This window comes from Amia ocellicauda, chromosome 20 (genome assembly GCF_036373705.1).
Source record: "Amia ocellicauda isolate fAmiCal2 chromosome 20, fAmiCal2.hap1, whole genome shotgun sequence".
In the NCBI taxonomy this organism is placed as follows: Eukaryota; Metazoa; Chordata; class Actinopteri; order Amiiformes; family Amiidae; genus Amia; species Amia ocellicauda.
In genome coordinates this window covers 13,140,271-13,414,553 of record NC_089869.1, presented here as the reverse complement: position 1 = coordinate 13,414,553, position 274,283 = coordinate 13,140,271, and the positions used below count along the sequence as shown (strand labels likewise).

Genomic DNA, 274,283 nt, shown 5'->3' with positions numbered 1-274,283 from the left:
ATCCTGGTGTGTTACTGATATTAAGACCCCGATTAAAGATACCAGATTAAGGTGTTTACGTTACTTTTTACAAAGCCGGATATTAACCTTAGTCGGGGTATCGGAGTTTTAGCGTATGTACATCCACCCACTGTAATATGCTCCTCAAGAAATAAAAAGTATTCACTGATTTCTGTTCAAATTATTAAAATAAGCTAATATTATCAGTTAGATACCTGGATAATGCCTGCCTCTCTGAAAGGCTTCTGTCAGAGAGCTCTGCTTCACTCTGTCGCCACCTGGTATCGATGTTTTATGTGAGGATCGATTCTCAAAAATGAAACGTCAGGATCGGAAGTATGGATACTTTGGATCGATCCGCCCATCCCTACTTTGGACGTCGGCTGCGTTCACTCAAACATACTTCGCCGAGTCTGTGCAGATTCTGCGCCAATTACTTTTGTCAGTTTCAAGTTATTTCAGAGGAAATTGTGCATTCTTCGTTTTTTGTGGAGGGGTACCAACACGTCTGTAGCAAAAAAACAGCAAAGAGTTTTTCTCTAATACTACAACAGCAAGAGGTAATAAAGGAAGAAGTGAAACAGATAAAGGGCAAAAATGGAAGTATCAACAAACAAGATGTGTCAAATATTCTAAATGAGAGTATTTCAGAGGTTTTTACAAAAGAAAAAAAATTGATAGCATGTCATAGGTTAACAATCAGTCCAGTGAAATCCTAACAGAGATCAGGATAAATGAGGAGGAGGTACTAAAGGGACTAGCAGAATTAAAAACAAACAAATCACCCGAGCCAGATGGGATCTTTCCAACAGTACTTAAAGAAATGAGGGAAATTATTTATAGGCCGCTAACTAAAATATTCCAAATGACACTTAGAACAGGGGATGTGCCCACTGACTGGAAGACAGCAAATGTCATACCAATCCACAAGAAAGGGGACAAAACTGAAATTACAGACCAATCAGTCTCACCTGCATCACTTGTAAAATGTTGGAAAAAATTATTTGAAAGAAAATAGAGGAGCATCTTAATGAAAACCATATTCTTGGAGATAGTCAACATGGGTTTAGACGAGGCAGATCATGTCTTACTAATTTATTAGAATTTTTTGAACATGCAACTGCAGCTGTAGATCATGTGAAAGCAGATGATATGATATCCTTAGATTTTCAAAAAGCTTTTGATAAGGTCCCACACCAAAGACTGATCCTCAAATTGGAAGCTGTAGGCATTCAGGGCAATGTAAGTAGAGGGATTATGAACTGGTTGATGTCTATGAAACAGAGGATGTCAATTAGAGGAGTTGCTTCTAACTGGAGTGAGGTTGTTAGTGGAGTTCCACAGGGATCAGTATTAGGGCCTGTGCTTTTTCTAATCTATATTAATGATCTGGACTCTGGGATAGTTATTTGCAGATGATACTAAAATAGGTGGCTCAGTAGATACAATCTCGGCAGCACAGGCTATTCAGAGGGACTTAGATAATATTCAGTTGTGGGCCGACAGCTGGCAGATGAAATTCAATGTGGACAAGTGCAAGGTATTACATGCAGGTAACAAAAATGTCCACTATAATTACACTATGGGAAGAATAGAACTAGATGAAGTATCGCATGAGAAAGACCTAGGAGTCTATGTGGACTCCTCACTTTCTCCATCCAAACAATGTGGAGAAGCAATAAAAAAGGCAAACACAATGCTAGGGTATATTGTCAAAAGTGTAGAATTGAGAACAAGGGCAGTGATGTTCAGACTGTACAATGCACTAGTTAGAGCTCATCTGGATACTGTGTGCAGTTCTGGGCTCCACACTTCAAGAAAGATATCGCTGCTCTAGAGGCAGTTCAGAGGAGAGCAACCAGACTTATTCCAAGTCTGAAGGGAATGTCCTACTGAGAGACTGAGGAACTGAACCTTTTCACCCTGGAACAGGGGAGACCATGTGGGGACTTGATTCAAGTCTTCAAAATCATGAAAGGCATTGACCACATCAAACCAGAGAAGCTTTTCCAGATCAGCAGGGACACACGCACCCAGGGACACAAATGGAAATTGGGCTTCAGGGCATTCAAGACGGAAAACAGGAGACACTTCACAATCTGGAAGAAACTACCCAGCAATGTGGTTGAAGCTAAAATTTGGGAACATTTAAAAATAGGCTGGATAGGATCACTCAGTTATTAATGCACACCAAACGAGCACGATGGGTCGAATGGCCTCCGCTCATATGTAAACTTTCATATGTTCTTAATATATAATTTTGTATAAATACATGCATTTATTAAATGTACTTGTGAATATTTTATGGAGGTCATTATTATTTCTTAAAATATATATTCTGGGGAAGGAATTAACCAGACCACCTAATAATGTGTGTATATTTTATCGATTGTATAGCCTAATTGACATATATAATGCTGATGCATTATATAAGTATTATTTGTAATGGATGGATATAGCCTATGGGTTTATTTTCATATTACGATGCATTACAGTATTAGTACAGTGCTGTGAAAAAGTATTCGCCCCTTCCTGATTTCCTCCATTTTTGCATATTTGTCACACTGAATGGTTTCAGATATTAATACAAAATGTAATATAAGACTAAGAGAGTCCAAGTAAAAACAAAATTTAGTTTTTATGTTAATTTGATTTGTTTAAGGAAAAAAGTTATCCAACACCAACTGGCCCTGTGTGAAAAAAGAAACTGCCCCCTGAATTTAATCAACTCATTAACCAAATTTAAATGATCATTGGATTCAGTTAGAGCAGACACACCCAGGCTTGATTACTGCCCGCCCTTTTGAATCTAAACATGACTTCTATAGGACCTTACCATCAATGTGAAGTCAGCTACAAGGTCTCAACAAGCAGCACACTATGCTGTGATAAATATAAATTCCTGAAGAGATGAGAAAAAGTTATTAGTTATTGAGATATATCAGTCTGGAAAGGATTACAAAGCCATTTCCAAAGCTCTGGTAATAAATACAAAAATAAAACTGCCAGATTGTCTATATGTGCAGCAAGCACTATACTTGTTATCACTGGTTGTTGAGTGCTGGTCTTGGGATTTGTTAGGCTTTGTATAGGTGGATACGAAATGCACACATTTTGAAACCCAGCTTGCACTGACACACAACATAATAAAACACACACACACACACAAAATTGAACACGGGGGGACAAATATATCTGAATGTCTCTCATAATAATATGACCTTCAATTAAATATGTTGCATTAGAACCTGATCTTTGTGCTGGTTGGTTTTCAAGTCCTCGGTGGAAGTAAAGTTGGTTTTATTTCAGACATTCAACAGGCATTCCCCAACAGCCATTTAAAGCCATACAAATAAATTACTAATTCAGTGAATGTAACAGAAACATCAAACTAGATATGATTTATTCTAATGACTGACATACTTTTACAACCTTTGTTTTGAATTAAAAATCTACATTTATTTAATAGAAATACATGAAGTCAATAATATTGCATTTCAGGCTGTAAAAATCAATAACTAATTAATGGGTTGTCACAAAAAAAATACTTTATTGTACATAATTACATAGGTAATTCAGCATCATGTCATCTCACCTCACAGAGAATTACTAATACTATATATACACCGATCAGCCATAACATTATGACCCCCCGCCTAATATTGTGTAGGTCCCCTTTTTGCCGCCAAAACAGCCCTGACTCCACTAGACCTCTGAAGGCACCAAGACGTAAGCAGCAGATCCTTTAAGTCCTGTAAGTTGCGAGGTGGGGCCTCCATGGATCGGACTTGTTTGTCCAGCACATTCCACAGATGCTCGATTGGATTGAGATCTGGGGAATTTGGAGGCCAAGTCAACACCTTGAACTCGTGATTCATCAGACCAGGCCACCTTCTTCCATTGCTCCGTGGTCCAGTTCTGATGCTCACGTGCCCATTGTAGGCGCTTTTGGCAGTGGACAGGGGTCAGCATGGCCACCCTGACTGGTCTGCGGCAACGCAGCCCCAAACGCAACAAACTGCGATGCACTGTGTGTTCTGACAGCTTTCTATCACAACCAACATTCACTTTTTCAGCAATTTGAGCTACAGTAGCTCATCTGATGGATCGGACCACACGGGCCAGCCTTCGCTCCCCACATGCATCAATGAGCCTTGGCCGCCCTGTTGCCGGTTCACTGCTTTTCCTTCCTTGGACCACTTTTGATAGGTACTGACCACTGCAGACCGGGAACACCCCACAAGAGCTGCAGTTTTGGAGATGCTCTGACCCAGTCGTCTAGCCATCACAATTTGTCCCTTGTCAAAGTCGCTCAGATCCTTACGCTTGCCCATTGTTCCTGCTTCTAACACATCGACTTTGAGGACAAATTGTTCTCTTGCTGCCTAATATTTCCCACCAACTGACAGGTGCCATGATAACGAGATTATCAGTGTTATTCACCTGTCAATGGTCATAATGTTATGGCTGATCAGTATAAATATATATATATATATATATATATATATATATATATATATATATATATATATACACTCACCTAAAGGATTATTAGGAACACCTGTTCAATTTCTCATTAATGCAATTATCTAACCAACCAATCACATGGCAGTTGCTTCAATGCATTTAGGGGTGTGGTCCTGGTCAAGACAATCTCCTGAACTCCAAACTGAATGTCTGAATGGGAAAGAAAAGTGATTTAAGCAATTTTGAGCGTGGCATGGTTGTTGGTGCCAGACGGGCCGGTCTGAATATTTCACAATCTGCTCAGTTACTGGGATTTTCACGCACAACCATTTCTAGGGTTTACAAAGAATGGTGTGAAAAGGGAAAAACATCCAGTATGCGGAAGTCCTGTGGGCGAAAATGCCTTGTTGATGCTAGAGGTCAGAGGAGAATGGGCCGACTGATTCAAGCTGATAGAAGAGCAACTTTGACTGAAATAACCACTCGTTACAACCGAGGAATGCAGCAAAGCATTTGTGAAGCCACAACACGTACAACCTTGAGGCGGATGGGCTACAACAGCAGAAGAGCCCACCGGGTACCACTCATCTCCACTACAAATAGGAAAAAGAGGCTACAATTTGCACAAGCTCACCAAAATTGGACAGTTGAAGACTGGAAAAATGTTGCCTGGTCTGATGAGTCTCGATTTCTGTTGAGACATTCAGATGGTAGAGTCAGAATTTGGCGTAAACAGAATGAGAACATGGATCCATCATGCCTTGTTACCACTGTGCAGGCTGGTGGTGGTGGTGTAATGGTGTGGGGGATGTTTTCTTGGCACACTTTAGGCCCCTTAGTGCCAATTGGGCATCGTTTAAATGCCACGGCCTACATGAGCATTGTTTCTGACCATGTCCATCCCTTTATGACCACCATGTACCCATCCTCTGATGGCTACTTCCAGCAGGATAATGCACCATGTCACAAAGGTCGAATCATTTCAAATTGGTTTCTTGAACATGACAATGAGTTCACTGTACTAAACTGGCCCCCACAGTCACCAGATCTCAACCCAATAGAGCATCTTTGGGATGTGGTGGAACGGGAGCTTCGTGCCCTGGATGTGCATCCCACAAATCTCCATCAACTGCAAGATGCTATCCTATCAATATGGGCCAACATTTCTAAAGAATGCTTTCAGCACCTTGTTGAATCAATGCCACGTAGAATTAAGGCAGTTCTGAAGGCGAAAGGGGGTCAAACACAGTATTAGTATGGTGTTCCTAATAATCCTTTAGGTGAGTGTATATATTGCTTTCAAAGAAATGTGTTTTGTTTTGAATAACAAAATAAGAAGAAGAAGAAGAAGAAGAAGAAGAAGAAGAAGAAGAAGAAGAAGAAGAAGAAGAAGATAAACAAAATAACTAAAAGGTTGCATACTTCATTTTCAAAACCTCTTTAAATAAAATAGATTTTGGCATTGCATTTACTATTACAATTTATTTTACATAACTTCTGCCTGGGTCATTTAATACAAATGAGAGCTTTGAACCACCTTATGTGAACCATACAGTAGATGGATAGAGGACACTAATCTTTACATGGGAGACTGACAATTAGCCTTTTTTCCAAACATGAGTACAATTTCTTAACGTTTCTTAAATCCTTAAATGGAAGCCTATCAACAAACACAGGTGTGCATTACTAACTCACTGACATGTAAAGCTTAAAGTAGTCAATATTTATGCTTGAGAATGAGAAATATTTGAGTTGTTTGTTTAACAGATTTTCAATTGACCTTCAACCTGGAACACCCTGTCACTTTATACATTTCACAGTATATAAACCACTGTTTCTAGAATGAATATTACCAACTCCTACCCATTCTCAAAAAGGGAAGCTGAGGACTGCAAGACAAAATGGTGAGTGAACTCTTAGTGTCTTTCTGTAAATAGATTTTTCAACTTCTTATTGTCTAAAAAAACCTGTTACTATCTATCTATTACTATTAATAATAATACATCAGGTGATTAATTTAGATTCATACATCCATAGATTAATCAATAGATACATTTAGATGTCTGTTCATCATGAAAAGTGACTGAAGACTAACATGATGCTCCTTTGCAGAATAAAATCCTTTACATCACCTTTGGAATGTTTGCCTATGCTGCAGTATGTAATACCCAATGCCAATTCACACCATTGACATTTGATGACATAAATCATCCCCCAAAAGGTATGTATCAGTAGTTTTGTATAAAGAATGTTTAAACTATTGCATGTTCAATTGTGAATTCAGAATTGTTCATACTGAATTCCCATTAAGAGGAAAATGCAGTGTGTTGGAGGAGGGGGGAAAAAGCAACCCCACCCCCCCCTCCACATTGTTTTTCTGCTCTGATCCTCTGGATCCATTGTGAAAGAGGCACTTTCATGTCAATTCAGCATTGTTAAGAGTGTACTTCTATAATAATATTATGAATATTGCTTTTTCCCCAGGTTGTCTGGACAACAAAGGAACCCTTCATGCATTTGGGACAGTCTGGAAAACTGAAGACTGCTTTCAATGTACTTGCACTGATTTTGGTGCTGACTGCTGCAGTATGTAGGTAGTCAGGAATCATTTTTATGTTCATTACAAAATCCTTTTTTCCCCATCAACACAGTTGTAGGCAGATTCTTAGTAATCAATCAATCTTTAAATTTTCATGCAAAGTACAATATGAAAGTTTGATCAATTCAGCTTACAGTACATCAGTTATAGTGGTTATGGTGCATCATTTGAAAGTGCTTGATGTTTTAATTTGAATTTCAAGAGGAACTTACATATGTTACACAAAAAGATTGCAGTCAATTCAAGACAATTATTTATTTTCATATCCTGTTTATTCTGCATTACTTTGCATATCGAGGCTGAGTGTCTTGCTATTCAAACTTGAATTTCAAAGCCTTTGAATCTATTTCAAACTTAGCTCCATATTTTCTGAAACTAATTATAAAAGTTAGGTATGGCAAAAAGTATTGAAAGACAAGTGGATAACAATTTAAATTGGAACAGAAAGTAAATATCTACTAAGGAACTTTATGTTTCTATTTTTATTTCAATAAACTTTGCAGAATCAGTCTGTATTTGAATGGTTACTTAACATTGGTAATAAAACATCTACACTCAAATAGGTTATGGAACTAGAAGAAAGAAACATGAGGAAAGAGCAATTTATTTGCTCTATGCATTTTAAGACTGCTTTGCTGTAGCCCCTTCCAGAACATATGTCACATGATGTCTTCTCTGTCTCTCAGGTTTCCACCATTGCCTAATCTTCCAGACAGCTGTCTTCAGCTAGTTGACCAGAAGACTTGTACTGGTAAAACTGTGCAGAAGGATGACTATTCCAAGAAATGCCTTGGGAAATCTTAATGACGATGCTCAATTCTGAGGGATTGTTGTTTGGAGATAGAGCAAACTTACTTCAGAACAAAAACATAAGTTCAGCTCTTTTCCAACATTCTCTTCATGTAGAAGTGTCAGTTGTCCACAAAATAAATGTATATGCAAAGCTTCCTGGCGTCTGTGTCTCAGTATAAAACATGTATGAGATATCAGAGCTACAGTATATAAAGATTACAAAGTACTGTTTAGAATTACTTTCCACAACCTTTTTTGGTTCAAAGGATCTTACTACTTTTTTATTTATTTTAAACAGCAATTTAGGGCATCTGGACTGTGAGCAAATTTGTAAAATTACCTTTTCCATCTTGTACATTCAACTCATTTTATCATGAGATCCGTGAAGAGCAGGAACTTGTTCTTATTTGCATATATCACGTGATGCAAAAAAAAAAAAAAAAAACTGTGTATATATATATATATATATATATATATCTGCATATATTTACATTTTTCATCAACTGAGAAATCACCAGAGACATCACAATGGTATGTATAAAACCTGAATGGAGCACTTCTGAATAAGAGAAATTTCAAATGCATTAAAAATTAAGATTATGACTAAGATATGTTTGACCTAATTTCCTCTAGATTCCAGAAAGTCAAATACTGCAATGGTTTAAGGATATATTTGAAGTGTGTCTGGCTGGTGTTATTTTAACCTGCAAAGCATTCTGCTTCTGTCCAGACTCTTCCTCTATGTACAGTTTGAAGATGTAGTTTGAGCTGGTCTCACTGGTTTAATTTAGAATTCAACTCAGCCATCCCACAACCTGCTTTGAATGATGCTAAGGATAAGCTACCTTGTTTCTCAATGGGCTTCTCTATATTTAATTATTACACTTTCAGTGTTACAATACAATAGACCAAAAAATATTCAATGCACTTCAGCATAACTATCCCTGACATTAAATCAACATTCATTTTATGACCTTTCAAAACAGTATTATATGCTTTCTGATTAATTCTTTCCTCAGTTATTTTTACCTTTGACATGACAAAAAAGATTAAGTTATTCTCCATACCTCTAGTTAGTAAATCATGTCAGTTTTGTTTTTCTTTTTTCAGAAACACTTTCTGTATATCACTCTTGGGCTTTTTAGCTTTGTGGCCATGATCAGATCAGATTGCTATATAGAGATGCCCAAGTTTGGTAAGTATTCCATTCAGGAAACTAAATTGCTTACAAAAAGTTTCAGTTTTCTCCATGTTACAAAAATCAACAACTAAATTACTATTTTAAAGTAAATTTTACAGATTTTTTTAAACTGTATTGCGCAAGTTAAAGGATATAAGCTTCACTCCATTCCTAACATTACTATGGGTTACAAATCCTACAAAAGGACACTGTAGATTGCAGTAAACATTCCCACTGGGATTAGTACTGTAATATTTACAGCTCAAACACTAGAGCCATAAATCATGATATCTGACAATACTACAGTGCACAGGTAACATTTTGTGGAAAAGGGAAGTGAAGTTCTATTGAAGTCAACATCCTTGATCATTTTTTCAACTCAAGATTAGTTTGTTCAGTAGAAATAAGAAAAGTTTACTTAGGATTGTTGATGTGCACACCTTAAAGCAGAAGTATTTGTATTGCAAAATAAATATTTGTATAAAGACATATTTTATGACAAGCATTAATGGTGTGCTACATGTTTTTTTTTTAATGGAAGGAGTACATCACCAATACATGTTTAATTATAGATGCCTGTTTGAAAAAATAATAATAATTATTATTATTTACCAGGAAACACACTACCAAAAACAGACACCAATAATTCTTAGGTTTTGTATTACCTTAGAAGGCTTGAATGATATTTGATATGTAAAAAAAAAAACTTTCAGTTTTTTTCCACCAGTTAACTTTAATTAAAGTATTAACAAGTGCAGTAACCATTAAGTAAGGTATATGCCTTTCATATTTTGTATTTATTTTAGGCTGCAGTGGAATGGATGGTGATTTTCATGAATTCAATTCAAATTGGCAGATGCAAAATTGCTATAAATGTAGTTGTGATAAGGCTGGCATTTCCTGCTGCAACATGTAAGTATATACAAGCCTTTCAGTGCACAGCCATGCTCATTCACTCATTAACCAGTAAGTGTTTTGTGTTTCTTTTCATATCACCAGTCTAAAGTCTTACTTTTATTTTTAATACTTGTTAATAAAACTTGTATTTCACATTATTCAGTGAAAGGACTACTTCATAGTGTGGTCCACAGAATTATTGATCACTCACTCAAAATCACGCAAGAACCCCTCAGTACAAGCAGCATAGCGAAAGTGTCAAAAGGACTTGACTCTGTTCTAATCTATAGTCATTACATGAGGTTTCTGTCTCTTCCAGGATCCCAACTGCTATTGATATTCCATCCCACTGCAAGATGGATGTGAACAAAAAGGAATGCACTTGGAAGATTGTCCTGAAGAACGACCCTTCAAAGGAGTGTCATCATTGCCTGAATTGTTAATTATTATTAATTGATACTAATGAATGGCTCTCATACTGTGATCACTTTGTTAGTGTGATCACTTGTGTAGCTGAACTGTAGAAATTATATAAGATTCACCTTCCAGTGGGTTACCAACCTTTTTGTTCTGTCCTCTTCCAGATCTTTTCTTGGCTTAGTATATGATTCTTTCTACTGTTTTACTAACTCTAACCATCTTCTGTCATAAAGGACTGTACTAAATATTAAACAAAATTATTAAATGTAAGAATACTGGTAATGTTTCCTAATATCTATAGCTACATAAATTATATAATAATAAAAATAAAAGTGAATGGTTTACTATTTCTGTGTAGTTATCATGTGAAGTTCTTGGTAATGGTCCAGAACACAAAGACTGGGCTAGGGACTGTTTTTTTCATGTGACACAATAAAGGCATGCATTTTTTAAGTTTACTTATTTTCTATTTATATGTGTCCATAAAAATAGACATGCAAAAATTCATGCAAATTCCTCTTATAATCTTAAAAGCATGGATATGGTTACTTGTACTACAACAATACATGACCAGTATAGTAATTTAAGATCTTGTCCATAAGGGATAAGAAAGTGCATTACTGTTAAGGTGGTGATTGCAGGATATGCACTATGGCATCACTATTGTTTCTAATGTATTTAAATTAAAAATAATGTGTGGATTTAAAACTGCACCTATCCTGGCATCACATCATAGAATATCCCTTCTCAGAGACTCCCAAATCAGTGCCATCAGCTCAAAGTTAAAACAAAAAACAAAAGTAATTTTCAAGTATGGAGCTCTGTGTTGGGAAATTATACACACTTCTGAACATAATTTTATGCAATCCCACACTTTAGACTTGTGCTTTATCACGTTTGAGGTACAGAAAGTCATGATTACTTTTTCTGCATGAAAATTGATTTGGCACTATTGCCAAACTGGCACCAATACGATACAATACAAAAGCAAAGTTCAAGTAAAAAAAAATAATTCATAAAGCCTTTATTTAATGACTAATGTTTACTTTTAGGAACTGCCCTAGAAGTGCGGATTTGTTCTCATAAATATATACCTTATCTGAAATTGCACAGTATTCCAAAAAGTATAAATTCATCACCTGCCTGACTTTCTCTGCCGCAAGCATCCACTCAGAAGCATAGTGCACAAGATGGTAAGACTTACCATTCGTCCTGTGTTCTTGGTAATTAACATTCTGTGATTTAAGGCACAATTAAATACAATTTCATATTATTTGCATGCTTAATTAATCTAATTGTTTATAATGCTTAAATGTATATCATAATATAATGCTATTGTATTGATTATCTAAACTAGAAGGCACACAATGGCATTCTAGTACATGCAATAGATTACAACAACAAACAGTATTTGCTTTCAGCTTTCAAACCATTCCTTACAGGTACAGAGACAATCTTTGGGTCAGTTGTGCTTCAACTCTTTCCTGTGATTTATGTCTGTTCAGAATGTAGTCTAGAAGTCTATTCTAGTGTAGATTTGATGACTTGTCCCTTATTTGCTTCGTAACAAACCTCTTCACAATAGTTTTGATATAATACTTTCAGTCATTTTCCCTTTGCTCAAGACCATTATCTAGTGAATTGTATTCTCTGTATTCTTCTTGACCATAGCTTTAGATGTCAAGTCTTTATGGTTGTGTTTATTTTTTAAATGTATTTTCTACACTTTTGTGTTTTCTTTCTGAAGCCAGGGGTATGAAGGGGAATAATTGTTTGCAGTTGGGTTTATTTTTAAAGTCCATATTTGTAAATATTATATCAGTGCACACAGACCCTTTCAACTTTCATGATATCCTTTATGCTAAGTCAAAGCAGAGTGAATAATTCTATTAGACAAATACACAAAAGTGAAATATGATAATGTGGGATTAGAACAAGTTATCCAGGTAGTTCATTCAACACACTTTAAAACCTTTAAGCTCTGATGACATGGCATTGCAAAGCCAAACAACAAGGCAGTATGTGTGGAATATCGGTTTACTTTTTCACAAAGCCACAGAGATATCATTTGACCTTGTTCTGTCTATTTTATTAAAGGTTTAACGCACCTTTATTGATTTATTCTTGGGCAATGGAAAGAAAATATATATTGTTTTTGATTATGATTGGTACAGAAATATTAATTGCTGATGTTGAATAAAGCCTTTATATTTAATGTGTTGCTGTATTTATTTTTTGGGAAAATAATATTTAAATACTTTGTTGTTTTTGTTGACAGAGTTCCCTGCTTGGTGTTACCCTTGGTCTCTTGGCTTTGATTGCTCTATGCAGTGCTCAGTGCACCTTTCAGCAACTGGTACTAGAAAATATAAATGACCCACTGAAGGGTAAGTTAACCATTTTCAGCAAGGGTCTCAAACTCTGGTCTTCAATGACCACAAGGTTCTCTCATTTTCCAGAACTCTTAATTACCAAATGTAAGTAATTAGTAACTGGACCAACTTAAGACTTCCCCGTATTTATGATATCAGCAAAATTTGATAAAATAATAATTGTCTGTTCAATGGAAATCCAAAAACTGAGTATGAGTATGAATAGTTACTGTGTTGCATCATCATCATAAATGGCAGATCTTGAGTGAATCTAACTTACAAGCTTAGATTTAATACATATAAATTACATAAATAATACATATCCATGATGACATATCCATGATAATGCTTGTGTTTCTAGGTTGTCAAGATACGGATGGTGTTATGCATACGTTTGGATCTCGTTGGATGAAGGACTGTTATGAGTGTGAATGCATCACTCAAGGCATCAGTTGCTGCAACAAGTAAGATGCTTAAATGTGTTGGATGTGAAATATTGATGATGCTGATGATGAATATTATGATCTTACTCTTAATAACAGAGAACCTAGTACATATATACATTATGTTCAGAAAACCATAAAGGGCTGATTGCCCTTTTAACTGATGGGTAGAATGAGCTGCTTCTTTTCAAATCATGCTTTTTCCCTGCCTGTTATTTCCAGGATTGAAACTGCAGTAGAAGTCCCTCTAGACTGTGAGATCATTGTAAACAAAAAGGACTGTAGTGCCAAAGCTGTCCTGAAGAAAGACCCAACAAAGGATTGCGCACAAGCCTAAAGACAACTGAAAAAAGATGATCAGAATCAGACATCTATTTATTTACTCTGTGCTTTTATGCAAGTTGGCCTGCCAAAAGACTACACCATTCACCCCAGTTTGTTCTCTGTCTAAGTTGTTCAACTGATTAATTAAATAAAGTTGAAAGCAGATTCCCTACTTCAGCAGTAGACACCTGTAGAAGCTCAATCTCGTGTCAATGCAATTATTATTTAATTAATCTTCACCAGTGGGATCATTCAGAAATAATGAATTAAGTTGAAGAAGTTGTACCAAAGTCATGCAACAACATAAAAGTGAAGTTAGAGGTATTCCTTCTCATACACCTACCCTGCCGTGCATCTCAACCTGGGATATGAGGTCCTCTGGAGGGCTTCAAAGACATTACAGGGCCTCTCCCTACAAAATCGTATACAAATTGTGTAAATGTTCTAAATTGAACTGTGACTGCAGTGAAAACAGTCCTGCTGTGGTAAGACTATTTTTGCTCTCTAATAACAAAGATCTGTGTATTAATTTTTTAACGTACCTGTTGTACATGCTAACTAAGAGCTGGTCAGATTCAATAGATTAAAACTATGGCAATAGAATCAGAATGTTCTGTCCTGCACAATCTTGACTATTTAATGAATATCTGAATTGGACAACACAGTGACTATACACATATATTGCTGCTCAGTTCTTGTCTACATCTTTCATCAATTGCATGTTTACTGTAATAAGAAAATGATCCATAAAGAATACACAAACTAGTCAAACCCCTATGGTTCCTATTGAAAGCCTAAAAATGTGTGTGAAACTTGTCAAACATGGTCCACTCTCATTATAGTTTTTTTTTCAAAAGAATTTAGAAGCATATCCATGGTCACAAATAGTGTGAGCTAAAAGCACTGTGGTTATTGGGATCATAAGATGAGACCTGAAATAACCTGGAACTCCCAAACAGAGATAGTGGTGCATGTAAACACAAAAGTGATTAGATATCTCTAATAAATCACAGTACAGTGTTGTGAATATGAGTTGTTCAGGATCTTTCAAATATTGGCTTGATGTAATTTTGTTTGTTTGTTTTACAACCCCAATTCCGAAAAAGTTAGGACAGTATGGAAAATGCTAATAAAAACAAAGAGGATTGATTTGTAAATGTACTTTGACTGGTATTTAAACAAAAAACATATAAAGACAAGGTATTTGATGTTTTACCTAATCAACTGCATAGTTTTTGGAAGGTAAACATTTATTTTGAAATTGATGCATGCAACACGTTCCAAAAAAGTTGGGACAGGGGCAATTTAGGACTAATAGCGATGTGACAAGTTGAAATAAGAAGGTGATGTGAAACAGGTGAGGCAATCGTGTAATCATAGTCTATAAGGAGCCTCCAAAAAAGTCCTAGTCCTTCAAGAGCAAGGATGGGTCGAGGCTCGCCAATCTGCCAACAGATGCGTCAGCGAATAATCCAATACTTTGAGAACAACATTCCCCAAAGACAAATTGGTAGGATTGTGGGCATTTCACCTTCTACAGTGCACAATATAATTAAAAGATTCAAGGAATCCGGTCAAATCTCAGTGCATAAAGGGCAAGGCCGAAAACCACTTCTGAATGCGCGTGATCTCCGATCCCTCAGACGTCACTGTCTTAAAAACCGTCATGAGTCTGTAATGAATATCCTGACATGGGCTCGGGAATACTTTGGTAAACATTTGTCGGTCAACACCATTTGCCGCTGCATCCACAGATGCAAGTTAAGGCTTTACTATGCAAAGCAGAAGCCATACATCAACACTGTCCAGAAGCACCACCGACTTCTCTGGGCTCGGTCTAATCTGAGATGGACAGTAGCACAGTGGAATCGTGTTTTGTGGTCCGACAAGTCAACATTTCAAATAGTTTTTGGACAAAACAGCCATCATATTCTCTGGGCCAAAGAGGAAAAGGACCATCCAAGCTGTTATCAGCATCAGGTCCAAAAGCCAGCATCTGTCATGGTATGGGGGTGTGTCAGTGCCCATGGCATGGGTAACTTGCACATCTGAAATGAGTGTATATTTTCAAAAATAAATTAAATTCACAAAGTAAAACATCAAATAATGTGTTAATAAGTTAATCATGAGTTTTCAATATAGTACAGGGTGAATTTAATTTTCAAATGACTTTTTTTTGTGTGTTTTTTTGCAGTTTTCATACTGTCCAAACTTTAACGGAATTGGGGTTGTATTATTAAAAGGGTGTGTAGAAACTGTTCAGGGACTGATTAGCATAATGAAAAAAGTACAGATCTTCACATGGAACAACACCTTCAGCAACACAGAGAAAAACTTATTTTTTCTGTCATGACTATTTTATATCTGTAACTTTGAAAAGTCAAATTAAAGCCCCAAGCTTAACATCTAAACCTCATCTCAGCTGCCCATCACTATGCCCTCCCTTTCCCTGCCTTCCACACACCACAGGATTTTTCCATTCCAGCTGTCATACTCTGTATATATGCCTTTATCTCCTGCCCATATTTCCTGCCATATCCAATTAATATCAATTAGTTTGTATTTCTTGTTTGAAAATGGATAGGAACTTGGCAATTTTGGCAGCCTGAGGAGAGATGTTATTTAATAGCTCAAACAAACTAAAACTCCACAGAAAAAAAATGTATATCTCCATAAAAGGCATTTCAGCAAAATAATTGTTATTCAAATATCATTTGTATCTAAATGATAATCTCCAACAATGGTCCTGAAGAGCCTATGGTTAGGTCAGCTTAGTATCTTCCATTTTTAAAGAATCAGAGACACTAGATTCAGATCAATTAGGCAGGCGTTTAAGCAAATTCAGTCATGTACAGATTATCGGCAACAAACACATTCACTTTCAGTCCTCAAAGACCAGTTCGCCTTATGACATCTTCTTAATTGATTTCTGTGTTCCCAATCTATTGATAATGGTGATTTAGAGAACTATAAGAGTAACTGTGTTTGAGTTCTCCTGGTCCAGTGCCTAAGACCACAATCAATCATTGTGTGGTAATGGTGCAGTCTGTTGTGTTCCCACTAGAAGGCAGCGAAGCCTTAGTGATAATACAGTGGCATTCTGCTTCCTAAAATACTTCACTCTCCAGGATCGCTTCGTCACTCAGAACCCACAGAAGCAGACTGGCTGTATTATCAGCAGTGTACATGGAACAGGACTGCCTCAGATCCAGCTGGGTCCAAAAACCTCATGAATTTGTGGAGATTTTATCTTGGAATCCAGGTAAATTTTATTTCTTTGTAAGTTCAGGTACAAAAGTGTGCACTGACAAACTACATTAATCTGTTGTGTTTTATGTTGTGTCTCTCTGTCAGACTAGTGTTCTCTTATTATTACTTATTATAGATGATCTGTACCTACTGGGAATATTGCTGGGTCTGGGACTCGGGAGGGATATATTAAAACAAACAGAAATCAAGAAGAAAATCAGCTCATACTATAGTTTTAAAAACACAAATCTGAATACAAATTTAGATTTTTTTAATAAGGTATTTGTTAATATATTAAAATTAAACATATAGTATATTTATCAAACAAAAAATGAGTAAAATTCTGAAATAAATGCATAAGGTTTTTATGTGTAGGAGTGTATATATTTGCAAGTATTATTATTTTTTAAGTAGTATTATACTTATCTTGATGGGTTCAGGATTGCAGAAAATAAGTCTTGAGCTTTGTTATTTTAGTTTTGCCTTTTTAAGGGCTATCACAAAGCTAACAGTTCAGCATTGCTGCAATCTCTTGCACTTATCTCTCTCTGTGAATGGAGGCAGAGTTAAATGCTGTGCATCTTTTCTGTGCAGAAAAACAAGTTGAAAAATACAAACATCTTTCAGGTGTCAAATTTGCACTTCCATTCCCTTTGTTTCAAAAAGGAGGCATGCGGTGATCCCAGCCTATTTGGCACATGCTTATGGACAAATTGCTCCTGTAACCACTGAGACAGAATTAAATTTGGATTTTGAACAATCACATGTGTGTTTTCTAGTCAAACTAGATAATATGTTGGACAAAAAGAAAAGGCTGTTGTTGGCAAACTAATCTGGAGACCTTGCCTCTTCCTGCTCCCTTTTTAAACTCCTCCACTTAAGATACATGTGTCTGCTAGGCTGACTTTGCCTAGTAGGATGATGATGCATAGATTACAGAAATTGGCATTACTTAAACTAATGGAATTGTGTTGCTGAAATAAACCTGGTGTCTGGAGACCAGGAGATGAGAATCCCAATGTAAAACCATGTCCATTTGATAAAATGGACGTGGAAAAAGGACCTTTACAGATCTGTTAAGAGAACAGATATTTAAGGTCATGGTCATGAAATAAATAATATTAACAGCATGAATGTATTATTAATATTAACAGACAGGTGTAATATTTAATTCATATCGCTTTACATAAATTGAGTGATACAGTTACTTGTACCAGAAAAAACTGCAAACAACTTCTTATCTTGTCTGTTGTGATTGTTTTTAATAATTTGCACAGGTATCCTCACACAGGTGAAATGTTTTGCTTCTTTCTGGTCAGTGCTATCCTGAGTTCACGTATGGATATTATTGTATACAAATTATGTTTTAAAAAAACTCTTACAGTGTTGCAGAACACTCACTAGTGTGGACAATAAACACAACACGTCAACTGTGCTGTTCTTATTCGTGATATTATGTCCAACATATTTAGGATTTTTTTGTATTAGTTTAAATAATGTATCACTGTTCATATATCAACTGGGAAATTAATATAGAAATCCAATGAGACATTGTTTCCTTTATGATTTGACAACCCGCAATAAACTATGAACACTATATTGTATATTGGAAATATATATCATATCAAGGATTGCATCTGAGCAGGAATACACAATAACATGATTGTTGAATGGAGAGGTGTGCAATGGTAACAGGAATCTTTGAAAGACTGGTATATATTATACATTCTTATGTATAATTATATTCTATAGATTCTAGTCTAGAATATTCTATTATTTTCTAAATGGCATATTTGGCTTTTGAGACAAAAAAAGTATAAAAATATCCAATAAAAAAAGAAAGAAAAAAGAAAACCAGTACAGACCGCAAGTTTCACAAATGGCATTCTACCGAAGCATGTGTAATTGTTATCAAATTGCTTTATAACTAGAATACAGTCTCCTATGTGGAATGCAGCGGCAGCTCACCAGCAGATATGGTGCAGAAGAACTGAGAATTTATTATTAGATTTATTATTATTACTGTTAATAGTTACCTAGGAAAATAGCTGTCCAAGGAGCAGCAACAGACAGCAAGCACAAAAACAGAACACCCTGTGACTTACATTAAATATGTATTTATTTGAGTATCCTTTTATATACGTTTATTATATCTACAGATGGAAAACAAAATTGGTTTGCTAATCATCAAAAGAGACTAATTGTTTTTCATAGCTGGAGAAATAGATACATGTGGGAATTGGTTTAATTTATGGTTTATCTAAATTGTGTGCTGCAGCCAGCTGTAGCCAGGGCTGTATGACGCATTGGTTTCTTCAGTGACTGATGTATTCATAAATATTAATCCTTCAATCAAAAATTGTCTTCTAGTTCTTCTGTTTTGGTTTTATTTTTTATTGTGTTCTTACTGACTACTGTTTCTCCCTTAAGCCTTTTGTTCCCTTTTAAGAAAAGTACCAGTGTTTTGTTCATTGTATTGAATAAATGCTCTGGGCTTGGTTTCAAAGTCTCTTTGTTTTCAGTCTCCAATATACAACCTTTTAAAAATGAGACACTTTGCAAACTGAATCGTTACTTAAGCATTATTCAGCTGTTTTTGATATATCTCAGCTTCACATTATAGACCTGTATATGTTTGTTATGCTGCTTAGAATGTAATTGTTTCATGTAAATTCATAACTCTGACAAATGAAGTGGAGGGCCTATTATGAGAATTTATTATGTTTGTATTAAATTAAACAGATGTGAAAATTAAAATAGTGTCAAGCAAATGCATACAATTCAGAGCCTCTATATTCCAGATGAGATACTATTTTCTTGAAGGTCAAATGAAAAGTATTTCTATAAAAAAAAAAAAAAGATTTTATAACAACATAACATTTCTTTGTTAATGTTTAAGTTTATCATATAGTCATTATTGCATCAATATTCCCGTTCAGTCTGACATCCAGACAGGTGTCCTCGCACAGGTGCAATACTTCTTGGTCAGGATCATCTTCTAATAATAAAATGTGGTCCTGAGTGATGTTCACATTGATTTATGGACTACAGCTCTTAGGAGGAGTTTTACAAAGCTGTTTCACACAGGACACTCAGTAGTGTGGAAGACCTGCTATTTCTTTGTGAATATTAAAGTTTAAATGCCAGGTTATTCCAAATACTGTCATCAGGACATGCACTGTCCTTCTCAGTAACAGAGGTGTCAAATTTTAGTCCTGGGGGGCTGCTGTTTTTTGTCCCAATAGGGGATCCCAATTACTTAATTAATGCCATTATTTACTCAGGTAGGCTTAACTAGAACTTTCCTATGTTAATGTTATAGCTGATACCTTACAATTGTTTGATGACTCAAAACACTGAACCCATGGAGCCAAGAGCTGGACTGGAATGAAACCCAGCAGACACTGAGCCCTCCAGGACTAGTCTGACACCCCTGCCTTAGAATGTCCATTCTGTCAGTTATCAATCACATGTCCTGACCTTGGTATTGCTCCATTACTATTACTCCCACTTACAGAATAACCATACATTAGTTCTTCAGTTCTCCAGCTCCTAGCTACTTCACACCATCCACTTGTTTAATATGTTTTAGCAGTTGATCAGGCTCTGAAAATACATCCTTCTTATTTTCCTCTCGATAGTTTTAAAGTACATAAAGTATATCTTTTAATTTGTATATTTTTTGGTTGATAATCATAATAATCTTGCTATCATGCTAAAATACTTCATCATAAAGTCATAAAGGGACTATAGTCTTTTAAAAAAAATGAAAACCTTACTAGATTAAATTGTTATACTAGGATTAATTAAAGATGGCGATTATAGGGACAATTCAGTTCTCCTGTTCCTCTGTCTTTGGCTGTAGTTGGAGAAGTGTCTCTGTAGAAGGATCCCTCAGTCTGTTGCCCATTGTGATGGAGTGAACTAATCTTTTGGGAACTATCTTCTTGGTCCTCCATTGTTCCTGTTTGATAACATCTGACCCTGGGTTCACAACAACCATATTTTTTTGTTCCCTCTGTAATGGTGTCATTCTGTATTTGCAGCTAAAACAGTTTAGAATACGAAGAAAATCTGAGAGAAATTCTCAATACATTGATCTATAAAACTGAATCAAGCTCCCTTTTAAGGTAAATGACCTTCGCTCTCTATTATTTCCTACTGTATTCACTTGTATTCAAATAGTTATGAATAATAATGTCTACAGCAGGGATTGTATGGGAAAAAGATTGTGCTTTGGTTTGTCCTTGACTGACTTTGATGCAGTATTGGAGAGTTCATCATTGCCTCGGTTCCACTGGCATCAGTGTCCATGCTGTTCCAGAGCTTTTTGTAAAACCTGGTCATTGTTGGAAGTCCATCCCCTGTTGTCGGAGGAGGCAGAGCGATTGTGGGACAGTGTTGTGTTTCTTTATAAAAACAAAGAAGGATATAACAACACTACGAGCAATAGAGCCTGATGTGGAAAGAACTTTTGTGGCTATTTTATTCTTTCTGCTTTACATGATTGGAGGCGTAATAAAGGCACGTTTCTGAAATACCTTCCAGTTGTATCGGCTGCTACCGTTTCGATTATTGTGCTTTTTTTTTTTTTTGTCTTGTCACGGCACTACACCAGAGTCCTGTTAAATCCATGTTTGGCAAGTTTTTAATACACTCTGATATTAACTGTATGCAGTAATTGTTTGTGTGTGTGGACTTCATGCAGCTAATAAAACTAATTTATTCTTGATCCCACACGGCAATTCATAATGTAGCTGATGTGTATCTATTGTGTTTTAAAGTCAAACAAAGTATTCCCTTAGTGGGCGTGATGTATGCTTATGGCCACTCATGCCATCTACATATCAACTTTTGATATGCTGTTAACATCACAAATTACTGAAATGTGGAATAATGCAGCAGTATGAATAAAATTGCTAGCACTGAATGGCAGGCTTAAATCAATACAGCTAGATAAGAAATATATTTTGTTACTGGAAGTGTGCGTGTGGGGGGTGTCTTTTGAAAAGGGACAAAACTGCAAATTCATACAATTATGAATACATACATGCATAAATAATTCATTTTGGGAATTGAACTCACGCTGTGCATATCTGTTTTTAATGGCTAATATTCCACTACTTTACCACTCCCAGAACCTCAACAAAACAGACAGACAAAAATCAACAACAACAGATGTTGAACTATTAGAACTATTCCGTATTTTACAATGACATTTATGATAGAGATTTAAAAGACAGTTGTCCCATTCCCCCATGTTTTTGGCTGTCCTCTTAACCTTAAACATTGCTGACATTCCAGTCTCCATTTCTAGGGACCTCTTTCAAGAGCGTTTTGACATTGATCATCCTTAGCATATGAAAGTAATTAAACTGCTGTTTCAATAAAATTCTCCTAAAACTCTGTGGATGTATATGTGCTTTAAAACAAATCAAGTGAAGCAATTTTGAATATTAATGGTGGTCTTATTTGGAAGTCAGAAATCACAACATTTGTGTTAAGCAATGAAAATTTGGAATTGAAGAAGCAGCAACTTTGTGTACAGTCATCCATATTACAAGATGAAACCTCTCTAGTCAACGCAGGAGACCGATCACACACTTTCCTGCTTTCTTTTAATTATTTATTGTGCCACTTGCAAGACGTAAACACTGAGAGAATGAAGAATCATTTGATAATTTGTATTTCTCTAGTCTTCAACTGAAGCATTGTAGTAAGCCTACCATGAGAGGAGTGTCCTACCAATATCTTCCTTGACTGACTCACCCCCCAGTCACACAGTACATTAGATACCTGAAAATGTTAATCCTTACATTTTACTACATCCCCCACACCTATTGTCAAAAATTATGTCAACTGGCACCACAGCTCTCAGATTACAATATTTCACAGTAACCTCAAATGTGAACGGTTTTGTACTCAGGGATACATAATTATTTTAAAGCCAGATGTTTGAGGTATGTAAACAGGCATGAAAACTCATCCTTCAGAATTTGAAATATTTCTCTATTTTTAACTGCATTTTTCTCCCATCAGTACCTGAGTGGAAATATATACCCTTTTATGACTCAATTTTGTATTTTAAAATGTTAATGGGATTATGGCAACGATATATATCATTTATGATTTCTCTTCTCTCCTACAGGTGCCTCCCTTCATTTGGTCTTCAGTGTTCCTTTCCTACATTGACCTTTGAAATGAGCAAGCAGTTCTGTGTCTTCTGATACATTCCTGATGGGTGCCACAAACAGGACCAGATTTCTTAGCCTGGATGAGACATCCTTTATTTTCTCCAGAAATAAGTCTCTCTCTTTTAACAGTACGATCAATGGTTTTCCTCCATTTGTAGACAATTGTAAGACCTCCCCAGGCATCACTGTCTTCCTGGTGGCCTCCTATTGCAGTGTCATGATTGTGGGGCTTGTGGGCAATGTGGGTTTGATATGCGTAATAGCCAGGCAGAAAGAAAAGGCCAATGTCACCAGTATACTCATTGCCAACCTGTCATTCTCAGACATCATGGTATGTGCGTTCTGTTTACCCTTCACGTTGGTCTACACCATCATGGACTACTGGATTTTTGGGGAGGTTCTCTGTAAGATGATGCCATTTGTGCAGTGCATGTCGGTGACTGTCTCCATCCTTTCCCTGGTCCTAATTGCCTTGGAGAGACACCAGCTCATTATTAACCCTGCAGGATGGAAACCCTCAGTGCCTCAGGCATACCTGGCTGTAGTCATCATATGGATGCTGGCTTGTTTTATTTCGTTGCCGTTCTTGGCCTTCCACATTCTGACAGAAGAGCCCTACAGTGATCTTTCCTTCTTCATGGCCTCCTTGGCAGACAAGGCCATCTGCACAGAGAACTGGCCTTCCCACCAGCACAAGCTCATCTACACCACGTGGTTGCTGATCTTCCAGTACTGCATCCCTTTGATCTTTGTCCTGGTGTGCTACATAAGGATCTACGCCCGCCTGTGTAAGCGCAAGGACATGCTGGACAGGACCTGCGAGGACAACCAGAGAATGACTCACAGCAGGAGAATAAACGTCATGCTGATATCTCTGGTTTCTGCCTTTGCCATCTGTTGGTTGCCCCTCAACACCTTCAACACCGTGGCCGACTGGAACTCTGAGGCTGTCGAACACTGCCACCACAACCTCATCTTCTCCCTCTGTCACTTGGTTGCCATGTCCTCTACTTGTGTGAACCCCATCATCTATGGCTTCCTGAACAACAATTTCAAGAAGGAGGTGAAATCGGTGGTGCTTCATTGCAAGTGCGGCCCTCTTGAGGATGACTATGAGCACTTTCCCCTGTCCACCATGAACACGGAGGTCTCCAAGACTTCACTTCGCCTGAGCTGTAGGAATAACTCTGTGTAGGACAATAGATTACCTTTTGAAGGACTCGGCTGGAACCTCTGGTAATACAAAAAAGTGTTGAAAAGTTTCACATTCGATTGCAGTGTGGTAAGTGTTGTTTCGAGGGTGATAAATAAATGGACTGCATTACTTTACACAGAAATGCACTTTAAGGCCACTATTCTCAAACATGCACATTTGTTGGAGAACTGGTACTGTACTTAAATGTGGGTTATTTTCCATTTTCCAGGGTTTTTTCCATTTGTTTTAAATGCAGTATCAAATGTATTCTATGTTTACAAACAACCCCCATGGAAATCATACTTCACCTGAATAGATTCAAAATGTGCATATGATATTCCGAATTTCAATTTCTCTACGGTAAATGGTGTTACATTTTAGTTTTTTTTTTCTCCTGAAAAGAGCATTCTTCAAACCCCAGAAGAACATGCTGAACAGTATCAAGGGATTCAGTAAGGAAAGATGTATAAACTGAAAGTAACTGTATAACGAAGAAGTCAAATTCTAAAATACATGGATTTGACATGCATGGCATTGTCAGGATACCTTAATCGATATTTTCTGTTAACAAGGATGGTTATAACTCTGCTTCCTTTAAAGAAACAAACAGAAAAGTGTAACACAAAGAGCATTATCAAGCAGGATGTCAGTTGGAGAAGCTCAATTATATCATAATAACAAATACATAAGTCTAAAAGTTTTATGGAAATCGGAAGAGCAGCAAAATAAAATGACCACAAAATTAAAAAAAAAGAAAGAAAGTGGGGAACTTGAATCAGGGTGTACTGGTATTTAAAATTAAACAACTGAGATATCTGTTCCAATGTATTATCCAAGTAGAACATCTACTGAAAATAGAAGAATTGTGGTTTGAAGGCCCACAAATATCTGTCTGCTCCAGAATCTTAAATAAAATAATGAATTACTAAACAATTCTCCTCAAATGGCCTTTAAATATGTTTGAGAACAGTGCTTTAAATGACTGGAAGGTTGGGAATCTGTTGTGAAATGTTAATATCTCAATCCTTGTTACCTTACAGAGGTATTCCTACATAAGGTTGAACTAAAGCAGATGAAGGAAGAAACTAGATACATTATTAATAAATGTATACCTATGACATCAATGATAGTGTCATACTGAATGTACTGTTACATTAGCAAAATGAAGACAATTAATATTGCTTGGGAAACAATACCTTTAATTTGTGATTTAGATTCCACTTGAGAAACTGATAACTGATGAAAATGGTCTTTCTGCATCTCTAATAACAGAAAGTTTCGATAGTAAGACAAGTTAATTTCAATTCTTGCATTTACTAGCATAGTACTTTATTTAAATGTAGTACTACATTTCCTTTTCTTAACCAGCGGTAGGATGATAATAGATTGTAATGACTTCCCTTCATACTGTCTGACACAGAACATTTCATAGAGGGTATTACTAATAATACCGTAGCCAGGTCATTTTCTTCCTTTCATATACGTAGTCATTTCAGTAAACACACCCCTTCGACGGACTGTGCTTCTCAGAATGTGGAGAGCCAGAAATGAAAGGACATAAAACCCCATAGATAAACCTACTCCATTCAATCCATGAAATAATACCAAACTAGACAAAAAGCCACTAATACTCAGTGCTGGTTGCCATGGGCTCAAATTGATTTTAAATTCGGACTTTGATATGTAATATGTGTCAGCAATATCAGAAGTAAAGACTGCAGACTACTACCAAGTAAGCCAATACGGATTATGAAGTGTGTGTATATATGTGTATATATGTATATTCAGATAAAGTTTCATAACATACACATAAATCATAAAATTTTAAAATGTTTTGAAAAGCTATGAATGTTTTTATTTTTGAATATATGTGATTTGATGCACATAGACTTGAAAGCATGATTTATCAAGGAAGACAACCATTTTTCTTTTTTTCATGAATATCCTGCTGCAATAGACATGGTCTTTATTTCTTTTGTGATGCTGCTATTTTAACTGATGAAATTATTTTATAAATGTTTTGCCTGATGAAGTGTTTTAAAATTAAATTTGGTACCAATTCTCAGTATATAAAATAACTTTGCCATGGGTTTGCCTAGAGTAATGCTGTGGACAGAAGCTTCGATAACACCTAGTCTTTCCAATTTGAAATTTTCAAATTCATATGTATATCATTGGATCCTAAGAAATGTGGATATATCATATTTATTAAATATTTTCTCTTATATTTTTACTTAAATTTGAACACCTTCCCTGTTAAATATCTAAAATAATGAAGACTGTATATTTCCTAAGGGAAAACTCCACATGGTGAGAATACTTTTCAACAAGTATTTAGGCTAATTTCTTAAACCATGTTATGTCTCAAAGATATGAGGTTGTTATACTTTAGTCTCAACCATGTAAATCTGTTTGTAAATATATTTTTGTGTTCAGCTGAGGAGAGTAATGAAAGGTATGCATGAAATACAAAATGTGGACTAGATCTTTCAAGACCCACAAATCAAATCACAATTTTCAAGGATTCTTCTATAAAAAGAACCTAATCAAACAAATTGTCCACCTCTTGTTTATTAAATCAAGTCTCTTGTACATGTTTCTCAAGATTTAAATATATCTGATCTGATGGATTTTATTGAAAAGTACCATTGCTGTGCCATTCAATTTATCCAAGTATTTATTTGTAAAATACATCACAAATACATGTATAGTTATTTGCTTATTCATCCTCTTGTGCACCTCAAACATATAGTTGTATTTTCTACAGAACCCCAATTTCTCCTAATAAAATCATATGAAAATTGTGATGGGCATTTATTTTTCCTTCAGGTTTTCTTGTGTTAATTATTATTAAAGTGACCAAGGTTTTAGATACAATGTGATTGATAATCAGACTGCTGCAATTAATTTGGAGGTTTGTTTCCCACCACCCCCCATGGTTTAAAGCACTACTGACAATAACTTTGTGATCAGATTTTTGTACTTTGTATACTGCAGCATTATTTTTGTATTACATTTGTACTTTACAGTGTGCTATCAGTTCACATTACTCTTATGATATGTAGCTATTAGTAGCATAATTGTGTGCAATTTACAGAGATGTAAACTGTATTCATGTTAACTAGAATCATGCAGCTAAGTAAAGTAAAGCCTTAAACACATCACTTCTGTCTTCACTATCCATGGGGAAAATTACTTTCAGAAGGTGTGGGTGATATCTCATAACTTAAGTTCAAGTTCTCGAGTTGTCTTTGTCAAAAATACTGAGATACGTATTTCAAACAGGAAAATTATTACATAATTATGTCACTAGGGGATGCTTTCACAAGTTATCGAAGGCGGGATTGGAAAATCAAAACAGTTTTGTACCATTTTTATGAATATGAGTTAAAAAGTTCAAATGTATTTTTTTTTATTGATATTGAAATGCCAGCTCTAGGGTAGGTCTCTAGACTTTCCATCTCCAAGGTTTAATTTGCATGTAATTTCTGAATGTTTTATCTTTCCATTTATGATGACTTGACAGCTGTTATCTATCGGTCCAGAGGTCCACCTGGCACCTGGCAGAAGTCACAATTATGGCTTCGTCATGAAAGTAATGCATAAACATTTTAATTGAAACACAGTTGCTATGAGAGATGTGTGCATAATATGAATAATAATATATGATTAGAATGGTTTCCTGTTAGGCCTCATGTTTCTCATCAAAACTAATCTTTTCCCCCCCTCATATACTTGATATATACAAAATAGATTTTTCACAATAATTAAGTGTTACTGAATTTAGGTCTTGCTGCAGGTGAACCTGCACCTGTAAAACATTAGCTGTAATTTCTGGAAAATCTGTTTGTTGCATATGCAGTTAGATTGCACCAATTCCATGTTAATGGCAAGAAAATGAAGCACGAGCTGCACAGAGACAAACAGAAGTTCTCGGATTATAGCTGTTGTAAAAAGGTCACACCCCTTCTAAGGAGTTTCGCCTTCTATCCACACCTAGTTGCACTCCCATAACAGCCCTGCTGGGGTCACTCCCACCATGCCTTCCTCCCTAGATAGATTACAGTAGGTATGGCTCATTGGATCTAGAGTTGCAAGACTTCTGCTGTTGTTTCTTGGACATTTCTGCTGGTGTTTGAGGGGAACCCACCCTGCCCACTGAAAACCATTTTCTTTCCTGATGAAGGGGTTCTTTCTGGCCACCTGACAGAATCTACCATTTCCTTTCTATGTTTACTGTTCGTGCAGAGACATTATCACAATATGGTTCCACTAATTCTAGGTAGGAATCTGAATCACTAACTTTACTTTTGGTTTTCGATTCATTTAAGCACATCTGAATAAAAACAAATATTGTAATACAGATATGTACGAAAGCAGAAAAAAAAAAAACGTACGTAATGACTACATATAGATGCACACACATAAAACGGATTAGTGATTTTCTTGTAACATAACAAAAACTCTATAATGTCCGATATAATAAAACAGATGATAATTGTAATTTTTGTCAACCCAAATATGACAAATTAATCAAAGTGTTAAGTACTGTTAATGGTTGTTACCTGTTCAGTTAATTTCACTGGCCTTATTTGGTCTCAGTTTCACACAGTATCACTAAGGAATGCACTCTGTATAAACTGCCTGTCGTTTGAGTTCAGTTCTATTTACTTACAGCCCTCAGGGAATCTTCTTAAATACTTTCTCTGATATGGTAACAACTTCAACAGAAATGATGAATTGGGATTTAATTTTAGAAATAGCATATTTTTTAAATATATAGTTTGGGCAGGACTTCATCCTGCCAAGTCTAAACAATCGTGCGTTTATAGCATTTGAAAGGTGCAATCAACTGCGCAATTAATCAAACTCCCTTTCCCATTTGTTGCATAGGTTTGCTAAAAGAGACAAGTGGACATAAGCAAGTGAAAGACAGAAGATCACAGGAGACAAAAATTATTTCATTTTTAACTGTTATGAACATGGCCTTAAAATTGAGGGAATCATTCTGTTTAGCCATTGACTGGGAGACCTGGAATATAGGCTTTACTTTTTCATTGTACATCTCACTGTTGCCCTTGTAAATATGATGCAGTATCCTCTTCCTGCCCTTCATAATAACCTTGATCCTTGACTGTGTCTAAATACAAAACTCTCAGAGCTGAAGGGAATTGGAAGATGTCAAGGGCTATGACTCAGAGACACTTGCGGAATTTCCTGTGACTGTCTACCACTCAGACACCAACAGCAGTTTTATCAAATAACATTAGATCTTGGCAACTGATAACCTCTTTCTGGGAACTAACATGGAAGCAGGTATCAAAAGAAGAATGAAATTTAAAAACAGCACAATTAGTTTTAGTTACATATTTCAGGGATATTACATTGTTTAAAGTCAAGTTAAATAATAATAAAACTAAAAACATCTAAAATTAAAACTCACTTACAACCCAACAATGAAATAATGTAATCCTTTATTCAGTTGCATTATTTTGATAATTATAAGAACACTTATACATGCACTTTTAACACCAAGTATTTAATTTTTGTCTTTCCTCTACTTAAGTATGTTTTGTTTCCTTGCTCAGCGTACATTTTGCAGGATTCCTGGTTAACCATCTCACAATTTTACTAGCATCTTAGTCTGACTGACTGTTTTGGTGATAAAATTAGTTTTTCATTATTGCAGTATTTCCCTCAACAGCTGATGTGGACAACAAAACAACACACCCTGTGTTGATGATTTTGGAAAACATTCATTATTAATTTGTACTAGTATACTGCCGTTATAGAATCAACAGATAATTAAAGTGAAACAGTTCATTGTTAAACATCAGAAAAATATATTGGTCAAAATTAAAATTAATGTGTACATCATGTTGCCCTTTGAATTAATGTGTAAATGAGAAAGTAAATATCTAAGAGCCTTATTTAAATATGTTAAATTAACCATTTGTTAAACTCTTGCCTTTTCATGGAGGTAAAGGTAAGTCACTAAGATGGGTGTAGTAAGCACTTAATAGAACACTGAATGAAGATACTAGAGTCTGATGTCCACCCGCATATCTGGATGGCCAACCCTAATTTTCCTCCAGAGCAGATGGATTAGGGACTTTGTGGGTTTTCAGTCTTTTGTTTAAGAGCAAAGCCAATACCCAGAAATGTATTTTATTTTTCATAATTTCTCAAATTTCTCTACAGGGTCTGGTGTTCCCTGAGGGGGCAGATTAAACTCTGTGACCCATGTGATTATGCCTGTGACCTCAGTAGATTAATTTTCATAAGGAGACTCTTACATGTACCACTTGCTTGCCAAACTGTCTGGGAAACATCTCTCCCAATTAAGGCCTAGAAACTAAATTCATGCTCTTCAATTTGAACTGCATTGGATCTTGGGAACATGTCACCTTTGACACTTCATGCACTATAATATTTCCACCTGTAGCTAGGTGATGCATTTTAAAATATATTTTGAGCGCAGCGGGGAAAGTCAGTGGAGACTTCACTTTGATCTGCACATGCACTATTTATAGAAACAGAATAACTGACCAAAAATAAAAAGTATTATTCTGTGAATTTAGCCTTTCATCTCCTGGACAAAATACCCACTTGGCCTTTCAATACATTTCCATTGTCAAATTGTCAAGTCAAATGAAATAATTAGCTTACCATGGCACAATGGAAGACACTCAAAATAAATCCCAAGGTCATTTTACAGCACAGGCTAAATTAATCCATCCATATTTAATTAATATGTTGCGTTGTGTCTACCCTTTTCAGGCTGTGCAGACTGACCGATTACTTTCACTTAAAAAAAAAAAAAAGCAACATTTTCAATTGCAGTACTATGGATGGAAAAGGTCATGTATTTTTCTTTCTTTGAGATAGAGAGATATTCCTTAGTCAAAGGCAGTTTTGACACCAGCAGGAGTTTGACTTGCAGGAATGTAGAACATGCTGCTTTGAAGATTAGGCCTGTTGTCTGCTACAGGCAGTTGAAATCTGGTAATGACTTGTCAAAGGACTGTTGTAATGTTTTACATGATACTGGATCTTAAACTGAGATTTATAAACATTGTTTTGTTTAATCCATGTCCCATTTCTCTTCTCAACGGAGTTCTGTTCCCATTTAGCCCCTTAAGCAAGAGTGGGTGTTAAAAACAAGCTGTTTGAAGAAGCTGACGTGGGCAGATGATGTGTCTTGTAAGTTGAACATAGCTGGACTTGCAGGCTACTGTTTACCTGTGGGGAATTAACAAAACATTCCTGATTTTAAAAACAGGAGAAACTCTTAACCCTCCATCATATTAATTTGAATGAAAAAGCGGTTTCTTATTTAGTTTTTCTTTTTTGCTATGTTTCATCGTTTTGTATACTAAAAAAAACATTCAAGGCCTTTGTGAATCTTTGGTGTTCAATCTTTATTGTGATTGGCTGACTTATGAACAATAATTTTACATTCAGCATAAATCAGCATTAGTTTATTTGTCATTGGAATGCATAGCTCTGCTCTGTGAACATTTCAGTTTTTGTTTTGCTTGACAATTGTCCTAAACTACAACTGACAAATCCATTACCAACAGTGTATGTTGGCAGCAATATGTATGAAGGAGCCATGTGTTTTTCCAAATGTTTCCTACACAGCCTTTGACAATAATAATATTTGTATATTCTTTTTAAGGAAAAGTAAACTGTGATCTGTGAATCCTTGTTGTTGAACTCCTCTCTCTCTCTTCTTCATGAACAGTTAAGATAGATGTTTTCACTCCTAATCAAAACATCAGGCATATATTTGGTATAATAATATAGGCTAATACATGCAGTTAAAATGGAAATAAATTCTGAGTAGTTAAGGTGATTAAATCACCTATGTTTATTTAAGAATTTTATTACAATGTGAACAGAGAAGCTGGAACTTGTGCACAGAAATGCTTCACAGATTCAAAACACGCTGCACACCTCTGGGATGGACACTGTGACCATGTTTACAAAATAAAATAAAGCAGTTTTTCACTCACTGATATTTTAATAACCAGAAATAATCAGGACCTGCCCCTGAAACTAATTATTTTCCATTTCAGAGCCTGTTTTCCTCAACAGAAAGCTCCAGAAATTGCTTCTCTGGAAAGCAATTAAAAAATCAAGTTTGCCAACAATGCCCCTGGAGGCTTCGTATACAAAACTTAAGCAGAGTTTATTAAATTTAAGAATTATGTGGTTGACTTCACAATAAAATATCAGCTTCATACTCCCTGTTTGGCAGCAGGACATAGTACAGGTAAAACAATAGAAACCTCCATATGCTTACTGACATTAAAATGCAGGAGAATAATCATTCTTATTTTTCCCCCTTTATGCTCCTTCAATCATGGAGTGATAGATTTCCAAAACAGGAAAGGAACATTTCAAAAATAAATTCACAGGAGATTTGGCACTAAAGTAAAATAAATCTGTTGTTGTCTGGCAAGGTTCTTCCTTATTTGTTTTAATCTTTGTTGAGTACTAGCAAGTTAAGTTTAATAAATATAACTTGTGGGAGCACTTTAACCAGGGATTCTGAGCCACAAGAACACAGTTTTTTGTTTCCGTTCCCAATAGCCAGAGAAAAAAACAACCCTAACAGCAGACAGATGGTTCAATGTAAAGGACAGTGCTATCAATAAAATATTGGTAAAAGTGTTCATTTCCACGTATCTGCTCCTGTTTCATTGAAAAATTAAAAATTGATTAGCGCGTTTACAAAAAAACAAATCAACCATCACTGTTGGTTGCATCTGACAACATAAGGAACGTAAAAAGTGCATGCCCCAGACCACGAAATGTACGAAACTGCCTACTGAAATTAGTTCTGGCACAGGCAGAGGTGCACCTGGGCCACAGTGGAAACACCCTGGACTTGAATGGCCATGCTGAGGTGCACCTAAATGTAGCCAATGGAAATGGGGCATTACTAACATGTCTGATGTGTGTCTTCAGCAGATAAAACTGCTGTCCAGAAGCACCATGTAAAAATGAACTTGCATTTCTATCACTTATTTACACACATTTTTAGATTGTATTAAGAACGAGTCATGATTAAACAAACTAAGCACTAGTCTATACCTATGTCTTGGAAATATCATTAGCACTAGTGACCTTGATTTAATAAGCTGACATTAGATGACATGACATTCACAGAAAAATATATACATTTCATGCTTGAGGATATGGGTCATTAACAAAATAAATCCAGTTTGAGGATCCAGAAAGTGAGCATAATACAAAACATAATAGTGTTCAATTTATAGATTACCTTTAGAGTGCTAAAAGTAGTTTTCATTGAATTACTTTCAATATTTTCAAATAAAGTAAGCCTGAATAAAGTACCCGTGAATATCTGTGACAGAGTTAATCATGTTCAGCTTTCTGGTGCCATGGCACCTGGGGCTCTAAGAGATCCCTGGAAAATCCCATCACAATCTAGTCAATAAATGACAGGTACAATACCTTAAAATGTCTTTATGTAAAAAAAATAAAAAAATTAAGAGAAATTGAGTTTCTGTGCCTTTTCATTACACATATGCTTAAGCACAAAATGCCAATCACACTATATCCCCCCCTTTTGCTGTTTTGTTGACTCAAGAGCTCCTGACAGCACACTTTCTCACTGGCATGGCAACCGAGCCCTGGGTGTAGACAGCAGGATGAGGAGAAAATTTACTCGCTGGCAATGACATGACTTTCTCTTCTCATTCTGTTCTATTGCTGTACAGTTTAGTCACACAAAGCAAACAGACAGATCTTCAAAAAAGAGCAAAGAACATTACAGATTTTCAAAGCCTTTAGCTTCTAGAAAAAGGCAAACTTCTAGGCATGGATTTAAAAGGAGAGATACAAAAAATGATTTCTCTCTGGGAAAGAAGTATTTCAATAAATAGTATGTGTTGTTATTGTCCTGAAGGGGGTAATTCTAATTCAGACTCTGTATATTAGTTACAATCATGGAATACTATGCCAAATTAATACAAAAAGAAATACTGTCAGTGGAAAATATATGAATGAAAAAAATGTACTATACTCTTAGTCTAATTTTACATAATTAAAATAGGTTTTTATGCTCCAACAAAATTGAGTTGACCAAATCATTAGCCTACTCTGGAATAAAGTGAATTAGGGAGGAAGTCAGTGCATTTAATGTTTCAATTATGAAGCAAATACAAAATAACCATTGCCTTCTTTTAAACATGACAAAATCATACATTAATAATTATAGGAGCACCTTCCGGGTCAACATTAAACAATCTTTATTTTGCTTGGAATTATTAACATTATTAACAATTACTTTTCTAAATATACTCCAATGCAATCCTTAATAAATCTATGCAAACAAGATCTCAGCACCTTTAAAATGTTTTCTTTCCTTAAACAAACAGAGGACCTACATACAGTAGCAGAAAGGGAGGTTTATTTATAGACGAGTAATACCATCAGTAAATATTGAACTACTAAAAAGACACACACTGTGGTTGCTTAGTAACATATAAAGGAAATAATGACATGCTTTATCTTTAATTAGAGTTTCACCTAGAAATAAATAACAACACAAGTGACAAAGATACATTTAATGTATATGTATATTGCAGTGAAGACAAAACATAAAATAAATAAATACAGATGTTGACCGATTGTTCATTATACAATAATTAAGCTTTAAGTAATTTTTAACATTTAAACTTTAAATGTAGACAATTCATTTACATATTTTAAATCATCAGAACTTCAGCTTGAGACTCTGAAAACCAGGAAGATGAAGGGGACATGATGACATGCTTTTGTTTCGGATAAAAAAAGATTGAAAATACATTAAGCTGTGTAAGTTCACATACATTCTTACGAATTGTATTTCTATGAATATCAATTACATTATTATAGCTATAAAGCAATATACTTATGACCAGGGTCTCAAAAGCTTTTAAATATATTTATTTCACAAACATATTATTTTAAACTTAATTAAAACAAATACATAATTTAAATATGTAAATGTTGTTAATATTATTATTACTCAATTTCTTACCAGACACCCTTATCCAGGGTGACTTACAATTATTACAAGATATCACCTTCTTTTTACATTTACCCATTTATACAGCTCGACATTTACTGGAGCAATCTGGGTAAAGTACCTTGCTAAAGTAAATGTTGCACCAGATTAACTAATACTTGGAACAGGATTAATAAACCGGAGGAATTCATCAGAATATTATTAGCAGTTTTAAGTATATATTAACATTACATTTGTTTTTACTCAGGTCAGAATAAACAAGAAGAAAAAACAAACCAAAGCAGAGTTTGTATCCTTCCCAAAGATGGTAGAAACTCTTGTATCTGCAAAAAATCAATCATCCAACTGCTTAGGCCTGCAGCAGGTCTAATTGAGAAAACCTGTTTAGGGATAAGTAGGGGAACAGATGCCTTTTACCAGAAATTATAATAAGATATATATGAAACACAACTTTAGTTGACATCTGTATACACTGCGGTCCAAGTTGCAATGCACACTGGTAACATCTCTTCTAAATAAAGAATGATTCTCAGATCAGATGTGGAGGTATTTTTAAAATACATTTGCTTTAAGTAAAATAGTGTTTGAACACATTCTTTTCAGTCTTTATGTAATCTGGTCAGCAAATGTCACGGTTTTAATTAGCCTGTAGATAAACAGGATTTGGAAGATGACTGATGTCAAAATTCAGCCTTCAGGGACTACCGGATTTTAATTTGAGCTTTCAGAATCCAGTTGAAGAAATTCTTAATTGGTCACGGTTGTCCATTTTCTAAGATGCCTACAGTATAACACTTCCAGGCCTTCAAAGGTTCAGGCTTTTTCATATCCAGATCAATCTCCATTACCCTTTGTTTTTTAACCATTTATAAATTAAGCTGTATTTCCCTGAGCTGCAAGTGCCTGATGTATATATACAGCTCTGGAAAAAATTAAGAGACCACTGCAAAATTATCAGTTTCTCTGGTTTTACTATTTATATGTTTTTGGGTAAAATTAACATTTTTGTTTTATTCTATAAACTACTGACAACATTTCTCCCAAATTCCAAATAAAAATATGAATGGAACGGAATGGCTGCCATACATGTAGAGATGCTGATTTAAGAAAACATTGAAGTGGTCTCTTAATTTTTTCCAGAGCTGTAAATTGTGGTTTATGGCTATCTATCAATATAAACTGCTTACCAAGTTTACCATATACAATCTTGTAGGTCAGCAGCAACATGCCAGACTATAAGACTCCTCTGCTAAGTACAGTGGTACATTGTATGTCTAAGGAATGAGAGAATATTGTATCAAGGTCAGACAATAATAAAAGCAGGCTCTTTTCAGACAGCATCACACAGGGACTGACATCTGGAACTGAGGCATCCTGAGCTGTCAGAGCTCAAAAGCATGACACATGAGTCAGGCTTTGTACGTTATGTCAAACTAAAATGAATCAATAAAATATTTAGGGCCCAGTGCAGAAAGTAGATTTCAACATCGACACAAAAGTAAGTAATTGAATGCAAAGAACACCTCTGAGCCAGACGTGCCCCAGATGAGGTGCCAAACCCACGGAGCCAAAATACTGGTGAACACTATCACAGGCCAAGAAGAGAAGCAACGCAGGTACACAGCTCCACTGTACCCAGCACATATTTAACACAGACAAATGCATAATTTGGGAGATAAAGTGAGGGACATTGTAGTGAGGCTGGGGATTTTGAACGCCTCATCCTATAAAAGTCTCTGCTTGGACTGCAGATTTTGCCCTGCAGTACAGATTGCCTGATTCAAGCCAGCCAGTGTGCTCGAGACTGAATGCAGAGCACATTACATTATTCCCGAAACAGTAAGATAACATTCAACCGAATGCCTCTGAGCTTTGAAAAAAACCTTACCAAACACACGTGGGAATACCTTGATCCAAGTTAATATTGAGCCATTAGCAATAATGGTAATATCTTGAAAGAGTGACTTACTTGATTATCAGGAAATCTGAACCAGGCAATAATCCAGAAAACTGTTCATTCTATGTCAAATTACACTAAAGCAGCTCAACAGTCATCTTCCATTGGGAAACTCTCCCAAGAAGATAAAAGGCAAACTGTACTGTGGTATGGAATATGATTACATTACATATATAGTACTGTGCAAAAGATTTAGGCAGGTGTGAAAAAATGCTGTAAAGTAAGGATGCTTTCAAAAATAGACATGTTAATAGATTATATTTATCAATTAACTAAATGCAAAGTGAGTGAACAGAAGAGAAATCTACATCAAATCCATATTTGGTGTGACCACCCTTTGCCTTCAAAACAGCATCAATTCTTCTAGGTACACTTGCACACAGGTTTTGAAGTAACTCGGCAGGTAGGTTGGTCCAAACATCTTGGAGAACTAACCACAGTTCTTCTGTAGGTTTAGGCAGCCTCAGTTGCTTCTCTCTCTTCATGTAATCCCAGACAGACTCAATGATGTTGAGATTAGGGCTCTGTGAGGGCCATACCATCACTTCCAGGACTCCTTGTTCTTCCTTGTGTTGAAGATCGTTCTTAATGACTTTTGCTGTATGTTTGGGGTCGTTGTCATGCTGCAGAATAAATTTGGGGTCAATCAGATGCCTCCCTGATGGTATTGCATGATGGGTAAGTATCTGCCTGTACTTCTCAGTATTGAGGAGACCATTCATTCTGACAAAACCCCCAACTCCATTTGCAGAAATGCAGCCCCAAACTTGCAAGGAACCTCCACCATGCTTCACTGTTGCCTGCAGACACTCATTTGTGTACCGCTCTCCAGCCCTTTGCCCAACAAACTGCCTTCTGCTACAGCCAAATATTTCACATTTTGACTCATCAGTCCAGAGCACCTGCTGCCATTTTACTGCACTCCAGTTCCTGTTGTATTCATGCATAGTTGAGTCGCTTGGCCTTGTTGCCATGTCTGAGGTATGGCTTTTAGGCCACAAGTCTTCCATGAAGGCCACTTCTGACCAGACTTCTCCGGACAGTAGATGGGTGTACCAGGGTCCCACTGTCTTCTGACAATTCTGAGCTGATGGCACTAATGGACATCATCCAATTGTGAAGGGACCACTGCGTCTACGGTCCTCAACGTTGCCCGTTTCTTTGTGCTTCTTCAAAAGAGCTTGGACAGCACATCTGGAAACCCCTGTCTGCCTTAAATTTCTGCCTGGGAGAGACCTTGCTGATGCAGTATAACTACCCTGTCTTGTTGCTGTGCTCTTGCCATGGTGTATGACTTTTGACAGTAAACTGTCTTCAGCAACCTCACCTTGTTAGCTGAGTTTGGCTGCTCCTCACCCAGTATTATTCCTCCTACACAGCTGTTTCTGTTTCAGGAAATTATTGTGTCTCAACCTACATATTGAATTGATGATCATTAGCACCTGTTTGGTATAATTGTTTAATCATACACCTGACTATATGCCTACAAAGTCCCTGACTTTGTGCAAGTGTACCTAGAAGAATTGATGCGGTTTTCAAGGCAAAGGGTGGTCATACCAAATATGGATTTAATGTAGATTTTTCTTCTGTTCACTAACTTTGTATTTAGTTAATTGATAAATATAATCTATTAACATGTCTATTTTTGAAAGCATTCTTACTTTACAGCATTTTTTCACACCTGCCTAAAACTTTTGCACAGTACTGTATAAATATCAAAACAGAAACAAAACCTAAGCATCAGAACAAAGTTTAGCAATGGTACTGTAAATATTGCTTCAGTAAGGTTAAGAGAGATTTCATCTTTACACAGGCATCCTCAACTATAAGGTCATGAAACATTGTGGAGAGTTAGAGCGTTAGCCTTTAGTCAATATTGATGAAACTGTATGACTTTGACTTCAACTTTGATTGAAATCTGCTGCTTTGTTCCAGGAGGGAATTGTCAAAGATAATAATTGTTTTTCAGTCTAAGCCTGTCAAGGACAGAGACAGTGCAATACTTTTCTTGCCTAATAGTTATGTCTGAGGGGCCAATGCTAGAAAAACTCGACGCCATGTGGACAAGACTTTGGTAAATTGCATCCATCATTAAAAGTCAATAGCCAAGAATGTAATAACATATTTTGCCAGCTGTTATATGTAAGAGAATGGTATCATCGCTTTGTCAAGATATAATATAATATGTAACAAAAGCAACGTTATGAGCTTGCTTTGAGCTGGCCAAAACAGTACCATTTCATGGGAACAAGAAGCTATGACATTACAAACATTTGATAGGATAGGACCTAGGGTAACACTTTACAATAAGCCTCCCAGATACAGATTATTTACATAGTAGGTACATCTGTAGTTACTCATAAGAACAAATTATGCATTACTACATGTACTTAATGTGTAAAAAATGATTAACAGTATATGTAAGTACACAGTTGTAACTACATTTGTAAATACATTTTTTCATAAATGCACCTGTGACTTATGAAACTGGTCCCAACTTTCTAGCCTGTAGATCTCCGCCCATTGGGGCATCTGATAAGAATGCCCACTGGGAGGCTAACTTTGGAGCCATGGCCCACTGAGCGGAGATCTAAAGGCAGATCCAGAAAATGCTGGAGGGATTAAGCCTATATCTCCTGGCTGGAAATACCGGGGAATCCCCCAGGAGTTTGAATCTGTACCCCAGGAAAGGGAGGTTTGGTCCTCCCTGCTTAGTTTGCTGCTGCCACAACCCTCACCAGGATAAGTGGGATTGAAAATGGGTGGATTGACACTGCCATTTGTTTACATTGTCCACTCATTTTCAAAACATATTTAGCTTTTTAAATTGGAAAATTGGGACCAGTTTTATATGTAATCGTGTTCATTTAACAAAGAAATATAGTTACAATTATGTACTTACATACACTCACCTAAAGGATTATTAGGAACACCATACTAATACTGTGTTTGACCCCCTTTCACCTTCAGAACTGCCTTAATTCTACGTGGCATTGATTCAACAAGGTGCTGAAAGCATTCTTTAGAAATGTTGGCCCATATTGATAGGATAGCATCTTGCAGTTGATGGAGATTTGTGGGATGCACATCCAGGGCACGAAGCTCCCGTTCCACCACATCCCAAAGATGCTCTATTGGGTTGAGATCTGGTGACTGTGGGGGCCAGTTTAGTACAGTGAACTCATTGTCATGTTCAAGAAACCAATTTGAAATGATTCGACCTTTGTGACATGGAGCATTATCCTGCTGGAAGTAGCCATCAGAGGATGGGTACATGGTGGTCATAAAGGGATGGACATGGTCAGAAACAATGCTCAGGTAGGCCGTGGCATTTAAACGATGCCCAATTGGCACTGAGGGGCCTAAAGTGTGCCAAGAAAACATCCCCCACACCATTACACCACCACCACCAGCCTGCACAGTGGTAACAAGGCATGATGGATCCATGTTCTCATTCTGTTTACGCCAAATTCTGACTCTACCATCTGAATGTCTCAACAGAAATCGAGACTCATCAGACCAGGCAACATTTTTCCAGTCTTCAACTGTCCAATTTTGATGAGCTTGTGCAAATTGTAGCCTCTTTTTCCTATTTGTAGTGGAGATGAGTGGTACCCGGTGGGGTCTTCTGCTGTTGTAGCCCATCCGCCTAAAGGTTGTACGTGTTGTGGCTTCACAAATGCTTTGCTGCATACCTCGGTTGTAACGAGTGGTTATTTCAGTCAAAGTTGCTCTTCTATCAGCTTGAATCAGTCGGCCCATTCTCCTCTGACCTCTAGCATCAACAAGGCATTTTCGCCCACAGGACTGCCGCATACTGGATGTTTTTCCCTTTTCACACCATTCTTTGTAAACCCTAGAAATGGTTGTGCGTGAAAATCCCAGTAACTGAGCAGATTGTGAAATACTCAGACCGGCCCGTCTGGCACCAACAACCATGCCACGCTCAAAATTGCTTAAATCACCTTTCTTTCCCATTCAGACATTCAGTTTGGAGTTCAGGAGATTGTCTTGACCAGGACCACACCCCTAAATGCATTGAAGCAACTGCCATGTGATTGGTTGGTTAGATAATTGCATTAATGAGAAATTGAACAGGTGTTCCTAATAATCCTTTAGGTGAGTGTATACCATTAATTAATTTTATACATTAAGTACAATATAATAATGCATAATTACACTGTACTTATGAGTAACTACAATGTAAATACAATGTAACTGGGAGACTTAAAGTGTTACCAACGTATTTCTCATTCATAATTATTCTAAATAATGCTATTTTAAAACAGCATTGGTGATTCAACTCACTGGAAACTGATTAACTTAACCAAAAATGAAAATTAAGCTTGATGGACAAAGGTAGAAAAATATCATACATGTCTGCACTATTATTCCCATTTATAATTTCATGTTTGACAAACTGAATTAGTACCAGCTGCCCACTTTTCAAAATCTCAATGACTTGAAAATCACTTTCGATTTTGACTCAAAGATAATTCAAACAGCTTGCAAGGGCAGTGCATGCACACTAATTAGTGACATCTGGTATGAAATGGCTTTGTATCCCTTCCTTTGCTCGCCCTAAAAAGACAGAGAGCTGAATTAAATATAACCTGATAAATCATTTTGGTGAGTATGGTATTTGCTCAAATCACAATACATAATAAAGAAATGTACAGTGGGGGGAAAAAAGTATTTGATCCCCTGCTGATTTTGTAAGTTTGCCCACTGACAAAGAAATGATCAGTCTATAATTTTAATAGTAGGTGTATTTTAACAGTGAGAGACAGAATAACAACAACAAAATCCAGAAAAATGCATTTCAAAAAAGTCATAAATTGATTTGTATGTTAATTGAGTGAAATAAGTATTTGACCCCTTCGACTTAGTACTTGGTGGCAAAATCCTTGTTGGCAATCACAGAGGTCAGACGTTTCTTGTAGTTGGCCACCAGGTTTGCACACATCTCAGGAGGGATTTTGTCCCACTCCTCATTGCAGATCCTCTCCAAGTCATTAAGGTTTCGAGGCTGACGTTTGGCAACTCGAACCTTCAGCTCCCTCCACAGATTTTCTATGGGATTAAGGTCTGGAGACTGGCTAGGCCACTCTAGGACCTTAATGTGCTTCTTCTTGAGCCACTCCTTTGTTGCCTTGGCTGTGTGTTTTGGGTCATTGTCATGCTGGAATACCCATCCACGACCCATTTTCAATGCCCTGGCTGAGGGAAGGAGGTTCTCACCCAAGATTTGACGGTACATGGCCCCGTCCATTGTCCCTTTGATGCGGTGCAGTTGTCCTGTCCCCTTAGCAGAAAAACACCCCCAAAGCATAATGTTTCCACCTCCATGTCTGACGGTGGGGATGGTGTTCTTGGGGTCATAGGCAGCATTCCTCCTCCTCCAAACACGGCGAGTTAAGGAGCTCAATTTTGGTCTCATCTGAACACAACACTTTCACCCAGTTCTCCTCTGAATCATTCAGATGTTCATTGGCAAACTTCGGACGGGCCTGTACATGTGCTTTCTTGAACAGGGGGACCTTGCGGGCGCTGCAGGATTTCAGTCCTTCACGGCGTAGTGTGTTACCAATTGTTTTCTTGGTGACTATGGTCCCAGCTGCCTTGAGATCATTAACAAGATCCTCCCGTGTAGTCCTGGGCTGATTCCTCACCGTTCTCATGATCATTGAAACTCCACGAGGTGAGATCTTGCTTGGAGCCCCAGACCGAGGGAGACTGACAGTTATTTTGTGTTTCTTCCATTTGCGAATAATCGCACCAACTGTTGTCACCTTCTCACCAAGCTGCTTGGCGATGGTCTTGTAGCCTATTCCAGCCTTGTGTAGGTCTACAATCTTATCCCTGACATCCTTGGACAGCTCTTTGGTCTTGGCCATGGTGGAGAGTTTGGAATCTGATTGATTGATTGCTTCTGTGGACAGGTGTCTTTTATACAGGTAACGAGCTGAGATTAGGAGCACTCCCTTTAAGAGAGTGCTCCTAATCTCAGCTCGTTACCTGTATAAAAGACACCTGGGAGCCAGAAATCTTGCTGACTGATAGGGGATCAAATACTTATTTCCCTCATTAACATGCAAATCAATTTATAACTTTTTTGAAATGCGTTTTTCTGGATTTTTTTGCCATTATTCTGTCTCTCACTGTTAAAATACACCTACCATTAAAATTATAGACTGATCATTTCTTTGTCAGTGGGCAAACTTACAAAATCAGCAGGGGATCAAATACTTTTTTCCCTCACTGTATGTGTTAAACACCTTCTCTTATTGTTTTCTTATTTCCACTGACTGGAAACATTACTTTTAAATATCCAATCAGTGCAAGTTATAATTACTCTAAACTTCACTTTACTGTATTTAAATGGCTCAGCACAATGAAAAGGAAAGATCCTTGAAGTTCAACTTCTTACATTTGCTTACAGTGAAACTAAGTTTGAAGCAAGATAAATACGGTGTGACCCACATCTTGAAACTACTGTACAGCAATCAACTTATTTATAATTAAAAGTATTTCCTAACAGCATTTGTAATTTATTCTTGTCCAATATAAGGACGTTTGTTTTTCCAGTCTTTGACGTCTTTGTCTTGTCAGAAATGTATGATCCTAATTCTGCAACTGACAGCAAGGAAGCAGACAGACTATAACAGTACAATTCACTCACTCTTTATTGGTGCTTCCAAGATAATTGAAAGAAGTCATTGATTTTTGTATGCATTTATTTCAACAAGAACACTTAAAATATCAGAGTGCTAGGTCAGTTTTCAATTTTATTTTATTTTTCTCAACCATACAAATGTCTGGTCAGAGATGCTACATAGTATTTCAATCGATGGACTTGAATTAGACAGTGTGTCCTAATGAACACAATATAGAGACAGCAAAGGTGATGATCACTCATCTTCACTGAAATACCTGTATTTGAAGCATTTGCATAAATATGGGGCTGTATGCCGGTGGAATGAATATGCATATAGAGTGCTTGAATTGAATTGTACTGTGTAAAGTTCACATAGACACAAGATGCTTTGTTTCTTTTTGCATGAGTCCTTAGAAATATATTACCACTTAAGAGGGCACAATTTGTCTTGGATACAAAGTAACAAGTGGATTGTTACTGACCTTTTATCTCCCTTCACCATTGCAACCCTTCATTTATGAAAGAATATGAATTGTTTTCTTTAGGCAGAGCAATTAAGCAGAATCATTTTCAGAGATAATTTAGCTGAACTTACCTGACTGGATAAAGCCATAAACAAAGTTACTATGCTAATTAGAAATCTGACTTGTTCACTGTACAAAAGTAATACAAAAATAAGTTTAGATGCCATGACAATGCACAGTATTATAAAGAAACAAATACCATAAGAGTTCTTTACTTAAACATAATAATAATAATAATAATAATAATAATAATAAAATAATAATAATAATAATAATAATAATAATAACAGTTCAGCAGCTAATATTATTATTACCTACAGATACTGTAAACGTTTTTACTTACTATTACTTAATATTCGGATTAGGTTAAATCACTAAATCAACATTGACAAATATATATAACTGACAAAATTCCTATGAAATAGCATTAAAAAAATCTACACTCTAATCTGAAAACACCGAGTTCATTTATATCTTTGGAGCCTTGGATATCCAGGCTTTTTAAATGGCTCACTCACTAGATTTACTAATTTGTACTACTTTGTTAGACAAACAGACAAATAAAAAGTTGAATGAATCTGTTTGAAGGCTTTGCTTATGTTAAAAACACTCTAATGAATATTGTTGTTGGTACTCTTAGATGAAAGGGCTATGTAATCAGCAAAAAGTATTAATTTTAATATGCTTTTATAGATTGAAAGGCCTTATAACATTTTAATTGCCAAATTGTTACGGAAATCAGTTTCCATGTCAGATTCAGAAAACATAAATGCAAATAACATTATAGATTAAACTAATACATCTATGCCCACCCAGTTAGAATCATAAAAACCTCTTCACAAACAGAAACAAGCATATAGAAGTAATAATTCTCACTTTTGTTCCCAAAATGAAATCCAAATACTGTAAGAAGTATTAATTTTGTTTAGTGAAATATTAATAGGTTTCCTGAAGAGCATCACTTGCCAAAATTAAAGTGGAACTATTTTTGCAATACCCAAGGACACTAGACATGTGAAACACATGGAAACATAATTCTGTTTTTAAATTAGGAATCGCAGAAATAAATGAACCTAAGTGGTACAGCAAAAGCATATATCCCATCATTATAACACAATACATTGACATATTGTCTGGTTCTGTCTCCTATTACATTGTTGCTTATATTTACTGTGCAATTAGTTCAGTAATCAAGCACACAGGGAGATTTAACTTTAATTCATCAATGCATTTTAATAGTGCCGTTGCACGTTTTATGATCCCTGGTAAAAATGAAGAGTTCAGCCCACACACCAACACAGTAAAAAAAAAATGCTGTGCAACTCACCTTTTAAGAAATCTTGCAGAACTATACTATTAAACTAAAGTACATTGATAATAAACCAATCTTCATTGTTTGCCCAGAAACTAACTGACTGAAAAAATAATATGAAAACATTAAGTAAATTAAAAGAACATTTTTATTATTTTTAATACGAATCAAAAACACACTCATCCATGGGTTGTATAGATTTATATATAATGGTTACTTCATAAATTAATGTTTGTATTTCTGTACTTTTTAATGCAGGAACAAATCTTGCTCAACCGCCTCTTTATTATGAATACATGTCTAGGATAAGTATTCTCATTTTATCAGATTGCTTTGTTAAATACCTCCGTTTCCTGTTTTATACCATTTCCGAGCTATTTATTTTAACCCCATAAGAGATACTCCCATGCATGTTCATGTTTTAAGCGCCTTAGGTGAAATTTCAGCGTGGTTGGGGCTATAATGATGTTGTTAGCCTACACCAACAGTACAAGCAGTATTACATAAATAGCATAATCCTCAATTTTGAAAATGGAAAGCTTTATTTAACCTGTTCCACATGGAGGTTTATTATGAAAACGCACCGCTCTTATCATAAAGACTTTGGGGTCTTCTCTGTCTATGCATTGCTTCTTATTCATCACATGCTTATATATCCCATGTGCTCCAACTTTATTAGGTTGAAAACTTCATATGTGCTGCATTAGTCTAACTTCTCCCTTAAGACTATTTTGTTCTGACTGCTAGCCCAATTATGTGCTATGCTTTGTGAGGTCTGTTCTAGATCAAATTAACAAAGAATCTTAAGACACAGTCATATGTTTTTAAGATGTCACTATTGTTAAAAATAGTGCTTTGCATATTTATGTTGGCAGAGGGAATCCTAATGTAGTTCTTAGAACAGATTTGTCACAGTAAATGAACCTGTATAATTAGGAAAGATTCATCCAGAAGTAAAGGAAAGCTAAATGTGTTTAAGCGATATTTCATAAACATTTTTATTTACTTAATTGGTTTCGTTCCTGCAGACATTTACATTAATTAGTCCTTTCTTCTACAAAATCCAGTAAACTGTGCAAGAAATCCATATGATAGGCAACTCTGATCAGTGCATTGCTCATGTTTTACACTGGCATTCCCTCCTGAAAAAGTTGAGGGCATTTTTACTCTCACACCTACAGTAAGCAAAGCTGTTGGGGCTCGCAGTAATGGAGTTTTAGTTTACTTAAGCACATTTACAGTATGGATTAATTTTATCTACATTATACATTATGTCAGGAATCAGTTAATTAAATTAACAGAGATACTCAGAGTCACCATCTATTTTTGACTTATTATTACCAAGTGACTCACTTTGTAATAATGTGTAATTACTACATAAAGTGTGCAGTGAGTTTGAAAAATGCACATCTTATTTAACTGTAAATCATTTAAATTATGATTTGTTTTAAGGCTCACACAGACCACTGGCCAGTTTATTGTTCCAAATGTTCTTTACTTGTGCCATATGTTTCTCATAAAGTGTCAATAACATTATTATTTTTTGTTTCATGCACATCTTATCAGTGCTGCTTTATATAAATCATTTAAGGATTAAATCCATCCATTATGGTTAAAATTACGACTAATGTCACGGTGCTTTAAACGGATTGAAAATGTCTGCCTAGCAGCATAGCCTCTCGGCAGCACCTACAGTATAAATCACACAGCGACTTTTTCACCTTAGTCGCCAAAAGACGTCATGTTGTTAGGTTATAAATAAATCTTTCTATTGGATTGTATTGACTGTTTCTGCCTGTTATGAAAAAGGGGAACTTGGCCACAGATCCACATATTTTCAGGGACGGAAGTGCCAAATTCTTCCACTTGCAGTCACTTCAGCGTAATGAGATTGTGATTGAAGCCTGGATGTTTCATAGTCAACTGGACCGGCCTGAAATGGTATTGACATTCAGGGAACTTGATGGTCACAATAAACACCGAAACACAAGAGTCTCATGCCAGTTAAGTATGGTTCAGTTAGAGAATAGAGAATCTTAGCCGTTTATTAACAGGTCCTTTATTTAATTTTTAATTAATGCTTTATTTTATTAGGCAGTCACCTCTGATAAAAGAGACCTGGACTTTCAGAATTCAAAAGGTTTTTAGCATGTAGATTACTGGCAATCTACATGGAAATAGGTGTGGGGAAAGGTACAAAATTAAATTCCAGTGAGTTATGCATAAGATTTATTTGGGATATGTATTATATTAGGAATATTATGAGTATGTAGTGCATGCAAATAAAATCTGTCTCCACTATGATTTGCATGCAGTTCAGGGGCAAAGTGTCAAGAAATGGAACAAGTTTCCAAACTTGTCATTTTTCCATTTCCTGGACTAATTGAAGTTATAATAAAGTGGCTCATGGATCCCGGCTCCCTTGTATGGTATGACATTTTGATTCAGTAGAAACTGATGGCTGGTAAGCCATCCTTGACAGCACTGTCTATCTAGGGTTCGGAGAGAAGTCTTTATAATGAACAAGGAGGAACTTGAGGATGTGAAGTTTATGTGAAGAGGAGTCCAAGCCAATTTGATAAGATAACAATAACACTCTTATCATGGACTTCAACTTTGTTCTGGAAAGATTTATATGTTGGGAAATGATGGTTAAAGCTGAGCTGAGTACATCTTATCTGCCAATATTAGTAGGAACGAAAGCTGGACTGACTCATATGCTTGAAGTAAAAAATAAACAACATTACAGATTTGGGAAAATGACAGTTGACTCCAACAATATTAAACAAAAACAAAATAACTAAGGGCTAAGAGTTTAGTCAAACTGATCAAGAGTATAAGAATTAATAAAAAACTTTTCAGGCATAATGTGCACTATGATGTAAAAACTCTAGATGTTATATTTCTTATATGCTGCAACATTAAATCTGTAACATAACAAGATTAATGTTTCTACATAATACAATAATTGACTTATTATACATGCAAATAATATATCTGTACAAGAACTATACCTTATGGAAGAACTGTGTAAAAGAGCTGAATTAGCCTCTTCATTAATAAATACAGTAATCAAACTTGTTAATTGTTAACTTGCAATGTTTTTTCATGTATATATATATATATATATATATATATATATATATATATACACACACATACACACACACACAGTACTGTGCAAAAGTTGAAAAAATGCTGTAAAGTAAGAATGCTTTCAAAAATAGACATGTTAATAGATTATATTTATCAATTAACGAAATACAAAGTTTTGAACAGAAGAAAAATCTACATCAAACCCATATTTGGTGCGACTACCCTTTGCCTTGAAAACAGCATCAATTCTTCTAGGTACATTTGCACAAAGTCAGGGACTTTGTAGGCATATAGTGAGGTGTATGATTAAACAATTATACCAAACAGGTGCTAATGATCATCAATTCAATATGTAGGTTGAAACACAATCATTAACTGAAACAGAAACAGCTGTGTAGGAGGAATAAAACTGGGTGAGGAATAGCCAAACTCAGCTAAAAAGGTGAGGTTGCTGAAGGCAATTTACTCTCAAAAATGTCATACACCATGGCAAGACTGAGCACAGCAACAAGACACAAAGCAGTTATACTGCATCAGCAAGGTCTCTCTCAGGCAGACATTTCAAGACAGACAGGGGTTTCCAGATGTGCTGTCCAAGCTCTTTTGAAGAAGCACAAAGAAACAGGCAAGGTTGAGGACCACAGACGCAGTGGTCGGCCAAGGAAACTTATTGCAGCAGATGAAAGGCGCATCATGCTTGCTTCCCTTTGCAATCGGAGGATGTCCAGCAGTGCCATCAGCTCAGAATTGTCAGAAAACAGTGGGACCCTGGTACACCTATCAACTGTTCAGAGAAGTCTGGTCAGAAGTGGCCTTCATGGAAGACTTGTGGCCTAAAAGCCATACCTCTGACGTGGCAACAAGGCCAAGTGACTCAACTATGTACGAAAACACAGGAACTGGGGTGCAGAAAAATGGCAGCAGGTGCTCTGGACTGATGAGTCAATATGTGAAATATTTGGCTATACCAGATGGCAGTTTGTTGGGCAAAGGGCTGGAGAGCGGTACACGAATGAGTGTCTGCAGGCAACAGTGAAGCATGGTGGAGGTTCCTTGCAAGTTTGGGGCTGCATTTCTGCAAATGGAGTTGGGGGTTTTGTCAGAATGAATGGTCTCCTCAATACTGAGAAGTACAGGCAGATACTTACCCATCATGCAATACCATCAGGGAGGCATCTGACTGACCCCAAATTTATTCTGCAGCATGACAACGACCCCAAACATACAGCGACAATCATTAAGAACGATCTTCAGCATAAGGAAGAACAAGAAGTCCTGGAAGTGATGGTATGGCCACCACAGAGCCTTGATCTCAACATCATTGAGTCTGTCTGGGATTACATGAAGAGAGAGAAGCAACTGAGGCTGCCTAAATCCATAGAAGAACTGTGGTTAGTTCTCCAAGATGTTTGGGCCAACCTACCTGTTGAGTATATATATATATACACACACACACACACACACACACACACACACCGATCAGCCATAACATTATGACCACTGACAGGTGAAGTGAATAACACTGATAATCTCGTTATCATGGCACCTGTCAGTGGGTGGGATATATTAGGCAGCAAGTGAACGTTTTCGTCCTCAAAGTTGATGTGGTAGAAGCAGGAAAAATGGGCAAGCATAAGGATCTGAGCGACTCTGACAAGGGCCAAACTGTGATGGTTAGACGACAGGATCAGAGCATCTCCAAAACTGCAGCTCTTGTGGGGTGTTCCTGGTCTGCAGTGGTCAGTACCTATCAAAAGTGGTCCAAGGAAGGAAAAGCGGTGAACCGGCGACAGGGTCATGGGTGGCCAAGACTCATTGATGCACGTGGTGAGCGAAGGCTGGCCCGTGTGGTCAGATCCAACAGACGAGCTACTGTAGCTCAAATCTGATAGAAAGGTGTCAGAACACACAGTGCATCGCAGTTTGTTGCGTATGGGGCTCCGTAGCCGCAGACCAGTAAGGGTGGCCACGCTGACCCCTGTCCACTGCTGAAAGCGCCTACAATGGGCATGTGAGCATCAGAACTGGACCACGGAGCAATGGAAGAAGGTGGCCTGGTCTGATGAATCACTTTTTCTTTTACATCACGTGGATGGCCGTGTGCGTGTGTGTGTGCATCACTTACCTGGAGAACACATGGCATCACTATGCACTATGGGAAGCAGGCAAGCCAGCAGAGGCAGTGTGATGCTTTGGGCAATGTTCCGCTGGGAAACCTTGGGTCCTGCCATTTATGTGGATGTTACTTTGACACGTACCACCTACCTAAGCATTGTTGCAGACCATGTACAACGTTTCATGGACACGGTATTCCCCGATGGCATTGGCCTCTTTCAGCAGGATAATGCGCCCTGCCACAAAGCAAAAATGGTTCAGGAATGGTTTGAGGAACACAACAACGAGTTCAAGGTGTTGACTTTGGCCTCCAAATTCCCCAGATCTCAATCCAATCAACCATCTGTGGGATGTGCTGGACAAACAAGTCCGATCCATGGAGGCCCCACCTCGCAACTTACAGGACTTAAAGGATCTGCCGCTAACGTCTTGGTGCCAGATACCACAGCACACCTTCAGAGGTCTAGTGGAGTCCATGCCACAACGGGTCAGGGCTGTTTTGGCAGCAAAAGGGGGACCTACACAATATTAGGCAGGTGGTCATAATGTTATGGTTGATCGGTGTATATATATGGATAGAGTCTATCATGCTGTTTATAACCCCCCCACTCCAGATATCCATATGCATACCATACCATACAATCATGAACCAAAAACAGATTAATCTGGAATCAGTTTCTTCTTCAGCGTTATTTCTATTGTGCCTTTAATGCAATGCATTCGTGAAAATCTGCTGCAAGACTTCTGCTAACAGTACTGGCTGACTCAACACTGAGAGTGTCTAACACCTACATCCTTTCGCAGTTTTGGCTGTAACCCTGTGGCAGTTTGCTTTATAAACTACTGGGATTACAGCTGTCAAAATGCTAACTCTTCGCTGTTGTCAAAGACAAGCAAAGGTCTTAGGGAAAAAGTGATCCTCCCGGTGGATTGAACAGAATGTTTGTCACTTCAGTGGAAGATTATCTCTGCAGATAATTGCCTAGTCTAGCTCTAATATGTGGCTTACATCTTCTCTGCTGTTAACTGCTTGAATGCTTACTGGGTTAATTGTTTTTTTACGATTACTATTACTTGGACAGAATCCAGAATAACTATATGAAACAAAAATAAAAAAATCCACTGTGCTGGCAATTGGTTACAGTCATTAATATTCACAATACATAAAATTAAGACTATTGCACTACAAGAATGCTGGGTGTGGAGTATGACATGCATGTCACATGAATGTTAAAAAGCTGTATGAATATTCCTGCTTTATTTCAGTTTATTTTTATGCATTAATAAAAAAATGGGAATAGTCTATTGTTTTCAGTATTCAATCCTGTCACTTTGAAATCACCATTTATAAATCATCTTGGCTTACAAACCTACTAGCATGGGAAATGGGAATACAACAAACACACACACAGAGTTCTCTCTTGCCATGTGAAATGAAGCCCATCCATGTCTACTCCTCCTCAAATGAGCATGTGCCAGCTAGAGAAAGACTCGCTGGTGTTTTGCTTTGACAAAGGGATCAAGTCCTTTGCACACTGCAGGGACACACATGCGCTTCCCTCCAGCACTACTCCGGAGGGTGTCAAGTCTAGGTTGTAATCTTGGGACTTCTAGTCGTGGCCCTCTCACCCACATTTTCAAGAGTCTTGCTGCTCTGTATAGATCAGAGTTCCGCAATTTATTTTTTCCATGGGCCTGAATCTGGCAGTCCGGGGGTGGGTGGGGGAGGGGGGATTTGTTGGTGATATTGGCTTAACTGCAGTCTGCGGAGGCTGACAAGGTGCACACGGTCAGGACCAATAAGGCACTTTGGCTAAAAACAGGGCACCATCCCTGCATAGATATGTACTTGTGAACATGCAGAAATCATTGTATCGAAAGCCACATTTTTCATTTAGAGATATCTCTAAATGCATTTCAAGATATCTTCAAATATTTAGAGATTTCTCTAAATCATTTCAAGATATCTTAAAATGATTTAGAGAGATCTTCAAACCACTTAGAGATATATAAATAAGGTGCTTTTTAAAAGATCTCTAAATGATTTGCAGATATCTCTAAATGATTTGAAGATATCTCTAAAATGATTTAGAGATCTGCAAATCATTTTGAGATATCTTCAAATGACTTCCTGTTCATTTAGAGATATCTGCAAATCATTTCAAGATATCTTCAAATGACTTGAATGACTTGTATTTTGGTTGAGATTATCACTTCCCGTTTCCTCATTCAGTTACATAGAAATGAATGAAGAAGTTAACAGGAAGTAATGATCTTGGGCTACATACAGGAAGTGATTTGAAGATATTGTGAAATGATTTAGAGCTCTCTCTAAATGAACAGGAAGTAATTTGCAGATCTCTAAATGATTTGTAGATATCTCTAAATGATTTAAAGATCTCTAAATCATTTAAAGATATCTGCAAATCATTTAGAGATATCTAAATGTACTTTTAAATTAGATATCTTTAAATGATTTTCAGATCTCTGATTGATTTTCAGATATCTTTAAATGATTTAGAGATATCTTGAAATATTTGAAGATATCTTGAAATATCTGAAGATATCTTGAAATGAATTAGAGATCTCTAAATGATAATTTGGCTTGTCATATCTTTGAAGCTGCAGATGCCAAGAGCTGTATTTTTAGTTTGGTAACTGCAACCAAAAGTCCGTTATTTTGCTGTACTTGAGCGCCTGTTCCACAGACATGTCATTCTGAAATGATCTACTCGATCTGTCACTACATTGCACATTTGTACGTGACAGTGCCTGACAACTATTTTTTTTGTTTCGTTTTTGCAGTGCATTATTGGAATTACAAATAGATATAAATATAAATAAATAATATAAATGAGAATTAAAATCTTTTGGTGCTTTTTCCCCTCAAGAAACTTTATTAAAATTTTTGAATAAGCATCACAGGCACAGCAGACACCTCTCGCGGGCACAAAAATAGCCCCATGCCAGATTAGATGGTACAAATTAAGCCACATGACATCACTCATTACTCACTTATTCAACCTTGATCCGAGTTGTCAACAGCACTGTGCTTAGCAGTGAGGTCATTTAAATTACACCCTTTTGCAAAAGCTATGTACCAAAACCTTAAAATTAAAATACTCTTTATGAGTGGAATATATTTGTAGAAAGAAAATAAATCAGGCCTATAGATATACTGGTATTTTTAAAATGTAATTGAAGCTGAAACTTCATTCTGCCATACAAAAGCCTCACTTACACATCATATTCTCTTGAAGTGAGTTTATGACTGAGATAAGAAAAGCTGAACTACTCTAATTACTTATTTTTTTGTGTGGCTTATCTCTAAAGAGCTGCAGCAATATATCTTTTCCATATGAGTACAAGACAGCCTTAGCAACCACCATTGACAATAAAGCTACTCTGCTCTGTAAGATTAATTCAGAAACTTCAATGTGACATCACTACTTGTTTCTTCTGGTTAGGTTTCAAGTTACATTTTGCATTCAAAAAGAGCTTGATGTATCTATGAATCAGATATAAAACTATTACATTTGGGACCACAGGCTTATTTTTTTCAATTACATGGTTCTCTGGAGATGTATAATTAATTCACACAATTTGTGATGTGACTGTAAGGGCAACTTTAATTTGGGATCCAGTTCCACCTATTTAGTTCTATACATTGCATAAATGTATATTTCTCCTAAGTGACTTCCTCAGATTTTAATTAAATACGTGATATGTATTTTTCCATGCCTAATAGTATATATAAAAAAGAGAAACATGCAAATATTTTGGCAAAAACCTGATGGGGTGGGGTTCATTGTACATTACGTATTTATTTTAACTAAAAATATTTTCCTCCATTTTATACAAGACTCAACTCTGCTTCCATAATTGTACCCTTGAAAAACAACAACCATATGCATTTAATGAACCCACATATATTAAATAACTTTCTTTTCCCTGGTAGCATCAGCAATGTTTAATACCAAATAGCATTCTTCTTACACATGAATCTTTATTGTATGCCAACCACATCTTCTACAGCCTTTCAAGCAAGAATAAAAGATAAACAAATCAAGGAGACATGCCAAATGGTATGTTTTTCCTGCCTAAAGCTATGACTTTACACTGTACCTAAAAACACATTTTGCTCTTACCGCTGATATTGTACATTTTTAACATTTCCAAATTGCACAATGCCTCTCCGTGAAAATAGAGAAAGAGAATTATATAAAACACAACAACAGTGAGAGTGCTGCATCTCCCATCTATATTGCGGTCATTGGGTTCTCTCTTATTTTCACTAGTGAGAAAACCTCTTCTTATATGGCTTGTTTTTTAAATTGTGTTAACTGTACTGTGCGGACGCATAAGCAGGGTAACTGCAGATTCCAACTCCTTACACCTCAATTAGAAAAGTCTAATTACTGAACTTCACTGTCTGCTACAATCTGCACCCCAGCCAAGAAGAGATGAATGTGAATGCCACCCTCCATGTGTTGTGGACTGAAAGATCATCTAAAGCACATGTGCAGAAAAGCAGAAACAATATGAAAAAAACAAGCAAAGTGCACTGATTTGCATAAATAACTTTTACATTTCAAAGTTCCCAGCTTGGATTGTTTTATTTCTCTTTTTCAGTCTTAATGAGCTGCTTACATGTAGCTCATTAAACAGTATAAAAGGGAGATCAAAGGCAGATTCACAATGTATGGATTTTCCTTTAATATCATATTTAGCTTGATGCTTCTCATCAGGAAGTTTCAAGAGTAAAGAAGATCAATACATCCACATAAGTATATTGAAGATTTAACAATGTTTTTTTTTTTTTTTTTTTTCTCAAATTGTTTGTCGCATGACTGAGATTTAGTTTCAACACTGCCTTGACTTTATTACTGTAACTGTTAGGCATAAAAAAAATAATTTGGGGCAGAAAAATTAAAACAAATGAGAAAGATTATGATTTTTTTTTTTTAAAGGATTAAGAATTCAAATGTTTCACAAGAATATCACATCATTAATACAATTATTGACTACCACCATCGGTCAAAAGACATAGCCAACCGTCAAGCTGTGGGGAGGAAAAGCGAAAGAAAGCATTCAAGTCTATATCAGATCACCTACTGGTCTCCTTCTATCTAACATAACAGGTAATTAACTACTGTAATTTTTCACTATTCAAGCCACGATGTCACAAAGTCTAGGAAGTAATATTATGTATGGTGTTATTTTGAGTGGTCAATGTCAATTCCACTTTCCTGAGATCAATACTGAATTGTTTTCAGGCCTTTTAAGGTGTAGTTCTAGGGAGCAGTTCAGCTGTATGTAACACATGAACACACAAATGTAATTGAATTTCAATATCCAGAGAGCTTAAGAGGTGTGCCGAGATATGAAAGAGAAAAGGGAAAAACATAACAAGATGCCGTTTAGTTTCATGAATGTTTTTATCAAATGGGTAATAGCCTAAAACCTGCAGAATGATCTAGGTTTAGGTCTTCAAGAAAGTAGAGAGAACACCATGTTGTGAAAGTAAAAAAAATAAAAAATAAAAAACGACATCAAGAGTTATTTTGTAATGTCAGCTGTATTCAGAGGAAAAGAGATATTTCAAGCATTCATTTTCAATCAGGATAAGAGAAAAAATATATATATCAACAGCTGGTCTTTCACCTACCTACAATAGATGACTACAGAAATTAGACATTCACCATTAATTACAAATAATTAGGTTACTCAAATACCACCGGCACCAAATGTGAAATCAGTTTGCTTCCTTGAGTCTGGCCCAAATCATTACTTCCTCAAAGCATTCAATAGGACAGTCATTCAGTTTTACATCATAACTTGTAATACAGCTTTCTTTTTTGGAACACTGTTTAAAAATACAAATTTGCAGTGGGTTACGACAATAGCTGTCAATTGAAGTACACTTTAAGGTTTGAAAGGTTTCTGGACTTACCAAAAAATCCTGTCTAACACGTTGACTGAGTCTCGAAATAATGGCATGTGATTGTTTAATAAAGTTAAAACATAAGGCGAGTGTTTAGCTTAGCAAAACAAATTTGTCAAATTTTGTATTATAAAGTATATTGTGTTCAAGGTCTTACTAGAAAATATAAACCTACAATTTGTAGAGCCATCAAATGACTAACAGTGTTTCAGTATTGTAAGGACTAGGGTCCTTCCTATTCCTATTAACTCCTATTTATGGAAAGGACAGGTGCCAGGATCCCACTGCTCCTCAACCTGTCGTTGTTCAAAGAAACAGTCTGTTACATTGATAACATTTCAGAGCGGCGATCATGCTGAAATGTCTGGAAACAGTAACGCTGTCTTTTCTCTTCAAATATGTCAGCTGTTTTATGGATACTTCACACATTATTTTCAGTAGCATCTCCAGAAATTCAGACAACACCCTACAACTTAATACCCTTTATGGTTTGTGGACGGGTCTTAGTGCTGATTTTCAGATATTGTTTGGCTCAGAGCTGCTTGTATGGCAGCCTGCCCATCAGGTAGACAGACCTCCCTGTTAGATGCTAGTCAAGGGGAAGCTGCCAGGGCAGTGATGAGGAGGGAAGCAGAAGAATACAAAGAAGGAAATGCTACCAAATGAAAGGTTTTCCACTCCTCTCCAAATGAGTCATCAGAAATGTCATGAGAGTCTTTTCTCCAAACTTAATTGGATTAAAGAATATAAATACAATATATACAAGCAAGTTCTTATTCATTTTTTTGTTGTATGTTCCTCTCGTCTTCTGTTGCCAATTTTCCTTGCTTATTAACTAATCTTGCAGAAAACCTTCTGAAAATCTTCTTAAATGTCAGTCTGGCAAAGCCCAATCCATACAACAATTTATCTTGACTTTAGGAACTTTATACCATTCATAGCATTCATATGGTCACAGAAAATGAAATATTTATCCACAACTTCCCTTATTTAAACAAATCAGCCATTACATTATGACCACTGCCAGGTGAAGTGAATAACACTGATAATCTCGTTATCATGGCACCTGTCAGTGGGTGGGATACATTAGGCAGCAAGTGAACATTTTCGTCCTCAAAGTTGATGTGGTAGAAGCAGGAAAAATGGGCAAGCGTAAGGATCTGAGTGACTCTGACAAGGGCCAAACTGTGATGGTTAGACGACAGGGTCAGAGCATCTCCAAAACTGCAGCTCTTGTGGGGTGTTCCCAGTCTGCAGTGGTCAGTACCTATCAAAAGTGGTCCAAGGAAGGAAAAGCAGTGAACCGGCGACAGGGTCATGGGCGGCCAAGGCTCACTGATGCACGTGGGGAGCGAAGGCTGGCCTGTGTGGTCCGATCCAACAGACGAGTTACTGTAGCTCAAATTGCTGAAAAAGTGAATGCTGGTTCTGATAGAAAGGTGTCAGAACACACAGTGCATCGCAGTTTGTTGCGTATGGGGCTGCGTAGCCGCAGACCAGTCAGGGTGCCCATGCTGACCCCTGTCCACTGCCGAAAGCGCCTACAATGGGCACGTGAGCATCAGAAATGGACCACAGAGCAATGGAGGAAGGTGGCCTGTTTTGATGAATCACGAGTTCAAGGTGTTGACTTGGCCTCCAAATCCCCCTGATCTCAATCCAATCGAGCATCTGTGGGATGTGCTGGACAAACAAGTCCGATCTATGCCCCACCTCGCAACTTACAGGACTTAAAGGATCTGCTACTAACGTCTTGGTACCAGATACCACAGCACACCTTCAGAGGTCTAATGGAGTCCATGCCTCGATGGGTCAGGGTTGTTTTGGCGGCAAAAGGGGGACCTACACAATATTAGGCAGGTGGCCATAATGTTATGGCTGATCGGTGTGTGTGTATATATATATATAAATTGTTAAAGACAAAATCATAAAAAAATATATCAAAGTAAAACTTCACCATGCATAATACAACAAAGAAAGGAAGAAGCCAGTGAGCTAGAAATACTGTATTTTCTGGTGAAAGCATTCTCAAATCTCCATAAATAACAGGCTCTTCTCCACATGGATCAATCATTTTCTACTTTCTGTACTTTCGTTCTAACCTCTGTGCTGAAGGTACATTTAGTCAGTTCCCTTCAGGATTTTGTCAGCCTTAATCAAATCTCCCTGAAATATTTTGTTTTTGTTGCAGGCTATACACATATTGTATTCATTTAACCTCTCTGTATATGACATCTTGCAGACCAGGGAATAACCCTCTTCTGAATATTTAAGCAGTAATGCCATTTTTATAACCAGATCAAATACAGTATTCTAAAGGGAATACACCCACACTGAATATTTTGCTACATATCAAAGTGTTAATGTAGGCATTAACTTCTCCAGTACAATATTAACCAATAGTATTGTGGGTAATGGTCAATGTTTGACTGCACTAAACATTTTCATGCATAAATAAATCTATCAATCAAAATCCCACAAAAACTTGTGTTATATGGAGGCTGATAAATAGATTAAGCTACATATGCTACTCTTCCATCACAGCCTAAGGGTTTACCTCACACAGAGCTTCACAAAGACAGATGAGTTTTGCATAAGATCAAGAGGTTTGTAAAGGTCTGAATATTGTATTATGCAATCTTGTCAGCTTCATGACAGATATACAAAAATAGATCCCATTGTGAATGCATGGACTGGAGTCTCTTAAAGTTGACAGTATAGCATCAACATGACTCACAATTTTACTGTTGATGGGATCAGCAAAACGGCCACTCGTGAAATGGTGATTAAATCACATTTAAACTGTTTAAGTTATAAGTTAGTGGGAAGTTATAACTTATATTTTGAAATTCATCGGCAAAATAACCAGATCAGTTTCCATAGTTGATCAATGAAGTCACAAAAACAAGCTTAGGTTATTATGAAACATCCTCTAATAAAAACAATACTTATTATAATAATTCATACATTGGGCACTGAAATACAATTATGCCAATTAACTGTAATTCCAAATGACTCAGAAGTAACTTCCCTTCATATGTCAGGCTTCAGATCTGTTGATAAATAACTACATGTATTTTATTGCAAGCAAATTCCTCTGAAGAGTGATTCATCCAGTATTCATTTCACATGACTTGAGCTGTCAATAACCTTATGAGTGAAGCAGTCACTCACTCTCAATTAAAGGAGAAATCAGTGCAGAAAAGAGAATTCAAGTCCTGCCTGGCATTACAAAAGCAGTTTTCTTTGTTGATGACCGCTCAAGATGTATATACTCTCATATAGTGCATTTAAAATGCTTCGGTAAATCTAGTCATTTTTAATGTTTACTCCCAATATAAAATATCTTCCAATTGCCTTTAATGCCCTCTTTAAGAAGTGGAATATTTTGTAAAAGCTTAAGCCATTCCACATGACATTTGTACATGCCTTCGGGGCCAGCTTTTGCACTTAAGGATGATTTTAATGTGAGGCATAGACATGCTTTACTGTTGCTCATATTGCAAGGATAGAAGCCTCTTCATTTCAGAACTAATCAAAATTGATATTTTTAAGAATCTTTTCTACATAGAGGATTCCAGTCTTGTAATGGTTATCAGCTTACTCAAACTGCTTTTAGGTATATTCCATCATCATGGAGTTATTAGTATTCCAACAATACACAGGCTCTGCAGGATTTTGACACTTGGTTTCTTCAGATATTGTCTCCCACTATATTCAGGATGCGAGCTTAATTTGTTCATTCTCAGACATTTCAAAAAGAGTGGCTTCAAACAGGGCTGGAAGTGGGCCTTTTTTGTTCTTCTATGAAATAGAAAATAAGAGCTAGATATTGTACACACCAAAGCTGTCCATTAGACAGAAGATGACCGCTCTCACTCTTGGGACTTTGAGTTCTTGCTATATGCAAGCACTTAAATTTGTTGACTTAATGGATTAGAACTATTTAAAACAACTTAAGTTAGAACTCTCTCTCTAATGCCACTTATAGTGGGTGGGTCAAAACTTTGACCCACCCACAAACTGCACATTGTAAAGTGGTACCCTGTCCAAATAGTATAAAGTGGCTTCCAACAAGAGATGAAACCCCTAATGTTTAATTTGTGTAAAATACAGACATGTTTATAATAAATATAAAGTAAATTAGGATAATTAAAGTTGCTAAAAACAAAGATACTCACTGATGGAACTGATATTTGTATGCTTAACCTTATTGTTGGTGATGACAGACAGAGAAGCTAAATCTCCAGCCAGCTCTAGATATTCACTGGCAACAATTGGCTGTGCAATTGATGATCTTTTGCACGAATTTACAAATTTTGAAACAATGAAACATCTTTGAGCATATACAGCTTTATTTAATATTTTTTCAAAAGGGATAATCTTTTTAATTAAACATATTAATTACTAAATTGCCTCACTTTGCGTTAAAAATAAGTATTTTGTTACCAGATTAGATTACTGTCACCGCCAGAGGTTATGCTGAGCACTTGTATTAGTATATATCTCCACCTAGAGTCCATTCAGTGTAAATTATTTTCTAAATTTTCTTCTTGGCCTGCTTGGTTTGAGTTCATTATGTGCTGTAATTATTTATAAGCCCCCAATTCCACATCTCTCCAGACATGTGACCTAATTGACAATGGTGATCCGGGATGGGGGATGGGAGGATACAAAGTGTTTAACGGAATTACATGTAGGTCTTTGCTGGGTCATATTTTGATGAGTTCAATAAGTTTCTACCATTGGTGTAGGTTGGGGACTATAAGCACCCATTTACTCCAGATCCAGGGCAGATTGTCACTAAGCGACTGGTTGTAGCACATAGTAGTAAATAACTTGTGGGAGCATGAGGTTTAAGCTTACATGACACTAACTAATTTTAAGAATCAAAAGCAGACATAAATCACATCTCCACTGCATGCAGGAATTTGTTGTTCATGTCATTTACCTCCGATATAGTATAGCAACAGCCGTCCGTCCGTCCGTCCGTCCGTCCGTCTGTCTCTCTCTCTGTCTCTCTCTCTCTCTCTCTCTCTCTCTCTCTCTCTCTCTCTCTCTCTCTCTCTCTCCAAATTAATGTCCTGCAAACTCAGGGTAAATTCAAGCAAAAACTCACCTGATTTTCAGTGGGGAAAACTCAAGGTCAAGATCAAGCCTCATCGATAAAACTGATCTGTGTAAATACAAAAAGAAAAAAGGTAATAAAAAAAAAAGCTACTGGCTAAGGATCTCCAAAGCAATATATGCCATAGATGCATACATACAGTAGTAAAATGAGTATTTAAAATAAAGAAGCCAGAAGTTTTTTCAAGTTGACAGTTAATTTTCATGCTCTCTCTCTGGGGTGGGGGTTTTGGGGGATAGCAAATATGTAAGTGGTGTAGCTTAAACTACAGATATGCATCTGAGAAATACAAACCCAAAGGAATGGAGGCAAAGACCATTCTGATTGAAATTTACAGATGAAGCTTATAAAACTATAGCCAGCAAGCAAGAACAGTTAGTCACTTGTACTCTTTTGTAATCTCGAGACATTTTACAAGACTAAATGCAAGCCTGCAATTGCTTTCTTTCTTTCTGTTTGTCTAGGACATATGTAGCATTTGTGTTTGCCTTGTCAACACTTACATGTAGATCTTGTGTAAAGTAACAATAGCAAAGCAGTTTTAGCTACCGTTGAAGCACATGTATAGATGCATTAATATGGTCATTCAAGCAGGGGGCTGTTTATTAAAGCTTTAATGTAGCATAAGAGTAATTGACAGTATGACAGGAGTATTTGTTTAGTCATACTGAAGCCAAACATTTTTGCCAAGGTTTCTACAAGGCGGATTAGGCAATGTACACAATAGAAGGAGTCATCTTTGTGAAGACGGTTACTGCTAATGCATTTCTCTCCTGTCATTGTTCTTTTCTTTTTTGTATCATTCTGCTTCTGTTCAGATTTTCTAAAAATATGCTTATTCTGAAATGATCCACAAATTAACAACAGGATGAACCACTATTAACTAAAAAGTGTTACCATAGAGGAATTTGATCCTAATAATGTGAAATTATAACAATTGTATGTGATGTTAAAAGTATTAGGTAATTAACATAAGAAACATCATCTAGCAGGTCTTAAGGTCAGGATGGAGGAGTGAAATTGAAAGCCAAAGAAAGTTCCTTTGTTTAATGTACACAACACAAATTGAACAAAAAGCCAATTCATGTGTAGATAAATACAGATTAACAGTGCGTATGGAGCAAGTGGGAAAATAAATAAAAGTGCAGGTGATTCATTTAATTGTATTGACACAGGTTAATTAGAGTATGCTTAAAATAAGGTAAAGGACTCCCACTAAGTCCCTACGAAAGCCATGCAAAAAAAAGTCAGTTAACAGCCATTCAACTTTGTGTTTTGTTTTTTACCATGAAATCTGCACCCCCTAGGGTGGCAATAAAGCTGCATTCCTGTTACCATAGAGATAATTGAAACTGGGGGAGCAACTTGCTGGCAATGCACGACCCTGCCATCTCAGAGACATCAGGACCTGCTACTGTGGTGCGGTAAGGGCGCTGGGTTTGTAACGTGTAGGTTTGGAAAAATAATGCAAATATAGGTATGCGCTTTAAGTAGGTAGTAGGGGATGAAAACTTTACGACACGTGTTTCAGTGTACTGAGCTGAATGAAATAAAAGTGTATATATATTTTTTTTTTCAGATAAAACAAAAAACAAATGCGAAAGGGGCAAAGGAATTTGCAATCAGTAGAGTGCACACAGTGATTGTATTACTGCTGCTACTTTTAAATTATCACCAGAAAATCGAGATTCAGTGGAACAGCAGAGAAATCAGTGTTTGCAACTTAGCGGCAGTCTTTTACACACACTGCAACACGAACTGCAATTAAGAAACAAACGAAGTGCGTCCAACTACATAGAAACACACACACATATATCAAACTTTATCGGTAAAAACTGATATATAAACAAAAAAATTATAATATATACACACACACAACAGAGATCTGTGAGGAGCAAATAATGGGACGGGTCATTTACAATATCTGTACATTTTAATTACTTACACATGAAGTCCTGTGCAGTTAATGCAACCTCTATGGGTTCAAGTGACTCGATCTCACGTACGGTGTGCTATCACACAAAACACTCACTCATCTCCGTCGTTTTCTCTCTCGCTTTATTACAGACAATCCAATCAATGGGCTGGCGCTGTTGTAGAAATCAAAATTATGCTCGCTTTCTTAATTACACAATCACTAGTATGCAGTAACTTGAAGCCTTTGGAACAAATAAACGCGTGTTGGTTTCAGGTTTGCAAACTTCTGGCCTTCAAGAATGGAAACAGAACAATGGAGTTCAGGTAAGGATGCTTTATATTGTCAGTGAGTGAGTTGTGTATTTATGTATTTTAACCTGCATTACAGAATATTATCTGAAAGTTTGATGTTGATTTTTCAAGTGTGTAAAAGTCTTTATGCCTCAATGTTAAAATATAGAATATTTGATAATTATACAATTTGGGTTATACCTATATACACCGATCAGCCATAACATGATGACCACTGACAGGTGAAGTGAATAACACTGATAATCTCGTTATCATGGCACCTGTCAGTGGGTGGGATATATTAGGCAGCAAGTGAACATTTTGTCGATGTGTTAGAAGCAGGAAAAATGGGCAAGTGTAAGGATCTGAGCGACTTTGACAAGGGCCAAATTGTGATGACTAGACGACAGGATCAGAGCATCTCCAAAACTGCAGCTCTTGTGGGGTGTTCCTGGTCTGCAGTGGTCAGTACCTATCAAAAGTGATCCAAAGAAGGAAAAGCGGTGAACTGGCGACGTGGGGAGCGAAGGCTGGCCCGTGTGGTCCGATCCAACAGACGAGCTACTGTATCTCAAATCTGATAGAAAGGTGTCAGAACACACAGCGCATCGCAGTTTGTTGCGTATGGGGCTGTGTAGCCGCAGACCAGTCAGGGTGCCCATGCTGACCCCTGTCCACTGCCGAAAGCGCCTACAATGGACACATGAGCATCAGAACTGGACCACGGAGCAATGGAGGAAGGTGGCCTGGTCTGATGAATCACGGGTTCAAGGTGTTGACTTGGCCTCCAAATTCCCCAGATCCCCAGATGTAGGCTACAATGTGTGCTTTTTTCCCACCTCCAGATCCCATTCAAGGACTTGGGGAGCAGCAAACACAGGCTCATTCTGCATTAGAGGTAACTGGACATTATTTAATGCAATAGACTTGAAAGGGTCACAGGTGGATGCAAGTTACCACTAATATGATCATATGCTGATATTAGTATATTGTCACAGATGTTTTATTATCTCTACCCTGCAGGAACTACAGCTGCAGATTGAGGCTTTTGATTCATTGAAAAGGAAAGCTCTACAGAGTATCCCAACAGTAAGCTTGATACTGCATTTTTACTGATGCTTCACTATGTTTGACACGTTTAGATTTTAATTATTTTGGCCTTTGTAATCTTGCTTATTACAATATTTGGTGATCAATCATTCTGGTGTATTTATGGGGAACCAAACCTTACAAAAGTCAGTTATTGTATTATGTAATTACTTTCATTTTAATTACATTACACATAAGAAATGTGAGGCAAATGGCAGTGCATCTAACTTGATTCTTGGGAAAATCCTTAACAGACGGTCCTCAGAAGCTTATATGAGGCACAGTTTAGTTTGGGTCCGTTTTCAGATTTGGATCTGTTGTTGTTAAGCTCAGTAGCGCAGCTTCCTATAGTAAACTGTCTATGTGTATTTGTTACAGAGATTTAGTGAGGATACAGGGCTGTGAATGTTGGGGCTAATTCCTGTTTTTCCATTCCACTTCCAATTGTAATTGCTTTTTCAATCCAATTTCAATTCCAGTCTAGCCTATTTATGAAAAAGGGAATTGGAATTGAAAAAGTGGAATGGACCCCAATGCTGATATATAGCAGTTTTAAGATGTTTGACCGTGAGGATCAATTTCTTTTTCAGAATTACAAACTCCTTCAGTCAACAGTCTGCAATTCAAACACATATGTAGCCACTACATCAGAGACAATTAGACTATCCCAGTGTCTCAACAACCTTCTTAGCCAGTTGAACCAAAATCTGAGTGAGACAAATCACTTTAAGTCTTCTCTGCAGGCTTATGGGAAGCTTGGCAGTGGTGCCATTCACACCTGGCAAAAAAACAGAGCCAGCAGCTTACTGAGAATGAATTTGATGGAGTCCCCTAATATTCCAACATTAGTATCCTCAGAGTTGACTTCCACTCTAAAATCAGAGTATCCCACTCCACCCCCAAACTGTAGAATAGAAGGCCTTGCTGAGCAAAAAGACTGCACTGATGAATTGTGGAAGATGTTGGACAGCATCAGTGAAGCAGGAAATAGACTCAGAGATGAACTGGAAAGGTCCCACCAGAGAGAAGTACATCTTACTTGTAAATTGAATGAAGTGTGGAAACAAGCCCAGGCCCAAACTCCTGTCGAGACTGAAAGTCAAGCTGCTGAAACAAGTGGTTTTCTTCCAAAGATGGTAGTTAGGAAAAACAAGTGCAAAATGGAAGATGGAGAATTGAGGAGGATCTTGGAACTCGAAGCTCAAGTTGACCGCCTCCAGAATGCCACGCTGTCACTTGAGGAGGCTAATCTAAAACTCCACAAAACATATGAGCTACAGGAAAAACCAGAAATACATATGCAGACTCACGCCACAACCCAAGCTGTCTTTTGGGCTTCACCACGACAAAATGACCATCTAAACTTCAAACAAGACAATGGAAATGAGCAGGAGTACTTTAATCCCAGGATGCTACAAAGCAAAGAAGAAACCATGTCTGAAATTGGCAATTTTCTGGAAAATGAAAACAAAGTTCTTAGAAATATACTAAAGGACAAAGAGAAGCTGATCAGCCACATAGAAAGGAGCACGTTAGAAAAGACTCTGTCTGAGGACAAGCTGCACAGGGATGCAATAAAGATCTTTGAGAAACGACTACAGATGAAGGATGTGGAGATCCAACAGAACCTGCAGTTATTAACAGAGAAAGAGCAAGAGCTTGATGAAGTAAGAAGCCAGACTGAAATGAAGGACACAGAAATTAGGTCACTGGAAAAAATGCTAAAGCAAGAGAAAAAACAAAACCAGGAGACTATTGCAAACTTGGAAAAAGCTTGCAACTCTCTTAAGTATTCACTTTTAAAAGCCAAAATTGACCAGGAAACAGTTGTCAAGAAGCTAAAACACCTCCTTGAAAAATATGCTATGGTCAAAAAGCATGCCAGATCAGCTAATGCACAGTCACTTCAGAACATTGCTGAGAAGGAGCACATTATGAAACTTCTGGATGCTGCTAAACAAGAAAAGGAGAAAGTGTGCACAGAGCAGGGCCTTTTGAAGGAAGAGAAGGAGTCGGCCCTTATTGCCTTGACAGATGTGAAACAAGAGATGAGTCGCATGAAACAGGACTGTTACAGGAATCTAGAGGACAAGGAGAGATTACAGAAGGTGGTTTCCAGAATGAAAGATGAAAACATAACGCTGCAGAAGGAGCTTCAAGATGCTCAACAGGAAATTCAGAGAGTAATGGATTTAATGTCCATTCAGAAGGTGGAGAAGGAATCCTACATGAAAGAACTGGAAGAATCCAAGAAAACCATTGAGAAATTGCAAATTAAAATGGATGAATATATATCAGAGAAAGAATGTACAAGTCTTCAAATGTTAGCAATGAAGAGAGATGCAGATATTATCCAAAACAAACTACAACAAGAAATACAGCAACTTCAACAAGAGAAGAATGCTACTGAACAAGCAGCTAAAGATTTGAGGAGGGAGTCTGAAGCATTGACCAAATTGGTAGCAGACCTGAAAGAGGATAAGTGTATGCTCAGAAGAGAACTTGATGAAGTGGGGCAGGAGAAGGCTAGTTTAGAAGCTAAAAGCCAGAATCTTCACCAGGTAGGAGATAAATTGAAAGATGTGTTCTCTGTGCTGCAGAAGGAGCGTAATGCTCTACTGGCTGAACTTTGTGACTTACGGAAAGATTACCTAAACCTGAGTGACCGTATTACAGAGAGAATGAATGAGATATGTCAAGAAGATAGCCACATGAGTATTCAGGAGCTGAAATTAAGTGGTGAGGACCTCATCAAGCAGAGAAATACTCAACAAAGAGAAGAAAGTGAGGAAGGTGGGTGTGAGAAACAAGTTGGCTGCTATACAGGTTAGAATGTAAACATAAATTTGCAATCCACTTATATGTTTAAATGGTAATTTAATATTTCTGTGGAGAATTATATATTTATGTTGAAGAAAAACAAATATTAGATGGTCTCACATAATATACAAAAGAAAAGTTTTTGTTTCCATAAGGAAATACTTTCATAACCAAACATGTTTCACCTGACTTCCTACTAGGCAACTGGGACAACATTATGCATTTTCTTAGTGTACACAGCATTAAACCTTGCAGGTAAAAATCTGCAGCACCTTTATTGATCCCCTCTCGCTCCAGTTATAAATCAGATAAAGAAGCGACTTGAAGAGGAGAAGAAAACAGTCAGTCGGGTGACCGTTTCAGGACCCATCAGCAGCTATGGGGCTTGTGAACAGAAGGAAGTGCTCAGACGGTCTACACAATTTCATGACACCAGCTCACGGGGGCCTCTCAGTTATGGCACTGAAAACGGGTAAGATATGCTTTCTAATTACGTACATAAAATGTATAGATTTATATTTCAAGAGAGACGTAATCAGTAACAGTTTTCATTCAAATAAAATGCAACTCTGCTGATCAACTTTAACCACCCAGCAAGACATCAGTGTTTGCAATTAAAATGTATTTTCCAGATTAGTAATGTCAACATGTTTTTTTATTTCTCCTTGTGCAGTTCAAATGTCTCCTTCTCCAGAATATGAAGCACCACTAACAGAGCTCAACCCAGCAATTATTGGGGATGTTTTGAAGCCTGAACCACACCAGAGGCACAGGACCTCAGGCAGCACTACAGTTAAGGGAGAGAAGGAAGCCATCACTGATGAAAGTGAAATCATATTCAGAACTTAGCTAACAGTACTTTAACCATCACTGATCAACAGATTGTTTATGCCACTTAAAACACTTTTCTGATTGATAGCAGTTCAATAATTACATTCAGCTGGTTGCTAATGTAGTATGCTCCTGAAGTTCATCTCCGTAAGGGAGTCTTGTTTATCCAGCTTTTAGTTCGATTGGTCATAAAACAATCAAATATCTACTGTGTAAGTACTATTTTTCTAATAATTAAGTCATACTATAAGAGCATTCATCTTTCATATGTAAACTTGGTACACATTTATATTTTTGCTGTTATGAAGTGTCAGTTATTTTAGTTTAATACCATCATTAAGTAATCACTGAATTGTTGCTGAATTGTTTTGAATTATTGTTCTAATACAAATGGTATTAGTTTATTTGCTGAATTGTTCTGTGCCTTCATACAAAAATTGATTCATAGCTGTAATTCACAGGAAGTGTTTTTAACAGAAATATCATACTGTTGCACCATTCTGTGCATCTTAAGTTTGTTTTACATCTGAAAAACAGAACATGGACATCTCACTTTTTACACTTCATGCAAGAAGAGTTTGCAATGCGTTTACAGACCTGCCAACATTGGATTTTTTTTTTTTTTTTTTGAGTAGCACATCAGCAGCATAAGCTAAAGACACTTAAAATTGTTGCATGTGTATGCGCAACATTCCTCAACCTGTCCACCAGAAAACAATACAGTATACATATATTTCAACAACTCCTTTATTACTTTGTAGTACCTGTAGTCCTGGTATCGGGATAGTGCTCCCTGATAGGCTCAATATAAAGTAAATTATTAATAAATAAAACCAGCCTCTGTAGCTACCGAGCTACCTGAAAACAAGTATATGTAGTTCATTGTTGTTTACTTTAGCTCTCAATACAAAACGACAGGATTTAATCAAGAGATAAAGTGAACAGCAGCACATTCAATGAATAATGCCTAAAATAATAGTGCACTTTTTGTTCTAGCTAACCTTGCTATGCCATGCATGGGCGCAAGAAGGCTTCTTATGGATTGCTGTAACTGTGCCTACGACGCTCTTCACATACCGGTATACATACACATGAGATATTCTTGATCCTCATTGACCCCCCCTTCCTATTTTTATAATTGCCAAATGTACTGCAAGTGATTAAGTGCTTCATAATGTAAAAAGATTGAGATATTTTATTTCACTTGTAGCAAATATATATATGCAGACAAGACCGTTAATGCTCGACTTGCATCCCAGCCCCGCAGCTCTGCGCTGGCACAGCCCGAGACTGACGTCAGAGCTGTGCAGCGCATATAATTAAATACATAATTATTAAATAATTAAATTGTTAATAATGGCAAGTGTGCATAACTTTTTTTGCGCATTTTAGTGTTACAATGCGTACCAGCGTACTTTGTCAAAATGCCTACATGCTACTCAAAATGTGTACAGGTTGGCAGGTCTGAGAACATTTCAAGCAAGCATTGTTTATCCAGTCATTAAGGTATTGATCAAATGACCATCAGATAATGGCTTTACATAGCCAATTGAGCTGCTGATTCTATTTGTTGCATTTCAAAGTCTTTCAAATAAGTTAACAAATCGCATGAAAACCTCATCCTGATCCGATCTTGCAAGTTCTTGACTGAATTATCACAGCATGCAGATTCATTATAACGGTAATAAGTAAAATAAACCTCCAAAATCCTCTTTCGAATCAATTGTTGACAGATTTAAATACAAAAAGAATTATTGTAACAAAACACATTTATTTTTATTCCACAAAGATTATCCTCAGTTATGAGTAACAGGGTTCATCTCTCTCATTCCAAAATGAATACATTTTCATAGCTTGTCGTGTCGAAGTGTGCTGAATACAGCAAATTAAATCAAACCACCTGACAATGCTTGTGATCATGGTCACCATGGGCTATGAAAATCCAAATCTAAAACTATTTCAATTTGTAAAACTAAATACCAGCATATCTGCAGTTTTCAGTGCAAGCTGCTGATTATCAATATATCTTTTGTGTCGTCTGGACTTATAAATGTACAACTGGAGGACATACAGTATCATCAGAACCATCTGACCGTCTGATTTCTTGGGGACTTTCCTTCTCTTTAAGTAACAAACCAACAAAAAAAGTATTAAAAGACAAAAGGTGCAGTGAACATGTATATGTACAACTTAGTTTTACAGAGCCTGCCTAAATTACAAGGCAAACATCAATTTTAACCTCAAAATGATTTAGATCAGATTACAACTGTTCTCAATGAAACACTGAAGAAAAAAACAAAACTAAAATTTTTAATAAAATAAAAAGACTACTGCAATGCAGCTGGTAAAATTGTACTAACTTAAGAATCATTAACCTATATCAGAGGTTTTATAAATCCTACTTGAGTACATATTCCTTTTAATGTCGTGTACTTTCAGATTAATCTTTAATGAGCTGAGTGCTAATGGATATATTAAATTGTATAGTAGCTCAATGTGCAGGAGTTAAAAACCTTGTAAGTCTAGGCAAATTAAATCCGTGTCCTTTTCCAAGAGTTTCCCAAACTCCCTGCTGGTGCATCTTTGGAGATTTACATACTTGCCAGGTGAAAGCCATACCAACTCTCAGATTTTGGTGGCTTCTCTGAGGGATCTATGATTCTTGCAAATAAGAAATAGAAAAACTGATTCCTTGTTAATTTTCAGGAGTCTTTTCTGAAAACGACTGCAATTTTCTCCAAAGACATCTGTCCAGCCAGGCAGATTGTTTAGATCGTCCATCTTATCACGTCAGGCGAATTTCAGCAGAATCTTGTTCATCATTTTCAATCACTTTGAAAACTCCTTCTTCTTCCTGCTTCATATTGCTTTTCATCAGGGCTTTGGAGGGAAAAAAAAAAAAAAAAAAGATTGTCAAGGATTCAAATTTTTCAGGCAAACACTAAAATTGCAATTTATCCAAGCAAAGGGACAACTGTAGCCTAAAGTATAGTAAAGTATATAGTAACTTGAAATAGTTATTCACTCATTTGTGTTTCTGCGGTAAGTGTCCCATTCAGAAAAACAAATGTTCCGAGTTTTCATGAAAACTTAATATCATACAAACAGTGACTGAAAAGTGAGTTTAACAAAATAATTATAAATACTTTCGGACTAAAACTATTTTATAAACAATACAAATTAAATGGTTTGCTCTCACTCTTTCAATCCTCAGAAAGCACAGTTTCAAATAAAACATTCACCATTCAACTTACCTAGCAGGTCACTGCGATCCAACAGGGCTTTCAAGTCTCTGTCACTGATGACTTTTCGACCAGTGCCTTTTACTTCTCTGAGAAGGTGAAAGAAATTTGAATTATGACAAGCCAATAAGACACTGCACTAAAACAAGTTTCCTTCTCAGACATTGTTATTGGAAATGCATCATTCAATATGACTGATCATACTCAAATGTAAGTTAAAAAAATTATCATAGCGAATTGCAGCAATGCTAAGACCACAACCGTATCTGGCATCCTAACTGACTGTGTAACATTTAGCAGACACTATTTCACAATAGGATTTGTATATATAAAAGGAGATTAGTTTGCTTCTTTTTAATGGGAATGTCAAGATCACATTAATCTCACTGAAATGTATGCAGTAATGAGCCAATTAAATGTTTTGTTTCCACAACGGAACAGGAAAATCATACAAATTTACAAAATGACATGCATCAAACATCGGATAATACCTCTCAAAATCTCTGGATTTTAGCAGATCCATAAGCTCTTGTGGATCCAGGCAGCTTTTAGATTGGTTTAGTCCTGCCTTCCCTCCTTTGAATTTATCTGTGGGAGGGGTTGGGGATAGGATAATTATTTAATAACTTAATACTTCCTGCCTTTGAAAGCGGACCATGAAGAACACCAAGCTGAAGAATCCACCCCTTTTCACCAAGAACAAAGCCGTGACAGACACTTGCATTGCAAAAGGTTATTTATTTTACTGTTGACCAAACCCAGATGAGTCTTTGGTTCACACTCTATTCAGCAATGCCCAGAGTATGGAAGGATGGATATACTGGGTTGATGTCCAAAATGTCCTCTGAATACAATACAATAATAATAATAATAATACTAATAATAATAAAATACAGATTTCACTAGTGTTATACCTACATAACAGAAGGATTTTCCTCATCATTTCATAATCTGAATATTAAATTGACATAATTTATCACAAATTGTTGTCGTTTATTAAAAAGGAAAAACTATTATACTCCAACATCTATTTGTTTGTTCAATTAAAATGTTCACAGTTTAATTTCACACAAACATAAACAGAATGGCTACTTACTTTTATGGATGACCATCTTCTCCAGTTTCCTCTTGGCAGAAGCTCTCTCTACGATCTTCTGGTCAATCGTGTTGGCAGTAACTAAACGATACACAACTACTGGCTTGGTCTGTCCAATACGATGACATCTGTCCTGGGCCTGGAGGTCAGCCTGAGGATTCTGGGATACAATAAAAGTTTTCACATTTTGAGTGAAACCATTTACACTAGAAACATGGTAACCTGTTTAACCTGTAAATTAACCTAAAGTGTTGGAAATAATGTACATTCAACAATTTCAAGACAGAATTTTACTTGACATAAATATTCAATTAATGCATTCTCATTTAAGCACAGGCACGAATGTCACACTGATGTAAACAATCTCTCTACAACTAAGAAAACAGGAAGTAAAATGCAGCAAGCTTTATTTTGTGCCCTGTTTGATAAAACACATATCTTCCATTTCACTGAGTGGACATATACTTGTATGTATTTATATATCACTATCCATACTGTTGAATCGTTACAACACTAGAAGTTAGACTACAGATTTAAAAAGTTAAACAAAATGACAATCTGAGGGAGCGTTAGTGAATCCTTACCCAGTCACTGTCAAAGATGATGACTGTGTCAGCAGAGGTCAGGTTAATTCCCAGCCCCCCCGCACGAGTGCTCAGCAGGAAGAGGAAGACCTCGGGGTTAGAGATGAATTTGTTCATCTGTACAGAAAATGAACAAGACAAATTAGTAATTGAAAAATCCCCCAATTATTTCAGCTGCACAAAATCCAAAGGCCACCCTATTTTCATGTGGAAGTCTCCAATGAAATCCCCAGGTAAAATTCCTCTGCCAAGTGCCATTCCAGAATCAAACCTTCACAGACAGACTGGGGTCTTTTCTCTGCACATTATGAAGAAACTACATTTTTCATCTGAAAGATGTAGCCAATATCACAGTGATTTTTTTTTCTGCTTACACAACAATGAAAAAAATGACTTACATTGTCTTCTCGCTCTGTGTAGGACATTGATCCATCCAGGCGGCTGTATTTGTAATCTCTTAGGTAACAGTAGTCCATAATGATATCCAAAATGGAGGTCATCTGACTAAAAATCAGCACCTGTAAAGTAGCATAACATTCAATACAAAATCCTATTATCTAATATAGTAGACTCATCAATTGCAGACTATAATATGGCTAACTTTCAAGAAGATCTTAATAAATCAAACCTATAACCCGAACTACTTTTTATTGTCAGGTTGGAATCCTATAAAACAATTACACAAACTAAAATTTGTGGTAATGGTTTCTAGTTTAGAGCACATCACATTTAGAAAATATTCCCAATGGCTTTTCATTTGTAAAGCTAAGGAATGTAAATTAACATTCAATATGAAGTTTACCTTGTGGCCTCTTTTCTTCAGTTCTGGGAGCATTCGATCCAATACTAAAAATTTCCCAGATGATTCTACCAGCTGTTCATCAATCTAGACCAAAACAAACAAAAACCTTGAGAATACATTATTCACATTGAACAGTCCAAGACTAACATAAAGCCTGTAATTTGGAGAAACAATACCAAGTCTGAGATGATTTCACAGTCTTGTACCTTAAAGCCCTGAGTGACAGGGTCCAGGGGATACTCTATTAGGTACGGGTGGTTACAGCATCTCCTCAAGATCATCAGGGCACTATTCATCTGCACATGGATCTCAACATCCGCTGGCATTTGCACATCGCTCACTGGTCTGTGGAAAAGGCAGAAAGGAATCTCAGACATTTTGTACATTTGTGGTTGATCAGTGCTGTTCTGACCACAGCTGCGGTGGGGTTGGAAAAGACAGAATTCTAACGGGAGGAAATGTTGTTGGTCACAGTAAGACTTACATTAATCATTTATAGCACAGGATTTGCCCCCTAAAATGTGTTGATTACTGGTAGAAATGTTATGTAACATAAGAGATGGAAAGATACTTATTCACTTACATCTGCAGTTGCTCAGCCTCCTCTTTCTTCAGTTGTTGGGCAAGTTTCTCCAGATCATCAGAGCGGTCAACCAACTCGCTGTAGTTCACTGCACGCCTGCTCCTGCGCTTTGGCCTGCCAGAGGGTGTCAGCTGTACTGGAGCAGTGTTGACCTGTCAGGACAGAGCCAAACCCTTTTACCACCTAAAACTAATTCAAGGAAGTAATTTGTCATTCTTCTAATGGAAACTTATTCTTTAATAGTGTGTTAGGAGCATAAAATCAGCTGTAAAATACTAGATTTTTTTAATCTACTTTTACTTTTTACTTTTAAATTACCATTCATCTAAAATTTTAACCTGATACATTGTATATAAAGGACATAAGTTATATCAGAAATATTATGTTCATGTTTCAAAATAAAATATTAGGTCCTAGTTGTAATTCAGATACCCTACCCCAATGCTGTATTAAGAAATACATATCAAAACACACCGAGGCAAAATACATTTTTATGCAATTAAGCTTAACATCCTGCTTTGAGAAGCAATCCATTTAGATCAATGGGTTACTAAATATGTAATAAGTACATTTTCTCCTGCTCTCGTTACAGGTTATCCAACATCTTTGGCCTGACTGCCTTCAGCTTCTGACTAGGGTATCGATACCTGCTAGCACCATGCCCTAAATCACATCCAGTGGAAAAGGGTCTTTAAATCTTATGCGAATTAGAATAACAAAGTTATTGAAGTCAATCTCTGTTACAGAATGTGTAGAAGAGCGTATACTCGTACCTCTTTTTGCCCCAGCACCTGCCGTATGGTTTTGTTGACGATGGCAGTGTATAAAAACTCTTGTTTGGAGGTGAGAGGAGCATAGACAATGACCTCTCGCTTCGGAGGGACTTCTAGAGTGACATCAGTCTTTAACCGCCTGAGCAAAAATGGTGTGAGGATCTGAAACCCAACAAGAAAGGCCATGAAATACACCCGATTTATTTTTACACTTTTCCTAAACTGAGATGAAACCAATTGTAAAATAGCAATAAAAACAAAATGCAGAAATCCAAATTTTAGTCGCTGAGATATAACAATTCTGATGAATACCTGATGAAGCATGTGCAATATATTCTGCTCCCGTTCTTTATGTACAATGTTTTCTGCATCAGAACTAATGCTGCTTAAATCAAACCAGGACTCAAAGCTGCAAAACAACAACAACAAAAAAAGTACTTCAGTGGACATGCATGCTTACTGTGCCATGGATATAAGAGGAGAAACGTGTACAGCAGTATATTTGCACTGCAAAAGAAAAGGTTCAAACAGGAGGCCATTCAACACAGAAGAACTTTCAACATCTATGTCACATGGAGAACATTTGGGAATTCTACCTACCTAATACAAAAACTGGAGTTAAATAAGGAAAATGGACTCTCACCTTTTCAGGTCGTCAAAGACATCAGGCAGCAGGAAGTTGAGCAGAGACCAGAGCTCGGACAGGTTGTTCTGAAGTGGGGTCCCTGTGAGGAGCAGCTTATTCTCAGAGTGGAAGAGCTTCAGCTCCTGAACCAGGCGGCACTTCATGTTCTTGATCCTGTGCCCTTCATCAACTATCAGATACTTCCAGTGGCAATTCTAGAAACAGAAGTTATAAAGGTTTGTTTTACAGGCCCAGGCAAGCTCAGTACCCCAGCAGCCTCAGATATTGGTCTCGGAGATTTAGTTAAAATTTAGATTATACACTTCCCACTCCAGGTATAAACCGTGTTTCCCCCGTCTTAGTGTGGTGGGTGAAGTTGAAGGACCTGGCCTATGAGCACCTACTCCCAAGAACCCCACCCCACATGAGTTTCACATTTTGACCTTTGACAAGGTTAAAGCTAAGGGAGTGACTGAGGGGATGGCATTTTCACAGTACCTGCAGGAATTTTCGGTCTCTCATAGCAATGTCAAAGGATGTGATGACAACAGGGTGCATCTGAATTGAACCATGGCGCTTGCGAATCTTCTTGACAAGTTCATGCCTTTCTTTCTGGGGTCCGTGATATAGCAATACACTGATCTGGAATACAGGAACAATCCACAGCTTTATCACTGCAGTCACTCTGGAGCATTGAGATCATACAGAAAAGTCTGAAACACATGCATCAAGTGAATTATGTAATATCAACAAAATAAAACAAAGCACTCTACCTTGGGGGGGAAAAAAAATGCATTTTGCTCATGATAATCTGAAGCATAAACTTTAGTCAAATTTATTGAACTTGGCTACTTATACAACTGTGTTAGTAAACAATGAGAATATATAGTGTTAATTTAAGTTAATTGAAAAGAAAGCATGTGGAATAAACCTGTTAGGTGATGGAAATTGCAACATCTGGGATAATGGAGTCTACAAAAAGGAATATCTGATTTAACCACAAATTAGTTTAAAATTGTCCTTTGAGTCTATAGGGAATTCTACTTACTTCAGGTGTGAAGCGCTTGAACTCGGCGACCCAGTTGGGTAGTGTGGACAGGGGCCCCACCACCAGGTAAGGTCCGGGGACCCCTCTCTCCACCATCATGGAGATGGTTGCTATGCACTGGATTGTCTTCCCCAGGCCCATCTCATCAGCCAGGATGCCATTAATCCCATTTTCCCACAGCATCTGTGGATACACCAAATACATTTTAAACTTTCAATTATTCTAGGGCAGACAATGTCCCTGTTGTTTAAATGGATAACACCAATGAAGGGGAAAAAAATAAAGAAAATGGTAAATCCCCATTTATTTATATATTTTAAGAGACATCACCACAGAGAGCATCCACTAAGAAAAGCGAATACCTCAATTAAAAGAAAAATATATTCTATTAAGATTGTCATACTTGAACAGGGGAATCACAGGCTTTTATTCAGTCCATTCTGACCTAGCAATCTAGTAATTCAGTTGTCAATTGCATAACAAATTAACACATTTGAATACATTTTGAGCTGGTTTCACAGACCAAGATCATCACTAGTCCTGAACTAACTACCCAATGTTACTTCAGGTAGGATAACCCAAGACTAGTGCTAATCAGGGGGGTCCTGTGAAACCCACTATTCATGTTCCACCCAAAAATCCTTATTGAGACACCTAAGCAAATAAAAGCTTGTGCAAAGGGAGACACTTAAAATAATGCCGAGATAACAGTGAACACAGGACTCACGCTAAGCCACTCCATGCCCTCCACTTGGTACCACCTCATGATGCCCCCAGTGAAGTACTTGGGCTGCTGGTAGGGCACCGGTTTCCCGTTGACCGTTCTCAATGGATCAAACATGTGCTGCACATTCTCCCTCTCCGTCTGCGAGAGGCGGCTCTTAATGTCCGAGTTCGAATCACTCATCTTCTCTATGTCTTCTGCCTCCCACTTCTTGGATGGAGACATCGGTTCGTCCTGTAAACATGCAACGTTACAATCCATAGATAAGATTTATTTATTTTATTATTAAAGTGACCATCTACAGATAATCACTGGTTTGTTTTCTTGAGGAATATAATCAGTTTTTAAACCAGACCACTTTTCAGTGAAGTGGACAATATACTGGACTACATAACTGTAGAACTAGCAGGTATGAGTTTGACTGTTTTAGTAACTTCATTCTGTGCTATGTTTGTTATGGGTGGTTTTAGCTTGAAGATAATTAACTCTGTATGCCGATATCAGGGAGAATTAAAATATGTGCTTCAAAGCTTTTGATTTGTGATTTATGAGAGTTTCAGACCTGTTACATTTAGGAACACATCTGTGATTAAGCTCCAAATTACTCAAAAAGAAAGCTGGAAAACCATGGTCTTACCAAGAAATTGTTGTTTTACTTTCCATGACTAAAAAGTTACATTTTAACACAACCTCTACAAGAATTATGATCAAAATCACTAAATAAGTCCTTATAAATTTAAGACATGATGCAGATAGTTACCTTCACCTCAACTTTAGGTCTTTTCGCCTTTGACAAAATATCCTGAAGGAGGGAAAAAAAATAAAGGAAAAGTTTAAAACTGAATAAAAAATAATAAATAAATCCTAAAGCACTACTATGAATTCTAAGGATTACAATTTCAATTACCTCTTTCGACATGATGTCCGCAATTTTATATTCTTCCTCTCTTCCCCGTTTCCTTCGTTCAACTAAAGGAGACATCCAGTAATTCAAGATCTGAATCATTCAGGTTTCTGAACATTATATTGATTTATAATCTCAAGATTAAACTACTCAAATTGTGAAATTTTCAAAAACAGTATTCCTACTTAAAACAATACGGTTTAAGGGTCACAGAACTGAGTCTGGCAGTGAAAATAAACATTAAAGGAAATAAACCGCTGCAAGCCCATGTACAAAAAAACAAGTATTTACAAGATAAATAAAAAAAAGAAAATCCATACCTGTCTCAGATGCAGTTTTGTTTTCACTTCCCTGCAGAACACAAATAATAGGCTTTAGTGTAAAACATTTCAATATAGTATATTATTGCTCATTGCTATGTATATATTTCGGCAATCACCATCATGGCAAGGCTAAAAACATTATGCAAGGGGTTTAAGATTAGCTGAAGATGTTATGTATAATTCTGACATAAGGCACTTCTGTAATACAAACTATCCTATCCACCCAAAACAGAGCTCTCACCTTTTCTTTGGACAAAAGAGCTGCCCTCTTCTTTTCCAGCTTCTCTTTTCTCTTTTTTTCCTGGGGTGTACAAAGAACCAGAATGAATTCCAACACATCAAAGCCTTTCCCAAGAAACATGCATACTTTCACAATTAATACTAAAGGTGTAAAAACTGTGGTTGTATTTCATTGCAGCCAGGTGACATGAGTCCATCAGTGCAGCATTCCACTCCTCTAGCTCATGATTCTCAGGAATCTTTCAGGTTCTCTTTACCAGACCTCAGAGGGTACAATTTACAAGCTGGTGAAATGAGAGTTCACTGCTCACCAGCAAAACCCTAAGGCTATGGATTTCTTTGTATTTAAGAGGTAGAAACAAAGTCACACAAACGTATTGATATTACATTTGTTCAAAACAACAAGTTTTTGAAGGAGGAATGAATCACAAGAGGAGCAAAAGTCAAACATTGATATCTGAAAAGCAAGAGGCATGAGAATCTCACACCATTTTGTATTAGATCGATATCAAGATTTATTCTGCAGGTGTGCACTGACCTCTAGCTGCTGCTGCTCCATCTTTGTGAGCAGGAACTTGGAGTAGACATTGCTCTTCTCCAGCAGGTGCTGCAGTCTCTTGTAGCGCATCTCATTGGACTCCCGCTCCCAGGACGCACGTGCCTGTCAAAAAGATACATATTTATTTTAAACAGATAGTCTGAGTACAGCAGACCGAACACCTGCTGTTTTACATCAATATTTAGACAGAAGGATGAAGAAAAAAATAAGCTGAGTTTTATTTTATTTTTTTGGTGATAGTAAAACAAAATAGATTACCATGGACATGAGTTTAAAAATGATTTAAGAAAATGAATACATTAGTATAAATCCATTGTCTATATCTATATGCATAATCCAACGCTTTCTTTAAAACCGATCAGCAGTCACTATACTTTGCCTTTTACACAAAGCACAAAACAGAGGCCTGTTAATAACCTGCAATAAATCTCCATGGGTAAGTGCCAAATCTTGAAGAAACATCCCAGACAAAAAAAGGCTGTTCAGTGCAGTAATGGCCTGCAGATTCCTGTTCATCAGACACCATGAATGATTGTATACGACTAGGCATGCCGAGGTCTGTCTGCAGCACATTCCACATCCAGACCTACAGCTGTGTCGTCAGTTCTTCAGGGACTTTCTGACACTGTGCCAAATGCTGCCTGAATTCAAGTAAGATCTGAGGCTAAAGAGTTCAATTGTATTCTACATTATACACCACACTAAAGGTATTAAGATCATTATCAGCCTATTCAACTTCTCACTGCTTACTTACCAGCTATCAAATGCACAACAATGAAAGCACAATACCTTATCAGGCTAACCATGATCTAACAAATAAGCAAATAAAATCCAAAAGGTAAATGCTAGGTATGTATGCCAGTATGACAAAACCTCAAAGTCTTCAGCTGATCTGGCAATATCAGCCTTTACACCACCAGGCACACAAACAGAAAAGAGTGCTTTCAATTGCGTGGAGGTGGAAAATAATAATGATCGCAAATGCAGATGTCAAGATGTGGAGAAGAAACAATACCTTTTCCAACATCTCTTTCTCCTCCTTCTCCCCTTCTGCCATCAGCTTTTTCTCCTCATCCAGCATTTCCTGTGTAATGATGCTTTCTGCTCCCAAAGCACCTGCCATATTCTCGGTGGGGCTTTCTGTAAAACAAGGCACACAACATGTCAACAGGCGTCAGGTTTAAGCTGAAGGTGATTTTCACGCCCTCTCTATCTTTATTTGTTCCACCCCATGGGAAGAGCAGCGAAGGCGCCTCGGTGGGCCGGCCCTGTCCTCACCTCTGCCCGGGCCAGCCTGCTCCACAGCGGTGCCCTGGGGCTCTTCTGGCTCGTTGGGTTTGGGGCATTGAGGAGAATCGCTCCTCATGGCGTCCTCGGTGCTGAGCAGACAGACAGACAGACAGACAGATCAGTCCACCATCTACAGTTAGTTTCTTTCATTCAGGAGGCAGTGTTGCAAAGATGCTGTTGCATTTCGGATGGGTTTACTGGGTTTAAGTGACAACATTAAGGTCTGGACCTTATTTGACAATAGACCACGCATGTTCATTCACATGCATTTTGTACAATGAGGTATTTTAAACAAAGTCACACGTATTTCTTTCCCTTTCTCACAACTGTCATGTGAGTTGGGCTGCAGAGAAAACTCCCTTCACCACAAAGACCATACAGTTAACCCCCGCATTTCCTTTTCACTGAAAAAATACATCCGTAGGATGATCCAACGAAGCATAGTCATGTAGCTTTTAACTCATTCAAAAAGTAAACGTAACGGAATTTACAAACGGTGTAAAACATTGCGGATTGACTATTGCAGTACATTATAGTTACATAACCTCATGTAACGTAGTTGCAAGAGAAATTAAAAACCACCATACCTGCTCATATTGGTAACTTTTTCACAGATGCTGCAACAGTATTTCTGATTCAAACGCAAAACGAAATCTGGTCCTGCGTGTAAAACCCTGACTAATTGGAGAAAATTAATGCACAACTAAACGTTGTCTAGGGTTTTTAAACAGCTCAAAGTTGGCGTCTTCAAATTGTACAGTTTCTTTATTTTTCTCTCCACGTATTTAAAATATAAAAAGCAAAACAGCCATTAACACAACTGCGCGCACAGCTTCCGACACGCTGCCTATGTTCAGAGAGGAGGTTCTCGCCAGCAGCTTTCGCGCCACTGCGGCTCGTCCCATTACAAGTCATAGGGGTGTTTGATCTGCAATGCCCAGAAATATCAATACTAAGCCATCCTTATTTGAAAGAGAAAATTTGGCATTTTATTTTTACGTGAATTTTTATGAACTGTTACATCTTAGTTGTGAATTGATAAATCGTTTTTAGAGTATTAAAGCAAGAGAGAAATCCGATCCCCCCTCCCCAGTGATGCTTAAAAAAGCCGACTTATTAATATTTCCCGCGAAGACAAAGTTCGTGAAATTAAATCACTGGCAGACAACGAGGAGGAGTCTCATGTTGCAAAGGATTGAAAACTATAAATCAGCCAGCAAGAGAATTGTCTGGGAAAGCTTGACACATAATAGTCAAAAAGCTAAAATCACGCATTGCTTTACTGTGTAGCTAAGGATTATTTTAATTAAATTAATAATGTATGCTAATTCTGATCTCGAGTTTACACATATTTATACATATAATCTGCGATATGCTACTTAAACCACATATAATTAATTATATGCTCTTAAATTCATCACCAATTTGAGCTATGCCAATATGTCAAGTGCATTATTAACTATCAGATTGCCATATGAATGCACAATATACATTGTATATACAATGTGCTTTTCATCGCATGGTTAATTTATTACATGTGATGCCCGGCCTTTTTCTGCTGCTCTAATCTTATATAACAGTTTGCCCTTTGGACGAGGGTCCGCTCTACACAATCGCATTGTTGTTAACAATGTTATCTCTCCTGTGCAGTAAAGGGTACATTTGCACATGTGCAGGAAAATAGCGTGGCGGAAGTGCGCTGGAGGACTGGCAATAAGACACACGGTTAATTCCGAAATTTTGGCAGTTAATCTTTTTAATGTCATCATACATGTGCAAATGTGTTTTTATCCATATCCCTTTCAGTTGTAAAGCATTACAAGTTTCATAGATTCCTTATATATAAAAACGCACAATTGAGAGAAAATAATTGATATCAGAGAAAATCACCCCAAACTTAAAAAGATTGTTCTTTAAGTAGATCTATTTATTTATCTAAAAATGTATAAATAAATTGATTAATACAAAAATGAAAAAGGGGTGATGGGGAAAACGCATAATACCACATTTATTCACCAGGGGGCAGATAGCGTCTGTCCCAGGACAACTGCAGTAATAAAGTGCTACCACCAGTTGAGTAAGAAAGGAAAAAAAAAAAAAAAAAAAAAAAGTTCTGGTGCTGAAAACAAACGTAAAGACCAATTTTTGTTTTATGTATTTCTTTAACGAGTTTATAAGTTTCAGTACATTTCTTCCAAGACAGTATGATAGTATCTTACCCTAGTAGTATTGTTTGTCAACAGAACAAGTAAGGAAGGAGAAGTGTTCCTAGTGTTTATCCACATTGATCTTCTCAGCCCACCTTCATGCTGTAGACCACAGGAATGCATCATCATCTGACATCACATAAAGTAAACACAACTGAGTTTCTAAACTATTTACAAATATCAGCATACACGTTTACATAGCAAATCTACATTTCCTGATATATTCCAAGTAAAAGCATGTGTGTGAATGAAGCCCTATACACCGATGGATTCATTTTCATTGAAGTGGGCAGTTCCTACTTGGCCAAATATCTGTTTTGAGTTGTTTTTTTGGCCATGTCCACTAAGGAGACTTTCCAAGTATCAGACTTCCCTGCATCCTGTACAGAACACAGTGTACTCTCACCCACAGAAAACCTTTTTTTCTGTCACTGGGGAGCTGATCTTGTCCCAGTAAGTTGAAGACTATTCATTTCTACTTTTACTAGGGTATCCCCAATTTATCCACACTTAAATGCTCCCCACATCAACTTAAAAAGATGAAGAAATGGTTGCACACAATAAAACATCCAGGTCAAACTTTCTTTAACCTTCTTCTACCTGTATGTCTGTTATTGGTATATGTCCCTATGATTTGTTTAAATTGCTATTTTAAAATTAAGTACCAGGTTTAATTATTTCCCTGTTCTTTCTTGCATTATGTGTTTGCTCCAGAGAAATAGAATTATTAATTATTTAGGGCAGATTTGGATGGGGATATCTGAAGACTTTCTACACAACATCTGACTCCTCAAGATTACCAACTGTGATTCTCCACTCCAGAACCCTTTTCATCAACAGAATATGCAAAGCACACTGCACAACATGTGTGTATTTCATGTGGTTATTTCCCCCCCATATTTGTAAACTGTTCTCCTTTTGCATTGGATACAGCTTTCCCTTTATTTGATTTTTAATCATATAGCTTATCGTGCTTTACATCTGATAGCAGGTGTCCAGTTCTTCAAATGCATAACAGTAACAATTCTCTGGTACCAGGATATACTCTGGAGATGCAGTATCTCTTCGAAAGAAAATACATTTTTCTTGACTACCAAAGATGGTTATACATACTTGTTTTAGCACAATTGTGATCTAAATGTATATTTTTGGAAAAATGGCACAATGGAATCATTCTTTTTGTAAATCACAAACTGTCTGAGTCAGTGTCATAACCCTGCCATATTCACATAACTTGAGATAACATTTTGCTGGAAGTATTACTGTATGTATCCATTACCAACCCTTCAGCTCACAAAGAGATGATTCATAACTTTACGACTGTTTCATTTTTCCAAAAGCATCAATTCTTTTTACTTTTTCATTAATACCGGCTTGAGTTTTGCAACTAATCATAAAAAAACATTAGACATGTTATGTCTCACTACCAATTAGCATAGTTATTACAGATTAACCATATGTTATTTTTCAATTAAATGTAATCTTAATGGTGAACTGAATTGCCCCTTTCCTAATTGTGCTATACTTTTCACTCCCTGGTTATTGCGCTGGCAGACCATATAGATTTGTTCACTCCTGGACCACCAAAGTACAATTTTCACAAACACTGAAGGAAAAGCTATTCAAAATCTCAACTGTTACATTAATTTCTCACATACAATTAAAAAAATACACCTGCTAAATACAACTGGTTTTCACTTACATTAATACAGATAAATGCACATTTGGTAATATTCAACCTTTGCATTTTCAAAAAGTTTTTGTTTTTGGTGGAGTAACAATGGTGTGCGAGTGACATACACTGAACTCACGGATCAATAGGAAATATTCACTGCACAGTTTTAACGTCCACACAAGAGATAGGGTTGACTTTGCACTGAATGCCACATGACAGCCTCCATAGTTGTTATTTCAGGAGGACTAGCTGAAACAATAAAACCCAACCTGAGCTCCTCCATAAATTCTTAACCCCTGATAACATCAGATCGATTTACAGAAAACTTTTGGAAAGACACAGGGTTCTGTTGCCTTGTGTACCTTATCTAATCCTCAGTCAAGTGTCTTGCTTGTGTCACATTTCATATTGTCCATTACTGTGGCCTAACTGCACTCACCATTTGTCAATTTAGCACTAAATTTAGTTACTGCTGCAGTAGCTCAGTGTAGTGTGCTATTGATCTAGTGGAAATCTAATCTACAGGTCATGCCTATAACTATAAGCAAGTAAAGCAGAGGTGATTCTATAAATTGTCCTTGCATTTAAAAGATAAAGTTAATTTCATATAAGTGCTGTAGCCTCAAGGCAACTCCTAATGTTTAAATACATTTATAATTGTGTCTAAATGTATACATTTATTTTGTATTTTGTGGATTTCAGTCAATCTAAATTTTACTAAACTTTTTACTTGTTGAACAACAGATTAAGGCATAAAGCATTTGTATAGAACACAAAGTTAAGTATTTTTCAAATTGTTTAGAAAACAATAAGTTACCTAAGTAATTCCTTTGAACAAATCATAAGGTGAAACTAAGTAACATTAAATCTGAAATGTAGAAAAGGAGTAATTATATTTTTAGATGAGCAATCATTTCCAAATGCTAATCGGGAATGGTTCCATGGGGTGTTGCATCAGCTGTTGCTCTTATAGCTTACATATGTGGGTGTTTTTGTTCTTTTCATTTTATTATGTTTGTTTTTGCAGGCTGAAGTAATTACGATATTATATGTTGTGTAAGCTCTGGTAAGGATGAGTATAGCTGGAAACAACCTCAAGAACAAAACAGTGAACTATTTTAATGAAAGTGTTTATCAGACACCGCTTGCAGCTACTGTACTGGTATTGCACAACAGAAGAGGTCTGGTTCTCAATATAGGTAAATGTGGTCGGGTGTAAGAAAACAAAAACAAGCAGACGTTTGGAAATTCCTTGGATTTATGTGGCCACATATATTTCAAACATCTTATCCCAGGGCTATTTGGAATAAATTATCAAATGTTACAAATGCACAGGAATCCCAAATCAGCTGTATTTTTGTAGTGAGTGTTATATGAAAACTTTCATGGAATGTATTGTGTTCTAAAAAGAAATATTTACGCCGGACACTGAAGACTTCACGTGACATTACCATTGTGAAAGGTCCTTGGACTTTAACAGAGTCCGTTTTCTTTTTAAAAACCTTTGCAAAGGTTTGAAGAAGTTCAGTTGGGAGGTATGCACTGAAGGCAAGTATAATGAACTTGTGCACTGTTCAGGAGTCGATATCCTTGCCTTCCTCTTCCCATCTCTTAAGTGTTATTGTCTTTATTTGATTTCATTTTAAAATGGCATGATCCAGATTGTGGTGGAACCCTTTAGGCCTATCAAATAGAGAAAACAAATTAACTAAAGCCAACTGACCTATTCAATTCCTCTCCTCTTTGGCATTGCAGTAGGCTTCTGTGACTATAGATTTTAAGGTTTGTTATAACTATAGATGGTGTATGTGCTGATAAATTATTGTACCGCGCTAGTGCAGATTATTGCACACATTCTTTGCGTGCATGTAGGAGTATGCAATTTGCCATGTGAGAAGGCATTTTTACATTTAGCTTGTGTTGATTTGCGAGTCAGTCCTTGCTGGTCAAACATTGAAACCAGAGGAACAGGAAAAGGCTTCAGGAGAGTACCAGACTGTCAGTACGTGAGGTTAAAAGATGGATCAACTGCTAATAAATGTGTATTATGAGACAGTGATTGTTACTGCTGGATAGGCAGCACTATGGACCATTCTCTTCTCAGACTAATTAGCTGCCCTAGATTGATGGGGTGGGAGATTGCAATGGTATACAGTTGTGTTTGCTGCAATCACCTGACAGTTCCTTATGTCTTTGGAGAATGCCTTAATAGACAGGACTCCTCTTCTCATGTTTTGACTAGCTGTTTATTTGACAAATGCACATGCTGGGGCCGTGGTGGTGTGATTAGCATACCTGCTGTGTATGTGTCCCAGTGTTTCCCTGTCCAGTCAAAAAACAGACTACATAAAATGACTGTAACCTCATGCACCCTCACAGACTCTTTAGTAACCACAATCCCTTGCTGCAAACCCCTTAAACACGTGGTCAACTATTTGTAGATTAAATTTAACCATGTTAAAATAATAAGACATCTCCCTCTCAGAATCAAATCAGAGATGGTTGATAAGATGTCTGTTAGATTCAAATTTTAAAACGGATGTCTTGTTTATTCAAAAACGTAACTACCAACCCATACTGCTTTCTGAAATACAGTTAACGTGCAACAGTTTCAGCTTCCTAAGACCTAACTTGTAATAACCAGGGATAATCAGCATGATTACGGCTTGACTTACATAAATACATAAATATGTTTTATTTCATTACTGTGAATGATCTTCAGCTACCCTGATAACTTATGTTTGAAAAACAAAATTAGTTCTTTACTGACGCCTGCCCCAAAGTGGCGGCAACAAACAAATACCACTAAGTAGGTTATTCTTAGGTTAGCCGTCATCGTGTTTCTTTAATGCTGTGCCAGTAATTGTTTCTGTATGCTCCAAAGGAAATTGAACTGATGTGATTCCAAGATATAGACCTGGATGTTGTTGTTTGTTTGGTCAAAAAAAGGCAAACGAAAAAACAACACAACATGTCGTGTAACAGAAAATCTCAGATGTTTCATGAGGGCAAAGTAGGTGACATAACAGATCACGTGCAGTGCAGGTTGTGGCTGCTTGTTTGGTGCAGGGAAATGCAGGTTGCTAGTGTTCAAAACTACCACTAAATCATGGTAACTCACTACAGTAATGTAAGACAAACAACAAAAAAAGGTTTCTAGAGTAGCATAACTAACATTCAGAAGTTATTTTCATCATTGTCCTTAATTGGGGTGAAACAAATAAATATCTGAAAAGTATTCCTTAAATAATATGAGAATACTCATGTTATCCAAGATCATGTTTTAAATAATTTAGCCAGAAGGTCAGGTCCTTAACATATTATTTTTCTGCCACATCAGCTAGGCTCAGTGATGTAATGGTTGTCATAAAACTGACACAAAAAAAATGAAATCTTTGGAATGCGTTACCTCCAGCACTCGCCAATTATTAACCTTATACTTAGAAAAACAACTTGTGAATTAATTGCAAAAGAATCAGTTTGTCAGTATTCCCCATTGTGTATTGCTCATACATATTCCTCACATTCGTAACTGAAACCAATGCCACACAAGTAGGATTTCGTGTTTCATATTAAAAACTATTTTTTTATTACTGTTATAATACAAATCATACAACAATTCCTTTACATCAAAGACCAGTTAAGTTATAATTATTTAATGGATTAATTAAATTGAATATGATTAATGAAGACAAGTAAAAGGAGTTGGACTCCATATTCATAACAGTGAGGAGGGGTCAATATTACACTGCTCAGAAACATTTAAGTTAAAACCAGATAAATGAATTGCATGTACTCAGTCATGTGGTATTTGAATGTCCCATGGTGTCATTCCCCATGTGAATTGTCTTCTAATTTACAATATAAATTGGTATATACACTCACCTAAAGGATTATTAGGAACACCATACTAATACTGTGTTTGACCCCCTTTCACCTTCAGAACTGCCTTAATTCTACGTGGCATTGATTCAACAAGGTGCTGAAAGCATTCTTTAGAAATGTTGGCCCATATTGATAGGATAGCATCTTGCAGTTGATGGAGATTTGTGGGATGCACATCCAGGGCACGAAGCTCCCGTTCCACCACATCCCAAAGATGCTCTATTGGGTTGAGATCTGGTGACTGTGGGGGCCAGTTTAGTACAGTGAACTCATTGTCATGTTCAAGAAACCAAGTTGAAATGATTCGACCTTTGTGACATGGTGCATTATCCTGCTGGAAGTAGCCATCAGAGGATGGGTACATGGTGGTCATAAAGGGATGGACATGGTCAGAAACAATGCTTAGGCACTAAGGGGCCTAAAGTGTGCCAAGAAAACATCCCCCACACCATTACACCACCACCACCAGCCTGCACAGTGGTAACAAGGCATGATGGATCCATGTTCTCATTCTGTTTACGCCAAATTCTGACTCTACCATCTGAATGTCTCAACAGAAATCGAGACTCATCAGACCAGGCAACATTTTTCCAGTCTTCAACTGTCCAATTTTGGTGAGCTTGTGTAAATTGTAGCCTCTTTTTCCTATTTGTAGTGGAGATGAGTGGTACCCGGTGGGGTCTTCTGCTGTTGTAGCCCATCCGCCTCAAGGTTGTACGTGTTGTGGCTTCACAAATGCTTTGCTGCATACCTCGGTTGTAATGAGTGGTTATTTCAGTCAAAGTTGCTCTTCTGTCAGCTTGAATCAGTCGGCCCATTCTCCTCTGACCTCTAGCATCAACAAGACATTTTCGCCCACAGGACTGCCGCATACTGGATGTTTTTCCCTCTTCACACCATTCTTTGTAAACCCTAGAAATGGTTGTGCGTGAAAATCCCAGTAACTGAGCAGATTGTGAAATACTCAGACCGGCCCGTCTGGCACCAACAACCATGCCACACTCAAAATTGCTTAAATCACCTTTCTTTCCCATTCAGACATTCAGTTTGGAGTTCAGGAGATTGTCTTGACCAGGACCACACCCCTAAATGCATTGAAGCAACTGCCATGTGATTGGTTGGTTAGATAATTGCATTAATGAGAAATTGAACAGGTGTTCCTAATAATCCTTTAGGTGAGTGTACACTGACCTGCACTGCTTGCGCTACAAAACATCAGGTTAAAAAAAAAAAAAAAAAAAAACCTGTTTCATTATAAAAACTGTACTTTAAAACAGTTTATCATAATTTTAGTTACAGATCACAGCTCAAACCCTTAAAATGATTCTTTAGTCTTAAATCTTAAATCAAGGATGAAAAAAAAATTCAAGCGCAAATGATAGATTTGATGAGTCTTCAATGATGGCTGCTTTTCAAATCCAAGACTAACGAAATGTCTTTTGAAACATCCTATTCAAAATTTCCATGTAAACAAAATTTATGCCAACAATTCTTTACCATGCATAGATAATATTCCAACCAGATTCCCCGATTCCATACACAGCTTTTATTTAATTTGGCTTTAATTGCTGTATGCACACCTCCACTCCCTGAAAAGGTCAAGAATCTGTGATAGGATTTTTTGTAAACCCAAAGCAGGGATCAATATCCATCTGTTCTCTGACTATAGGGTGTCAGTGCAATAACAAGAAAAACAATTTGGACACAATAATATTCCTCCCTAGCCTGTGGGGATTTTACACATTTAAGTGAAAAAAAAGATACTTTATTAGTACTTGGTACTTCTACCACAAACAGCCTGTGGCATCTTAACCTGATTAGCCATGGAATCCACAGGATTTTGAACGGTTGCCTCAATTAGATGTTTCCACACTATGTAGGGGGGAGAGGGGGAGGTTACATGACATAAACTAAGTAGTATTTCTGAAGTGTGATTAAACCTGAAGCTGTAAAAATGCCTTTGTTTGTTTGTCATTGTTTGAGGACATGTGTAGTTTATAACGACTGATTTTTTCAATTGTTTTATTTGCTTTGATACAGTTATCTTTAATGGTGTGTTATTCATTTCTATTGGATACATAAGGACAAATTAGTATGATTCGTTTTGGGGGAAAGCGAAAAATTGCATATTGTTTGATTCCACTAAGTACAATTTATTGGAAAAGGAATACATTCTACATGATTGTTTTACAGAAGCGAATGGCCAAACACACAGTGGATGGTTGCAAAAGCAATGCTTCTGTATCATTCCATGTTAATGTAACCATTAAGATCTCAGTTCCATTTCATCAGCCCCCAGAGAACAAGCACGATTTAGTATCTCTGTAGAACAACAATCATTTTAAATGGTTACATAACATTCAGAAGAAAATTAAAACCATGGGATGCATTTGTTTTGCCAAAAACCCACCATGATTAATCTCAGTGTTCAGAAAAAGTTCCACATGTTTGCGCCAATATGTGTGTGGGTTATTCTGTTTCATTCCTCTTCGACTGTCCCCACCTGTCCATTTTCCAGGCACACACTGGAGACACAGAGGATGCAGCTGTCCACACAATGGCCGGAAAACATGACAAGAAGGCATGAACCATCTTCAGAGAGAGGGAGGGAGATCCTGACTGGTTTAACAGTACAAAAAGTTCAAGGCATTCAAAATGGAAAACAGGAGACACTTCTTCACACAGAGAGTCGTCACAATCTGGAACAGACTACCCAGCGATGTGGTTGAAGCTGAAAATTTGTGAACATTTAAAATCAGACTGGATAGTATCCTTGGATCCCTCAGTTATTAATAGACTTCAAATGAGCACGATGGGTCAAATGGCCTCCTTTCTTTTGTAAACTTTCTTATGTTTCTTAAAAAGATCATCACATTTCCTGACTAACATTGTGATCAGGGTCTCTTGAAATTAACACATTTATGTTGATATTAGTTGACAAAAATATGTCTGTTTAGACATTATTATGAAAGATCAATTAAAAAATTTAATTGAGAAAAAGGTGAATTTAACTGAAAGAAAAAATCAAATTGAAATTTTAACTAATATCAAAAGTTGTACTTCTTATACATATACAAATATAAAGCAATTACTGTTTTATTGCTTATGAATTTAGTGTTTATTTAATATAGTGAACACGTTTAACAAAATCAAATACATGTACAAAAAAAGTATTATGTCATACAAAATAAATGTATAGCACATACACAAATTGCTCACTAAATGTGTCTTTTACAAATGCAGTCACTGTGAAAAAATAAAAAAGTAATGGGAGAGGTTACACTCTGACACCCTGAACAGATTCTTCCACTACTGCATTGCTGCCTTTCCTCAGACACATTTCTCACTCTTTGTAGTATTGCTGGTGATGCGATTCATATTAAAAGGCTAAAAGCATTCTTAACACTGGGAGGGTCTTGCTGCTGGGGAGGCCGATCCCTAGGGAGAGCTGCAACACATCAAGCCTGCAAACAGTCCCTCCCTCGCCCTCTCCCATCAGTCACCTTGGCTCAGTGGAAGGCGAGAGAGGAATTCCACTGGGCTGCTCCCTTCATAAGTCACTGCTGGCAGCCTGCCCTATACAACAGCCTGTGAAAGCGTGGAGCCCTTGCTACAGAGTACTCACTCTCCTCTGGCAGCAGAGTAGGAGGACACAGAATGAGGGAGGCAAGCTGAACAGCTGTGATTGGAGCAAAGGAAACAACACAGAAACAGCACCCTGTGGAACCTGCACTGAGAGAGGCTGTGAGGGAACAATATTGCAGGATTTGTGCCATGCCAATTTGAGTATTTCTCTGAAGAGGAAAAGAAAATGAAGAACGCCATCCATTTAGATGCTAGGATGTCACACTGCTGCTAAGGGGCAGTTCATTCCCTGACACCAATTCCAGCAAGTGCCGAGGCTCAGGTCTCAAGCAGTACATCCATGAGCCAGAGAAGCCGGAGAGCCAGCATGGTGTTCAGCTGGCACAAGCCCTTCACCATCCTCACGCCGTGGAGGAGAGGTACACCACAAATTACTGTTTATGCTTTCAGGACTTCAGACAAAAATACGATTTTAGCCTTACAGCAGCAGCTGCCAGCTGTCTTTACTAGCTGTTCCTATCAGAGTGCGCATTGGGGTTTGTTGGTTGTTGTTTTTTTGCAGGCAAGGCTAGACATCTCAAGCAGGGTGTAATTGTGTCTTTGAAGAGCAGGGTGCTGGGAAAATTATTAGGTATGAGATGCATTTATAGATCAGACTTGCTTTCATTTAGGTTTCGGATTTGGGCTGTTTTGGGGGGGGAATGGTGGGGGAGTGCAGTGTTGATGCTTTCCTGTAATTTCCTGTAGTGGCTAAAGATTGTTTTCTGCAATCAAAACAGTTAAAAAAAAAAAAAAAAAAAACAGACCAGAAAGACATTGGGCTTCACAGCTTGCTTTGAGTTTGGAATGGTATCTTTCACACACCTCTCAGTCCTTTCTTTAATCTGTTGGCACTTGATTGAATTAAATAAATATATTTGTTATTGTCTATGAATAGTAAAATAACTTTTAAAGTGCATGGCAAGCAAAGGAAAATAGTTTAGTATAGCACTAAACAGTATATAGTATAGCAATATCTGAAAGTGAATACACAAAAAGCAGGATTTAAAATAATTTGTTATATATAAGTATATCTACATGGGAGTTTAATAGATAATATATTTACTGGAGTTTTAGTAAAATATTATTTATGGGACCATTTAGGACCATACAAAATTTCCTTACTCTGTTTTTCAGAGTACAGTGAATTATCACAAGTCTAAGACATGAGTCACCCTGCCAAGGATTGAGTCACCAGATGAACCCCCTTCTAATGGCAGTGTAATGCCATGCTACCAGTTATCACTGAGGACTATTTTGTGACCATCAGAAAATGAGAGAATGCACAATGGCTAGGTATAGTATTTGCAAAAGTATAGTGTACTCTATTGTTTTAATGAAATGCAGTAACCTGTATGATTGAGTAGTGAGTGTGTTTCTGTCATTGGTATTGAGTTACCATTACAGTATAAAAGCAGTGTCTATTGCAACTTTTCAGTGTCTACTCTCTGGTCTGCCATGTTGGGATGGCAAATAGGGCTCGCCAGCTGGTTTAAGACAGACAGCTCCACCCTGGTTTTGCTGTTGCATTGTTGCATGTCTTTTGTTTATGGGCTAATTGCTGTCCACAAATCATATTTATTGGTTAAGTGTTTTGGCTCTTTAAGGACCAATACTTATGTGTAGTCTACTTACACATAATACTTACTTGCTGTCTGCATGCCATCTGCTGTGTTTCAGGGGAATCTGTAAGTGTTTCTGTGATGGCTTAACTGCTCAAAATGACAGATCCAGCCTGGATATAATCGTAACCTTTGTGCTCTCCTTCTTCTAGAAAAAGCATTATCTCTCCGAGGTCGTGTCCCTCTAACTATATCATCTCTGGTTAAATCTTGCTTGAAGGACCACCACGCTGGGACCTGTATGATACCAAACCTATGGAAAATATGTTCGAAATGGCATAGCCAGTGTTTTCTTAGGATTACTTCAGAGCTTGTAAAGAAATCACACACCACACTTCATAGCCACTATGCTGTGTATCCTCACAAAGTATAAGGTGTGACATACAGCATTCAGCCATAATCACACTTCCACTTTTCATTTTCAATATTTGATTTCTCTGACTCATAAGTCAAAAATCTCATTCTGTTCAAAGGCTACATATGATTCTCTACACATGACTGTAATAATTACATTTTGGACTCAATCACAACATTAATATGTAGGCTTTGTTAATACTAATGAGCCTGTTTGAAATGTTACATTTGACTTTTTAAAGAAATATGCTTTTTATGTTTAAAAGCACAATGGTTTTAGGTCAGAAGTCACCTAAGCTGTCTGTGCACTGTAGAAAATCTTTACCCCCCCCCTTCAAAAATTCCTATCTATGTTTCCTTAAACTGCCTGACCTTGTACATTTCCCAATTGACTGATATTATCCAGAAACTCAAGATTTAGCCTTGTCTTCTATGGGGCAACCATGAAAAGGCAAGTTGGCCATGGGCATGTATACGCTTTTTAAGTTACTGATAAAATAAATTATGCTAGTATGTTCAACGGGCTATTTAGTATTTCAAAACTGCCGCGTCTGATATTTATGCTTAAGTAAATAGACAGAAATGCTTCTGCTGGAGGTTTCTCTAAGAGAAGTCCATGGAATAAATAGGCCCTCCTAGAAATGCAATGAGCTGTAATGTGAAATGTATGAAAATGAACTGAGTGACTCTAAAAGGTGACCAGAGGGGGTTAACTGTCATGAGAAGTCAAATCTGCAAAGTGCAACACCAAATGCCGTGCTTGTGATCGAACTGATGTATACCAATCTATCAGTCTTGCAGTGAGTAAGCAAAGGCGCCACCTTGACATTTCAATAACACCACCACCAAAAAAAAACTTTAACTCTTCCTCCAATTACCTACCAATTACTTATGATTTATACAGAAAGCTTTTGGAAGCAGTGTCGAGCTGTCTGCGGACGCTGGGTTGAAAGAGTCTGAACTAAGTTATGGCTCCTGCACATTCCTCAGTTATCCTGTGGCGTCAGATAGTGGAAGAGTGGCGTTTGTGGGGAATGATAAAGAGCTGCAGGGTATCTCGCAGCCATGTCACATGGATGGAAAAGAATCCACAGTTAAGTTATGCCGAATCAAAGTCAAATCATAATATGTTTTGGCATTCATCTTCTTCAGTGTTATGGGGGAGGTAGTGAATGAGGTACAGGCCTGAAGGTATTTCTCACCTCTTCAGTGGGAACATCTGCTTTTTGCCATATCTTTTGGCAGTAGGACAGGCAGACTGCAGACTCATCTAGGTAATTGAGATCACCTCCTCATTTAATTGTCTCCTGTGCACATGTCCAAATACATATACACATATATTATACATACATATGAAGTGGAAAAAAACATCTTGGGAAGGCCTTCATCCAGCAGTGAATCAATAAAGGCTGATGGCAGTGATGAGTATATAAGACATATATACGTGCCATTAAAGATATCGTTTTTCTATGAGTTGAAATTGAAATCATGTGGTCTGGTTTTAGAATCATGTCAGCTTCAAACCAATGTAGCCGCTGTGGACACAAATGAGATTTCCAATATAGATTCTGAATTATAAATAAGTCACATTTTAGAGAATACTTGTATTGTTTAGCTGAATATATTTTGTCATTTACTTCAAAGCATGTGCTTTGCAGAGATTTAAGAAGAACAAGAATGCACTTTGGGTATAAAAATAACATTAGATTAATGTTTGAAAATATGTTTTCCTGCTGTTTCCATAAATTATAGGTTGTAGCTGTGCAGGAGGGATGGTAAAATACAATGTATTGCATGTCACTACTAGTGCAACACTTTTTTTTTTTGTATTTAAAATGTAGCAATATACAGAAGAACTTATATAACAGCATAATCAAATCTTCTCAATGAAGGATGCTCAGCTTCATGGTCTGTTTGGCCACCCAAAGTGTTGAGGGAGATGGCTTTCTGGCACATTCTCCAGTCATAAAAAGACCCAGTAGACCTATGTATATTTATGTCTTCTCCACCTGTGCTACAGACAGACTCCAATTCAATTAACATTTTTGCTTCAGGGGAATAAAACGTACATCTTTTGGCATAGCGTTCATGCTTCTCTGTCTGAAATTACAATTATATATGCAGATAAAAATAAAATAAATGCTTATTGAGATCTCACTTATGGTGCTTTATTTCCAGTCAATGGAACTAGTGAGAGATTGTATTTCTCTGTGAAGATCAAAACACTTTGAACCAGGTGTTCCTGTAGGTATGGGATAACCAAGATGGACAGACATAAATTGAATGGAGATGCTAGAAGTATAATTTAATTAGGATCCTTTTCTACTTTCTCTGAATCATGGGGTAATGATAGGTGGCCATTCCTGTTTTCAGTGATGCTGTAGGAATGGCGATGGTGTACAGGCTTCATAAAACATAAAACATTTTAAGATTATATCACTATATTGAGGTTTAAAGATAAAGCCATGACTCATGTGAGCAGGTTCAGAGATGGCTTCCCTGAGGTACTCTGAGGGTTGCGTCAGGCCTTTATTTTGGCTACACTGTTATACTCTATAATAAATGCCTCACACTGTTTAATTAAAAAACAACAACATACAATTATCTGGAATCCTAAAACGTGTCCAGGCTGGTTTTAAACTATGAACAAACTTCATAAACCTTCAATCTTACTATCACTGCTGTTGTTGTGTTTCATGAGTAAGTGTGCAGCCCAACTAACTGCAAATAGCAAAAGAGTACAAGATTAGTACATTGCACAGCCTGAAACTGAGTTATCAAAGAAACATATAACATCTTATTTTTTGGTAGAGAGAGGGGGAAGTTACAGAAGGCATAGTCAAAGACATGTTGTTTTTCATTAAGATAATTTAATGCCCTTAAGTGAAGACTAATGCTGGTGAAGAATGAAAAGAGAAAGAAACTGTAGCCACCAACAGCAGTTAATGGATACTGGTGAAAATGTAAATGTTTTCATGGTTTCATTATCATATATGTCTTTGTATTTTCATTACAGTACAAATATTGGTTAAATGTATCAGTTGGACCTGTGATAACTTAGAGAGAGACCAAAGGAAAAGCAAGTCTAAACATGTTCTATACGCTGTCGCTACAAAAAAAAAACACAAGTTTGAAAAACAACCCATACACTGTTCATACAACAGCAGTGAATTCAGCGGTCTGGTACTCAAGGGGTTACTGAATGAGTTATGCAAAGAATGCTGTTTTTGGGGAGTTAAAGTTACATATTCTGAGATTACTGTTGGACAATTTGGTCTTGAAATGTAGGCTAGAAACCCTTTTCATTAGTAAAAGAGAGAGCATTCCTAGCAGTTCAGTATCCTGCTGCATTTTGACCTAGTTTTACTTTTTATTTTCTTTCACACACCTGTAATGTGTTCAAACTCTTGTCTCCAGACTTTTCTAACATCGCTGCCTAGCATTAGGGTTCAAACAAGAATGGTGCGGTTTCCATTTAATCTCTGGGATCCTTCTACACTGGTGGGCGTCTGCAGGAGAATGAACAGCCATAGCAGAAAGCGAAAGAATAACACACTTAAGACACACTTACTATTAGACAATTAGCTTAGATAGACTAGAGCTGAACAAATACAACTATCACTTGAATTGTGAAATAAAATGAAGATATAAATCAATCATGCAATCAATCACAATCAGTGAAAACGAGTACACAGTAAATTCAGTTTCAATTAAATCTTATGTGACTTGTTTTAAACATGCAAACATAAAAATCCAACAATACTTTTCTGTACTTTCATGTACATTCAACGTGCAAATGTAAAATAATGCATAACATTTTAAGCGCTTTACTATTAATTCATGTACATTCAATATACTCACTTGTTACTGTAAAAACATCATCATGTTTATTCTCTTCAAAACAATCAAGCTCCTATAACCTTAGCCTAGTATAAGGTCTTTCAGTTATGGAATCTCCCTCAGCTATACTTTGCATCTATCTGCTGGTCTCTGCAAAAGTATTAAGGAATTATACATTATAATAATTGAATACGAATACAAAAACATTGCAAAACATTTTACAAAAAATAAATATTTATTTAAAAAAAAAAGTTCCACGCTTCAAGGACTTCCGCGCATTGAAGCATTACTGAAACTGTCACTCGTTCTGTCCCCTCAACAATCCAAAATAAAAATTATAAATACTTTGTACTGGACATTATTTTGTTTTGCTGGTGTTAAACGAAGAGCTCATTTTAGAAACTTTTTGTTGGCTTGTTTTTTTGTGCCTTGTGCCAGTGCTGAATGACACTCCTCCCCTGTGAAGGTATCGGTGTCTCGTTCTCTCTTTGTTGCAGTTGTTCTACCGGCATGTTTATTGCTGTGCGAGTCTGAAAAGGCTTATTCTGTCAATTTATCTTTCTAGTACTTTTGTTATAATTAATAAAATCAAAGAAGGTGGCATGTACGCATCATTTTAAATTTATTTTTTATTAAAAAACTATTTAGGATGTAGACAATGTTAAATGAAAGAGATGTATTATACAAATTAGAAAATGTGGGAGGAAAACCCTTCATTTCATAACTAGAAATTCATATTATTTACTTTTATGTAACAAAGTTAGACAATTGAATTTGCAAAGTTCAAGTGACTGAGTTTGTAACAGTTCACTCTAGACAAAGGTCAGATTAATCAGACAGCAAATGTTGCCTGTAGCATGTCTAGTTACTTGTTTAATATTACTGAATGTCAGACCCCCCTAAGACCAATACACTGCATGCGATTCAGAATCGTGAGAAAATGGTCCTCAGTCAGCACATTTGTGATACATTGTATGTTGGCCACTGACTTATTTTCCTGACTGCCTGAAAACACTGAGAATGATGAAAGGGTGCTAATCAAGTCAGAATACAGCGGCAACAACAGTAATATTCTAGTTGTTTCCTGCATGTCAAGAAAACAGGAAATGTGTTTCCTGGCATCCAGTAGGCTTATACTGTGAGAAATGCATTTCAAGTAGGACTGATCTCAGTCAAACCTTTCTTTCTTTCCACATGTGGTAAAAAAAAAAAAAAAAATATATATATATATTTATATTTCATTTCAGTGTTTTGTGGCAGTGGGAGTAAGAGACACAAATTCATTACTTTAAAGCTGGAAATCCCTGACAACAACCTTGAATTATCATTAACACAGTCATATAACGAAAAAGTTTCTGTATGTGTTACAATTTATAGACCATCTAATTAATGTTCCATCTGACCATAATACTCACTTCATATACTGTAATAATAATGAATGTATTTTCACCAATCAACTCTTGGTGTAGCATCATTTCACAGTGATATCTAAATTGAAACTGAAAAAGAATGTGTGAAACCATTTATAAATGTTTAAATTCCTGTCACCTTTTTTTAACATAGAAGGCAGTAAAGTTGCCAATCCAGCTGCATTTGGTCATTGTTTAGTTTATATGTAAAATGGCCAGATGGAGATAATTTTGTGCAGGCTAATGCTATTTGCTAAAATAACCAGGAGAGCTATTTAATGGATACTGTGTGCCAGACTAGGAGATCCAACTTTCCAGTTATTTTGAATGGCATGCTTAATCCGGAACATATTGTAGACAGAAAATTGAAAACAGGGAATTAGAATTTTCTTATATAAACACTTTTTACATTTAAATATTTAAATAGGGGAGAAAGGACACCATGAGATTGCTACTGTATTTAAATTGTCAGTCCTTTAGTAATTTGCATAATCACAAAATACTAAATTGCCTAAAGTCACCTTAAATGAGATTTTGGTCATACTGATCCCTATCTTTATACAAGTATTTCATGCTGGCTGTATGATCCATAGTGTTCCTACTGCCATGTGGGATTCTTGGCTGAAACCTTCAGAAATTCTTAATCTTAGCAAAGACTGTACAGAATGTTTTGCCTTTTCCTTTCCATAGATCATCTTTTTTGGCAAAAGGTGGAATCTTCAAATCATTATTAACTTTGTGAGAAAGACTGATTGTTGTGCCTGATTGTTTACTAGTTTTTCTATCGAAAGCTAATCTCATTCAAACTCATACACAAGGGAATGTAGGGGAAAAGAGAAACGTAAGCTTTAAAGCACATTTTTATCCAAGAGACCACTTCCAACACTCAGCAGATTTGACCTGGTTTTGATCTTGAACCCCCCGCATTTGCAAAGCTTACAACTCATACCAAAGAAAATGAATGTAAATAAAGAACTTAAATAAGTATGTATTTTCTTAATTAATCACACAAGAAAAAACATGGAGAGAAAAATGTTTGTTGTGTCTAGGCAACTTCTCCAAGGGTTTATCATTTAACATACTATTTCTATCAAACCTATAAACAGTACTAATTCCAGTAGATACCTTTTGTTGTTGTTTTGTTTTAGTTTTTTTGGAGCTGGTTACCACAGCTCAAAAACAAAGTCAGACTTTTTGGTTTAAGGAACATGTGTAATAGGTCTTTAAACCAATGCAAACACTGTCATCATCCCAGATAAAACTTCGACTAGCACCAAGTTTGGATCACATTACTGCCTTTTAATTTCTGGGGAGTATTCTTAAACACTCTGCCGATATTTCTCCAAAGCATTTTCTAAACGCAGACCAATGAGGATATGGTTGAATATTAATCTGCAGTAAGACAAGCCACTGCCAATGTAAAGCAATGCTATGGATTTAAAATAATAAGGAACCACTATGATTGACACTCAAAGTATCATATTCCTCGTAACGGGAAAGAGGAGATGTTTCATACGAACGCTCCCCATACTGATATTAAACCAGGACTAGGATCAAAGCGGCACTGTTGGTTTTTGGGTTAGTATAGTCCTGGGTTATTTTCACCATCTGGTTTTGAAGAAGGCTTGATTGTACAATGCTTGTCTTCATATTTCAACACATTTCTAAAATGGGGGGAAAAAATCCTTTTAGATTTCTGCTTCAGACTTCAAGATTTCTGACTACTTGTATGTGCCCTCTGTGGTGAAAAAACTGATAAGAAATTGTTTGACAGAGACTAAGAAGACAAATATTATTCCTACGCTTGCTCCAGAGAGCATTTCTCAAATACTTCAGAGGTTATCTCGAGCTTCTCCCACCTTGTTTCACAAAAAAATTAAAAAGTAATTACAGTTTTATAAAGATGTGTCACCCATATCTGTAAGTACTAGAAGATGCTTTTCAAAATACTGCTAAAAACATTATGCAACATGATGTTTCATGAATGAAAGTTAATTTTGTTTAACCCAAATAAATTACTTCTCAACAACTTCCCTGCTGATTAAACATATCTGCTGTTATTAATGTAATGGAATGATTACACCTCTGCTACTTCTGACCCCCCTAATAAGAACTGGACATTAACAACAACATGGGCAACAATTGCTATCAATCTTTTTTAGTCATCTCGGTGCTGCTAGGCTGAATGAAGCTGGAAGTAGTTTTTGGTAAAAGATAAACCATTGTTATGTTTTTGTTCCCATAGGAAAGGCGGAAACGGCAGTGGAGAGTGAAGTGGTGTTGACCAAGATGAAGATCTTCAACAACTTCCAGGGAAAGTTTGTGAATGTTGAAAATGCCTCCCCCAGAAACTCTGTCTCAGAGCAGGACATCCAGGAGCCAGCCAAACCTTTTGTCAGCAATGAAGCCCCATCGACGCCAGAGCAAGCCCATCCCAACCTGGACTACCTGTCTCAGCTTTCTGACCTCACAGTGCAGGACCCCGACCTGCCCAGACTATTCAAGTTTGAATCGGAGGACTCTGGCGTAGAGCTGCCTAGTGGAGCAAATTCCCCCTCCACCCCAACAGGGTCCGAACAGAGCTTTGTGGTGCACAGCCGAGGGTCATCTTGTGACTCGTCTTGTGGGGTCCTGAACATGGCAGCTCAAGATCATCTTCTCTCGCTCAGCCAGTGCCCAGAGACAGAAGAGACGGACACCAGTACCCAGCAGACACCAGAGGAGCAGGTCTCAGCCGAAAACAAAGACGAGCTGAGCTCTGAAAGTGCCACACCGGACTTTAGCCAGTCTCAAGAAGAAGAGGACTCAGAGATTGAGCAGTCAGGAAACCTAGAAAAGGTCTCTGAGGAAGGTGAAGTGAATTCTACACTGGAAGTTACTGCTGAGGTTCCCATCCAAGATACCAGGCCAAGGAGCAGCAGCTTCACGGAGGCCTATGATGACATGACGGAAGTGGAGATTCAGGAGCAGCCGCTGCAGAAATATAACACGAGCGACAGTCTGGATGAATACATGGATGAATGCTGCAGGTTAAGTGAGGTGAGAGAATTTATCAATTACTTTTCCTTTTTTATGTCCACCATATTGGAGTAGGCAATTATAAAAATGTACAGATAAGTATTTACCATTCATCCACAGCATTGCCACACTCAGGAATAGTTTGAAACTGTTACATTGATTTCTGAACTTGGAGTGGTCTAAATTTTTTCCAGAGCAGTATGTGTGTGTATATATATACACCGATCAGCCATAACATTATGACCACTGACAGGTGAAGTGAATAACACTGATAATCTCGTTATCATAGCACCTGTCAGTGGGTGGGATATATTAGGTAGCAAGTGAACATTTTGTCCTCAAAGTTGATGCATTAGAAGCAGGAAAAATGGGCAAGTATAAGGATCTGAACGACTTTGACAATGGCCAAATTGTGATGACTAGACGACAGGATCAGAGCATCTCCAAAACTGCAGCTCTTGTGGGGTGTTCCTGGTCTGCAGTGGTCAGTACCTATCAAAAGTGGTCCAAGGAAGGAAAAGCGGTGAACTGGCGACGTGGGGAGCGAAGGCTGGCCCGTGTGGTCCGATCCAACAGACGAGCTACTGTAGCTCAAATCTGATAGAAAGGTGTCAGAACACACAGTGCATCGCAGTTTGTTGCGTATGGGGCTGCGTAGCTGCAGACCAGTCAGGGTGCCCATGCTGACCCCTGTCCACTGCTGAAAGCACCTACAATGGGCACATGAGCATCAGAACTGGACCACGGAGCAATGGAGGAAGGTGGCCTGGTCTGATGAATCACGAGTTCATGGTATTGACTTGGCCTCCAAATTCCCCAGATCTCAATCCAATCGAGCATCTGTGGAATGTGCTGGACAAACAAGTCCAATCCATTGAGGCCCCACCTCGCAACTTACAGGACTTAAAGGATCTGCTGCTAACATCTTGGTGCCAGATACCACAGCACACCTTCAGAGGTCTAGTGGAGTCCATGCCTTGACGGTTCAGGGCTGTTTTGGTGGCCAATGGGGGACCTACACAATATTAGGCAGGTGGTCATAATGTTATGGCTGCTCGGTGTGTATATATATAACTCACAAGGACATGCATACGCAAGGCTTTTCTTCTATCTAATGGCTTATATCATGTTGAGAGTAGTACCCATTGCTTTGCTAATACAGCTCTTAAGAAACCGTAATCAAAGCGGGCTGTTTAGATTTCCTTCAAACACTCAGAGATTGTAGAAACCCCCATTTGGGTGGCAGATACTATATTTATATTCTCTGTCATTATCGTCAATTACCACCCGAGCCAAACCCTTTCAAATGGGTTAATGGGAGAACCTCAGAGAGCGGTTGGAGATAATTACAGAAACTGTGTAAATCTGTGATGAACAATGGAAGTTAAGCAGTGAGTTTGGTCTTTCCTAACTCGTAACAAACTGACATCACTGTATTTTGGAAATCACTCTGGTTGCTTGACAGGGAAGCAATTGTTTGCTCTCAGGAAGACACCAATGATATGTTTTCATGCTGTATGAATGCTAAGAGTGTTTGAACAGCAAACCTGTACACAACTTATTTTATTCAATTTTACCACAGTTATTGTTATTACTAATATATACTGGCTTTAAATTCCTGCTGATCTGATAACTTTAAGAGTATGTTTTCTCATGTGGATTAGATTTCACAACAATTCAGTACAGAAACAATATATTCTTAACTTGTAAAGTGCACAGAGGAAGCAAATCAATCTGCTGCAAATTCTTGTCCTTTGTTAAAGATTATGTTGTCACACAAATAAATATGAATGTGAAATTGAACGGTTACCATAGAGCCTGACAGAAGAATAGAAACTCTGCATTTGGTGTACAGTTACTATTAGCTGCATCACGTGCAACAACAGACTCAGACTGCTCTGTTCTCTCAGGGCAGGATCTCCAAAATAATCCAGGAGGGTGTTGCCTCTATTCCATATTGTCCTCTTTGAGAAACAGACATTTGCAATAGGTTGAGTTTGTGACCAATTACGATGGGCGTTTCCTTTGACTGGGGGGAAGTTGCCAACCAGCCTGTCGTCTGTGAGAAACAAAATGGGGACAAACAGCTATTGCAAACCATTTAAAGATGGGTTTACATGTCACCCCTGCATGTTAGAGATGCTACAGTGACTCAATTGAAGACCTCAAGATCAGTGCAGCCTTCCAGGATGATCCTTCCTCGACATGACCACTTTAAGTGTTTTTGTCAAATGTAGTGATGACAAGTGTTTTGGGAAACGCCCATGACTTTGAAGGTGGTGCCGTGTCTTCCCAGTGAAGAGAACAGAGCTCTTCTGCTGTGCGATACAAGCACTCCACTTCCACCATCCCCTCTGATCTCTTCATTTTGAAGGGACACAAAGAGGCAGGTTTGCATAAGTCACAGACATATGTTATTAAGCAGATACTCTTATTTTGTCATGGTTTATACTTAATTATAATACACTATACTCAGCTTCATAATGGGCTTAAAGGTTATGTCTGTACTCTAGTGACAATATTTTCCTTTTTTATGTGCCCTGTTAAGTACATAACAAATTATATCTCAAGAAATAATCACCGGGTTCTCATTTAATTGGGGAAGCTTGTCTTTGAATTCTATATAATGAGAGAGAGAGAGGTTTTCTGGGTATTCCTTCACTTATAAACAAACAATCACGCTTTTAACAGCAGGTGAATAATCCATGGAACGTTATACCCATTAAAAACACTGGAAATCATAGTTTTTTTGTATTTATAGAGTAGTGGAGTTAAGTGTAAAAAAACCCAAAGAAAACACCACCACCAAAAACATAACCATACATTTAACACAAACTGTTTGCTGTTCGCCAAAAACAATTCAGAAGGCAAGACCGTGAGGTTTCTTCTCAGCTGGATGCTTGTCTAGCAGCACCTGTTCATCTGTACGGAGTGATTGTGCAGATGCCATCAGCGATTGTGCTCAGAGCTGAGCGCCTCGCAGCGGCCTTTCACTTCACCATTGCCCTGCCAGTCGGAGAGGGCTGACTACCTGGCTTCATCAACCAGGTGTAAAATTGCTTGAATTACTCACATATTTACTCAGATAAAGGCCCTTTGATAGCTTCGGTGTATGCGGCTGAAAACCGGCATCATCTCAGGGCCTCCCTGTGCTCGGTGCAGCTGCATTAGCACGCAGTGCTGACAACAGGCCAGGCGGTAAATTCAAGCTTTATCATCACTTGTCACTGAAGCTAATAAGGTAATTCGTAACGAAACAAAATGGAGCTCTGTAGTCCAAGACAGGGATATTCGTATGGGAGTTTTTGAAATATGGCTGGTTCAAAGGCTTTTCCTGATCTGATAATTATCCATGTTATGAAACAACTTGGAGTGACACACAGATGCAGTCTTGTTTCAATACAGAAAAGCTTTCCTTCCATCCGAGCTGGCTACGCTTGTGCCAAACACACTCTGATTCCAGAAAAAGGACAGGAAAGAAAGGTACTCTTGAAACTGAGGGACAGGTATTTTTTTATATAGGTTATATAGTTATAAGCTAGCCACCAAGTACAGTATAGTTCTAGAACTGTTCTTGAATTTCAATTAGATTCTTATAAATTGTTAAATGGTGTAGCTGTTCTAGAGAAACACAGATGTCAATGAATGCATTGCTACTATGTGGAAATATTTTCTATACATTCTGCTGCACTTGGCTCTGTGCTCTTGGACTACTCTACATAAAATTATTTTACCTCCAGCACATTACTGGGTTAAACTTTTGAGCACCACACTGACAATGACTACAGAGCAGTGCTGGAACACCTTTCGAAATCACCGTGCCTGTCCAACATCTGGCTCTTGATTCCTATGGAATATTGTCATGTGTAGAAACCTCTTGGGAACAGGCTGTGGAAATATCTAGTACAAATACCTGAGAACTTTAGTTTTTGCTAATATTTTCTGCCCTTGAAGGTGGATATATGTATTGATACACAAGCCCAAAAACAGAATTACTGATACAAAAATATACAATCAAATTATAGCGTAAGTTATAAACACCAGACCTGCTAAAGTAAGGGAGAAGACAGCAATGAGAAGATTCAACCATACTGCAGGATCTTTAAAGACTCTTCAGTGATTCACTTCACAAAATAACCTCTCCGCCCCAATCAGTCAGATATATGAGCTGAAGTTTCCTCAGTATTATGTCCAGCCTCACACACAGCAGGAATGGACATTTTGTTTTTATCTGAATTACTTACTTGACAAACCCTTGGTTTTCCAAATGGTATTCCAGATCTCTCCCCCTCATACTATGTCTGCCATATGTTTCCAAGCGTGTTAGCCTTTGATCACAAAATTAAAAAAATAAATAGATACATATGAGAAGTAATTTAATATGTATTATTATTTGAAGCCCTATGTTCCTAAACTAGTTACCAACTGTCTTCGAAGACTGCAGGGCATCCAGGTTCTCACCCCACCTGTGCTGTTACTTGTTAAATCACATTTTCCTCTCTTATAATTTCCTTTAGTTGTCATTTCCTTTGATTCATTGGTGAATTAGAGAAGCTTAGAACACCTGCAGGATTTTGGGAACAGTAGAAGAGGCATTAGACCATTGTTATTGGGAACCTGAAGGAATGTCTTTGTGAGGGGTTTTGAAATTTAAACAGGGCTCTGCTAAATTCCAGTCACGTTTCATATGAGACGGGTAGGAAGTGTAGAAGAAGGGAAGGGTGTTTCTAAACCCCTTCCCTTCATACAGATTCCTGGACGATGCACACAGCGCTTCTGATAAGATCTGTCTGCTCTCGCGTCATATCCAGGAAAACGCTTTTTGCAGTTTATTATGTGGGCCATTCTCACGCATTGCTTCTGTGTGCTTCTCCCCTCAGGAATTCAATCTGAATCTAAATAAACTTCCCTTCAATTCTTGATGCTACATGTCTGCTGTTTTGCAATTTCAATAATGAATGAAGTCAACTGCCTATTTCAGATTTATGAATGGTTTCCAAGAGAAGAGAGTCAAATACAGCTGCCAAATATATATATTTATAATGTCATTTTATAATTTGATCAATTTGGCTCTCTACAACAATACAGCTTTCCATGTAAATCGATAATAGAGAAATAATGTATATTTATATCACATTATTGTACATTTACATTACATACATTATATATACAGTAGGTACATTTTATTATAGTTTTTTTGTGGAATTGAACCAAAATCATTGTAAATTTATCTGTAAAATGTAGAATTTGTGGCATCTATAGTTTGCATTCCAGGGTGAATTCCAAGTCTTGATCTCACCAGGACGTGCATGAAATCTACATGAGGGAGTGATCGGGGGAGTTGGTTTCACTATGTGTCCCTCTTCTTATTCTGAGAAGTATTAGCTGGCCCATTTGCCAAAATAAATTTAAAACAAACCAAAAATAAATTTATGCATGAACCATTACTCAGGATTGTTCACCTGAGAGACATATCCCTACAATTCCCATTCAATGAGAAGTAAACACATACAGGACGTTTTCTGAAAACAGAAAAAAAAAAGTGTGAGAAAAAATCTTATAACTGTAAACATCTTGACTATACAAGAAAATGCTTTGCTTGTGTAAGCTAAAATGGCTTTGCTTTATGATTAAAAAGGAAATTCTTAATATCATACAACATTATCTTTAGACATTCCTCCATGGTTACACCCCCATTGTTCTGGGTTCATTTCCACGAGCAGTATTCCCCTAGACTGAACTGACAAAGTCATACAGAAGCCAAGGTACAGAAAGGTTCTGGGAAAACCATCCTGAGATCACTTCCTGCTTTTGTTAGGAATGGTTCGGAATGCGATGATTGTGTAAATATTTGCTTGAAATGTCCCCTTTATTTCTGAAATAACAACATCTGCATGTTCAAAATCTGTACTGACACACACAAAAAAAGTAAACTAATAAATAAATAAATAAAACAAAAGTTATAGTTATGGCAGGGTAAGCATTGCAGCCAAGTCATAATACAAATATATGTATTGGGTCACTTTTTTGTTGTTTGCTATTTAAAAAAAAATGTATGTGTTCAAATGGTTTCATGCCTTTATATCCTTTGTTACAAGGTCTCCAGCTCCAATAATTGTTTTACGGAGCAGGTGAGGCTGAGGTGACAATGTAGAGTGACAGGCTATAATAGCTGGCCTTAATCTCTGTTCTGAAGGGGGAGGAAGGGCATAATTGCTGATAACAGTTCTGGACTACAGTGAAACACCAGGTTAGGTTTTAGTTCCAGTGCATTGCTGTTATGTAAATACAACACAATTCCTACCTTAAATGTGGGGTGGTGTTTGCAATTTTCCATGTAAATACACTGCTGCAGCTTTGGAAGCTCTTCCCGGGGAAAGTCCTGGCCCACAGATGCAACAGTATGAAAACAGGGCAGTTCAGCATGATACACATAGTTCTATGGAATGAGACAAAAATGTGTTCAGCTTTGCTAGGATACAATAGGAAAAGTGACATGTTTTTTCTACAGATATACACCGATCAGCCATAACATTATGACCACCTGCCTAATATTGTGTAGGTCCCCCTTTAGCCGCCAAAACAGCCCCTTTAAGTCCTGTAAGTTGCGAGGTGGGGCCTTCATGGATTGGACTTGTTTGTCCAGCACATTCCACAGATGCTTGATTGGATTGAGATCTGGGGAATCTGGAGTCCAAGTCAACACCCTGAACTCATGATTCATCAGACCAGGCCACCTTCTTCTATTGCTCCATGGTCCAGTTCTGATGCTCACCTGCCCATTGTAGGCACTTTCGGCAGTGGACAGGGGTCAGCATGGGCACCCTGACTGGTCTGCGGCTACGCAGCCCCATACGCAACAAACTGCGATGCACTGTGTGTTCTGACACCTTTCTATCAGAACCAGCATTAACTTTTTCAGCAATTTGAGCTACAGTAGCTCGTCTGTTGGATCGGACCACACGGGCCAGCCTTCGCTCCCCACGTGCATCAATGAGCCTTGGCTGCCCATGACCCTGTCGCTGGTTCACCGCTTTTCGTTCCTTGGACCACTTTTGAAAGGTACTGACCACTGCAGACCGGGAACACCCCACAAGAGCTGCAGTTTTGGAGATGCTCTGACCCAGTCGTCTAGCCATCACAATTTGGCCCTTGTCAAAGTCGCTCGGATCCTTACGCTTGCCCATTTTTCCTGCTTCTGACACATCAACTTTGAGGACAAAATGTTCACTTGCTGCCTAATATATCCCACCCACTGACAGGTGCCATGATAAGGAAATTATCAGTGTTATTCACTTCACCTGTCAGTGGTCATAATGTTATGGCTGATCAGTGTAGGTTGCAGGTGGTCAACTCTGGTACCTATTCTTGTCTGCCAACAGCAACCAACAAACCAAACTAAATTCCTAAGAAATATGCAAATGCTTCCTTACGGAAAAAATGCTGCAACACTTTTCAGAAATGATTTTAGACAGTCGTACAAAAAACCTGCTCCTACTTCCACTGCCCTTTGTAAACTTAAACCAGTGCACTCAAGAAACCTTTCATTAGTTGCCAAGCAGAATGTTTGATGTAGCGACTGAAACCTGTTGAATTTCTTGCTCAACACTATCAATTTAAAATTTCACCCAAGGGATGTTTCAAGCCTCAGGACTGTCCTTCTTTGACAAATGTGTCGGCCGTGGAGTGTTTGCTTTAATTTAGAATGGAATAGAAACAACAACAGATTAAGTCTATTTGAATCAGATAAGGTAACCCTAAACAAAATAACTTAAAGGAGTAGGAACAGACATAGATATTGGATAGCCATTTTCAGTGCTTTTAATAATGAAATAAATAATCTGTTATCAAATGCCTCAACTAGTTGCAACAAATGAGATGTAGAAAACAGCAGCACAGAGGGACTTCACATTATTTATTTACTTTTGCATTACACATTTTATAGGTGAATGGGCATTTTTTCTGTTGAAAAGCAATGTTTTAAATTTCTTGTTGCCATAAAAAAACACATTAAAACAATTACTGGTGGCAATATGGTACCTTAACACCTGCAGTTTCTAACAACATATTAATGCTGATGTTGCTTTACTGTGAGAAAAACAAACGTATTAAAAGTGAAATGCATTTGTGAGTATAACAATCACTGCTCCATTAGACTGGAACAGAATGGCATATTTTTTGTTTTGATCATTTTCTGATTGCCTTTCATGTTATGGTTTCCATGCCCAGAAGCTATTCTCAGGTGAGAGGAGGCTCCCGAATGTCTATGCTAGGCTGTTCTGTAACTTTCCTGACAGTCTTTTTGTTTTAATTTTTCTTTCTTCAGGTGAACCAGGGAAAGGTGAATGCTCTAGGCTCAGGACTGGGATACCTGGAACACATCTGCCAGCTCATCGAAAAGATCGGACAACTCCAGGAGCACAACCTCAAGCTCCAAAAGCAAATATGTGGCCTGCAGAAGGAATCCCGAATAAAGCAAACAAAGGAGGTGAGAAAACAGAACATCCTGCTCGCCTCTGCACAGTAATTAACAAAAGCTGTTAAGCAATTACTCACAAACATTTCCCTTAAAATATTGTTACACATTCTTTTAAAAAAGCACAATATTATACATTTTCTTTCCAACTGGGTCATTCATGTATTTTCCCAGGTTTTCCTTGGTTTAGAGGTTTAGAGGCACTACTACTATATGTGTTTAAATCTTTCCACGAGTCTATTTGATACAACTGCATTATTATATTGCCCCTACCTTGACCTAACTATCCCAGCTTAAATTACTGCAATTTTTACATGACTGTGTTAAGCCATACTATACCATAAATTGGCAAACCAAATCAAAACCTACAATTATAAATCAGGGATTAGCTTAGTGGAAAATAAAGAACACGAAAGAAACAAAATGAAAAAAGTGAATAATATAAAATATTATAAAAAATATATAATAAGTGAAAGTACAGTCCGTCCTTTAAGGTTTATTTCTTCTTAGGTTACTAAAGGCAGAACTGATCTAATCAACAACCCTGCATTTGAACATCCCATTCTGTAATGGACCATTATGATTATTTACTCTCCACAGTAAGCCCCTTGAGACATAATATATTTTTCCGATTGGGTCCTGGGAGACAGTAGCTCGTATACAGAACAATTACATTTATACATTTAGTATACACATTAACTCTTTGGAAAAAAAAGTGTGTAAGAGGGACTTTTTAAATACATTAATGATCTGAAGTGACTGTTTTAGTCCCATCCTATCACGCTATTGATACAGACCCCACTTGCAACGCACTAAAATGTTAGCTAAAGGTTGCAATATATCAGCGCAGGGGGTTAAGGATCTAATTATGAACTTCAAAAAGATGCATTTAAATAGCATCTACTTTTACACATTGTTTGCTCTTTGCAAAAGTGTTTTATGTTTCATGTTGTTCCTTTACAATAGGTCACCTATTAAAAAGGAACCCTGGGTTTGCTCCGTTTCTATTCAAAACAGGAAGAATTACTCAGTTTTGAATGTTATCTGGCAAACACTTGAACAACAGAAAACCAAGTTTGTTATTCATTGCTTTCCTAAGATATTGCAGCTCTTCCTGATACGTTTGTGCCCTCTAAATTACTTCAGAATTTCACAAGAACTAAAATATATTACTGTGAAAACCTATTTGCCTTGTGCATTCTCAGAGTAGCATAGGCCTGCAAATTCTGTGCCTCTCCAGATCTCCACTCTGAGAGTTTTTGAGGGATCATCCACAAAGATGTCTCTGTGTCCTTCAAAGCTAATTATAATTTTATAATACTTTAAACAGATGTTTTAATTAAAGAAAGCTAACACATAATAATTAGTGAGAATACTGCTTCAATAAAAGTATTTTTCTTGTTTTGTTATACTCAGTTTTATGTGTTCAGTTGTATGTTGCCATGTTCTCCAGGCAAGCTCTAACTTTCCCTGCCCATGACATCTCTCACATTCAGATAAGATACTACGGCCCAGCCAATACCAAATCTTTCTTAGTTGCAATGTCTGCCATGTATAATTGCACCTTGATTACCAAATGCAAGGGGGCTGTCAGCCCTGGGAGTTTTCATAACTGTCACTGTGATCAAGAGAATATGATAGTTCAACTCGAGGACAGGAAAAGCCTTCCAGTTTTAGCCGCTGCTTAGCACAGCGGGGATATCGCTTCAAAGAAGGAGAGGGGAAACAACCCAAAGTGAACTTTTAAAACCTGAATATACAGACGTGCATCAGCTTATAGACCACCAAAATAACAATAATTTCATCTTCTACATATTCATAGTTTCTATGTTTTTGATACTAAACAAAGACCAGTAAATCCCTTCAACACTTTGTTTTCATATCTTTTACGCATGTGCAAGCCTTACAGACAAGGCATATGGGAATGAATAGACAGTTAAGAGTCCTCTTCTTCCGGCAAAGCCCTTAATTTACTATCTCCACCTCCCTGAAGGTGTGGAATGAGAAACAGATGGTGTTCAGAGCTTGGTCACCCCGATCAAAACGCAACTCCAAGACATCCAGGATGCTTCTGAACAGACTAATTATCCATCTGTCTTATCTGGCTTTGTTGTAAGCAGCGTGGGATGTCAGTGGTAGTGTTCAGCTGGGGAAGTTGGGCGGAGTGTTTTTTGTTAAAATTCCATAATTTACACTTACATTCATCTGGGAGACATCTTGCCTTAAATATTGTTCTGTGAACCACAGAGCTGCAATGTTGTGTCATTTGGAAACAGTGCAAAGATAATAATAATAAACAACTTACTTTTGCACCTGCAAGTAAATAGCCAGCATACGGCTACACTAATGAAGTTCACAGGTAACAACAAATACCACCAACTAGATTACCCTAAACAGTAATTACATCCTGTCACAATAACTGCACTCTACTCCTTTACATCTTTAACGACCACTTATACAGATTTTTCTCCCTTTTTAAAAACAGAAACTACAGTATGCTGAGAAACTACAGGATTAGCCTATTTTTCTATAGTTGATTCTTGGCCAAGCATGACACTCTCACACAACTCCCCAAATGTCCTCTCCCGACCTGTGCTCAAATAGAGGGTCTTAATGAGGGGATGCAAAGAAGAAAGCCCACTACAGCTGACATTCTTGGATCCTCCTCTGCCTCCTGGGAGTTTTGTCCATGTGACATAACACTCTTACCAGTTCTGAAGTGATCTTCAGTTCAGATTGTAGCTCTGTCATGGGTCACAAGACAATGTGACCCCTGTGTGCTCTAAACACACACAGCTGAAGTACCACAAGAGAGGCAAGACCACACTGCTAGAAAACCTGTAATCATGCCAAAAACCTGTGTTTTGGTTTTGGTATTTGGTATTAATTTATTTTTTACTCTTTCAAACATTGTGCCAACATATAAACAGTATGTGTCCTGGAAAAGCTAACCATAAAGTGTACATACTGTCTTAGCATAGCTAAGTTACTGCCTGGGATTACATTTCTCCAATACCATACTGATCCAAAATTGTCAAACTACAACATTTGCAAGGTTATAATTGCTCCAGCGGTTTCACAATTAGACAAATGAACACTATGCACAAGATGTGGTGGACAAATATGCTGGTTCCCATTTTGACAGATCCCTGCCACTCAAACCAAAGTTATAAAGGAGGATGCCACTTTTAAATATTTCTGTATTCTTTTTTAATACCCATTAGAGGTTTCACGTGTTGTCATCTCTGTTATCTAAAGATTCACCTGTGCTGAACTGGGGAGTTTATGAGCCTGTGTTCACACTATCACCTCTCCTCAAACAGGACTGTTTCCTGCAGCACTGTTCCTGTGGAGCAGCCAGCTTGGCGTTTCAGGAGCTGAAAAGACACTCCAGGAGTGAGTTCCACAACCTGACTGCCTCCAATGGCACACTGTCAGACCTGTCAACCATTCCTGAAATAGCAAGGCGCCCCGACAGGCTGGGAAGGAAAGGTTTGTAAACAAGATTATTCTTTTGTTTTGACAAATTACTGGTTATTATTAGAAATGAGGAGCCTGACTACATTTTTTGTACACTAACACTAAAAACATACTGCCTTTATGTTATAATCCTGGGTGATTTTCTAGACTCACATAATAATTTTTCTACATACATACTCCCTATATGAGCACTTAGTCTGCATGTGATTATCCCAACCAACTGCTCTTCGACAATTATAAGAAAGTGTGCTGTCAGAGCTATGGTGATTAGCATCAGGGATAAAGCTGACTGCTTAAAAATATACAGTGTAGGGGAGACAAAGTAGATCAAATCTCTGCTCAATTTAGTAATTCCATTTTGCCATATGTAAGGTATAGTTGCAAGAAGTGATTAATTGGTTTAAATATCTAAGGCTGCACATAAGTGTGATCAGTTTATAAACTTGTCTCTATTCAGGTCTTAAGATGTCCATTGTAAAATATCTTTCTGGCGAAAGGAGGCTTTTTCAAATAAGTTTTCAAATAAGGTCAGATTCCCTTTGGAGGTACAGATGATTCAAATTCCAGTCCTGTGGGATATTTTTCTTTAATAAAGTGGGGTGCCTTTCTTTACAATTGGCAGGAAATCAGAACTGGAGCAATCTGCCTCATGCAAAGATAACACCACATTGGGTTGTGCAGGGGGAAGAGGGTTGTCTCGGTGGACCCATGATTCATATCGACACGTGTCCTGTACTGTCAAACTTTCCGGCTATAAAAATACTCTTTCCAACATCTGCTTTTCACTCAGGAGACAAACTTTTCTGGAAAGATCTTATCATTACTGTTACAGGGGTGGAGGGTCATGGAGAAGCAGGAAGCCATCCCCTGGTGCCTCTCCTGAGGAAAGGCCTGAACCGCAGAAGCTACACAGAGGGTGAGGGGAGGTATCTTTGCGACAGCATGGAGGGTCTAGCCGCACCATTCAGACGGGTAAGTATTAGACGCCCCGCCCCCCCACCACACAGACACACCCATCCACAGAGCTCAGAAGACTGAGCTAACATTGGGCAAAGGAACGGATGACAAGGCTGAAACAACAGAGCAGAATATATTGAGTGTCTATTTATACTAGACCCTGGCCCTTGAAAACAATTCCACCACAGTGGTTAAATCACAGGTGACACAAATGACTCACTCTCTCCAATGGCGATAGAAGCTGCTGAAGTAATACCAGCTGTGTTTGATTGGATTTTTCCTTTTGAAACAAAGAGAAATAAAAAATAATTTTCTTCTCCCTCTTCAAAAAACTGTTCTGTTCTCCTCTCTAGAATGAAAATCACCCCTGGGGGAGAGTAAAGGAACTGGTAAAGAAGACCAGGCTGAGAAATCAGAGCAGACTGGGGTTATCATCCAGTGCACTGAAGAGATCGTGCCCCCAGCTGTACAGGTAGCTCTCCTCACTGCCCTTCTTTCTCCTAATGAGACTGTTGGCTTATATGCAGTATAAACCAATGCTAAAGAGTGGTGGGGATTCAAAGCATTGTGTACATATTAGAAGACTAATAACAGACTCAGGTATGGCTGATTCAGTGAGAGTTCCTTGTTGTTCAGCCAAGTTAGCAGTTGGGTACCATTTGAACAGGCATTCCAGGACTATAAACCACCATGCTTGTCTAAGTATCTGCAAAAAACTTTAATATTGTAATTAATCTTGAAATGTCACAGGGATTGCGACCCCAACACATACAATTATTATGAAAGAAGTGCATGCATTCAGGATTTGATTTAAAAACTATGTAAAGCCTGGTTCTGAAGCAAATGCATATTCTCATAAAAACAAAACAAAAAAAAACCCATAACTGACACTGTTAAAACACATGCAACTCTTTTGTAGGGATAGCTGGTGACTGGCACAGTAAGGTTAAACAGTTAATGCAACTTGACCAAACTTGGACAAACATGGTTCAGATCAAATGCTCCATAATTAAACTATTCCCTGTCCACAGGATGAATAAAAGCTCAATTGAAGCTTGTCAAATAATTTGCAAAAAAATCTGTAAATTGAACACTGAGAGTAATACAATTCAACACCACAAAAACAGTACAAGCAGAGTTTGTCAGAAAGGCTAGGCAAAAACCTGGATTTCATTTTGATTCTCCATTGTTTTAGGGTTTCAAATCCACAGAATTGTGTGGGAGTTGAGGTGAGGGAAAGTACAGTTTACTTATTCTCCATGCAGTCCTTTCTGGATATGTGGGGTATTTAATCTTAATAGTTAGTTTTGCTGAAACACAATACTAAATAGTGAGGGGAGGTAACATTGGGTTTAAAGTATTCTACCACGGGATTGAACGTTTTTGTTGCCATAAACAAATCAGCCAACTCATTACTGGATGCCAAATGTATTAAGAAAAACCATTAGTGTATGTACACAGCACAAAGTTTCAAGGACCAGAGTTTTTCTCATTTGACTAAAGATTATATTGTTTCATGTCTGTGACTCTGTATTTCTGTCCTCACAGGCCAGACCTGGGCTCATCTGAACCACCAAGAAGAGACAGAAACTCCATGATTGCACTGGGCCACAACACAAAGTATGACTACCTCTGGCCCCACTAGTGTCTTACAGGTAATTGTTTTTTAAAACATCTCCATCTGCATCTCATTGTCAAGAAAACAGCAGGAGCAGGTTTGAAAAGATCAGAAGTTTAAAAAATAACTGACTATTTAATTGAATGTGCCATTCAAGGGGAAAAAATGTAAACCTGACTATGTGCTACATACACTGCAAATTAGACTTTTCTTTACATGTCTAGAGAAGTAATATGTCTGGAGATGTTTTCAATATACAACATCATCACCATCCTTGAATAATCGTATGGTCTAACTTCCTTCATAGACACCAGAGAGATGGCTCAGAAAGCAGAAAAGACTATTCAGTCTGAGATGGAGATGTAGAGGAAGCTAAAAGGAAGAGAAGAAGGAAAAGAGAAGATGACAAGAAAAGAAGGATAAAATTAAAATAAGTTCAATGCAAAGACAAGAATTATAAGGCACCATGCTCAAATAGAGTTGAGAATGGGTTGATTGGGTGCGCTGCATGCGTATTTGTGGATGTTTTTCTTTTCCTTGGGTTTGGAGTGTCCGATATACAGGTAAACAGACTTTTGAATTTCTTTCAGATACATTATCTGCTACATATTCCATGTATGTGTATATATATATATATATATATATATATATATACACATACACATATCATCACTATCACTATTAACATGTGTCGATGAAGGCCTCCCCAAGATGTTTCCACCATTATGATGATATTAAATATACATACATACATATCTTAAGGCAATGCATTTATTTTGCTTTTTATATTTCAATAACCCATGTAACACCGTTTTCAGCTACATTTTCAGTGTTTAACTGTAATCTACAACCTCTCCTTATTATTTGAAACACAGCTTTCTTCACTTGTTTCATATACTTTTACTTTGATATCCTACTTTCTAATGAGAGAGTGTTTTCCACCACTTTATTAGACATTCATTCCCCTGAAACTAGGCCTACTGTGTGGTTTAGTTTACTTTGTTTAAAGTTTCAGCTTTCATCTTCAAAACACCTTGTAGCTGTTGATCAGTTGACAAGTGAGGGTCTGTCCCCTTCTTAAAGACATGTAGTATGCATCTATATTAATATTGTCCTTAAAAAAATCTAACTCCAATGACACGTTGCTGTGATTATAGATGTAAAGTTCACTAACTCAAAGACTGTTAGCAAAACAAAGAACAAAAATCTTACTCGCCTGCAAAACTTTTTATTCATATCCGACAGGGCAATAAAACAATGCTGGCTGCTGTTAAAGAGAAAAAAAAAAAACACATAAAATTAGCCACAGCAGTAGGTAAGTCAACTAAATCAGCATATGTTTTGAACAAGACTGAAACTAGCAGAAACCTGAAGCCCTTTTAATTGGAAAATTGGGAGTGGAGACCAGACTCTGACCAGCATTTGAAAGCCACAAATCATTCTGGGAGATAGCCCTGGACACCATCAGTAATGTCTTACACCTTGGCGAGTGCTAGCTGTGCACTTATTATTGTTCTGAAAAGACTCTCTCTTACATTCTTGCACTGCATGATGAGTCCTTGTGAGTGTGGTAAGGGTGAGATGGCAATACAATTATATACTCACAGGCCCAAATACTAGTACTAATCAATGTCTGTGAAACCAGCCATAAACATTTACCAAAAAGACCAGCTTTAAAGAAAAGAACACATACCTGCTCTAGGCTCCGTGAAAACTACTGGAGCACTCTGGATGCTGTTAACCCATCATAATGTAGGATCTTGCTTTAACATCTGTGCAAAATAAAATAAAAATGCTTAATGAAAATTGACTTATTATTTGGGATCTACTAATATGTGTCAGTTTTAATTCTAGTATAACTATGGGACCGTAAAGTTCTGTTTTGCCTCTAACATATTGATAACATATGTTTATCTTAACATATTACTCTTCTAAAAATATTTTCACTTGGGTATTTTTATCGAACAGCTGGGACTTTGTGAAAGTTTATTTTATAGACAGTATCTCCAACAAAACCTTGTTTATTAGCACTACCAGGGATGTTATGGAAGAATGAGTTTTTTATGTACTGACCACATTGTTTTTTTTATTAATGTACATTTAATATAATACATTGTATATTTTAACATAAATATTACAAATGGATTTCTATTTATAGTTTCCTATGAACTGTACTTTATATTGCTCATTTATATGAAAAACAATAAAGTAAAAAGTGATATTTTTCAATTGCTTGCTGAATTATTTCTTCATGTCTTTATGTTTTCGCTGCTGATCTGGTGAATTTGCGTACTCGTAAAGCAGGGTGGAGCACATTACATATCTGGAGTGTTAAGTGGTTTAAATCTCCCCTCCCCATGAAAGTCAGGGTACATATGCTATCCCTTGCACCTTCACTAACAAAAGCTTTACTGTTGTTACAGAAGGCCTGGGGTTCACTCCTCTGTAAATTGTTTATTTGTATACCTCCAATCTGTCACTATCAAGTGTTCAAAAATAAAAATGTAGAAATATTACCAAAGCCATGTGAGTGCTAGCTGAGCACTTTACACTATTGTAACTGTGGTTCATAGTTCAATGAACGTGTTCCTTTATACCACATTTATGTCTCCATCCCTACTCTTCAAGTGATTTCAACATGTAACAGACATAAACATAACTTCACCTCATCTACCAATAACAAACTTTCCCAATGTATTCCTCCCAATTCTTCAGATCTTAATCCAACTGGATTTTATAGTTTTTTAGTTTAGTTTTGTTTCTTTTTCAATGTTTAAATGTAAATGTTTCATTATTTTGATCCCGTTTGCAGAAGATTATCCTGGTTGAATAGCACTGGAGATTTAAGTGTCTTAACAAAAGCTAAACAAATCCATTCCCATTTTAGAGATGGTAGGACTTTTTATGCTCCGAGTTTGCTTCTCCTCCTCACTTCCTTTTTACTGTCAAGTGTCTACTGTGATCCCGGGGTCATGATGACCCCATTCTCCGACTCGCAGGCGCTGAGATGAAAAAGGCACACGTCCATTTAAAATGGTCCCACAGCGCCACCTGGCCTTCAGTAACCAGTACTATACCCTTTCTAAAGGTGCATTTAAAAACTAGTTTGAAAAGGTAAATGAAGCACGTTTCCAATTCAAATATTATTTTCAACTCTCTGTGGATCAGAATGCTTACCATATAATGCTAATAGCCGAAGTCAATTGAGTTATACTTTGAAGGTGTGCAAAGATATAGCTTACTCGTAGCAGAAGTTAAATACTACGGTTAAAGCATTAACTGGACGTCTACAGTAACTTACAGGGCGGCTTCCCGGTCCAGCGGCGCTTGAGTGAAGGCCCGGATGCTGTTGGCTCACCAGGTAGGACAAAGCGCAGAGGATGCTGCGACTCCAGACGAGCACGACACATTTTCATTGAAATTGTTCCTTTTAACATGTTGAATAGCTTACGAAATGTGGTAAGAATCTGTGCTACGTTAGACCACTGTAAAGAAAATGCGTTAGAACTGAACTGAATTATAATAGCCTCATTTAGTAGGCTATATTGTTTTTAATGTGGCAGTTCAAATAACGGGCCACACTATGTCCAGCGGATCTGGTGTTAAGTGTTGCGCATGTGTAAACAGTGGATTTCACTTCCTCCTTTGTTAAAAAATCACAGCGGCTGATATTTGGTAATTAATTAAAATAATGGTTGAGAATTGGAGGTACACGGTGCTGCACAGTTTCAATACAGTACAAAATAATAGAATTACTCCTCGCAAAAATAATAATATGATGATTATTATTTCATATAACCAACCATAGAGGAATTGCGTGTTTAGTAAGCCGTGTCCCCAACGCCTGTTTCTGGGCCTTTTATATTTCTCAAATGGACAGCTTTCACACTTCAACCGCTGTTCCGTTTCTCAATATTTCAAGTGAAAACATTGGAAAATATAAATTGCACACCACATACTGAAGTTTCTTTTAAAAAAAATAATAATATTGTATTTTATTGTAAAAAAAAAAAAAAAAAAAAAAACGAAATTTCAGAACATTTATTTGAATGATTTAAATAGGCTTATACACATGTGTGTTACGATATGACTCTGTTACCGTTAACAATAAGTACATTACCGAATACATAAGAATATGTTATCTTGACGCGCTGGTACTGTTGGGTGGGGGGTCGTTTCCTTACTGCAAAAGAAACCAGTCCTTCCAGAGCCACATTCACGTTTTTCAAGCGAACCGAACTCGGTTCTTTCCGCTCTGGCTGTGGTCTCGGTTCGGCTGCTTTGCCAGTCATATGTGGCCAGTGTTGTCCAAGCGGACCGAGCTGTACTGAGTGAAAACTGAGTAGTGTGAACGAGCACTTCCTCTGGACACCGCAGCAGATTTCAGAAAGAAATCGCAGAAACAACCTGTTTTTTTGTTTTTAACATAATAAATATTGATCTAGTCAAAAGAAAATAATTGACTTCAATCATCTTCAGTCGACAATGAATCTGGTTATGGTTGCCATATTTTGTACAAAATTAACTTTAATAATTGCTCTGAGATATAATAAAAATGCTTCTCAGATCGCAGGAATGCTTTTTTCAGTCGTTTAATAAAAAATAAAAACAATCTGGGGGGCATGCCCCGAGACCGCCCTAGGATTACACTCCCTTCAGCGCACATTATTTACCCAACTTGCATTTTCAGCTTTTTTGGTCATCTCTCACTGTCATCCCTGGTTCCTGCCCCTCTGCCTGGGGCAGATGAAACTCTGGGTGAGGCGGCTCAACAGCTTCGCCACTGCAGCGCTCCAGGCTGGTGTGCAGGGGTACACCTGCCCTGTCATGGCGAATGTGGAGTTCGAGGTCCAGCTGACCCACAGCTGTACAAGGTCAGTCATCCCACAGGTTTGAACAGCTCTTGAAATCGACAGCAGCCTGTCAGTCATTATTAAAGACTACATATTCAACAGGGTGTGATTTCTGATTGCAGTCAGGGTCACAGGGCTGGCTAGTCATTCAGTAGGCTGAAGAGACTATTTTAATGCGGAGCCTAGTGAAGGTATACACCGCAACTGAAGAAGAATCAGTCTGTCTGGATTTTCTGGTGTCTTTCATTTGCTGGTGGCCTTTTCCCTTTTTTGCTGTCAATGGCAGGGCTGTGGTCCGAGTTCATGATTACAGGAAAAGCACTGATCTGAAAAATGCAGTTGGAGTAAAGGACTGCTAACGTAGAAGACTGCTAACCCAGAAAAGTCCCCTAATCTCTTTAAAATGAAGACCAGTGGGGTCAATGTGTTTGACTCCCCATCTCTGTCTCTCCTGCAGCTGCGGAGCTCCAGGGGTCAGCCGAGAGGCCTTCAACAACCTGTCTGTGGACCTGCTGCCTTGGCATTCCATGCCAGGCAAGGATGCCCCTCCTCCGGTGTATATTCTTCAAGCTCGGGGGGGGCTCCCCAGCTAGAGTGCAGTCAGCTTCACCCCCCCTCCATGCAGGTGCTGCCTGGAGAGACTGGCTCACTCCCCGAGAAGGACATAATCAGCGAGTAGGCGCTCACCTGCCCCACGGCGCACCTCTCCTCGCTATACTTCCCCACAGCGTACTCCACCACGCCAGTCTCCCCCTATATTAAAGGTAAATGTGCTTTATTTTAAGAACACTAAAATTATATATTTTTTCAAATCCAAGCAAGACGCTTACTTTTCTTTTTTTTTTTTTTTTTACACAGTATGCGGTGAAGAGCATTTGTTCAGTACAAAGAAATAGCACCGCTTCGCCAGTATATTCAGTATTTAATAAAACAATGCCTCATCTCACTGGGCTAATCTGCCATGGCACAGATCCTACAGTGTTGAAGTAGGTCTTACATCCTTCACAAACTGCAAATGCTGCACACTTACAATTTCTCCCCGACTTCATTAACAAAATCATCATCTTCCGATTTATTTTTAACTGTAAATCCATAGTTCTGTTACAGAATTGTGTTTTTGTGCAAAATGGGATCCTTGTCTTTTCTTCTTGAGAAAGCACACAAGCGTCAGTTACCAGACGTGCTGTGTCCCAGCCTTTTTTAAAGATGTACCTTATGCAGCTTTCAACCTGTATGTATTTATTGTAAAATGTCCTTTTTGAATGATATATCTCAAAACCCACAAACCACATGACATCAGAATTATTCAAAAATATCCACCTACTCTAATCCACTTTGTGTACTTTATTTTCAATGGGTAATTTTTTTAATTTTTTTTTTTTTTACTTTTTAATGTTCATGACTATTTTGTGCTGTTTATCAACATGACACGTCAACAATTGTCCATCATATCTGACCAGAAGTATTTGCCAGGATAGCAGGCCACTCTCACACAGCAGTTTGGCACTCTACCTAGGTACGTCCTGCTCACCTCCTCTGCCACTGCAAGAGTAAATGCACAGCAGTTGATTAATCCTGTCAGTTTGGGCTGATTGACCTGCTGATACAGCAGCACGCATGCTAACCTCCCACACATACAGTTATCCTGCAGCGTGCGGCCCAGTGATTGTGTACACCATTGGGGTATTTGTGGTTAGAAATGGAATAGGATATCTAACTTCCAGACACCAGATCCTTTAATCCAGGTACCTGAATGATGGGAATCTGAATGCCAGGCTCAGTACAGGGTGGGAACTAAGGCCTGGCCTCTGCTAGCTGTAAACAGCTGAAAACAGTGAAGAGTTCAGATCAAATGCACAGCCCAAATAAAGGGCCCAGAGAGTCACTGAGATCTGCACTGCAATGAAAACTGGAAGCCCTGCTCTCTGACAGCGCTGACTGTCTCTTTGCCCACCCCCACAGGGCGGTCGAGGGGCTAAGTGACGCCGCTGCAGGTGGGCACTGCATGGACCACAGGCTTGAAACACAGCATGAGGGGGAGCAACATACAGTCCCCCTCATTAAACCAGCAAATACCACTGGTGCCCCTTTTCCACTGGCACATGTGACACGATCAGACCCTGAACCAAGCCAGATCCTAGCCCAGCTGGCCTGGTGTGAGTTGGGTGCGTTTCAACTGCACAACTCGAGCCAAGGTCAATAACGTTGAAAAACAGCTGTATTGCCACATTCTGTTATTAAAAAAAAAAAAAATAGTTAGGGGACGTTGCAATTAATAGACCTTAACTTACAGACGAAGAAGGGCTATCGCTCAAAATGACCTGTTTAATCCTATGATTTTTTTTTACCAGTATATGAATAGCAGTAGTAGTTTAAGTATTGGAAAGGTATTTTATTAATGTTAAGTATTTGTAATGTATTTAAACGTGGTAATAGGGTAGATTGATGCTACATGATGACGAGTTCAGTAATTCCACACGGTGCCAGCCTGGCTCTGGGTTGGGTCAGATACGCCAGTGGAAAAGGGGTACTTGTGAGGCCGGTCAAGCCTCAGGGTGAATTGTTGTAGTCCAAGCAGTTTCGTTCATTTAACAATCATGTGTTCAATGATCTTTCAATGATGACAGTAGGCTGACAAGATTTCTTTGCAGACGAATGAAAACTAAGCCATTAGTGGTCTTTTTGTCTGGATTGTGACCAGTCTGTAGATCTCAGTGAGAATCTATAGGCAGTCCGAGATCGCAGAGGTCAATGGAAAAAGGAAATGAAAAGTTTATAGAATGAGCAATGACTCTTTCTGCTGTGGTTTGACCACTCAGAGTCAGCCCCTGTGGAGACCCAGAAGCCAGAGCATCCCCAGGGTGAGACAGGCAGGGTAGCAGCAGGTGAGCAGAGAAAGAGCAAGAGAGAGTGAGAGAAAGAGACACCTGAGAGAGAGGCTCCCAGACAGGACACTAGTAGAGAGAGATGTGGTTTGGGGTCTAAGAGAGAAGACAGGTTTATGGAGCATTTGGAAGAATCCCAGTTTGTGGAGATGAGGTGCTCACCGAGAGAAGGGGATCAGGGTGCATGGGAAGCTGGGTTAAAATGCAGCCCCCCCACCCTGCAACCCTCACACTCAACCAGCCCTGAATAACAGAATAACACACACTCCTCAATAATGTGTCTCTCAATGGGAGGCTCTTGTGTACAAACCAGAGAGTAACTTAAACAGAAGTGAAGGACGTAGACCAAGGAAATTCCTGAACAGCGGATGTTACTTGCACAGGCCTGTCAGTGATGTTTCTACAGGAGCACAGGGTGAATCTTGTGTTCAGGAATCTGACCCCTGTGACTAGGGGGACGAGCGGATTCCTCACTGCTCTGTGTAAGAGCTCTGTGCTACAGTCAGAAGCCTGATCTCGTCTCTTTTCCCCTCACAGGGCATTATGTCAGCCATGTTTATAATGCAGCAGATCACAGCTGCCTGCTCTTTAATGACCAGCAGGTGACGGAGAAAACGTCCCTGCCTCCACAGAGACGCAGCCACCTAAAGAGCCGTGTGGATCTGTTTGTGTGCCCTTGTTCATATGAATCCAGTTCGAAGACTAGTGGGAGAGACTCATCAGTTACTAGGGGGTTACATTTTTTTAATCGAAATCAAAGATCGATTGAAACGAGCGTTAAATTTCGACCATCGAATTAAAAGACGGGATCGCCATTTCTTTATTTACTTGGCTTACTATTCAAATATGAGCAAAACAACAGCAGACTCCTTAACACTAGTACCGCCATAGCCGCTTTCTGTTCGGCTTTTGCAATTCAGAAGTAAGCATCTCTGCGTATGTGAATTTCTCCCGCTTACACATGACTAAATATTTAAATTAAATACATGTACAGTGTTTCAGCGGTAAATTCCTCAAAATGAATGAGTTATAAATACTTTTTTCTCCAAACTCCGAACCCCCACTTTATGCGGTAGGCTATACTGAATATAATATAGCTGGCAATCTGGGCTTTGTAATATAATTAATCATTGTGAAAGATTTATAATCGTGTTGATTGCTGAAACATGTGATTTTCTACACATAATTTATTATCATTTATTTTTAGCAGATTTGCACCTGCTATAGCTTGTCTGCCTGTCCTGACACAGCAAGTTTCTAACTTTCCTTTGGAATTCAATTATAACTCCAGAAAAACTCTTCATGCAAAGCTAGAACTACTTAAAATCCATTAAAGTACTTTTCATAAGCCCTTTCATAAGACCTGAATCGTGACATTATTATGGAAAGGCAAATCGAATTGAAAATGTTTGGATCATTAAACCCCTATCAGTTACTGAGCTAATCTGTGTACTGTGATTTGACTGCAGTGATCTTTGCATTCATGCAGTCACTGCTGATGTCAAACAGCCCGGAGCCATTCTCTGTGGCCCATGTTCAAGTGTAAAGAGTGCAGACCTCACTGCTGTGCCTGACAGACTGTATGTGTCCTGCAGTGCTGCTGTCCCAGTCCAGAGGAAAGGATCAGGCTCGTGGGACCATGCAAACACCTCCCCGGGTCCCACAGTGCTGCTGCCCCTCGCCCTAGATGGGCCCGGTTGCTGAGCTCCAGCTGTCCTTACCTGGCACTCATCACAGAGGTCAGCTTGTGACTCTCCAAAAATAAATAAGTATAAAAACATCTTGACTCTATGTTCCTTATTTTACAATCAGAGAGTCAGTTTCTACCATTTTGCCCCAGACACAACTGCAATGATGTAAATCCATGAGCTCTTCAGTGTGTGTCTGGACTTTGCATTTCACCCCCTTTTACTGACTTACAAATCCTTAATGTCTCCAGGAATGGCTGAAATACACCCACCCACCAGTCAAAGATGTATTTATAAAATATACAATGAAATAGAAATATAAACAAACAGAATAAGCAGACAGATCACTACAGATTACAGTTAAAACTTTTTTTTTTATACTTTGAAATTCTTATTCTACTAACTTCAAACATTTCCACAAAATGAATCTTTATATTTAGCCGACAATTTCAACAGTGGTTTGTTAGCTTGTGTTGGTTCAAACGGAAAGTGCAAGGTGCAAGAATAGGAGGCACTTTATCTTTACAGAAAGAGTTGTGGGTGTATGGCACAAACAATATGCCAATATTTTAGAGGCCAGACTGCCAGGAACGATCAACAAAAGCACTGAGGAGATCCATCTCCTAGCAACCTGATGAGATGACTGTCCAAATGACTTCCAAATGTCCTCTTTAGTAGCTTATTTATTTTCCCTTTGTTTTACTTTTTACATACTTCCCAATATTATATTTGTATTAGTACTGCACGTTAAAAGCATCATTCACATTAATTTGTGTTTGTGAGATTCTTTCTTACAGGTTAAATCACAGCTGCAAATGATTTTCTGGGCTCCTTTACTACATAAACTATAGTTTTCACACTACATTTCACACTTGCTGGCCGGCTCTCAGATGACAACAGTCTTGAAGAGAAGGCTGAACCAAAACCATCCCCAAAACCCAACCTGGAAATCCTTCAAGACCTCCTTCCTCTGATTTGTGCATCATCAGGCCCGCAGCAAGGGCAGCTCATTGGCACTCTTTAATACTTTGTTTGCGAACAGCAAATTGTCAAAAAATGTTCCATTAATTGCAAACGTATTGTTTAAAGGTTGCAGTCGAGGCATCCTGGTGAACAGTGGATAAAGGCTGGAGGTTTCAAGTATTCAGAAGTTTTTTGCACTCAAAGATGATGGGGATTTCTGCTGTTCCTTGGAATGTTTTTCCAGTGTAAGGCTGAGAGACGCATGTCCAGATAGCGGCTCTGGTAGAAACCCAGGTTTCAAGCCCTGAAGGCAAAGTTTTTGGAGTGCTTCAACCCTTCAGAAGTTTTTGTCCCAGCCCGAGAGCTCGTCTGGGGGTTCCTCTAGTTCTGGGGGGAAGATGTCAAAGTTGCTGTGGTCCGTTGGCCCTTTCAGCTATGAAAACCAAACCATAATAGTAAGAGGTGTGATTGTCAGAACTGACCATTATTTATCCCGTTTTACTCTTGTAGGTTTGGAATTTTTTTAACATGATATTTCGATTGATTTAATAATTTATATTGCACCGTGTGATGTTTTATTTAAATTGTTTATCAAGTTTCCCTACTCAGCTCGTGTATATGTAAATGTGCAGTACAAGCCCATGGTTTTAGGTAAACAACTAAAGATCCTGTTTATCTCTGTGTGAGTTGTTGTTCATTTTTGTGTGTATGTACTGTAAGGTCTTAGGTGCCTAAAAATAAACATTGCTCATGTCTCAACTTTTCACATTACAAAGACTCACTTCTGAATGATTTTTAAATATAAAATTTGAGAAGGGAAAGTGACTCATATGTGCTCATGTGCTCAAATAAAACATTTTGGGAAATCATACCTCTCTTTTTAGTGGGGAAGATAGCTTTCTTCTTCGTAGCCCTTCCCAGTTGAAGCCTTGGAACCACCTGCAAAAATGACACCTTGCCACTATATCTCATAAAATGTAATGAAAGCAAATGTGCGTGGCATCTATAGCCTTCAAAAGATAAAGAACAATTGCTAGGAAGTCCGCTTATGTAACAACAGGATAAAGCTCTAATACAACAAACCAGCTGTTTTTATTAGTATCTTAATTCTTTGAGTAATCTGTCCACAAAATGAGGTTATACTCAACAATGTATAATGATAGTAGACTTCACAGCATAATGGCAACATGCAAAACAATTTAAAATAAAGTTGGGGATAAACAATGAGTAAAGATGAGCTCTATTTTCAAGAACGAGACTGATATGACCAAATGGAAGATTTTCATAAGCTTTCTAATAATTACACAAAAAGAGCATTTTGTAATGGTAATGTCAAAATATCACAAGGCAGGAGTCTGTAAGTCACACAGGCTATTCTATTCATACAGGGCACACTGGGTGTGTATGTTGCAAAATTAAGGTTCAAGGTTCAGGTTCAAGAAATATTTTGAGCATAACCCATGGCTGCACATCACTGCAAAATCAACATCAAAGCACTACTCAAGTGAACATAATTGAGCTCATCAAGCAATTAATACTTTGTCCCGAGTTTGAATGAAGACAGCTAGTTGAAAACTTTAAAATAGGAGGAAAGATGAAAGATCTTTGAAGAATCCTAACTTATAAGGGGCTAACTCTAAAAAATCCAATTGACAATAAATTATAAAAAAAATACATAGATAATATCACAACAGGACTAACTTGTGCTTTTTTATATCGTTGATTCCATTTTTCTTGTTTCCAAGTCTTTCGGCAGGGTTTAGCCTGAGGGAGAGAATAATCATTATAAAGTGTCTGAATGAAACTGCGCTCCCTGTTGGTGAACAGGCAGTTAGCAGATCCCTACTGTATCACACACAGGCACAGCTGTTTTGTGATGGGTCATTCTGCCTGAATAACAGGAGATAGAAATTTAACTTCAGGAAAATCTCAGAAGGCTGAATTGTACACTGATGTTCTCCACCTACGTAATACATGAATAGAACATAACAGTTGCATAACCCATCCACTTAGGGAAAGTTATTGTTTTGTGTCTTCAAAGTCAATTATTGAAATATATGGTTCATAACAGACACTTGGGGACACAATGTTGAAAGGTAGCTGTGAAGGGACGGTTGGCAGAACTCCTTACTTGCAGAGTCTCCTAATCAGATCCTCAGGCCGCTTGCCAATACGCTTGGGGACGTCCACCTTCTCTATCCCCTGTAGCACCATAGTGTAGATCTTAATGGGGTCTGACCCTGAAAACGGGGGGCTGCAGGTGGAAAGAAGAGTTGAATGGTATAAGGTCAACCATGAAGTCACTACTGGTTCTAATTTTCCTTTCAGATTACATTCAACTAAGATACTGGGTACATCATATTTCATCCATTAAATTTGTACCAAAATGAATGACTACATCTAAAACATCAATAATCTATATCCATTGTTGTTTACTTTTAAATGCAGAATTACATTTAAACAAAAAACTGAAAGGCAAATACACTTCTATGTTTAAGCTGTTAATAAGAGAGCCGATCCACACTTTCTTGAATCTGAATAAAAGTTCCAGAGCTCAAGTAAAAAAATGAAACAGGAAAATATTAAAAGTGAACTTTTTTTTAGTTTTTTAGCAGCAGATGTTGCCAAAGATACTGGACATGGGAGTTGAAAGAGCACAGTTGGCAATGTAATTCATAGCTTTTTCTTCATCTGCTGCCATCATGCCGAACAGTTTCCTTGGTAACTGTTTCTGAAGACCCGTGCAGCAGTGATCTCACAAGTGGAGGTTTAGTGGTTCATTTCCTTTGAAGAGCCCATACAGGCCCAGTTAGGAGCAATGACCGTCACACTCACAATTTGAAACTTGTATGCCTTGGACAGAAATATACTAGAACAGCGGGACTTCTGTAGCTTATTCAGACACCTTTCATTTTTAATTTATATGCTGCCTCACAGAACACATAAAGCAGGAAGAATATCTTTAAACACCTACAACAGAGTCACTGATTTACAATGACACACATGGCTTTGAAATATGCGCAGTACACCAGCCTCCAGATTAGGGGTGTCAAACCCAAGGCCCGCGGGACGAATATGGCACCCCAATGGTTTTAATCCGGCCCCTGTAAAGGTGGTGTATCAGTAAGTAATTAGGCCCGCGACAGCTTGTGAATGAGGAAATTGCATGTGAAAACTACAATTCCCTTCAGCCATTGCGAATATCATTGGCGCAAGGTAGGGTTTTAACAGCCAATCATAGGCTGAGTTACTTTCCACGTTCCTGTTCTTTAAGTCATCTGCAATGAACTCAAAAATGTCCAAGAAAAGAAAAATCGACAAGGAAGGTATAGTGTTTCAGGAAAGGTGGGAGTGGGAATATCTGTTTGTGGAGCAGAGCTTAAAACGTGCATGCCTCGTTTGTAAGGAGAGTTTAGCCGTGATGAAAGAATTCACTATACGGCAGCACTACGAGACTAAACACAAAGAGAAGTGTGGGTCTTTGGAGAGAGAGCAAAGGCTGGACAAAGTGGCTGAATTAAAAAAAAAAAAACTACAGCAAACCATGTTCAAAAGGGCAAAAACAGAAAGCAATGCTGCCGATAAAGCGAGTTACATCGTATCCCAAGACATTGCCAAAACGTCAAGGTCTTTCTCTGAGGGTGCTTTTTTAAAAGAACTGTATGCTTAAAGTCAGCGATGTAGTGTGTACAGACAAAAAGCATTTGTTTGCAAATGTCAGCCTGTCACGAAATACTGTTGCCGAGAGATTAGATGATTTAGCTGCTAATCTCAAAGACCAGCTAGCTGAAAAAGCAAGTCATTTCATTTCTTGCTTTCCGTTGATGAGCGCACTGTTGATGAGCGCACTGACATAACGGACACAGCCCAGTTATCTATTTTTATCCAGGGGGTAAATTCAGATCTAAATGTTACTTAAGAGCTTTTGGATGTTGCAGCAATGAACGGCATCACCACAGCAAATGGCATATTTCAGCAAGTTTCGAGATGCGTGAACTGATTTAAGTTGCAGTGGGAGACGTGAGTGGGTCTGACCACAAACGGAGTACCTGCGCTGTGTAGTTAAAAAACAGGTCTGCTTGCTAGGATGCAAAAAAAGCTACGGGAGGAAAATGGTCAGTGTCCAAATGATCAGGAAGCATTGTGTGGGAAGGTGCTGAATATTGATCATGTAATGCACATGGTAACAAAAACTACATTTGATCAGGGATAGAGGTTTAAATCATCACCGATTCCAGGTATTCCTTGAGGAGCTTAACGTTGAATGTGGCGATTTGTCCGATCACACAGAAGTGCGCTGGCTGAGTGGGGGTGTAGTTCTAACAAGGGTTTTTGAGCTACGGGGAGAAATCAGACTTTTTCTGCAAAACAAAGGGAGACAAAGATCCAAGCTCTCGGATGAAAGCTGGCTGTGCGATCTTGCATTTCTATTTGATGTTACTGAGCATCTTAACACCTTAAACATGAAGCTAACGGGCAGTACACAGGTCATAACAGAGATGTATGACAGTGTGAAAGCATTTCAGCTTAAATTAAGTTTATGGGAGAAGCAAATGCAGCAAGGAAACATTTTCCATTTCCAGACAGGCATCTACATTCCATACTGAACATCGCTTCAGCACAAGACATTATACCGGACACTGACAAGCTAGTCTCAAGAAAAAGGTGTCAGGTCTCCTCAACAAATGAACCTGCTCAGAGCAGCAATTAGGTCAGATGTGTGTTTTGAATAATCGTAAGTGTTAAAGATTAAGTATAATTCTTAATTAAATTTAAAGTGAAATGAATAAAAAATAGGGACGAGTAAATATTTATGGGGACCTCGAATGAAACTTGAAATTCTCATATGGCCCGTGGTAAAACTGAGTTTGACACCCCTGCTCCAGATAGATACATTTAGATTGATTTCGTCTTGTACTAGATAGAAGACATTTTCCGGCCTGTCACTCATTGGAGGAAAATAAGCAGACATTCCAGTCTCACCTTCCAGTGAGCAGCTCAAAGATGAGGATGCCCAGAGACCAGCAGTCAGCTCCAAAGTCATGTCCCTTATTCATAATGACCTCTGGAGCTACATACTCCGGGGTGCCACAGAAAGTCCATGTCTTCTTTCCCAAGCCAATCCTCTTTGCGAATCCAAAATCAGCCTTCAAGATAACACAAGAACATTTATTCATATTAACCTTCACCTTCTTTTCCTGTTTTTAATGAATCCCTCTTGATTCACACCTCGCAAACAAACACAAAAGTCTTTACTTCTAAAATGCGTACAGGAAGGAAAAAACTCAAAATATCAGATTACAGTTACAAAATGTATAACTGCTTTCACAGCTCACTGTATCTCAGTATGGGTCCAGCATACCATTTTCACATATCCTTGTTCATCAAGCAGCAGGTTCTCTGGTTTTAAGTCCCGATAGACTATTCCCCGGCCATGCAGATAGTCAAAGGCTTCCAGGACACAGCCAGTGCAGAACCGTGCAGTGGGCTCTTCAAAGAAACTCCTACAATGCAACTTTCCATCAGATACTCTGGTAACACAGGGATATTAAGCTTTACAACATAACCCTGGGACAGTTTCAATCTAGGTTGTATATTTACTTTAGACATTTGCCATCAAGATAATTAAAGAAACTCCTTTGGGTTTTTTCTCCTCCCAAACTCCATTTCATTAACGAGACATGTATACGTTTGCTTGTGGTTATTACAATACGCTTAATTACAAATAATAGTGTTGGGCAAAGTTATGTTTTAAAACCATATGTAGGTAAGTCACTGTGTCACTTAATCACCATAGGTCTATGGTAACTGATGTTTAGTAAGAGTACATGAGGCCAGGTGTGAAAATGACCTACACTCACATGTCCCGCAAAATACTCCACAGCTCCCCTCCCAGACACACTTCCAACAGCATGTACACATACTTGTTGTCCCGAAAAGTTCTGAACAACCTGAAAAACATGGAACATTTTCACTGTGCTGTATAAAGTACAATTCCTTCTTATATTAAAGACTGGAGCCTCTAGACCAGTGGTTCTCACACTTTTTTAACCAAGTACCACCCCTGATCAAACCAAAGCATCCAAGTACCACCTACAAGTCACCTTCTCATAGGAACCACAGAAAATCTCCATGAGCACACGCACGCACCTGCACAAATAATAAACAGCACTGAGCACTTAGCATTTTAGTGAGAGGGGTGAGCTTGTTTAGCAGAGGAAAGCCTTGCAATGTCAGGGACGAGGGCAGTGAGCTTCAAATGCAGATCTGGCTCGCCATTCATTTTGATGCGATACTTTGTCTTGATTGCAGTGAGAGCAGAGAAACATTTCTCGCAAAGATAGGTAGTAGCAAAACGCATCAAAAACCGCACACCCTTTAATGAGAGGGCTGGGCAGTCACTCTGTCTTTGGATCCAGAAGTTCAACAGTGACAGTTGTTTAAATTCTGACATCAAAGTATCATCAGATGTTAACTCGAGCAACTTCTCCTGCCCAGGACAGATCCTCGGGTATTCCCGTGACATCAACATTAAACGGGTTCCTGATCCACTGTGGTGTGGCCTCTACTGGAAAATACTCTGATAACTGTTCTTCCAATGACAAAAGTTGCACAACAATCACATCACAAACTGCAGCATCAAGTGCCACATGTGTGCAGATGTTCTCCAGAGTTGGGAAAGCAGAGACATTGGCAGCTGCAGCTTTTTCTTCATAGCAGTGATCTTGTCAGACACATCAAACATTGTTAAAGAGAGCCCCTGTAGTCCCATATTCAGCTCATTCAAACATGAGAATATATCAGCCAGGTAGGCTAATTGTAGAAGCCATACTGGATCATCAAATAGACTTGCCAAAGGAGATTTCGGGTCATGAAGAAACATCTGTACCTTGGAGTGCAGTTCAAAGAGCCTTGTGAGCCTCTGCCCCTTGATAACCATCTCACTTCAGTATGTAGCAAAAGCTGCACATGTTCACTGCTCATTTCTTTACAAAGCACACTGAACAGATGTGAATTCATTGGTATGGCCTTGATAAAATTCACTACTTTGACAGCAGAGTCTAGCACAGATTTTAAATCATCAGGCATTTTTTTGACTGCCAATGCCTCGCCATGGTGCATGCTGCAGTGCATCCCCTTCACATCCAGAGCGACCTCTGTAATCTGTGCAACTACACCGCTGTGTTGGCCTGTCATCGCTCTAGCACCGACTTTACAAACTCCGACAATTTGTTTCCAGTCGATGCCATTCTCTTCGATAAATTAATTCACTCAGAAGAAAAATATGCTCCCCTGTAGTTCTTGTCGGTAGCGGCTTACAGAACAGGAAGTCCTAATTACACGTGCCCTCAAACTCATATCTAATATAAACGTGCAAATTGGCCAAACCAGCAACATCAGTAAACTCATCTAATTGTAGTGAAAAGCATCAGCTCATCTAAATGCGCTCTATCGGCATACTTCTGACATCATCTGTCATGTCAATAATTCTGCGAGGTATTCATTTTCAATTGTTCTATTGGCGAATGTGGCACTAAACTGTCTCTCTGAAAGCTCGAGAGCGGTTTTAAACACTCAAGTATTAGCACGTGCAGTACCGTCAAAGCTAACAGGAACTTAATAGACGTATAAACATTTTTTATTAAAATAGAAAATATGAAAACCCATCTCAAGCTTTGCTCAACAAATTCAATACATTACAGATTAAGAATTTACATAGATTTTATTATTATTATTTTTTTAATTACTAATTTTTCTGTGCACCTGGGGGCGTACCATAGTTTGAGAACCACTGCTCTAGACAGTTTAGGCAAATATACATTTAACTGTATAATTAAAACTAAATAAAAACAACAAAAAATGTCGATTTATATGTCACAGGGCTTTTGGAATCAATAAATAAAAATGAATAGAGCTCAGAAAAAGCAAATTTAATTGTGGTCAGCACTGGCCTTAAAACTCAATAAGACCAGGAGAAGAGCACAAACACTACTAAGATTAAAATTCAGTATAAATCTACAGGTATAAGGAAGACGGTATAACACTGTGTTTTGGGCGCAACAATCACATGATTTAACATCGCAGACATGGTTTCATTTATTTATTAGATCAGTAACAACATCCTTGCAGCTGGTCTCAAAATATTTTAAAGATCTTTCTCCAAAACAGTGAAAGAAAATATTTAGCAAGCCGCATTCTTATTTTCCCAAGTCTGTCTCTCTGGTAACTCTGAGTGATATTGTACTCTGTACATGGTATTTCAAGCAGATGTTTCTCAAATATTGTCAGAAGGCAGTTGGCTACAATGTTTCATTAGCCACCCTGATAAAATATGTTCTCACAGTCTCTCTGTTCTGCTCTTTTCAAATAATAGGTTTCAGGTGCAGGGAACAGAAGCAAATGAGATAAGCCCTGAAAACGATTTGAGGGGAATTCTTACACAATCTATTATTCATCTGTTTTCATCCATCTGTCTTGGCCGGTACTTTTTCAGTCTTTTTCTAGCCCTGCCTTCCCAACAGTACAAAGAGTCAAGAGTGTCAAGCACCGAATGAACATGAACTGAGTGATCTGGTTTGAGTTGTATTTGCTCAGGCTTTTGTCTTTAAATGTCAGAGACAACATAAACTACTCTCACCCCAAGTGGATCAACACGACAGGGAAGGGCTCAAATGTTTTCGGCAACCTTGCAACATATTCTTTTGTAACGACATATGCTTTTAAAAAGAGTTAATCGAAAGGCCGGATTGTTTAAATCTAGTGTTTTTAATCAGTGTTAAAAGCTCAGTTTAGTTTTGTTATATTTCCATATGTTGTTAACTTTGAAAGTATTTTATAATGAAGGCCACCATTTCCTACTAAATTAAATTAAAATGTAAGAGTAAAGAACTGAAAATACAAGTGCCCAGTCAGTATCAATAGTTGGTCAGAAGTACAGCTTGGATATCTAAAAGGATATCCTTGGCTATCTATGGGTTTGAATCGTTCCATTGGTGTATAAGCCTGGCACCACCAAGTAAAAGATGTTGATATACAATTCTGCCTAAAATGCCCAAGACCACACTGATTTTTAGAGTTTTAGTATCATTTGGACGCTGTATCTAAAAAACAGTTTTTTTTAAATGAGACATGAAAACACAGGCAGGAATCCATAGCTTATTCATGTATTCATTTTTGAAAGGTGCAACCGAGGGAAAAGCAATTTGTATAACAATAGAGCTATTCACACGCTTGTTGTGTATTTCAGTCAGAATCCTCACACTTTAACACCATGCCATTCATGTGTCTGGGCAACACAATGAACAATAATTCTCATCACCACAGATTGTATATTAACCTTGCTCTCCACATTTTCTTTTATGCAATATAATAATACCTCCAAATAAAAGATAATCACCTTTGTGAACAAATCGCTTTAACCATGCAACCCCCTGTCATTATTTTGCAAACACCATTCTTTCTCCGTTTATGAGATTCATAATGAGGTCAAATGATTCCTTTGAAGGGGTGGAAAAAGAGAGATTGCTGTAATACTGAGATATAAATGGGGTTTAAATCTATCCAGCCTGGCCAATATTTTCTTCACTTTAGTAACCTGGGTACACAAAGTGGCCCTGACATTCCCCACTGACCTGACAATGAACGGTGAGTTAGTCTGTTGCAGGATGTTCTTCTCAGAGTAGATGTGCTCCTGTTGTCGAGTGTCCACAATGTGCTTCTTCTTGATGCACTTCAGGGCAAACGTTATATCTTCATCTTTCATCTTCACCTAAGGCAGAAACACCACAGATATCGATGCATCAGTATGATCGTAACAAGACCAGTGTAAAACTAGACAATCTGGCCGCGTTCTGTTGGTAGGTGCTAGGACTCACCAGCTCGACTCGGCCGAAGCCGCCCATGCCCAGCGTGGTGACAATCTGCAGGTGCTTGAAGGGTGAGTTGGTGGAGATACGAGCCATCTTCTCCTTAACCCTGGTAAGCTCACTGCCTTCAGGAGTGGTATCAATGAGAGGAGACTGGGGGCTTGGAGGACAGTGACAAACTCTGTTATTGAAGCTTTTTTTAATGTCTTTATTGAGCTTGAACATGAATCTCAATATTTTGTATGCATCTCTGCAACACTTACATAGCATTCCTCTTCTCGTCACTGATTGAGAGCTGCTTCACATACTGTTTCAGGTATGCTTGTAGCTCTTCATAAGTCCCCACCATCTGGTTAAATGTGCTGCACATTCGGAGAACATAAGACTATTATTTATTTTCCAAAGCTTACTCTTTATTGGTTTGGCTGCATATTTAAATGGGTAGAAGAGTCTTTTTCTACCTGGGCAGTAAAGTATGCATTTGAATGAACGCAAAAGCCATCTGAAATTGTAACTTACTCTCTGTCCACCACCAGGCACTGGGTATCATTCTCCTTGGCGATGATGTTTGCTGAGCGAACATCTTCACTGGAACAAAAAGTCAAGAATCCAAGAATCTTCCTGTACAACTTGTAGGACAAACTCTACAATTCATGTTCTTTCCAACTGGCAAAAGGGTAGCAGTACAGTAGCAATGCAACAATAGCAAATGGACTATGGAACATTTGGTAATGGTTTCAAATGGGAGGTCAATACATTATTGATCTATTGAGCTAAAAAGACTTACATACTTGTGGTTAATATGTTTACCTTATCAGGGCTTTTTCTCCAAAATAGTCTCCCACCCCTAGAGTTTTTATCTCCTGGGGCTCCAATGATCCCTCCATGGTCTGTGTGACACTCACCTGCCAAGGGATCAAAACATCCACAGCACTTACTGTAACAGTAGCACGACTGATTCATGTTTTCACTTTGTATTGGTCATTTACACACAATGAGCAAAAATAAGGTTTTTGTTGCCTACTCTATATTGACACCAATGTATTTCCAAACAACATAAGCAATACAATAGTGTGCTTGTGTCTGTTAAACTAAACTCATACAGACACTATCAGTTATCTGCCCTCTGCATTACCTCTCCTTTCGCTATGATGAAGAACGTGTTTCCTTCTTCTCCTTCACGAATGATGTAATCTCCTTTATCAAAATAATCCTACAGGAAGTGATGAGAAAAATATTTTACACCATTTTTAATTACTTACATGGGCTTTGGTTTCTTAGCAGTTTTCAACACCCTAACTATTTATTAATAATTAACATTTACATTTATGTGCTGACGACTAAAATTATGATTATTCCAAAGTGTTTTGAACTCTGAATTAATTACTTATTACCCATTACAATTTCCCATAATCATAATCATTTCATTTTTAAATTCTGTTCACTATACATTGATAAAATTTATAATTATTGTAATTTCAAATAAAAAAACTAAATAGTCATTATAATTTAATGTATTTAATGTATGTAAGATGACAGGAAAAAAAAAAGACGTACCACTTCCAGACAGTCCACAATTTTTGCAAGCTTTTCTTCAGGCAAGTCTTTCAATAAAGATACACTAGAATAGAAAAACAGAAAGTGCTTTTCTAATGCAGCCACAGAACTAAACTGATCTTAGCTTGCTTGGCAGTTCAAAGCCAAAATGGGTGTAGGTGTAATCCGTACTTCAGCACAAACTGAAAAAGATCAATATACATAAACCTTATTCGTGTCAGAAGGCTACATATTTTGACAGACAAAATATTCTAATTTCTTCTTCAGCAGAGAAGCATATGCATCTCTAACTCCAGCCATGCCCACATGGTGAGGGCGCAGAGCCTGGCTCCCCTCTGCTGTACCTGCATAGAAAGCTGAAGTACTCCTCGTGTCTCGCCTGTGCCGTCCTCATCATGATATTCTGAAACATCTGCCGGTCGAGGACCCAGATCTGTGACTGGGAGACCGCTGTACAGACAAAACACGGTGAAGACATGGATTACCCTGTGCTCGTGATCTTCACAACTGGTCAATATGTTCAGATGCTCAGTTTGTGTAGACTTGTTAAGCAATTAAGTGTACTTTCTAGTAGCATACTATGTGTGCAGAAAAAACACATCACGTGATATAACTTCCCCTTTGTATTTACGTCACTTCAAAAACACATGCTCAGATTACCTTTGACTGTGGCTGTCCTCTTGCAGTTGTACAGTATGGCCAGCTCACCAAATGCTGTTCCAGGGTGCATTTGTCCAAGAAGCCTGCAATTCTGTATAACCTCCAGCAAGCCATCTAAAGAACAATGTCGGAAAAAGCAGAGATTGTTTATTCAATTCTAGTAAGGTGGTTAATTAACTAATCAATTAGAGTGAAAAACAAACAAAATGTTTACTATAAGCTTTGGACAAGAAACTGCACATAAGATTTGTTTGTAGACTGCAGTGAGAATCTAAACTGGGTAAAGAACTACTAAATACACAGAAATGTAGTACTTGTAAAGGACAAGGAACAGTATTAAAACCTCATAGTAATCCAACTGTTTTCACAACATAGTGAATGCGTAGGCAATATCCTGAAAGGACAACTTCTTGGCCAAATATTTTCAATCCCTCCATTATCTTTCTGTTTGTTTGTTTGTTTGTTATTCAGAATTGAAAGTCATGTAACCAAAAAACGAAGTAAAAAAAATCTAAAAAAAAAATAATGAAAAATGAAATTGAACTGTTTAACCTGCTAGCACATAAAGGTAATTTCCAGGCTCCCCTTCTTGGATGACCACCTGGCACTCATTGTAGGTCTTCTCATACATACACTCCACCATTTCTCTCATCTGCTGTGGCTCCAGCTTCTTCAAGAAGTCATTGTTCATGATAGCTTCATTTATCAGCTTTTTGGTGCTAAACACAGACAGAGACAGACACAGAAAACACTTTGTTGAAGGTTCTAAATGGTGCTACAAGAAGTTGACCATTTGTTGTGCCTCAGCACTTGCCTGCTTTACAATGCCAGGTCCTATGTTCCTTAACCAATGTAGCAGATACAGCTCCTGCATAGTACTACATTTTATGTTGGGCCACTGCTGACCCAATACACAGCCTTGATAAGGCTTGGGACAGACTTCACAGTGTATTTATATAGAGTAACAGTAGGACAGTGGAAACCAATGAAGACACCTTAGAAGTCCAAGCAGTTTTGTTTTACAGACTATGTTAAAATACTTTGCATTTGTATGATCTACGATTACCAATAGAGCCAACAAAAATACACATAATTTCTTCAGTAAAAAGAGTTGATCTGTGTTTATTTGGTGGCTTTATACCAGAAATATTTAAAATTGTGCTCCTGCTACTGAGAGCGTTCTCATTTGCACATCTAAAGAAAGGAGGGGCTATCCATGGCCCTGAAAGGAAAGTATTAATGTATTACTATAGAAGAGTTTCAGGCAGAAGCTGAAGGCCTTGTTAATTAAAGCTGCAATTATGTTCCCTATGCATATAGATGTCTCCCTTTTGTCTCCCATGTTTGCCTTTTTATTGCTCTTGGTTTATTATGTAAATATATGCTTTTAAGTCTTCTGAGGTTCAAGCAACTACAAACAGTACGGAGGTGCTGCAATACCATTTCTGAAGATCAGCTTGATTTCCTGTAAGAATGCTTCAGTGCACACTTTCTCTGCATGCAGAATGAGGACAATGTATGGTGAAGCTTTATACTATTCAGAATTCTTATTCTGTACTCTGATACCACATTGTAGTGCCAAACTGAGATACTCAACACTATTGTACTACATCACAAGATTACCTACCCCATTTTAAGCCTTAGCAAAAGTCTGAAACCCAACGCTAGCAAACACAAATACATTTGGACCTAGGTCCATACAAATCTACACACATTTGAATTAACAACAACCTCTAAGAAATCAAAGTTTACTGGAGACTCTATCCCCAAGCCTAATCTAAATGTAACACAAGGTTGATCATCAAAACTTTCTTTAGGTCCAAAAGACTAGGTTCTTCTAAAAACAACCTAAATTTTACCACATCTAACCTAATTTGTGTTGCTAATTATAATCTACTATTTACACATTTTGAAATCCTCAATCTTAAATTTTTGTGGAAAGCTAAACTTGGTCTTTACCTTGAATCCTTATGGACCCGGTCCCTGCCAAAAGAGGGCTTCTGGACAGTGTGGTTGTAGTAGTGTCGGGAGGTTGGTTCAGCTGACACTCCCTCCTTGGCCCTGAGGCGGCGGTGAACTTCCACGGCCACCCTGTGGAAGCGTGTGGGCCCCTCATTGATGACACTCAGGAGGCGCTCACCTGGGCTGACCTGGGCCGTGGACTGTGCAGCACTATTGTAGCCAATGGCATCTTGTAGCTTGTCTATCTGGGACACTTTTGCCTGTAGCTCCTTCTCTAGGGCACCGAGCCGCTTCGCTCTGGCCTCCAGCTCCTTGTCACGCATGCCCAGCTCCTCCTCCAGTCGTACTATCTTGGCCTTCAGGGCCTCAATCACCTCCCACGCTGGTGGTTCTTTGAACCCGGAGGCCAGGCAGCTCTCCTCCAGCCGAGGGGCTCTGATTGAACCGTTGCCCATGGCCTGCTGGTGATTCGCCACCATAGGAAAGCCACCTAGCATTCATTGTAACAACCAGCTAGCATCCTACTTTGAGTACCTTTTCCTGTCTCCCAGAGAACAAGCTAGCACATGTCAACACCTGCCAGAAAATGCAAAAAGGCATCTGTAGTTTACCACGAAAACACCAATGCAATAGGACAAGAACAAAGTAATTTGTACTTTAAGAATGTGTTGCAAAGTATCCCTGTAGAAAAATGTATGAATGCTCATAATCTCACAAACTCATAATAAGGTACTTTGCAAGGATACAATGTATTATTAAACTGATATTCAAGTATTCCTGGAGCACTCAAACCTCCCAATTATGGCATTATAGTCGTTTCTGAAACCCACCCATTTGCCTAAACTTTGACAACCATGAGTAGTGCTTCCATTCACAATTACCCAGCACAACAACTTGACTGCACAGATAATTTATTTATAAACAAATTTGAAGAAGACATTACATAAGGCAAGTTCAAAAACACCATGCACAGATGGTCAGTTTTTGTTTAAAATACTTTACGTAATAACTGGCAACATTTTCTAAAGTAACTACAATTAAGAAATTAAATTTGTTGTAAGCAATTCATATAGTGACATGTCTATGCAATGTTCTGGTTCAAAAGAGTTATCCCTGTAAAAGAATGGGATGTTTTCTAATATTGTATTTGTACTCTTATAAAACATATCTTCTAAAAAATTGCATTCACTGTCAGTCAAATTGGTTGCTACTTTTCAGTTGCAAAGCTATTATAGTTAATAATCAAGCTTGATCGGAGATTGCCTGAGGCTTTTAAGAAATATACATATACATATATATATATATATATATATATATATATATATATATATCCTTAATGCCACAATGATGAGAAATATATTGCTTAGGTGATGTAGCGATGTGAGACTCCAATATTTATTTTGCTCAATGTACCTTGAAATTCTAAATCAAACACCAGCTGTGCTACATGCAAAACAGAATACAGTATGCTGCTATAATCATAATAATGTCATTAAGATGATCCCTTCAGTGTATGTAAAAGTAAATGCCTCAAAAGAGTAATGAATTTGTAACGAGTAACGGGTTTGTGCCTATTTGAGATCTAAGAGTCCAAAAAGGCTTAGTATAGTGCGTTACAGCTGTATAACTGTTATCAAAGCTTCCATGCATGCACCACTAACTACTGTATCTGAAAGTGAAACATTTTTATCATGATTCATAGAAAAAAAAATAATCATATGGAGCATAAGAAATTAACAGCAAAGCAATATTAAAAAACGTATAGCCTAAACATTTTAACAGAAAAAAAAGCTTAATAAATAAAAAAGTTTGATTTTATGCAAATACTAGGAATACACACAAATCAATCTATTTACGTTTCTTGGATTTTCTGCACAATTTAGTACAGTATGCAGCAAAAGCACACACACAACCCCCACCCCCACCATTGTGGTACTGCAAAACTCAGCAACATGATTGAGAAGCACTGAAGAAGAAAAACACTCAACAGCAACAATGCTTATAGAAGCCTAAATAAAGCTGACATATGCATGTCTGCTCCATATTAAACGAAACCCCCAAGCAGAAGAAAACTAGGAATTAAGAAACGAGTCAAACTCTTACTAGTAACTTACAGTCTGCTCCAGTATTTAATTCAAATCTTCTTTTAAATCCAGACGTGAAAGGGAAGTACCCTGCGTACCTGCACTCAGACCCAGCCGAGTGCGGCAGAGTGCACCTGCCCGGGGGAAGCGCTCGCACCGCGGGGAGAGCAGGGGCGGACTCTCGCTGCCGGCGCGCTGGCACTCCGCGGAAAGCCTGCCTACCCAACCGCAGCAAATTAGCATCCTCTACAGGGGACAGGGGCAAGAAGACCGAATACTACTGCATCTATACATTCAAAACCAATACAATAAAAACAACCCACATCTGTAATATAAAATCACGTTTTCTTTTATTATTGTGTATAGAGTTATTAATTAGCAGTTGGCACTTAATGGTTTCAGCTGCCTTCAGTGATTTTTTTTTGTTTGTTTTTTAAATTAAAAGAGTAAAGAAAATACATGAAAAAAATGAAAAGTAAAAATATGAATATTTACATCAGATCTTTGATACAGTTTGCTGTCCAGGTGGAAAGCAGAGACCCGTACAGGGACATTGCTCTGGTTTGCTTGTTTGGAAGGGAAGCTTCATAAACACCATATGTCCAGTAACCCCAACAAGTTCATTAATTAACAACTCCCTCCCCCAGAATTTAGAAACAACAAAAGCAAAAAAAAAGATACAATAGATAAAAACGGGGAAAATACAACTCAAGGGTTTTCAAATTTGCATTTTCATGAATCATCCAGATACAATTAGACACTGAGGCTGCTGTGCTGGTGACGGTTGTTGTCGTTTTTGTTTTTTTAAGTTAATCTCCTCAAATACCATGACATTAGTCTCAGCATGCCAAACTATTCAACAAATACAAATACCAAAATGCAAAGATATATGAATGCCCTCTTCAATGCTTTCAGCTCAGTAATACTGAAAGTGATACAAAATGAACACAAACACTTTTTTAAAATATTATACACCTTCATACGAACACATCATTTACTGAATATTAAGAAAGAAAAGTGAGTATGCTTTCACAAAGAATAACTTATGTAGCCTATTACAAATATATTTTTAGCTGTTTTTAAAAAAAATGTTTTTCAATGGCTTACTTTTGTTATTATACATATACAGAATCTTGTTAATATAAATCCATAAAGTTGAAATTAATAGAAAACAATAATGCATTGAACATTAGCTGGAAACTTCAACAAAACTAAATTCAAAAGGAAATCAAAAACTCTTTTTGGCAGTTTGCTAAAATTATCGTTAGTTGAGTTTACAAAATATTCTGTTATTTCCCCAAAAAATAGTATTTCAATTCACAAAGGCAATAAGCCCTTATGAGTGTATCAAATACAGTACATCATAACAGAATGGGTTGAGAATGTGTGTCAAAGTGTCCTATAGGGCTGTTTCTTCACAGCAATGGACACAAGAACCTTATTCGAAGGACCAAGCCATATTTGAGGCAGAATTATTAAGGTTGTAAATTGTGGAAAATCCACTTGTAAAAGAGAGAGAGACCTTGCTTTAGTACTACAGTTCCCAGATTTACCAGAGGTTCTTGTTTATCCCAGACATATTGTCAAAGTGCTGTACAATCAATGCAGTGGTTGTGAAAGTTTTACATTTCCCTGTCTTAATTCACTCCAATCAACGGGAATTTTTACAGATTTACCTAGGTTGAGTCAGTGTTCAACAAACTCTGAAGATATATAATTGATAAATACATATAGTTGAATAAATTAGTGAATACTTTTGACTTTGTTTTTGGTATACTTGGAGAACATAGAGCATTCTATTGGAAAAATACATTGTCAGAAGGCAGCATATCAGAAATGATCGTTATAAAATTCAATAAAAAATGCCAGCTAATGTAAAAGTCTTAATAATAATAAAAAGAGTAAACAACATTTTTAGCAGGGATGTACCAATTTCAACATTTCAGACAGAATATTGAAAAGAAGAATGAAAAAGTGTTAATGACTAAAAACACAGAACACAAGAAAATACTCCTTAGAAACATTTCCATTTTTCAAGCACTGTTAGAAAATCTAACTACTGATTCTGTTTCATATGTTCCAATTGTGTCTGAAAATTGTTGTTTGAGAGTTTTAGTAATAAATATTACTCTAAACATTAAAAAATATATATTCATAATGTAAAAAACAATGCAGTTTTCATGAAATCTGTTGAACCAGACTGAAAAGAAAATGTTTAGGTCTGAATAAATGGAATAAGGGATGGAATTAAACCTTCAATAATACTACTACAAGAACACACAATACATATTAAGAAAAGGTAGAACAAATCTCTGTCAGTGACATATTATGTTTTATGTCCAAAAGGAAATGTACTAAAAACATGAAATACATAAATCAAGTAATAGGTTATTTGCAAGGGTGCTTGCAAGTTACTTAAACTTATATTACTACAAAACCTGTAATCACCACTCAAGTGATACATAAATTACAAAGTTAACCCTTCTAATTTAATCTGAGATTAAAGAAATTGGGTTCATTGTTTTAATCATAAAAGCTGTCCCTAAAGGGGAGTTTATCTGGGATAATTCCAAGAATGCAACAATAAGTATTTATTTAAATAAATGACTATGCCATGCAGTTCATATACAATTTCCTGGGCTGCTCAAAAACTCCTGAACTCCCAGAGCATTGTAAATTGCATAGTTATCACACGGGTATTATACATGTTCAGTAACAGCTTTCTCAAAACGGATGAGTGTGTGGAAAAAGTAATAAAGACATTTAAAAATAAAAAATAAAAAAACAAACACTATAATATCTATAAATCAGCTCTGTACATATGCAGATTCGTTTATATTCCATTTGACCTAATCTTGTGACCTTGATGTTGTCTTAAATGGCTTATTGTGACAGAAATCTTTGCTGGGCTGTGGAGTGATTCACACACTCATTAGTAAGCAATACATAGTAAATTATATTTATACACATTGTAATTTGCAGCAGTTGAAACTATGTACGTTTCATTTTCTTCCATATATGATTTTGTGCCTTGATAACTACTGTATTCGAAATGGCTTCTGAAAAGACTTCCCAAAAGTGATTGCCAGGAAATGCTCAGGGGACGAAAAATAGTTTACCACTCCGGAAGGAAAAGGAAGTGAGATGGAGGCATGTATGAGTGAAACACAAACTAAACATTTTTATTTTCTCCAATGGACACTTCTGCTTTGCATAAACACCAGCTGGCAATGAACATTTGAGAAACTCTTTTCAGAATCAGTTTATACTGGTGTATATATAGTTAGTCAGCCTTATCAAAAATATTAGAAACTCATGCAGGGCACATGTAGGATTTGCAACAAATCATGAACTAACAAGAAAATGTGAATGAAGAACACTATTTTCTGTCACATGTAGTGCGCAAATCAAACAATTAACCCCCAGAGCAAGTTATACATCTAAAAAAACACAAAAAGGATCAATACCAAATATAAAACATATGTATTAAACAGTGTACAGGCTATTAGCTTTTGATTTTCATTCAACAAACAATACTGATATTATTTCCAAAGGCAAACCGCCTGCAGTTCTGGTTGGCCTCTAAAGTGTAACAGTTTAATTAACCCTTGCACTGCCTGTATGGTTCTTTATGGGTCCCTTCAATTACTAAATTAACTTAAAATGCCTGTGAGATATTATGTTTCGTTGTCTCCTGTTATCACTAAAAATGATTAAACCAGAAATGTTTGGTACTATTCCATTCTGAGTTTCTTTCTTTCTTTTTAAATAAGAAGGATTCACTATTTTTAAACCAGAGAACTATCCCATACAATTGTACTGTAATTTATTTAAATTTCTGCATATTTAGCAAATGACCAAATATTGAGCTGCTGTCCTCAGACCTTTTTCCTAAGATTGTAACAGTTGAAGTGGCGGAAACAATGGGAGCGGTATTTAATAAGCACGGGCATCTAGAGAGTTACCATACAAAACAGCTTCATGATGGCATTAGGAATGACTGTGTGGAAAGAACTGCAGTAACAGTGGACTCGTTATCCCTAACCTTACACTGGACCAGCAGAGCAGAGGCTAAAAGAAACACTTATGTAGTCTTAATATGTTCTGTTAATTAACCATCAGGTGGAAATATCTTACTTCCCAAGATGTATACAACTTACTTTGATGGTTATTGAAATAAGTGTCACACTTCATTATGAGTATATTCACAGTTCATTTGAAGATTTCTCAGAACTGAGAAACTGAACCTGTCACATAAAATCAAATGTATGTATAGCAATGCATTGATATTGGTTATTTGTCCCCCACAAAATGAACCTCAAGGGTTATTATGGAAATATCTCCTTATGAGAATGTACCTCTTCTTAAACAGTTAATATCTAAATACATTCCATTGGAAATTCAGAGTTGTTTAGTCTAGTGTCCAATTTGCTCCAAACAAGCCCCAGTCAATATGTCAATACAATGTAAAAGTCAGATTAATTTAAATTATTTGGCAATTTCCTCTTGTGCAAAACAGAATGTATGTTTTTCCACCTCCTGTGTGACTAACGGAACACATTGCAGAGCATGCTTCTTATATCGGCAATCTCTACTCTCTGGCTCAGTGAGTGAAGAGCCGGCACACAATGCCCAAACATATAAAAAAGACGTCTCTGTTCATTCATTCAATTAAATGTAATATATATGTTATGAAAAATATAGCTATTTATTTATTTTTAAAAATATCTATTCTGCAATTACAGGCTGTATTTTGGTTCCAGTTTAAAACTAAATTTTATTTATGTTGTTGTAATATACATTCTTCATGTTATTAATTAAAAGACTTTGAATTCGAAATTATTATTATTATTTTTTTTTAGAATAGTGAATGTTCAAGTGAGACTCAATACTATGTCAAATAATACACAATTTACAAAGACCATGGGCCGGATTAAATCAAAACTTTGACGCACCCGCTAATAGCAAACTACAAACCTGAACATCATAGCGGTTACATTTACGATTAGAAGTGTCATCTTACTAAAAATGAAGCCACAACTGAGTACAGTTCTGTAGTTTTCTATTAGCGGGTGGGTCAAAGTTTTGATTTAATCCGGCCCCATGTCTGTTTTCTGTGAGGTTTTGGATCTATATTTGGCCATTGCAACTGAAAGTAACAGGAATAGATTTGTCTATTACAGTAAAATATGTCTGTTGTTTGGTGACAAAAGTCCAGTTGTGTCTGGTGGGAAACGCTTTAAAAGTTTACTATGAAAAGGAACACTGTTAAAACAATACAAAGAACAAACATTTTTATTAGGTGTTTTGGCTGCTGAATGACCAGTGCGGCGAGAACTTGATTTAGCACCATAAGACATAAAAGCGATGGAACGTGTGTGATATAAAAATGTTCCAGAGTGACATCATCATCACTTAAACGCCGTTAGAGCCGCAATGTCAGGTGGCTTGTATGTCTGGTATGAAGGGTGCCATTGGGCAGGAGTACTGGCCAGTTTGTGTCATGGATCTGCCGCTGTTATGCGTTCCTTGGTAGTCCCAAACTACTTTGAGAGAGAGTAAAGTCACATGCAGGCTCCTTCATGCACAGCATTTCAGCTACTAATGTTAATAGCAACACGACTAGTAATTATACAAGTGTCAGTAATGCTGGCAGCTTTTTGAGAGAAGGCAATAAGCAGAGAGCCATTTTTCAATACTTTTATCAAGAGGTATTTGGATCTATATATACATTCCACTGGAGTATGCTATCAGTTTATTCTATCACTAATAACAAATTTGATTAAATATGTAATCTGTGTGTAACCAAGACACTGGGACAGATGACAGTATGTATCTAGTATGAAGCCTAGCCCAAGAAAATGAAAAGTTAGATTGCCAGAGTAACTGACCACTTCATTTTTTTGTCAACAGCACAAAATAGTTGATACTCATAAAACAAACCTGTACATGTGGCAAAATAGGAGTCTGTATAATGTGTCCATAGTCCCATGGAGCAACTGTCTCCAAAATTAAATAATGATTACACAAGCATAACTACACCTTAAGTATTATATAAAGAGATATTTGAAAGCTGAAATTTAGGTGCAGTGAAGGGAAAGGGAAGATTCTGCTAAGGCATAGATATCAACACTTTCTCCTATATCTATCTACCTAAAAATCTCTATTCTGCATCTGTTTTCTATTCTCTCTCAACATTTTTACTGTATGAGTTTCATAGGTCCGGAAATGGAAGCATCACTTAAAATGAGCCTATAGGTATAAAGTGAACGAGCACTGGCAGTGAGAGGGTTAATTCAGGAATCATCAAAAGCAAATGTCTGGTGGAAATACAAGAACACCAAGATGTTGTTCATCTGTTCTGTGAGCTGCTCTGAATTCGTGGATCACAGTTGTTACTGTAAAATAAAACAAACAGGAAATACACGATAAAAAAAGTTCATGTTTCTTTCACATAGTGAATAAAATAAAATAAAGCATACAAAACAAGAAATGCGTCCGTTCCCCCGGACTTCAGTCCTTCGTCATCCTGTGATGTCTTCAACAAAAAGATCAAAAGGCAAACCTTTTTATTTCTCCAGTCATGCTGAAGGCAACCCGCTCGCTTCTGCCACCTTGTGTAGATATCGGAAATGACTGTGATTCTTGTCTGGCAAAGGAAAATCCATGACAGGAGGCCACACACATCGCGCAACCTCAAAGATCCCAACCTCCAAGTATCTGCATGTTCAATTCTGTGGCTTCATCAGATGCATCTTCCAAGCATGTCTTGCTAGAAGTTTACTTCTTGGCCAGCTGAAACGGTGTTTGACCCTTATGGTAACAAACATTTTTTTTTTATTACATTCTCACAATTATTTTTTGGACTCTTGTTAAGAAGGGAAAGCTGATGGCAAGTCAATCTCTGATTTGGCAAAACACAAAAAAAAACTGTATATATCAAATAAAAGATCTCAATCAGCAATCAATATAAAACTTAAAAGGCTTCCCAATCTGAACATGACTTGTTTAATCTCTCAGAAGAGAAGATCCGCCATAAACTATTTGGCAAATGGTAATGGCCTCATCTTGCTAACCTTTTATTTTTTTTAGTGGCCAGCACGCTATTAAAAAGTCAGAACAAACAGATATTATGCAGATAAAATCAATGTCATCTACTGCTTTTAATGTTAACTAGACATTTTTAAACATTTGACAGAGATTCATAGTGACAGAAGCTTTCCCTCTTAGCTCAGACACAGACCGATCACAAAATGTCAAGCAGGTTCACTCGGCACACACCACGGCGCTTCACACTTCAGACCGGCTTGCAGAACAAACAGCAGCAGATGAAGATTCTCAGGGCTAGACTCAACAACGATGTGTGAAGCGGTTATTATGGGATTTATAAATACTGACAATTACAAAGGCAATGAAGAGAGGAAGTATATGCATGGTGGGTTTATACCATACGATTGTTAACCAGCCGAAACATCAATGGCTTGCCAAATCAGTGCTTTCATTACGCTGTATGAATCTTTAATGAGATTCGAAACAAGCAAGAGCCAAATCCGACTGTAAGTGCATCTGATCTTAAAACAATTATATTAAAAAAAGTGGTTGTAAAACCCATTTTCTATGGATTCTGTTTTCCTTATAAGCAAAGATACAAATATATATAAATCGAAACTCAGATCTTTTTTAAGAATGATCTGATAGCCCTTTTTGGACTAATACTACAGTCTGCCTTCTGTGGGATTTCAAATGCTACCACAGGGTTAATGGTACTCATGGGCGTCAGAGGCATTTCTTAAGATTGATGCCACCTAAAGAGGGCTGAATCTTATTCCAAATCATCCATACAATAATATAGTCTGCGGTTTATGTTAATCTTAATATTTGAAAGATTAAAACTATAGGTCTGCAAGCAGAATTTTTCACAACAAGCAGCATGACAGGAATATTGTAGACAGAGATTCAGAGGGGGGGGGACATTAAACCAGAGTTCAGGAGGCTTATTTAATGTTCCCCAAAGTCATTTTCTGAATTAGAAGTCTGAACTCTTTATAACATAGATTATCCATGTCTGATTATAGTTTAATTTCACTGGTACTTATACTTACAAAAAATGAATGAGGTACTTTTGCGTTCTAGCGTACTAGCAAATTGCCTGATCGCAAGCAGCACAGTATTACATTTCAGTCAAAGTTCAGATTTCCTATAACAAGAGATTATATGAAATGTTATTGTGAGGAGTAAACAAAACAAAAGACTAAAGCAGAACACTATAATTCAAAAGCCTGATTTTTGAACAAAATGACAGGCTCTGAATATTTGGCAGTAGATGCCTAAAGACGTATATACATTTCACCAAGACAGAAATGACTTCAAAGAGGAGTGCTTAACTAAAGATAATGTTAGGTTGAGGTTAAAGATTAGTTGTCCGGTTCCTGTCTGATCCTTAAGCCCTCTGTGCTGAAAACAGTGAATGGCAGCCTGCCTTTAAAAATACATGTAAGAACTGTCTTTGCTGTCTTGGTGAAAGAACCAAACCTTCAGTTTTAGTTGGGCCTCCTTAGTTAAACCCTAGTTGAAATGTGGCCATTCATGTTCCAGTGACTCTTTCTAGTAAATATGGAGGGATGATGTCAGAATTTGCTACATTGCAGGCCTTGGTCTAATACCTCGTTTAGATAATTATGGACTGGTTGAAGATTTCAGTTCCATACAATACATGTCTCATTAAAACAACTACTTTCAGTTTTGAGGTCTGAGACAGATGCACACTGATTTAGTGTGACCAATCTAATTTCCAATATGATGTGTAGAGATAGTCAAAGCAAATTTAATTTTTATAATGGTGGGAAATGTCTGTTTTGGCAATATTCCACATTATGCTACAGTATAGCCATTTCAGGGTTGAACTAAGCAAAAAAAAAAAGCCCAAGCTTCATTATTCCAGCTCCACACTCAAGTGCAGCATGGTCCACAAACATATTATGATACAATAAGTTAACAGGCAAAGTCCCTTCACATTATGCACAAATATCATGCAAATGCTGTAAGTTTTTTTTGTTTAAACAAACTTAGTGTATCAACACATAGGTAAAACAAATCCATTACACAAACATTACCAGTAATAAAAATAAAATTAAAAAGTCTGTACACAAATTCTGCACATATTAAAATAGTACAAATGTTTGTTTTTTTTCCCTCAATAAAAGAGCACAAAAAAAGTACAAAAATAAATATTCTATATACAATCACACATGCCACCCCAGGATTAACATCACTGCAAAGAAATGGGAAGCAAAAACACAAACAAAAAAATCTATTAGTTCACAATAGGTTAAAAGTACATACAAACACACAATTATTGTCTTAGTACAACAAATAAACGAGAAGAACTCCATATTCTGCAAAATACTGCCTCTAGATCACCATTCTCTTACTGAGTCTGATCCATAAATGCATCAGAAACAGTGCTGGCAGAATCTAGTCCCAACTATATATATAGTTTATGAATGTAAATATTGTGTGTGTGTGTGTGTGTGTGTGTGTGTATATATATATATATATATATATATATATATATATATATATATATATATATATATATATATATAATATACACACACACATATATACACACACACACACACACATACAATATTCACATTCATAAACTGATCCTGACAATAAAAAGTCCTTAGTGTAGCACTGATCACTTTACATTATGGTCAGGAACATTTCTCTCTTGAATATTTTGTTCCTCTCAACTGATTTTTCACATTAAAACATGCATTTAATGTCGGTTAGCTTAAACAGTTGGGAAGCAAATGTCTTATTAAGGTGGCAAAGCTTCACCATTGTCAATATTGGGTTTCAATATGTTTGTATATCTAATTGAAAAGACTCAAATGACATTCAATTCTACTGCCTTACTTTATTCCAGCATCCCGGTACTGGCAAGCCATCGTCACCCTGTGGAAACATGAGGGGAGAGAACGTGAGGAAGAGAATAAAAGTGACTGTAGAGCAGGATATTTCACCGACACATTCATGCACACTTTTGTCAAGTCAATCTTTGAAGTTTCACACAAAAATGAGAAACTACAGTATGGCTTTACATGGAGCATTCATAAAGGACCCACTGATGGGGAAAATTTCATTTCATTCGCTGAGATCTATATATCTGCATGCTTCACTCTGTAAAGCTCAGGTTCTTGTAGTCCCAGTCAAGACCAAACTTGAAAGACATACTTACATGAAGGAGTAAGTTAGAGAGAAATTATATGGAAAGGAGAAGCTCTCACTTTTATCACTGGGACTTGAGTGGCATTTAACTGAAAGACTCTCCAGCAATTTCAATTTTATTTCGTATATTTCCAATTTCGTCCTGTAGACGAAACCTGTACTTCCATCTAATCAACACGCTGTTGAGTTTGCTTTCATGCAACTCTTTAACAGACAGGACAAAAAGCCACAAGCAGTTTACTCTCATCTTTGCTTAAAATGTATCTTTGAACAGGAAGTCCCAAACCTTTGCAAATATTACACAACTTGTCTGAGCCAATGCCTTGTTTTTCTCATATAAGTGTTTACCTTAATATTAAATTTATAATCGGAAGATAAACAGTACACAGGCCTGCTAAACAATGTCTTGTAAACAGGAAAGTATACATTATCCTCCTCTTTACTGGATCAGCTACATTATATGGATGCATTATATGGGTGCTTGCTAAAAGAAAGGGCAGAGAACAAAGGGAACAAATGTGACACCAAAATGAACCAATCAGAGTAAAAACTGACAGTCCAAAAGAAAGCTTTTCTGTTTTTTGTGCTTTTAGTTATAGTAGCACTTATCTTTCATATAAATGTGCATGTACTTTTGACTCCTTTGTTTGGTCCTGCATTGTAGTTTGTTATAGCACTGCCCCACTTGTGTGTGTTCTTGCTGGCAGACTGGTTGGTATCTAGAATATATTCTGGATACCTAAACTACTATATGTTTATAAACAGTTGAACAGTGCTGAGCTTGATTTTGGTTTACCAACTTCTTTATACAAAAATTAGTCTTTATTCTATGCAAAATGTTCAATTATGTGGAAATGGGGCTGGTAAAACTATTTTTAATGATTAAACATTTCTATCAAATGTACAAACAAATTGGGATGGGGATGTTTTCTTTTGAAGGCCCTTTCTAAAGTCAAATATGAAGGCAGGGACCTTTCTGCTCTAATCATTTGATGACACAGAGGACACTTAAGCCATGCATACAACTGAAAAATAAACAGAAGATGTGAAAACATTAATTACCTACCCTTACAGAAGTTTTCGAAAACAAATGATAAAGGACTTACATTTTAGAGCCATATGCTTGAAATGTGAGAATCTTTTCTTGACATTTAATGTAGTCCACCCACTGCTTAAACTTTGAAACTGCCACCTTTGTGTGTTTTCGACATTAGGGGAACTGAATACCTGGTACAGATACTAGGTTAGGGGACTGACACATACACAGTAAACTTTATCAGTGGGAAATTGTATAGTAAAAAAAAAAAAAAAAAGAACTTGGGCTCTGTTACATTTAAATGTATACAGAGAACCACCATCATCACAGAAAGGCTGTGTTGTGCCATGGCTGCTAATAGGGGATTTCTGTAAGGGTAGTGACAACAGGCCGCGGCACCCCCGACAGGAGAGGGAGGAACACCACGGGGTTAGGGACGCGGAGCATGCAGGAAAGGGAAGGGAGCACCATACCACAGGGCACGGGGCATCGAGCCCGTCCAGGCCTGGCAAGCCCGGTTCACCTTTCTCCCCCTTATAGCCACGGATACCCTGTTTGTGAAATCAAGGGCTGTCATTATCCAGGTACTGTTGTCTAGGAACCTGCTGATCACCGTGAGCATTGTGACATCCCAAGAGTAGGCCTGAAGCCTGCAAGCACACACCACTGAGACGGGAACATGGCGGAGCTTCACTGGAGTATGAGGAACAGCAGGCGGGCTTTATGACTCTTTCATAGCACAGGGAGAAGGTTTTTTTAAACAGATGCATGGCTGTTAATTTCCACTCCCCTTTCACCGTTCAGACCATCATACAAATTTGGCAAAATTGTGACAAAGCAAACTGAACTATATAAACGGGCAACTTTTGTTCTGATTAGGTTTGCTTTGTTCTGTAGAATATTTTTAGTAACATTGGTTTCCTTTTATAATTTCAGTGTGAAATGTGGTCGCCTTTTTGAACCAGGTGCGTGTGACAGTTATATAGCACACCTTTTGTTCCCAGTCCCCAGTGCTCCCTTTGTTCCCATCAGCTCCTTAATGAACCCCCCAGACAAGTCAAGGTTTTTAGTCGTTATCCAAGAATGTTCATCCATCTAATCCTTAAAATCCCAAGGTGCTCAGGACACTTTAAAGGCATGTGTCATCCACTGAGCTGAGTCTGTGCTCTTGATGTCTAGTTAATCTATACATTAGGATGAAGCTCAATGGTTCCCAACTAAACCTTTCGCAAATGTATCACACAGTGGACGTTTCAACCATAACTTATTTGGGGTTTTCTGTTGTTTTTTTAGTTGTGTTTTTCTAAACATGAAAAGGCAAAAGGAGGGAATCACTTCAAAAAGCAGTAATTATCTTGTAAATAAAATTATATGAAGCTAATTCTGGATATAGAAGTGTCTTTGTTTAGCAGTTACAATATACTGACTGTTTTCTTGCATCATGAATAATTACACGGTTTGACAGAATAATCTACTACATACAAGGCATTTTGTTTTACCTTTTATAAGGCAGCTACTTCTTGGTTTGGCTTGTGTAATGAAACCAAGAAAGAAAAAAACTGCCCATAAGATGAGTGTTACAATCTAATTTCCCAAAATTCATCTGGTGTTGTAATAAAAGTAGTGGAGAACACTGTCATACAAAGGGCAGGACAAACTGTGAGTCTAGACACCTTTAATTTCTGGCTAAACCAGATCAACATGGTTTAAACTAAAGACTGGACTCCCTCCTTTTCCCTTCCTGTTGCACATTCAATCAAAGACATACCAACGGACACGGTGCATCTAATCCAGGTGCTCCTTGGTCTCCCTTATCCCCTTTGGCCCCCCTGTTGCCTTTCTTGCCCCTCTCCCCCTGCAAACAACAGTGCATTCAAAAAAAGGGTTTAGACATCCTCCCTGCTCATACGAAAATACAGAAAAAAGTAAAAAGCACAATAAAGATCGACGGAGAAATGTTCATTTGGTATTTTCATCTCAAACAAATTTAGACAGGTGAAACAGACTTAAATTTTGAAATATCTGTGTATCCGTTTTGGAGATTGAATTATAAATCACTTTAACAATCAGCACTATTTCCAAAATTAAGCGGTATTTCAAAAAATGTTTTAGGGAAAAAATAAGTTACTGATCAGCAAAAGTGAGTGGTTGTAAGCGCAGACAGTAGTGAGTTAGGGAGTAGGGACACAGTCCAATGCTATTGGTGAGTGGATATATTCACATATTTTTCAACATTATATATTCATACAAATGAGCTTCCGTTATGATAAAAATAATAATAATAATAATAATAATAATAATAATAATAATAATAATAATAATAATAACCTATGATACAAGGATATGGTTAAGTACATCTTTGCTTTCTATGGTGTATAATATTAGGAACTAGTAATTAATTTTCCCACACATTATCAATGAAGGCCTATATCTTTATAATGAAAATTACAAAATGGATATTCAATCAACAGACCTTTGTTCACTGAAAGAGTCTGCTAGTTAACATCACTATTAAAATAAACAAATTACTAAAAGAAAACATCACAAACTCAGCTCAGCCTACAATCAAGGGATGTTCATTAGAACAAATTCTAGTTAATTGTTTTCTGCAATAATTATATTGACAGGCTTGGCATTTTAATGTTTCAATACCTTGAATTACAATTTGTTTTTTACTGGAGGATTATAATCCTTAAAGGAACATCTTACCACTGATCCTGTTCTCAAGGACCCATGTAGGATCATGTAAAGCAAGATATTTTCTATATACAAAAAATTATCATATCATAATTAGATGTTATTTTTGCAGATTTCTCCAGGTTACACTGAAGCAGCCTGAAAAGGGCTCTGCATGTCATGTCCTTATACTTTGCCATGAAAAACAGAGAAAGAAAAAGGAACATTAAAGGCCATTGCCACTGGATCCGATAAGTCATCTGTAGTCCTTCACCTGAAAAGTTGTCCATCAAGGAAATTGCACATTCGATCCGTTAAAACCACACATAAGAACTTAAGAAGAACAAGAAAGTTTAAACGACAGAATGCCACTCAAGATATCGTGCTCGTTTGGTGTCCATTAATAACTAAGTGATCGAAGGATCCTATCCAGTTTATTTTTTAATGTTCCCAAATTTTCAGCTTCAAACACATTGCTGGGGAGTTTGTTCAGATTGTGACGACTCTCTGTGTGAAGAAGTGTCTCCTGTTCTCTGTCTTGAATGCCTTGAAGCCCAATTTCCATTTGTGTCCCCGGGTGCGTGTGTCCCTGCTGATCTGGAAAAGCTCCTCTGGTTTGATGTGGTCGATGCCCTTCAAGATTTTGAAGACTTGGATCAAGTCCCCACATAGTCTCCTCTGTTCCAGGGTGAAAAGGTTCAGTTCCCTCAGTTTCTCAGTAGGACATTCCCTTCAGACCTGGAATAAGTCTGGTTGCTCTCCTCTGAACTGCCTCTAGAGCAGCGATATCTTTCTTGAAGTGTGAAGCCCAGAACTGTACACAGTATCCAGATGAGCTCTAACTAGTGCATTGTACAGTCTGAACATCACTGCCCTTGTTCTCAATTCTACACTTTTGACAATATACCTTAGCATTTGTTTGCCTTTTTTATAGCTTCCCCGCACTGTTTGGATGGAGAAAGTGAGGAGTACACGTAGACTCCTAGGTCTTTCTCATGTGTTACTTCTTTCAGGTACACAGCCTTTCCCGTTTCTTGTGCTGGTGTGTCTCTTGCAAGATTCACCACTTTTCCTTTACCTCCTCGACTTCGTGAAGACAAAGCAGAATGCATGGTTCAACATTAAACTATTTAATTAGAAGTGCAAATATTTGTAAATAATGTAAGTCACATTTGTATTGTTTAACTGTGCTTAACCACATTCTAGGAGAATTCTAGCTACATCAAATCGGTACCATTCATGCCCAGCTCCTCCGCGACAGCTTGTCATATATTGTCTGTCTATATTTATTTACTTTGTTGTATACTTCTTTGTGGTTAGACACGCCGATGATAAGCTTTTCCAGAGGACAAAAACGAACATCTTCCTGTTGTCATGGCTCATGTAAAAATCAGATGCATCATTGGATCCAGTGTGCAAAGACCTTAAATGTTCCTCAGGCAGTATATGAATCGGAGTCAGGTGGGGTAATAGAGTTTGGAGAAGGGGCCTAATAAAGGGAAAAATATATGCTATGCAATCCTTTTATTATAGGTAACAGAGGTCCAAAGTAGTGCAAATGGCTAATGTTGAAATCAATTAAAGACATTACATTTACTTTTTTGCATTTAGCGTTTCTGCTATTGAGTTCTGGAAATGATTAAACTTATTTCTCTACTACGTTTTCATAATTTCATTCATTAGAGATTACAATTTAATGAGGCAACACCCCCCCCCCAATTTTAATGGGCAAATATATATGCCATATATACACAAAACAGTATTTTTCATCTAAGCTATCTGAACGCAAGATTCATGCATCTGAGGGTGGGGGGGGACACAAACTGACAAACTGAAAATACTAAATCACCCTGTTCAACTGAATCTAACCTCAAGTGCTTTACGTGTGGCAGAGCAATTTCCACTCACCAAGGGCAAGGGAGTGTGGTTTCAGATTAAGAAAAAAAGGAAACATGTATAGAAAGGTTCCAGAAAAAAAGATTAAAAGCAGGTTTGGTGGGTAAGTGGTAGGAGAGGAGGATATTAACCCAGGTACACATTAGAATGCAGAGGAGTAGGAGAACCGGGGTAAAAGAGGGAGAGTGGGCAACCCAGGGAAGAGCCAAGAGACACAGAGCAGGGTGGAGGGGAGGAAAGGGGATAGGAAGACCTGTGGAAACAAAGGAAGACAGGAAAGGGTAAAACAGCACCAGTTCCCATTGTCACCTGAAGCACTTTCAATTGGCAACTAACCGATGAATGTAGGTGGAGGGTCATTTTAATTAAGCTACAAAAAAATTAAAAAGCTTTACTTAAATGCTTCATAAAATACGTATTACATTTATATCTAATTTGAAATATTTGTAAGGATTTAGATGTAAGAAGTTGTAAATAAATGCCAATCACCTTATGGTCATAATATCTATGGAGGGGTGTGTGTATATATTATAAATGTGTATGATCCCTTAGTATTATTAAACAATTTGGCCAATTGAATATGCTCAGAATAATGACTCACTAAAGTTGTTTAGTTTTATATCAGACAAATGTGAATCGCATGTTCTGACCTCATTGCTAAGACTTAAATCTCTTCATTAAATGTTAATTGGAAAACAGAAAAAGGGAAACAAAACAAACAACTAAGTGTAATTTTAAAATTGAATTCCAACACACTTTTATAAAGCAGAATCAACTGCCATCACCATAGTATAAATCATGCCCAACAGCCCCAATGAGAAGCATCAACTTAATTCACTACTTTCATTCAAGTAGCAGAATAAAATTAATTGGAGCAGGATGAGTCTGGCCTCTGAGGTCCACAGGGTTGTCTGGTTTTCATACCGTTCAAATACTTTTGTGCTGTAGTTATTTGTTGAAATGTATATATTATGTATTTTTTAAATGCCTTTTGCAGTGGATGGCATGAGATGCATGTGGTTAAAGTCAATACTGGGGCCTCAACTGAAGGGTTAAGTTTATCCAATTATTTAAAAACGTAGATCTTGAATATAAGCTAATGAGGCTCCAGCAGAATGAAACCAGAAACACTGTGGTCCTTCGGGTGCTGACAGGCGCACCCCTGCACAGAGACCCTGGGGAGATTGATTTAAGCAGTCAAATCATTTCTGAAGCAAATGTCTTCATGTGTGCACCCCTGTAATATATCATTATAAAATGCCATTGATAGCTTTTTATAGTTTAGTGCATTTGCAGTTTGTGAAACTAACCATTTAATGTAAAGAATTTCAAGTACAATGAAAAAAAAAAGTTAAACAAGTTACAAATTATGGGAAACTTCATTTGTGTGAAAAAAAAAAAAAAAAAAAAAATCCAGTAAATGGTTTCAAAGCAGACCACACACTGCATTTTTTTTTTCCAAGGGGGCGCTATTGTTTGTAAAGCTCAAATCAATTTGATTCATATTCTGAACACAACAAAGACATGCTTATTTGAAAACACTTTGGTAGTACTGGTATATTTTTAATACAAAGTGTTCCTGGTCCTCTATTTTTCAAGATGCATCTGTCAGTGATCATTTATGCAACAAAATATGTATTTGTGGATGGTAGTATTTTCTCATGTGTAACAACAATATCATGAAGTTAACTAAGAAATTCCCAAAGGAGTCCAGGGGGACATAATACAGCCAAAAATAAAAATAAATCCACTAATTTGAAAGGAGCCAATATACTGCAACATGTTGTTGGTATTTTACAGCAGTCTCATGAGAAAGTGAGGACCAGAGACCAAGGCTGGGATTAAATCAAAACTTTGACTCACCCGCTAATAGAAAACTACAGAACGGAACTCCATTGCGGTTTCATTTTTAGCTAGATGCCACTTTCTTCTAATCATAAATTTAACAGCTATGATGTACAGGTTTGTAATTTTCTATTAGCGGGTGGGTCAATGTTTTGATTTAATCCGGCCCCAAGTCTAATCAACTGTTCTGGACATCAACTTCAGAACAAAGATTGTCCTCTCACACATGCTTTTCTCCTCCCTGGAGTGATACCTATAATATTCAATTGATAGTGTTGTATACAATCCTATAAAATATCCTTATCTGATATAATAGTCATAGATAGAAAAATGTATTCATTGATATCTGCTATACTAGTGTGAATATTTAAAAACACATTGAAAAAAAAAAGGTGTAATGGCAAGAAAGAAATCAAAGAACAATATATGACAGAACAAAGTAAAACCATAACATTTGTCTTCAGGTATCATAAGCACTATGGAACTGTAGATCAATTAATATGCTACAACTAAACTGTCGACTGGACTTTACAGTTAAGTAAACAGAAATGTATTTCTCTTGCTCCTTTCTTGCTATTGCACCCTTCAAAAACAGCTTATAGTCAGAGTATAGTCACATGCACGTAGCAGCAGAGGACTTACCCACAAGCATATAAATGCATAACTTTCAGGTTATAATAATACTCTAGCTTGATAGCAATTCAAGAATGATGAATATTATATTTTAGTCATTTTAATCTAGGTGCACCTAACGTTGGACTCCAGGGAAATTGAAATTAATTAACATGCAATCTTACCCGGTTCCCTTTGATTCCTTGTGGTCCTATTGAACCCTGGGAATTAAAATACATGAATTAGGTGGGATTCTCCAAGTATGATATCGTACTTTATTTTTAGCTCCCCGATTCTTCAGCTCTGACAAAAAACTCTACAAATTAAATATGTTCTGGTTTGCAAAACATTGTCTTGGAAAAAACCCTTTCATCGTCATACGTTTTTATTGTATTGATAACCACCAAGGTTTGTTGTGGAAAGTGGGACATATTTTGAATAGAGTACAATAGAATGTTCCTTGAACAGCCATGTTACAGAGCCTGACATTTTTTTTTTTTCATTGCCCTTCAGTGGTATCAAAAATGAAAAAACACCACGTGATTGCCCATAAATGATACTAATTCAAATTCTGCCTTGTGCTTTTGACATCAGCCACATCTGTCAAAGGAAACACTTGTACATATTCATCTGTCATTTGCATTAAAAAAACACGACCCCAGTTTTTTTTTCCCAATCACTAGCAATGAGCATCAAATATAATTTCTCTGAAATGCAAAGAGGCCACTTAAAGTCAAGGGTATTCAAGTTCTAAAGAGGTTTTCTTCATGCCTGGGTCTTTTGGGCACAGGGAAAAAAAGGCAAAGAAAGATATTCTTAAAAAGTAATTCATTTCATGTCACAATATACTGAACGTATCATCTACTAGTCCCAGAAGAAAACAGAGTATATATTAAAAGCTATGAAGATAATTGTTTTTATATTTCATTTACATAATTGATATATTTCTCAACAAGGTTTTCCGGTTTTAAACTTGATTTAAACTGCACTCGCGAATGGGTTCTCCCACATGCTTTGAAACTGAAAAGGTGCTGGACTTACATGGGTGCCCGGTGGCCCTATTGGTCCTACAGCTCCTGTGTCTCCCTTCTCCCCCTGATTTGATAAAAGATGACAATTAAACAATTTCTGCAGCATGTAGGCTCCACATTTTATTTTATGAAGGCTGAAGGCATGACAAGTCATACTGTATGCTTTCTAGAAAGTGTTTTTTAATGTAAAGTATCTTGTCCCCATGTTTTTTGTGATCATAACATTTTCTCTTCTTTCCACACCCACCCCCTCAGCGGGCAGCTTTATCCCTCCACAGACCTCCTGAAAAATGTCTGACAGAGAGCATAGGTGGTGTTAAATGGATCCTGACAGTCATAGTTTTTATCCAATGCAATAAGTCCAATGTCATAAGTCAGAAATCCCCATGACTTCTCAATACTTTACTTGATTAGCCTGTTTGGATTCCATATACATGATGCATTTACATACATGATAAGTTAAAGAAACAGGTAATTTTCCAGTCACAAACCAGGCCAGTAAACATACTTTATTACTGGTGAAAACAGGCTAGTCAGTACATCAGTGCTTTATAATATATTATCTTTATATTACCTTTCAACTAGTTTACATTTTTTGTCATTATGTTCTGTTCCCTGAATGTTTTTTTTTAATACGATAAACTGAATTTCACATGAACAAATGACAATTGCTGGATCTACTCACACTCTCGCCCTTTGGTCCTGCTGGCCCTGGAACACCGACTGGTCCTAAAAGACCCTATAAAATAAAAAAGGCACATTTATAGTCAAACTGGTATCTGAACAACAAAAAGGAAAGAAATAAGGAATTAAAGAACTCTGGTTACATAATACAGTAGGTCCACAGCTATTATTTATTCCATTACTAATTAAAAAATAAATAAAAAAGGAAAATATATTTATGATCACCCTGGTATTTTTTTCACCAATATATTAAGTTATACCATGCAAACAGCATGAGGTTCCTTATCAGAAGCTGTTTATTGTTAAAGCCTCTGGACCTTAAGTCACCAAAGTTGCAGTTTACTTTTTTTAATTGGAATTCTGCAGAAATATATTTTTTCTCTTTGTTTTTTTTTTGTTTTTAACTCTTGCACCTCAGGCATGTATATATACATATATATGGGCATGCATTCGTAACCGAGCATGCTCCATAGATCAGGAATCACAATGTCAGACAAAGCTTTATGCTGCTGACATACAAAAGAGGAACGCCCTGTTTAGACACGTCTCAAACACTGCGTTGACACATCTTAATTAGTTACATGAGTTTTGGTGGGGAAAAAAGGTCATATCCCAGGACAACCCTAGAAACGCTTGTCAAGTGCATGTTTCCCCGAGACAGATTTATGAGTAAATTTCGTGGGAGTATTAATTATGCACAGGTGTTTCTGCATTGTAGGAAACTCAGACTCAAATAAATTGAGTCTGTTTTTGATTACATGTCACAAAAGATGACATGTTTGAGCAATTCTTTTCCCACAAACATATACAGTTTACAGTTCACCTTGCCAAACACAACACTAGACATGGGTGGAATTCATGAAGAATTATGTTCATGATGCCATCAGTGTCAGAGACGGTCTAAACAGAGCTGTCCTGAGGTAATGGGACACAGACAAGCTTGGGAGAAGACAGGCGGGCAGGCAGGCAAGCAGGCTGACGATGGGGGAGGGTGAGAAGAGGAATATGGGTACTGGACACGTGCCACTCACCGCTGGGCCAGGCCTGCCGTCTAAACCATGAGCACCCTGGACAGTGTGTAAACAGTTAAAGCGGAGAGAAGAGACGGGGAGGGGAAGGGGGGGAGGTAAGGGGAGAGGGGGTGAGTGAAGCAGTGACTCGGGGACATAAGCTTTGTAAAAAAAAAAAAAAAAAAACCAACCGAACAAAGAAACACACAAAAAAACATGTTGATGAATGGTGATGGTGTTTGTGATGGTTTTGTATGGAGAAGTAACAGTAACTCCTTTTAATATTCCCATTCGGTTCAGTAATTTCTTCTTCTTGACTGATCTGATGTGGAAAATAAGGGAAAAAGATCTCCCTTCTCCTATGTCCTCTGTCCAACCTGAAGCATGTAACTTAATGAAAGAAGATTTACTCAAACATGCAAGATTTGAACTTGGAAAAGTGCATGAGTGTGTATTTATATACTATGTGTGTGTTACAGTATAGTTTGCATTATATTATCCAATGTATCTGTTGTTCTACTAAGACTAGGGAGAAATTAATTTTGATTACCGTAGACGCTGAAGCATTGATACTTCTAGCATCTCAGAAAGCTCTAATGCAAAACTACATGCATAAATAGAGCAGCATGTATACGGAGGCATTTACACTTTTTCTTTATGAGAATTTAAAAGGAGTTACTGTGCCACTGCCACTGTGACTGGTGTGTGTTTAATAATGACCTGTCACACCACAGGGATTAAAGAGAAATTAGAAGAAAATTCCTTTGGAATCTACTATGGGCAATTTCTATAGCATGCAGTTACACATCAGACTTCACAGAAATTAATATATATATATTTGAAAATGTTAGAGGTATCTGTAGTCCTCACCATAGGGTCTATAACATTGAAAATAGCAATTAAGATTAACAAAAGCACTGCAAATCACACAGAACAAAAGGCTACGTACAAATGTTAAAATCTAAACCATAAAAACAATACCAACATATATCCTGGAATACTTCCATTTCTATTATAGTTTGAAGGAAAGTGTTATAAATCAGTCTTTTAAGGCGTTCAGGCTGCATCTAGCAAAACACATGTGCAATCTCTCTAGTCAAATATATATATATATACACAAATCTGCACTAAAGAAAATGTGAAACAGTAGGAGCACGCATGGTGTGGTTTACTCACAGGCAGTCCAAGAGGGCCTCTGTCTCCTTTATCTCCCTTCTGCCCCATGTCCCCCTTGTCCCCCTTTATGCCATCGATGCCCGACTCCCCCTAAGGGAATAGACCACACATTAGTTTTCATTCTCTTACACCGAAAGAGTTAACGGATAAGCTTCCTCAGACATGTTTAAACATTCCACAAAACAAAAAAACTCCAAATAGTTCTCATGTGCTTGGGCTGTATGTCATGTGTGCTTGGCTTCATTTGTCGATTGGTTACAAACCAACATTCCCAAAGAAGCAATTTCATAATTCTGAACACCTACACAACTTGAATGAAAAGACTTATAATCTCAACTCTTCTGTTTTTAATTTTTTTGATTACATTGTCGAGTATTGATTGGAAAGCATTTTCAAGGTCTTTTAGCATTCAGAATTGTAAATATGTCACGATTGTGTCATGATCTTAACATCTTGTGGCCTGGAGAGCAGTTAGTATGTCCAAATAATAATAAAAAATACTAGTTATATTATGGAGCTTGGCTGGGAAGAAAGCTAGATACTGTTTTTTATTCAGATTCAAATTATTACTACAATTATTAAGTATCATGCTAACTCTTACCTTTGGCCCTGGTAGTCCTGGGGGTCCCTGGTAAACAGAAATGATCAACATTACAAATGAGAATAAATAAATACATAAATAAATACATGCACAGGATTATTCTATGTGAGTACCAGGTATCACTTGAGATTGGGCATTGCCAATCTCAGTAATAAAATCATCTGGCATTCAGAGCATTTTAGGAATACAAGTCAGAAGCTGTAGAGCAAGGAGAGAATTGAACCCTAATATACTGATGCATATTAGGGGTGCTTATCTAGTTTTGACCGAATTCCAGGAGAAGGGTTAAGGTTGTCTGCCTGTCTGCCTGTACTCACCACGGGACTGGCTGGTCCTTGTGTTCCTGGAGGCCCAGGCGATCCAGGCGGCCCAGGGACCTTGAAACAAAAACAGCCAACTGCAGGTCAGGTCTTTAAACCTTACAACAACATGACATCTGATATTATGATAAAGGGTCATGTTTATATGATAATGTGCCTTTTCTATAATTTTATGATTCAAGCAGCAATATCATATTTTCTTCGATTTTCTTACATTGCTCTAAAAAACTAGTTCAACTCATTCTACATACACCAAGGCATGGTTACTGACTGCAGATTTAAGATATATATACACATGATATAGATGGAATTGTCTGACCCACTGCACGCAGCACTAAGTACATATGTGACAACTCTAATCTGCTAATAATAATAAATATAACAATGAAAGACTATACATATGTGTATTGATTCACTTGTATAGACATTTAAAGGGTCTTAATATTGCTCAAATGTAATCTTACCATATCTCCTTTCTCCCCCTTCACACCAGATTCACCTTTGTGACCCTGAAGTGGAGAGAGACAAATGTAAGGACTTGCCTTTGACACCTTCAAGGAGTCAAAGTAAGGCAAGTAACTCTAGTAAAAAAAAAAAAAATGAACGACAAAATCGAACATTTATAAATTAAGATTTGGAAAATATTCTAAATATTCTTGCAAAAAGACTAAATATATTGAAATAATGAATAACTGTCTTGTTGGCTCTTCATAAATGTCTTAATTTGTGGTTAGTTAATATGAAGTTACAGTATAGCTTAGATTAATATCAAAGTTTAGTAAATGCTTAAAAAGTAAGATACCTACAAGATACTCAGTTTCAGTTGCATGAAGGCTGTAAGTATCATTTGAGAATATAATTCAATTTCATAGGCTATCAAGACCAAACACTGAACAGTGAAACTATGCGAGTGCTGAGACTCAATTAAAAAAAACCTGATACTTTCAATGACAATAGATGATAAACATTCTCATATAATGACCATATACGATCAATGAAAAGTTAGACAATGGGGAATGCAACTTACCGGTGAGCCTGCTAATCCTATGGGACCTGGTGGCCCAGAATCCCCTTTCTCGCCAGTGGGACCATCTAAACCCTAAAAGTAAAAGAAAACCCCCCTAGCTCATCACTTTTAACACATACTGCATAAAAACAATTCCATTTAAATAAATTAGACACTGTGATTTTCAGAGGTTCCACAGACAATGTGCACTTAACAGCTCGTTTGTCTTGGCCACGCTCAGTATTTATGTCTACAAGCTCCACAGTGTAATATCAGATTAAAATGGGCTACTATTTATTACAGGCTAATTCACATGATGGCATTTCAAATACAGAAAACAATACATTTGTTGTGGTTTTAAAATTAACTCTTCTCTCCAGGGTAATTAAAATTTAACCACAAAAAGGGATTATGCTATTCAAGCTCACCCAGGCCCAATACTGTCTGATCTAATTAAACAAATGAGATTGCCATGTCCTGCTGAAAACAATCACCACATCGCAATTTTCCCTCCTCTGCCCAGCCTAGCCATCATAATACTGCTCTGCTGTCCTTAGCCCAGCATAGCCACTGTATGTACAAACCATACTTAGCAATCCTTTGACTATGTACATACTGCAATGTGTGCCATTGGAAAATGGACAGCTGCTGTAAACCCCATATCTTTTGCACCGACCTTGTTTGGCCAGAAACATGAACCAAACATCTACTACCAAACATCTCCTCTATCGCGGAGCCCTTGATAGTCTGTCCTGTTATGACGTCACTCACTGGTGCTCCAGCAGGGCCCGTCTCTCCTTTGTCTCCACGAGGTCCTGGGAAACCCATGATTCCTGGCTCTCCTTTAGGGCCTTCAGGGCCTGCGGGCCCCACTGGCCCAAGATCCCCTGGCTTCCCTCTGGGGCCCTGAGAAACACAGATAATAACATTCACCACACAGGGGTCTAAGGCCATGAGTACCATTCTGTGAAGAGAAATTATTTACATGAACCCAAGACCTCATCAGTTACTTTTCTTTCCCAGTAAATTCACGTCCTTTTCAGATTAATTTGTTTTATTTTTGGAAACTTGTTGAGAACTCTCCCACAGGACTTGACCCACCCTAAACTAACTTGACTTGAGTGGTTGGAGATGGTGTTCACCATAAGTCCTCTCTCTCTCGATTGTAATGTATTTTGCAGAATGCTGATCAGTAAACGGGTATTACCTTTTCACCGTCGAGGCCCGGTACCCCAGGTAATCCAACTTCACCCTGCAAATACGTATAATAACAATCACATGTAACATTGTCATAGGATTTGAGCAAAAAAAATATCAACAAACCATCTCCTGCTTACAATATATGCATAGCTATCAAAAGTATTCAATACATACTTCCTCACAGGATAAGATAATTCAATGTAGTGGAGAGGTACAGATTATGATTTAAAAATGTAAAGCTGTCAATATGAAAAAAAAAACAGATTATAGAAACAATTCGCTAACATCAATTGAATATACCTCAAAAGGGCCAAATATATACATAATTTAACTGAACTATGTCTTTTCATCAGCTTGTATATGGTTTAGGCTCCAGCACAATACTCCTTTCACCTTGGGTTTAAAATTGTCAAGGGTAAATAACTCAAAAAATAATTCCAGATGTACTATTATGAATACTATTTAAAAAGAATATGGCAGCTTAAAAATAACTGAATACAATGAATGTCCAGACTCTGGATGATCTTATGAACAAAAATCCATACACAGACTTGCTATAACTTATTTTCAAGATCTAGAAGAAGGGCTATATTCTCTTACCTTCACACCTGGCACTCCTGAGGGTCCAGGGGGTCCAGGGGGTCCAGGAAGCCCTGGGGTTCCCTAAGATAATCACGAGATCAAGATAATTGACCACTACATTGCATACATATAGCATGTAGCCTTCTCTCAGGCTTCAATGTGTTACATGTGAATACATACTGCAATAAAGAGGCAAAATATTGACATGGTAAAATGATTATACTCTTTACAAAACAAGGGCCTTCATATTTAACTCTTTGCCAAACATGACCTCAGCGCTGACCCTTTTGATGAGCTGTTCCCTAATGCATATAATTAAGAAATTTTCATATCACCTGAATACCTGAACTCAGAAGAATCCAGCCCATATTGTGATACTGGCCAACACTGTAAGTGCTACAGTTTAGAAGACAATTTGTTTCAGTGGAAATTATACTTTTTGGATCTAATTACAAGGAACACATTATTTATTATTGCCATTGTGAAGTCTTTGTTAATTTGTGTTTGTTCGTTTACAATGCTTCTGCTCTGTAAAAAAAAAAAAAAAGGTACTCTATTGTGAATGAATCTCTGTTTCAGTGGAGAGAATATTTCACATAACTTTCTTACCCTCAAAGGTATGTTCCGTATCTCCTGAAAAAACGTTGGCAAGGACAATGATCAGAAAGGTATTTACACAAAGAATAATACATTTGTGATGCTATGTTTTTTCTGACTGATTGATCATGTTGTGTATAAAAAGCCTGAAACTGAATTCACCTACCAGTAGTTTCTTATTGAAATTGCCATTGTAGTCAATGACCTCTGTTTTCCCTGGCTCCCCCGTCGGACCGGGAGGACCCTGTGATATAGAGAAAATCATTTTGGAATAACAGACGCACCACAGCTGAGAGGTCGGTGGGAGACTATTTTTGCATTGCGTCAAGGCTCCAATGAATGCGGTCTATTTAAAACTGTTGTTAACTCAGTCCCGGTGAATGCAAATCAAGAGGCAGGTGGAACCCCATTTTTCATACGGTATCTTAAACACACAGAGCACAAGTCGATCAATGCTGTCATCAGCAGGCAAAAGCACATTTCACTTACTCTCGGTCCGGATGGCCCCTCTGGTCCAGACTCCCCCTTGAAATGAACCAGACAGACAGCGGAAGGTCATTTACCCATTATGCATGCCACTGATTTCATTTCCTATTTTTAAACCTCTATCTGAACATGTTTTTTTCATCATAGTAGGACCACATAATATAAGATGTAAATCACTGATAGGGAATATTTACAGTATAACTTCTCGCCCTTCAGGTGCGCTCTCAGGATATTATAAGGTTAAGTCATGGAAATGGGGACAATCTGGCTTCACCAGGAAATTAAAAAAATGTATAAAAACTGGATTAAATATTCAAATGTAAATATTGTTTATGATTACAGAGTAAGCTTTGTTTACCAACTTATAAACTGCATGTGAGGTGAAACATGATAATTAAGATGACTGCAGAAGCTTCGCTCCCCAAGTTTCACTTTCTTAGCTGAGAGTTATTACAATATCTGCTGGCTTTCAAGAAATTATTATTTCAGAAAATAAATTATATGGAGTTTATACACTACAAAGGTAGAGAGAACAAAGAAGTACTCGCCTTTAAACCCTGGTCTCCTTTATCGCCCTAGAGATGAAACAAAACCTGTTTAAATCTGCATGCCGTATATGCTTACAAGATTTTTTTTTTCATGCATTAGGGAACATATTTATTATAATCAGTATTTAAAAATAAACTGAATATAATTTCTTAACTAGTTAAGAATCATCACTATTTCCTTTTAGTATTATGTATAGGATTTGTGATAGAGAGCATTTCAGAGTGGTAGATGTAAAACACATCGCTTCCTGTCACCATACAGGAACATTGATTTGGATTCTCTAGTCCAGAGTGTACCACTTGGAGCAACGTCATTATTATCCAAAAATGCCTTCCAGTTCAGCTTCCAGATCAGTTGTCTTATCTTTTACATGTGGTGAGTTCATTCTCTAAGACAATATAGCCCTTGGGGCTTCTCTGTGGCTGTACAAGAATACTGGAATGCAGCCCTGGATTTTTGTATCTCAGCCATTCTGCAGACTACAACACCTCTTCCACCATAAAACATACCTTAAGCCCCATGGGCCCCTGAAGGCCGGGTAGGCCAGGCTCCCCTTTAATCCCATTGGCTGCTGTACCAGGTTCTCCTTTTTCACCCTGTGAGGTAAACAGAGGAAAAGTATGTGCCTCAAATAACACAGTAAACACATACACTCACCTAAAGGATTATTAGGAACACCATACTAATACTGTGTTTGACCCCCTTTCGCCTTCAGAACTGCCTTAATTCTACGTGGCATTGATTCAACAAGGTGCTGAAAGCATTCTTTAGAAATGTTGGCCCATATTGATAGGATAGCATCTTGCAGTTGATGGAGATTTGTGGGATGCACATCCAGGGCACGAAGCTCCCGTTCCACCACATCCCAAAGATGCTCTATTGGGTTGAGATCTGGTGACTGTGGGGGCCAGTTTAGTACAGTGAACTCATTGTCATGTTCAAGAAACCAATTTGAAATGATTGGACCTTTGTGACATGGTGCATTATCCTGCTGGAAGTAGCCATCAGAGGATGGGTACATGGTGGTCATAAAGGGATGGACATGGTCAGAAACAATACTCAGGTAGGCCGTGGCATTTAAACGATGCCCAATTGGCACTAAGGGGCCTAAAGTGTGCCAAGAAAACATCCCCCACACCATTACACCACCACCACCAGCCTGCACAGTGGTAACAAGGCATGATGGATCCATGTTCTCATTCTGTTTACGCCAAATTCTGACTCTACCATCTGAATGTCTCAACAGAAATCGAGACTCATCAGACCAGGCAACATTTTTCCAGTCTTCAACTGTCCAATTTTGGTGAGCTTGTGCAAATTGTAGCCTCTTTTTCCTATTTGTAGTGGAGATGAGTGGTACCCGGTGGGGTCTTCTGCTGTTGTAGCCCATCCGCCTCAAGGTTGTACGTGTTGTGGCTTCACAAATGCTTTGCTGCATACCTCGGTTGTAACGAGTGGTTATTTCAGTCAAAGTTGCTCTTCTATCAGCTTGAATCAGTCGGCCCATTCTCCTCTGACCTCTAGCATCAACAAGGCATTTTCGCCCACAGGACTGCCGCATACTGGATGTTTTTCCCTTTTCACACCATTCTTTGTAAACCCTAGAAATGGTTGTGCGTGAAAATCCCAGTAACTGAGCAGATTGTGAAATACTCAGACCGGCCCGTCTGGCACCAACAACCATGCCACGCTCAAAATTGCTTAAATCACCTTTCTTTCCCATTCAGACATTCAGTTTGGAGTTCAGGAGATTGTCTTGACCAGGACCACACCCCTAAATGCATTGAAGCAACTGCCATGTGATTGGTTGGTTAGATAATTGCATTCATGAGAAATTGAACAGGTGTTCCTAATAATCCTTTAGGTGAGTGTATATGGCCTAATTCTCAAAGACACAGCACTCAAGCCAAACCAAAATGTGTTTTGTTTTAAAAATAATTAAACATTGTAAAATGACAATTCCCCTTTGTAGAGGCCCCATTCCTAGTGTTCTAAATCAATGCAATGTTTAAATATGTTTCCTGGGTAGGACTGAACAATACAGTGAGGGAAAAAAGTATGTGATCCCCTGCTGATTTTGTACGTTTGCCCACTGACAAAGAAATGGTCAGTCTATAATTTTAATGGTAGGTGTATTTTAACAGTGAGAGACAGAATAATAACAAAAAAAATCCAGAAAAACACATTTCAAAAAAGTTATAAATTGATTTGCATGTTAATGAGGGAAATAAGTATTTGATCCCCTATCAATCAGCAAGATTTCTGGCTCCCAGGTGTCTTTTATACAGGTAACGAGCGGAGATTAGGAGCACTCTCTTAAAGGGAGTGCTCCTAATCTCAGCTCGTTACCTGTATAAAAGACACCTGTCCACAGAAGCAATCAATCAATCAGATTCCAAACTCTCCACCATGGCCAAGACCAAAGAGCTGTCCAAGGATGTCAGGGACAAGATTGTAGACCTACACAAGGCTGGAATGGGCTACAAGACCATCGCCAAGCAGCTTGGTGAGAAGGTGACAACAGTTGGTGCGATTATTCGCAAATGGAAGAAACACAAAATAACTGTCAGTCTCCCTCGGTCTGGGGCTCCATGCAAGATCTCACCTCGTGGAGTTTCAATGATCATGAGAACGGTGAGGAATCAGCCCAGAACTACACGGGAGGATCTTGTTAATGATCTCAAGGCAGCTAGGACCATAGTCACCAAGAAAACAATTGGTCCCCCTGCTCAAGAAAGCACATGTACAGACCCATCTGAAGTTTGCCAATGAAAATCTGAATGATTCAGAGGAGAACTGGGTGAAAGTGTTGTGGTCAGATGAGACCAAAATCAAGCTCTTTGGCATCAACTCAACTCGCCGTGTTTGGAGAAGGAGGAATGACCCCAAGAACACCATCCCCACCGTCAAACATGGAGGTGGAAACATTATGCTTTGGGGGTGTTTTTCTGCTAAGGGGACAAGACAACTGCACCGCATCAAAGGGACGATGGATGGGGCCATGTACCGTCAAATCTTGGGTGAGAACCTCCTTCCCTCAGCCAGGGCATTGAAAATGGGTCGTGGATGGGTATTCCAGCATGACAATGACCCAAAACACACAGCCAAGGCAACAAAGGAGTGGCTCAAGAAGAAGCACATTAAGGTCCTGGAGTGGCCTAGCCAGTCTCCAGACCTTAATCCCATAGAAAATCTGTGGAGGGAGCTGAAGGTTCGAGTTGCCAAACGTCAGCCTCGAAACCTTAATGACTTGGAGAGGATCTGCAAAGAGGAGTGGGACAAAATCCCTCCTGAGATGTGTGCAAACCTGGTGGCCAACTACAAGAAACGTCTGACCTCTGTGATTGCCAACAAGGGTATTGCCACCAAGTACTAAGTCGAAGGGGTCAAATACTTATTTCCCTCATTAAATCAATTTATAACTTTTTTGAAATGCGTTTTTCTGGATTTTTTTGTTGTTATTCTGTCTCTCACTGTTAAAATACACCTACCATTAAAATTATAGACTGACCATTTCTTTGTCAGTGGGCAAACGTACAAAATCAGCAGGGGATCACATACTTTTTTCCCTCACTGTATATATATATGGAAGACCAAATTAAACTCTAATGGAGATAATGGGGATTTTATTTCCTGAAAACCAGTTTGGAAAGAAACATTTCAACAAGATGATGAATGTGTTACAATGTGTAGAATTTAAATATTTTGCACTGAAATTGTGGATATTTCACAAAATAACAATTAAAAGTTACTTGAACATTGAAACTTTGTGACTGCACAATGTATTTATTTATTTAGTTAGTTAATCCATGCATGCTTACTCCAGGGAAATTAAATACAACATTAATGACATTTGTTCTTTACACTTTGTAATTTGAGTTCATGGGAACGTGCATTTATTCTATTGCTTTCTTATTAAAATGTATCACGGTTTGACATGTTTTTCTATTATAAGAATGAGACTGTGACTTCACTTTCACAAAAGTCACCAGTACATATCCTTAATGTTGTACACTTACAAATAAAAATGTCAGTGTAACAGCAGTCTTTACTTGCTCACACAACTGTCACATATCAACAGTTTGTGAAAGGAAAGGAGAAACTGTCAAGAAGAATTCAAAGAGCAGACACAAAGCACATCATTCTTCTCTGAAGTTAGTATAATATACGTTTATGTTTTCAACAAATACAAAAAATGAAAATGAAAGTGACCTTTACAATCCTACAAAATGTAATTAGATTTAATTGGTGGAGACATCTAAACAACCCAAATAAACAAAACAATCCACAAGTATCCATAACAAGCCTATAATTAGTTATGATGTCAGTGAACAGGCAAATTTGCAAGAGTGTTGTTGCATTTGCCTGTCAATCATTAAAATACTAAGAATTGTATATACACACACCTATACATACATACATACATACATACATACATACATGTACACACACACACACACACACAGTGTGGTCATGATCAATTGAACTAACAGGACGTTCTGGCCGTTCAAAACTTTCGTATCCGGTCACATCCTGTCAGTATGTATGTACAGAGGGTCATGACGTCATGAAGAATACAAAAATCCATAAATAACTAATGCAGCATAATACACAGTTTTGTGTAATCGTTATATTATACATCTATAATTATATATATATATATATATATATATATATATATATATATTAGTATATTATTTAATTTTTTTCTCCATTGATTTGCAGATCATTTCCCTTCTAATTGAGCTCTGTGCTTTTGGTATCAACAGTTCACTATATTGGCTATTTAGATTCCAGAGTTAATGAAAAGAATATCATGAGTTAAAAATGGTTTCATGAAGCCTGACACAGTGAAAGTAAAAACTTTTGAAGTGTGGTTTCCAGTCAGTGGAAAAGGGCGTGCAGCACTGATCATGATGTGGGTGAACTTATGGAGGCTATGCATGCAGTGGGTACTGAAAACCATGCCCACAACAAGTCTCCTACCCTATAACCTCTCTTGCCAGGAATACCAGGGATTCCAGCTTGACCCTTTACACACAGGAAGAGAGAAAAATACAATGATTACTGCTCGTACAATACTGATACTGAAATATGTTTTTATTTTCTTAATTAAACAAGCGCTGTACTGTTTCAATACTGTTGGCCATTAATATCTAAACCTACTGGAATATCAAATCAAGGGGTTCCCCAGGAGGAACCTATAGCAATTGTGACTCAGCTGGTATAATCTTCATAGAGACAGATGCAGGTTACTAGAAGAATAACCTGCATATATACTCCTTTGACCCAGACACTGAAGCACAAAAGACATTGACCTTGATTGGAATAATAATCGTTTGTACATATGTAAGACAATGATGTAAAGTTGTACAGATCATAAGAGTTCTGTTTTATCAACATTTTGTGAATTAATGAGTACAGAAATCATTGGGATAAAGCTGTTGTTTTTGTAATATATATATACATATACATATATATATATATATATATATATATATACACACAAACACAAAATTCAGATGTATTGAGTCTTCTACTACTATTAGTATTACAACAATGTAAACTTTGTCAAAGTTATTGAAAATGGCAGTTCTTCAAAATGAATCTTTCCGAAACCATTATAATGCAAGGTTGCTCCATTTACAATGGAAATTAAACTCTTTTCTCTCTTCTGATTTACAGCAACGTGGGTGGTGGCTGATAGAAACATTAAGGAAATCTGTCTGCATAATGATTTGCCTTTCATGGCCAAAGTATTTTGTCAAGCACGCTTAAGCTTAAGACCTTGACCTTAGATTTGTGACTCATACAGTCCCTGGGGGCACGATGAATGGTCTGTTGAGCATTTTATGGCATGACACTTTTCCCAGGTATAACATTTCATGTTAAGTAACATCTTTTAATGTTACATTTTCATAGTAAATTATATGGACTAAAAAGCAGGTATGAGACATTGCACAACATCCATATTCACCTCCTAATACACCCTGCCAGATGTACCAAATTTTTGCATGGGAAGCAGGATTTGACTACATTACTACTGCAACACATACAACCACATTTGCTTTGTCATAACTTACCAACATTTTCCTGTAGTTAGGCTCAACAGATTTATATTTATATTTAGGGAAAACTGAAACACACTATTAATTGACACAGCTACACTGTCATACAGGCTATATTGAATCTATTTCTTAATTTAATACAAGGACTTTACCTTTCTGCCTATTGGCCCAGGATAACCTGGCTCTCCCTGCATTGGGAAAGGTGTAAAGAGAAGAAGGGGGAAATGGAGAGAAACACAAAAGCAGGAAAAGAAGCCTTAAAGTCAAACACTGCACTTCCTTAACAAAGTAAATGAACCGATATATTTAGATTTTACATTAATTGGTTTCTTTCAGCATTTTAGTTAGTTATTTCAATAACATACATAATCAGAAATGTGTTCTAAACAGCTTTCATGTTATTAGTTTCTTGTCTGAGAACATCCTTGTAATTTAAATTAGACATTTGAGTAGCCTGAACTCGTAAGAAAATACGAGTTCAAATCCAGTTAACATTAGTCAGTATCATTTAAGTCCAAGGTGTGACGTCTAAATCACTTAAAGCATTAACACTAAAAGTAACATCTTTCTTTAATTTATTATCCATGTAATGAACTAAAATACATTTTTCAAGCTCAAATAGTGAGTAATAACTTCCATTTGGAGTCATAACTGATTAATATCCTTCAACTGCATAGATGCCATTATACATGAATAACCAAAACAATTGGTTATAATCATTAGGGAGGATGTGTGCTGGTGATTTTGTCCACTTGACCGTTTTCTCTGTCTTCTTCGCATTTAAATTGTAAATTGTAAAGATTAACGAGCAGAAAGGGTAAATACACACAATCTCAACTGATTTACTGCCAAAGCCACTGCTAAATATACATACAGCCATTATGCAATCAGGGTAACATTCACTATATGTTTTCAAGGTTAATTGAGATCAGATCTCATACCACAGAGTATAATTATGTTCCTACTTAATGTCACCTTATGAAAAGGAAAACTAGCACACCACATTGTGTGATTCTAATCATTAGAAAAGAGCAGCAGGCTTCATGTTTCAATTAATGGGATGAATTTCTCTCTCTCTCTCATATTGTGTGTGTATATATATACACACACATAGTGCTTTCCAGGCACTCAAGCATAACTTAACATCATAGAAGAATACTAATTTTAGTATTTGCAATCTTAATACTTGAGGTCCCTTCAAATCGACATCAAGTCTTAATTCAAGTAACTAAAGTGTTAGGGAGCAGTTTATATCTATATTTAAAGGCACTAAAATCAAACAGTAGTATAACCACTTCATTTGCCCACACAATAATACCATCTTTCCTAGAAATTTGTCCTAGCCACGTTTATGTAAAATATAACAATATTTGCAACGTAATGTTTGCAAACGAAATAAAACGGCAGGTATTAACAAAACTGGCCTCATACTTATAATAAGAAGTTCTTCATTTAATGATGAAGCAGATACCTCTGTATTTTACTTTTATTGACAGATTCAACAACAGACAAATTCTTATTAGTTGACAATTGTGGCAAATTTTATGTAAAGAGCTTCTGTATAACTCCATACTCAGGATTTTCATCTCCATTTGGACCATAATCTCACACCTGAATTGAATGAATTCTGCATGCAAAACATTGAGTGCAGCTGAGAGAAAACAAACAAAAATAATTGACTACATTTGCTGCCCAAATGATTGACTGTGCATCACTGAATTTGTTTAACAAATACAGAGAGATAGGGCTGCAAATAATGTATGTTAATGGAATGCAAACAATGAAGAGACAAATGTATTTGTAGACAAGCATGTCATTGACAGAATGTTGGGAAATAAGGATTGTAGTTCTTTTAGCAAGAGGATGGGTAGGACAAAAACACATTTCAGGGAGAATTTTAAAAGGGAGTATTAGGGACTTGGGGTTTTACTGGAGAAAGCTAGGTCTGCTCTGTGATTTGGCCTAATTTAACCAATGTGAAAAGCGAATAATTCTATTCGATGGCAGGACGGTGACTGACACATAATAATACATTATTCATGAGGATTCAGTTTCTTTGCAAAGCTGTACTGGACTAACACGCTTATCTTGTTCATTTTTTATTTGAAAATACAGAACTAAGCTCAAAACAAAATCCAAGTACAGATAAGAAAATAAAACGTCTTGCAATAACTGAACAAATAAAAGTAAAGAACAATCAGATACAAAACCATGATTCCGTTCTTCTTTTAAAACTGATTGCGGCACACGATATTTGATCTACTGGCCATCCGAGTTAATCCACTGTAATTCTATAGCCCAGATTAACTGCAGAAAATGTGTGAAAGATCTATCCCAGACACAATTACATGAGAAAACATGTACAGCTCTCTTAAATAAAAGCACAAGGATGCTTTATTTTACCACAATACCACAACATCAAATCATACACGCTGATGACACATCTTCTATACTTGGGACAAGCAGTGTTATATACGGGTAAGACCAAATTCTGGAAATCACAGAGGACGCAGTTAAGGTAAGGGGTAAAAGGGGCAGGTATAGAGGCTGGGGAAGGACAGGGACTAGGGCGGGGGGGTGCCGGGGGTGGGCTTGAGCAAATCAACCTATTAGACTACCTTTACTCCTTGTTTCCCAGGCATTCCAGGCATTCCCCGCTCCCCCTGCAACAGTGTAAAGACAACAATGATTTTAGCAAGAACAACACAGCTCACGATGAAGGAAAAGGGTCACGGACGCCCACAACTTTACCAAAGCGTCCTAATATAGCTGAATACAGGCCTTTGCAAATGTCAACACCTCGGAACAATATACCAGCTTACTGTGCTACTGAGTTTACCTCCTTAACAGACCAGAAAATGTGATTTTAAGGATCTAAATATGTAAAAGATTTAAAAATGTGTGTATATATATATATATATATACACACACACACACACATTTTTAAATCTTATATATATATATATATATATATATATATATATAATATATATAATATATATAATGTATATAATCTTTATATATATATAAAACAAAGAAATTGAAACTGGCTTTTAAAAATACTGTGCCTTGGTGAGTCTGAGGAGTGATGAAAGCCTCTACAAAGAAGACCCTTAGAGGAAGACCAACCCCCTTTCACTTTTATGAGTTTCTCGTCACAGGAGGAGAAGAAAAAGGAAGTGATAAAAGTTGAAAGGTGCCACTAAAGACATACGATTCTATAAAAACTTGAACAAAGGGCTTCATTCGTGCGCCTGACGGTTGGGCAGAGCCGCCCTGGCAACCAGTCAAATGGCTGGGAGGCCCAGAATGCGGCAAGTGGATTTCCAGACGCGTGCTCTTTGAGGACTGTAACAGGTGCTCACTCTGTCTGGGCAGCAGCACCCGTTTGCCAGGCGATTGACAGCATGCCAGCCCGAGGAGCCCGGCCCAGCTGCTGATCCCGGTCCTTTCACACCAACCTGTCGGGAGGGATCGAGTGTCTCGGTTCCAGGAAGATGAAAGGACTGCCTCACTCAGGCCGAACTGGAGATGAGCGAGGAGGACTTTGGTTTAATCTAAGAGCTTTCGTGGACGAGAGGCTTGGCTAACATAGAATAATTTGCACAAACAGGAAAAGGAAGTTGAGATCCTTGATCCCAAGCTCTCATTTCCAAGCCACATGAACCATTATTCATATCCAGCTATCCTTCATCAGAGGCAATTTTAACAGCAGCGCTTCAGAAACACAGTGAAAGCTACTTGAATTAAACATCTTCCATTGGCTACGCTATGTATGGAGAAATGTTAAGCAATAGTATAAGGTCTTTTATTATTAAATTTATAATATTATTAATAAATTTATTATTAATATTAAAATCTGATATGGTATTTCCCAGATAATCAGAATCACTTTTTTGTGAAAGGGTAAAAGGGAAATCACCATGTACTTTAAAACATTTAGACGTGTTTGACATTTCCTTATAGCATATTTTCGTTTCTTAAACAAAAAGCTAACATGGTTTTCTGCGCCTCTCCTTCAATAATAGAAGAGAAAACTGTTCTTCCATTGACTGGAAATTCCCTAAGTACACCAGAAGAGGGCAATAGTGTATCAGATAATGCTGTGCGATGGGCATTACTTTCAGCAAATTAAATGAAGTGTTCTTCAAGACAAATCCAATGACATAAGTCCCTAAACTAGTTAAACATGATTTATTTAAATTAAGATTCAGATAAAAATTGTATGAAAAGAAAACCAATATAGAATGTACAGCAACTATTTCTCTGAGAAACGAGTTTGCTCCCTGGTCCCAGGGTTGGAAAGGTAAACTTTTTCTTGCTGATTCACTGAGGTTTCTTGCTGCCATGGTGAGCAAGCGGGCACAGGAAGGGAAGGTAATGCACAGGGTTTTATAGCTGGCCCAGGTCCCTTGGCACTACTCTCATTTCTTGGCAGACAAACCTCCCCCACCTTTCCTAGTACAGTATGTCCTGTCATTCAATCACAACTGTCCTCAACTTTCTCCGCTTGTGTCCTTCGAGGACTGGCAGGTGTAACCTCTCTATCTGCTAAATACTTTGGAAAGATGTTCATTTTGACCAATTAAGTAATCTAGAAAAAATCCCAGCTGCATCTCCCCCCAGTGTCATTTCCTTACCCTCAGCCTTGCGGAATATTTACAAAAGTTATTTTTGGATGAATTTGTAAGTTGGATCAGAAAGCGACACGCAAAGCAGAAGCACCCACAGAGAGCTGTGGGGATCATGAAGACTGGATATAGGAGTATATGAAACAGGAAAGTACACGAAAGCAAATCACAAACAATGGCAAACCTTGCCAACAGAACAGAGAGTTATCTATGAGATTTGTTTTCATAATTTGCCAGACTCTAGGTTGCAGTATTTTATCTTTTTAATTAAGAAAACATCCATCCTTCAAAGGATTTGTGCACTTTGTCCTGACTGCCCTTAAAAAGTGCATCTCCCACTTGACAACGACGAACTGATGGAGAAACCATAAGGCAGTTCGGTCCACAATGTGAGATTTCTTGCCATGGCAACAGACAGAACTCGGAGGATGTGGCGTGTCCAGTCACTGGAAAACCCGCATGAGAATCTGCAGTTTGACTTAAGCCAGACATGTTATGGAGAACAGACTTGAGAATGACGGTGTGTGTCACTCAGGGGGTACAAGTCCTCTCAGGGGCCTTAATATTTATGACTATAGGCAGACTCCAAAGGCTCTCAGAGGACTTTGGGACCCCACTAGTAGTTGCTGAGTCATTCCAAAAGAGAACAGCATCCAAAATGGACAAAACAGGCAACTTGTTTTAATAGTTTCTTCTTTACTGCCACCTGAAATCTTTAATTTATATAATGAAGGTACCTATATGCTTTTTTGTTGTCGTTGTTCTTCATGTAGCCTTTATTTTATTTTTAAATGTGTCTAATCACTTTCCCTATACTTTGTGATATTTAAAAACACCACTATTAATTAAATTGTGTAGTAAACAAAATTGATATCCATCACTGAATAATTTCATGACAGTGTGACAAAGCTGAAATACCTCAAGTATCACTTGAACCAAATGTATTGGTGCTATAGTTGCAAGATGCTATCAACTTCAATAAGTCAATTATTTGACAGTGCAGGCAAGTATCCTGGATTATCCATAAAATCATAATAATAATCATAATGAGTTTCACTGGATGTCACCTGCCAATAAAGACATTTATGAAGGATTCACAAAATAAAATAAAACTAACAATGTAAACACCACAGAATACTAGTGCACAGGACTGCACTTCAACCTTAAAATTATATTTTTCTTGTTTTCTTGTGCAATAAAGTATTTGATAGACGATAAAACATTATTTGGAACACACCAGAATAAACCAAATCCCTCAGCCACATTTCTACCACAAGTAAAAAATATTTAGACCAATCCTTAGTGGTAAAATCATTCTGGACAGCAAAATATAGATTTATAATGAAAGTTGTAATGCCAAGATAAATAGTCTCCTTATTGCAGTGACTTCCAAGTACAGACATTACAACTTCAAAAGATCAAAAAACATCATATGCCATTGTTTTCAACAGCCTTTACAGTCATGTAATGTAGTCCTACATTTCCTTTCAATTTAGGAATAACACTATTATTGTATTAATAAGTCATAAGACTTCCATCTTTAGGATAAAACTTCTCTGTATAAATACAACACAGATTGCACATCTCATTACCATAGATCATTTCTCATGCTGTAGATTGGGTGGGGGAATGCATCCCAACAGGGGCACTTAATTCTTTGGAAAACATCGATTTAAGGGTGAGTAAACATTTATGTTTCGATATTTATATGAAAAGGAGTGAGTCACTGTAAACATGTATAGCGGAAGCTGTCAGAATGACTTTGGACAGAGTTATTCCAGGTTTGTATGAGAATAAACCAAGTACCGCTCTGTATTTTTTATAAAAAGCAAACATGCAAAACACACAACAATGCAAAATCAAGGCACAGCAATTCCTTTCAAACACATTTCTGCCAAGATACCTTTTCTCCTCTTTCTCCTGTCAGACCTGTTTTCCCCTCATCTCCCTATAGAACAGATGGTTCCAGAAGCAAATGAGTAGGTATAGAGACAGATGGAGCATGCAGTTTCAAGATAAGGGTCGAGAAAAGCAGAGGTTTGGATGAACAAATGTATATTGACATCAGCATCTTTCATGACTGAGGCCACTGAAGTGCTTTATAAATCATCCATCGAAAACCACTCCAGCAACCCTTGAAGGGCACGCACCTCAGGGGCAGAAGATACTGTCATTGTGGGGCTTTCCTGCTAAACAGCAGCTTCACTTGTTAGGTGGTCCGAGGAACAGGGAAGGGGAAATGGAGATTCCATGAGAATTAACCAAGAGGGATTTTCGGAGGGCTGGGTTTATTGAGTTTATCTGGCTTGAACATGAGGATTAACTCTCTCACTCTTTGTCCAAAATATAAAGATATACAAAAAAAGTATACATATAAATTTACTACATACATGTACATATGGGTATGGGGACAAATTCTCATGACTACATTTTACAATATAAAATAAAAAAAATTACCAATTACACAATGATTTTCTAAAAGGGAGGATGAAAACCTGTTCCTTTCTTTGAACTTTAAAACATTTACCTTATGTACAGCACTGTGTATAAAATATTGGCTGACAGGTAGGGCTAGATTTTTTAACTTTGGGATTATGAACCCCACAAAGATTTCTCATTTTGCATTTAACAGTTTGAATTAACGAGTCTGAGAGTTTGAATTTAGTTCTTTAAAGGCTTATTACATACATTTATGCATCTGTTGGCAGATTAGCATTGACTCAGTTGAGAAAACTGCATTTCCCACATTTCACAAGCAGAAACAGTCGACTTCATATATCTGGACATTTTACTGCAATTTACTTTAGTGAACGGCCATGGCTATGCTAGTGGGTTTCAAATTAAAATTGAATTAAAGAAGCAGAATCTCTTACCTTGGACCCTATCTCTCCCTTTGAACCCTGTTGATGCAGGGAGAAAAATGAGAACACATAAGGTGAGTAACATATCACAAAACCAATATAATACTAAAGACTAGTAGTAAAGTGCATCACCATCTGCTAAATCTGGCTCCTACTCAAACAAACAAATAAACAAAAAATAAAAAATCAGGGCATTACTAAAACCTTTGTTATTCAGACAAAAAGGGAAAGATATAAAATAAATTAAATGAAGCCAGTGTAGTACTTTGAACTTTGATAATACATTTCATTAAAAGGAAGTCCAATAATTACTTTGTGTTTTTTAATAGTTGACTTCCTTGTACATATATTTACTTTTTCAACAATAAATTGCTCCACAATGTTTACCAAAGTAAGAAAAATGTAACACAGGAACCATACTGGCTACACATTACTTCATTCCCACTGTAAGCTCCTTGGCAAGGCTAATTGATATGTTATTATTATTATTAGAAGTATTAGTATTTATTTCTTGGCAGACGCCCTTATCCAGGGTGATTTACAGTTTACGCAAACAAACGTATTACAAACTTAAGATATTTCATAAGCTTTTGATGCTCGTTAAAAAAAAAAAAAATGTTCCCTGTTTTCATAAGAGACAAATTGGTATTTATTTCTGTAGAACACATTCTTAAGAGGACAAACAGACATATTGTGAATTGCAGTTAACTGGACGGGCACTTTAAACTGTTACCTTGTGACCTTCAGGTCCAACCGGGCCTGGCTCACCAAGGTCTCCCTGAAAGTGAGAGACAGTGTCAAAGAATAGGAAAATATCAAGAAAAAAAAGTCAGAATTGTGTATTTAATAACACAGCTTACATCTTTGTTTCAGTGATTGGGTTTGTTTAATAAATATATTTAACTCACCTTTTGTCCTGGCAGCCCAGGAATCCCTGGCTCACCCTATGAATACACAGATAGACAGCACTTAAAGAAACCAAACCACTATCAAATGCTAATATCTGTATTGTAAAGTAATGAAGGACATGAATGAGTAGTTTTGATATAGATGGGAGTCAAGATAATAGCCAAACTTCATAAACACTCAAATACATTTCCAAAGATATACTTTCAGATTTTCTATAGGTCTTAAAAAAATAATATATCAATGAATTTAGATTTAACTACTAATGTATTACTTGCGTAATGTATTGTTTTGAAAGTTACTATATGTAACACTTCACATTAAATAGGTTCATTAGCATCAGCATAGATACATGTCTGAACTTTTTTTGAACTTTTTAAATTTCTCTTGAAAGTAAATATTTTAATAATTAAAAAAATAGTCCACAAGTTGAAAGTACGGCTCTAGTAATCTTCATCAGCTACAAAATAGTACCACTACTGCCTACATACATTTTAAGTGTCTGAAATGGTGGTCAGACAAAAGTTCAACAACAGCTGGCATTTGCTGTCAATTGAATAAATGCTCCCCTGTACTCTTCTTCAAGAAGATTTGTGAGGCAGATGGAAAGTAGCTGTGAATAATCGTAATGGTAAACTCAACTCAGCTGATTTGGAGAAAGGCTCCAGAGAGAGAAAATTAAGAGACAGTTGTGTCATTCAAATTAAAAGCACACCAGGAACTATAATCCCATTCTTATATGAAGGGGACATTTTTATTCTTCCTGTAAGGTGGACCTATTTTTGTACAATGGAGGTCACTTCAGTGTCAGGACATAAAAGCATTTGGTCAAAATAAAAGTAAGGATGCCATGGTCCTTGCCTGCCACTAAGTTTTTCCAAGGAAAGTAGTACAGGACTATACATCATATTGTACAGCCTACTCAGAAGAATATTGTCATAATTATATTAAGTGCCAGAAACCTCTTGACTTAATGCAGCACACAGGAGTCAGAAACTTCTCCAAACAGGTCCCAGCAAGGTTTATAACCCCTGTTGAATCATGAATGTGTTTTGCTGCTGAACAGAATTTAGCCGTGTTAAGTAACTGCTCCTTGGTGCGTTAAACTCATGGTTGAACATTCCTCATATTAAATAATCCATTTTAATGATTTCACCAAAGGAATAAAGTTCTTGCCAGTGGTCCTGCAGAAATATGCAGAAAAACTAGAAGTCTAAAAATGTCTAAGCAGCTCCTGACATGCTTTTTAAATAGGGGTCGACATATCTGGGTCCAACCTTTCCTGAACTCTTTATCTGAACCCATTAAATCTTCACCTAAGCCCTGTATCACATGGCTTTGGAACAGATAAATATCAAGTACAGCAACATTAAACAACGTGCTCCTGGTTATTCTTAACCAGTACATTGGATTGGAAGAGGAGGGGAGAAACACTGTACATTACTTACCTTCATTCCAGGTATGGTCTAAAAAGATACAAATAAATACATTTCAATGTAACATAGAAACTGCTGCCTTTCATGAGGTAGGTCAGTTTAAAGGTTTATCTTTGATGCTTAAATAAGTTAAAATCAGTCAGGGACGTGACTCCAATTAAAGATTCTCTTCTTGAAGATATACTGTATATATAAATTAAAGTAATACATGTAAATTGAGACCAGGAAGTGGTAGGAGAAGAAGCCCTGTATTGTCAATAAAGACAGTGCTGACAGATGCCAAATCAGGCAAGAGCTTCAGTGAAATTTAAAGGATTGTGTTGTTTAAAAATAAATGCATAATTAATTAAATAAATACATATGAAAGACGTTAAATCTCGTCTTAATTTGTGCTTATGTTATAAATAATGTAACAAACTGGCTTAGCAGAAAGAACAGAACACAGCTTTCAATTTTAATGGGAACATTCTGCCAATTGCAGTTATTTCTCAAAAGCACACATTGCACAGAGTGAATTACGTAGGGCTGCCATCTGGCCCCGTTACCCCCTGGACACTTTTAGAAAGGACAGGTTGTCAAAGTTGCTCCTAAATTGAAAGAAATCAATGCTTAAATTGAGCATAAAATCTCTGCTAAATTGTTAATGCATCTGGATTACCATAAGACAGCACAATATAATTAGGGATCCTCATTGCCTGTATAAATGGAAGCTTGATATTATTCATTTTAAGCATGTATGGTAACAGCAGGATGACTGAAAACAATACCATTCCAGAAATGTGTTTATTTCATGTCTCAGAACTGTTGAAACAATTTGATTGGATCACTCTTTATAAAAGCTATTAGTTGGGCACTAATTCGATCTTAACAAAAGAATACACTTACAATTTTGTACCTGACTATGATTTATGATTCAATTATGAAAAACTTTAAACACACCCTAGGATCCTTTCCTGGCTTTCCTGGTTCTCCATGTTTTCCCTGAAAAACAAACAAACCATAAGTCAACATGTTTAGCCTTCTCTTGAAAGTACTTTCCAAGCAGACACAACATGGGCTAAACATTTGGTAAATGTAGGCAGAGAAAACATCCTCATTCAGGGTTTAAGATATGGCTCTCATGTAAAGTGACCACTCTCTGACTCATACGCCGACATGTTTAAAACACGAGTCTGCACATATTCACAGAGAATTCACACAGGAGGTCTGGCTTCACTGAAACGCCAACCAAAAAGAAACAAAACAACGGGCATTCATGGAGCGAGTGTAGTCTGTAGGAGATCTTACACCTCGAACATAAACTACTGTGTATTTGAAAACAAATAAAACAGGCAGGGTCTGAGTACAGAGGATCAGATAATATAGTATTCTTCATTTAATTGTTATTTAAATCATCATCACAATGATATTAATTAATCTGCTAAAATGAAAGCATTTATATAAAAATATAACTTTAATATCTAAAAAAATAACTATCATAGTCAATTTAGAAATTGAAGAATGAGAGATTACAATTCTGAAGCTGAATAAGGACAAAGACTTCAAACCAAAGGTTCCTGGCAATACTGCCAAATAACTTTGAACAAGGCCTGTCTGCTGGGGTACTGACCGGTATACCACTGGAGCCTGTTGGTCCAGGGGCCCCAGGAGGGCCAGGGGGGCCGGGCAGTCCTGGGGGGCCCAAGATTCCTGGCTCTCCCTTGTCACCCTGCTAAGAGACCAAAAGTTACAAACTTGGCCCCCTTTCTGACAGTATAAAATTAAATAACCCCCCCCCATTGTTGTCTTCAGTTAGTGACATGAAACAATACCATATTAGAGAGAAAGCCATGCTTAAGAAGGGGATCAGTTTGTGTTTCTGGAGTGCCATGTTTGGAGAAAAGAGCATAAAAACATACTGCTATTAATAGTGTAATAAAATATATCAGAATTTGCAGAGAACATTGCTAGAGTTGATTGAACCACAATTCAGTCCACCCACATGGTTTACTTTAATAACGCAATGGGTGACATTGTCCCTGTCCATTTAAAGTATGATACAAAGTAATTAATCCCCAGGTTCCTTATGACATGAACTATATATCCTATAAACGTTGGAAATAGTTGCCTGAATAAATATATTCAATATGAACAAATGTGTATATATTTAATAGAGATATTTATAGTTACACACATAAGAGGGTATGCAAAATGTAAAGCCACATACAGTCAGTACTCAAACAAAATGTATAAGACAACTTGGTATATGAAGATCACAAAAATACTGATAGTATATTGCTTTTCAGAAAGTTATTTTATTTTTTTGGTAGATGCAGACACAAATTTTACTGAATTTTTGTCTTTTTTTGCTCCATAGGATTCATATTCATGGCAAGTTTATTTCCTCAATTAAATCATCACATAAAGAAAACACTGAAGTCTCAGACTCCCAGACTTAAAATAATTTTGTGCTTTCTCTCAATATAAACACATTTCATCTCAACCCTCTTTGGAACATCTTTTCTTACAGACAAATAAATATCCCAATTGAAATATATGCAAAAGTCAATTACAAGACTAAACAAAACTGGATCACATAAAAAAAGGTCACAGAAAGAACCAAATTACAATAATATGTGAAACAGGGAATATTATTTTCAGATGCGACAACAAAATACAATTTCAGTATCTGAAAAATAGATTTTATTCAAATCAACGTTAATTATTATAAAAAATGTGGGTTTAAAACATCTCATAGCAAACTAAGCTAAAACACTTTCATAATACATCTTCTGTGCATCTTCTTTGCTTTTGTCACTGACTCACGGGCCAAAACGTGGTGTGAATAAATTCAATGGCAAGCCTGACCCAATGTAACACTCCCTATTTTCACATTAAAGGATTTGATCAATTTTGAATTTAAAATACATACCTTTTCCCAGATATGTATGGGTTATGATTTACAATTCAGAATAAACAATACCATTTCAGTATATCCCATCCTTTTATTTGAAACTGTTTATATGCTGAGCATGGGAATTAAACATTATGTCATTATTATCAGACAAAACCTGCCTAGATTAATTGTACGAAAAGCAGAGTTTTTATTGTGTACCATTGTCTCCAAACATGGTATTTCATTCTGGCGAAAAGACTGCACACCTGTAGAAATAAGATGGAAACCAGAAGCCAGCAACGTTACCTCTGTGCCAAATGTGCGTTTTTTGTTGTTGTTCAGCTGGAAGAGTTTATTTTGCATGCTACGAACATTGTGAGACTTTGAGGTTGTAGGGAAAAGCTGTGGTTAGTGATGATGGAGACCTTGTTTATTTCTGCCAGTGTTCAATGTATTTAGTATATAACCTGTGGCATGTAGATGACTCTGACAGATGCTCACTGTTTATTCATGTTTATTCATATCTTTATCTGCTTTAACCTAACGATGCTCTCACACAGTGAAACAGGGCATGCCAAACGTAGACGCTCTAGGCCAAGATGGATATCATCCAGCACATGCTTTTAAATTGTTATACCATTGTACAATTTAAATCAAGCTTGCTCGAAAGGAGTTATTTATCTTTGTGCTGTGAGTACCAAAATGGTCTTTTAACCCTGTATAAAACGGTCTACTTTTAACATTTCACTGACTGAACAAAAAGTATGCATTGAGAAAACGTATCAATTGGAAATTTATATTTTCTAGTCATTTTTCACATTCACATCTACCAATTTGGATCTCACTGCTCTCACTGTATTGGCATGACAGTTGAAGATAATACATGTGTCCACTGTTTTCTGTTCCAGGTAGAGGCTAGATATGGCCCTTATATAAAAACACAGAGACTCAGTGATTACCCAGCTGACTACACCCCAACCCTCTATCCATTATATACAACCTCTTGGAGCAAAGTCAACTAGTTGTATAGCCTAGATTAGAGGCAACACTCCACAAGCAATATGGACCACTTTGCTCTGTGAGCAGAGGATTTGATTCACTGAGCCCATGTACAGGGTATTATAAAAAAATTAATCAATTTGGTATTATATCTCTCTATGTACGAGTACACAATGCTTCTGGCGGGGGTTACACGGTGTCTTTTGGAAGTTGGCATCCTGGAAAGGCAGACAGAGCAGAGAGAAATGTACCTTCAAGCGCTTTAGGATTAAAGGGCTCACTGGATGCAGGTTGCGAACGGTGATAGGCAACATCTGCTGAGGTCACAATGCACAGGTGGCCAGCAGAGCAAAAGTCACAGGGCAACAAGGTCACCAAGAGGCCAGGGTCAGGAGGAAAAAAAGAGAGGAAAAGGGGTTGGAAGAGAGAGAAAATTTGAAATAGTGAGAGTGAACAGCAGGGCTTTGCGGAGACAGGCAGAGAAAGGACAGGGGAGAGAGGCAACAGCAATGCAATTCTAGCTGTGGGAGTGCATTTGAGAGGACAAATTGCCATATCTGAACAAGGCAAGAAAACAAGAAGCTGGGCAAGACAAAGGGCTGATCCTCTTAAAGTGCTGAGTGATAATCTAGTCAATTTATAGTGTAGGATATTCAAAACGCTTTTAACCACATTAATACTGCATGATTTGGGGTGATGTTTTACACAGGTAGGTCTAAAAAAAAAAAAAAAAACTCTTGATCTTCTGGTTATTTCTGACACCTGAAAGTTTCTGATTCATATCAGGTGACACTGACCCCACACAGACACAGGTCATATAGGATGATCTAAGTGTCACTCCATATTCCTGTCTGTGGGTCTGACCTTGAACAGAGGTTTGCATTTTTTTGTGAATGTTAGACTCCAATGAAAAATGTAAAGCAATATGCCAGCAGTAGAAATTAGAATTCTAGATGTAATTCCTGCAGGTGAAGTCAGTACCATGCTGGCATATTGAGATACATCCATGATTTGAGTACAATTCAAAAAGCAAATGAACTCCCATACCTAGATGCTGTTGTATTTCGATCACTTTTGATTCAGTCCTGCCACAAAGAGAATGAACAACACTTACTGTGCCCAACCGTCCAACACAGGTGTGCACAGTATGCCATTTTGTGACAATGTCACCAATATGATTATTTCATAAACGGCTGATTAGATTATACCAAGAACAGCAGGCACTTTAAGGCACTATATTTGGTGAGGTGGTGTCTAATTATTTTTAGATTCATAGATATATGAGTTTAATATGGTTAAACAAATATATTAATAGGGAAAAGCAGTATAAAAGTAGTAGTTTATGGGTTCTGTGATACACCCATCCAGGGTGACAACAGTGCCATTAGATGTGCTAAATTATCTGTGAGGGTCACACAACAGAAAGCACTGGGAGTCTGTTGGTGCTAATAGCAGCTGTACTGTCCAGTGTGGATCTCCAAACCCAAACCTGCAGTACTCCTTCTCTTTGCGACAGGGCTGGACGCAGTAGACACCTACAAACCTTGAGGACCAGGATCTGATTGGAGCGCAGTGCAGCTAGTGTTTTCCCTGGGAGCTCCTACAGAACGTTAAACACACACAGCAGCTGGTGACTCCCTTCACACTCCTAGATACCACTGCTCCCTGTCTGCCCACAAAGCAGAGCTCACTGTCCCCTATCTCCAAACTATACCCTAACCCTTCGCCATCACAGACCTCCCATGAAGCTCCCAGAGAGAGGGTGACCCAAACACTGTAACATTCAGACAGAATTAAGACACGTAAGAGAGCATCTCTAATAGGGGGAAGTCCAGGTACAATCTGGTCGTGTGGTTCTGCATGGCTTATTTATATCTCTTTATAGTGCAGGGGCCAGTTGCATACACATAGACTAACTCTTTGTCTTAGTATAATTAGAAGTCATACTATTGCTAGACACTCAGTTAAAACCATTGCATGAAATACTTTTTCCTTAGACTGGTCTTACTTAGTCAATCATGCAATGCATTCTGTGAATTTTAGGACACTTGAAGAGGGGGAAAAAACAAAAAAAAACATGGCGGACTATACTCTAAACAACTGACAATCTCACTTCACAGTAACAAAGTCTGTGCTTGTTACTGGCATATACTACAGAAAAATAAATACTTTGGGGGAAATTTTATGAAACTTGCTTGAACACACTCTTGAGGCTTGAGATAAAATAAAGTTATCAGCGTCAACACACTTTGTGTGTATATGCTGTCTGTAAGAGATGTGCAGAAAGAATGGAAGAAGAATATGCAAAAAAAATATTTAAGAGGAAACATCTGGGTACTGGAGGAGAACCTCCCTCAAAACTTAAATGGAGCACAGAATTGGTAATTTGGGGGATTGCCGTAGGGCGGTACAGCGGAGTGTGAGGGAGCCAATGGGAGGCTCGGCCTGTCAGTATCATCAGTGACAGTGTCGTCGTTGTTGTTTCAGGCAAACAGTTTCAATGGAAAGATATACTTAAATCCTATGTTAGCCTGGGGGTGAGGAGGCTAACTTTTCAGGCTAAATCTCATTAGAATAATCTAACTGTCAAATGAAGATTAGTCTAATGGTTTAGACTAGTCCAACACAGTTTTATGCAACCGGCCCCAGGATGATCGTATGATCGGGGCTGATGACTCTACTGATGGCATGTGAACAAATTTGAACTTCACCACAGATGTATTTCTATGTTTGAGAAACTGCAGAGGAAGGAAAAACTGCAGATATGGAAGAGAACAGTGCTATAGTATTTAACCTAGATGCCTCTTATCAGGGGAAACACATTTTTAGAGTCGGCAGAAACAATTATGTGCACAGTGCATCATCCCAGTTTCATAGGAATCTAGTATGCAGTCTGTGATATACAAGCATCTACGGACAAAACAGGGCAATGGGCTGTGGAAGAAGGTGGTGGGTCTGTCACTCTGATTGTGTTGATCTCTCTTTTATGTAACAGGACTGTGAGAGCCTTTTTTAATGACAGTTCGTGAGGCACATGTACAAGGGGGCTGGACCAAGTGGAGCCTGGGGGCTGAAGAGAAACAACTGCAAGGCTTTACAAAGTGGCATACCTCTTACATAACCCTGGCAGTAGTGCCAGAGTCATTGAACAGGCACAGCTGCCTGCAATCTAAGAGGACTGGAAGTAGCTGAAGGCCTACTGGTGAAATGCAAAAGGCTTAAAACAAGAGACAGAGCACCAAGTTCCTCACTGGCTGCAGTACACACAGTGGTTGCTAGGCTACCAAATGTTAGAGCCACCTGATGTACATGATTGTTTCTGGAATGCTTATAAACATCCCAGACAATTAATTTATAATTTTAAAATGTATTATGTCAATTTGTATAAGGCTTTGGCTACAAAAAGCCCAACTCAAAGAATAGATCAGCAAATTAATGACTGAACAATTTAGACTAAACTAAGGCGTGTTTTTCTGTGCTGTGAGGCATGAGTCTGCTTTTCACAGGATCTCATGATTCAATTCTAGAGGGCTTAACAATAATAAGAGGTCGAGTACAGCATTTCAGTATATACTGTACTATTGGGCAGTTATGATAATTGGATTGTAACTCAGAAGAAGTGTCTGACACTCTAATCGCTTGACTATTCAAACATTTATAGAAACAGCTTTACATGTTTTTTTTTATTATTTTGTTATCTATAAAGAGTTTATTGCAAAATGACAAGGTAAAAATGACTTACCCTGTGTGAATAATCTGCACACACACCCTGTAAAAAAAGCAGAATTACTGTGGATTAGTTAATTTCAGCTATTTAAAAATGTCCAACAAAGGTAAAACACATCTGTAAATGCCTTTTATTGTCAATAGCAGAAGCACAATTTTCCTTAAATATTTTGCTATGGGGCTTCTGGAAAGAGAACCATTTGTATACCCATAAATGTATTTTAAAAACATTTGTTTTCAATTCAAAATGCAGAAACAATCTGTTTTAATTTCAAAACTTCACCATTTCACCTCTTACAACATGCATCACAAGCTGACAACTGACAGATTGGCTTTATTCAAACCAAACAGCCTATAGAATATTTAAAAAGTTTACCAGCATAAATCTCACATAAAATACTTGTTACATAGATTTTAGTCAAGATAATAAGTAATAACTGACCTTATCCCCTTTGGGGCCTGGTTCACCCTGAAAGAATAACACAATACAATTGTAACATATACTTCTATATTTAAGTAGTAGAGAAACTGAACAAACAAAAACAAACAAAACACAGACACTTACTTGGATTCCTTTAGGACCTCTTGCACCCTTTCCAATTTAAAACAAACAAATAAATTAATAAAGACAATTTAATAAATCAGTTGGGTACAATCACTATATTTTGTGGAATGTAAAATAAAACATACATTGGACATACATTGTAGGACATACATTGTTTTGTATTATTATTATTATTATTATTATTATTATTATTATTATTATTTAAAGGGAGTGAAAAAATCTTCAGTTAAGATTGAAATATAATAGCATTTTAACCAGCATAATTCTCTCCAGTGAACAGATATTCAAAACTTTAAATAACTTTTTTGGTTTCTTCTACAAATCTGCTCTGGGGAAAAACAAAACAGGAAATGTGAAGGAAATAATGACTTCTGGATGTATCCTCAGTTTAGTAATGCTAAAAGTGTTAATGCTCCTCCATATGAAATAGTAATAAAGATGGTTGTGAAAGCTCCATACTAGACCTCTCTAATCCTGGTCCTGGAGAACTACAGTGTCTTCTGGATTGAATTCCAGCTGTTTATTACTTGAACCACTTACTGGCTTACTGACTCAAGATTGTGACTCCACACACCTATGAAACCGAAAGCAGCTGGAGTTTGAAGACTCCTGCACTATCGGCAGTATTCACAATGTATGTTGAGCCATACTGAATAGAGCAGCCTGTATTATCACATTTACCATATGAATAAAGCACAGTTGGCTTTGGAGGTGCATGAAGTTGTTAAATGTTTTGAGATCCAGATTTTTGGCACTATGAATCTGCTCAGTATGGAATGGCTTTTGGAGCCATAAACATACTACTTAAAAACCAAGAACTGGTGTCCATATGAATCACAAAAAAAAGAAAGATGAAGTTAATATCAGACAGGAATCTGATCCCTAAAACAATAAATCACCAGCATAGATGAAAGTGTGATTCTTGCTGTGCCTGAACCAGAACTTTGCTTTGTAAAGCCAGGGTGCTTAAATAATTTTTTCCATTAGGGACTCCTTACAGCAAGACCATAAACATGTCACCTTGATGTATAGAACTTCACTTCCTGCTTTGCTCTGAAACCTTTCCATTACACCTCTTCTCTTTAGACCAGTAAAAAGTACTGCTTTATCTGTGTTACTTTTTAACAGTTCAAGCCACCCTTAAAGAAAAAATGATACCTGTGCATATTTCTTTATTTCACCATAAAAGGAAAAACAAAATGATGAGTTTCAGTATTTTTCATGCAAATAACTTGATTGATTGATACATATTTAATAATGTAGCACAACATAACTCATACAGAAGGGATAAAACGGGTAAAATGTTTAAATAATTCAGGTGTCCAAACAGAATCCAGGTGAGCAATAAATTAAGAAAACGTTATGAAAATTTAAACAAAACAAAAAAAGTGTATCTGTAATGTTGATTTTGATTGTCTTTGGCTGACGCTCCTTACCATATCTCCTTTCAGACCGCTTTGTCCCTGAAAACAAAAGATATGACCAATGAAAAACTGAAGAGAAACTGAAGTTTTCCTTTAGAATGATAATAAGAAAGAAGAATGGTAATAAATGTATTGCAAATCAGTCAGATATTTCACACACTTACTTGTTTTCCATCCAAACCAATCGGTCCCTGAAATGAAAGAACAACACAACTTGAGGTCTTATTGTTCTAACAGAAGAAGTGAATCCTTGTCATGTACAACATGTCAGATGATGGAAGGAATCCAATGTAACAGCTCTTACTCTTGGCAGCTTTAGTGATTGATTGCTGTATGACTGTAATACATACATTTGAGGATTCAATGCATATAAAATAAAACCTACCGGAAATCCGGGAAAACCTCTTGATCCTGGTTGGCCCTGAAAGAACATGAAGGGGAAAATTTGCAAACCTTACTTTTTGAAAGGAAGGGTTTGATATTTAGTTGATAAATCCCCCCAAAAAAAGGTTTTTGAACACAAAATATTTGATTTATGTTTGTGCCACAAAGAGTTTCAACAGATGTGGCTAAACCTTTGAATTTGAGCTGGTGAATGTGACAAAGAATGAAAAAATACAAAATATAAATACAAACCTTAATTAACAAAGTAACAGCAGTATAGAGCATGGATTTGTACATTTTTGGAGAAACCAACACACACTTGCTAAAACACACACACACATATCATGAATTTGTCATACAGCCTCCAGGCAAAAAGGTCACTCTATATTCTAATAAAAACAGTGGGAAATGGCCAATTGAGAGAAAATTACAAAGAAGATGTGAGGAAAACTGAAATGAAAAATAGCGGTCTGTCTGGGAAGCTCATTCCTGAGGCGATCTGAAGTGCAATGGTAGAATAATAGGAATTCAAAATGCTAATCATTGAGGTAGAGGGTTGAAACAATAAGTATATAACATGGTTGAATATGTCATTTGACAAAGACAAACAAGACAAACAATACAGTAGTGCAAGGCCTTGTATAGTCTAGGGCAGATTTTTTAAGATAGAAACTTCAAACAAGATACAGTTATGTAAACCTGCAAATAATATAAAATATAACAAGTTTTCCAAAATCCCATCCTGTGTTTATTATTCTTTAATTATTGTCTGTAATAACTCATATCGGGGTTCAAAGTAGAGAATCCTGCTTAATTCTATTTAAATGATTAAAATAAAATGTTATTTATTTTTGGGGGGGATGGGTTGGGGGATGCAATTATGTTCCTAATGACTTCTGAAGTCAAGGATCTGCTCTCCAGTCCTCAGTAGCAGGGAGGTCTGTCTCCTCACAGGAAGCAGTTTCCATCTGATTAGCAGACAGAGAAGCACAGACAGGAAATTGACCAGCTGTCACTTATCAAACTCATCTGTGAAAAGATTTAGCCCAATACATGAGAAATAAATACCTGATATTCATTTAACTTTTTTGTACAATACAGCATTTTAAAAACCTTGAAGTCATATCTGGCAATACATTTCAAATCCTATTATATTTGCCCCTAGTTTTAATTATCGATAGTTCTTAATTTCAAATTGCATTACAGAGTTGGGTTGGTTAAAATGGCAAGTATCTGTAAATAAAAAAAAGTTTTGCCATTGCTATAAAGATAATAACTTATCAACACACCCTTATTTCAAATAAAGTGGGTTTTTTTACATGTTGATAGTGTGAAGATTTTTGTTTCTTTTCTTCCACAGTGCGTTTCCACACCTTGTTGTTTACAGGCCAGTGAGACAGCCTAGGACTAAATAACCTAAAGCTTAAATGTAGGCTTTGTTCACCTGACAGACCTTTCCTCAAGTCTACATTTCCATAGAGTGTCTGCACCACCCATCTCCGCTCAACCCCTGTCTGAGGTCACCGTAAAGTAGCTTGTCATTTTCACCTGTTCAAATTCTCTTGAAAGAGACCTTGCCCGTTCATCATATATCACACTCTAACAGGCCACCGCATCCCCTGCAGTCTGGTCCTCATTAGCAATGCCTTATTACAGGGTATGTAATAGTCAATCCAAAAAACAGATGTCGGGTCAGCTCAAGCAGTTCTTTGGCCTTGCCACTGGGTGACCTGAGATTCAAAAACCACTGTGAAACAAAATGATTCTTCTTGGAGTAATCAGAAAGGAAATTGCACATTTAAGAAGGGAAACAAAATCCTTTTGTCTTGCCTTTCCTTGGCACAGAAATAAGACATGGGGTCAAAAGCAATTTCTGTTTGCGATAATTCTTTTCTTTATACAATAGACTTTTTGTAAAGACTATTAATATCGTGCATTTTTCTCATTTAGGCTGTTCTCCATGAATCGAGAAGGGAAACATTAATGTTTTCATTTCCTCCTCTGACAAGCTGATACAGAGATACTTAGTACAATTTAGTACAGTCCAGGAGGAAAAAAGTTTCACAAATAAAGATTTTAATAAACATTTACTACATAGCTTTCAACTTCCATCGAATGGATGCAAAGAGTTTAATTGTGCAATTTCACTTTGTAATTGTATAGTATTCAAAACTTATGACATCTCATGGTTGTTTTGGGTGAATCTGACTATCACGTATCATGACCCTGAACTTGATGTGAACTAAGTGTGAACTAAAATATGGATGGATGATTATTAGGTTCTGTTTTAACAATTGATAATTCAGCGATCCATGATGGTTTGACTGGAGAAGAAGGCATCTTGCACAGGCCTGAGAAATGTCTCACTCACTCATGTGGAGAAGTTCCCTGTAAGTCCTTGAGTCATACCTGCATATTGTCTACATAGGCATATTTCACATTCACTTCACAAACATTAAATGCACACTCACTGGGGGTCCACGTGGCCCAATGATGGACATCCCTGGTTCCCCTGGCGCACCCTGTGGACACAGAAGGTGATCATGAAGAGATGCATGATGGGTGAAATTGAAGCTCCTCCCCAGCAGGAACAAGCCTCTCTGCACACCACACCATGACAGACAACCACTCGGCAACTACCCAGTCTCTGCATTGTGAATCAAATTATTATTATTATTATTATTATTATTATTATTATTATTTATTTCTTGTATACGTGTACACTATATTGTTTTGCATTTAATTTTATTAGTAGAAAGGTACTGATGGATATGAGGATATTAACTATGCCACACATTTCAGTTAAAAGATGTAAAAGGATAATGCTTCCCAGGTAATTCAAAAGCTTTTCTAAATCATCATTATTATTATTTTAATGATGATGACGACTACTACAAAATGTTAATAGAAGCAACTCAAATAGTAATATATATACACACACACACACACACACACACACATTTCCAGCTCTCTACTCTTAGTATCACTCAGCAAGTGAGGAGCTATAGACGCACATATTAAAGCTCTGTGGACAACTCCTTTGGCACTAAGTGGGTGATTTGCACTGTGTCGGCCTCTGGGAGCTTTAGTCCATACAGTTCAAAAGACTGCCTCATTACAATCAGAAAGCCAGTAGCCAGACGGGGCAGGCTCGGGTTTCTAGCACTTTTCTTAATTGGTTTCCTCAGAAACTCTATCTTGTTACTGCCTTTGACAGCCAACGATAGATCAAAACACAGGTGATTTTAATTTTTCGAACAAGCAGCCCTTCAAGGAAAGTATTTATTTTCACATTCTACTGTGGGTGTCTGTTGGAAAACCAATCGATGCAGTCGCTATCTCCGAATTACCAAAACACACAACTGCAGCAAAATGTGCGTCTGGTCAGGGGTTTAAAGTTACCACGGCCGTCAGAACAGTAATTACGGGGCTGGAGAACTGCTGAAGATTCACAGATAGCCCCTTTTTAAGTTCAAATTACAAGTGATGGAGGAGGAAGGCAACCAACTGCACATGAAAAGTAACCCAGAAATGAACTAAAAAAAAACATTGCATTTGTGATATACTGACTGCAGATGTTAAACACAGAAGAAATTGGGTTTACAGATTTAATTTCCTCCTGCAGGACTGTTTCTCATGAAAATCATTGATGTTATGCTAACCCTTTGCTTTGGGGTTACCGTTATATTCACACTGAGCAAATTTATATCAATTGCTATCCTGCTAGAAGTATGTTTATTACAGGAGAAGGAACAAAACTATTTCATTTGGCTTTGTAAATAAATATCCCTGCATGGTAAACCTTGACCATTGTTTTCAAGATTTGAAAAAAGTACTGAAATACCCCACAAAAAAGTACTACATCTAGACAGTCCTCATTAGCAAACCAAAATTCACCTCCAGGGCAAAAAATTGGAATAAAACGATGCCAATATGTTTTGTAAAACATCAAAAAGGTGAATAAGTTGTGTTTTACACTTCATACACACTCACTACATAATTGCTGGTAATATATAGTTGCTAAAAGAAGCTCTAATTGATGAAATGCTAGAACACCTATACAATGCATTTCATTTCCAAAAAGAAAAAGACAGCAGTTTGTATGTGCAGAGTGAAAACAGAATAAAAAACAAACGAACAAACAAAAAAATATACACTGGGACATGGCCAACAAGCATTCTAAATTTCCCAGACATTTCCACCAGATATATACCTTCATAAGACGTGCTTTTCAGATTCTTATTAATAAGAAAGGACTTGCACCAAACAAAACACACTTACAAATGCTGCATTGGTTAGCATTGGTTACAACCAAGATGAGGCATACAGAAAAGACTTAAAGAATTTCAGAAACAGATCTCAAACATCTACAGTTCTTCTAGGACTCAAGCCAGTGTAGGATTTACTTCCTTCACCTGTATATATGAAAGGGAGCCCCCCCACACCCCCAGGCTCCTTTTCAGCTTCGTGTCCTAGACTCACCTTTTCACCGGACTCGCCCTTTAACCCCTGGTCAGTCACAGCAGACACAGTCACATGCAAGGTTTGAAGGAGAGAGACACAAAGAGAGGATCGGGGTTAAAGACACATAGAGGACACAAGGCATGCAACTGAATCCAAAAGCAGCAGTGCCGTTTAAAGATGGGACATACGAAACTGACAGGATCTTAACTCAAGTACTGTATTAAAAAAAAGGTGAGCTTTCTGTTGGGGTGGCCAGTAAGTCTTGTTTTCCAGCTTGATTAATACAGTCTGAGAGGTACGTGAGGGAGCAGGAAGGGGAGGCTTGGGGAAGGAGTTGCCATAGTTAGCAAAGGTCAAAAAGTAATTGAATGTTTTATTACTGTACAATGTACCAAATAATTTTCCGATCCGTGTTAAGCGACTACAGAAGCAGATGCCAAGTTCTCATTTAATAGATTTTTTGGTACCATATGGATATTGTGAAGGAAAGAAAAACACTAATTTTGAAAAAAGAATAGGCTGAATCACTGCATATTCTGTTTTTCTCATTAACCTCAAGCATTTTGTTCAAGTTGTATTTTCTACATTGTACAGCACATAGTACACAACTGTTTATTCTTTCAAAACCTCCTGAGCTTGCAGGATTTGAGCCGGAAATCAAGGCTGACTTCTGCTTCAGTAGAGTTAAAAAGAATTAACTCTATTTTCTAATAAAAACACCTAAAGGTTTGTATATGACAACGTACTGCGGCTATAGAGACAGAAACAAGATACGGATGATAAGGAAATAGTTTATTCATAAAATCTGTTATTGGCACGACATCTATTTTTAATACACAACAATACAAGGAAGTATTAATTTATAGCTGGCTCAAGAAATAATCAAGTGATTGTTTCTTCCAAAAAAAAGTCCCAGAGGAAAAGAGGTTGTGAGACAGGGAAATAAGAAGAAAATTTAACAGGCCATGTCTTTACAGAAAAGCCTGTAGTTTAAGATTAGAAATCAATGTATTGAATGCCTCTGATCTCTTTAGAAAACAACATCAAAAGTGACATACACCTTAGCTATATCAGGTGTAAGTATAACAACAAAGCTAAATGTTTAATGTTCACAAAATAAAAATGTTGACCTAGCAGTGAATCGCAAAGTACAAACCTGGATCCTTACCCGGTTTAATTTACTGCCAGAAGCCACTTTCTACTGCTATGAAATGGCAATAGGTACACGTTTGTAATTTGTGATTCATGGGTAGTTGAAATCTGATTTGGTCTAGGCCATGATATCAAATGATATATGTATAAAACATAGACTTAATGGTTGCACTTCAACTAAATTTAAACAATCTAAAATCTTATATAAAAAATAGGATATAGGCAGATATACATGTTAAATTAAAAGAAAGAAAAGGTCTTAATCATATCCAGCTATGCTTATCAATTTCACGGCTTGTACTCTTAATCAGAAACCTTCCCCTTCCTTGTTAAGTATGAATAGCAGTCTTGCTTTGGTTAAAATGCTCCATTGTAACATTGCTTATGAGTTGGAGTTCACCATGTAATGTTCTCTGTAAAAACAATAAGCTTACAAATGTAACATTGCAATATACACTAAATCCCAAAGAGGTTCAAGGCTGCCTGCACAGAGCTATTGAGTGGCACTTTTGTACACTTCAAACTCACCATTCTTCCTGGAATTCCCATTGCTCCTTTGTCACCCTAATAATCAATGTAAAGTCAAAAGGAAGTTGGTAAACAAAGATTCTTTTTTTCTTCATCTAAATTTTTTTTTTTAACTTAACTTTACAAACATTTTTTTTGGGGGGGGGGGGGTCACATGTTTAAGTGGTAACAGATATGCTGGGCATTTCTCACAGTGGTTCACATATTTAAATTAATGTAAGATTCTTCCAAATTAAATACATTTCAAGAACTGTCAAGAATTTGCCAAAGTTTGTAAAGTTAAGCTCACCTTATACAGTGACTATAACAAACCACTAAACAAAAATTACTGGTTTCTAAGCACTTGGCAATAGTGGTTGAATAGCGTCAATGCAGACATGCTAGACAAGATGGGTGGCTTAATTGATGAGTGACTAAACAAGACCTCCACGGGGGATATTCGACAATGGAAAATGTGTTATTTATGACCACATATATTATATTATGTGTCCGACATCATCTAGGAAAGCCATGGCTGGATGCAATGGATCTTAAAATACATCTAATACACAAACACGTTTCCTACAGTGCAATAAAACATTATGTATTAAAGAGGTTAATAACATTACGTTAACCATCTTACAAAATAATAAACACGCACCTAAATAAATCTGCCCTGATATATACAATTTAATTCAACATTATTCTTTAGATATAGACAGATAAGCAGCATTAACACATTTCTGTATAATGATAGTGTCTGTTTTTAATCTTAAAGCTTAAAACTTTTTCCAAGACAAAATGTATGGCAAATAAAATGCAAAATAGAAGAAATTGTAACTCAAAGTGGGTTACATATGTTCAATTTGACACCTTCTGGTTTTCAACACAAAAAAGGCAGACATAATATGCCCAGACTCCTCTGGCACTCATATAGACATGCATCTCAACAGCTTAACCCTTATGATCCCATCATGTCATCACATACAGAGGCCTGGTAAATTGGGGTAATATATTTCAGTCAAACATGTTAAATGCTTGTAACACTGTGTCATACTGGGTTCAGATTACAAAACATGTGAAACTGTATTATTGTGGTAATAGTCCTTAATACATGTACTAACAGGAAAGAAAAGATCATATGACATGTCCATTGCTTCGATCAAATAAACTTAATTTGACAAGTTTTAAGTTCAATTTGCCATGTAGCACTATAGTGGTTACTTCAGCCACAACATCTTCTTTTCATCCAATGCATGGATGCATTCAAATTGCACTTTCAAATGCAATTTAATGATTTATGGACTAAGCCACTTATTCCACTTAATATTTTAATAACGCACTATATAGAAATAATGATCTCTTCTCTTCCAAAACCAGTGAGCTCATAGGCATTTCTCACTATTTTTGCATAACTCCATGAACTCCTGAGGTGGTGAATTGAGTTATTATTTTAAGATGTCATTCTGTATGCACTTAGACAGTTAGTCTGGCCACATGCTGTGTCAGTGTGTTAGGGTGGGATGGCGATGACAGATTTTTGATGGCTCACTACAGGGTATATTTCGGAAATTAAAAAGATGGTGTTTTGGCTTAGGCTGTCAAAGGATTTAGGACAGAATAAGTGGTGAATCATCTGCATGAACATTAGATATTGCACTTGAGCATATCTGTGTGTTCACACAATGTGGTGAATATAGTCAGCTTTGCGATGGCCATTAAAATATTGACCTTGATTACAGGGCAAAAACCTGGATATTCAGTCATACTGAAAGGGAACACTTCCAAAATTATATATGCATATGTATAAATTAAATACATATTAATGGACTATGGGGTTGATATACTTATGCAAATATATATATGCAAGGGTCATTATAATCTTAACACAATGGCAGAAGATCAAAACTAAAATGTCAACAAGGGTAACGCTCACATTTTGTCTTCACTATAGCACATCTGGTACAATGCGTCTTTCGGGCCCATAGCGACTCATGCTACCAAATTGTTCTTTAGGATTTTCATCATTTGAAGCAACACGTACTGATCCCTGGAGATTTGTCGGTCAAGATAGGGTCTCATTAGAGCTGTCCGTGGTGCTGAACCTCTACCAGAAATAAATCTATCGATTAGCACGTCACCCAGACAGAAGGTCCATCTTCTCTTGGTGATAAGATTGCAAATTGCAGTATTGACATAAGAAATGTCGGTCAAGTACTGTAAAAAGGGGAAATAATTCTGACAACGTTGCTCAGCTTCACTTTAGCAATAGCACTATGCATTCCTTAACCCAACATCGTAAACCTCCTCTCAACATGGTCAGCCTATGTGGCAATCAGTGTGTGTTTCGGGCTACAGGACGGCCTCCGAGACTTCAAAGAGAAAAGTGATGGATCACTCTTTTTTTTAAGAGGCCACTCGGTCTCCAATGGATAGTGAATTTCCTTGGTGGTCTCAGGTTAGCTCCCACACAACCTCAGTATACGTACCAAAATCACCACAACCTGGAAGATTTATGGACTTCCATGAATTTCACAGCAGGGGCTGATCAGGTGTATTTGAAGAGTGGCCCCTGCTTGCCATATGAGAGATCGCAGCTGAAGGAGATGTTTAAATTATTCCTATTTTGTGGTTTAATTTCTAGCTTTTCCTATTTCCTATTATATGTATGAAAATCAATGCAAGTGGAAACATCTTGGGGAGACCTTCATCCTGCAGTGGATCTATATATGCTGCTACTGATTATATAGATGTGTATATATGTATCTCTCTATATATAGTATTTTAAATTAGGATAATTAAACACACCATCATTCACTGCCATTCAGTAGTATTTCTATGCTTTGCTTAAGTTTTGTTTCTGTCATTGAAGGAAACACCTGGTTTGGAATTCTTTAAATAAACTGTTACAAAGCTACCTAAAAGCACATTCTTTTAAACAGTATGTATGCTTTTTTCCATTGTGGATTTTCATGTTTATGGGCTGAAGCTGCAAGATTTTCTGACCACATGAAGTGGTCCTTGGATGGATCAAAATATCAATATGGAGTCAAATGTTGGCTGTAGAAGACAAAACCTGAGGGTGAGATGTGATAGAACAATTCATACCACTTCTTTTAAAATGTTTACTATTTAGACCATTTAAAAAACGGGAAACAAACAAGAATATGATGAGCTGATTTTATAACAAAAGTACAGATACAATAAAACACTGGCACACTGACTATCCTGTAATCAAGTTTAAAAGCCAAACACCAGACAACCGCAGTACAAACAGTTTTCACAACTTTCAAATGAGTGGTATCTTTTCATAATAAAAAAAAAACCAAAAGATTCTACTTTCACTGAATTCACAAATGCATGGGTGGCAGTCCTTGTGAATTCACCTCTAGAGAAGCACAGAGACAGAGAAAAGTTGACACAAAAAGCAGGGTCAGGCCGGGCAGCATTAGCAGAGGTAACATGCAGACATCACTTGCCGAGATCAAATGTAAAATGTCAAATGTCTTTCAATAGTTTGATATCTATCTGAATAACACAAATCTGAGTTTGTATTGGATGGATCTGGCATGACCTTCTCTTGAAAAGAGACATATGGCATTTCTTTCTTTCATCTGAGTAGCTACTATATTTATTGAAAGAGTAATCTCCAGAAGTTAAATAGCAACAACACTACCACACACAGGACAGAAGTTAAAAGACAATTACCGGAAAGCCAGCTCGTCCAGGAGGACCCTGTGAAAAGGGTGAGAGAAATCGGTACAAAATAGAAAGAATGAAATTCACAGCAACCAAAATATTACAGAGATGCAAATTATTACACAAAACAAACAAACAAACACACACAATACACTGTGCAGTCCAGAGACACTCAAAAGCACTGGAGCATTGCCAATCTGTCCAATAATGCGTTTGTCCTTTGTGCAAACATTCAGCTGTTCTCATGCCAAGATCTGAAGTTCATGCAACCAACACTGCTGGTTTAAAAGAAAGATGCTGTGCAATTAATATCTCCCCTTTTTTTACTGGTGTGATGCAACAACTAGTATCCTTGAAAAAAAAAGTATAAAAATGCAATGTGATACAAATTAGTTTTTCTCCAAAATAAAAAAATCTTAAACCCTCCCCCAACACCATTAAAAATACATATTTAAATGTATAATTACCCATTAACTTACTATTTTGTTTAATATTGTATTTGAATATTACCACTCTGATTTGTCCATGGTTAGCTTAGTGTTTCCTTTATAACCACATTACTTTTTCACAAGGAAAAAAAAAATAGAAATCGAAAAATGTAGGAAAGTGTTCTCTATGACACATGGAATTTACTTTTTGTTCGTTTTTTTAAGTATTTTTCTATGTAGATTGCTAGTGTGAGTAGCTTCCATTTTAATGTTTTGGGCACTGAGAAATTAAACGTTGTGGCAAAATGCCATTTCCTTTCAGGAATATTCCTGAATTATTTAAATCTAAAAACATTATCATCATTGTTGAACAGCAGCAACTTATAATATCATATCCCTGGCATTGATTAACACTAATGTATTAAGACTCTGTTAAACTATTCCCGTTTGTAACCCTAAACCCACACTGTACTGTAGCTCGTTTTTCCATATCAATGTGTAACTGGCATATCATTGGAATTTGAATGTTACGGGAAGTAATTCATCCTCAACCAACCCTTAAACAGGACTGAATTGAAAAGGTATTAATAGATACGCCATGTAGGTACATGTTTTTTTTAGAATGATATCACTAACAATGCCATCAGATTTAGTTCCTGTCTCTCCTGATAGTAAAAGCGCTCTTAAATGAAGCTGGATAGGACAGAGGGCAATTTATATTATTGTTTGACCTGAAATCAGATCAGGTCAGATGTCCTTATTTTAAACCACCCAGTGGAAGACATCCTTAAGTTAAGTTATGCGGGTTTGGGTTGCCTGCAGCATAAACAACATATGGGGCTGATTTGACAAAATGCTTCTGAATACAGAAGGAATTCCCTCAGAGGGACTCGAGTAACACGTCTGAAGGAGGGAAATCCATTTAATTATGGAGGAAACCCCGTAGAGGCCAAAGGAGATCTCCACTGCTGAACTCCACTCTTGTTGGTTCTCTTCCTGGGTAAAATCCATTGATTGAGGCCATGGATAGATGGTGAGGTTTAGAGTCAAGTGAGACCTATATGGATTTCTTGTATAAGTGAATGTAATATTTCACACTGTTAAAGAAATAGAAAAAAAGAATGTACAAAGAAAGGCAACAAGCTATGTGAAAAGAACTTGATGTGCAATTTTATAAGGGCAGTGTTTTGAACTGTGAGATTACTTGCCCATTAAATTGATTTAAATGGTTTAATCCCTTATTTTCTTAATTAAGGTATACAATGTCAAGACATTAGATGACAATGTTTAAGCAATTTATGCATCAGATCTCTGTGCATTTTATGCTTTTGAATAAAGAAATAGCAACTGATCATGTGTAATAAAAACTTTTAAACAAGTCCGAGTGGTTAGCCAACAAAGGAAAACATGGCCCTATTGAACATTCAGTTGCTGGGTTTGTTTAAATAATGGATTTAACAGTCCCATTTGTAGAATATGCAGCTAGTAAATATAATAATTACAAAGGAAAGGATGTCTCGACTTTCACTAATTGGAATTGCAATGTTACAGAGGGGGGTACATGCACAGAAGTACATTGTTGACAGAGGCCAAGTGGGAAATGCCCTTAAATTATCATGCTTTAAATAATTCTGTATATCATATTATAACATACAAGGTTCAAAATATCAACGAACAGGAAATAGGAAATTGCATGGAGTTTTACAGTTGTAATTGTGTATGGAATTATGTCAGTATAAATTGCTTTTATGCTTACATAAGTAATGGCATAGAATCATTTTCAGAAGCAGGCCTGTATAGGGGTCACATATCTTAAGTAAACTAAACTGAACTTCCTTTTTAAGTTAAAATACCTATTTCCCTCTCCTGTTAAATAAAAGAGCCACTGTTTTCAACTTTAGTTGTTTTTATGGTATTTAATTTTAAATTAAAATGTGTGTAACTTTCAAACAAAACAGGTAATAATGCTGGTTTTAGTTACTTTTGTTTGTATTTTTCAAACACTTATTCACTAGAATAAATTGACTGTTATATAAAGAAATCGCTAAGATGCACTACAGCACTGAAGTAGTAAAGATTATGCCATGATGTGTCCCTTATATTGCTACAGAAACCATTAAAGTGCTCTAAAGATCCATAAGGATAAATTAATTACATTGTATACTTTCAATAAATTAATGTCTTAGAGCTGACAATGTTTAGCATTTTTGAACAATCTGATTAAAGTGTTCACGTTCATTAAATTACCCGGAAATCTTTAAACGCAGAGCCGTGTGCTATACGCTTTATGAAGCTGTCCCATATTTGAAAACCCTCCAATGGCCTGTGCCCTGAGCTCCTGTCGGCTAATTAATCACAGTCACAGCACAATCGGGGATGGCGACCTTCACCCCTCAACTTAAAACTGCAGCTGTTGCATCTGGTCCCGGTTTTAGCTCTCGCAAGGTGTTCAATGCATTCCTGGGTCCGTAAGGATTAAGGTTAGGCAGGTTATCCAAAGGCAATGGATCATTCAAATTTCTGGGCAACATCCAAACCAAAAGAGAGAAATGTATATTCCAAGAGGTCCCAAGCTTTCAGGTCCAAAATGGAAGCTTGAAGCATTAAGCTCCTTAAATGCGAAAATGGTAGTTTAATGTAAGTTCCCATTTGGAAACCACCATGAACTAATAAACCAAGTTAACAGGAACCACATTCACATGTTCATTTTACACTAAGGAAAGCAAAGAGGTTTAAATATACAACTCAAATAATGAAGTATGAAGCATTTAAATTATAGCTTGGGAATTTTTTACTGCTCTGTTCGCTACAGTTTGTGTTCCCCTTCCTGAGGGAGCAGGCTATGAAACCCAATGAGACAAATGAAAGCACCTACAGCCATCACTGCCAAACTGCCACAGCCAACCCTTAAACCTCTAATGGCTGCCCTTGGATTTGGAGTGCCACTGTAATACTGGAATAATTATGATCTTCACACTATCAGGGTTATTATATTCACAATAAATTGTTGGTTCCCTTAAGTAATCCATCAATCCATCCATCCATTTTCAAAACCGCTTATCCTTGTGGGTTGCGGGGTCCCTTAAGTAATGAAGACCATAATTGGACTGAAAATCAGATTCTGTTGCAAGCAGGAATTGGATTGGCAAGCACTTTCGTTGTATCAATACTTTGCTTCATTGCTTTATTATTAAAATGATGTGCTTAAATTCAGAGGTATATACAAGGACCTTCATGAACAAGCCATTATGTTAAAACTAGATCTTAAGTTGAACTTTGGCACCACTGTCATCATCATAGACTTTGAGCAGAAAAAAGCACCCATGCACAAGCCACAGAAAAAGGAAAAAGCCACACAGCAAGTGATGGAGTTCGCATGATCACACAGAGATAAAGGCTACAAATATTTGAACATTACAACAACACGTTTCGGTCACGTCATTAGGTGAGGGGAATTGAGAGAGATTTTAAGGTAGCAGGCATCATTATATTGGTAGGAAAATCTCAATGATACCTCCATTGTGAATGACATTTACACTGTGTAAATCAATCATCAGAGAAGCTATATATAGCTTTATATATAAGCTATATAAAAGTGAGGTTTGGTCTCACAGTAGTGTTTAAACATTTTCCAGATCAAGCCTTCAATCATCAAAGGGCATTCAAAACTCTTGTTTTCATGACTAGCAGTGTTTGTTGGAAAAGCTCCCTCTTTGAAAGCAAACCACAAAATACTGTACTTTACTGACTACAGTGCATATGCAGCTTGTCCAGAAAGGGGTTAGTGTTCGGTACACTTTCATATCGGTGTGGACAGAGTACAGTTCTCTCTGAATGCTGCTTGACTCACTACTGCAGAGCACACACACAATCAACAGTCACTTTACCACAATATTGTCATCCAGGAGAGCATCTACTTACAGGTGGTCCTGAAAAAGACAAAGAAAGAGAAAAAAAATGGTTAATCCCTGATGGCTGTAAAACAAGACTCACCTAAAGTTGTAGTTGAATTGATCACTTCTGTTGAACGTAAAAGTGAAGCAAATCCATTATCAAGAAGTTGTCGTTTAGCAGATGCCAGGGTCAACAGCTGCCCTTCCAAGCTCTGAATGTTGGTTTTTGCTGTTAAATTAAGGGTGTAATGGAAACAACTGAAACAGGGAGGCGACTGTTTGATCAACTCACATTAGCAACTTTTTCCATTTTGATTATCAAGAACAACTCTATCAACAGTGAAACAGTAAGAACTTAAACCGATTTGAAAAAGACAACGCAGAACCCTGCCTCACCACACTAAACACATTCAACTATAGGTGCCTGAATTGAGTCTTTCATTGAACAAGCCCCCTGTCTAGATCTTGAACCTTTCTTCACGAACACATGAAGCCCTGAAGTCAGACAACAATGTCATGGATTTAAAGACTGTGTGAAAGCTAGCACTCCATGAACAGACAGCAGTAACACAACACTGGGAGCCATTACCGCAGACACCACCGAACAGCCACAATCAAGCGTGTTGCTGAGCGCGTGAATGACTGCAGTTCTCGAACCACTTTCCCAGACTTCCTCTGCGAGCCAAAGGTCAAATGAAAAAAATAATCCTAGACTATTAAATTTGATATAAAGAATATGACCTCCTTTGTTGTTAATGGAGAATAGAGACGTGTGAAAGCAAAGAGGTGTGTATTATAATGTGATTTACTGTATTGCAAACAAAAACTTTTCCTGGTGTTCTTGCTAGAAAAGTAATTAAAACATTAGGTGGATAGTGAGAAGCCTTGCATTTCACTTCCCCAAGGCAGTATTGTTTGACTTGGATTTTGTTATGAAGTCAAATGACTTAAGGTTTGGAGATTATAAAAATGTGGCCACAAAATACACTGGAGCAGGTTTACCACATCAACAGACTCAATAGACAAAAATCTATTTTATATAATTGTGAAGACTACAGACTATCAAAGTATTACAGGGCATTACTGTACATTCCCGTGGAATTTGTTCTAGTTTACTTTTGAAGTATTTCAATGTATGTAGGAATGGCAAGAAACAAGAGCAAAAAATGAAATACAACACTTACAACAATATATATGTAAGAAATAAACTCCAGATGGCATGCTACTCCATTAAATACAATTTTGAATCATTTGAATGCTTATTTTCTAGTTCACAATAATACACTGAAAGGTTCATTCCAATATATAGGCCTAATGGGATAAAAGTTAACATCTAAAACAGCCAAGGCCGGTTACATGAATAACAGTGTAAGTTTAGGAAACTCTGGCAGAGAAACCTTGAAATTGTTTTCTCTACTCTAAATCTATAGGTAGGAATGTAGAAGGCTGTAGAAAAAAAAGAAAAGAAAAAAGCTTCCAAGATAAATTTCCTGAATTTCCATTAAAGCCAATTATATCTTGAACACAGTGCGATTAATCCTAGAACACGAACTCATTAAACATTCAATGAAAGTGATAAAGCACAGCTCAAGATTGCATTCCATTGCATAAAAAGTGAAAATATATTTTCTTTGAGGACATATTTGCAGACCTTTCCTGTTATCACAGGAATGTTTTTATAGTAATCAGAGGAAAGGGAAGGTGTTTTAAAACTTCTGTTCCATAATCAGTGACTTTTTACGAGTTTCCCCTCCTGTGGAACTGTCTGCACATAAATACACAAAACTGAAACAAACAGAAACTGTAGTAAGATTTACTGTGGAGGGGGAACTAAGAGGACTTTTATTTAGCCAAAGTGTTTGTTTTGAAACCAATCAATTTCCATCTTGCCTTCTGCACTGATAGTTGTAACTTTATTCTCACATACAACTTAAAATAGCTTATGTTGGCAAAAGGCCAGACATAACAAGAATGATGTGCCTGAAATTTTGAAGCTGGTGACAGCCAGACCAAACCCAAAACTGATCCTACATCTAACCGGTATCTGCCCTTGACATTGTTAGTGTGCACCTCCACATCAGCAGACTGAGGTCATGGACGTGCTAACAAACAAACAAATACATAAATAGATAGAAACTTCTTCTCAATTAATCCGTACACACATAAAAAAATAACCAGACGTATCTCCATCGACTCCCGCCAAGCTGCAACACCATCACATAAAGCCACTTTTTTCATGACAAAATATTTAGCTGCAGGTTTACAAGAAATCCTTTTGTAAATCTCGAAAGATTACTACAACACGAGTGACTGTAACTGAGCATTGGATGCCAAACACAAGGCTCAAACTGAAGCTCCACAACCATCTTGGGCTTTTAACACGTGTTGGTATGCAATATGAAAAAGGTAATTTCCAACATTTTCTAATATATTTAATAAGCAAAAGTGACATCGTCCTTAAACATGCTCATTTAATTTCTCAGAAGTCTGTACAAACACTTTTACTGCCCTAGCTCGATGGCTGTGTGTGCTTAAAGCAAGGAGACCTACCTGGATCACCATTGCGACCTCTCTTTCCCCTTGCTCCTGGAGGTCCTGGTTTGAAAATAACCAGCAGTTAGTCAAGGGTTAGACTACAGAATCTGTGAGGCAATATCCCTTTATCCATGCAAGAGTACCTCCTTCCAGATACTTTCATTAGATGTCCTGAATGAGAGTTCAATCATGAATTAAAAGATATGTACATCAACTCAAACTTTCACTGAGTAAAGTGTTATTAATCCTTTGGTATCCATTCCATTCCACTCTCTGAACAATTCAATTGATGGTAGTCGGCTTTAAATAATCTATAGTAGCTTTGAAGCAATATTTTTGACCCAGCATTACTTAGTTTTATTGTAAATTCAAACAGTTTTAGAAACCCTATACAAATTGTAATTTAAATAGACTTTTAATGTATTTTGTTTCTTTCAAAAGCTCACCTTTATCTTTTTTTGTAATTACCATCCTCTTGTTATAACAAAAGGATGCTGCAATACAGCTGGACTGCATCAACATTCACTTTAATTTCCTTTTCCCCCCTTTCGTACATCTGTATTGAAAATAAGGGATATTGGGATATTGCCCCCTATTACTAAAATATTCTATGACTATATATATATTTATATTGCCTCTCCGTGGCATGCAGCCGTAAAAAAGTGAATGCGATTTCATGCACATGCAAAGCAAACACAGAGGGCCAAGAGCTCTATAAATTAAAGCCACCCAGGCATGCTTTACACCAAGTGTAATATTGTGGAGTCCAATAACTCTTCTGCCCTGCTGTTCAAATAGAAAACCTACACCTCGACATACAAGAGGGGAGAAGTGCTGAGGAAAATTCCTGATGCAAACTGGATCTGCCATTGGGTTCTGCAACAAGAGCAGCACGGGGCTTCGAAGGACAACTTGCATTCAAAAGCAGGCTGGATGGAGGGTTTACATATATATCTATAGCAATGTCTGCTGAAACATTTTCACTTCAGCACGTGATCAACATTCTTCACTCTTGCACATATTAGTTTATAAATACTTAAGTGTTAGTTCAATTTTGCTCAACGTTTGGACGGATGATGGGTGAGCATTTTATTTCTGCTTTGACGAAAAGGAAAAGTGAGCGTTTAGTCGGGAGGAAAGCTGTGGTTAAATGTTTCTTTGGTTGTATGAGGGAGGGGGGCTACTTCAGCAAGTCCAGTCTGAGGGCAATGGGGAAAAGAAATCTGAACTGTCTAGCACGAAAGAGAATCAAATTTAAGAAATCCAGCCTCATTAAATACATTTTTAAAACACATCAGCATTGGTATTTCAGTGACTATAATAGTCAAAGATACCATCCAGTAAGCCATTCACATAGTGATGCATGTTAAAATCTGAACTTCTCCAACCTATCCTGGGACCATTATGAAATCTGATAACAACATTGCTATTTCACCTCTGGAATAAGGATTAAAGACTTGTGCAATAACTATAAGTTTCTATGATGGGCTTACAATGGGCTTTTCTAATTGTTTATATAGGATTGTGACCTTTGACCTAAGTAAATAAGTGATCTCTGATATGTATGTATTTTAATGTAAGTTCAGAGGCAGTGGGAATACCATCCTGAGATGCTTGCCATTGGTGATATACATCCAGGAATAACCTGCGGAATTCCAGGCTGAAAATATACCCCGATCTCTCGCATTCCCCCTGCTCCGATTCCTCCTGTAAACACTGTAGTGCTCTGGACAGATGCATCAGCTTTCATACTTCCGTACAGTAAGTGCTGGAGAAGAATTTGATTACACTAGTCTAAGTCTCAAGCCAAACACAGCTTTAGGTTACACTACATTACACTTCAGTAAACACTGTTTGTCCAGACGATAATTAGGGCCTAATGATGATTTGGTAGAGAAATTAACAATGTTCTTTATGACTTTAAACCATGGAAGACATTTCTCATCTTAGTTTTAAACGGATTTTGCAGTAATCATCAGGAAGTGGTTCTAATACTTGTATAACATGGGTATTGATACTAATAATAGACAAGAAACAGTACTACATAAAATTTTCTAAAACTTTATGAAAACTTCAGGACGTTGAGTGTAATTCAAATGTGCTTGATCAGATTTCTGTTTTGCAAGCTCATCGGGCAACTTTTTATAGGAACAGATTTCCTCAAACCTTCTTGATTTTCCATAGAAACTTTCTCGCCACTGATATGAATATACTCAGCTTCCCAATAAAATTGTGGCTATATGGTGTATCACCAAGACAACTATTATACAAATCTGATATGCCATCATACACCTCAGACGTCTGAGAGGAACTAATAAAATCCTAATAGAGGATCTGTGTACTTCTACTAACAAAAAATGTGTCTAGACATGCCAACAGTTCATCACAAATGTTGCCTCTAGTTGAATTTTCAACTGTTCCACTACAAGTTTACCCAATGGAAGGCCCCACTACTAAAATGGCTTAGACCGCATCTGAGCAGCTATTGTTGCACAAATTCCCTTCTCCAAATATTTTTGTGATATTTGATACATTTCACCATATGATGTAATTGCCTTTCAACATCCACAAGGAATACACACTGCACAGAATAAATAAGAATATAGAATAAATCTGATTTCATGTCCCTTTCTGAATTTTGATATTATATTTTCATACAAAGATTTCTTCTGTTGACTGAATGAATTCAATACTTTTCACTTGGGATGGAATGAAAGTTCTGTGCCCTACCTCAACTAAATGTAAAACCAATACATGAATGCCAACCACATTTAGAAATAAAAAAATATATGTTATAATCGGCTAACATTTCTTCTGTCTCACAGTTTACTTTCCAACTTGTTTGGCAGGATATACACATACCTAATGTGCAGCTGTCTATGAGTGAGGCTCTCATGCTCACAGATTTTGATAGGTCCTGAATGGCTCTTTAGATTGTTTAATTGACTCATTTACAGATGTGGCACAGGGGTTTGAACTGAAGGATTCACCAGCCTGGTTGCTTGAGGAGGACATTCAGGAAATTAAAATAACAGATGGAAAAATGTAAACGGTTTCTGCTCATCCTGTGCCACACATTTGGCAACTCCTGTATATAAATCTACACTTTGTTTTTAAATACCTTCTCAAATAGAGCTTTATTTGATTAAGAAAATCAAATAACAGTGGAAGCCCACCACAGACAACTTCCATTGGGCAATAAATGACTTCCAATCAGCAGCATATGATGTGGTCCCCTGAAAATAATAAACCCAGATTTCTAACATTTTGAAAACTATCAAAGTTGAACTAATAGAATAAAAATAGAACCTATTTTAAATCATTCTGGATATCAATAGAATTGGGCAGCCAATCTGCATCCATTTTGATTGTATGGCATCTTCACAAGAGGTGTTTTAATTTGGCATCAATGCATGTGGATTACAGCAGGAAGCATAAACTTAATTTGGTTGGCTTATTTAATAAACTATTATTTTTTATGTGCAAAAAATTATTAAAAAAATCAGTGTTTTCTAAGAAGCAGAGTGAGTTTGTAAGGAAGCTTTTGTAAACAAGTCCACTGAAGCCACCTAATGTTGTGTACACAGCATCTATAAGGGCAGGCCCAGAGGAACTCTCCCTTCACAGTGCCCATATCAGTGACCCCTTTAGGATATTGTATGGGTACTCCTCTTTGGTTTCCTCCCTTGTTATTTATATATCCACTCCCAGCGGCAATGTAAGAGTAGCTTCCTGGAAAAGCATGAGAGGTATGACAAGATTTTGGTAGCATCCCCTGCTGCGCCCAGCAGTCTTGTTCTCACTGCAGTTTTGCAGCAGTGTTTTTTCTAATGGAAACGATTATCTTCTGAACTCACTTGCCTCAGCTTTCCTTGAAAACAAATATGCCGTGTCAATAAAAGCCAGAGCCCTGTTCACTTCTCCTTAGCACTGAAAAGTGAGGGCCGCAAGGAATAGACAATGGACGCTGCATCCATTTGTGTGAATACGTGTGACGTCTGACTGGCGGAGCCGTGTGTATATGTAATACATTCAAAACTAAGCTGTGGATCATGAAGTTGTGCAAGAGAAATTACATACGATCACAGCTAACGAATCAGAGGATTACATATTAACAGCATATCACTATGAAATTTTAAGTTTTTATATTTCATTTTAACCACAAGGTCTAAAAGGAAACTGGCATGTTCCTAAAATTATAGTCTTCTGTAATCTTAGGTGCTGCAATAGAGTATAAATAGGATGTTAACCACTCTTCTGGAATCGATTCTATTACGTTCTATACACAACATTAAAAACTTAAAAATGTAAACCTGACCAAAAAATGTCAGATCTCAGGGTTTCAGGATGTGTTACAGCCTAACCTCCTGGATAGCAGAAAAACTACAAATTCACCATACTTGTCTTCCCTGCGGCAACTCGAATCAGTAGTCAACCGATACATTTCTTACTCAATATGCTTACACCTTGAAAGTAGTTAGTTTCCATAGATTACATGCAGTGTTTTAAATGTTGCTTATGATACAATATATCTGGAAGACTGGTAAATATCTTAGATATACATTAAAGCAACACAACTCAAGACCATCATTTGAGGAAGCATACCAGTTTCCCTTTAAGTGCAATTATAAAGTGGTTTGGGGGGTATACATTCTGAAGAAGCTAATTGTAGGAATGAAAAGAATCTCACACAATAGGAAAGAAAATAGTCCCTACTTGCTGTTCCAAATCATGGTGCAGACCTCACAATAGATACTTGTGCTGCTGGAAAATCAATATGCCCCTGTCATAACCAACAAAAAAAGAAGCTAAGTAGAGATTCAAATATTTTCACTAGCAGTCTGTGGACCAAGAAAGTACTTAACAAGAGATTAAATAATTGTGCTTTGCTTTTTACAGGAGAAAATGACAAAGACCACATTGTCTCTGTGCCAGAAAAGTCACCATTAACTTGACTTTGCTATTATTCTCCCAAATTGCTCTCTGAGGGCAAGCATACATTATAAAATGCAAACTGCTACTCCACTCTGGCCTCAGTAAGGGTCTCTTACTCAAATGCATTTAAATGAAGTAGCTGCAGGAGAGGTATATAAATTGTATTTAGGTTTGTAAAGCTTGTTTGACAATAATAGAATTTAGACAGTAGCAACTGAAGTGTAGTTGCACTGGAATCCAGTCACTGTTGCATACTTGTCACACTTCCAACTGAAAACACAAAGAAATATTGGCAAGATCCGTGGCAGTGATTTAACATTATTAAGTAATTGCTTCCCTTCTTACAATAAATTGTGCTAGTATTTTTAAAAGCAAATTACACAAAAATGATTGATCTACGTGTTGTTAATCTCTACGTGCTGCTAAGATAAGTACAGTAGTGTGGAAATAATTTTGTGAGCACACCATAGTTCTGGGGTTTGGAATTGTTCTGTATAAGGCAAAAAAAAAAAAAAAAAAAACACTAAGTTCCTAGGAAGTGTAGTTAACATAAGATAAATATTATTTTGTATTTTATATCCAATAAGATTTTTGGGGGAATAAAATATTTCTTTAACATGCAAATCATACAGGTATAGCAATTAACCTTACTTTTAAATAGGGTTCTCGACACTTTATTCTGAACTAGGAAGCTCTTTGCAATGCTTTTGTCAATATTTCAGGAAAGAAGCTATGTAAGAAATCTAGGGAGACAACACTACCAGAGCAAGACAAATCAAGCCCAAATTTAAGCCAAATATGCCATTATTGGCTCACCTGGTTAAAAAAAAAGAAAGAAGAAAACCTCGGCCTCAGCACAGAGCTCCTAGTGGACCAGAAGGTCAATGCGTTCAAAAGGAGATCGCATTAACACCTGATGAATCCAACACCTGCCAAAGCAATTAAGCCACTGCACTCTTGGCTGGGGATTTTATCAAGAAATATGTCCTCATGGAGACACGAAGAGGCTTATAACTTCTTCCCCTTCTGCTTTTTCTAGCAAGTATTAATCAGACTCCCAGATACTATCTCCTATACCACCTACAGGAATTCTTAAAATATTTTTGGGATTATTTATTTATTATCCACCTGGTTTTGAACCCACAACCCTATGCACAGGTGTCCAAAGCCCTGACCATGCCTACACAGCACAAATGTCCTTATTATGCACTTAATAATAATATAATAAATAGTGTCTCTCATTTGCATTTTCCTATTAGTTTCATACTTGTTACAGATCCTATATAATGTTACATATTCTGTGCCTCTCTTTTGTTCACTTCCACAAGTGAAATCCCTGCTAAAACACAATTTTGCCACAAGGTTGTAGGACTGTGTGTTACTAGCTGGGATGCTGAGCAGTTTCCATTATGCCTGCATGTTTTAGAATGGCTTTAGAGCGTAAATAAAAAACAATGTTGCAAAATACTAACCACATGGGCCCCTTTGGATTCCCTTACACTTATACACTTTCATGTAAATGATCTAGAAGTAATCAGTAATCTCTTACTCTTTTAAAAAGTGTTGGTAATCAGAATACTCGTCTGACACGAGTAACTGTAACCGGAATGCAAGTCTCAAAATTCTGTAACCTGATTATGTAACGCCACTACTTGTGTTCCATTACTCCCCAACCCTAATTATTTGTCATTGTAGATCACACCAAAGCATGTTTGTGTGTGTGCCAGAAATGGAAGAGAAGTGGCCACACGTGTCCTGACGATTGGGGGTTTACAGGAGTCAAATTAGGAAACTGTACTCATACTAAGTAAACATAACATATAATAAATGTTTTTCTTCTCCTTAAAATACAACAGAGAAACCAAAATGACTTTTCATGATACAGAGGGAAATTTAGTTTGCACAGACACATCTGTCCCCTAGAAAAGGGAGTGTCACTTCTCTTGCCAAGGAAATTGTTCATTTACCCTGCCAGCTGTGACCCACACAGTGTGCTTAACATAACCAACAGCATCATTGGCAGAGAAACTTCTCCCTACATGAGGTATGGCCTTATCTGGCTCAGACTCGTTTTTGTTTTCTTTCCGCTTACGACACCACTTCTGGCACATCCTTCCTTGATTAAAGTGGGACAATGTCCATCAAGCAGCTGCATCTGCATGTCCTGCCCATGTGGTGGGCTGTTACTCGAGGAAGCCAATTAAGCATCTTTTCAAACACGTGTCAGACAATACATCACTGTTGCTGGCAAAACCCAGCTATTGGCCTGAAAGCATATTTCTGGAACAGCAGCAGACAAAAGGAGGCAGGCACCATATTCTTCCTCTGACCTGCAACACAACAAACTAGGGGGAAGGATACATGTTTGTGTACACATTTATATCAGATCTGATTTAGCAATCTTTAACCAAACAAATACAAAAATATGATAAATACATTTTCTGCATGTTAAAGCAAATGATACATGTTATTGTAACTATTGTAATTGGAGTAATGATTCACCCCTATTTAGCAATTGAAGGTAAGAATTGAAATAATGGAAAATTACACTGGAAATCATTAGCCTATCAGAAAACCTTTCTATAGCAATTACGCTTATATATGCCTCCAGATAATGAATCTCCAGTGCAGCTATATTATCACAAGAAAAGCATAGGATTCTCCAGAAATTATTAATACATTTGCTTCGGTCATCTCTCAAAGGCACACTCTCCAGATATGATTGGATTTTTACATTAGTAACTGAATAGGTATGAAAGTGCAGACAAGGGGTCACCTATAGAGTTGCTATGGGTAAAATGTATAATTTTAGTATAAAGAAGTGCTGGGGCATTCCTATTGATGCCCCAAATATAGTGTTACAAAGAGAGGGTTTCAGTTTGGCATAGTTACTTTAACAGGAGAGCAGCACATAGACTGCAGTGAATTTGTGAAATAAATCAGGAAAGGTCTATGCTTTTTCCATCTGTGCACTTGGCACTTGGCCAAGGAACAACGTACCCAGTCCGACATTAAAATAATTCGAAGCTAAAAGTTTTGTTTTCGATAATTAGTAAAACAGAGACAGAGGGATAAACATAATAAATATCAACGTGGTAGGCTGACCAAAAGCATTGTAGACAGCCTACAGTTTTCACTTTCATAATGAGGAGACAATTTTACCACCTGGAGGAAAACGTCACGTGTCCATCTGTAATCGAGCCTCTGTCGAAACTTTTGTGAATACCACAGCTCACTACCCGAGTTATATTTTACATTTTTAAATACAGATGTCTGCAGCAAAACCACGCCATCTCCCAGCATTGTTCGCGGGGTCATTGCCAGCACAGGTACTTGTCCTACATGCCCAGGTACTTTTCAGTAGGCCTATGCTCCTGCCATCAGAGTCAAATGTGTGCTCAGCCCTTGAAGTGTTCTTCCAACTCCAGGAACAGAAAGATGATCTAAATGTATGTTTGGCAGTCAAACGCAGACACACTAGAGTTTCAGCATTTCTCAAATAATGCCTTCCCTCCCTCTGAAACACGCTTAGATATAAACAGACCAGTCTGTAGGAATGGAACTAGACCCACCCTGTGTCCTGTAAGAGGAGACCTGATCCTCCGAGGATATTCAGCCATACGGCAATGGCAAAAATACACAAACCACCTATATTACTCAATACGCAAAATATAAATGTGTTCAGAATAACAAAGTAAATCGTCTGTAAACAAACCTCTAAATAAGAGCAAAGTTTAATGCTCTTGTGCAACATAAGCTGCCCCAATAAAGATATATGATGATGCCATGGTCTGCTTAACAAAGATGATTATTATCGACACACAAAACAGTTGTGGGGCTATGATTAATAACTGATATTTTGACATCAGGCTAGTATGACTTGGGATATTCTTTCTTTCTTATTTCAAAACCCTGATCTTGGATGCTTCATCTTTCTGCCGATACATATAGTCATGTACCTTTGTCAGCATTCAACAGGAGTAAAATCACAGCATGGTAAAGAAGATTAATACAAATACATGTATGAAGATAGATGACTAAGTAAGCACAGGTAAATGAAGGATGGATTACCAAGTCAGCCAAGTTTTTTTTACTCTTCACTGGACCAGTCTTGAATAGTCTGAGTCATGCTGTTTTTTAAATTTGTATTTACTAATACTGCTATTTGTAACATAGTCATCTTGTCATCTCACATTTGGCCAAAACATTTTGAACACCAAGGCTCTAACATATATACAAGCACATGATGCCATCAATTTCTGAGTCAATGACTGCCAAAAACATTTGGAACAGAAATCAAAAATAGCAAAGCAAAACAAGGCTGTTTATATCTGAGTAAATGTGCTGCTGCTTATTGACAAACACCAAATTGACTAAGCTGATTGGTTAAGCATGTATTTGTATGTTTACTTATTTATGTTTATTATATTTGCGCATTTATTTGTGTATCCATGATTACAAACACACTCAGTTTTTTTTCATGTTCAAAACATCATAATCTCCATCAGTTTCAAATAAATAGTATGAAATCAGCTAAAAACTACAGAATTATAGATATCTATTTGGATATTACACAGACTTTCACATGAGCTTAATGTGTTAAGATTGAAAGATTAAGTTATTACATTTTTATTTCAGGAAAAACATTGTCCTTAGTTTTTACAAAAGGTGCAATATATATAATTTAGTCAATAACAGGATATAAATATAAATTAAGGCTGATGAAAGATGACGAGTCTACTTATGACAAGCAGATGAACGGATTGAATTTCCTGGGGAGGGGGAAGAACAGATGAGAAAACCAGACTACACTACAAACAGAAGCTACAGACCAGCTGAGAGCACCATTAACCAAAGGCATTCTTTAAACCCACAGACATCTCCTCCTCAGGTGATGGGAAGGAAGTTCTGTAGTCCGTCTCCGAAAACAAAACAAACAAGATTTAAACCGTGAGGGTACGGAGCGTGTAAAATGTCCCGCTTGTGCTCACTGACCCATATTGCTTAGTTAAGGACTGCTGCCGAGGACATAAAACAAATTCCCCTTTGATTCTCCATTGCTGCTTAAAATAATGTCTCATGTTAGTTGACTGGTATCTGAGACAAGGAGATGGATTCACAGGAGTTGTATTACAGTAGGAAAAAAAAAAGATTATAAAATGATCCCACCCAAAGCATGTCCTGTACAGAAGTCAGGGACCAGAATGTAGGCCAAAAATATTTTACTATTAGTTTTGTAAATTACATAACGTGGGCCCACCTATATCCTATATTCACACCATCAAGCTTATAAAACTGTCCATTTCAGGTAACGTCATTATATGCAAGCCACAGCTATTAATCTTGTGGTAATGTTTCATCTTGGCAATTATTTTGTTTTTTTACACCGGGCATTTTTATCCTGTTGAACATAGAAATGAATACTGACGGGAATAACCTCACGGAATACGCACCATTAGTTTCAATTGTCTGCCTCCCGCTTTCCAGATGTAAGCAATACACGAGGTAGTGATAGTGAACCGTTTACTATTAGATCTTTGAGACATCTGGCTCTCAGACATATATTAAATACTGACAGAATATTAAGGTTCACGCCAATTCTGTAGGTCTAGATCATCGCATATGGTTATTTGACCACTCTGAATTTCAAACTGAATCTTTACAGGTGCCCCTCATATGCATTCGGAGGGATCAAACTCCTAGTAAAATAAACAATTAAAAATACCCAACTGGGAAAACGGAAAGACTGTTACCCAGATACTGCCCGGTCCTCGGCTATTTGCAGACAAACCAGCAGGTAGAATTACTGTTGGCTTTGGTGCCTGGAGCACAGCTGTACTCTCCACAACGCATGGCACGGTGACAGTATTGGAGGAGAAAGAATAAGAACGCATTCCAGAGAGTCACTGGGGGCCGTCCTGCCTCGTCATGCTCATGGTGAGAAGAGGCCAGCTCTGTTTCTCTTAGCAGCATGCAGCCTGGTCAAAACTGTGAGGGCGGCCACTGAGCTGGGAACGGCCACATTCAAAAGTACACTGTACTTAAGACACACTGCCCTAACCTGACTCCCATGGATCTATCTGAAATCTGAACTGCTACTATCAGAAATTTGAAATGGGAGCTACTGCGGATTACTAGTCCTAGAGTACTGGTTACTGCTATGGTATTTAAGCTGCTGGTAACAGCCGTACTCTACAGTACAGATTTTAAAAATATTATGCAGCTGCAGGCTATTTTTCTGAGATTGGTTTGCAAGTGAATCAACGTGTTGAATTCCATACTGCAACTTTAGGTGGGCGCATTTCGGGGAGTCTTACCACTTTACTGGGATGCAAAGCTACTCTATAGCTCCCTTTCCACAAATGCTTTTCATTATCATTCCCATGCGTTTCTCTATGAATACACCCCGCCCCCTCCAAACCTTCTCCAATTAGAAATCCTGCTTCTTGAATGTTGATACCTTGGGAACAATTAAAATAATTTATTTTGCCCCAAACTTAAAAGATTTACAGGCGTCACATACTATTTCTTAAAGCAATTAGGTCAAAATCAACTAAGAACACTAATCAAGGGAAACAACCAAGGGAAAGTAAAAGCAGAAAGTTGACACTGGGCAATATCTTGTCCAGCAGGAAGGTTGCTCCAGGACACTGAGAAAGCCTGACCTTCAAAAGGATACCAACTCCTTTCTTCCCCTATGCAGTGACAGACCTGTATTCACTTCAATTAACCTCTCAAAAGCGGTGAGGATCAGAATACATGACCTCAGGCAAAACATTTTCTTGAAAGATGGGAATACTCCTTTCATTTAAATGAAAAGGAGGCTTTGCTTATTTTGTCTTTTTTACTAAATACAATTACAGGACACAGTGTAATGCTTTGCGAGCTGTTTGTATAGTTTACATTTGTTAAAATCCTAAAGTTGTTACATCTGTTACAAAACAATGTTTAATTCAAATTAAATTATTTTTGTTCGGCAACACCATTGTAAGGTATTTTAAATGCTACACTTAAGTTTTGTTAAACAACTACAAGGGAACTGTGTGTACTGTTTTGAAGTGCACATCTGACAGCAGAGGAGGTGATGATGGAAATGTATTCTCAATAACTTTATTCAGTTTGCACATTTGATTATAATTATTGAAATGTTAGTTTTTATGCCAATAAAATTAGAATAACCTGTATGTACAAGTGCTTAAAAGACCACCACCTCTTGGTAGGTTTAACATATTCTAGAGTGAATATTTTCAATACTTCAGGGTGGTCTACTGTTACTCACTTCTAAGTCCTGGACTTCAAAACCACTGACGTGAAATGCAAGCAAATAGGATGACTAACATTTAATCATGACCCACTTACACTGGTCATGGTTAAAATCCCACAAGTTTTACTGACAAAGGAAGTTCTAACAGACTGAGAATAGTAGGCAACACCATGGGTTCGAGAAACATCTGCTTTTCTGTATATTTTGGCAATATGATGGGCACCATACACTGAGATCTCATTGTTAACTGAAGCCTTTAAGATCAGTCAAGCTGAACCCCTGGTAAAGCATGGTGTCAGTTTCTCTGAACAAAGCAGTTATGAAACCATTGCAATTGCAACCTCTACCAATACAGGATATTTAATTCTGTTTCAGTAACCCCACCACAGTCCACCTTCAGTCTGTCCAGTGCTGCTGGTTCCCGCAGTGTCCAGCTCACTGGGTTATGAGGTTCCTTTCTCTGTCCGTCTCCCTTCAACACACACCACTAATCACATAAGACACTACCACCCACATTAGCGGTGGGCCCTCCTCTAGCTGCAAAGTGCTTTGGAATCATCCAGGATTAAATATTAGTAACAGCTAGGAAATAGGTCTAAAAACTCCCCTAACTCCTATCAACTCTTCATTCAATAATGAAAATTATTAGTAGATTAGTTTCACAATACATAATTTATATTCAAGAAAGAGACAGGGCCTCAGTTACAATTTGCACAATTTATTCTGAAGCTACCACATTTCCTTAAAGATTGTGTAGAAAAACAAAAGCTGGCCAAAATCTGTTGCAATGTAGGCCAAACCCAAGTAACAAGCTAAATACAATTCACACAAAAAATGATCCATACAAGATTATGAAAGCCAAGATTCACTTAAGTTATTGTTATCATTAAGTCAATTAAAAAAATATTTTGTTTGTACTTTAATGTTGAAATTATTTTACACTAAATACCTATTTGCTACCTTTAGTACAAATTAAAATAAGTTATGTAACAACACCATACAGTTTTCATTTTGTATTGAATGATTTCTTAAATCCTTGCATATGGAAATAAAAAAAAAAAAAACTGTTGGCTGACTTTACCCATCTGTCACATTCCATAATCATCTTGCTGGGTAGGTTTTTGGGAATCCTATATTTGCACCAGTATTCTGGAGATTAATCAGTTGGGGCTGAAATGTGAAGTAGATACTCAATTACCATAGAACTGACAGTGCCAAAAAGTATTATATTCATGATTAATGATAGAAATGTATTATAATAAGAGAACGCGAGGAACGTACTACAAAAAACTGCAGTTTTTCTGCAGTAAAACCACAAAATATCAAAACACCATAGACTAAGTACTTTCCACAATAGTTAATTCACTAATATAGAACTAAGGGGAGCTTGCACAGTTAATACATTTCAGTCAAGTGAACCTGTTGCTACACACAGGTGTTTGTTTATTTCTCACATCTTTCAATGTAACGGCAGGCCAGGGAGGTCAGCCAACTATTTTGACAGGCCACAAATTAACATGGTGTCAGAGGACAAAGACATTTCAGCTGCTCATCTTCGGGCATAATCCACTTCTCTTCCCCGATGTATTATATGTCAACTGCATTCAAAAGCTGCATGAATAAAATCACTTGTCAACCCCAATATCAAAGGGAGGACTTTGATCACAGACATTTCTCAAAATGAGCTGAAAGTCTTAGTTTGATTATACTTTGCAAGCATCTGTAAGAAAATGGGAAATAAATCTGTAACAGAACATTTAATACCAAAGGAGTCTGACAGATACATTTTCTTTTCATTTTTTTTTTTAAGGTTTTCTGGAGTTTTAATGCACAGAAGGATTTGCTACAATCCAATTATGGGTTTGTGTAATTTGTCACATCCTGCTCTGCTAGTACTTATGGTCGATAAACAAGTAGTCTGTTGTGTCTTAAAGCAGACCATCGTTAGTCCTGGATTATAGTTGCTGTGTCCTGACAGGCTGCTGATACATTGTACTGCCTTTGAATGCTTTCCATACTGGCGTACAGTAAATTATGATATCAAGTTTGGTCCCCTGAATACTCCGGCACTGTAGGAGTTTCTGTACGTCTCCTCATTTCAAGGGGGGCCCAGCTTGTAAGATCTTAATGTTGAATGCTCAAGTGTAGTGGTTTTCCTCCCCTTGCGAGGGGAGCCATTTTTGACACATTTCACTGTGTAAAGAGCAGTGTAGGCTTTTAAAAAGTCAGTTCTATATGAGGACTAATAAAATGTGACAAATATTGAACTTGTATGTAGGACAACAATGCTGCATATTATACATTTAGGAAATAATGAATGCATGAGCACAGATAAGTACAAAGGAAGATTATTTTGTCACAGCTAATTGTCTACTAGATATTTCTAGAATATTTATAAGCAGAAGCTGGATCTGCAGCCATTCTGCATATCTAATGGAATTCCACACTTTGGCCTGGGCACAATGATCCTACCTTGATCACCACAGAGTCTCGGCTCAACTGAAGTAGAGTAGGCACGCAATAAAAGCAATAAAAATAGTCTAACCTATCAAAGCATCTCTCCTAAACACCTAGTGTCAGAATTTTATCAGAATAGTGTCAATATATTGTACTGTTCCAGCTAAAATAACTCCAATACAAGCACTGATCTGAATAATAACTACATTTTCTGTATTTTAGTATTTACATAAAGTTATCCATGAACGCTACTTTAAAAACTGGTCCAGCACAGAACCGTCTTGCTTGCTCAGGCAGACATGAAAGCAAAATAAAGCTCTTAAGGTTAAGAGGCCAGTCTGAGGACATAGCATCTTTGCCTCCTGATATATGGAGCTGATGTGACATTTCTGCACATCAATTTCACACCTGCAGTCACTAGCTTGGTGCCGTCCATGTGTCCTTTTGTTCTCTAAACATCTTGCTAACTACCATGCAGGGGTCATCCCTTTCAAGATCAGCACCGCACTGGGGGTCCAAACAACACTTAATAATCTTGTTTATCTTCAGGACATCAAAGGCTATAAAATGCAGAGATGAGTAAACCAACTGTTCAGATTCTTTGTTTTCCACAGTTTTAAAGGTTTACATTTTCTCAATGTCATAGCACGGCACTGTTGGTAAACAGCTGGTAAAGTCACTTTTTCAAACTACAGATCACAACTTCAGTTGTTAGTAAACACTTAACATTGTGAAGGTGATATTACATGCAACTTTTGTCCTTGTAGATTACAGCTGTCTTTTTTCGCTCTGTCCACAAATGTTCAACCGCTCCGTCACCTGGAGGGTAATTACATTTTTGGAGGCGAACGATAACACTAGGATTCAACTGACTTGTGGGTCCAATAGATATACTATGAGCTTAACCACCATAAATTACATATTCAGTTTAACAACACAACCAGTAAAGACAACACTGTGCATTTGTGAGCCGAATAGTGGATAAACTGAATAGTTCTAAATCTGAAATGAAAATTACGCCCCTGCTTTTATACAGCCAGGATCCTCCTTTCTCCATATTGTTGCCTCTTCACATTCCATTAGGCACGGCCAGGTTTTTTCATTAAAAGAGCAACTGATGGCCAATCCACGCAGAATGATCAGGTCCCTGAAGGAAAGAGGCTGGAGTCGTATGGATTCTGCACAGCCCAAAATGAACTCAAAATGAAAATAGTGCCCAGACTGAATTCCAAGGTAATCAGAGACCAATAGAACAATGGAATCCCAGCAATTCTATAGCTGCTCCATCTCTGAGGCAGCCAAGAACAGGGACCTGCTTTCAGCTCCCTAGGAAACTCTGATAACAGTCAGGATCCCTTTATTACCTCTGAGACTTCTACCTTTAATTGCTTTTCAAGTCTGTTGGAAGAGTGGCAGCCTATGAAATATTTTTCATCGACAAAGAATTTTCTCCATTTAAGTCTGTTTCCCATTTAGAAAACCAATTACCTCTAGTTAGAAATTAACATTTCAGATTTCTTAGCACTTGAAACAAGAGACCTTGAAGAAATGTGCATAGAAAAAAACATTGGGAATTGCCGATTTTAAGTGCCTACTTTAGAACAGGGGTAATAAACATACATGCTAGGAAATACTCTCTGTAGAAATTGGGATTTGTATGAAATCCTGTAAGATCTGTCCAGGGATTCAAAGGTGCCCTCACACTGCTGCCTTGCATTGAAATCAATAATTAAATCATAAAATAACTGAAAATACTAAACATTAAGTGAATAGCCCCAGATTATTATATCACTTGATTTTAAACGATGTTGCAGATCAGATAAGATTTCTGAGCTATGATTGTGTCAATGTCCCAACTTTACATTATTGTGAGAGCTCAGACACAGAGCTGCCAGTGAGGTTGATACTGATTGTTGTTTTCAAGTAGGGAAACCTAAATGTATAGAGCTGCATAAAGGTTTCCAGATCTTACACAAAAAACAGTCCAGTTTTAATTTGAATCATTTGGCTTTTATTGTTGTTTAAGCAGGAGGTCTAAAAGTTCCCTTTATAGAAAGGGACAAGTGCAACTCTAGTAGGTGTCAGTATTCAAAAACTTGCCAAGCTGTGAAGCTGTAGTGTTCGGAGACACACATTCTGGTTTATGTACCCCCCGAAGTGCTGGTTTTAATATCTTCAAGGCATTGCCGATCCTCTAGTCTTCTGAAATAAGACTTTCCGGACATGCAAGTAACCTATAAAATAATCTTTGACACTTAAAAAAAGCTATAAAAGAAGGCTATATTCCTTAAATATATATTTGATTCAAAACATCTACTTTGTTTATTTTTGTTCAGTCTTTATTTATTTACTGGAAGCCATGTATAAATCGTATGCTTTAAAGTTTTTGGAAAATACATTACAAAGACAATACTTGGTCATATTTGGATTTGAAATTGCCAGTTGGTAGTGGTATTTTAACAGAAGACAACTCTATATAACTATTTTTTGTATGTGTGGTACTCATGAGATCTCATAAAAAGTGTAGAAAACATTCAAGTGATGGATTTCAAACTCCTAGGTCATAGTTCAAAATTCATAGAGCATGCTATGTTAAACATTACTGCATTGATCGGACTGCAAAATGCATTATTCTTCAAATTGGAAGTGGAGTGTTGTTTCAATCTTCTGTATTTTTATTGTTATTTACTTAAACAAAAAGAGGAAATTGAAAGTCCCCACCATTTCCTTATCTCAATCAAATACAGTGTTCTTGCCAAACAGAGAGAAAGAGAGAGAACTAGGGGAGTGATTAAGCCAGAGCTGATGAGAAAGAAGGTGGGAGTTGGTGAGGTAAAGGGTGAGAGGCCAATAAAAAATAACAACGTCTTTTGAGCTGTGTTTACACAATTAAGAACATGAAGCAGAAAGTGACAGTGATTACACCCAGCCAAGGTAAACAAGGAGAAGGAAATGTGTGTCTCCATTTAATGGGGCTAATTAGTTCTTAAACACTTCTTGGAGTAGGAGGAGTAGGAGAGACCCGAGAATCAGTGGGAGAAAAGAGCAAAATACCAACAGGGGGCCTGAGCACAAACACAGTCCTCTTTATAGCAGGGAACCACTATATTGGGATTTAGGATTAGGACTGGGGAAATAAAATACAATTTTGAACCTTTGTCCACACGTAATGGGCAGCAAAGAAGGAAATGCATCACAAACAGTAAAAGTGCAAAAGAAGGAGACTACAACTAAACCAGTTTCCTTTCGAGCTTCTGGATTGAACTTGAATTGGATTTTGAACTAAATTGGAAGTGTTTAACAATGTTATTAAGTATTAGGCTGAAACTCGGTTTGAGTTTTATTCAAATGCAGTGCCTTGGATCCTATCTTTGCACTCTGTCCATACTCTTTTGTCTGTCTACTGCTTATGGTGTGTCCTCCAGTCTTAATGAGCTTTCAGCAAGCTTCTTTTCTGCAAGGCTCGGAGAAGTTAAATGCTGTAGCAGATGCCTCAAGATCGGATGCATTAACCAAGCAAGCCCAGTTGAAGCCTCCCTCTTCCCCTGTAGAGAGCTCCGATATCCATTCCCATAAGCACTAAATCCCTTTAAAAACGATCTCGGGTAATCTGAGGGTCAGAGGTTAAAGCAAGCCGTTTGAGCTTCTTTTGTATATAATATATCTGCCAAGAGGATCAGCGGCAGCCTTTGGTGCACAGCATCGCAATTCCAAAACTTCTTTCCACCACAATGTTCCTAGAAAGGATGGACTTCTGAGAAAATTCATTTTTTTGTCCATTCCGCAAATTACTCAAATGTACACAGGAAAAACAGATAACCGTAGACCTAGACCATGTGATGTCATGGGAATTCTTGCTAGAATGCATCACTGGATTAGATATTACATATAAAAACACATCCATCCATGTAATACCATATTCACAGAGACAATGTGCCAGTTTTAAGGTGGCACATGGGTGTATAACTTTCCATCCTTGAAGCATATATACCACTGTAAAGATTTGTCACAACCTAATGTATTCCGTTCATGAATGTTTCACAATCGAGTTGGATGTGGATAAACATAATAGGTTCTATAAATCTGACTATTTATCATTGCAGTATTTTGTCAAGTTATATTGATGTTGCAGCTCATTACCAGTAACGTCTAGATCACCTGACAATGAGTTGTTTACAATATCATGCAAACTATTCGCAAAACATGACCTCATAATATATTAGACACTTTGCTAATTTGTAACAAATGCATACAAGTGTTACATGTGAGCAGCAGAAATTTCAGTGCAAGATAACAGCTGTCAGACAAATATAGCACGTGCCTATATAATGCTTGGTCAGTACTATGCAAGTCTTTACACTGTCAAAAAAGCATTAGATACTATCACAAAATTTCTCAGGAGGTAGTCTGATACCTTCTTGTTTAATGCTGGCTTAATGGTAGTAAAGGGAACACTATTGTATGTATAGACACTATATATATATGACGAAAATGGCCATAAAGTGCACAATTAAACACGACCTTGTAGGCAACAAACAAAAATCAAATTTCAAGTGCTTTTTCTATATTTATACTAAGGCAAGTCATTGATTGCAATCCTTAATTTGTCATGGACATGTCTCGGATTCCCTTTCAACAGGGGCTTATTAGCTTGTCACTTCTAATTTGTTTTCCTGTGCACTGTATCAATATGATCTCAACATGTCATTAGTGGACTTTTTTTCTTTAAACCTAAAATTACCGAGTTTGGAGAAGAAACCAAAAACAGACATACTATGGTTACCTGTGATTGCCACATTCAACTCTCAAATAGTTTGCTTAAACCCTGCTGTCTGCACATGCTGTCGACTGCATAAGGGCTGTGAAGACTGCAACACAATCCTCCCTACTGCGGCAAGGGCTTTACATGAGAGGGACTTGGGATCTGTGGTTTGTTCTACCAGAGGAGGCCAGGAGACAGCCCATAGGAAGTTCTAATAAGAGGGCACAGTCCTCTCTAACAGGCTAAAGGAGTCTTGGATATCACTCCTACTGAGCGATGCTTTAACAAGGTGCAAGTTGTGGCTATTAAGAGTTGTACTGAGTTGTTTAGTTTTGTTTAATTGCAAAAGTAGTAATGGCAAAAAAAAATGTAAACCTCCCTAAGTCCTTACAGACCTTACTTCCCCCAAGTAACATGACGATTAGTATTTGTAAAAGGTACCTCACTATTTTTATCTCCACATTTCTGTATGGTAGTGAGACTTGGATGATAACATTGAGAGCAAAATAAATAAATAAATCCATAGCTTTGACCTCAGCTGTTTCCATATCATTCAAAGAGTAAGAACTACTGACAGGGTATGAAATTAATACTGATCACAGCAGAAGGAAGAGATAAGTTCACCACTATACAAAGAAGACAACTCAAATGGCTGGAACACCAGCAGAGAAGATATTTAAAGACATCCGCTAAGAAATTGTACTGTGTGCAGTCTGCGGACCACAACAAGTCAATCAGGAAAGCCTGAGATGCAGTATTGCCAGTTTATTATAAGGTAATAGCTACCAAAGTGGAAAATCAAAAATTTTTTTATCTAAGGGGTAAAAGAACAAACGTAATTTTAATCCCTGCAATTCAAATGTATATTATAAGTTTATGTAGGCTGATTGCATATAAAGTATGCATTTATACAATCCGCAATACAAATACAAGTCATATTTCAATAAGTAAAGACATCTGAATCATTGTATGCATCGTAAGACAAAATGTAACTGAATTCAATTACGTAATTAAACAATTAAATGCTTCAGTTATTATTTTAAAATCTCATCATCTTTTAGTTAATCCCTAATACAGAAAATATAATGAAATGGAATCATGAAATTAATTAATTTGCTTAGATATGAAAAGGACCAGCTGCATCAAGTTGAGGAAAGCTAGGTCAAAATATGTTAACTTCAAAAAAACAAGAAAACAGTTCATTTATAAAAGCATGGATAGAAGTACAAACTCAAATCTAAGACATTTCAATGTGATAAAGATCAGGGGCTCCTAAGTGACTTAACCGGTCAAAGTCTTTACTCTGAGAGCAGGCTGGACCACACAACCCAGACATATTCCAATCTGTCCCACCTAATGGTCAACTGTGTCCATGATTCCCCTTGGGCTTGGCATCGGCCAGGGGTTTCTCAGCTCTCTACACAACAACGACCCCTGTTGGCTTCTGACCCTCCTTTAAGTCTTCAGGATTAACATTGACAGCAGCAATTGCCCTAGCTACAATACTTCTTTCTGATGGAGAAACATGAAGAGAAGCAGATGGCCATAAAGTGAACGTTATGGAGAACATGTGGCTGTTGTCTTAATTTCCCTTTCACCAATGAGTCAAAATAAACTGTGTTAGAAGGTTAACTGATAATGATGAATGCAAAGTCTGTTGATAGTTTCTTTGAGAAATGTGTGTCATGCAATTCACAAAACAATGCACTATAAATAATGTACTGACTGCAACCAATGGTATAGTATATCTTACAAAGTCTCTCTACAATGACCAAGTTCTCTCTGCGAGTCCATGGTCATCAGCTCACTAACACAAACTCAAAAGGTGTTCGTAAGCCACAACCCTCAGAAACAACTACTGCAATTCCAACTACTGGTGCTTCCACTTGGCCAAAGAAAAAAAAAATGTTTTTTTTTCTTCCTTTCTATTTCAATAAATCTGTTGTTATTGGCAGCTTTCCCAGTGCTGTTAACATAACACTCCCTCCCTGCAGATTGCTCAGAACACCACGCTCCGATGCCCAGAGGAAGTCTGGAGTGAGCAGCAGCCAGAGTTACTAAATGCAACTAGTGGAGAGAGCCAAGGAGACCTTCAGAAGCCATCCTGCAAGTAGGCAACCAGTCACGGTGCGTTTTGGCCAATTAAAGTGCACTTTCAAGTAAGAAGTTTGAATTGGAGGAATCCAACATCTTTTTCAATTTATTATGATTATATTTGAACAGAGACGCTAGTGATTTTTATTGACCAAAACCGAGTTGGACAGGCGTTTAATATGGACATATTTTACAGCCGATTCGCAGTTTGTATTCTGTACCCTTATGTACTTGAGAAGGTAAAACTCCACTGAAGTCTCAATGAGACACACTGGGTAAGGTTTGAAAATGACATTTGGTCATTGTTGAGGAAAAATGAAAAGTTTTTGGAGTTCAAAAGCTCTTCTAGAGGTAAATATTAACGTCTGAACAGTCTGACATTACTGGTATTGTAAATCCATAAAAGTGACATGCATCACATCTGGATTGATCTATTTTACTGCCAAATTGACCTGAATAATTTGAAATAAAGAATAAATCATAAAATATTTAAATATGTGTCAAAACTGCAACACACAGGTAGGTGATATAAAGAGATTATGTATGTAGAACAAACTCAAATTGTGCTTGTCCAGAAGTACAAATAGCAGGACATACAGTGTAAGTAGCAAAATGAGTGCTGTGTTCAGTGTGGGGGAAGCTGCATTTCAGATTAACATTTATTATTGTAGCTTTCAGTTAAACAATCTTGAATATGCACCAAGTGAATATTGAAACAAACTTTTAACAAGTGATTAAGAATTAACAGCTTTGGAAATAGGTGCTTTTTCTCAAAAAGGAGCTGCTGTCAGCAGTCTTGACAAAGTCTCAGAGCTGTGAGTGGACCAGCTCAAGCCAGGAAGCCATGGTTTTCAACACCAACACCTGGGCAGCATCTGGTTCCACATCCCAGCCATGAAAGGCACTGGGACCCATCTAAACCACATCCCATTGCTTCTGCAACACTTTTCAAAAGAACTCTACACCACTACCTGACATGCGTCTCCAAGTTGTTTTTTGACACATAACTCTCAAAGAGATCCATTACATTTTCTTTCTACTGGTATTTTCAGCAGGAAATAGATCAGTTTTTGCTGTTTTACTCCAAATGATTCTGTTTGGCAAACTTCCCAGTCAAATGATCTAGAAGTATTCCCATCCCCCCAGCATTACTTTTTTTTCAGTATATTGCAAATACACATTGTCCATCCACTAATTACCAGCAGTATACCAATCATAGTGATTGATCCAAGCAAGGGCAAAGTAAACTGTCCACAATATCTCCAAAATGCATCCTACAGCACAGATAAAATCCATATAATAAAGTTTAGATGTGTGATATAGCCTATACATGATAAACAACTCATTAACATGTGGAAAAATAAACCACTGCACAGAGGGATTTTTTTTTTTTTATCTTCCTTCACTGCACACTATTTAGGATATGGGTTGAGAAATTGGTTAATGACCACAATTATCAATTCAAATTGCCCAGATGAAGAAAAAACACGCTGGTGCCCCGACAGCGTTCTGTTGCGTGACAGTGTTCCTCTGGCATTTTAATAATGTGCTGCTGATTCCAACGCCAGGTTGGTGGTACTGTAGTGTTCACCCTGGAGGCTTTGGGTTTATAGGATCTGGAAACTATTGCTTCAGAGCTCCTAGGTAAGCACTATGGAAAACAAACAAGAGTTAAAACAAAACAATGAATGTCAGTTGTCCATCTACACAACTGATGAAGTTACACTGGAGAATGTGCATGAGTTCAGGTATCTCGAAGCAGGCTTATAGATGTAATTTATACTACAGCTTTTGAAATTTGGAGCCCATGGAAAACTACTGGAATCGGGAACATTGCTCACAGATGAGCCAGAACCACTTTATTACCACGGTAACAACACAATTACATAAACAATCTTCAGGTGTGTGATGAAATGCAAAAACAAACAAACAAACAATACAAAATGAACATTCATCTCTCCATACAAAGCAAAATTAATAATTTATCCCCGAAAGCAAGAAGACAGAGACAGTGGTTTAGATTTTAAAAAATCAATTATACTGAAACTCCAAATTACCTACAGAAAGAATAAGTCTTGAGTGTATGCATTTGCTACGATCCAGAGAAAAGGATTCTCAAGTCCATGTATAAATATTCAAAGACAGGTCCATGAAGGGTATTGATACTGCTCTCCACAAAGTTGGAACAGATTCCCTGAGGATCATATAGACCATACAGGCTATTTCCTCAGGAAATTCAGCTTTGGCTGCCAGAAAGGGGATGGGTCATCAATGTGAACAAGTGTGCATTTTTGAACAAAGAAACACATATAATTATCCTTCAAATAAATGCATTTTGTAATTAACAATGACCCATGAAGGAAATATTTGGGCACGGAGCCTTCTAAGCACCTTAGGGAGATTAACATGGAGTTCACAGAGTTGCTGATAGAAATAAACCATCATGCCCCCACTAAACTAAATGACATATATTACAGCTGCATAAAACTAAAAGAATTATGAGGGAAACATTCACTTCCATAGATTAATTGTTTAACAGATTGCATGTTATTATTGTAGCTCTTTGCTGTGTGGGTGCGTGTGTAAAATTGCTCAGATATAATGATGTCAAAAAGACATTCAGCTGAAGTAAATCAGCAGTTTTATCATCTGCTTAGTCAATACATAAATGTACATCCCCTCAAGATCACAAAAGTTCATTACAAATAAATTAAGATCAATACAAACAATTTAAGATCCAGACAAAGGAATTCAAAGTGTATAAGCAGGAGAGTTTATTACCTACAACAGGACTGAAATTTTAACATTTTAATTTTCTTTACATGTAGACTCACATAGCATTAATTGTCAAAATTACTAATTAAAAATCTGAAACAACAGCTGTGCGTTTTATTCATATTTAATATATGTAGAATGTAGTCAATTTAGTTACTTTTCATGTTCAAATATGTATTTTAAAATACTTCAATACCTTTATATATATATATATATATATATATATATATATATAAATTGAAGTGTGTGTGTATGTATATATATATATATATATATACACACACACACACACACACACACACACACCAATTTTATTTTATTTAAAAAAAAATTGCACTGCATGGTATAAAAACACTAAAACGGGAAAGACTAATAAGAGCTTTGATTTTCAACAGTTACCCAATAAAAAGTAATTTGCATTTATTTTAAATACCTTTTTTGCAACAAAATCTCTAACTATAATATAGACAAAAGCAATCTATGAAATCATAAGACATGACTGAGTTATAAGCTTGAAGAATGATTTAAAATGATTCTCTAACTCAAAAATATTACTCACAAGAGCTACACAATCCTGATTTGAAATATTGAGTTTTTGTTTATTTGTATTATATCTAAAACTTGAACGTGTCCTTCAAGCTTGCATTTAGGTTTCTAATATACATCTCATACTTTGCTTTTCAAAAATAAGTCTCTCATGCAAACAGACAAGATTCTTTGGTTTTACGAATCAGTATTGCAGGACTATTTGGAGAGTAAAAAAAAAAAATCTTTCTGGGCTGAAGTGTGTGTTCTTGCTGCTCAAAAATTGAGTTAACTTGAGGGCAATTATTCCCCTAAGTTGCTAAAATAAGTGAGGAAAACCCTAAATTGGGTAGTGAAGTCTTAACTAAGTCACGATCTGTACAAAGTGCAATTCCCTATACATTCGATTTACTGGGGAAAGAATTGCTACCACATGTAAACTGCCTGTATTTGTGTTACCAGTGGATTCTTAGGCTGTTGTACTAAAATGCGTCCGTCTTATCCCCATGTTCAAAGGACGTGAGAAAAACGGATCACTAACCAAATAAAAACCTAAAGGTTATTATTATTATATACGAATTATTAAAGTTAAACTGCAGTTCAATCTCATTCTTTCTAGACTGATGCCTGCAGTATTTTTTTAATTGATTCAAAGAGTATTTCAAATGTTAAACCACCAACTATGAGGAATTTAAAATTGACACCAAAGAACAAAGACTTAACATCGAGAACAAGACAAAAGTATACTGTTAATGGAAAAACAGCATCAAGACTCCATTGCAAAATCTAATAAATGTAAAGCATAAACAAAGAAAAACATATTTAAAGCTTGAATATCAGAAGTTCAATTTAATTAATTTGTTTGTGTACCATCTCCCATCTAATTGGTTCAGTTTTGTAGTTCTTATACTTTATATTCCTATGCAATGCATCGTAACATTTCAAATTTTCAGCCTTGAAAATATAATTTCACCCACTTTATCAACCAAAGGCTAATTGATGTCCCCTGTGATTAAGACACAGGCAATTGTTTGAAACCCCTTTCCCAATTCCAGGATATGCAATAATCTAAAATCTACACCATTATAAACTGCAGCCAATAGACAACCTAGCCATTCTTTCTTGGGTTATCTGGCGTAAACGTGGCATTTGCCAAAGAAAGCTTTGCTAAAGAGCAACACTGGCCCTTTAAGATGCCCCTTCCGGAAAGGGACACAAAAACTTGGCTGGGAAGGTTCCACAAACAAAACGCTAACAAGTTTAGGATGTGAGTGCTCTTTTGGACCTGGATCAGAGAGAGGGGGATCGAATGGCGGCAGGTTTTCGGTCAGTGAAACTGTTATGCATAAACCAGATGGCCACCTCTCTCGGTCTCTCGCTGCCCCGCTCCCCCATTCCCTCCCACTCGGGGATCTGCACGGCACTGGCCAAACCCCTCACTGCGGGCCACCAGGATCCCCAAGTAAGGACACACACTGGCAGCTGCAGTGAAAGCTAATCACAGGAGAGGAAAGGGGATACGCCAGCCCCTCTTCCTGTCAGCAAAGATGTCAAGGTGAACTTGGGACTCCTTAAATAACCACCGACGACCCCTAAACCCCCCCACCCACCACCCCAAACCGAAGAAGTAGCCTCTTGTTTACAAGGGCAATAGGGCTTTAACTGCATTAACATTTGCAAGCGGGTATTTTAAAAACAGGGACTGGATTAATAGGCTTTACTGCACCAGGTTAATTTCAGCCCCCTCCATCCCGGCTCTTTGATGCAGTCTAGGTGCTGTTTCGTCTATCATCAATCAGGCACGCACGTGCTTCACATTGCATAGATACCAGGTGCTCTAATGTGTGCAATGTGCCCAGTGGAGCGATTGGCTTGGGAATTACAGTATATTGGAAAATCCTTTTGCACCTTATGCAATTATTGTTAAATTATTCATACAGTAATCGCTATAACATATTCCTTAAGCAAGACTTCTCTCCTTTCTGAAGCGGGCTGATATCGGCTCAAATTTAAATCATACATAAATACACTCCTACATAAATTTGAGCATTCATAATAGGAACATAATCAAATCAAATATGATGCATTTCTTCAGGTTGATTTAATTTTTAATATAATTTTGCAAATATTAGACCACAGCTATAATTTTAGGTGGTGCATATACAATTTTTTTCACATTTAGGCTGTTCACAGATACCCAAATCAGCCAATTTTATGTAAACCCCACAACCAAGTTAACTACCTGATACCAGGTAGAACAATTTTTGTATTCAACCTTTTTGGCAACTGAAACTAAGGATTATTTTGATCTACAGTGTCGGTGGTCCTTTCAATAATTTATTACAGCGACAAGACAATATGACAGAACCATATTCCCTTAGTAAAGTACTTTCCTCATCATTGTGTGGAGGGAGACATTCAATCCCTCGAATGAAACAAAAGCAGACCATACAAATAGACTTTTTACGAAGTAACAGAGGAGTAAGTGAAGGACTGCGGAGAACAGTCTGTGCAGGTCGGCACCCCTCTCCACACGTTAAGGAGGCTCTGTTAATGGAGATATCATCACACTTCACACAGTTTCGCCCATCAAAGCAGTTAATGCAGATTGGCACCACCTGTAATATACTTTCAAGTACTGTTTTCTTGGGGAAAGTGCGATCCATGCAGGTTTCATGCTGCGCATTAAAAATCAATTAACAGTCATTTGTGTATTTGCAGCAAATGTTAAAACTGGACATCTGTCTAAGTATCCCCCCCCAATTACGGAGCCATATGGCAACTCGGGGCTTAGCCTGAACACACTGAGCAGAGCCAGTCTTCTGCTGCGCGGTGGAGGGCAGTCTGTCCCCTCTGGCACTCTGTGCACAGGAGAGCTATGACAAGCATGCAGCGCTGCGAGACCAAGGGACAGGCTCCCATTACACAAACTGCATGTGGGTTCGCATCGGCTACAGTCCAGGTAAACTGTCAAATCTCACTTCCTCTTGCTCGGGCGGCAGGCTTTAAAGACCTTTATCCCTGACTTCTGCCCTCTTGTATCACCAATTAATCCAAAATTGAAGACATGCCAATGAGCTCTATAACAGAAGCCTACAATGTGCTCCTGGAAGTGAATTAAACAAAGGGAAAGTCTCAGCTGAGGAAACGGAATTATCAAAGTTATTTCAAACAGTCACAGAGCTACATTTTTTTCTCTGCTTATAAATGTATCCTGTTTTAACCAAAAGGAGTATATCTCACTGTAATTACTGTTCTGGGGTCAGTGAGTTACTAGAGATTAAATCTTCTTTTTTTTATTGTTGAGATAAATCAGTGACTCCTGAAATGCTTAATTCTAAAGCAGCTGTAAAGAATGGCTATGACATGACAGGTTCTGTTTATAGATCTTTACAATGACCTTAAAGCCTGACTGGAGTTAACTGTCTGTGGAATAAATTGTGAGGTATTTTGTGACAAACGCCTATTGGGACAGAGGATCAAGGGGAGTTCTGATGTCATATCCCATGAAGGAAAATTCTGAAAAGTTAGTTTGTTTGTGTGTGGGGGAGGCGGGGGGGGATCAGTTATGTCCAATTGTACTATTTCCCCGAATAGCTTTGTGTTGATTTAGATAAATAGGTGGAAGAGGACTCTTCCGTGCCCTCCGCTTCCACTTTGTTGGCCTGTATGTAGACGGGACTGCACTCAGACATGGTTTCCTATTAAACCGCCAATGTCAAGAAGTAGAATTGAATACAAGAGCTAAAGACCAAACAAAATAAACACGGATTTCAATCAGTTATTGCACTGAAATCAAAATGAGACGTATGCCGTTTCAACAGGTTCCTTAACACTAAAGGCGTAACAGTAACACATTTGATAAATATAGCTCCCAGTATAACTATCATATAAACATCCTGTCATCCTCCTTATTGTTCAGAAAATAACAAGGAACTGGGCAGTAGGTGTTTACATTTCATTCTGTCGCAGTGCCATGGAGAGGAACATTAGTGGGAAAATGGTGACCTTAAAATCACTGAGGAACTCATGGTGTATTCTGCACATCAGATTATAAATCTGCTCCAATTCATCTGAAATGGAGTAAAATGTTCCACAAGACTAAACAATTTATACTTGCACTGTTAGTAATTAATGGACAGATGTACAACTTCTTGATTACATCCCTACGAAGATATTTTATTATGTGATAATTAGATTGTATACAAAGACTATATTATTAAAACTAAGACTTCAAAACGAGGAAGGCAAATTAACAACATTTCACCTGACATGAGGTTTCTCACACAATTTAAATGTAAGCACTGAAATGGTTCTCACTGTCTGCAGCCAAAAAACCAGCAAAACAAATTCTTAAAAGTGCAAAGATTAAAAAGTAAACCTCAAAGATAAATAAACTGACATTTGAACTAACTTCCTTCTCTGCTGGCAGTATGTTATGGTCTTGTCTTCCAATGGTATAAGCAATAGCATCCTAGTTTTCCAGGAATAAGTCAGGGTAAGTTGATAAGATCTTCTATATTCTGTTTGAAAAGATAGGTGGTACTGAAAACTTTATTTCCACTATCCACTATGTACAGCTCTAGATCCTCACCAGTATGTGTGCAATGTAACTGTTGTTTATACCAAAAAATGTAAACCCTGTGATATGATAAAAATTATATCAGCACATCAAGAGAGGGAAATATCTTGAAAAATAAAGTTGACCTTGAATTGATGAAAAAATAGGTTTTCATTTTAATATTGTATCTCACTGCAGGATTTTTTACACGTGGTCAGAGAACAAGTGCTGACTTTAGAGTGTTTTAAACGGAGCTTACAGAGTTCAAAGGTTGTATCACAGACAGCAAACAGGTAGCAATTAATCATGGGGCACAGAATCAATGAGAAATCCATTTACAGACAGGATTAATATAACAAAGCACTCGGTCTCCAAAAGGTGCCAGAGTGGGCTTTCATCTCTGTCAACATCCTCACCGGAACCACATGCTAATCAAAGTTTACCCCAGCTAGCATACAGATATCTCCTATTCTCCAATGTCACCAAACAATAGCTCCGGGTTCCCGTTTCTATAATGAGCTCCAGAGGCTCTGAGTAAAGCTATGTGCTGGCTGGCACTGAAAATAAACAAAGGAATGGGAGCCATCTGAACACTGTGTACCGGGTGACTGACAACCGCCAGGTGGATGGGCCGCAGACATCACCCACCCCACCTCGCCGACTGCCAATAGAGAACGGCAAGTGTCTGGAGTTGCAAGCTTGTCATTGTCCAGTCCCATTTATAGTAAGGTACATGACAAATAGACAAACGAAATCAGATGTCAAAAGTGTCATAAAAATTGAGTCTCTAAAAAGCTCAACTATGTTGGAGAAATTATGTATTTTTCACACCTCCATTGTCTCTTGTTATATGCAAATCTTTATAATTTTGCTCAGAAAATAAGGAGCAAATGTTGCCCCTATAGGTGGGTATTAGCATGATACAAGCAAATGCAATGCCCTTAGCCACTGGATAATTAGCCAGTTTGAAGAATGCATTAGTCACAATACATAAAACAAACCGCGCCATTTAAGAATATATTAAAGGCACTGTCTAATGACAACTGTGCCTCCCAGTTTTAAATAAACTGCAGATTGACTGGTGTAGTATTCATAGTCCCCGAACACTGGACTTATAACCAACAATGCAGTTGCATTTGAAAGGTCTGCGGGATAGATTGGTCACATATAAAAAATAAAAAAGATCAAGAGCAAACTGAACAAGAGAGACAATGGTCCATTTTATAACTGCCAATTGTCTCCTGTGCCTCTTGACTTTACACTGAAGCCAAATCAACCTTTCCTTTGTTATAAATATAGCTGAAGCAACTATTGCCGACATACATTGAATGTGCAAAAGGTCCATATGCTTTGTTGTCCAAATTAGAGACCCTCTTAAAAACCTTTAAAAAACTAAGGAGGAAATGTAGTGCAACCAAAAATGAACCAAAGGCGATAAAAAGCAGTCCTTTCTGGGATGCTCTGGTATAAGTCATAAAAAAACACCACCTAGTAAAAAAGGAAACAGGTCTGACAGGTCCCTCAAACCCAGCCATGCAGAGCACCTTCATAAATGTGCAAGACACTTAGCTTGAAACAAACAGCTGCCATTGAAATGCACCAAATTAGCACTAAAGTGTGCATGGTGCTCCTGCTTTCTTCCTCACAGCTGACTCTACCCCAGCATGCTCTTCAAAGAAACACCTTCACATGTCTACTAATTATTTAATGGCTTACACCTGGAGGCTAGAAGTGAGAAACAGGTGGAAACAGTAGCCAGAGGGCAGGCAGCAATTTCAGGGTGGAAGTTGTTTTCTGTCAAACTAAATTTGCCACATTACCCAGACAGCTTGATGTGCTAGAAATAAAGAATCATTTTCTGAGAGAACAGGCGACCTTACATGACCGTGATATAAAACTGATAAGGTTACTTCTCTTCTAATTTGTTTTTTCTTTACATTTTTTGGAATGATAAAATGTGAAATATTACAACAACCTGAAATCTGGAGTTTGATATATTAATATTGTTTTTTGTATTTATGAATCACAGATCTGTAGTATAAGACATAATTTTACATAGACTCCAGAATCTGAATTAGATTAGTCATCTCAAAATAGCTGCATTGTAGTATGATTTAAGAGTTCAAGACAAATCTGGAAAAGCTATGCTCATATTTCTGGACAATTTCACTTAACGGTGCAAATCACAAAAGCTTAGACAGACAACAGACAAAAAGTAGTAAATGTTGAGACTTTTTGTTTCAGGAGAGAGAATGTTATTGCTTCATTAAAGTTCTGCATTTATAAAATAAAACTTGATCTAATGTAACAATCTAAGAAAAAGTGATTCAAACAAATAATAAGTATTAAGCAAAGCAGACACAGCTCGTTATACTGCAATGGCACAGCTTGCGGATAGTCTCTCTCCCAGGGAATGTTCCAAGCACAGCACTAGAGGGCTTGCATCATATGCCACAAAGCATCACTGACAACACCCGGCTCCTGAAATACGTTCACACCTGTCACTGCGTGAGAGAAACATCTCCAAGCGAGGCCGTGTGCTCAAGTACACAAACAACATTGGTGACACAGAAACTTCCACAAATACAAAACATGCAATAAGATTTTATCACTTGCTGTGTTCTTTAATGCCAAATATTGTTTTAGAAATGCTGGCACAGTAGGTACAAACAATCACATACGTACTGTTATCAAGAGTTCACCAAGACCCAATGGCAATACTTGAGCTTGTCACCTTAAGCTTCATATAAACCAGGATTATTTTGGGTTTTAAACAATATCTTCTAACAAGGAAACAAGGATTCAGTTCCTTGCATAATACATTTTTCAAGATGCATTAACTTTAACGATGTTACTTACAGAAGCTGATTTTTAGAGGATGCAAAAGCTACAGTGCAAAAATGCAAAACTGTGCAAAAGTCAAATTAGATCTGCACATTGCAACATCTGGAAACTGTAACTGTAGTGCAAAGTGTTTCTTATGATTTGAAACAGTCCGTTTGAACTGAAGACAATCTAGACACATAGATAAGTGTAAGTGAGCTCGGGTAAGGATCATACTTTAACTCTTGTTGACAGTACAGCAAAGTGGCAACCGTGTGCCAATCACTGAAAGGGCAGGAGGTACGTACCTGGTGGGCAGACGCAACTGTGTGGCGCCTCTCGAGCTTCACGGATCCTTGGCAAACGGGCAGCCAGTTTCTACAGAGCAAAGAGTTCAAGAGTTATTTTGTGGTAATGAATCATGATAAACACTAAACCGCAGGTCTGCCACTGGTAGAGAATTCTGTTGAGAAACATTGGTGTAGAGAATTTAGCATGGGGCAACAAATGAGTGGATACTTGCTTCTAATTAATTTCTTCTCATTAGTGTCATCAAATCAATCAGTTCAAAACTTTATAAAATAATATATACATCACTGGGTAGAACATCTATGGAGTGGGAGTCAGATGCAAGTCCCTCAGCTGGAATTGTGACAGTGTTTTCTAAACAGACTCAATGTTCCTACAAACTCTTAATATACATAATTGATAAAGAAGTATAGTTAAACAATATTCGTTAAACTAAACGAGTCACCAGATAACTTTCATAGGAAGGATATGAACACTTTCAACTACAACTATTTTTCTCAGCCTGTTTATACTGGTTTTCCATAGGCCCTTTGATTTATTGTGTTGATACTGGCATTTCTTCAGCCCAGCTGGAGAATGTTTTAAATACAACACCAGCAACTAGACAACTATTCGCTTTTCAGGCATTGTGTAACACATATTTGTCCATTTCACAGATGGTAGAACATGAGAAAACCGTGCCAATGGTGGGTGTAGAAAATGTCAAAAAGAACCTGTAATGTAAAAAAACATTAAACATCCAAAAAATCCACCCAATGTGGACTACTGACCACTCTTTTAAATAAACAATTTGTTCATTTGTAATTGAATTCAACAAATGCTAATTTAAGTCACATATGTTATAATAGAATGTACAACTTGTACAACAGAAGGGAGAAAGGAGACTGTTAAACTGAGTTTAACTGGAGTTAAACAATGAGATATAACTGTATATTCAGCTGTAGTTAATTGTAAAATGACAAGCTGCTACTATCATGTTTGTTAATACTTCAAACACAGGTAGGCCTACATAATAGTGGTATACAGTTTGCCTTTGTGGCCTCCATGATAATGTAGCATTTCTTCAGACTCTGTTATAGGATAATTAGTAGGCAGTAAAGCACCGCTGTCATGAAATGATGACAAACACTGACAGCATTCTCAGATGATGTAAATGGTCCGAGTAGAAGTACAGCAGCTGAGGCAACCTTTTTCTGGGGAAACATTCTCCGCCTCTGTGCCTCCCTCTTTAATGGTAACTTGATTCCCTGCGCTTTGATCTGGTTTTAAAGTTCTATTTTAAAGAAGATGACAAAACATTTTACACTCTCAAAGTCAGATTAAAACGGCACCCCTTTACTTCTGGACGCAGATTACAGGTTCTATCAGAGCCGAAAGGACAGCTTAGCACATAAAAGGTGAACCTGTGAGAACTGAGCATGGGACGTCATGGGATGGTGTGGTGTACAGCACAGACTGACATGACACACTGCATGATTCATATGGATATTAAAGCCCCAAATCTACATTCAATTAAGGAAACAAATATTCTTTAAGGAGGAAGTGATTGCAGATGGAAAATAACACGCACAGACTGATATGAAATCCATTGTATTAATATAAAACTTTGTATTTACAATGCTGTAAAAGACTGAACTGTACGGCAGGTGTTGTTCCCGAATGATTTTCAATTTCAAATCTAATACTGGGTTAAAGGCAGAAGCAGACGGGTCTTAGTCCATTGGAAAACTGTAGATGAGGTTCTATGCAATTCTGAAACTGGCTTAATTCACTGGCAGGAAAAAAAACGACTGACACACCTATAGATCTCTTACAATGACGTGAGGTAGTGAACGACAAAGAACCATGTCAAAATGACCTCAGCGATCGCAATGAAATCTTTTATGAGGCTTATTATGACAATGAACTGCAGTTCGGCAACACTAAAAACTGAACGGTATACAGAAAACACTGGCACTTGTCCCAGAATATATTTTAATAACCTTTCTTTATAAACATACAAAGCATTTTATTCCAGCTACTCACAGACACTTACGTGTTACGATAATGGCAGCCTATTGCTGTTAAAAAATCTAGGCTAAACTGATGCATAATGAATGGCATGGCATATAATATTGTCTTGATTGTTTGTCAATCTTTTAATTCTTATTTTTCTTATTGATCTTCTTATGTTTGCACTATTAGTTTTTCTTTGATTGCTAGTGAGATGGGCGGTAGAGAGCCTGCACTTGTGATTAATTTGAAGAGCTCTTAATGCAGACCTGCAATGACATCTCGACCAATTAGACATTTTCAAGGAGGAAATGCAGCTGTGCAGTCCCTTAAAGTCACTCACTGTACATAATTGCCTCATTACAGTAATTGCATTTTCAAAGTGTTCTTTAGAAACAAAAACGGCTCTGAATGACAAAAGGCACCCAATATCAAATTTGGGAACAATTTCATTGGGGATTTTAAAAATACATTGATAACAGGCAAATTTAACTTTATTTAACTTTAACTTTTCATTTTAATGTGTTTACAAACAGCATTCCGTCAAATACATGTGCGATGAAGGCTAAGCTGTAGAACCATCTGCTATTACATCACATTAAATCATGAGAGGCCATTGATATAAACAATCCTAAACAGATGGATGAATCACAGTTTCCTGAAGCTAAATGTGAGTAAAACTAAATTTGTGTTTCTGTGGGCCTCAGTAATACTACTTACTAAATGCTGCTTTTAATGTTTAAAGAATGCCAATATGAGTAATCCCTTGGGTTAACAATAGAAACTTTGTTTCTAGAGTCCTGAAGCTCAAGCAGAAAGGTACACTTTTTACCATCTGAGGAAAAAAGAATACCCTGATCACCCCTGATGAAGACTGCAACTCACCCCTTTCAAGACGTCTACAAGCCTTGGCTTCTGGTAAAAACTAAATAATCTATGAATCACCAGAATTAGAATTTCGCCTAATGCTTGTTATAAGGACAGTCAAAAATAAGTACATTTGTAATGTCATTTAAAGTTGAATCAATCATTTTTATGTCTAACAATAGATTACAGACAGTATATAAATACGTTTTTATAAATTTCTAGTTCATGGAAATGCAGTTTTGTTTTTTGGCATCTACAGTTAAATTAAAAAGCATTTGGGTTGGACATCTATGGAAATAGTGTATACCTTTTAGATTACATTATAAGAGATTCAGAAAGTAACACTCCTGTTGTACCCAAACACCACAGGTCATGAGATCCTTCAGATTTTAGTCTTACTGAGGAGGAGTGCTACATTTGTTCAGGCACCCTTCCTTGTGATGAAATGGTACCTTACTTCAACGAGACTTCTCATAACAACCAAAACCGGCTCCACTCCTCTTTCGCTCCTGCTATGAGTTTTTAGTATCGGCCCTCTTACTCTTTTGAGCTCTCTCATATATATTTTGGGCACGTTTCATCTGTATTTCAAATAAAATTAAATAAAGATGTTCTTTCACCCTGAGGTTTTATGTCCAAGCTGTTGAAAATTGCCCCTCCATGTGATTGCATGCTATCTCAGGCACAGCTCGACTGATAGTCAAGCACTAGTTTCACAGTAGTTTCTCATACATACTATTTTCATTTGGTGTTTTCCTCACCTACACAGACAATGTGTTGAACTAAAGGAAGCTGAATGGAGGGAGGTACTAATTCTGATGCATTCAGTTGTGAAAAGAAAACAATGCTGTGAGCACAAATGATAAAAAAAAAAATTAAACTGAAAGGTGAGCCTTAGCAAACTTTGAACACCATCCTGCCTGAAACAGCTACAGTTAGGTCCATAAATATTTGGACAAGGACACAATTTTCATAATTTTGGCTCTGTATGCCACCACAATGGATTTGAAAGGAAACAAACAATATTTTCTTTAAGTGTAGACTTTCATATTTAATTTGAGATGCTCTGCCAGGCCTGTAGTGCAGCTGTCTTCAGTTCCTGCTTGTTCTTGGGGCGTTTTGCCTTCAGGAAGTGAAATGCTGCTCAATTGGATTCAGGTCAGGTGACTGACTTGGCCACTGCAGAACATTCCACTTCTTCACCTTAAAAAAAGTCTTGGGCACTTTGAAGTGCTGTCCAATGAGCTTTGAAGAATGTACCAAATAGTTGATTTGGCCACACATAATGTTTTAGCTATCTCTCAGATTGGTTTGATTTGATTTCTAGGGCAAAACTGAAGGCAAAACATCCCAAGAACAAGCAGGAACTAAAGACAGCTGCAGTGCAGGCCTGACAGAGCATCACCAGGGAAGAAACCCAGCATCTGCTGATGTCTATGGGTTCCAGACTTCAGGCAGTCATTGACTGCAAAGGATTTGCAAGCAAGTATTGAAACTCACAATTTAATGAATGATTATGTTAGTTTGTCCAAATACATTTGAGCCCCTAAAATTGGGGGGACCACATATAAAAATGGGTGTAAATCCTACACCGTTCACCCAATTTGGATGTAACTACCCTCAAAGAAAAGTCTACAATTAAAGAACATATTGTTTCCTTTCAAATCCATTGTGGTGGCGTACAGAGCCCAAATGATGAAAATGGTGTCCTTGTCCAAAGTACACTGTATATATCCTTTAAAGAAAAATGTAACCCTACAAATATAAATATATCTATAAGGAGTGCCACTAAAAGCTCAAAATCCAAGAAAATATGTTTACAAGAAATCTGACCTCAACATGCTAAAGATCCACATGGTTTCCTTAAATGGCTCAAAATACCATTTCCAGTGCAGGATCTGTATAAACCAACTAAAATGACTAATCTAGGAAATCCTAAACAGTTTTAATTTATTTAGATACATTAGAAGTACTGGAAAGATGACTAATAAGAGCACTCCACTGAAGAGGATTTCCTGGCAGAATATATATATATATATATATATATATATATATATATATATATATATATATATATATATATATATATATATATACACACACACACACACACACAATAACTAATCCCTGAAAGATACACATGAAACACATATTTAAATATTAAAAAAATGTTACCAAAAACAATTTCAATCAATTGAAAACAAACTCATTATTATTACTCGCTTTCTTAGCGATTTCTCACAATTGTTACAAGATATCAGATTATTTTTTACATTTACCCATTGATACAGCTGGGCATTTCATGGAGCAATCTAAGGAACACCTTGCTCAAGGGTACAACAGCACTGACCCCACCGGGGACTGAACCCACCACCCTGTGCGCCTGCGTCCGAAGTGCTAAGCACTACTCCACGCATGATCTCTGTAGAATCAGAAATCACTGTTAAAACAATACCAAATTCATTTGCTTAATTGTTTAAATAATCCTAATATTATTTCAAATTAATCTAACGGTTTTCCACATGTTTTTCTTTGCGGAGCAACTTTTGAGTATGTTTACCTGTATGCGAACCTAACGACACTAACATTCATACTTTTAGCTAGATTACTATTATGATTATTATTATTAATGAAAAACTAAGAAAAATATTGTTACATACACAATGAACACATCATTATAGCGGTATTCACCTGTGGTAAATAGAGGTTCATAATAAATAAATAAATAAATAAATAAATAAATAAAAGCATCTATTTTCTTTTCTTTCTTTTTTTTCATGCGAAGTTTGTAATGTAAAATGTTTTCACATTTAAAACGTTTTCCACGTTACATATGCTATGTAATTATGTTAAAGCAACTTTTTAATGTAACACAAACTTTATACAAAGTTTTAAATAATTAATCGTTCGCTGTGCTATTAACAACTTCACTACCACCATACATTAAATCTGTCTACGCTGTCAGATTTCAATTTAACACAGTGTTAGTTATGTTGTGTTATGATTTTTAACACCGGTCGCGTCCGTGTAGCACAGACTTCCGCAGATCTGCAGAATCCCACCGATCCCATTGGTGGAGCAGCGCAGACCTGCGCAGAACTGCGGACATCTGCACTACACGAACGTGATCACATATGTGACAGTAAATTAGACAGCGGGTTTGGTTTGGTGCTGTGAAATAAAATAACAATTTGGGATTTTGCAAATGTATGAAAGTGACAACTGTTTACTAAGAATCAATAACAGTTAATCTTTGTAAAGCTGATCGACATAACGAAAGCGCACAACCAGGACTCCTGGCCAAGCTTGGGATTTAATCATTGCTTTGACTAAAAAGTCGGCAACAACACTGAAAACCGTCGACGTGCTGATGTGCAAAGTACGTTTACAATTAAGCGTCGTTTGTTTAGCTTGGTTTTCCAATTTTGCAATTACTAATAACCCAATTTAACCAGTTATTACGTTGCCACAAACTTTTCTTGTCAAATATTGCACTATGCTTACATTTAGTATGTAATTCAAAGGGGATAAACATGCACGCTTTTAATGTAGTCTTTACAGGAGCGAAATGTTAAATAGTGTTAAGAAACTGCATAGTAAATAACGTTTGGACCTGAAGCAAGTGAAACAGGTGTGGACAGGAAGAAAAAGAAAACCACAACAACCAGCCCCTGCAGGTGCTAATTAGTCCACGCCGGCAATGGCGGGGCCGCAGCCGCGGTGCTGAATGAAGCGCAGCGGCGCAGGTGTGCGTGACTCGAGCGCCACTCACCTCGTCTAACATTTGACCGAGTCTCCCCATTATAACCGGTTCCACTTGGTCGAGCGAGATCCAGGCAGAGAGATGCGTGTCTCTCTCCTTCTCCAGATTTAAAACCCTTGCCTGCAGCTCCGAAGTCCTCAGGTAGACCAGCATGCCAACTCCCAAACACAGCAACGACAAGGCGCTGCAGACTGCCATCCCAGACACGTCTCTGCAATTCCGCGACGAGCGCTTCTTGCAGGGATGCTCAGCGCAAGTCCTCCCCGTGTTAGACTCCGCAGCAGCGGCTCTCCACTTCAGATCTTCTTCCATGCTTCTGACTTCTGGATTAAACGCAGATCCACCACGAAATCCCGGCACTCATGGGGAGTGAAATGAAAAGGGAAAGAAAGGGTGTGCTTTAAGTGGATACTAAGTTTAGACCAGGACCAGTTGAAAAGGAGCAGCTGTCGCTTCCTCCCACCTTGCTATCCTAAAATAAACATTTAAAACAAAGTTGCATTTGTGTTCTGTTTACTTTGTTGAATCATCAAGGGTGCCAGCAATTAACGTGAAAAAGCGCGATTATGATTTGCCATTTGGTGACACATTCAAAGCGATTCTCCAGTAGTGTGCTGATCTGCCACAAGTCTTCAAGCTATCTGCACTAGATCACTTTCCAGCTCCTGCCCTCCCTGAAACCCGACACAAGCCTCCACGGTGGACAGTGCGACCACGGCTCTTTCGCTCAACTACAGAGAAGGCTCCTCCTTTTCATTTATTTAGGCAAAACGTCGGGGCGGGATCCGTGTTTTAGCTGCTCCCCTCCTTTGATCAGACACTCGTGGGGGATATTTTTAGGTGCTTGAGCCAAGATCTTAACTGGACCCCGTAGTAACTCATTCATTGCCGTCATCTTTTGCCATCGGAGCATTATTTATGTCATTTTTCGTTTATACGTGCAAAACACTCGTTGAAAACGCGTTTGATCACAACACAGCTTGTGTGAGGTGTTTCTATTTCTTTGTGTTTTTTTTTAACTGACTTATTTAAACTCAGTAGAATTTTTTTTAAATAGGTAGCCTATTTCACAGATTAAGACAAAAAAAATAAAAGGTGTGCCAGCACAAAATGTGTTTAAAATGCATGCACTTTCAAAAGGTAACTTAAGAAAACGACCACAATATTAGCTGCAAGAGGCTGAATCGCAGTTTGACAGTGCGCTCAGCAAATATATTTTGTTGACATACCAAATCACTTCCACAAAGAACTGTATACATTCTCCATAAATAATTAAATAATCGTAGGCTAAACTTATACCTTACATGACTACTGTAAAAAATAGATTTAAAATAACCTGTACGATTTTAAACAATAGATCTTCAAATTAGCATATATAATAACTCATAGACTCGCTTTATTTAATTATTATTAATAATAATAATAATAAACTGTGCAATAGCTTTCGCCCACACACTCTTTGAAAACCACTGTACTAAGATTAAAAGTAGTCATCTAGTTTGTTGTGCAGTATGAATAAATGTACATCAAGGGACATTTTTGACAATGAACAGTGTTATCTTTGGACACCAGTGTGAATATTTCTATAGATAACATGTCAATTTTCAAAGGTTTGCGCAGATGAATTGCATCATACAATAGGCACGCTCCAGTGTGATCAAACACAAGCAAATACAGTAATTATGGGCAATTGTCAATCAGTCATAAGCAGACTGGATCAGGCAGCTGCAAACTGGTTTATGTCAGGACCAGCCCTGAACTGGGTGACCAAGACAGACAGGTGGCAGTGATGACAGATTCCTGGTCAATACAGCCATTAGAGGGGCTTGTCACAACTGCTATGTCACTGACTTCACTAGTCTGCCTGGCTGGATGATACCACACTAAGATACAGGCAGTCTCTGTGCATACAAGCAATACTGTAAGCAGCAGCAGGTGTCTGAAACTTAAATCTTTCAGCAAAACCAGGAAAGCTCCAGTTACGGTTATTATAATTGGAGAAAGGGTTACAAGTAAAATGGTCACAACTTTTACTTTAAATCACATTTCTAGCCTTTACTGTTTATAATAGATATTGTGGAGATATAATATAGCACTACATTAAATTTAGTTCTTGTGCAGCTCTTGTTCGATACAGTGCCAACATCTATTGGGTAAACAGGCCCTAATAAAGTGTCCATTAAACATGATTTAACAGAGTATACTAACGGACATGAATGAAATGCTCCCTTGGGATTTTAATTAATACAAACAGTATTGTACATCACTGACTGATTCAGCTGATCTTGAAATCTGAAAGTGTGTATCAATAATGACCTAATGTGGGGATTAGATTATAATCCAATTAGTAATTATATAAGGAAACTTTAGGATTTTAAAGGGAATTAATAAAGTGGTGTCTAATCCTTTTAGTCAGTAAGCGGTAACTACTCTCCCAAGTGGGTCATAATTGATTTCAGTTTTTAACAATTTCAAAGGGAATAAATGAAATACGCTCCAGGTGTTATTTCAAATAAGATCGAGCAGAACCCGAGAATGAAAATAAAAACTTAAGAACTGAACTAAAGAACTTCTAAACCAAATACTTTTATACTTTTACAGAGAATTGTTAAGGCATGGAATAAATAGCCAGGGAACATGGTCCAGGGAGATAAATGTCAGAGTTGCAGATTTTGTTAAATAAATGTTGATTACTGCATCTATAAATAAAAGATGACAGTTTCCAAGCAAAGGGCATATGACGGTTTGTCTTTGTGCCCTAAATTGAGCAGTAGAGAAACTGAATCTATACATTACAATATATGTATTTGTTCATACCTAAAGCAACATCTCAACTATATATATATATATATATAAAAAAAAAAAATCAGGATCCAAATTACATTTTTAGAGCACATGAAGATTTATTTATTTGTTTATTTATTTAAGAACAGGATTCTACATAGAAGATAGGCTTAAATAGTTAAATGGAAGTAATCAATTCTACTTCAGTGAACAAGAAACCTGTATCTAAGTGACCAGAGTATCAGTCCTTGACTGTCCACAGGTGAACTCTATACATCCTCCTGCCCGGCTGGAGGAGGGCAGTGACAGGTCAGGGGTAAGAGACAAACATTACCCAGAGATCAGTTTACACTCAGTGCTAGCCCAAAGCAAAAGTACACTATGTTGGTTGTAGAACCTCTTTGAAGTTAAAGTCTTAAAATCATTAAAATAAATAGCTAGCCAGAGGGACCACAGCTGTTGTCTGTCTTTGTATGTGTCAGTGTATGGACATGCCTAGTATGGACTGAGAGATAGGGTTTTTGTGTACGTGCATTTTTGCATCTCCCTTAGTAAACACATACTTTGGTTACCATGGTAAAACTTTGTGAAGAGTTGTGAAAAGCTGGTAAATATAAAGAGTTCATGGGAATGTACTGTCAGCTGCAGCATGTGCCGACAACCTGACATGACACTCTTAAAAATCCATGAGTTAAGTTTGTTTCATTTTCCCAAAGTAAGATTAATGTCTCTCAAATCAAATCAACTTTATGTGGTAGCACAAACTCTTATGCTGCATATAAATAAAATGATTCATAATAAGAGTCTTTTATTAATTGATTGCATTAACTTTAAAACTATTCTTGGTTCTACATCAATTCTAATGCATTTCAGAATCTACAGTCAATGAAGGTAAATCGATAACCTGGATTATTTTTGACGGAACTTAAACCAAATGCTCAGAATCCCCAACATGACTGGTAATCATTGGAAAACCCTGGAAAATATTTCAACATATAAACCTTGTAACTTTTAAAACATGCATAGAAAGGAGACAACATGGAAGAGCTATTGAGTTCTCTCCTGTATCCTGAACAACTCAAAATATCACTCAACCTCATTGGCTTTACACGCTGCGGCAGATGCCTCGGGGTCATGTAAATGTTGATGTATATTAGGTGGTGTATAATAGTATTTGTAACGGGAGCAAAAAAGAGCAGTGGCCTCAGCCCTGTGACGAAAGGACAGTTGCGCCTTGTACAAAACCACGTTCAACACTGGCAGCACAGAGCAACTGGCAGTGCCTCCGGAGAGGTAAGGGTTGATTGAACATGCAGAATGGCATACAATTTTGCCCCTAAATTAAGGGCAAGTTTGTCAGTGCTTTGTCTGTGTAGCGAGAGCCACTGACGTCGCAGATGTCTGTCACGTGCGGCCTGCATCCGTGTTTTCTCATATATGTACATTGAAGTGTGACCTCAAATTTGTTTCATGTTTTTATTTTCAATGGAAATGCATTTTATTAGTTATAGTGTATTACCTAGATTAATTCCCAGTCACAGTTTAAAACAGCTAAAATGTTGTTGTTTTACCATTTATACTTCAATAAATTCTTCTTAATCTAGGCTTGAAAGTCCTACACACTCTATACACCAGACAGTCCTGTCAGAAGAGCATTTGAAAATGTGTCTACAGATTATGTAATAATTCGGTCTTGGTGGACCTATAAAAATATATTCCCAAGAAAATAATAAGGAAATGGCCACTTAACAGTCCATTTCAGATGTAACCTAGAAGTGACTTCAGTAAGATGTTTCTCTACATGTATTAATTTTACTTAATTTAATTAATGGTTTAACATGGACAGGTATTAAACATTACCTACAAAAAAGTAAAAGCTCTAAGAAATGTTTTCAGAGAATGGAATTGGCAACAAGTTTGCATGCGTGTGCTAAGTATATATTTTATATATAAGATTCAAATATGCCTTTTTTAAATTACAAGTCTTGCCAACTGTAATAACCCTGACCCTTTGTTTGCTTGCTGTTGTACTGTAGCAGCTACATCTGGGGGCTCGGAGTAGGTTTGTAGTCAGTTTGCAGCTCAGAACGTCTGACTTTAAGTGGTTGCTGTCTAATTATCTCACTAACCACATGTGTGGCTTAAATTAAGATTGGATTTCTGGAGAACCACAAAAAGTTTTAAAAAGCTAATTGGGAATTTCCTGGTTTATTTCTTTAACTACTGAAACCATACATGACTTACATCAGGAGATGTACCATCGCTATCACCCACATCTTGAAAGCCAATCATCTTTCTATTGCAAACCAACTGGAAAGTGTGTTACTGCTAAGCTGTGGACTGTTCGTTGTATACCTTTTAATTACTTTCATATTTCAAAAGGTAAAGAACTGAAGAGACTAGTATAAGAATTCCACTCAGAACACTGTCGGACCTTTAGAATTTATTTCCACTCTTTTCAAACAAAAAATATATTGGCTTTGGAAAATATAAAATGCTCCAAAAAGTTATAATAAATACCTGTAAACTTGTTAGTCACTAGTTTATACACCAGTATATTTTAGTAGAACATTTTTCAATATTTTTTTTAGGTATAGGATTGCAGTCAGGGTTAGGATAAGATTTAATTATTCTCTGATGTGCAGAGTAGTGGTGACAAGCCCCATGATTAGAACTGTATTAATAAATGCATCCTATTTGATGTGTTAATTGAGTACTGGGTTTGATTAACTGAGCAACCTTTTTTTATCTGGAGTCTTGTTTTGATGGTGAGGATACCTCTAATCACTCCTGAAGTAAATACATAGTACGCCTAAAGGAACGTGGTTATTAAAAGCCACTTTGGAAAGATTTATATCTACTGGGTGGAGCTTAGCAAATCTACATGAATACAAGCAAACGTCTTTCCTTTTTAATATACAACTTTACTTAAAATATATCTGTATAAAAGTCCTTAGTCTCCCTATCCTCCGCTTGTTGAAATCCACAAGGGAATACACGTGTTTTTTTTAAAGCGTCTCTCTTTTCATGTAACGGTTTCTTTGTGATCAAAGGTAATATCCGTCCTTATAATGCATTGCTCATTTTTACTGCATGCAAACTGCAATTTCTACAACAGATTTTTATGAAACACATTCCAGAAGTGTAATGTTAAACTATGGTTTCTTTTCAAAACAGAAATTGTCAGTGAATTGATGTTGTCATGGCATGACCCGCAGGCTTTGAATTATAATATCAAAAGCATTGTAACTATGTTGCATATGACATGTTGAGAATTCATGCATTGCAGTGTATAGTAACAGTAATTAGGGGCCCCATTGTGGATGTGACAGGCTGTTTTGTAAACCTTTCAGTTTATTTGGATGGTAATGCCCTGCCAGTTTAAGATAACCAAGCTTAAAACAACATGTTTTTATTTCTCTTAGCCCCATAGTATTAGTGACTTCAAACAAACAGACAAGGAGTTCTGTAAAATGACAGATGTATTATGAGATGTGCATAAGGCAAGACTGACTTGAAGGTGGATCTGTTTTAAAAGCTAAACTGATTTAACAAAACCTGTATGTTCCTCCTGTCATCAGACTGCAAAAGGCAGGCATGTGTTCAAGTTATCCGTGTCATCAAAGCTGGTGATTGGACCTGCTTCTTCATTCTGCCCCACCCATTTACTGTTTGAAATGACCGGAGTATATCTGAAATCATGCCATTTAAAAAAATAACAATCTTAAAGCCGTGGCATATGGATACAATTTCAACATGACAATTTTCTGGTTGGCTGCTTAGTAATTATCCTGTGAGCTCAATGTCCTAGCATGTGCAGTGACAGTGAAAAATCTATGAGGGTTTAAGCATACGCTCGCTAAAATTAGAGTGTGGCTCACTAAAGGAATTAATTGGGGTAAATGGTTGAAGGAATAAGCTGGGCAGTGGTGTCTGTCGTAGGAGAGGGCAGTTTTACTTTTTTGGGGGGGTTCATTTAAGTGTGCCCTGCAAGTCTTGGTATTAACTGTTGCAGCAAACTTTTACCTTCATTAATATCCAATAAAGGTTTTAGATCAATTTGACAGAAGAGGTTTCTTTGCCTCACGTGTCAGTTATTTCCAATACTTAACAAGCCATAAAGCACCCATGTTACACAATTATGCCACAGTGCTGACTGTCCTTCACATTGTACGGGCCCACAGCCATCCAACACACGAGAAGAAACCACAGGTGTCAGGGGTCGGCATACCTTAAGTGGAAATGTCTTCACGTGGGTTTTTCCTGCACATATTGTCCCTTTCAATATTAGACCCAATTTGGAACAGACTAGAAAATACAATGCATGGATTTTACATTAGTGAGCTTCAGCATTCTGATCTTTATACCCATATGGCTGTACTTTATTGTAACATCTTGAATTATTTAACAGTGGAAATATATTGTTACTGTATGGCGCAGGTAAGGAGCAGATTTTCCACTACTGTGAAAGGCAGTCATCCAGCACACGTTAATGAGGTGTCTGTCATGAAATCCAGTTGTTCTGCATTGCAATTGGGAAACAAAAGTTTGTTTTCAACCTTGGTAACAAACCCTCTACTCCTGCAAACTGGGCTTTTCTTTTTTCTTCTGCCTAAGAAAGCACAGGAATAATTGGTATTGGGCAGTGCTGCATGTTGTAGATCCTGCTTTGAAGTATTTCAGAGAATAACCTCTTCTGCTTTATAAGATAAGGATGCTCTTCTTTGCAGATGGAAATAAGGAGATGGATTTCTGTCTTAAAGTTCCAGAACATGTACTAAAGAATGGAAAATTACAGACACCTTAGTTGTAACAGTATAATGCTCTATTTGGGACCCTGCCACTTGCATTTTAAAATCTTCAGTATGAATCTGAAATCATAGTGATCTGTGTTCCATAAAAGTAATACCATCCCATTGTGATTGTAAGTCTATTCCCACGTGTTACTGCAGTATCAGTATCATGATCCAATATGATGAAATAGTGCCTTCAGTTACTAAAGTTCATAATACATATCCTGGCACCAGCTCAGTGCCCAGCAGGATGCTCAAAAGAGTGGCTGTGGGTTCAGCATGTGGTTTCCTGACTGCATTTAGTTTTTCATTTAATTGTATGACATTGCTTTTGAACAATCATTCTGTATTAGCCTGCTGTGTATTGAACTGGGGAAGGAAAGTGTTCCCAAGTAGCAGGACAGTAGAAATCAGTGAGTTCGAGGTCCTATCTGTGGACCTCTCTCAGAGCACTCATAAAGTGAAGTCCTAGAGGTGGTCCTCATAAAGGAGGTCCTAGACAAAGAGCATTGCATTACAATTGCAATTCTGTCACTAACACAGAGCACAGCAAAAGACAGATATATTGGCCGAGAGAACATACCTCCTGAGAATCAGGTTTAACCGTATCCTTGTATTAGAGTGTGCCTATGATATGTTTGTTCCACACAAAAAAATCCTTAACTGAATCCTCAGTGGCAGTGAAGCTACACCGTGTGGTGTAAGGAGTGACTGTGGGGGGCTCCATGGGAGACCCTCATTTTCCCATGCTGAGCTGAGCCCTGTCACTGGCCAGGCTCCTGCAGAATGAGAACCAAACCAAACTGTTTCAGTGAGAACTTCGTCCATCCTCCATTTAACATGTAAGCTCAACTCTTTGCTAAGCTCTTTTGAATATGTGGGTGTGTGGTCTCTGACTTTAACAGTCATCTGTCTGTGGTGGGGCCAGGTTAATATATTTTTTGTTTTAATATATAATTTATTGGGGGGGGGGGTTGAAAGAGGAAAAATAATTTCCTGTTGTAAATGTTAAGAGTTCCATTGAAATGCAATATTATATATATATATATATATATATATACACACACACACACACACACATATATATTTAAGAGAACTATGTAATGCTTCCTGCATATAAAAGAAATGTATTGTGGTATTTCAGATTAAATTATTTACCATTCTACCCACGTTAAAGAGCAGGAAGTTGGTTAAAACAGAATTGACATTGATTTGTAGGACTTTGATTTTGATATTCATATATGCGAGAATGCCTCCCCTTCACTTACGTTGGTTTGTGAAAACCTGGTATAGTCATTGCCATTAGCAGAGAATATGCATTTGATCTGTTGGGGTACAGTACAGCAGAGAGAAAGCAGTTTTTCATCTGCTACAGGTGAATGTTTTCAATTTAAAGTGTTTCTATGGTTCTTATTAGTGAGGGATTGAGCTCTAGTACAGTCAATGAGGTCACTTACTCAAGTGTCTGTTAGAGCTTAAGCTTTCTGTCGAGTTTGATTGGATCGTGGAGGTGGGAATTGAATTATAGTAACAATGTTTGAAGAAACACAGAAGTGATTTTTCCACCAAGTTATAATTTTTTTTGTTGCATTTTTTTATGAGCAAATAATGAGAAGACATGCTGGTAGTCAGTTTGTTCTGGACTGTATAAGCAATACCTAGCTTAGTGGGAGTTAAATCTTTCCAGCCCAGTTTCTGTCCCTCATACAATTTAATCACTACAATTATAAGCAGAAAAGGAACTTGAGCATACAATCTATAACATACATCTTTATAGTTACCCTTAATGGCTAATTAGTCCTTAATCATTTGATGTAAGTATCATCATGTAACCAATACAATTTGTTAAAATAATGGCTTGTGATCTCTGAGGAAGTGACTAAAATATGCAGGTGTATCAGTCCTCTTCTCCACTCAACAACTCTAATCAACAACTTTAAAAGTAATTTGTCCTTTTAAAAAGTAAGAAAGTTCCATTCGATTTAAAGTCATTTGGGCACAAATATATGATTACAATCAAAGATGTGCCACTTTAAGAAAAATATATGGGGAAAAAATGAAAAAACTCTCCAAAATGTCTAATCCGGTTCATGTGTGGTGCTTGCAGCGAGAACCTTTTTCACCTCAGTCTGAGAGACAGGCAGTCAAGGAAGCCTGGGAGAGATCAGTTTTCATGAAGGAACTTACAAAGAAGAATATTGTTAAAAAAAGGGGTTTCAAATGTTGCCAGCAAGTCTAATTCCAGTAGGGCAACATTACTGGATAAACCAACTAAGGAGTCAAGGAAAGAATGGTTTAAAATGAAAACAATACGATCCACATAATTCTTTGGCTTACCCATTTACTTTACAATATTCTTACTAAGTTTGCAGAAAGCCATTGTTAAGCACTTTGTTGTGATTGATCTACGACTGTTTAGCTTCGCTTCTCCATTACAACACAGTGAAACATTTTGAAAAATGGAAAACATTACACTGAAATGTCATTCCCTTTGCTTTTGGCTAATCCTTACAAATGATGTGCAGGTGTTCTTCAGTAAAGAGTCTGTCTGCTGTACTTCAGTGGACACGTTTCAGGGTGGTGCCACCCAGACTGACAGGGGGAATGACCCACCTCATATTTTAAAAACCTTAACAGTACATAAACCTAAAAATACAAAGATTGTTAGGAAGGTTGATGATGACAATTGCCCCCTCAATCCATCCTAGAGCATTTGATCTCAAAAAGCTTTTTAGTAACCATTTCTGAAAGGATTCCAGTGAATCAGCATACACAGTAACTTGGCAGAGTCTATTCTCATTGTTAGGCATTTCTGACATTTTAATTTGATATTCTTTTTCCTATGTTGACGGAGTGCACAGAAAGTGGACAATTAAATTATAATATGCAAACCAGGCCTGTTTGGTAAGATGGGCATCTCATGCACTTGATCCAAATTTGAGTCGTGCCTTTTTTAAGTGGTTCTTATTTCGGCTTAATCTGTAATCAGGCAGGCTTGACTCATTTCAAATGCTCCACAAGCCCACATTTGTAGCCAAAGGCGAGCCAAGAAGCGTGCTGCCATGTTCAAAAAACGTGAGCGCATTCCTATGTTCTCTCCGTGGCAGTTGGGTTCGGCTTCAAGCTCTGTGGCTTGTGAGGTTTGCACACACTTCTATAATTAGGCACACACTCCACCCTCAATGTGATTTTCGTTTGGATATTAAAGTATTGCTGACATAAATATCCAATAAATTATAGACAAACAGCACTTAGGCTCAGGGCATTTAATTAGGAAACTGATCATCCATGTCATATAAAGTTCCTTGACCATTTTCATCTATCATCATTGCAATCAACTGCAGAAACCAAAACTCCCTCCCAAAGACCTCAAAAACTATTCTGAGTAAACAGCAGCAGATTTGTATTTAAACTGTCTTCAGTGCAGGTGTCTAAGAACTGTTCTTTGGTCCTCATCCACCTTAATGCACCTTCAATATTACTAATGCAAGATCAATCCTGCCCTTTGGTCATGTCAGATATCACCTACATACCATTGCTCTTGTTCACATTTCTTGACACTTGTTTCTGTAGAGACATCATAGATTGAGGAACAAGGAGTTTTGGATTATGCTTTCACCAAGTATTTTATAATATCTATATTATTGTGTTGGAGCTAGAGGCTGTAACAAACAGAATGCCTGATTTGGAGTCAATGTTTAAAGAACATTTAATCCACGATTTAACTTAGTTTTCTTTAAGGTCATTATTTAAGGCTATGATGAATACAAAACAACAACAGCAAAAACCTCATAAATTAAAGGAATGATGTCATTAATGGAGCTGGTCAGTTCCAAAACTTAATAGTCCCAGACTCTCTCTCCAAATCTAGTGTTCAACAACATTTTGCCTCACAGAATTAAATCCTGAAGTGTATTGCATGAGAAAATACAACATGTCCTAGTTACATTTCTGTGGGTTCCTCTTCAATCCCAAAAGTTCATCTGGATGTTATTAAACCTTTATTTGGCCTGGATGCTTTTAATTATGCTTGACGATCACAAATTAAAAACAGGTATTCTGCGTTTCTAAAATTTGCTTTTCAAACCAGTGTCATTGTATGCAGATGTTGAGCAATAATTGCTTTATGGAATAAATACATAAAGAAAATGTCTTTCGGCAAAAACAAAATCCATGAATTGTGTGTAAAACAAATAAATATTTACACTGACTGTTTCTTCAAGCAACTGCAGATGTATAAAGGAACAGAATACACTTTCTGCATTATATTTTTCAGTATTACTTTTAAAACAAAATGTAATGGACATACCCAATGTGCCCCGCTTTTCCTTTATAGAGCATCTATTCCTTGAGAATGTACTTCTCTGTTCACTTTACAATATTCTGGTGTAATTGGAAAAGTGCGGTCACCTCTGGCCCTGAAGAGTCACCGTTAAAAAAAAAATCTATCTTTAGACAACTTAATTTCAACTAGTAAAATCAAGACCATAAGTAAATTGAACTGAAAATTCAGAACCACACTGCATTTTATGCAGTCCACTTCATGAATTATTCAATTATTGGTTGAATATTCAAAAATTAAAACAAATTAATTATTCGGCAGCAATTAATGGAAAGTATCCATAAGCCATGATTAGCCACCCATCTAGCAGGAATAAAAGCACATTAGAAGAGTCATATGGAAACTAAAATTCAATTAGGAAAGTGATAGCTGATTTCTAAATAAGAGAATAAAAACACTGAAGAATGCTTAGCGTAAAATACTCAACTGTGTTTTTTTTTGTTTTGTTTGTTTTTTTAAACAATTTGAAGCATAAAAATACAAGTTTCCATCTTTGAGCCAGTGAGAAGAAAGTTGACTCGGTTCAGTTAACTTAACTGCATCGTTTAATTACAGATATTTTGTGACAAGTGCGCTTGAGGTAATTTATTTCCAGATCCTTGGTTAAGCTAAATGTGCAGCTTCAGCATCCGTTTCTGGCAGAATATTCCATTTGCTTTTGTTTTGCTATGCCCAACGGCCATACAATCCAGCATACGCCCCAACTCGGTCATACACTTTCAGCAGCGTTTGGCCTCTGCAGTGACAGAATACAATTTTTGAGGTTTGTATCCTGGAATAAATCTGTGATTAAGTGAGCAAGTGTGTAGTATAATTATGAAATTTCCTAGTTGAAATCAGGCTTTATCTATTACTCTTCCCAACCGTTTGATTCTTATTTGTACATTAAGTTTGTGGTAAACATTAAACTAAATTTGTTGTTTGCCATTAACAAAGTATATTTGTAGGAAACACACTCTAATTCATTCCACATTTCTGGCACTATTTTTTCAAATTATAATTTGTTTCCTTTCAGAGACAGTTGAGGAAGAGGAGACCTTTACACATTTTTCCTTTCTTTCATGCCATGGATCAAACTCATGTGTTTGATGCTTCACTCCACATTCTTTGCTTCCTGGCTACATTGGCTGGGATAAAAAGTGGTTAAAGACTCAGATCTTGTTTTATTTTTCACATTGCATATTTCAATGGCTACATTCCAGCATCAGGAAAACATATCATTTCAGACTGCATCTAGAAAGAAAAAGGCAGTTTGAGAAACAGTACTTTGCATTGTAATGTTTGTATACCTTGGCTCAGATCTCTTACATTGGAGGTGAACAACTCTGGGGAAAAGTCAGACATTCCAGCTTGCAAACAAGCCTAGTACTGCTTCTCCTCAACACTGAGCAGCTAAATTAAATTGGAGGTAGAACCAGCAAAGCAGGTGGGAGTGTGGACGGGCGCTTTTGTTCTTAATGCTGAGCTCAATCAGTCACGACACAAGACCTCTCCTATTAACTTTGTGTTGATTTGGCCTACTTAGCAGTACCTTCTATAAAAAGATTAGGAAGTTGCTCTTCATTTTAACAGGATTGAACCTGTACCAAGCTCAACAGGCTTGTGAAGTTGAATGATTATGTACAATAAGGACAGTGTTTTTTGAGTTGCAGACTTGGTCCTGCTATCTGTGGCATGTCAGAGACGTTCACAGCTGTGTTCAGTGATGCTGAGGACAAGCAATACAAGACTGTGGAACACTGTGCCTCCTTGAGATAAAGCCAAATTAAATATACCGGTGTTCTGTTCACATGCAGCCCTTCTATCCCTGTCCCAACACCTATTTTACTTAACAGGAATAATTAACGAATGGTAATTTAGCATTATACTAGATGTTTATTTTGATGTTTTCCCACCGTCTGGAATGGGTCTCGCTAGATTCTCAGGTCAAGCTGTAAAAGTCATTTGAGACAGTGACAGTCAGTGGATAAAGTGCACCCGGCAGCTCAAACTGGGAGCTAATTTAGAAGTGCTTTGTACAAATTATCATTAATTCCAAGATTATGACCGAGAGACCTTGCAAAGTGTGATATTGCAAGGCATGGCCAGAACTGGAACCTGAGGCTGTATTTCCAGAAGGAAACACAATCCAGCAGCAATATTGATCTATAAATACAGCACCTATTCTGTATATATATATTTTTTTTAGCTGACCATCTCTCCTGCATCCATCTTGCAGTGTGACTCGTCTGGGGGAAATCCCATTTTATTTATTTTTCATTAATTTTGTTTCTTATCTCAGCTCAAGATAGACACAATCTGTTCCAAACAAAAGACCATTACCTAACATACACATAAATATGTATTGTGACATTCCAAGGGGTATAGCTCATGAAAGATGGCATGCAAGGTTTTAAATGCCTCCCACATCTTCCCCTCTCTGCCCTCACCACTTTAGAACATAAGTGCACCTGTTCTGTTCTGCATCAAGGCCCAGCATTTAAGCAATCAGACATCAAGAGTTCATTACATGGTACCTGAGGGGAAGTGTAGCAGAGTGCTTCAGAGCAAGAGAGCGCGCAAGAGAGAGAATATGGACACACAAGAATAACGACCCCCACTTTTTTGGAGAACCTGCTACGGATTATTGATCTCAGATTGGAAAACAACCATAACCCTAACTCAGGTTAGCCGTTTGTTTCTATTAAGAGGGTTTGTAAAGGCAAGACAAGAAAAGGCAAGGCGTATTCAATACACACACCCCTCGAAAACAAACAAGCAAATCCCACACCCTGTGGCGAATGCAGGAAGGGAATTGAGTTTGCAGAGGAAAACAAAAATGCCACCATGAAAGATCTGATCTGTCAATTAGTCAATCAGGAGAACAATGACTCGGCAGAAATCGGACGAGAGCCCTGAATCACATCGGCCCCGAGCTGTCCCCTCTACAACCCTCTTTAACCAAAATTCAGGCTGTCTTGAATGCAAGATACCACAAACCCTAGTAAGTGTCAACTGGGGAAACTGTGAAGCAGAATAGTTGGGCTTTACAATAAGTAGAGGACAAATAAAACAAAAAAATGTATTGCAGCAATCCAGAGTTGGCCTCATCCGATCAATAAAAATAAAGGTGTAAGCCTTTCTGGGGTTAGTTAGTTATTATCGACACTTCATCAGCGACTTCATCACCCCTGCATCCTGGAGAGGCACATCCCACAACCCTGGACCGTGACACAGTATGTCTTCATCTCACAGCTGGAGGCCTGTTTTCTGATTTGTAGCTTAAAGTATATATGTTATATTCATAATTTGGGCAGAGCAACATTTATGCCCATTTCTAAAAAATAAGTTCGTCCTATTGCCGTGGGATTTCCGTGGAGCCAACTACTCTGTACTGATCAAAAATATTAAAATATTAAAAAATATACAATAGAATACTTTCTCCAAAAACAGGACACATCCTTTACAAATAAAATTCGTTTTCATATAGAAGTATTTTCCTGAACACTAGAAATGATAAAGAAAACGAACATTAAAAGATGAAAAAACTGAATAGAAAAACATAGGTACATGATTTTCCAATGTTTACTGATGCTATTAATTAACAATTAACATCTCTGTATACATTTTCAAGGCCTGACAAAAAAACATTGCCCGAAAGGCCCCATGTAGCTTAAAAATCAATTTCACTTGTAATTTAAATGCATCAGGTCATCACGTTCCTCCAAATGGACTGATTAAGAGCCTCATGCAACTCCAGTTTCCTTGCTACTGCACTTAATTTATTTGTCTTGAGTGAAAACTGAAATGTAATTCCACTGGTCGCTTCCATTACCAGATAACATCCTTGGAAAATAGAGTAAACATGCCCTTTTCAAAAGTATATTAATGCATGTTAACTTCAATCCACACATGCCTCTCCATATTTCTCCAATTAAATTGAGAGCAATATTTAATTACCAGCCTCCAGCTAGGTTTGGTAGACCGTCAGCTGAAAAAACAGAAGTGTGCTGTTCATAATCGCCGCAATTGTGAGCCTAATCAGACAGTGGAGTAACAAATTAAGTTGGCAGGGATCACAGAAATGCCAGCATTAAGCGCTCCACATGACTTAGATTCCCAACTTAAATGTCTCGGACACGTTTTCTGTTAAACACACGGTTAGTCTCACACTTTAGCTGGAGACATTTCCCAAAGGATACATTCCTGTACAGGTGTGTTGTTTCAGCAGTGGGAACTTTTATTTTGACTGCAGGAAAAGAAAAGGATTGGATTTGTGAAAAACAAGAAATTATAGGAAAAAAACACATTCGATAAAAAAGTAAAGGAAGTTATAATGGCAATACACTTTCACAAAATGTGCAATTAAACATTTAAAAAACTCTTCCAAGGGTTTTCTTTTTAGTCACAAGAAAGCAATTAGAAATTGTGTTGTTTGTTTTGTCTAAATGGGTACTGTCAGTAAATCTCAGAATTATTTTAGTAAGTTTTTCAGATGACCCAGTAATTCTGACTATATATTTATATACATTTGGCAGACCATTACCTTGCCCTCACTTTTGACCCCTTCCCAGAGATGTCCTTCTCTCAGCCAGATACTGACCAAGGCCAGTCCTTCTTTGATTCTGTCAGCCAGCTCATTACTTCTGTAGATAATAACAGCTCTCTACTAAGGATTAGGAATTAAATTAGGAAAGGCAGAAGCCAAAGTTGTCCTCCGTCCAACGGCCTCAGCCGCTTTTGAAATCACACTAGTCTGTGAATCTGTTTCATGCCAGAATAAGCTTGATTTTTAAACACATTCATCACTGTATTGTTAACATCGATCAAAATCACAGGAGCACATCTAAAACAGACCCTCTCCACTGGGCTGTATATATTCCAAAAAGTTGGTGTCCAATGTAATTACGATTGCTTTGCTATTTTCATTCATGTAGCAGGGGTCATAAATCAAGTGAGGAATGACAAATAAAGATGAATGAAACATCAATTCTGCTGTGGCTCAAAATACTAGCCTATGTCTTGCAGAATTTTGACATTTCTTCATGTTTTTCTTTCCCCCCTGTATTTAGTCCATGTGTGCTACTTTCCATAGTCATTTGTGTCCAGAAGAGAATGGAAGAAAAGTGATATAAGCATAACTGTAATCAGGTGCAAGGGATTAGTCAAGCTGCTCTTCTTCCAACATGTCTTTCACAGGTTCTGAGGAACATCCACCTCTACTTGCATTGTGGACAATTTTGTCATTTTTCTGGCATTGAGCGGATCTTTAAAAGGCAACATTTACTTTGATAAATTAGAGAGTGACTACAAAGCTATAGAAAAAGCTTAGAAAAGCTGTTTTCTATGTTTAACCCTATTCTGTCCATATTCAGGCCTGAACGGTGGGCCATGATGTAAGGATGCACTGGCAGATACAGGGGAAAGAGAGGCTGGAATAATGTAAAATGTGCCAAAGAAAAATGCATTCTTCCTGGCCTCGAAACAGAACCAATGCTCCCTGACCCGTGGACGGCCTGCTCGGTGAGCTGCTGCCGAGGTCTGGATATCTCATCGTCCTCGGGTCACCAAATAGGCTAAGTGTTTTCAAGGCAATAAAACAAGAATTTACACTTCTTCTGCAAGGGGCAGCCATTACCTCAACTCTGGCATGCACTCATATACCCTGCAGAGCATGTAGGTTAGAGCGGAATATTAAAAAGATAGAGCTTGAAGCTTTAGACAGATCTGTGAAACAAATTTAAAGATACCATTAAATGTTAAAAGTCAAATTAGTAATAGTCTATTACACTGGGTGGTGAGAGGGTTCAAGGGCTGGGACAGTCAGGACCAGAGGAACTGAAGACGGGAACACTGCAACTGGGACAGACAAACTACACTAACCAAACATTATGTGTAAAATGTGGATGTTAACGGATGTTTAGCATTTTTAAACCTTTTTCCTCAATCAAAAGAAAAATGACATGGCTCTATATGGCTGAAAAAATGTGTTACTCACATTAGATTAACACATTTCTAGGTTTAAAGTGGTTTAAAGTACAAGCCTGGTTTTAGATGTTAAGGATCAACCAGAACAAGGGCTGGACCATTTAAGCCTGAAAAGGCCTAAGGCATAAGGCTAGTGAAGACTGACAAATCAGGTAGCTGTGTGTTATTCTGAATTACTGAAAATCTTTCTGCAAAAGACGCACACACACACTCCATAGGGATGAGATTATTCCATTAAATGAATGTCAAGACCAAATAATTGAACTAATGTTGCACATGACTGGGAGCTAAACAAATTAAAATCTTATTAAGATCCCACAATCTCTGTTGATTCAGGTGGCTGACTTGTCGGTAATGATGACCGTTTGTAGTTTGTGGGTGGTAATTTTACCACATGGCTGTATAATATTTAATGATAAATGAAGTCATTAGTCACCAGAAAATTTGCTCACACTACCATCTCTACACTGCAAAATACTTCGCTTCACTCTGGTACTATGGCCACATATGAACTGGTGATATTGCAAGAAATGTAATCTCTTGATGTTTAAAATAATCCTTTAAACTGTGGATCAAAATATTAATTTAAAATATGACAAAAATTATCTGGAAATATTTTTTTATAAACTACTTTCGCTGCTTATTTTTAGAATATGTGAAAATAAATATTAATTTACTGGGCTGTTAACTACAGGGTATAACATTCATTTGTGTTATTTGATTTTTCAGTTTGAATTACCGAAGTTCAAAATAGTTTAGAAAAAGTCACTGTAAAGTAATTTATGTTGCTATACATGCCCTTTTACAATTTCGGTTGTAATAATTGATCTGATTTGCTGACAGGATATGTTAATAAATGGCAACTGAGATTCTGCTCAGGTACACTTTGGGCAAACTCCGTCAACTATGTTTTTTAAATATATATATATATATATATATATATACACACACAGATCAGCCATAACATTATGACCACTGACAGGTGAAGTGAATAACACTGAATAATCATGGCACCTGTCAGTGGGTGGGATATATTAGGCAGCAAGTGAACATTTTGTCCTCAAAGTTGATGCATTAGAAGCAGGAAAAATGGGCAGCGTAAGGATCTGAGCGACTTTGACAAGGGCCAAACTGTGATGGCTAGACGACTGGGTCAGAGCATCTCCAAAACTGCAGCTCTTGTGGGGTGTTCACGGTCTGCAGTGGTCAGTACCTATCAAAAGTGGTCCAAGGAAGGAGAAGCTGTGAACCGGCGACAGGGTCATGGGCAGTCAAGGCTCACTGATGCACATGGGGAGCGAAGGCTGGCCCGTGTGGTCCGATCCAACAGACGAGCTACTGTAGCTCAAACTGCTGAAAAAGTTAATGCTGGTTCTGATAGAAAGGTGTCAGAACACACAGTGCATCACAATATGCTGACCCCTGTCCACTACCGAAAGCGCCTACAATGGGCACGTGAGCATATGAACTGGACCACGGAGCAATGGAAGAAGGTGGCCTGGTCTGATGAATCACGAGTTCAAGGTGTTGACTTGGCCTCCAAATTCCCCAGATCTCAATCCCATCGAGCATCTGTGGGATGTGCTGTACAAACAAGTCCGATCCATGGAGGCCCCACCTCGCAACTTACAGGACTTAAAGGATCTGCTGCTAACGTCTTGGTGCCAGATACCACAGCACACCTTCAGAGGTCTAGTGGAGTCCATGCCTCGACGGGTCAGGGCTGTTCTGGTGGCAAAAGGGGTACATACACAATATTAGGCAGGTGGTCATAATGTTATGGCTGATTGGTGTATATATATATAAATATATCCTTAAAACAATACAGCTTTCATATCTTACATTTATATTGGATCCTATGAAAAACAAGTATATAAAACAAATACATTACTCTGCTTTCACAGCACTATAAAGTCTGTGACCAGTCAGAAACCAGTGATCTCTGATCCAGTACAGATACAAATGGTTCACCAATACCAGTGCTGCTTCAATTCTTACGGAGAAAACAATTATGAACAGAGAGAATGTGTTATAATTTCAATTACATAAACAGTGTGAAAATGGAAAATGAAAATTAAAATTACATATAAAGCCTCTGAATTAAATATGGTTCTGTAATTTGCAGTGATCACTTGCAAAAATAAATCTTACACTGAAGCTAACAGAATACATATTAGCAAAATGTAAATTCAACAAAACTCTTAGTGAAATGTATTAATTACAATACACATATCTTTCAATACGTAAACCAGAAAATACATTTTGAAGTTCACAGTATAACATCTGTTGCACACAGAGTCTACGAGTGAATTGAAGCATAGGAGTAAAGGTAAATGTAATGCCTATTATTTTGATTTGATGGAAGTCTAGGGTTAGTATCTTATTAGCCATTATTTATCTCCCATAGGAATGTGATTTCATGACAAAATCCTGCATGTGTGTGGGGAAGCAGCATCTGGTATAATTCTTTTTATGCATATGTCTCCAGGCAAATCACCTATGGTTCATTTACAAGTGACTTCATGTGTGTTCATCACAATCACTCCCATTAGTGTTTTTCGAAATGTGACTAATTCTTAAGAAAAGCACATTCACTGCTGTTCTGCTGATGAGCCAGCAAATTGCATAACCACATTGCCTTTCCAATCTCCCTCCTCACATTTATCAGAATTATTTTAAAAAATATTTATACCCTTATGTTCAGAAAGAGGTGCATGACTAAAAATATTTTTGTATCAGATACCTAAATATTAAAATACAATTTTTCCAGGGTCATTGTGAGACGGATAGTGTGCCAATCAAAAGCAGCAGATGATGCAAAAAAGGGTGGCAATTTTATC

The 274,283-nt window shown here is 37.4% G+C and overlaps 10 protein-coding genes and 2 long non-coding RNA genes across 18 annotated transcripts; 7 read left to right on the top strand and 5 right to left on the bottom strand.

The window, feature by feature from the left end:
- The first annotated feature begins 6,300 nt into the window (after positions 1–6,300).
- LOC136716126 (uncharacterized) lies at positions 6,301–8,012 on the top strand. 2 transcript variants are annotated; one of them, XR_010805119.1, is made up of 4 exons: positions 6,301–6,371; positions 6,580–6,688; positions 6,952–7,057; positions 7,753–8,012. It is a non-coding gene; the product is annotated as an uncharacterized LOC136716126 (long non-coding RNA). The 2 variants fall into 2 exon arrangements; XR_010805120.1 differs by having other exon boundaries at positions 6,952–7,061.
- Positions 8,013–8,309: 297 nt separating this feature from the next.
- LOC136716127 (uncharacterized) lies at positions 8,310–10,703 on the top strand. Its single transcript, XR_010805121.1, has 4 exons — positions 8,310–8,389; positions 8,969–9,053; positions 9,845–9,950; positions 10,255–10,703. It is a non-coding gene; the product is annotated as an uncharacterized LOC136716127 (long non-coding RNA).
- Positions 10,704–11,486: 783 nt separating this feature from the next.
- On the top strand, positions 11,487–14,855 carry LOC136715796 (beta-microseminoprotein). The gene is made up of 4 exons (XM_066693178.1): positions 11,487–11,548; positions 12,634–12,742; positions 13,089–13,191; positions 13,393–14,855. Exons 1-4 carry the CDS (start codon positions 11,546–11,548, stop codon positions 13,505–13,507), a joined length of 330 nt encoding a protein of 109 aa, XP_066549275.1. The 5' UTR covers positions 11,487–11,545; the 3' UTR covers positions 13,508–14,855.
- An 8,045-nt stretch (positions 14,856–22,900) lies between these two features.
- On the top strand, positions 22,901–26,988 carry npy4r (neuropeptide Y receptor Y4). The gene has a single exon (XM_066693626.1). It carries the CDS (start codon positions 22,981–22,983, stop codon positions 24,130–24,132), a length of 1,152 nt encoding a protein of 383 aa, XP_066549723.1. The 5' UTR covers positions 22,901–22,980; the 3' UTR covers positions 24,133–26,988.
- Positions 26,989–63,949: 36,961 nt separating this feature from the next.
- Positions 63,950–69,262, top strand: cccdc110 (coiled-coil domain 110 molecular ruler complex subunit). Its single transcript, XM_066693575.1, has 6 exons — positions 63,950–64,151; positions 64,964–65,016; positions 65,142–65,207; positions 65,798–68,000; positions 68,325–68,499; positions 68,701–69,262. Exons 1-6 carry the CDS (start codon positions 64,127–64,129, stop codon positions 68,726–68,728), a joined length of 2,550 nt encoding a protein of 849 aa, XP_066549672.1. The 5' UTR covers positions 63,950–64,126; the 3' UTR covers positions 68,729–69,262.
- Positions 69,263–70,609: 1,347 nt separating this feature from the next.
- hells (helicase, lymphoid specific) lies at positions 70,610–109,726 on the bottom strand. 4 transcript variants are annotated; one of them, XM_066693572.1, is made up of 23 exons: positions 109,590–109,726; positions 81,640–81,740; positions 81,377–81,501; positions 80,341–80,463; positions 79,804–79,863; positions 79,560–79,590; positions 79,243–79,304; positions 79,096–79,137; positions 78,339–78,569; positions 77,612–77,794; positions 77,062–77,205; positions 76,582–76,778; positions 76,251–76,347; positions 75,939–76,100; positions 75,166–75,317; positions 74,789–74,927; positions 74,583–74,666; positions 74,179–74,298; positions 73,781–73,897; positions 73,197–73,356; positions 72,592–72,688; positions 72,113–72,189; positions 70,610–71,738 (listed from the first exon to the last, which is right to left on the bottom strand). In XM_066693572.1, exons 1-23 carry the CDS (start codon positions 109,718–109,720, stop codon positions 71,644–71,646), a joined length of 2,730 nt encoding a protein of 909 aa, XP_066549669.1. In that variant the 5' UTR covers positions 109,721–109,726; the 3' UTR covers positions 70,610–71,643. The 4 variants fall into 4 exon arrangements, with proteins under 4 accessions (XP_066549669.1, XP_066549668.1, XP_066549671.1 ...); XM_066693571.1 differs by having other exon boundaries at positions 75,939–76,347; XM_066693574.1 differs by lacking the exon at positions 109,590–109,726 and adding an exon at positions 83,871–83,891 and having other exon boundaries at positions 75,939–76,347.
- Positions 92,922–119,116, top strand: LOC136716089 (uncharacterized). Its single transcript, XM_066693576.1, has 8 exons — positions 92,922–93,422; positions 102,513–103,306; positions 111,612–111,773; positions 115,085–115,253; positions 116,074–116,213; positions 116,552–116,670; positions 117,747–117,853; positions 118,124–119,116. Exons 1-7 carry the CDS (start codon positions 93,344–93,346, stop codon positions 117,841–117,843), a joined length of 1,560 nt encoding a protein of 519 aa, XP_066549673.1. The 5' UTR covers positions 92,922–93,343; the 3' UTR covers positions 117,844–117,853; positions 118,124–119,116.
- Positions 119,117–120,926: 1,810 nt separating this feature from the next.
- On the top strand, positions 120,927–127,334 carry LOC136716090 (ubiquitin carboxyl-terminal hydrolase 37-like). 2 transcript variants are annotated; one of them, XM_066693578.1, is made up of 4 exons: positions 120,927–121,177; positions 122,507–122,690; positions 123,127–123,433; positions 127,150–127,334. In XM_066693578.1, exons 2-3 carry the CDS (start codon positions 122,563–122,565, stop codon positions 123,260–123,262), a joined length of 264 nt encoding a protein of 87 aa, XP_066549675.1. In that variant the 5' UTR covers positions 120,927–121,177; positions 122,507–122,562; the 3' UTR covers positions 123,263–123,433; positions 127,150–127,334. The 2 variants fall into 2 exon arrangements, with proteins under 2 accessions (XP_066549675.1, XP_066549674.1); XM_066693577.1 differs by lacking the exon at positions 120,927–121,177 and adding an exon at positions 121,203–121,275.
- A 287-nt stretch (positions 127,335–127,621) lies between these two features.
- prkg2l (protein kinase cGMP-dependent 2, like) lies at positions 127,622–142,818 on the bottom strand. The gene is made up of 18 exons (XM_066693579.1): positions 142,248–142,818; positions 140,841–141,007; positions 140,289–140,402; positions 139,973–140,078; positions 139,629–139,692; positions 139,207–139,284; positions 138,882–138,976; positions 138,591–138,659; positions 138,335–138,433; positions 138,081–138,231; positions 137,838–137,974; positions 134,067–134,156; positions 133,568–133,709; positions 133,189–133,352; positions 130,337–130,459; positions 129,907–129,969; positions 129,078–129,144; positions 127,622–128,638 (listed from the first exon to the last, which is right to left on the bottom strand). The coding sequence occupies exons 1-18, from the start codon at positions 142,745–142,747 to the stop codon at positions 128,543–128,545; spliced, it is 2,325 nt and encodes a 774-aa protein (XP_066549676.1). The 5' UTR covers positions 142,748–142,818; the 3' UTR covers positions 127,622–128,542.
- A 1,849-nt stretch (positions 142,819–144,667) lies between these two features.
- On the bottom strand, positions 144,668–171,711 carry LOC136715559 (collagen alpha-1(XIII) chain). 2 transcript variants are annotated; one of them, XM_066692803.1, is made up of 18 exons: positions 171,332–171,711; positions 171,009–171,086; positions 170,855–170,878; positions 170,264–170,326; positions 169,671–169,715; positions 169,235–169,369; positions 168,485–168,556; positions 167,922–167,966; positions 167,455–167,514; positions 167,138–167,164; positions 166,537–166,626; positions 165,382–165,417; positions 164,352–164,405; positions 163,677–163,730; positions 162,821–162,856; positions 157,375–157,461; positions 154,259–154,297; positions 144,668–153,605 (listed from the first exon to the last, which is right to left on the bottom strand). In XM_066692803.1, the coding sequence occupies exons 6-18, from the start codon at positions 169,289–169,291 to the stop codon at positions 153,603–153,605; spliced, it is 660 nt and encodes a 219-aa protein (XP_066548900.1). In that variant the 5' UTR covers positions 169,292–169,369; positions 169,671–169,715; positions 170,264–170,326; positions 170,855–170,878; positions 171,009–171,086; positions 171,332–171,711; the 3' UTR covers positions 144,668–153,602. The 2 variants fall into 2 exon arrangements, with proteins under 2 accessions (XP_066548900.1, XP_066548901.1); XM_066692804.1 differs by lacking the exon at positions 165,382–165,417.
- LOC136716298 (collagen alpha-1(XIII) chain) lies at positions 169,317–207,866 on the bottom strand. The gene is made up of 24 exons (XM_066693899.1): positions 207,584–207,866; positions 203,897–203,932; positions 202,235–202,261; positions 200,224–200,274; positions 197,754–197,789; positions 197,533–197,559; positions 197,381–197,407; positions 195,945–195,971; positions 195,822–195,848; positions 195,396–195,422; positions 193,197–193,253; positions 189,389–189,487; positions 188,719–188,760; positions 187,792–187,809; positions 186,346–186,381; positions 186,171–186,215; positions 185,450–185,476; positions 172,387–172,473; positions 171,877–171,903; positions 171,332–171,367; positions 171,009–171,086; positions 170,264–170,326; positions 169,679–169,715; positions 169,317–169,369 (listed from the first exon to the last, which is right to left on the bottom strand). The coding sequence occupies exons 1-24, from the start codon at positions 207,818–207,820 to the stop codon at positions 169,317–169,319; spliced, it is 1,227 nt and encodes a 408-aa protein (XP_066549996.1). The 5' UTR covers positions 207,821–207,866.
- A 4,033-nt stretch (positions 207,867–211,899) lies between these two features.
- LOC136716297 (collagen alpha-1(XXIII) chain) lies at positions 211,900–254,270 on the bottom strand. Its single transcript, XM_066693898.1, has 4 exons — positions 253,567–254,270; positions 246,935–247,004; positions 214,446–214,490; positions 211,900–211,931 (listed from the first exon to the last, which is right to left on the bottom strand). The coding sequence occupies exons 1-4, from the start codon at positions 253,867–253,869 to the stop codon at positions 211,900–211,902; spliced, it is 450 nt and encodes a 149-aa protein (XP_066549995.1). The 5' UTR covers positions 253,870–254,270.
- Between the last annotated feature and the right edge of the window lie 20,013 nt (positions 254,271–274,283).

What these genes read in the sequence shown, in the direction of transcription:
- LOC136716090 (XM_066693577.1), top strand. An exon ending in CTGACCCACAGCTGTACAAG is followed by an intron (nt 122,691 to 123,126) that starts GTCAGTCATCCC and finishes TCTCTCCTGCAG; the next exon opens with CTGCGGAGCTCCAGGGGTCA.
- hells (XM_066693571.1), bottom strand. Translation starts at nt 109,720, where the DNA reads ATGTGTATCATGCTGAACTGCCCTGTTTTCATACTGTTGCATCTGTGG. An exon ending in AACACCACCCCACATTTAAG is followed by an intron (nt 81,741 to 109,589) that starts GTAGGAATTGTG and finishes CTGTCTGCTCAG; the next exon opens with CACCGAGGACGCCATGAGGA. An exon ending in AGGGCATGGAGTGGCTTAGC is followed by an intron (nt 77,795 to 78,338) that starts GTGAGTCCTGTG and finishes GTGTATCCACAG; the next exon opens with ATGCTGTGGGAAAATGGGAT.
- cccdc110 (XM_066693575.1), top strand. Translation starts at nt 64,127, where the DNA reads ATGGAAACAGAACAATGGAGTTCAG. An exon ending in AACAGAACAATGGAGTTCAG is followed by an intron (nt 64,152 to 64,963) that starts GTAAGGATGCTT and finishes TCCCACCTCCAG; the next exon opens with ATCCCATTCAAGGACTTGGG. An exon ending in AGGCTCATTCTGCATTAGAG is followed by an intron (nt 65,017 to 65,141) that starts GTAACTGGACAT and finishes TCTACCCTGCAG; the next exon opens with GAACTACAGCTGCAGATTGA.
- LOC136716297 (XM_066693898.1), bottom strand. Translation starts at nt 253,869, where the DNA reads ATGGAAGAAGATCTGAAGTGGAGAGCCGCTGCTGCGGAGTCTAACACG. An exon ending in TCGGTCAAATGTTAGACGAG is followed by an intron (nt 247,005 to 253,566) that starts GTGAGTGGCGCT and finishes TTTGCTCTGTAG; the next exon opens with AAACTGGCTGCCCGTTTGCC. An exon ending in AGGTCGCAATGGTGATCCAG is followed by an intron (nt 211,932 to 214,445) that starts GTAGGTCTCCTT and finishes TGTCTTTTTCAG; the next exon opens with GACCACCTGTAAGTAGATGC.
- LOC136716298 (XM_066693899.1), bottom strand. Translation starts at nt 207,820, where the DNA reads ATGAGAACAGCTGAATGTTTGCACAAAGGACAAACGCATTATTGGACA. An exon ending in TGGGAATTCCAGGAAGAATG is followed by an intron (nt 202,262 to 203,896) that starts GTGAGTTTGAAG and finishes GTGACTGACCAG; the next exon opens with GGGTTAAAGGGCGAGTCCGG. An exon ending in CTGGGCTGCCAGGACAAAAG is followed by an intron (nt 186,216 to 186,345) that starts GTGAGTTAAATA and finishes TCTCACTTTCAG; the next exon opens with GGAGACCTTGGTGAGCCAGG.
- LOC136715796 (XM_066693178.1), top strand. An exon ending in TATAAATGACCCACTGAAGG is followed by an intron (nt 12,743 to 13,088) that starts GTAAGTTAACCA and finishes TTGTGTTTCTAG; the next exon opens with GTTGTCAAGATACGGATGGT. An exon ending in GGCATCAGTTGCTGCAACAA is followed by an intron (nt 13,192 to 13,392) that starts GTAAGATGCTTA and finishes TGTTATTTCCAG; the next exon opens with GATTGAAACTGCAGTAGAAG.
- LOC136715559 (XM_066692803.1), bottom strand. Translation starts at nt 169,291, where the DNA reads ATGGGTTTCCCAGGACCTCGTGGAGACAAAGGAGAGACGGGCCCTGCT. An exon ending in TAGGATTAGCAGGCTCACCG is followed by an intron (nt 167,967 to 168,484) that starts GTAAGTTGCATT and finishes TCTCCACTTCAG; the next exon opens with GGTCACAAAGGTGAATCTGG. An exon ending in AGGGGGAGAAAGGAGATATG is followed by an intron (nt 167,515 to 167,921) that starts GTAAGATTACAT and finishes TTTTGTTTCAAG; the next exon opens with GTCCCTGGGCCGCCTGGATC.
- LOC136716089 (XM_066693576.1), top strand. Translation starts at nt 93,344, where the DNA reads ATGAGCCAGAGAAGCCGGAGAGCCAGCATGGTGTTCAGCTGGCACAAG. An exon ending in CCTCACGCCGTGGAGGAGAG is followed by an intron (nt 93,423 to 102,512) that starts GTACACCACAAA and finishes TTGTTCCCATAG; the next exon opens with GAAAGGCGGAAACGGCAGTG. An exon ending in AATGCTGCAGGTTAAGTGAG is followed by an intron (nt 103,307 to 111,611) that starts GTGAGAGAATTT and finishes TTCTTTCTTCAG; the next exon opens with GTGAACCAGGGAAAGGTGAA.
- prkg2l (XM_066693579.1), bottom strand. Translation starts at nt 142,747, where the DNA reads ATGCTAGGTGGCTTTCCTATGGTGGCGAATCACCAGCAGGCCATGGGC. An exon ending in AACAAGGATATGTGAAAATG is followed by an intron (nt 133,353 to 133,567) that starts GTATGCTGGACC and finishes GTTATCTTGAAG; the next exon opens with GCTGATTTTGGATTCGCAAA. An exon ending in AACGATATAAAAAAGCACAA is followed by an intron (nt 129,145 to 129,906) that starts GTTAGTCCTGTT and finishes TCATTTTTGCAG; the next exon opens with GTGGTTCCAAGGCTTCAACT.
- npy4r (XM_066693626.1), top strand. Translation starts at nt 22,981, where the DNA reads ATGGGTGCCACAAACAGGACCAGATTTCTTAGCCTGGATGAGACATCC.